At 38.0% G+C, this 288,358-nt stretch overlaps 3 protein-coding genes across 9 annotated transcripts in view; 1 reads left to right on the top strand and 2 right to left on the bottom strand.

The window, feature by feature from the left end:
* Nucleotides 1-99,976: 99,976 nt before the first annotated feature.
* PTCD2 (pentatricopeptide repeat domain 2) lies at nt 99,977-143,111 on the bottom strand. 2 transcript variants are annotated; one of them, XM_074282241.1, is made up of 10 exons: nt 142,981-143,111; nt 140,644-140,736; nt 133,528-133,657; nt 130,597-130,714; nt 126,962-127,040; nt 126,460-126,551; nt 119,109-119,222; nt 116,387-116,461; nt 109,736-109,849; nt 99,977-101,141 (listed from the first exon to the last, which is right to left on the bottom strand). In XM_074282241.1, the coding sequence occupies exons 1-10, from the start codon at nt 143,093-143,095 to the stop codon at nt 100,917-100,919; spliced, it is 1,155 nt and encodes a 384-aa protein (XP_074138342.1). In that variant the 5' UTR covers nt 143,096-143,111; the 3' UTR covers nt 99,977-100,916. The 2 variants fall into 2 exon arrangements, with proteins under 2 accessions (XP_074138342.1, XP_074138343.1); XM_074282242.1 differs by lacking the exon at nt 142,981-143,111 and adding an exon at nt 142,663-142,859.
* Nucleotides 143,112-143,317: 206 nt separating this feature from the next.
* MRPS27 (mitochondrial ribosomal protein S27) lies at nt 143,318-257,018 on the top strand. Of its 5 annotated transcripts, none has more exons than XM_074282236.1 (11): nt 143,318-143,424; nt 146,916-146,993; nt 171,714-171,784; nt 175,523-175,581; nt 225,511-225,625; nt 232,381-232,459; nt 238,662-238,777; nt 240,467-240,569; nt 246,507-246,649; nt 253,575-253,715; nt 256,707-257,018. In XM_074282236.1, the coding sequence occupies exons 1-11, from the start codon at nt 143,349-143,351 to the stop codon at nt 256,938-256,940; spliced, it is 1,215 nt and encodes a 404-aa protein (XP_074138337.1). In that variant the 5' UTR covers nt 143,318-143,348; the 3' UTR covers nt 256,941-257,018. The 5 variants fall into 5 exon arrangements, with proteins under 5 accessions (XP_074138337.1, XP_074138338.1, XP_074138341.1 ...); XM_074282237.1 differs by lacking the exon at nt 143,318-143,424 and adding an exon at nt 144,964-145,034 and having other exon boundaries at nt 146,895-146,993; XM_074282240.1 differs by lacking the exon at nt 143,318-143,424 and adding an exon at nt 145,471-145,489.
* A 25,564-nt stretch (nt 257,019-282,582) lies between these two features.
* Nucleotides 282,583-288,358, bottom strand: part of MAP1B (microtubule associated protein 1B) — a 107,943-nt gene continuing 102,167 nt past the window's right edge. For both annotated transcript variants that reach the window (XM_074282228.1, XM_074282229.1), the window contains 2 exons: nt 283,411-283,649; nt 282,583-282,936 (listed from right to left, as the gene is read on the bottom strand). In XM_074282228.1, coding sequence (XP_074138329.1) covers nt 282,781-282,936; nt 283,411-283,649 — 395 coding nt within the window. In that variant the 3' untranslated portion in view covers nt 282,583-282,780. The remainder of the gene's footprint in view (nt 282,937-283,410; nt 283,650-288,358) is intronic.

Genomic DNA, 288,358 nt, shown 5'->3' with positions numbered 1-288,358 from the left:
AACTCCAAGCCATAGTATAGAGCAAAATGCAGATATTCTATAATCCAAACCTTGATAGGTCTTGAGGGGCCAGAGGTGTCAAACCTAATTGGGAAATATTTAACCAAATAAAAATACAATACAATCTAGATTGTTGTTTTGTGGTTTTCCAAGTCAATATTGACCTGCAGGGCTCTTCCTATTTGATTTTGACAATATGGTTAGAGACAATTTTCTCTCTCCAAGAAGTGTATTGCTCACCAAATCTACTTATCTCTCTAGAAGAAAAGAAGGAAGGATTTATTAAATACTACTATTTGCCAGGCACTATGCAAAGTACTTTAAAATTGTCACCTCATTTTATCCTCACAATAGGTAGGAAATGAGAAATAGGTACTCTTATTATCCTCATTTCACAGTTGAAGAAACTGAGACAGATGAAGTTTAATGGCTTACCCAGATCCACAAAGCTAGTAAATGTCTTAGGTCAGATTTGAACTCAGTTATTTCTAAATCCAAACTCATCATCTAGCCACCATGACACCAGCTGCTTCTAAAGAATCAGACCCCTGAACTTTCAAAATTGGGATTATTTTTTAGACAATACCTAAGCCTGATGCTGCTCCCCAAATTTCTCTTCTCTGGCTAGGCTTTGAGGTCACATTTACAAGTAAAATTTTAGATCCTACTTTGTCCACATAGCAAGCTAAAGTTAAGAAATATTCTTTAAACACACACCCTACTCTATGCTGAATGGACAAAGCATATTTGGAAAGTGATTTTTTTAAAATCACATATTCAAACACTTCATTGATGTACTTTAAAGGATTATTAATTTCCAGCATCTTCCCCTTCCACATTCACCTACAAGAGACATTTCCCTCGCAATAAAGTACAGCTAAAGAAAACCAATGAACACATTGGCCAGATCTGACATAATTCACCTCGTTTCAGCTCTATAGTTCACCATCACTTCACTGGGAGAGGAAGCCATGTTTCATGACAGCTAATATATAAAAGTCATAAATTAGTCACTGAATTAATCAAAGCTCTGATGTCTTCCAATATTATCATCTTTTATATTATTGTGATTATCATGCAAATTTCTCTTAATTATTGTTCTGCATCAGACCATATAATTCTCAAATTTTTCCAAATTCTTCACAGTAATCACATACTATGGACCAATAATATTTTGTACTTTAATGTACTACAATTTGTTTCAGTCATTTTCCAACTGATGGACATGCTCTGTTGCTACCACAAAAGTGCTGCTATAAATATTTCATATATTTGATCTCTTTTTACTATTTACAATTCTTTGCTAGGACTGAAAAGCTGCTATAAATATTTTTTGTGCATATTATCTCTATTGATTAATTGTCTTTAACCTCCTTAGGTAATAAGCTTAGTAGTGGTCTTACTTGGTCAAAGCATATGTGCAGTTAAGATTATTTTCTAGTATAAATTGATTTCCATAATAGCTGTACTAATTCATAGCTCTGCAAATAGTACATTAGTGCTTCTGAGTTCTTCCGGACCCCATCATTTGTTATTTTCATCTTTTGTCATCTTTATCAATATGATAGATGTAAGATGAAATTTCTTGTATGTATTCCTGTGTAATACAACCTGCTCTAATACTGTCTTGGCTGCTACTATTTTTGTTCAAACCAATTAGTTAACCAACAAATATTTATTGTCTATAATACATGCTAGACACTGCTAGCCAATGGGTTTACAAATACAATGAGTAGAATAACCCTTAATGAATAAAAGTTTACATTATAATCTAGGAATGTCTGCTCTTAGGAGCTTGATTCATGGGTGAAGTGGGTTGCAAGTTACTCCAGGCTAACAAATGCATCCCCCATTTGTTTCTATCCTAAGACAGAGGTATAAGGGAAAATAAAAACAATTCTCTACTTTATCCTCAAATAAAACATGAGAGACTTTGTCAAGTAATTAGCTGAAAGTGCAAATGTACCCTCATTCACGTCATCTGCCAGGCTCATTACTTTTATCAAAATAAAAATCAAATTAGTCTAGCATGATCTGATTTCAAGAAATTATATCGACTTTTAGTGATTACTACTTCACTTTCTAACTGTTCATAAGTCATCCCTTTAATTTTGCCATTAAATTTCTTTAAATTTTTGTTCTAACATTTTGCCCACTATAGAGACAAGTCTATAGCTTGCAGGCTCTACATTCTTCTCTGTGTCTCTTTTTTAAAATTTAGGTCATTTCCCTACTTCAATCCTATAGTACCTTCATTTGCCACAATCTTTCTTTTTTTAAATATAATTTATTTTTATTTTCAGTACTAAATTATCTCCCTCCTCTAGCCCCTCTTCTATTCCTTATGAAGATAAAACATATGAAACCCATTAAAAGTATGAAGTCATGCAAAACATTTCCATATATAGCTATATTCTAGCAAAGAGGAAAAAGCAAACAAAGAAAAAAAGAAAATATGCTTCAATCTAAACCCAGAATCCATCAATCTTCTACCTGGGGTTTTCACAATCTTTCAAAAATATCACCAGCTTTGTGATCATATTTGCCAATTCTGTTAATACCCTGGGATGCATGTGTGGGCCTTGTGACAAGAATTCATTGAGGGCAACTATATGCTATCTGATATTTATTTCATGTTCTTCTTTGCTTGCCTTTTTCTGTTCTATAATTTGTAGTCCAAAGATTACATTCAATGAAAAAGAAAATAAATACAAAATACAAATATTTAGTGCTTTTCCTAGTCATCTATCATTATATCTAAAGAATAATCTTATCTATACATTCACAAAGTCTGCTTGCTGTCATTGAAATTTTATTGATAACCATTTTTGGATGGATACCTGATTTTTGTCTGCTCCTTTGAATTGGGTAGATTACATTGCCTCACACAGAACCTGAGTCTTCTTTCATTTTCAAACAGGAAAATTCTTATAGCTGAGACAGACTATGAATTTCATCACCTCCTGCTGCTTTCTGCTAGTTACTTCAGAGAATGGAGGGATTCTCTCCCAGCTAGTCCCTCACCCCTGTTTCTAGTTCAGTAACAGAGCCCAGAATTTTTCTGGCATAGTACCTATAGGCAAGGGAAAGGAAAAAGCTAAGAGTGTTGCACAGGGGAAAAAATGAAAAAAATCTGGAGAAGTTGTGATTTCCCCTGCAATAGGTCTCCCAATTCAGTCCAAACTAGAGATTCTCTTTTTAGAGGAAAGGATTTCATTAGAGCTGTGATTTCACTAATATATAAGAAACTCTCATGCAAAGGTATGCTAGTAAATATTTAACAACTGATTTCCTGGGTGGGGAGGAAGGAGGATGTACACATGACAAACTTTTTTTTTTTTTTTTTTTTTTTTTTTTTTAATTTAAAGGCAATCGTTAAGTGACTTATTCAGGGTCATATACTTAGTAAATATGTGAGGTTGGATTTGAATTCAGATCCTCTTGATTCCAGAGCCAGTACTTTATCCACTGCATCACCTATATGACACACTTTTAAGTTTAATCTGCATTTTAAAAAAACATTTTCTCCATTAAAAACATTTTATTCATCGTCTTAAGTTTGGGCAATCAAACAAAAAAATGAAACCCTGATTTATAGCATTTCCCAATTTTCAAAGTGTATATACTTATTCAAAATTTGACAGTCTCATGAACCCCTCCAAACTTGCTCCAGAACATCCTGCCTCAAGTGAGAAAATTCCTTTAACATAGATTGGCACATCTTTGTAACTTATAATCTTAGAAAGTTGCCTAGTCCATCAAAAGATTAATTGACTTGTGAAGGATCACACAGCCAGTGTGTGTCAGAAAGGTAAGACTCAAACCTAGTTCTTCCTGCCTTCAAATCCTGCTTTTTATGTACCACAAAGATACTATCTCTTTTATGGGAAGCTTAATTTTTTTTTAATTTAAATTTAATTTAATTTTAATTTCCAGCAACATTTTTTGGAAACTCTGCCCAGAAACTTAAAATACTTAGAACTGACATGGATGGCTGGACTGAAGACATTTAGTCCTACAGTGACAAAATTATACTTTTTCTTGTTGGGAATTAGGTGATAGATTGTAATATTTATGTAACCCATGTGAGACTAAGGACATATGGACTGGGTTACATTGTAATAATGAATTAATATTGACAATCCCTATGGCTCATATTCACCCCTCCCCAGATGTACTCTCTGTGAAAACATCTGTATTGGTCTCATTTCTAATGTACTCATCTCACCTGTAAGTAGCCAAGGCTACCAGTAAACATTTTGAACATGAAGCACATTGATTACTAAGAACAGAAGTATAGTTCTCATCACTAAATCCCAGTTAAAATAGGGAGAGATTAAAATAAAAATAAATATATGTAAATATACATATATATATATATGTATATACACACATACATATATATCTTATTTGTGTCTAATGGTAGCCATCTCTAGGGCAGGGCAAGGGGAGAGAGGAGAGTAAAGGGGAAAATTTTTTTTAATTTAAAAAATTAATTTTTTTATTATAGCTTTTTATTTATAAGATATATGCATGGGTAACTTTTCAGCATTGAAGCAAAACCTTTTGTTCCAATTTTTCCCCTCCTTGGAGGAAAAACTTTTTAAAAGATGTTTACATAAAAATTTTATTATATGTTTGAAAAGAACAGTAAGAAGTGCATAGTAGATTTGTAGTTTCATGTGCAATCATCTTTTTATTGTACTATGCTAAAAAGATAGGAAGAAAACAATTTTTCTCCTTGCTTCTTAGAGGGTCAGTCTCCTTTCTCAAGGACAGTTAGGTGGTGTGTTATACCTAGAGTCAGCAAGACTTTGTGGCAGCAGACACTTACTAGCTGTGTGATCCTATATAAGTGACTTGCCCAGTCATTTTGCCTCAGTTTCCTTATCTGTAAATTAAGCTGGAGAAGGAAAGAACAAAACAGTCTGAACACACACCACAAAAACACACATACACCAAAAAAACTCAAATAGGGTCACAAAGGGTTAGTCATAACTGAAATGATTGAATAACAACATAAAAACTTACATAAATAGACTAATACAGTTGATAGAAGTCTCAAAAGCAAGACTAGAACTCATCTATGTTCCCATGGAATGCTTTCTTGGGGTCTACACCTGCTCCTTCACTCAGTCTAATGTCCAAGCAGTCTGTCTCCCTGCTGTCTTTGTCAACAACCAATCTGGCCTGTTCTTGCATTTCTGCTTGGCCTAGGATCTGCTTGACCACAATACCCAGAAACTGTTGCCTCCCTTTTATTTTTGACATTTCATCCCATTCTGTTGCTCTTTTTTTTTTTTTTTTACATTTTCAGTATGCCTTCCTCTCCTTATCCATAACTTCCCTTCTCTTTCCCAGAGATTCCTGCTCTCTTCCTCTCAGAGCCCATGCTATGGACCCTGAGCATTATAAGGACATGTATCTTTCTGTATCAGCATCTTGTTCCTATGGTATTATGGGAAAAGCAATTCTTTTCTTATTACTCCTTTTTCCATATAGGAATATGTCCACTATATTAAAAAATAATAACTAGCATTTACATGATACTTAAAAATTTGCAACATATTTTATGAATATTGTCTCATTTGATTCCTCACAACAACCCTGTAAGGCAGGTGCTATTATTATCTCTATTTTATAGGAGAGAAAACCGAAACAATCAGAGGTTAAGGGATGTACCAGGATCACACAGCTGGTACGCTTCTGGGGCAAAATTTGAACTCAGCCCTCCTTAATTGTATGTTCCACACAGTGCCAATCTAGAAATCTCAGGAAGATGTTTCCCTTTCTTCTAATCACTGAGTTAACCAGAGGAGAAGTGAATAGAGCTTGTAATTTCCATCAGAGAAACTTGGATTTTAAACAAGGGCTTAAACTGAAAGAATACTAGGAAAAATAAAAACAAGGAGAGATTGAGGCTCCCATCAGTTCTGGATACATGCTATACAAGATTAAGTTCAAGATGTGGCAAGTGTGTCTAAGTTTAGCATGCAAACATTTATCTAGAAGAGTATTCTTTTCTTATATTGTCATTTCTCCAAACTAAGAAGGTATAAAATGTTAGTAAAAAAATTTTGTTCTTGAACATTTCTCAGTCATGTCTGATTCTGTGACTTCTTTTCAGGATTTTCTTGGCAAAGCTGCTGGAGTGACTTGCCCTTGCCTTTTCCAGCTCTTTTTTATAGATAAGTAAATTGAAGCAAACAGGGTTAAGTGACTTGCTCGAGGTCACACAGCTAGCAAGTGTTTGAGACCAGATTTGAGTCTTTCTGACTCCAGACCCAGCAAGCTAGCCATTGTACAGATCTAGATTCTAATTCTGATTTTACCAAATCATAGCTATGCAATCTTTGTGTCACTCAATCTCATTCTTTAGTATAAAATAGAAGGGTTGGAATAAGCAGTCTTTGGAATCTCTTCTAGTATTTACTTCTACCTGTATATCTAGTATAATAACAATTCATATTTACATAACATCCCAATGTTTCATTTTTCTACACAATAACCCTGTGAGGTAGGTGGGTTAAGTATGATTATTTCCATTCAATAAATTAAGTAATTGAAAAGTTAGCACTGTGCTAAACCCCGACAGCATCAAAAGAGGCAGGAAAATGCCTCCCCTCAAGGAGTTTAGATTTAATAGGATCCAGCACCCTGCCTTTTTTGGGGGGAGGCAATTAAAGTTGTGACTTGCCCAGGGTCACACAACTAGTAAATATCTGAGGCTAGATTTGAGTTCAGGTCCTTCTGTCTCCGTGCTCTATCCATTAAGCCACTTAGCTGCTCCCTTTCTATTACCTTTCAGACTGGTGTTCTAGCCCAAAGATGACAGAGGTTAACTATATGTTTTCTTTAAATCTTTTTAGTTATTCCACATATAATAAAAACTTTAATTATCTGAAACTAGATTTTTGGCAACCTCATTCTACTGGAACAAGTAGAAAACCAGACATACATGTAAGTTGCCTCTAGTCCAACAAAAACTATTGTCATAAAGTTCATCTACTTTACTTAGAGACACAGGACATATTTCACATAATTTTAAACACAGTAGTAATCTGATTTTCCCTAACCACATGGGGCAACAATCTTATAAGTGTTAAAGTAGAGAGAGATTTTAGAGATCATCTTATCCTGCCCCCTTATTATGTGGAATAGGAAGCACATTTAGAGAGGGGAATTAAGATGCTCTACATCACACAGCTTGTTCATAGAAAAGCCAAGTCTATAACTAAAGTCTTTTGACTCCAGCACTCCTTCCACTGGAACTCCAAATCATTTCTCCCATCAGTCTTCTTCTTCTGCCTACTCAAATGGCCACCATTCTTCTTCTGGTCCTTATAACCTCTCACCTGGACTCTTGGAATTGCTTTCTAATTGCTTCTCTGCCTGAAGCCCTTCACCACATCCATTCTTCTTCTATAAAGCTATCAAAGTGATATGCAGCAAGCACAACTCTGATTAATCTCCTACTCAATAAATTCCAGTGGCTTTTATTACCTTGAGAATCAAATAGAAACTCTTCTGTTTAGCATTTAAAACCCTTCAAGACTTACCTGACCATACTCTCCAGAATTAACTCACCAATTAAGCCAAATTTGACTCTTTATATTCCTTAGACATTCCACCACCACTCAACAGTCCCCCATGTCCTCCATACCACTCTTTTTTAAAATCAATGGCTTCCTCTACAGATTAGTTTTGCGGGAGCAGGTAGGTGGGGCAGTCTATAGAATGCCAGATGTAGAGTCAGGAAGATTCATGAATATAATGGAATTGTATTGTGCCATAAGAAATGATGGCTATAACAAATTCAGAGAAACATGAAAAGACTTGTCTAAACTGATGCAGATTGAAGCAAACAGTACTAGGAGAACAATTTATGCAAAATCAACAAAAATAACATGAAAATCAATTTTGAAAAACCTTAGAACTCTGATCAAAGTAGCAAACAATAATGACATCAAAAGACTGGTGATGAACATTTTTCCCACCTCTTGACACAGAGATAATGAGATGCAGAAGTGAAATAGATACTCTTAGATTGGGACAACGTATCTATTGGTTTTCCTGGACTTGATATGTTTGTTATAAAGGTTCCAACCTGGAGAAGGGATGTGGATGTAGGTGGGTCGTGATAGATATGTAACCAAAAAAGGGCATCCATAAAACTTTTTTTTTCTAAGTTCACGAAATGGAGCACTTTTGTTACACTCATTAAATGTAATATATGATTATTTCTCAAACAATAAATAACATTGCAGTTTGCTGTTTCTTCTATCAGTTTACTTTTTATTCTTTTTTGTATATTGAAATGAAGGAGGGCAAGATAATAAGGGGAAGGAAAAGAATAAGAAGTTCTCTAATTTCAGACACTATGCTAAGTGCTTTTTTACAAACATATCATTTGATCTTCAAGGCATGGGGTATCATTATCCCTATTTTACAGTTGAGGAAATCAAGGCAAACAGATTAAGGGACTTGTGCTTATAATTAATTTCACAATGAAAAAGTGAAAAAGAGAAAAAAAGTTACAGTAAAGAAAATAAATAATCATAAAGGAAAATAATTACACTCACCCACTACCACTTATTTAAAGAGTGAAGCTCTAAGTATTTGGAAATTTTTCTTAAGTACAGAGTGCTTCATTTTCCAGTGGTATTAGATTACTCCATTCAATTCAACATTTAATTATCTACTATATATGAGGAACTATCTACTATATATGAGGAACTATGCTAACCCATCCCAGATTTTAAAAAGTTTATAAATACCAAACTTACTTCCCTCAAATAGCTTGGTCTAACTTATTCAGGGTTTTTGATCTGGGGCCCATGAACATAAAAAAAATGTTTTATAACTATTTCAACCAATATAATTGGTTTCTCTGTATATTATATTTTAAATATTATATGACATTATTTGTAACATTATATTTTATCAATTTAAAAACATTATTCTTTGAAAAGATCTGCGGGTTTCACCAATGTGCATTTTGTCCACATGCCCATGACACACAAAAACAGTAAAGATTCCCTGGACTAACAAATGAAGATTGAGTATAATATCATAGTAATAGAAAGTTCTTATAATATGATGTTTAATTTTACCCATGAGAAAATAGAGCCTCAGACTTGCCCAGGTCACATAGGCAGATATGGGATTAGAATTTATGCCCTGGACTTAAATCCAAAACTGTGCTAACTCCTATGAATGAATATAAATCCTAATATAAGACCAGCAAAGATGGGCTAGTAGATATTGAACAACTAGCTGGGGTTGGGGCAAAATATATGAATGATACACTTTTAATTTTAATCTGCATTATTAGCATTTTCTCTGAGACTGTCAAAAGTTTAGACAATTAACAAAATGATAAATCAATCCTTGATTTGTAGTTTGTGTATTTCCTAGATGCAATTGCTCATACTGAAAAATTTAACAATCAACTCTAACTGAAGATAGGGTATGATTAAAAAAAAAAGTGGAGAGTGCCAAATAAAGGCTTCTGGGAACATTTGAAGACAAACAGATCATTTTATTTATTGCTGGGTGGTTCAGGAAAGATGCCATGGGGCATCTAAACTGAGCCTTGACAGAACAGAAGAATTTCAACAAGGAAAGACTAAGAGAGAGAGGGAGAACATTTCAGAAATAGGGGAAACCTGCATGGGTGCAAAAGGAGGACATAAATGAAACAGCACTGTAGCAATAGGATAGCTCCCCAAAATCAATAAGAACATGGTGATGATGAAAATGATAACAATGATGACGTAGCAAGGTGCTTAATGAATAAATGTAAAAAGTTTGCTAAACTGACTAGTAAAAGTTGACATTCATATAACCCTTTTAGATTTAGAAAGATCATCTGTTTTCATCCTCACAACTCTCTAAGCTAGGTACTACAGGTATTATCATTCCCATTTTCCAAAAGAAATAACTACCAACATCTTAAATAATTTGGCTGTTGTCATATATGTACTAAGACAGTATTTGAATTCTGGTTTGTACTGACTCTAAGCTTCAGTGTTCTCAGAGTCCCACACAATGTAGGAGGAAAGAAAGGAATAAAGAATTCTTTTGTTTTGTTCTTGGGAGGCAATCAGAGGTAAGTAACTTGTCCAGAGTCACATGGCTGGTAAGTGTTTGAGGATAGATTTGAATTCAGTTCTTCCTGACTCAGGGCCACTACTCTATCCACTGAGCCACCAAACTGCCCCAAAAAATTATGAAAGGAAAGGTCTTTGCCCTTGGAGTGGGTCAAAATAGGTATGGTTCTGGATACATGGCTAATGACTTCTTTTTCCAGGATTTTAGCAATTTGAAAACAGTCTCAGGGATCAATTTACAGATAAGGAAACTGAGGCTCAGTGTATTTAATTGATTTACCCAAAGTAACCTGATAGTAAACCGCAAAGCTAGACTTAGAATGTAGGTGCTTTAATCTCAATACACAGGACCTCTCCTACCTTCTCTAAAACCTTCACACCAAAACCCTGCTAACCACACAAGGCATCCAGGTGAAAGTCCAAGTCAAAGTCTGGCATTTTATCTTGTGAAACAGAGCAGAGTCAAAAGCAACTTCTAGACACATGACAAACTCGTTCTGCATAGGGAGGAAGACATGCCTGTTTGATAGCTGGGGAGTGACCTACTGCAGTCCCAGGCGGCTTCAATATCAGCAGTTCTCACCATTTCCGTTTCACTAGATGCAACAATATATTAAGAAAAAAAATAAGGAGATGGTTGGCTCTTTTCATGATTTTCCTTTTTAAATTTTGTTGAAAATGGAACTGTGTTCTCTTGATCCTTCAAACAAACAAAGAGGAAGTGGAAGCAAAAAGATTTCTCTTCTTTCCCCCAGGGACCTGGCTGTGTTTGTAGAACAATGTGGGGAAAGCGTCTGTCCATCTGCAGCTTTGTCAGGTTGCCCCAATGTGATTTGCTGAAGGAAGTGTTGGATGAATACCATTTATATGTCAGAGAAAGTGATAGAGTCACATCCTTTGAATCAAAGATCTTTATTGACTCCCCTGTTAAATAGATGATGAAAGAAATCTCTGATCTTTTACCAGACTAGAAGTCAGCCAAGCAAGTCTTGCTGTATATGGTACTGGTGGTTCTGGGATGGCAGAAAGTCCAAGAAAGGTGTCTCAGGGGCAAATTGGGAGAGTGACAGTAAGGTACCTAGCATTGGAATGGGATACCAATGAGAATAATGATGTTAGAATACCAACTGGAGAGGCAGTGTTTCCTAGTGGACAGAAAGCCCGTTTCAGGATCAGGAAGAAGACTAGAATTCAAGGTCTGCTTTTAATATATCCTGGTAGTGTGATCCTGAATAATAAATACATTTAACTTCTTAGGGCTACCAGGCAAGTCTTGAAAAGCATAAATTGATAAGATGGCTAAGACCTGCATTAGTATAGAAAATTTCTTCCCCAGGAGTTCCTTTTATCAGTGAAATCAAAAGCCTGTCCCCCTGAATCAGCTATTTCCTCCTACAACATGGATTTATTAGGAAACCTCAGGCATGTCAATGATTTGTCCTTTTCATTAAGTTTTTCTATAGTATTCTATGTTGCAAAGTGATTTTTATCTTGCTTAGATTCTTTACTCTGGGAGGAATCATGCTGATGAGGAAAAATTTCTCATCTGGGATCCAAGAGTCCAGCACTCTGCCAATAACTAGAGATGTGACTTTTGGGATGTTACTAACTGGGCTGCATTTTCCTTACCTGTAAAATAAAAAAGTTGAAATAGATGATTTCTCTGGTTTCTCCAGCTTCAAACTTTCTTTACCCTTTCACAACAGCTTCACTACTCAGGTTTACAGGATGAATGTTACTTCACCCTAGGTCAACCCAGTCTCTTGAGGGCCTTTCCTTCTCTGAAGAAGCTAGAGAAGAAGAGGAAGGAGAGATAAGAGACAGGGAGACAGAGAGGGAGAGGGAAAGAAGGAGAGAAGGAAAGAGATACAGACAGAGAAGACATTAAAAGAGAGAAGAGAGGAAAGGAGAGGAGAGGAAAAGAGAGGAGAGTAGAAGAAAGAGGAGAGGAGAGGGGAGGAGAAAAGAGGAGAGAAGAGGAAAGGAAAGGAGAGGAAATGAGAAGAGAAGTGAGGAAAGGAGAAGTGAGGAGAGGAGGAGAGAGGAAGGGAGAGGAGAAAAGAGGAGAGGGGAGGGGAGGAAAAGAGAGGAGAAGAGAGAAGAGGAGAAAAAGAGCAGGAGGAGGAGAGGAGAAAGAGGAGGAAGAGGAAGAGGAAGCAATGGATAATTTAAGGGGCAAAAAGTTAGGGAGAAGGGAGAGGGAGAGAAGAAGAGACAAAAAAACAGAAATGATAACTGAAATTTAGGAAACACTTTCTCAAAATAAGCCTATTGATCAACTACCTGGCAATATAAATTCCTCATCTCCCTTATTCCCAGATATTGATGGTGAGAACAATCTCCTTATCTTTGTTGTGGTTTCACTAATGAGGTTTTTCAGTATTTTGATATTTAGTAAAACTAGTAGAACAAGACTTCTGCTAACATTTGTAGAAAGAACATCAGTATCAACAGGAAACATTTTTTGATTGTTTTGTACATGAAGTAAAAAAAATAGGAATAAATAAAGCTAATTTTTAAAATATAATAATTTATAATTACAATTATATATAATATAAATAATATTATAATAAAATATAATTATAAATTAAAGCTAAATTTTAAAAGTATTCTCTATTTATTTTATCAAATATTTTCCAATTACATTTTTAAAAATTTAAACGCATTTTTTCGAATCTTGAGTTCCAAGTTCTCTTCTTTCTCAATCCCTTGAGAACATAATACATTGACTATACATGGGAAATCATGAAAAACATATTTACATATTAGCCATGTTAAACACACACACACACACACAAGAAAAAATAAAGTGAAAAAACATGATTCAATCTGCACTTGGTTCATTGGTTCTCTCTTTTTCATCATAAGTTCTTTAGAATTGTCTTGGATCATTGTATTGATCAGAGTAATTAAGTTAATCGTTGTTATGATATTACTATTACCATGGACAATTCTCTCCTGGTTCTGTTCATTTAACTTTGTATCAGTTCATATAAGATTTCCCTGGTTTTTCTGAAACTGTCCTGCTGCTCATTAGCACAATAGTATTCCATCACAATCACGTAACACAACTTGTTTAGCCAATTCTCAAATGGTGGGCATCCCTTCAATTTCCAATTTTTTGTCACTACAGAAAAAGCTGCTATAGATACTTTTATATACAGAAGTCCTTTCCTTCTTTCTTTGATGTCTTTGACATATAAACCAAAGTCAAAGGATATGCACAGCTTTATAGCATTTTGGCAAATTGTTTTCCTCAATGGTTAGACTAGTTGAAAACCCTACCAACAATACATTAATATCTCTATTTTTCTACACCCCCCAACATTTCTCATTTTCCTTTTCTTTCATGTTATCAGTCTATTAAATGTGAGATGGGTAGTATTCTAGAGTTGTTTTAATTTATGTTTTTCTAATGAATAGTGATTGAGAACATTTTTTTCATGTGACTTTTGATAAAAGATAAGCAAATTGATAAAAATAAAGAAAAAGTCTGGTGTTAGGCATATTATTCCACAAACTCATACACACATACACACACAAAGAAGCAAATCTTTTCAAATCTCTTCTTGGAAATCAAGTGTGATCATTACAATTTCATAGTATTCAGTTTCTATTATTTTTGTTGTGATCCTTTCTACTTACATTGTCATCATCATTGAGTATATTTTAAAAATTCTACTTATTTAACTTTGTATCATATTCATAATTTTTATAACAGAATAACATTCTTTTTTGTCGTTGTTTGTTTATTTTGTTGAGGCAATTGGGGTTAAGCAACTTGACTACGGTCACACAGCTAGGAAGTGTTAAGTGTCTGAGGGCAGATTTGAACTCGGGTCCTCCAGATTTCAGGACTGGTCTTCTATCCATAGAATAACATTCTTTAAATTAATGTACAACTTATTTGACCATTCCACAGTAATTGGGTTGCAACTTTCCCTCCAATTCTTTGTTACTTATGTGCTACCATACATATTTTGATATATATAGAATATAATGTCTTTCTTTTTGCCATTATTTTCTCTTGATATATACTTACCAGTGGAATCCATTGGTCAAAAATTACAGACATTTTAGTTATTGTCTTAGAATAATTCCAGTTTGTTTTTCAAAATGATTAGACCAATTTACAGCTCTACCGTTGTCATTAATTAGCATGCCCATTTTTCTATAATTCCTCCAACAATGGTTTTTTCTATCTTTTGTAATGTTGCTAGTTGCTAAGTATGAGTTAAAATCTTGGAATTGCTTTGATACGCATTTCTTTGTAGTAGTGATTTGAAGCATTCTTTCACAGTTTTTAATAATTCTTTTTTTAAGAACTTTATTCATATTCTTTGAACACATATCTATTAAGAACAGTTTCTGATCTTATGCATTTCTGTTAATTGTCTATATAATATTTTGGATATTAGACACTTATGAAAGATATTTGATATAAAGATTTTTTCCCAACTGACCACTTCCCTTTTGATATTAGTTGCATTTTTTGTTTATATAAAAGTTTCTCAATTTCACAGTCAAGATTACTTCATTTTTTACAGTTGCCTCTATCCTGTGTTTAGTTTTATCCCTTGTGCAAAGGTATAAGATTTATTTCTCTTTTTAAGGTATTATTTTTAATATTCAGGCTATAAATTCATTTTGAACTGATTGTTGTACATTGTATAAAATGTAGCTCTAAACCTAATTTCTGCTTACTTTTCTGTTTTCTCAGAATTTTTTTTTCCCTAGATAACTTATATTTTCTGGTTTCTAATTCCTTCTGGTATAGTATGTTTTATTTTTCTGCTTTTTAACTTCTACCAAATAGTTTTGCTGAATATTGCCATATGATATAGTTTGAAGTATACAAGTACTATTCCCCCTTCATTCCTAACTTTTAATATTATTTCCCTTATATTTTCCTTAATATTCTGAATCTGGAGTCCTTAAGTATTTTTCTGTCATGGACCCCTTTGGCAATCTGGTGACATCTATATATCCTTTATTAGAATTTTTAAAAATATAACGGAAAAATTCATAGGATTACAAAAGAAGCTAATTATAATGAATTAGTTTTTTTTAATCAGAATATTTTTAAAAGAAATTCATGGACCCCATATTAAAAGTCTCCATAATTTTTTCTTCCAAATGAATTTTATTGTGTTGATTCTTTAAAATATCTCTTTGATCTCATATCATATAAAAATAAGGTTCAGGGACAGTGAAGTAGCACAGTGTACAGAGCACCAGCCCTGAAGTCAAGATGACCTGAGTTCAAATCTGGTCTCAGACATTTAATACTTCCTAGCTGTGTAACCCTGGACAAGTCACTTAACCTCAATTGCCTCAGAAAAAGAAAAGGAAAATAAGGTTCAATTATTTTGGAGAACAACTTATAAATTGGCCCAAAGGACTATAAAATGGTGCATACCCTTTCATCCAACAATACTACTCTTTTGGTTTCATCATTGTATTTAATTGACAGAAAAAATAAACCTCACTAAGTGATCATGAGAGAGGTCTTTAATTTTACTCATTTGCCATTTTTCAGAATTGCAATTCACTTAAAGATCATGTAAAAGCTGAGTATTCAAAAATGCCATGTCTTCTCATCTTTACCCTTTTTTTCTTATATGATATTTATGTTGACCTCCTGTGGTAAGTGATCAAGATCTGACTATAGTAAACTGTTAGCAGTCAAACAATACCAGTTAGCTCTTCATCTATTCCAGGACAATACAAGTAACTATCCAAAGATTGCATTTCCTTTAATCAGGGATGTTCCAGGAATGGCAGTTATATGTTAAAGGGGAGGCTGAAGTTTGTAAGAGTGCTGATGGGAATTGAGGGGTTACAGGCTAGACCAATAAACAGGCCCCCAAAACAGTAGAATCTCAGCCTTGGCAACATCAAGAAATGATGTTATGCTCAATAGATCAAAACCACAGGAAACAGCAATAGCTGAGTCTTTTTTTTTGGGGGGGGGGGAAGGGGATTTTACAAGGAAGGTAGCAATCAGAGTCCAGGAGGCCTGATATTAGTGTGATCTTCAGTAATTAGTTGGGATCTGTCAGGATTACAAGAAAGCTTTGAAGTCAGCTCCTAATCTATGATTGCACAAGCAGAAGACAGGCAGGACCAAGGCTAGCACCCCCATGTTCTAGGAGATGGAGGAAGAAGTCAGGGATTGCTCCAGATGGCAAAGCCCGTCCTCCTCAGGCACCTTACCATACTGCAAAAAGGATGGGGCCAACTAGGATCTGCCTTCAAAACTTCATACAAGGGCATATCAAGAGAGATAAGAGTTACTTGTCTAAGTCTTAAACTGCTTTAAAATCAGGTCTTTCTGACTCCAAATCCAGTGCCCCATCCACTAAAATCCGACTCCCTTTTCACATTTAATTCTATGTTTTTGGAAGGTCTAAATCCATTTTAAAAATGACAATTCCTTGCATAGTTTTTCCTTTCTTCTAGTATTCTCAATACATATACTATGTTACCTTGGCATAAATTCCAGTGCCTCTGGATAACTGCCATGATAAAACATAAAATCCTCTGTTTTTAAAACACTCCATAACCCAACCCATTCCTACTTTTACATTTTTCTTAAACCACATTCCCTTCCATGTACTGTCTAAACAAGTGCCTGTGGCATCCCTGCTGTTCTAACACATGACACTCCATCTCCCCATTCAGCACGTGGGCTTAGGACATTGGCCAGCTGAACCCCATGCTGAGAATGCTCTCCTTCATCTCCACCTCCTGACGTCCCAGATTTCTTTTAAATTTCAGCTGACATCCTGCCTTCTATAAGAAATCTTCCCCAGTCTTCCTTAATCTTAGTTCCTTCCCTCTGAGACTATCTCTAATTTATCCTATAGATGTCTTGTTCATACATAATTGTTCACATATTGTCTCCCCACATATTGTTTGTAGTTCCTTGAGACAAGAAATTGGATTTTGTCTTTTTGCAACTGTGTTTAGCACAGTGCCTAGCACACGGTGGATAGTTAATAAATGCTAGCTTGATTGAATATATCAAGGCAAATAATGAAGTGTTGGTTTTAGTAAGCAACAGAGAAAGAGCATTTGGTACCCTATTTCCTCTATTTTTTCATTCCCACTACACTCCAGTCATCACCACTTAAAAGACACAACTCTCCAATTTGGAACTATGCCCAAAGGGCTATCAAACTGTGCGTGGCCTTTGATCCAGCAATGTCTCTACTGGGCTTATATCAAAAGGAATTTTTAAAGGAGGGAAAAGGACCCACATGTGCAAAAATGTTTATGGCAGCCTTCTTTGTAGTGGCAGGAACCTAGAAACTGGGTGAATGAATAAGTTGGCTGAATAAGTTATGGTATATGAATATAAAGGAATATATTGTTCTATAAGAAACAATCATCAGGATGATTTCAGAGAGGCCTAGAGAGACTTACACGAACTGATGCTAAGAGAAATGAGCAGAACCAGGAGATCATTATACACAGCAACAAAACTATACGAAGATCGATTCTGATGCACATGGCTCTTTTCAACAGCGAGGTGATTCAGACCAGTGACAATGGTCTTGTGATGGAGAGAGCCGTTTGCACCCAGAGAGAGAAATGTGGGGACGGAGTGTGGGTCACAATAGTATTTTCACCATTTTTGTTGTTTGATTACTTTTTATTTTCTTATTTTTCTCTTTTTGATTTGATTTTTCTTGTGCAGCATGATGATTGTGGAAATAGGTATAGAAGAATTGCACATGTCTAACATATATTGTATTACTTGCCATCTGGGGAGAGGAGAAGAGGAAGGGAGGGGAAAACATTTGGAACACAAGGTTTTGCAAGGGTGAGTGTTAAAAACTATTTGTGCATGTTTTGAAAATAAAAAGTTTTAATAAAAAAATTAAAAAGAATTTATGAACTCTAAAAAGAAAAAAAGACACAACTCTCTGCAATGCAGAGGATTCTAACAACTTATTTTCATTTGTTTGGATGTTAGCATTCACATCCCCTTTGTGTGAATTGTTGTTGTTGTTTGTCCTTCATTTCATAAGAGGACCATGACATCAAGAAGGTGATGTCATGACTTGCAAGTGAATTGGATTTGTGAGGCTGGGCTGTGCAAAACCATCAGCCTAATTCTGTCCCCCTGATCTATCTGGGTCCAGTGGCAAGATATAAATCAGAATGACTGAAATGGCCCCCTCATGTGAATTACATTGAGTGAAACTGAAGGGAAAAATACATCACCAACTGTGATACATAATCAGGCACAATAGCTCTTACTAATGTTCCCTGTGCTTTCACCAAATTATAGTACATTTAGTCTGACTTCTGAGCAAGGCTCAAATTTTATCTCCAGGATATTCAGAGCAATACCTTGGGCTTAACCAGGTTAAAGGAAGAATATCTTAGAGGCTCAGATCCTTTCATTTTAAAAAATATTTATTGTGAATTTAATAATCATCAACACACTAACATTTCAACATTCAAAGAGAATAAGGAAAAGATTCAAGAAATAATTAATTTCTGTAACATACAGGCAATTGTTATACAGTTTAGTATTTAAGAAATTGGTACAGCTGGGTCTCAATTAGTGCAAATAGTAGATCCCCTAAACCTGATGTGGCTCAATTATTTGAGTTCACACTGAATGTTTGCATCATATTAGAATGGATTACCATATTTTACATAACTACAATTTTGAAAGTGCTCATTCAAAAGTATGCAACGACTTGAGGGATTCATTATTCACACTAATTGGGATCTCTTATAGTTAAGTATATAGAAAGATGTGATAGCAGATAGAATAGGTAAATAGGTATGATAGTAGATGGATGGATGGATAGATAGATAGATAGATAGATAGATAGATAGATAGATAGATAGATAGATAGATAGATAGATAGATAGATAGATATAGAAAATCTATCACTATTCATTAATTTACTAAACTAGAAGCTCTTCAAATGGTCCCGCAAAATAAAACAACATATTGGTCTTGTCTGACAATGTCTGTTTCATTCTGCATTTCTAATCTTTCACAACTGTCAAAAGGTAGAAAGAATGCTTCACCATTAGTCATTCAAATCTAGTCACTTATTTGATGCTTTCTAGGAAACATCAAAAATCTAGACAGAAGGTATAATTATATTCAGAAGCCTATATGTACATTTATGCACACAGGTGGAGGATTAAAAAATAAAAATAAAAACTGCAGGGAAACTTAATGGACTTATAGTTACCAGATCACATGGAAATAATGTGAAAATGTCATTTAATCACCTCTCTTGGGATTTTGTCAAGATATTTCTACTTTTGTACTAAGTGCTTGATTTTTGACAAGAAATCAAAGAAAACCATTTAGACATAACAGGGCAGCTTTACATTCATTAATGAGATCAGAAAATAAACATTTGTTTCTTACTCTATTGAGATTGTGGGCTGTAACAGTGAAGGGGACCATTGTCCTTGCTTGAGTGCAATGTTCCTAGCCCCTAATAATTAGAAGCAACAGGGTACATACCCTTCCACATTGTAGGGTTTGGGGTATGGCATTTCCACAATATGGAAAATCCATGTAAATTTTTTTTCTCTCTCCCTTTGTACCAGAGAAAAAGTCTCCTGGCTTTGCAAATTTCTCCTTTTCTTAATATTATACAATTTATGTATATATTTTATGCATTTTTAGTTTCTTTTTCTGTGTCATCTGCTGATCTTTGTGTATCATCTGTAGCTTCTGAAAATTTTTCAAAAATTTTCATTTAATTTCTTATGTAAATCTGTGATATATCAAAACTGTGATGGGAAAAGTCATAATATGGAAAGGATAAGTATATAAATTTCTGATACAGGAATTATTTTCTGTCCCTTAATATCTCAAAGGAACTTGAATATCATCATCAATGTGCATATCCCTTCCAAAAATACAGGTACACCCCTTCTACATCTTCTGAGACCCTTTGACTCTCAGTAATGTCTTTGTTATAGCAAGTAGTTTGATGCAATTAAACGTGTGTTGGATCATTCTGGAGAGCAATTTGGAACTATGTCCAAAGGGTTATGAAACTGGGCATACCCTTTGATCCAAAAGTCTCACTCTTGGGTCTGTATCCCAAAGAGATCATAAAAGAAGGGAAAAGGACCCACTATGCAAAAATGTTTGTGGCAGCCCTTTTTGTAGTGGCAAGAAACTGGAAAGTGAGTGGATGCCCATCAGTTGGAGAATGACTGAATAAGTTATGGTATTTGAATGTAATGGTATACTATTGTACTATAAGAAATGATCAGACTGATTTCAGAAAAGCCTGGAAAGACTTACATGAACTGATGCTGAGTGAAGTAAACAGAACCAGGAGAACATTGTAAATAGTAACAAGATTATGTGATGATCAATCTTGGTGGACTTGGCTCTTTTCAACAATGCAGTGATTCAAGGCAATTCCAATAGATTTGGGATGAAAAATGCCACCTACATCCAGAAAGAGAATTATGCAGACTGAATGTGCATTTTCACTTTTTTGTTTATTTGTTTTTTTTCTTTCTCATAGTTTTTCCTTTTTGGTCTGATGTTTCTTGTGCAACACAACAAATATAGAAATATGTTTAAAAGGATTGTACATATTTAACCTACATCAGATTGTTTTCTCTCTTGGACAGAGAGAAGATAAGTGAGAAAGGGGAAAATTTGGAACACAAAGACTTACAAAAATGAATGTTGAAAACTATCTTTTCATGTGTTCGAAAAAATAAAATATTATTGAGGAGAAAAAAGTATGTTGATTTGGAGAAAAGGATTTGGGTTCAAATCCAAACTCTGGCACTGGGCAAAACAACCTCTGGGCTTCAGTTTTCCTAAATATTGAACTAGATGACCACAAAGTTCTCTTCTAAACTCTAAGTCCAAGATTTTCCCATAAAACCTTTAAAGATAATTAAGTCAATGTAAACTAAATCTTTGCCATGGGCACCAGTGCAATACTTAGATCACCCATGTGCTAAACCCAAATCTCACTCCCCAAACAGCCAACCTTTTTTTCAAATCCCTTATTTTCTGAATGATATCTCTCAGATCACTTCCTGTGCTCGTCATTTTTGGTCATATGCTTTCATCTGCTTTTGCCTACAATTGTCTGGTACATTTCTCTTTGGGTTGATTGTAATTTTTGATCCTTTGGAGACTGTGCTGTTCCATGATTTTTAGCCAGATAGGATTCTAAACAATTTTTTTTTTTTGGTCTTAAAAAGATAAGGTCAGGGAACTTCATTGTTGAAAGCATTGTACAATTCCCTAAATTCAATGCAGTTTATTCTTGCCTGACGCCCAGTGAGATAACTGTTGCCACTTTGGGTGTAGTGTGGAGTTTAGAGTCAGGAAGAGTTGAGTTCTGTGACTTATGACAAGGTATTTAACTTGTCCATGTTTTCCTTTCCTTACCTATAAAAAGAGAGAGTTTGACTTAATATCCTCTAAATTCCTTAAGTGGTCTAAATCAGTGATCCTATCTCCTCCTTCTAATTCAATTCTGGACCCAGTTCATTGTCACTGGCAGTGTGGCCAGACAGCCAGAACATGAGAAACACCAACTTTCCTTAATCCCAATTTTCACCAGCTCTTATGCTTCACTCTCCTGCACCATAAATGAATGGAGATCCCGACTCCAGACATTCTATATTTTTCACTAGTGACCAATTCTGGGCAATGTGAGGTGAACCCCCAAAGGAGCTGTTTGGTAAAGTTTTGTCTTTTACATGCTCAAAGAAGGATTCAAACCGGGCATTTCCTAGAACTCTCGAGTGTACATCGATTCTATACCTGGAAGAGTCTTTTGAGGTCTAAAAGAGTGGCTGGTTTGTGGCCCCTTTTAGTAAATGTGTGTTTTGTATATTATTATGAAACTCCTGGATATATTACAAGGTTGTTGTGAAAATCCAATGAGATAATAGATGTAAAGTGTTTTGCAATTCTTAAAGCATTATATAAATGCTATCTATTATTACTTATTGATTCTATGCTCAGGAAAACCAACGTATATAGTATTCCAGCATATGTGTATACTCCTGTGAGGAACCACCTCATTATGCTGAAATTATGTGGTTATTGATGGTTGAACTACAACACTTTTCAAAAGGAGGCAGATTAACCAGACGGCAATGAGGGAGAGCTAATTTCCATAGGGTAGAGCCACAAAGTTACATACCCTTAGATCAGGGACCTTTTGCTGTATCTTAGACTGCTCTGGTAGGCGAATGAAGCATTTGATTCCCTTCTTAGAATAATGTTTTTTAAAGTGCATAGGATCAAAAGGAAACAAATTATGCTGAGATATAATTATCAAAATACTAAAAACAAAACCAAAAATGTATGGGTTCCCTGTAATCTATGGTTTATATGAATACTCCTTTTAGGGAGGGTCCATACTCACCATGGCCTCTACAATAAATGGTAATAGATAAAGTTGAGAGAAAGTCTTGGATTCTCCAATAAAACAATAACATGACACTTACTTAGAACTTTCACCCGAGGTTATATGCACAAAATTCCAGGTGGGAATAAGGGATTCCCCGAAGAATGGCTAAGGAGAGCAGGTCAGGTCAGCAGTTACAAAGGAGTGCAGCAAACATAAAAACCAAAGTGGACAAGTACCAGTACTGAGGTCACAGGCAGATAGAAGAGGAGCAATAGACAGGAAGAAATGAAAGGTTTTCCTGTTCAGAGATAAGTAAGTCCTAGAAGACTAGGACAAGATGGCAGCAAGAATCAGAAACTGGGAGCAAAGAGAATAGGCTCCAAACAGTCAGGGAATTAAAGCACTAACATTAAGGAGTTTGATATCCTTAAAAAAAAAGTTTTCCTTCAGCTTAGAAGCTTTTCAGAAAAGGAGCTCCAATGCTTGGTTATCTGGAGCTTACAGGTAGAGAGAATTGAGAGTGATTGACTGAACAAAGGACAAAAGGCAGAAAATGGAGTCATTCGTGAGAAAACTTGACATCTGTATTCATAGAGAATAGTGAATGACCTCTGAGATTATGCAATGAATCCAAAGTACCTCCCCTCCTCCCAATTCCCAGCTAAGACCTCACTAGGTGGGCTCTGTCTAATGGCCTGAAAGATGTAGGTCACAGACAATTTCAAAGTCAGAAGAATAAGCAAGCACTAAGGTATAAAGTGTGTTTATCTGGGCTGATTTATTCTTTCAAATGTAGCTGTGATTTACTCTTTCGAATGTTAGCCTGTGTCACCAATTGCTTCTTGGACATGGAGATTTCCTCCCAGCATCTCTTAAAGAGAGAGTCCAGGGCGGCCATCTCATAATTTCTCACTTAGCTGCAGAACTCCATCATGCCTTTCCTTCCCCTCAGTCACCTTTTAGCTCTTTTTCATGTGTGTTTCTTTCATTAAATTGTGAGCTCTTTGAGGACAGGGATTGTCTTTTGCCCTTTTTTGTATCCCCAATGTTTAGAACAGGGTCTGGAACATAACAGGCATTTAATAAATGTTTATTGACTGACTGAATAGCTTTTGGTCATATATTTCTGATAGTTGTCAATATACTTTAGATATCAGTCACTTATCAGAATTATTTAATACAAAGATATTTTTTCTAGTTTATCACTTGCCTTTTAATACTACTTGTAATCATTTTGGTCATGTACAAACTTTTCAATTTCACATAATCAAAATTATTTCTTTTTATAATTTCTTTTGTAATTTCCTTCCCCTTTTTAGGTAAATATAATCTTCTAACTATGGCTGTGAAAGGCATACAATCTGCTTTTCTTCTCTTTTTTTAGTGGTATAACCTTTAAGATTCATGTCAGTCACTCATTTTGAGCTTACTGTTTTATGTGGTCTGTAGGCGACTTTAGTGTATTCCGCTGCAATAAAATGAAAACAAGAATGAGTTAAGTTTCTGGTGTCTTGATTAGTGTCTATCCCAGCAGAAAGGGCAGTGTCAAAATGGACTTCCCCAATGACAAGCTGAAGATATCACTAAATTCATCTTGGCAGCTGCTGCCTCTTAGTGTTACTATCAACCTTCCCTTTTAATATGCCAAAGGTCTTTGCTGGATTAACTGACCCTACATATAGCACTTGGCTTTGCTCACATATACTTTGGGTAATTCATACTCCATATTGAATTCTCCTTGGCTTTTAAGAAGTATATTCATTGAATGTTAGGTATGAGTCAAGATCTTACCTGGAAAAGAGAAGAGGAAAGTTTCCATACCCCAATCAGTCACACCTCCTTATGTAGCTGTGGTAGGAATCTCTTGGCTTCTTCCCAGATTCCCAAGTGAATAAAAATAGCTCCTGAAATTCCAAGATAAAAGCTAACCCATGGAAAGGATAGACTTTCTAAAACAGTATTTCTGGGGCAAATGAAGCAAGGATTTCCGAACTTGAATGCTTTTTGTTTGTTTTCCCTAAAGAGATCTGACAATCTCATATGTGTGACAGCTTTCTAAAGGATAAGGATTTTTTATAAAGAAACCATTTGTAAATTAGAAGTTACCCACACTTGGGATCATTCTTGCTGAATGAATGTTGACTCAGGACTTTTTGGGAGGCAGGGCTTCCCTGGGTTATTGGGATAAATAATTCCACCACTTATCCATTAGATAGAAATACCAGGGTTGGAAGCAAAAAAAATCCAATAAAATCTACATCTCAAATCTGACTTGGTAAATAGAAACGGTCTCCTTGCTAGCCTTGAGTAAAGATGTTTTAACAACCAAAGTTGGGCAGAGGGCTTTTATCTTTTGACTTTTCCTCCTAGGAAAATTCTGTTTAAATGATATAGATAAACCAGCATAGTCAGAGGAGGATAACCAGGATAGCAAGAGGTCTTGAAATTATCTCAGTTAAAGAATGGTGGAAGGAATTAAGAATACAAATCCAAGAGGAAAGATGACATAGGGAAGGGGCCAGCAAACTATGGTCTGAGGGCCAAATCATTCCCACATTCTATGTCAAAGGCCAGATAGGACATATATATATATATATATATATATATATATATATATATATATATATATATATATATATATATATATATATATATGTCCTATCTGGCCTTTGACATATATATATATATATATATATATATATATATATATTGTGTGTGTGTGTCTATGTTTGTGTGTATAAATACAGCGGTAATCTTCAACAGTTTGAAGGGGTGTCATATGGTAGAGGCATTAACTTTATTCTGTATTAATTCAGAAAGACAATTAGAACTGATAAACAGGAGTTACAGAATAGCTTACTAAGTAATTATTTATTAAGATATTTAATAAAGTTTGTATAATTAAACTTGAGCCTCACAACAGCCCCATGAGATAGACATGACAAATTTTAGTTTCTTCCTACAAACAGTGGAGAAAAAGGTTCAATGAGGTTAAGTAATTATCTTATGGTGACACTGCTAGTAAGTGCCAGAGTGAGGATCTTTACTGAGGTCTTCTGGATTCCAAGTCCAACACATTTGCCACCAACTGCATTATCTCTCATGAAGACATAACTTAGCCTGATATAAGGAAGAATGGGCTCTCTTACAGAACAGTGTACCTTGTCAGTGAAAATATTCAAGCAGAGGTTAAATAGTCTTCTATCAGGGAAGCTGAAGAGGAAGTGTTTCATAGAAAGAATGTTGGACTAGATGATTTCTAAGATCCTTCAAACTTTGGTTATTCTTGGTCTATGAACACATTCACTGTTCCTGATTCTTCTATTCATTCTATTCTCACTGTGGTAAATACCCTTTCCTTTCATCTTTTATAATTCACATTCTTTTCTGTCATTTCTAAATATGTCCTGACATCTTTCCTCTATGAAGGATTCCCAATTCATTCATTCAACAAGTATTTAATAAATGCCTTAATTTAGAAAGGACAAAATCACCCACTGTCAGTCATCTTGACTTTTTGTCTTGCCACTCTGGAGGAGGGAAGAAGGCTGACAACTTTGCACAACTCTGCCTCACTTAAATCCAATCACAAGCAAGTCAAGACATCACCAGTGACGTCATAGATCCAGAGAAACTGAGGCAAGTAGCGATTGATTTTTAATTTGAATGCGGAGAGTTTAAACTAGGTCACCAAAAGGGAATATGCTTCCAAAGCATTCGGTGCAGATAAACAGAGGCAGAGAGCTTATATAGAGTTCTAGCTTACTAGGCTTTGTAAATAGAATACATAACCCAAGTATAGAATTTTATCCTAACATATTGAAGTTTTAGGAGAAACAAAGGTAGATGAGGGGAGCAAGGACATGGGGAGCACAGACAAGCCATACTTCCAGAAAAGAATCATAACTTAAGCCTGACAGAATAGAAGCTAAAATAAGAAGGTCAAAGGCAAGAGACATCTAGGTATGGGGTAATTACTCAAAGAGAGGGGGAGTTATCCAAGCAAGGATGGAGATAATGCACCTGGATGTTTGTGACACAATGGTATGTAAAGGGAGGCCGGAGCTTCAAGATTTTCCTGGGCTCTTTTCTAAACTAAATTCTGGCAGTCCTGATTGCAAGGGGGTTGGCTTTGGCTTATTATCCAGGGATTAACACAACATACCTACTGCATACAGAGCACTGGGTTAGTCAGAGGAAAACATGAAATTTAGGTATGATATTCTACCTTCTCTCCAGACTCATATGGGAAGTCCATACTATCACAATTTGCACATTTTTCTATATTTTCTGTAATCCCTTATCTCTATCTTTCACAAATGTTTGTTCTGGTAGCCTCAGGACTATGGCTTTAATTTCTTTAGTTACTTAGAAGAATGACTTGTCCAAAATGGTCATTCAATAAATACTAGTTGACTAATAAGAGAAAATCATGTCAATGGCTCCAGATGGAATGTGTCTGCCTTCCTTCCATTTGTTCACTCGAGGTACTCACTATCTATACCAGACAGCAAACAACATCATAAGTAGACAGAGCATCATAAATAACAGGACATTACCACTGCCCCCCCCACTCAATCTCACACACACACACACACACACACACACACATAAATGGTGCTAAGTGTTCCTCTTATGAACAATTAGAAGCTAGAACTGCCCTGGAGATGACCGGATAAAACTAAAAATGAATGTGTAGCAGTATTAACCAATTGGTTGATCTACAAAGTTCCCTTCTAGGAAAACTCAATCAAGCTTTGAGATCCTGATTTGGCTGGAATATTAGCTGGTTTGTAGACTTAGAAGAGAGGTAATATGGTATAGTAAATAATAACTTTGCTTAAAAGACAAGAAAACCTGAATTCTATCTCACCTCTAAAAATATATTAGCTACATGACTCTAGCCAAGTCATTTAACCTTAGTCCTTCATTGTCATCTCCCATGCCCCTTAACTCTTCAGACTCTTAAGTTTCAGAGATATTGTCTGCATTGATGTAGTTTCCCTAAATTATGAAGTCTAGATTTTAAAAAATTCCTTGAAGATCTATTTCCTGTGAAGACTGCAGATTTTAAAAGAATATATTAATCCTTTGGTGGCTATCACATACATATTACCGTGGTGTTATTAATATTCCTAAAGAATGAGAAAATCACAGAATGTAAGAACTGAAAGGGATCTCAGAGGGCAATAAGTCCAACTTGTACCTAAGAATTCAATTTAGCAATTTATGCTGACAAGTGATGATCTGTCCTCCAAGGAGTGGGAACCAATTCCATTTTGGGACAGTCTGATTTTTAATTATGATTTTTCCTTTTATATCAATTTGAATTCTGTTGTTCATTAAGCATTTGTTTTTTGTCTTTCACTAGATAATACTAGAATACTATTATCAAAATCAGAAGTGGCTAGATTTGGGAAAGGAGGTATTATTTTTCATTTCAGATTCTTTGAAATTACCAGAAGAGAGAGATAATAGAATTGTAGATTTAGATTTGGAATTAACATCAGACGTGATCAAAAATAACCTCCTTCCTTTACAATGAGGAAGCAGAAACTCAGAGAATTTCAGTGATTTGCTCAGTGACTACTAAAGTATCTGGGGAGGGATTTAAACCCACATTTTCCTGCTTCCAATTTCAGCACTCTCTCCACCATGCCTTGCTACTTTTCAAAGAGAGAGGTGTCAGAAGGAGTCTTGAGAGTAAGAAAGAATAGGGAAGAATAGTAAGAGAGAATAGGGAGAGTAAGAAATAGGGAGAGTAAGAAAGAATAGAACAGGGAAGAGGGCACCATTGCTAGCTGTGCTCCCTTCCTGCTGGGAATTTCAGAAATCCATGGTCACAAAGAGGGGAAATAGGGGGAGGGAGGGAGTTGGCAAATGGCCAACAGCAACCAGTTTGGAGAGCTACCAGGTATAGCTTTAAGATCCTCTGATTGAGAACCCTGGGTCTTTTCTGCTTACACTGAAACTAGGGGATTATAAAACACTGTCAACAGGACGATGTGCTTCAGTTCCAGGAAAATCTTTGCTTGGACACTATTAATAAAAATTGAGGAATTGCCATGTGTACATCCTGGTTGTTCTTTCCCTTCTTACCTTTGTCAGTTTAGTAGCACTTCAACCACTCCCAATTCAATTCAACAACCATTTATTAATGTGCAAGACACCAAGTTAAGCTATAGATATACAAAGATAAAAATTTTAACAATATAACCTGCCTTCAAGGAGTTTCTATTTTATTGGGGGTAGAGGAATAATATACACAAATAATTACAAATTATTTATTAATTACTATTCAATTATAATTAAAAGTGATTTAAGGGAAGGGAGCCCTAACAATTAGGGGGAAACCTGGAGATATCTCTTGTAGATGGTAGTGTTTGATCTGAACCTTAGAGGCAGAGGAACAAGTTAGATCATTTCAGGCATGTATCTATGCAAAGGCATGAAAGTGGATATATACCAGTAACATTTAGTAGTCCAGTTCAACTATACTATATCACCTTTATGGTGAATTTACGTTGTGAAGGTCTTAAATTATCAAATAGGTGAATCTGTATTTTATTCTTTGGAAAAAAATGGGATTTACTAAAATATTTTGAGTAAAAGGGAGATAGTGAAATCTGCGCTTCAGAAATAACAGTGCTAGCCTGTATCCTATGTGCTTTTATTTACTTAATGCAATGTTGTCTTTCTGTTTGAATCACGAATGTATAATAGATTGTTTTATTTTCAAACTTCTTAGTCATGGGGGTAAGAAAGCTGATCTCCTTAAAAACAGCAAACCACAGCATCTACTTTGCTTTTTACAGATTAGGAGCAAAGGCTCCCATTAGGCGATCTAATTTAAGCATGACACAAAAGAGTTTCTCCTATACCTCTCTCCCCTTTGAAGGCTGCAACCCATCTCACTGTGACGGAAAAGTAAGAAAAGGATCAGGGGCTCCTAGTCCCAGCTTCTCCATAGAAACCAAGTAGCTGAAAATTCTTCCATTTGCCTATACCTTAACTAAGTTCCAGAACATTTCAGCCCCTTTAGTTGAAGGCCTCTTTCAATAATCCCTTATAAAACATGGGGGAATAATGTCTAGCTTAGAAGCCAATGGTAAGGAGTTTGAGGGTGGGTTTCTGTCTTTCACTGACATAAGAAGCAGAGATGTTGTACAGAGTGCCAGGCAACTGGAATGAAGGTCCTACCTCAGTCATGAATTGTGTGTAAATGAGTATAAGCAAACCACTTCCTCAGTTTCCTTTCTGGAGTGTCCTGTGAGCTTTTATTTACTTAATGGGATATTGTCTTACTATTTGAATTCTGAATGTGTTAATAGATTGTTTTATTTTGGAACCACTAAGTGATGGGTACAGGAAAGCTGGACATAACATATCCACATTGCTTGGCTCCCCATTTCAGAGCTTAGAGGTAAGAGCCCCCAAGCAAACAAGGAAGCACTAGCAAGTTATTTTGGTAGACTGGAAAATGAGGCATTTTCTCAAGAGTTTGTTCTTTGAATTGTTGTGTCACTGGCTGGGTTCATTAAATAGACCTCATTTTATTTAGAGCACATTTTATTAACTCCCATAGATCAAAAGGTAGAGAGCATATGTAGTATTCACTTAGTTCCTAAGCTATAGGAACTTTCACTAGGCTTTTTACAGTAATGAAGGATCAAGTCAGCCAAAGAAAGCCAAAAATCAAAACCTAGAGATGAAATGGGCAACCTTGTTTCTGGACCTTCCTCTCTGTCCATCCATTCTTAGTAGAAGAAAATGAGATAATATGAGAGCAATCCCAATATAATACTAATCATCTCACTGCCTCAACAATGCCCATTGGCCCAATCTTCTCTTTTCTATTCTTCTTTTATCGCATAGTAGAAAGTGTTATGCCTTGGTTTCCCTAAATTGTTCTGCTTCAGTTTCCCTGATAGCAACCCTCTCTTTCTGGCCATTAGAACTGAGTGGCTCTAGCCACTTTGGTATTCCAAAGAGTCATAAAACTCCAGATGGCTTATCTCAAATACTTGGATATATCCTGGGCCTAGACTTCTTATATCCTACTAGACCATCTTCTTGTCAGAATTTTAAAATTATGGTCTTTCCTGGAATTTCCACTTACTCAGTGCTCTGTCTCCCTTGCCTTTGTTTCCCTGATAGATGGAGCCCTATAAAAGTCTCTGGAATTAATTGCTAGATGCTGAATGCTTTGAGACAAGAGTCTAATCCAGCCAGCTGGCTATGGCTAGTATAGCTTCACTAGTCTAACTTCTCTACTATTAAAATATTAAAATTGCTAATCTCTGTTTTACCTCAGTTTCTCCAGCATTACAAAAGAACACTATATTTGGAGTCAGGAGAGTTGAGTTCAAATCCTAGCTTTGTTGGCTATAAATTATATGATTGTCAGCATTGTAGTTTCTTTGTTTTAGAGATAAGAGGACCACACTACATGACTTCTAAATTCTCTAATTCGGTGATCATCTTTGGTCTTATCCTCCTACCTAGACTATTGTAATAGTGTCCTCTTTTACTCTGTGCTTTCTCGCATTGATCCTATACAACATGACTGGTAATCTTTCTAAAGTATATCCTCCAACAATATTGACTGTTCAAAAACTTTCAATGGCTTCTCACTGATTATTGAAGGAAGTTTTAACTTCTCGGTGATTTCACCAAGCTCTTCCTGTTCTGTCCCACCATGTGTCTTTCTAGTTTTATTTTCCATTATTTCTCTATGTCCAGTCTTCTTGTTTTTGTTCATTTTGTTTCTTCTCCTTGAAATATTTATTTCCTATTTTTACCCATAAAATCCTATCCATCATTCAAAATCCAATTTTAAAAAATGCCACCAAGTTGCCCAAGAGGGAGAGATCTAGCCCAAGTTAGAATTTGTCAAAGCTCCTATTGGACCCATGAATACCTACCAACTTCCTACCTGTGTTGAGCCAACCCCCTTCCTTGCCATTAGGACTGGAAATTGAATTTTTAAAAAGAGTCCAGGAAAAACCTTGAAGCTCTGATAACATTTACATACAATAGTATGTATCATAAACTCCAAGTGCATTATCTTGATGCTTGCTAGGATAATTCTCCTCCATTTGAGTATTGCCCCTTGCCTCACTATCTCCTGCTCTCAATCTTCTTATCTTGACCCCTATCCTGTCAGAATTAAGTTATGATTCTTCCCTGGAATTATGGCTTGTTCGTCCTTCCAGTGTCCTTGCCCCCTCATCTGCCTTTATTTCCCCTATAAGATTGTATACTCAAGTTATGTATTCTGTTTGCAATTCTAATTAGCTAGTCTAGTTAGCTAAAACCCTACATAAGTTCTCTACTTTGGTTTATTTGCACTGAATGCTTTGGACAAGAGACCCATGTGGTTGGCTAGCCTAAACTCTCCACATTAAAGATTAAAAAAAAAAATCCACCTCAGTTTCTCTGATATTATACCTGGGCAAGACAGGGAGACCCATTCTGGAAATAAAAGGTGAGGGGAGGGCAATAATTGAATATCTTTGTGTGTACCACTACACAGGATACGTTCTCTTTTGTTAAAGTCAATCAGACATTTCAAAAATGCCTAGTATATACTATTAGATGTGCCCGAATCTCGGGATGGAACAGTAACAACACCAAATAGAAAAGTAGTTTGCCTGACTTATGTGTGGAATTAAAATAGGTACCTCAAAAAAGAGCAGCTTCAGCTAAACCTGTTGTTGAGATTATAAATGGAGCAGAGGCAGCTGGTACATGTCACCACCAAAAACTGAATGACTGAAAATAATTTTTGCATTCAGAGTCCAGAGTCAAAGTTCCCAGACTTTGTTTCACATGAAAGGGCTTAGCATATAGTGATGCTAGAGGCAATCTTCTCCTTAATTTTATTACCTATAGTTCAAACTGTCTGCCCTTTAATACTGGAGAAGTTCTCTAGGAGTTGTGAAATATATTCATGGGAAGCTCAGGTTACACCTCCTCCTTTCCTTGCCCTTGTCACTTGGGATAGCACCCTTCATAAACATTTTCTCCTCATTATCTACTCAGTAGCCTTCTTTGTGCTATGGAGTACAGGAATAGGAAAATGCCTATAAAATCTTTAGAGAGCAAAGTATTCCCCAGACACTGTAAGCACCCTTACCATACTAATAAATTGTTCTTTCCTATCCTTCCTACCCCTTCCCTGCCTCCCCAAAAGTAAAGTTAATTTTTGACAAGAATCTAGGAAAATACCAATTGCTACTTGGTAAAAGTATTCCGGCTGCACCTGCTGCTTTGAAAGCCATGTTCCTTCTGCTTCACATGCCTGTTAACATTGAGCTAGAAGATGTAGTCATCATCATTAACAGGCACCCTTCCCAGGCAATCTTCGGCTGGCAGCAATCATCATCAATCCCCAATCTTCCTCCCTCAGAAACAGTTTAAACTGCTATTTTTAAACTCAAGGCACTTTCCTGAGTTTCCCGGACTCTTATAGTCTCAGGCTTCAACAGAGATTTAATTCTCATCTAATCAATCTGTCAGCCTTAGTTAGAAGGAATTTGTTTTTGTTGATCAATGTGGGAACACACTGCTAAATCCCAAACAGGTGTTTTCCAGCTTGTGACTTCAATCCTCCAAGCTCTGGGTCTTTAGAGACAGAGGTAGCTGTCATCCAGTCAGTGTCCACTCCCCTCACTTTGTTGCCAGGAAACCTCTCATTTTCTTCTTCTGGGGCAGCAGATATTCTTTTCCTAGCTTACTATTTGTCAACAGATTCACCATATTCTAGTCAAAACTTTCTATCATGCCGTCCTTCACATCTAGAATAAACAATGACTTCTCATCCTAGGTGAAATGTCCTCTCTTTGAAATTTCCTGTCTAGACAAATTTATTATGAATAACTCCAATCAGAACTATTGCAGAACAGGGTCACTGAGATAATATTTTACTTTATATATAATACAAAAAGACAGAAAAAGCATCAAACTCATAGTCCATTGCTTCTATCATAGGGATCAGATTCTTATTCTAGGGTTGTTTTGTGCCATATTCTGATTACAATTACCATGAACCTCTTCAACAAACTCTGAGGAGTACTTAATAATAATGTTTTGGGAGACTATGTAGTTCTTTGACTAGAAAACAAACAATAACAGTAAAATGATGATATTAAAAAGATAGCCTTTTATTTCTAGAAGCTTAAAATCATGAATGGAGTTCTGCAATTTTACAAAGGCAATCTAGCTCACTCTCCTATCAATGAAGAAGCATTTATTAAATACCTACTATAGTTTCTCAGTCAATTAGAACTTGTTAATATGTATTGTAAATTAAAATATAACTACTGGAGATCAAAGAGTGGCAAAATATATTCCCTACCTTCAAAAAGCTTACATTATAACAAGGAAGACAACATATAAAGAAATGGGCAATACAAAACATATTCAAAATGGATGAGAGAGAGAGAAAGAAATGGTTTTAGGAAGGGAAGAAGCACCAGGAAATCCCTCCTGCAGAAAGCAGGATCTTGAAGGAAGTCATGAGAACCAAGAAAAAAAGAGAAAAGAAGAATCCAGGTGTGGGGCTCTCATTGGTAAAAGCTCACAAAGATGGGAGATGGAGTAATCAGAGGTGTTGGATCATAGTATGTTTGGAGTAAAGTATAAAAAAATTGGAAAGTCAGGAAGGAGTCACTTACAAAAAGTCATAAATAGCAAGCACAGGATTTTATATTTGATGCTGGAAATGACAATGTCAAATCTATTTTTTTTATCATTTTAAAATTTTATTTAATTTCTTTAATTATAGCTTTTAATTTTCAAAATATATACATGGATAATTTTTGACATTCACCCTATGTTCTAATTTTTTTCCCCTTCATTCTCCCTTTCCCCAGTCGGCAAGTGATCCAATATATATTAAACATGTGTAATTCCTCTAAACATATTTTCACAAATACCATGCTGCAAAAGAAAAATCAGATCCAAAAGGGAAAAAAAATGAGAAAGAAAATAAAATGCAAGCAAACAACAACAAAAAGAGTAAAAATACTATTGTTGTGTTTTACATTCAGTTCCCACTATTCTCTCTCTGGGTGTAGATGGCTTTCTTCATCACAAGACCATTGGAAATGGTCTGAATCACTTCATTGTTAACGAAAACAATGTCCATCAGAATTGATCATTGTATAATCTTGCTGTTGCCATGTACGATGATCTCCTAGTCCTGCTCATTTCACTCAGCATCAGTTCATGTAAGTCTCTCCAGGCCTTTCTGAAATCATCCTGCTGATCATTTCTTATAGAATAATAATATTCCATAACATTCATGTACCATAACTTGTTCAACCATTCTCCAATTGATGGGCATTCACTCAATTTCCAGTTTCTTGTCACTACAAAAAGGGCTGCTACAAACATTTTTTTTTGCACATTGGGTTCCTTTTCTTCCTTTATAATCTCTTTAGGATATAAATCCAGTAGAAACACTGCTGGATCAAAGGGTTTACACAGTAAAATTTATATTTTAGAAAAATCACTTTGGTAGTTGACTGTCAGAGATAGAATTGGGAGAGTCTCAAAGCAGGGAGATCAATTAAAAGATATTTGTAATAGTCAATTTGAAAGATAATGAGGGGTCTGAACTAGGATCCTGGCTATATGAGGGGGAGGCATATATGAAAAATGCTATTAAAGTCGAAGGAACTTGACAAAAGATTGGATATGGGAGAGAAGAGAGAGAGAGAGAGAGAGAGAGAGAGAGAGAGAGAGAGAGAGAGAGAGAGAGAGAGAGAGAGAGGAAGAAGAAGAAGGAGGAGGAGGAGAAGGAGGAGGAGGAGGAGGAGGAGGAGGAGAGGGGAGGGAAAGAAAGAAGAGTGGGATAAAGGAGGAAGGGAGGAAGAGATAAAAGAAAGGAGAGGGAGGGAAAGAGAAAGGAATCACACCAAAATTACAATTTGGATGACTTGGAGGATGGTGATATCCTCAACTGTGAGGTTATGTAGTGATGTTCAGTTGTTTTCGTTATGTACTTCTCTTCATGACCCTATGTGGGATTTTCTTGGCAAAGATACTGGAATGATTTGCCATTTCCTTTTTCAGCTCATTTTAAAGATGAGAAAACTGAGGCAGACAGGATTAAGGGTTAAGTGATTTGTCCAAGGTCTCATAGCTAGGGGTGAATAGGAACTCAAGAAGGAAAGTCTTCACCATCAGTCCTTCAAGTGAAGTAGGGAAGTTAAGAAGAGGAGAGGATGTGGAAGGAAAAATGAAGTGGGGTTTTTTGGATCATGTTGAATTTGAAATGGTTATGGAACGTCAGATAAAAAATATCCCAAAGACAGAATAATGCTTAGAAGAGAGACTTGAGTTAAACATAAAAATCTAGATATGATCTGCAGAGATAATAACTGAACATGTACACATACATGCACAGAGAGAGATAAGTAATTGCCCGTCTAAATGCAAATCATATCAATGGTATCTTCATGGTATTGACAGAAGGTGAAGTGATTTCTTAGTGCCTTGGATGGACTACTTGTGTAAAAGTCCCATAAGATGGGCAGGCATTAATGGGTTCTTCTCTGCAATCAATGACAGGAAAGGGCTAAGATCTGCTCAGTTCATCTAAATTATTACTCAGTGTACTGGCTAGTGACATGCATTCAAGAAATGGCTGTCATAAGGATATTATCTATGGCTATAAAAGAGATATGGTTTTTATGCAAAAACAATTGTCCTCTTTAGAGATGAATAAACACTCCCTTCAATACTCAAAGACAAAGGTCCTCTATACTCTCAATTCTTAGAAGAATGGACACAGATAATTATATTTCTGTATAGCATTCAGCCATCAAGTTTACTTACAAATATGGCATGGCCATAATAGATAGAAGGATTTGAATCTCTATTACTAGTAAATTGAGCCAGACAGATAGCTCAATGTTTTTTTCCTCCCTTACCTTCTAACTTTCTGCAAATCCCAGCAGGGATTCTGGGTCACAGATCTCTTGTAGCTCTTTTTCTGGACCTTTCAAAGCTCACAGAACTGTAGCCACCTCCAATCTCCTTCATCTAAAAGAAGGAAAGAATAGACATTAGAATAGTGTTAGGGGCAGCATCAGAGTTTTGTGCTCATGGATCACAGCATCTGATGGGTAGGTGAAGATCTGAGGTCTCTTTCTCTACTGAGGGCTTAGCTCTTAAATCTTTGTTTGAATACAGCCATCCAGAAATGAGGAAACCACTCTCTCCTTCCCCCAGAACATACACAAGTTCTCTACTTTTTGCTATTTGGAAGGGTTCTGAATCTGATAATTGTTTCACTATAAAATGTTTATTTCTGGTGTTACCTAATTTAGGTTAACTGAGGCTAGCCCTTTAATCTTGTTAAATAAATATTTTTTGTTTGTTTTAAACATTAAGGAGCACCTGTACTGGAATATTGGGGGCCAAGTGGGGAGGAAGATCCTTCCTGGAACCAACTGATATCTAGAGTATGTGATTTGAATAGGAATAAAAATGAGTTGCTTTTACAGTGTACATAGTCCTATTTGTGTAGATGTTTGTTCATTAATTTCAAAAAGGATACACCTGATCCAGGTGTCTTGTAACCTTTCAACTATAAAGTGATCCAGAGCCAACTGGCTCTCTGAAATGGAATATTAAAGAGGCTTGCTGACAAACAAACTTCCTCTCTCCTATTCCTCCTTCCACAGCACTTCTCAGCAAGGGAAGGATACAGTTGTTCCCTAAATGTGGCAGTGGAAATGCTTAACCTAGGAAAGAACATAGCTTAGTGCATTAGACAGGGACCTTTCAAGTTAGACTGGCCTTCAGCCAACTTGTTCCTAGTTGGGTTGTTAGTGCTGCAATAGGAAATCATTTACTCCCATGTCACCTTCCTTTGGCTTCTGAATCATGAAAAATGTGGCACTAGGACCCAAAGCCTAAGCTGGGGAAAAGATGAAATTCCACTACCAAAAGTAATGTACATCTATTATTAAAATGCAAAGTAAAATGGCATTATGGATGGGCTGCCAATCCTGGAGCCAGGAAGACGGAGAGTCAAGTGACAAATACTGATCACATAATTTGGGACAAGTTACCCAGTGTCTCACTGTTCTAGACAATTCTTCAAGATGATACCAGGTAGAGAAGGTTCTGCTTTGGTCGAGTGTGTTTCTTATCACAACAAAATCATAGGTCCAACCTCTATCCCAAATTTATAATTCAATACAAAAAAATGTAACAAACTTCTTTTTAATACAATATAGCAGAAAGAACAACCAGATGAGGAGTCAAAGGATATCCCTTCTGAATCCTAGATCTATTTTTTCTCTGTCTGAACCTAGGTACATCATATAATCTTGTTGAACTTAGTTTCCTCACTTGCAAAATGAGAATATTGGAGTAGATTTCCAAAGTTCTTTCTAGTCTAAAGATCCTCTTCATTAACTTTTTCATATGATATCCAAAGAATACTAGTTTTCTACTTGTTAACAAGTATAACAAGCTTAAAAGATGTTCCTTTAAGGGTAGCAAGATGATGCCAACTATTTTAGATACAAACTCATTAATTCTGAAAGTTACTTGAGTATGCTAAAATAGTTAATGTATGGTTGTCAGTCCCTCACTGTAGCAGCTCTCTATAAAGTCTGTGGCTCATGTAATTTGGACTTGCTTGCTCATATCTTCCTAATTCTTTTATAAATGTACTAGTATCTTTTGGTTTTTTATAATATCTTAATTTCTGAATATTTTATTTTCCTTCCCCCTATAAGGGGTGATTCCTTGTAATTGTAAGGTATATTCAAAAGATTTTTAAAGTATTAAAAAGCAGTTTGTTAAAACCAACCAACATATAAACCAAGTCTCAGGTATACAAATTGATCCATCCACTATGCAAAAGTGGTTTAGCCTCTTGGTTGTTATAAATGCATAGAATATAATTATTATAATTAAGTTATCCTTCCTATCATTCTTCCTTCCTTCATTTCTATTTGTTGTTTATCCTTCATCTTTGAAGTAGATCAATGATTTCATGGGAGAAATGTCTTGATATGAATTGGATTTAAATGAGTTAGAGCTATACAAAGTCATAAATATTATTCTCTCTTCCAGAATCATTAAAGTTCAGTGGCAAGGTAAAAGTCAGGACAATTGTTGATGGCTGGGAATGTAGTGGATTCTAGTGATGTCTTTGATGTCTGACCAAGCTCTAAGCTTGGAAATAATAAAATTGGTAATAAAAAATAATTTGGAACAAGTCGTTCTCATCCACCCATTCTGGGGGGAGGAAAGATGGAGAGCAGAGAGTATACAAATCTTTTCTTGCTTCAAGTGCTTTACATAGACATCCCCAAAACTCATTAACAGGCTTGATGTTTGTAGATTACCTTCATTTTGATTTAGCTATCTTCTGAGATGGTTTTACAAGATGTGACTGCTCTATACATCACAGCTTTTTGGTGTCACAGGTAAAAGTTGGGTGAACATGGGAACCAAAGGTGGATGAGCATCCCTGAAAAGGGCTCAGCAAGCTCTCACACCAAATTTGCTAGTCCTCTTTTAAGATTCTGTACTAACCCTTTTTCTTTTACATTGTGACAGTCATTGTGTATTTTGTTTTACTGTTTCTACTCAACTTATTAATATTTCTTCTTTGGTACTATACTTTCACAGTATAGTAGTATCCATTTACACAATTATAGTTATTATATATATATATTGCTTCTTTATATGTATATATATATATATATATATATATATATATATATATATATATATATATATATATAGTCTTCCTAATTTTGCTTACTTAGTATTGGTTCATATAAGTCTTCTTAGAATATTTCATATTCATCATTATGACACCTACAACAATTTGTTTAACTGTTTCCTAACCAATGGGCATCTTCTATGTTTCCAAGTCTTTGTTCTTAAGACTTAAAAGTCTGTGTGTGTTTGTGCACCTTTCTTTCTATCTTGTGGGTATATGCCCATCAGTGGTATCTCTGGTTCAAAGATCTATGGTAATTTGAAAAATATAATTTGAACTATATTCAATTCCATAACAAAAAAAGATGGAAAAACCCTAGCTATGGGAAATGTTTCCTCTAAGGCAGACCCTAAACCACCTGTGATTCAGTAGCTGCATCCTAAGCAATTACCTAAGTAGAGAAGAAGCTAATTGCTTACACAGCTAGTAGGTTTTAGAAGTGAAATTTGAATCCAATTCCTTCTGACTCCAATTCCAATATTCTATACACTAGGTCATATTATTTCTAGCAAGGAAAAAAAAAATTTAAAGACTTCTCAGTGGAAATTATCAACAAATGTTCTAATCAGGTAGAAATTGGAAGAAATAATATTTCCAGAAATTGTCAAATCTCTCTTACCCAGGTTACAGATGGAATAATTTGACATCCAGGCACATCTGCATTTGCCATGGGTAAATATTCTCTATCTCAACTAAAATTAGCCTGAAATGCGTCTTTGCTTCAGTGAATTATCTCATTTGTATGAGTCTAGGCTGAGTGATTGCATTCTAATAATCTCATCACCAATATACCCAACACAGCTAGAAACAGTTTGGGGAATAGTTTTGGAGATAGATTAAAAGATAATTCAGGCCAATGAAAGGCAGAATGGTAGAAGGGTCTATCAGCAGTGTTCAAGTACAAGTTTCATTTTCAGAAGTTGCTTCTTCTAAGTATGAGTATGAATTAAATAGTTTAGGGGAGAAAATGTTGTTTCCTTGGAAGTCTAGTATACAGATAATCAATATTGGAAACCAGGGAAGCATCTAATTTCATGTTATTTAATGTAACTTATTAGTAAGTCAGTATCTGCACTGGTAAGTCAGTCTTCCTCCCCTGAGTAGCTGAGAATGGGATCTGCTGAACCATATGAAAACCTGCTCTCAATATTCCTTTTCCTATCTTCTTGGCTCAGTGGCCTGGTTGCAATCTAGGGATTTCTAAGTGTAACACTGGTATGCCCTTAAAAAAAGTCCTTAGCCTAAAAGAGGAGGAAATTCTAGTGGAAATACTGCTGAACCAGCAGTCAAAAAACCTCTGGTCCCATTTTGCTCTTGAGCAAAATGTCTTCATTATCCCATTCTGTCCCAGATTCACTGAATCTTCAGTTTTTTCTGAATTCATTTTTTTACTAAAATTTTCCTTCCCTTCCTCTGTTAGATATTTGGAGGGAAAACAAAAAAAATCCAGCAACTCGAGGATGACATATGAATACAGATATCACACATGTTTACAAAAATATATTTCATTCTCTCATTAGCATGTCCTCATCTTAATATATTTTTTCTATAACACATTTTAGAAACAAAAGAAGAGATGATCATAAATATTTCTTTCCTACCCCCATCTGAAAGAAAGCTCTGTTCCTCTTTTCTTCCCACTTCCCCTTAGTGAGTTTTTTTCTCTATTTTTTTTCTAAATGACTAAATCCATAATTCGTCTTTTGCTGTTTGTGAAGATAGAATTGGTCAGACTTGGCAAATGATTGGATATAGGGGAGAGCTAGTGAGAAAGAGTGGAATCAAGATAATACCTATGTTGTAAAACTAGATGCCTTAGAGCATGGTGGTGTCCTTAATAATAATAGGCAAGTTAGGAAGAGGGGAGGGCTCATAAGGAAAAATAACGAGTTCAATTTTGGACATTTTGAGTTTAAGAAGTCTATGAGACATCCAGCTCATGATATTCCAGTTGTATATGAGAGACTGGAGGGTAGGGGATAGGTTAGTGCTGTAGAAGTAGATCTGAAAGTCATCATCATAGAGAAGATAATTGAATATATGGGAGTTGATGAGATCACTTTTCCATATAGAGGGAAAAGAGAAGAAGGATCAGGATAGAGCCTTGTGGGATACCTACACTTAGCACACCAGACCTTGATGAACATTCAGCAAAAGAGATTGGAAAAAAATAGATATATAGGAGAAGAATCAAAGAGAATGATGTCATAGAAACCTAGAGAAATGAAAACATAAAATAGAGTGATTAACAATGTCAAAGCTTGAAGAGACATCAAGAAGCATGAAGATTGAGAAAAGTTCTTTAGATTTGGTAATTAAGGGATCATTGGTAACTTCAGGCACAGAGAAGAGAGCAAAGCAGGGCCTGAAGTAAGGAACATTTATCTTCCTGAATTCAAATTGAGACTCAGACACTTACTAGCAGTGTGAGCCTGGATAGGTCACTTAATCCTATTTTCCTCAATTCCTCATCAGTAAAATGAGCTGGAGAAGGAAATTTCTATTCTGGAGATGGCAAACTATTCTAGTATCTTTGCCAAGAAAACCCCAAAAGGGGTCACAAAGAATCAGACCCTATTGAAATGATTGAACAACATGAGAACTTAGAAGAGAGCTGTTTCATTGAGGGATAAGGTCAAAGGGAAAGTGAGGGGAAATGAAGTGGAGATGGTTTCTCAATAAAATTGTTTAATCACCAAAAAAGGAGAGATATGGGACTGAGTTGGTGGGATGGATGACTCAAAAGAGGAATTTTTGAGAAAAAAAGAGACAGGGATATGTTTGTAAACAGTAAGGAAATAGCCAGTAAACCAATAAACAAATTAAGAATAGCCTTAATTTTTCTTTTTTCATTCAACTATGAGCTAAGATTCCCAGCTGAGAGGGTGGGGGAAGGAAGAGCCATAAGAGACTTGATAAAGGATAAACAATTTTTAGAAAGACTATTGTGGGATGTGGAATAGTAATTTTATTAGACAAGTATAAAATAATTCTCTTGCCACAGAGGAGCCCAGTTGAGATTAGGTAACATAAATTTTTAGACAGCATACTTCCATGATTTTCTCCATCCTTATTCAGCAGTACATGAGAGAGGAAAGGCACCAAACGGTAGGAATAATCTAAAACAAAGGCTTAGCAAAGCATGATACATGAGAGAATAAGGAAGCATAAAACTCAAGGGAAGAATTAAACTGACTTACTAAAGGGTCAAGTTAGGAAAGGAGGAAAGTGGAAATAGTATAGAAATAATGGTCTGGATAAAAAGAAATCTGAGTGGTAGAGAGATTGGAGCTCAAGATAAGGATGAAGAACTGGGTTTAAGGTTTCCAGGCAAAGGAATAGGTGGAATGTCACAGAATATGATCAGGTAAGGAAATCTCAAAATTCATAAATATGGTTGTGGTTCATTTGTGGGTAATATCAGGATTGAAGATATGATCGTGTCTATGTGTAGCTGTGGTGGCAGTAGTGTGGGAAGGTCATGAGAAATGAGTAATCTGAGGAACTGGGAAGTTAGAGTATCTGAGGGAGTATTAATACATACGTTGAAGTCCCCCTAGCATGAGAGCAGGAGTAGGGGAGAAGAGAGGCACTGTGAGTTAGGCAAAAAATTATTAAGGAAGGGAAGTGTCTTGGAGGTTGGTAGAAATAGCCACTAGTATCCAATTATTATCATAAAAGGTAGCAATATAGTATCAAGAACATCTACAGCTGTATTCCATCTTCCTTAATTTTCCTTCTTATTTTTTCCTTATAAACTGTCTTTTGATGCTGATCCTTCCCATTGCTAAATTTTCCAACAACTGCTCTCTGAAAGCTCCTATAATTAAGCTTCCAGTGAATGGGTTTTCCTGAAATCTCTCTTCCACTTTCACACACACAGCCCTGGGAAATTCCTCTTCCTTACTGTAATACCAGAGAAACTGAGCAAGATAGAGATTAAAGAACAATTTAATAATTTATTTGAAATGGAGAGATTTACTGGGACCAAATGGATCCATGGTTTGGTCCCAGGGCTGAACGAGGCTATTGTCTCAAAGAATCTAGCAGTGAATGTCAGACACAAGATTCTTTTATAGGGTTACAAGAATAATGACATAATGGGGGAGGTACCTGGATGGGGATGACCTAATGGGGGGAGGAACCTAGGATAAGGTTGATATAATAGAGGAGGCACCTAGGAGGGAGGTACTGCAGAGGCTCCTGATATTCTAATGATGTCTAAAATGAAGAAAAACCTTTATCCCATCAAACATTATGAGGGAATGATTATAGCCTAAGGTCTAAGATAAAGACCTTTATCTTAAGATTAAGAGGGAATGGTTATAACCTGAGGCAGAGGAACTGAATAGGACAATTGGGGAAACTGGGTCAGGACGTTAAAAGAGAACTATGGCACAACATGGATTATCTCAAACTTCATATTCACTTCCCACAACTATTTCCCTGGCTTTTTGAAACCCTCTCATCTTTCTACTTCTATGTATAAGTTTCAAATTTTAAAAGGCCTTTAGCATTGTTTTTAGAGATTAATACAGTGCCTGGCACACAGAAAATACTTGATAAATGTTGGATTTGTTTATAAATAAATAGCTTCATTCCTCCATTCAGCAGCTAAAGCTCTTTTAAAATATAAATTTCTCCCTACTCCCAATGCAAAGTCTCATTTTAAGAAGGAAGTAGTTTTAAACCAAGAATTGGTTTCATCTGAGTTGAGGGAAATGGAGTACTCTGAAAATGGATATTTTGAGAGAAAATGCTATCAATCAATCAACAGCTATTTATTACTTTCTGTAAAGAAAAATGGCCAAATAATGGAGAGCTATCCAAAAAAGGGCCTCACAAAGTAAAAAGTATAGTGGGAATAAGTTTTATTACCTCAGTAAGATAATAGTTTGTCAACTTAGCATAACTAAATCCATTTTATGATTGAGCTGTTTTGAACAAATTGTTGTTATATAATTTTTTTTTCAATAAGATAAAAACTTGCAAGGTATAATATTGTAGACAACATTTGTGTATTCTTAAATAATTAAACAAATGTGTACCCCATGAAAATATATGGCAACAACTTTATCAGTACTTCCTCTAGTAAGCACATCAAATTATGTGGTATTTATCACATAAACAAAATCCATTTCTAACAATATAAAAAACCTACCTGGAAACCCAATTCTCAATCTGTTCCTAGGATGGATTCCTGTGTTTCTCCATGCTTCAAGGTCAAGTAGCCCATGTTTGCTCAAGGGCAGTGCTGATTGGTAGGAGACTTGCTAGATGATCACTTCAGAGAATGACCACCTGAAAAGGAGAAACAGAGCTTTTTGCTATAGTAGGGAGAATAGCAAAAAACCTTATCAGAACCTCCAAGATTCAGAATGGTGATTTGTCTTAAAGAAAGGTAATTTATTATTGTTTCTATTCTTTGCATTCATTAAAAAGTTTAAGTCTAGGGGCAGGTAGGTGGCGCAGTGGATAGAGCACCAGCCTTGAATTCAGGAGGACCCAAGTTCAAATCTGGTCTCAGACACTTAACACTTCCTAGCTGTGTGATCCTGGGCAAGTCACTTAACCCCAGCCTAAAAAAAAAAAAAAAAAAAAAAAAAAAAAAGTTTAAGTCTAATTAGTGCTTCTCTCATTAGTTAGCATAAAGTAAATGAATTACATACTTCGTTCAGGCCTTTGTCATGGAGGATTCTTTGTGATCCCATTTAAGATTTTCTTGGCAAAGATATTGGAATGGTTTGCCATGCTGCTAAGTTAAGCCTAGATTGACATTACCTCCCTCACTCTCCTCTTTCTACTGATTGGAGGGCTGGAGGATAAAATACCAAATTTGTCCTAATGGGTTGTTTTTTGGTTTTAGGTTTTTTTTGTTGTTTTTTGTTTTTGTTTTGTTTTTTTTTACAGAGCTGAAAGCTAGAGTATTTTGCTCTCCTATGCATCTGCTATTCAGCCTTGTTTTTTCAGCTTTATGGAACAAAATGTCTTTTGTACCTGAGTTTCCCTGACCCTACTGCACTCTCAATCTCCACTTTCCTTCTTCCATTTGTGTTTTATCTTCCCTTATTTCCTTTGGGCAGAGCACCCACAGGTAGAAGTATGCTACCTTATGTGGACAGAGAAAAAGAAGGGAAGGGAAAAGGGAAAGGGGAAAAAAAGGGGAAGAGTAGAGGCAGAAGAGGGGAGGGGTTTAACTAGCTAGATTTTTTTCTTTATGGACCACGACTTAAACTCAAATCACTCTAGCTTTCATGATTGGCCAATAATAGGTCCCAAATTGGTTTTTGTTTGGGTCCTGATTGGCTCAGAATGAATGTAAATGGCAATTGTTTCTGTTTTGACCATATGTGGGACGGCAACCCCTAATTTGAAATGACTACTCAGAGATTTCTCAAAGTGAAGAACAGAAGCTTTATTAGAACCTCTCAAGAAGCCAGGGGTCAGCTCACTAGAGTCTCAGAGAGAGGAGAACTGATTTTACAAAAGCCAAGAGATGATTTAAATAGTCAAAAACCACAGGAACCCTCCATCCCTCCCCTCATCTGGCTAATTTTTAGTAAACTACTTAGATGGAAGTAGCAAAAGTTTGCTAAATTCTAGTCAAGTCAATATTGCAGGTGTGTTTGCCTAAGTTTATGGTGGTCATTTTGTTATGTTTGCAAATGCTTGCAGGTATGTTTGAGGTGGTATGAGCACTCTATTGTAAGGTTTGTAAAAGAATTTCATTTTTCCCAAACTCATCAGACATTCAGACCTAATCATAAACTAAAATTTAATTATAGGTTCAATCTACTTTAATTAATGATTTTATGAGAAACCACATAATTCCTCATAATAAGGAAATTTATTTAGAGGTAAATAATCGATTAAGCCAGAGGGGTTAAAAGGTTTCTAGAATAACTAAGGAGACTTAATTTACCTCAGGCTTCCTTAATCAACAAATAGAGATAGCTAGTTTGGAGACTTCTTGAATATCTCCAGGCCATTAAATAATTAGTGAGATTCTTCTCTAAGCAATTAATTAAAGGTGAAGAGGGTTATCTCAGGTATTTCTTCTAGAAGAGCAAATCTTTGCTTTTTTCCCAGAACCTTAATGATTAACAGATCCCTGGTGTTTAGTCTTGAATTGCCCAAAGTTATTATTCTGAGAAGTCCTTAGTTTCCCATTTCACTCAACTAGAAACCCTGATATTCCTCTCCCAAATTGTTGTGACTTTTTTTTTTCTTTTGACTAGGTAAAAGATTAATTTTTGGTCTCATTTCTTACCTAGATTTAATCAATGCTTCAGTCAAACTAAGATCTGTTAAAGACCTTGCCTTAAAAAGACCAGGGTCTCCCACTGTATGCAGACCTATCTTTAATTGTCCTTATCTATATCTTGCCACTTGACCCAAATAGCTTCACAGAAAAGAGCAAGCCCTTTTCTCTTAAATCCAATTCACTTGCATGTCATGGTATTACTTCCCTGATGTCATAGTCCTCTTTGAGAATAAAGGACAAACCACAACTATAATCTTCCTCTGTTATATTATAAGATCTTTGAGAGAAAGGACTATCTTTTTCTTTATTAATTGCATCCCTGGCTCTTAGCATAGTGTTTGTCAAATAGTAGTGATGTAAACTGTGCCCCCCTTGATCTTTGGGGAGTGGGAAGGATGAGCCTAGGTTAGAGAAACCCTAAAAAGGGATCTCTCAACCCCCATTTCTCACCTCAACAGTAGGAACTTAATAAATGACTGAATTCCTACATAAGACTGTAAGTGTCCACATAACAATACCTGTGTTCACATTGGTTGCTTCAAAGTGGCTCATGGGCTAAGTGAATAGATATCTCTGATATCTGGCCCATATTTCTCCAAAGGAGAGCCCAATTTCTTCTTTGAGGGAATCAAGAGGTGGAGTATGCTTGGAAGCTTGTTCCTTCACTTGCCCATTTCTAAAAAGAATATCATATTAGAATTATAGTTATTACAAAAGATTATCACAAATAGTGAATAGAAATAAAATTTATTTCTCCAAATGAAATAAGAAACAGAAAAAAGAGAATTTATATAAATTAGATAAGAAAATTAATAGGAATAAGGGAGCTTTTTAGAGGGAAGAGAGCTTAGATCTCAGTTCAACAAAGAGAGGCTATGTTTTAACCCAAAGGGAAAATTCTCTCTCCAAAGTCTCTTAGAAGGCAAATTGGAAATGAGAGACAAGTTAAAGAGTCAGTTTCTCTAACATGTCTTTAGTTTCTAAAATCTTTTCTGTCTTTCTGTTTCTGCCTCCCTCCCTCAAAAAGGGAAACACCTATTTCTTCCCAAAGCATTTTACTTTGCTAACAACAATGGTTCTGCACGAGGTCTCTACACAGAGAGGGCTTCCAGAGCCATTGCCATGAGTTAAACTTTGTCACACATATTTCTTATTCATGCTTCCCTACTATTATGGTCTAAGTTTAAGTCTACTCCTCCTCCAGTATTGTGTGTATTTGCTTGCTTTCTGAAAATACAACTCTGAAAAACAGGCTTTTAAGAAGTCCGTAGTGTTTAAATGTAGCGGCCTGACAGCCTTTAAGCTTTCCTTGAATGGCCAACAATAGGCCCAGCCCAAGTCTTTGTGGCTCATTGTTTTGATGGCTTAGAATGAAAGTAAACAGCAGTTTTCTGCTTTGACCAGAAAGGCTGAAGGTCTCCCTCTCCCAAATTGGTATTTCCAGGTTAGTAAATTGGACCCTCATAGCCATTGAATGGGCATGGCCTCAGACAAACAGACATGTCAAAGACCTTCATTCAGGAAGGACAAGGTCACCCACTGCATCCTGGGTCATTGATAGTTGTCTTGACCTTTGTCTTGCCACTGTGCTAGAGATCCTGGAGGAGAGAGCAAGGCTGAGGATGACTTTGCACAGCCCCACCTCACTCATATCCAATTTCCTGGTAAGTCAAAATATCCCCCTTGCAAAATTATTAGACTTCCTTCAAGAACAAAGGACAATCAACTACAACTTCTGGTACCAATTGCACCCTTGACAAAAGTCCAGTTTCAAATGGTGCTCAGCATTCTCTACAGCAATCTGGAATCATGTTTCCCTATATGCAGCAGCCCTAGGCTTTGGTGAAAGATGGAGTGGACCTAACCATGTATATGATGTTTCTCCCGATAGAATGTAAAATCATGGAGAATAAGGACTAGTTAGCTTTTTTTGTTGGTGGTAATGGTCTTTGTTTTGATGCAGGTTGTGTTCCCTTTAAGAAACTAGTCCTTTCAGATGGATTTATTCCTTTCTGATTCCCAGCCTCTCCTAGCTGATGCATTATCAATTCAAGAAGCTAGGACCTTTGATTCACAAATCCTGGTCAAAAGCACCCCTTTGAATTTCAATCCGGGCTTGTCCCAGCTCCACCGGATCTGAGCCAACTTGGGACTCTACCCATGGGCCCCTTTAGCTAAATCTCTCATTATAAAAGAACCAAGCTGGAGTCCTCTCTTTGCAGAGGTTCCAAACATGGCAGCCTTATGCTTGGCATGCCAAGGATCTCTGCCCACTGGAATCCTATTTCCGGTGCCCCTTTGTCTCTACCTTCAACTTTACTAACTAGACTTTAACTTTACTTCCAAACCTCACAATAAATCTCTTTTATCAATCTAGGTTTTCATGTCTGTAAATTCCTTTACAGGAGACTTGCGCTGCTACTAGACCTCATTTAACTCCATATCCTTGCGCCAAATCCAAAGGGGTTGCAGGGGAGCTTTATTTGACTCCCTGTACTCCAAACCTGCCACTAGACCTCAATTAACCCTAATTTCATTTAGGTACCCCAATTCTAAACCTCATCCTTTTCACCAGTGCTTTTGATGATTGATTGATCAATTTTCACTTCAAGTGTCAAAATGCTTTGCTTCTCAGAGGAAATGAAGGGGTGAGGAGAAATTTCTTCACTTTTATAATTTTATGTAATGCAATTAAAACCTGTTCTGAAAACTATCTTTTTTTACATCCAAGTAGGAATCATTTTCTACAAATAAAACTTTTCTTATTTTTTTCTTCTTGGGGGGGGGGCAGTACATAAATATAAATTAATCTTTTCCGTTCTCCATTTGTTATTCACCCCTCCTTTTTTTTTTTTTTTTTTTTTTTTTTTTTTTTTTAGGTAGCCTTTCTAATATTCTTCTACACTTCTAAGTGAGGGAAAAGATAAATCCTACCCCCAAATGCGATTAGTTATTTGTGAAGCTGAGACCTTTCTCTTCATACCTAATCTGGTTTCCTGAAGGAACAGCACAACTAGCCTTTATTCAGTCTGTCTACAGGTTACATCCCCAACCCTTTAGTCCACAATCTAATCTTGCTGTTTTCAGACCATTACCTTTGCCCTAATCAAGATGCAAAGTTTTTCCAATTAGTTTTCTTCCTGGCTTTTATTACCCTCTCCCCCTTTATCTATTACTGATGAAATTCTGTGTTGTTGTTTTCCCTCTCTCCCTTCTCCCGTTCTTCCATGTAGGGCCAAGAGGAAGCTAAGTACTAATCCCTTTAATAATATTTTCTTTTTTCCTCTCAGCCATACTTAATTAGCTTCAGTGCTTTCAAAGGGACTTGCTTCTATTACTTTCTGCAGGTGGAGACTAGGAATACTATTTTCATTCTCTCTCTGTCTGTCTCTTATCTTTCTTTCTCTCCTCTCCTACTATATCTTTCTTTATCTTGTCATTTCCCCCCACTGATATTTCACTTGTATTTGATTTAAAGTGACTTTTTCTTTGAGAAGAATCACCAAAAAATAAAAACAAAAACTGAAACTTTTAACCCTGGACATTCTATTGAGACCTACATCAGTTCAGTCACATAATTTCACCAGTACTACAAGCTAGCCAAGTTTCCACTGAAATGTGTTAAAAGATTGTGCCCACTTGGTGCCTGCTGGTGTTGTATTTCAGGACAGCAACTTGTATCATGAATTGAATATGAGGTGATTTTGGAGCCTCTTAGGAATTTACCAAATCCTGACAAGGAAACTCAATATCCCTGAAAGTTAGAGAACAAATGGACACAGAGAGAAATGCCAAGTGGCCAAATTGAAAGACAGATCACTATTTGTTCAGTCACTTAGGAAGCAAAAAATAAGTGTTCAGGGCAAACAAAGGGCCATATTTTTGCTTCTATCATGCTTCTATCATATTTGGTTTTATCAAGATTACACTGTTTTGGAGAAGTTAGAAATCTTCTATGACAAGTAAAGGCCATGAGGATCTGGTTGTTTTTAAGGAATACGTACACTTTTGAGCATCATTCACTCATTCAATCAATAAATATTCATTAAGGGCTTACTATGTCTCTGGCAAAAAAAAAAAAAAGGAAAAAGGCCATCCCTTCCTTCAAGGAGCTCACAATTTAAAAGGGGATACAATATGCAAATAAATAAAATTCAAAGCAAGCTTTATGCTGAATAAATAATTAACAAAAAGAAAGCTGGAATTAGCTTCCTGTAAAAGGGAACACTTTAGGAAAGTATGAAGAGCTGTAGTCAGAAGAGAAAAGGGAGGGCAAAGTAGGGATAGAGCGAAGCCAGAAAAAATGCCCAGAAATAGAGATGAAATATTGTGTTCTTTGAATAGCCAAGAGACCAATGTCACTAATTGAAGAATATATTGAGGAGAGTAAGGTGTAAGACTGGAGAGATAGGACAGGACTAGGTTACAGGAGATTTTGATTGCCAACAGAAGATTTTGTATTTGATCTTGGAGAAGTTAAGAAGCTACTAAATTCATTGAAGTGGGGAGAGGAGTGTGACATGATCAGACATCAGCTTTAGAAAAATCTTTTTAGTGGCTAAATGGAGCATGGATAAGATAGGGGAGAGACTTAGGACACACATTAAGGACCCACTATCAGGATATTGTAGTAATCAATAATACAGGTGAGAGGCGATGAGGGCCTGCATTAGAATGGCAGTGTCAGAGGTTGTGTTCAAGAGATATTGCAAAGGTGAAATCAATAGGTCTTGGCAACATATTATATATGTGGGGTTAGGATAGGTGTTAGGATTACTAGGTGAGAACTCAGGTTGTCTGGATAGTGACAAGGTGAGAATTCAGGTTGGACAATTACAAGGTGAGAACTCAGGTTGACTTGATAGAAGGAGCAAGCTCATTGGCTGAAGTGGTTCTTCCCAGAAGCCCTTGCATTATCCCACGCCCATTCTCTGGGAGGATAAAAGAGACAGCATTGGGCCCAGAGAGCAGATCGGCCTGGAGAAGGATAAGAGCTGGAGGAGATTCAGAGCCAGGATTCAAGAAGAAGACTCTGAATTGCATCAGGCTTGACGGGGCTCTCTGCAGGAAGGGAAGTCACTTCTCTGGACAAGAGTTAACAGCAACTGCCTGGAGACAACGGTTCACTACAGGAAGAAGAATCTGTCTGAGAGATTTGAGTAGACACAGCAGATCTCTTCCCAGAGAGTAATCCGGCAGCTTCTAGAGACGACAGCTCGCTACAATTGGCGCCCAACGTGGGGCAAGGACTTTTGCTTATCCTGACAAGAGGAGCTAGACCAGACCTTTGCAATTTGGCGCCCGAACAGGGACAGACACGGTCCTGATTTCAGTGGAAAAGCCTCCCATCCAGATCTCAGTCTCTCTGACCCAGAACCGTGAGTAACAAGGAAACTTTGCTAAAGATTAAGTGAGCATGCTAATAGATAAAATAAGGAACTTAACTTGTTAAGGGCTAAACCAGGAATCTCTTATAGTGAAATGGGGCAAACACCTTCTGTTCAAGGAAAATGTTTAGAGAGCATCATCAAGGTTATGAAAAGCCAAGGATTGATTATAATTTTGGAAGAGATTACTGAACTTTTAAGAACTGTGAAGGTCATATATCCTTGTTTCTCTCTGGAAAAAGAATTGGATCCAGATGAGTGGAAATTAGTAGGAGAGCAATTAGGTGAACACTACAATTGTCTTTGTGACATTTTACCCTTTGGTTCCAGACCAAACTCAGTTTCCAAAGATACAATTCATACCTACAATTTAATCCAAATGGCTTTAAAAAATGTTATTCTAAAGGAAGAGATGAAGGAGCAAAATGGGGAGGTGTCAACTAAACTAGGTGAAAAGGATGAATCAGATAACAATGAAGTTAAGTACAATTCTGAGCAACAGCAACAGGAGCACCTCCCATCTCCTCCCTCAATTAACCCTTCAAGGGTGGAGCAAGAAGGAGGAGAGGAAGAGGCAGAAACACAAACAGAATTGTCTGTGAAGCAGCCTAAGCCTATGACAAGATTAGAAAAAGCATTGGTTAAAGCTAAAAGAGAAGGACAGGATATAAGTGATTTTATACATGCATATCCTGTGATTGAAGATTGACTCTGTAGGTAATAAAAGGAGAAGATATGCACCTTTAGATTTGAATAAAATTAAGGATTTGAAAAAACGTTGTACCCTTTATGGGGCTTCATCAGCTTATGTCAAAATGTTACTAGATGGTTTGTCTTATGAAGTCCTAACCCCGAATGATTGGAAATCCATAGCAAGGACATGTCTGGATCCTGGAGAAAATTTATTATGGCTTGCGGAATTTCATGAATTATGTAAAATTCAAGTCAGATGCAATTTGGAAATAGGAGTTAACACACAATTCACTTTTGAGCACTTAGCTGGTGAAGGTCAGTATGGAGAGAATTCGGAACAGATTAATTATACCATGACAATATATGAACAAATTGCTAAGGCTGCAATAAAAGCTTGGGGTGTCCTTCCTGGACAGAAAGATCGTGGAGAGGCTTTCACTAAAATACAGCAAGGTCCCAATGAACCTTTTGCAGATTTTGTGGGACGTTTGCAAACTGCTGTCAAGAGAACTATTGGAGAAAATTCAGCTACAGAAATAATGACCAGACATCTGGCTAAGGAAAATGCCAATGAGATTTGCAAAAGAATTATATGGGGATTAGACAAAGATGCTCCTTTAGAGGAGATCATAAGACGCTGTGCTACAGTGGGAACAAATGCTTTTTACACCCGGACAATGATGAATGTGGAAAGACAGGGTCCCTCCTGGCAAGGGCCTTCTAGAGAAACTCGGCGATGTTTTCAATGTGGAAAAATTGGGCATCTAAGAGCTCAGTGTAGATATGGAGATACAGTGAGAAGACAGGGTGAAAGAAGACCTAAAACCCCATGTCCAAAATGCAACAGAGGATTCCATTGGGCATCAGAGTGTAAACTAATTCAGGGAAATGGGATGAGGGGCCCAGGTCCAGGACCCCAGGCAAAAAAGACTTGGGGCATGATGGCAGCTGATGTTACACCCAAAGAGCCTTTAGAAGGCCAGGACTCTGATTTAATCAACCAGCAGAAAAGCAATCACATGGCAGAAATGGATTACCTGATAAGTGAGCCAAAAGGCAATCAGATTGCAAGAATGGATTACACTTGGGGAGAATACAGGCCTTTTAAACCAACAGGGCTGTGTCCAGTGCAAACAACTCCAATGTAATTGCCAGATGATGAGAAGAGATTTAAAAAGTGGTAAATAGAAGGAAATTAGATAGGTTGGCTGCCTGGGAGAGAGGGTTTGCTTGTATTTCTTCAGCAGGAGAAGGAATCAGATGAGTGCCAACGAGTCATATTCGCCTTGTCCATCAGAGAGAGACAGAAAAAGAGTAAGATCTCAAAATAAAGGAGAAGATCTAAGAAACATCTGACACTGAAAGAGCATGGATAATAAGAAGACTGTTAAAGAACTTTAAAAACCAGCAGGAATCATTGGACTTCCTCACACAAGATGAGACTAATGGACAATGGACTTATGGACATTTATAAATTTTCAATTTATGATTATTTGATTGTTATATACTTCTAGCATGTGTTATGTTACTGTGTTACTATGTGCTTATGTAATTTATGTAATTATCTGTAATACTTCCCATATTGATGGATTTATGTTTCAAGGTCATTTATGTAATTATCTGTAATACTTCCCATATTGATGGATTTATGTTTCAAGATCATGACTGTCCTATGTTCTAAATCAAAAGAAAGGGGGAGATGTTAGGATTACTAGGTGAGAACTCAAGTTGTCTGGATAGTGACAAGGTGAGAATTCAGGTTGGACAATTACAAGGTGAGAACTCAGGTTGACTTGATAGAAGGAGCAAGCTCATTGGCTGAAGTGGTTCTTCCCAGAAGCCCTTGCATTATCCCACGCCCATTCTCTGGGAGGATAAAAGAGACAGCATTGGGCCCAGAGAGCAGATCGGCCTGGAGAAGGATAAGAGCTGGAGGAGATTCAGAGCCAGGATTCAAGAAGAAGACTCTGAATTGCATCAGGCTTGACGGGGCTCTCTGCAGGAAGGGAAGTCACTTCTCTGGACAAGAGTTAACAGCAACTGCCTGGAGACAACGGTTCACTACAGGAAGAAGAATCTGTCTGAGAGATTTGAGTAGACACAGCAGATCTCTTCCCAGAGAGCGATCTGGCAGCTTCTAGAGATGACAGCTCGCTACAGATAGGGAATCCAGTATGACTTCTATGTTACAAGCCTAAGAGATTGGGAGGGTAGTGTGGATGGGGGACTGGGAGGGTGGTGTGGATGAGGGACTGGGAGGATGGTGTGGTTGAGGGACTGGGAGGGTGGTGTGGTTGAGGGACTGGGAGGGTGGTGTGGATGAGGGACTGGGAGGGTGGTGTGGATGGGGGACTGGGAAGGTGGTGTGGATGAGGGACTGGGAGGGTGGTGTGGATGGGGGACTGGGAGGGTGGTGTGGATGAGGGACTGGGAGGATGGTGTGGATGGGGGACTGGGAGGGTGGTGTGGATGAGGGACTGGGAGGGTGGTGTGGATGGGGGACTGGGAGGGTGGTGTGGATGGGGGACTGGGAGGATGGTGTGGATGAGGGACTGGGAGGATGGTGTGGATGGGGGACTGGGAGGGTGGTGTGGATGAGGGACTGGGAGGGTGGTGTGGATGAGGGACTGGGAGGGTAGTGTGGATGAGGGACTGGGAGGGTAGTGTGGATGGGGGACTGGGAGGATGGTATGGATGAGGGACTGGGAGGATGGTGTGGATGAGGGACTGGGAGGGTGGTGTGGATGGGGGACTGGGAGGGTGGTGTGGATGAGGGACTGGGAGGGTGGTGTGGATGGGGGACTGGGAGGGTGGTGTGGATGGGGGACTGGGAGGATGGTGTGGATGAGGGACTGGGAGGGTGGTGTGGATGAGGGACTGGGAGGGTGGTGTGGATGAGAGACTGGGTCACTAGGTGGGGTTGGCAAAGACTGAAGTACTGATGAGATTATAATACTCTCTGAGGCAAGCAGGGAAGGGCACTGATGGGGATCACCTCAGCCTTACTGTCCCACTTTCTGGGAAGGTCTTAGGTAGGCTCATCTTTCTGTAGTTAAATTTCCCCTATAAATCTGTCCATGGCCCACACCATCTTTACTGAACTCTTATGAGTTAAGTCTGCATTGGTAGCATTTTGCCTTGTGCTGACTTTCTCCATCACCCTTTTCCAGACTTCTTGGTATCTTTCTCCTTCTTATAACAAACTCTTATTTTATTTTATTATTAATTTTTTTTTTAATTTTCAAAATGTATGCATGGATAATTTTTCAACATTAACCCTTACAAAAACCTTGTGTTCCAACTTTTCCCCTCCTTCCCCCCACCCCTTCCCCTAGATGGTAAGTAATCCAATATATGAACTAATTAACTCTTTTAGAGTCTTAAACTCCTTCTTGGAAGACAGTCAATGGTATACTCCAATTTCATGGGATATTTGCTTTCTTTTGGTTAATTCTGAGTTCCACTAAGGAAACTTGTTTTTTCATTGTTAATTGTTAAAAACCCCCTTTCTTGTTCTCCCAATTCTATTTCATATTTACCATTCCTGGTGTCTATTATATCTTTTCATTTTGTCTGTAACCTTTTATCCTAAATAAACCAACCATTTTCCAAAGAGAATGGCCATTGTGAATTCTTCACATAACCAAACCCCAACATTTGGTGCCTGAACATCAATCTCACCATTGGTGCTATACCCCAAATGCATCAGTGTTGCCCTCTAAAGTAATAGGGAAAATGTGCGGCTGGGTGAGGAAGGAAAGATTTAATGGGAAAGATAATGAGTTCTATTTTGGAGATATTGAATTTGAGATGTCTATTGGACATCTAGTTTATAATATCTGAAAAGCAGTTGAAGATGAAAGATTGAGATTAGCAGAGAGTTTGGGACAAGATGGGTAGATTTGAGAATCATCAGTCTAGAAATGGTAATTAAATCCATGAGGCCTGATGAAATCACTAACTAAAGCAGTAAAGAATGAGAAGAGGACCCAGGACAGAACCCCATGGGACCAGAATGTGATCAAATGAGGCCCTAGTAAAGGATTCAGAGAAGAAGCAGTCACATAGGTGGAATGGGAACAGAGAGGGAAAAGAGGGTCAAGGAGGAAAGTGTGATCAACAGTAGCAACAGCTGCAATATGGTCAAGGAGAATGAGGAGTGAGGCCTTTGGATATGGCAACTAAGAGATCATTAGTAACTTTAGAAAGAATGGCTTCAATGTTTGAGTCCATCTGCAAGATCAGAGATAGTGGACCAGACTTCTTTGAAAGATAAATTGGTGGCATATAGATAATGGACCAGACTTCCTCATGTCCACCCACATCTCTCAAGGTTAGCACATTTCCTTGAGACAAGGGTAGAACAGTAATTAGCAGGAAAACTATTTCTAAAGTTAACTCATTATAGGCTAGCTGAATTTCTGAGCTAAATTCAGACAAAGAACCATGACTTTTTATTTATTTATTTATTTTATTATTATAGATTTTTATTTACCAAATATATTCATGGGTAATTTTACAACACTGACAATTGCCAGGCCTTTTGTTCTAATTTTTCCCCTCCTTCTCCCTCCCCCAGATGGCAGGTTGACCAATACATTTTACATATATTAAAGTATAAATTAAATACAATATATGTAAACATGTCCAAACAGTTATTTTGCTGTACAAAAAGGATCAGATTTTGAAATAGTGTACTATTAGCCTGTGAAGGAAATAAAAAATGCAGGTGGACAAAAATAGAGGGATTGGGAATTCTATGTAGTGGGTCATAGTCATCTCCCAGAGTTCTTTCACTGGGCATAACTGGTTCAGTTCATTACTGCTTTATTGGAACTGATTTGTTTCATCTCATTGTTGAAGAGGGCCATGTCCATCAGAATTGATCATCATATAGTATTGTTGTTGAAGTATATAATGATCTCCTGGCCCTGCTCATTTCACTCAGCATCAGTTCATGTAAGTCTCTCCAGGCCTTTCTGAAATCATCCTGCTGGTCATTTCTTACAGAACAATAATATTCCATAACATTCATATACCACAATTTATTCAGCCATTCTCCAATTGATGGGCATTCATGTAGTTTCCAGTTTTTGGCCACTACAAAGAGGGCTGCCACAAACATTCTTGCAAATGTGAGTCCCTTTCCCTTCTTTAAGATCTCTTTGGGATATAAGCCCAGTAGTAGCACTGCTGGGTCAATAGGTATGCACATTTTGGTAACTTTTTGAGTATAGTTCCAAATTGCTCTCCAGAATGGCTGTATAAACAATATATTATTAAATAAATAAATAAAGGACAAACAACCTAGAGCTACATATAATATTCTAGTTGTGGTCTGACCAGCATGGAATTGCCCTGTTTTAGGGGTGAAATAAGGCTGGAAATACCTCATTGTCTCTCCTGCCAGTTTTGGATTTCCACCCTGACAGTCAGCTGAAGCCAGAAAAGAGAGCTAATTCATTTGGGTACAACTTTTCCATTTTTGTCTTCTATTTAAATGCAATTATATCTGGGGGCCTACATTTTATCAGTCATTTATACCTTAATATGAATAAATTTATTAGATCCCTGCCTTAGAGTGGGTTTTAATAAGAGTTGGAGGTGGGGAAAGTCCTATACTGGTTTTTTAAAGAGAGAAGGGAGAAGTATAAATAAAAGTCCCTGAGAAAACTTTGCATACTTTCACAATTTTGCCTAGATGTGTCTCTGTCCTTTATGAACATTTCATTGCTAAATAATATGTATATCATTTTTATACTTGATCTTTTTCACTCCAAATTATTTTCTATTTTCTATTTCAAAATAAATAATTGAAAAATCAGTTCACTCCTAATGATTACATCATGTTCATTCACTTCCTAGGATCTGAATCATTTCAGATTTTCTCTCTGAGTCATCTGCTATAACTTCACAATCGAGGTTACCACAATATTCTTTCTATGTGTTTACCTACTGTGCTTTTAAATCTTAATTCAAATTCCTTTCCAATCTTTGCTTACTTAGATGCTCTTTTCCTTCTGATGAATGGCTCCCTTTTTCCCTTCTAAAATTTTAGGAAAATCAACAGAAGCTAAAGGAAAAAAGTTTCACCCTTTAGTCTTCCCTTTTATCTTACTTGTTATATTTTGCTGCCACCCCCTCTCATCCCCACCAATTTCATTACTTGTGTCATCATCTCCACTAACACATCCTTGCTTTTATCAGTTTCCTTCCTACTCCAAGGGTAAATATGGTACCCATGATGTAACCACAGACTTAGAGCAGGCAAACATTTTTATTCCCAGCTCAGGCACAAAAAGCTCTGTGACACTGAACAAACCTCAGTTCCTTCATTCAGCCCACAGATCCTTCCCATAGCTGTTCAGGTAAATTCCTATTATCTTGCCCCAACTGAAAGTAATCTCTGTTTTTGTCTCTTTCTCTGTGTCTCTCAGTTTTTATTTCTGTTTCTATCACTCTCCGCTCTCTCCCCCCTTCAAATATTCTCAGAATACTCTCTCTGTATATTTCTCTTACTCCTTTCTTTTCTTTTCTTTCCTTTTTTTTATTATAGCGTTTTATTTACAAGATATGTGCATGGGTAATTTTTCAGCATTGACCTTTGCAAAACTTTCTGCCATCCCCTAGATGGCAGGTAGACCAATACGTGTTAAATATGTTAAAGTATATGTTAAACACAATATACGTATACATATTCATACAGTTATTTTGCTGCACAAGAAAAATCGGACTTAGAAATAAGGTAAAAATAACCTGAGAAGGAAATAAAAAATGCAAGCAAAAACAGAAGGAGTGGAAATGCTATGTTGTGGTTCATACTCATTTCCCACAGTTCTTTCACTGGGTATAGCTGGTTCTCTTCATTATTGAACAAATGGAATTGATTTTCTCTTACCCCTTTCATAGTCTAACTTGTACCATGATTATTTGTGTACATTTATTTATCCTATTAGAAAATTTGCTTTTTTTGCAAATATTTTTGCAATTAAAAAAAAAAAAAAAAAAAAAAAGAGAGAGAGAAAAAAGAAATTAAAGGAATTAGAGCATGTAATGAGGAAACAAAATTATCACTCTTTGTAGATGATATGACGGTATACTTAGAGAATCTTGGAGAATTAGCTAAAAAACTACTAGAAACAATTAGCAACTTTAGCAAAGTTACAGGATATGAAATAAACTTTCAAATCCTCAGCATTTCTATATGTTACCCACAAAACACAGTAGCAAGAGATAGAAAGAGAAATCCTATTTAAAATAATTATAGATAATATAAAATATTTGCCAAGACAAAGCCAGGAATTATATGAACAGGATTACAAAACACTTTCATACAGATAAAGCTAGATCTAAATAATTGGAAGAATATCAAGTGCTCATGGGAAGGCCTAGCTAATATAATAAAAAAGACAATTCTACTTAATCTACTTATTCAATGCCATCCTAATCAAATTGCCAAGAAATTACTTTATAGAGCTAGAAAAAATGACAAAATTTGTCTGGAAGAACAAAAGAAATTTCAAGGGAATTAATGAAAAAAATGCAAAGGAAGATGGCCTAGCTGTACTAGACCTAAAACTATATTATAAAGCAGCAGTCATCAAAACCATTTAGAACCGGCTAAGAAATAAAGTAGTAGATCAGTGGAATGTTAAGTTCACAATGATTATAGCAATTTAGTGTTTGATAAACCCAAAGACTACATCCCAGAGAGATCATAAAAGAAGGAAAAGGACCCACATGTGCAAAAATGTTTGTAGCAACCCTTTTTTGTAGTAAAAAGGAATTAGAAATTAAGTGGATGTCCAACAGCTGGGGGATGGCTAAATAAATTATGATATATGAAAGTAATAGAATAGAATGATCTCTAAGAAATGATAAGCAGGTTGATGTCAGAAAAGCCTGAAAAAGCTTACATGAACTTATAATGAGTAAGGTGAGCAGAATCAAGAGAATATTGTACACAGTAACAGCAAGATTATATGATGAACAACTATGATGAACTTGACTTTTTTTTTTTTTTTTTTTTTTTTACAGTGAGGTGACTTAAGGCATTTCCAATATACTTGTGATGGAAAATGCCATCCACATCCAAAGAGAGAACTGTGGAGACTGAATGTAGATCAAAGCCTAGTATTTTCAACTTTTTTATTGTTCTTTATTTTTTTGATTTTTTTCCCTCATTATTGCCCCTTTTGATCTGATTTTTCTTATGCAGCATGATGAATATGGAAATATGTTTAGAAAAATCGAACATGTTTAACCTATATAGGACTGCTTGCTCTCTTGGGGAGGGGGGAGGAGAGAAGAGAGAAAGATTTGGAATGAAAAGTTTTTCGAAGATATATGTTGAAAACTATCTTTACATGTATTTGGAAAAATAAAATACTATTAAAATTTAAAAAAAAAGATTTGCTTTTGGAAGGCTGTCACTGTACTATTGCTTTATCTGAATATCTTCAAGACCTAATATTATAATTTCCTTATATATAGTAGGCATAAATTGATTCAGCTATGTACATAACAGGTATGCCTGGAGCAATTAGCTCCAATGATACCATATTTAATGATGATTGATTGAAGATGGATGTTTCATGAGTAGTTTATATATACTCTTGGACTGGGCCTTCAACAAAATTATACACAAACAGAGATTTACAAAGGTAAAGAAAATGCAAATAAAAAAAAGGTCTATGACTGGAGAGAGGCTAGCTTTATTTCTACACATGCCATGTGATGAACACCAAAATGGATCAGTTCCTGAGTCATGCTGAGACTCTGTACCAAATAAGAACTAGATCTAAACCAGAAAGAGACAGAGACACTAAATAGAGAAAAAGAAAGTATTGTAAATTATAGAAATTATTAAAGTCAGAAGGCGGGATTAGCTCCTTTATTGAATCTGAGTGTTTTCCCATTAGGAAGGTTACCCATCCAAGGTGGTACTATAAGTCTGAAGGATCGTATCAGGCCCTAAGGAAGTGGAATTCATCAAAGAGAGGGCATGCTTGTCTTATTAGCAACTCTTTTCCTTGAGGGGGATGAAGGAGGGTGGGAGCCAGAGAAAAGGAGTGAGTCCAGAGGTCTTTAAAAGTCCCTGTATCAGAAAAGAGTTGTCTTGATTATTTTCAAGTTAGTTCAAAGTTAGACAAAGTGTACTCTGTATTTGATGCTTGAGTACTTGCATGGGAACTAAGAATTCTTTTCTTTTGTTTTGGAAATAGAGATATGAACTAAATTCTAGTGTTTCTGGGGAAAATCTAGGGTGGAGAACCAAAAATAAAAGTATGATTATTAAGAAATTCCTTCCTGCCTCTCACACCCATACAAAGTCTATGTAAACCCACAAATACAGTTCTAATCTGTGATTTCCATTTCATTATATAGAGACCCTTTTCATAAGTTTCTTATAGGACTTTTGGAAAAATGGGAGAATGCGAAATTGTACCAAAACTCAGTTTTTCTTCCTTATCTCAGAACACCTACTAATACACTAGATAAAGAGAAAGAACCTATCAACCAATAAATGAGATAACAGAAGAGAAATCTTCAGAAGATTTTTACTTTACTTTACTATATAACCAAAAGACTGATGTAGAAGGCAAGCAAGGAAAAGCTCCTAATGACATGAAAAAATATTATGGGCTAAAAGAATAAGTGGCACAGAGGAGAACTGGAGGGAGGAGGATCTGAATTCAAATCCAGCCTCAGACACTTATTAGCTGTGCGATTATGGACAAGTCACTTAATCCTGTTTGCTTCAGTTTCCCCCTCTGGAAAATGAGCTGGGGAAGGAAATGGCAAATCAACCACTCTAGTACCTTTGCCAAGAAAACCCCAAATGATGTCATGAAGAGTCAGACATGACTGATAATTAAGTGAACAACAACAAAAGAATACTAGATAATATTTCCTGAAGAAGAAAATAATTCTGCAAGAAGGAGTAATAGAACAACAGAATGTATTGGCTAAAGATCAACTGGGAAAGTTGATAATAAAAGATTTGAAGAGAAAGATAAAGAGTGAAATTAGAATTCAGTAAAAAAAAAACTCAGAAAGAGAATGATCTCAGAATCCAGGAAACTATAATGAAACTGTTGACACTATGAAAAATAGAATAAAGAACTCTAAAATTAATAATCAAAAATAAAAAAGAATTATCAGAGCAAAGTAAAGAAATAACTAGGCTACTTCTATGTTCTAATGAATTATCCCATATTCAGAGTAGTGTGGGAAGCTGAGTCCATTTTTTTTTTTTTTATGATGCATTATCCTCTACAGGAAATATTTTCTGATGATTCATTTATAGGTAACAGTATTTTAAAATAATAAGATAGGAATTGGAGTTGCGACTTCACTGATGAAGTAGATTCACCAATGAGGAATTTTTCCTTTACCATTGTAAGTTTGTTACCTTCTTTGCAGTTTTATAATCTTAGAGAGTTGACTATAGCACTAAAAAATTAAGTGATATGCCCAGGGTAACAGAACCAGTAGGTAATAGAGGAAGAAATCTAACCCTTTCTCATTTCATGTTTATAAAAATAAAAATTAATTATACACTTTTTGTGTTGTGAAGAGGAAGAAAGAAGGTTGAGCTAATCATTTGTGCTATCATTAATCACCTTTATTCCCATTATTATTCTGTACTATAAATATCATGACCATGAAACCAAACCCATTTTAATTCCCAAACATATATGAAAACTAAAAATACAGAAAGTTCCAGGACTAGAAAGGAGAAGAGAAGGCTGTAACAATTGGCAAATCAATAGATATCTATTTTTTATTTTTGATAGTATTTTATTTTTCCAAATACATGTAAAGATAACTTTCAACATTCAGTTTTGTATGACTATGTGTTCCAAATTTTCTTTCTATCCTCCTTTACCTTCCCCATTCCCAAGATGGCAATCTGATATGGATTAAATATGTGCAATACAACAATCTGATATAAGTTAAATATGAGCAATTCTTTTAAGCATATTTCCATATTTGTCATGTTGTGCAAGATAAATCAGATCAAAAGGGAAAAAAACATGAAAAAGAAAAAAAAAGGTGAAAATACTATGCTTTGATGCACATTGAGTCTCCCCAGTTCTCTCTCTGGATTTGAATGGCATCTTCTATCCCGTCTTTAATAAACATTTATTGGGGGCAGCTTGGGGGCAGCTAGGTGGCGCAGTGGATAGAGCACCAGCCTTGAATTCAGGAGGACCTGAGTTCAAATCTGATCTCAGACACTTAACACTTCCTAGCTGTGTGACCCTGGGCAAGTCACTTAACCCCAGCCTCAGGGGGAAAAATAAATAAATATTTATTTATTAAGCACTCACTTTGTGCTTAGCTTAACTGTACTAAATGCTGAAGGTACAAAAGCAAGAAAAGAAAGATAATTCCTGCCCTCAAGGAGTTTATAATCTAATGGTGGAAGATAACTTACAAAAGGAAGTAAAAAGGAGAGGGGGAAAAAAGAGAGAAAAGAGAGAAAGGAACTATATGCATATATGATACTATATGATAACTCTTTTCCCATTATCATTCTGCTACTCAGTTGACTGAGCTATTGAGAGATCTGATGATTTGCCCAGAGTTACACAGTCAGCATTTGGTAAAAATGGGACTTGTGTCTAAAAAAACCCCCAAATAATATAATGAAGAGTAGGACATGATTAAAATGACTGAACAATAACAACAAAACTCCCTCTACTAAAAGATGAGTTCACTGAGGATAGAGATTGTTTCCTGGGGTGGTACATTGGATAGAGTGGTACAATAGATAGTTGATACAATGGATAGAGGTGATGCAATGGATTGAGATGAGTGATAGAATGGATAGCGTGGTACGATAGATAGAGGTGGTGCAATGGACAGAGTGCCCAGGTTGGAGTCAAGAATCCCAAATTCAAATTTGGTGTCAGAGCCTTACTAGTGGTTATGCATAGCTACATCATCACCCTGTTTACCTCAGTTTCCTTATCTATAATATGAGCTAGAGAGGGAAATGGCAAAACACTCCAGTATCTTAGCCAAGAAAATCCTAAATGGGATCACAAACAATCAGACATGACTAAAAAAAAAATGAAGTGACAACAACAACTAGATGCTCAAAAGAGTTCTTTAGACTATACTGTGTTATCTCTCTGGGAATTATTTTTTTATTGTTTTACTTTTAAGTCTAAAGAAGAGAAAACTGATAAGGAACAACAGAACTTGAATGTACAGTATATTGAAAGTATAAATCAATCTAAATTTTTCTCTATAAGCTGAAAGTCTGGAGTGGAAAGAATTTAGCTGATTATATTCCTGTTAACAGAATTTGACCTTGATTTAGGGGAAGGAAAGATGCTCATAGAATCCCAGACTCTCAAATTTTAAAGAGACCTGAGAAACTTTTTGACCAAAAATTTCTTCTATAACATCATGGGCAAGTGATTATCTACTCTCTGCTTCAAAAGCACTGGTGACAAAGAATCTGCTACTTTACAATCCAATTCAGCTTTAGATACTTGTAATAACTAGGAAGTTTTTCATTGTATTCAGCCAAAATTGGCCTCTCTGCAATTTCTTTTTATTGCTCCTTATTCCGAGGCCAAAGAGAAAAAAAATATTATCCCCTTTCAGAAACTCAAAGATAGGATGTCTCCCCCAGATCTTCTCTTCTCTAGGTTAATCATATGTGACTTGGCTTAACTCAGTCAACTTCTTTTGAAAATTCTCCAGTTTGTCAATATCCTTCTAAAATACAATGCTTAGAACTGGACACAAAACTCTACATAAGCTTTATTACTTTCTTCTAAACTTTTTAGCTCTCAAGTAGCCTATCAACCATGGCAATAGTTATTTTGGCTATCATGTCAAATCTTTGATTCATTTGGAATTTGTAGTCCTTGAAATGGAGCAATTAACTGATGCTATAGATAGAGTGAGTAGCTAGCCTACAATAAGTAAGATTTGAGGTCAAATCAAACTTCAGATACTCACTAGCTGTGTGATTGATTGCAGGCAAATCATGTTACTCTATTTCCCTCAGTTTCTTCATCTGTAAAATGAGAGGGAAAAGAAAACCATTCCAATATCTCTGCCAAGAAAACTCCAAATGAGGTTACAAAGAATGGGACATGATTAAAACGACTGAGCAACAAAAGTCCTCTTAAAATTCCCAGATATTTTTCTTCCCACAAGAACTATTCTCTGGCTATCAGTTTCTTAATCATTTAGAATGCCTTTGAGGTCAGAAGGATTTTCTCTTTTGTATCCTTAACAGCTAGCACATAGCAGATACTTAAATTTTTTGTAAATGATTCTATATTTCTGAAGCTGATATTTGAACTCCGGTGTAGAACTTCAGTTGTTTATTAAATTCAATCCAATTAAATTTTAATAAGATTTTCTCTTAGATTTAATTTTGTAAGTTGACCCATTATGAGTTTGAGATTTTACTGCATCCCTCCTTGATTTACTATTATAGGGTAAATGACCTAATTTTTTTTCCTGAGGCAATTGGGGTTAAGTGACTTGTCCAGGGTCCCACAGCTAGGAAGTGTTAAGTGTCTTGAGCTCATATTTGAACTCAGGTCTTCCTGACTTCAGGGCTGGTGCTCTATCCACTGCGCCACCTAGCTACCCCCTAATTTTTTTTTAAAGTCTGGATTCTTTTGACAGTCTGGTGAATTTATATGTCACTTCTCACATGTTTCTAAATATATGAAAAAGAACACTTGGGATTACAAAGACTACTAACTATTTTTAAATACAATTATCAAAAATATTTTTAAAGCCAAATTCTTAGATCCCATATAAAGAAACCCAACTAGAAACCCAACATCTCTTCTGGGATTAGAATAGTGGGACAGCATTGACAGGGGGCAAGTAAAGGGGCATAGCATTTAGTCAACAGAGAACAGAATTTGAATTCTAATTCAGATTTTAAAAAATCACTAGTGAAATCATTAGCTAGGTGATTAAGAATTAATCAAAACTTTTTTGAATCTCAACTTTCTTTTTCTTTAAAATAAAGACAAAAACATTTATATTCTGTATTTGTATATACTGGTTATTTGAATAATATTCCTACTCTTGGTTTCACAAGAAAAAATGCTTTGCAAATCTTAGAGTTTTATATAAATATGCATATATATTTTTTATTATTATTATAGTATGATATATAATGTTGCATGGTACTAATATAATATATTATTATTATAGAACATGTGGGGACTGTATGTATTTAGTAATATGAGGTCAATGGAATTATTTGCTACATATTAAACATTGAAATTAGTTGTTTCTTGATAGTGCAATCTTCCTGAAAGGTTTTTGGTTTTTTTAATGGAATAAATTTTCAACTGCTTGAGATAATTTAGAAAGGTACTTTCTGAAAGCAAGGAAATGAATTTTCTGTCGGGGTCCCTTTCAGGCCTCATAGCTCAGATAATCAAATCCACAGTAATTCCCAAACTCTTCTGTTTGATTTGATTGAGAGTACCCATTCAGCACATACATTTGAGCTGTATTATTCTCTGTAGAATTTTTAACTTGTGGTTTTCTAAACAAACAGATTTAATTCCAAATTTTAATAGCAACACTCCAGGCTATAAAATATTCACTTTGTTTTTATAAATATATGCATTATTTACTGCAGAGCAAATAAAATATTTACATTGTTGGATTCTTTTCTAATACCACCATCTCTGTATCTTTTAACATTTATTGCTTCCAACAGTTCTGACAGCAGAAACAAGCTTCCATTCTTAGTTTCTTCTTTCACTCTTTTTCAACTAATCCAAGAGATGGGATAAACTTGGTCTTCTTCAAGTACAAATTCCTAAGAATTTATCAAGTTGTAGTTAAATGTAGTAGAAAGGATTCTGTAATTGAATTTATGAGATTCAAATCCCAATTCTGATGTGTTCCAGATGCATGACCATGGGACCATCACAACCTCCAAGAGTGTTGTCAGTAAAATAGGAATAAGAAAAGTGTGTACTATCACATCTCCAAAAAAATGTTGGGAGGAGAGTACTATGTAGAACTTAAACTTATTAGAATTATTACAATCTGAGGCCTCCCAGAGTCTCCTCAGAAATTCCTGCCCTCCTAATTCTAAAGCAAAATGAGCCATGTTGAACAAAAATAACATCTTAAAAACAATTGACAGTAAACTCGGAAAGCTTTTTGCAGAGGAATTCTGGGGAAATAAATGAGGTAACAAACTTGTCAGAAGTTATTCTGGTTCCTGCCAGTATGTTGATGAACAAAGAAAAATAAAAGATGAGTTAAATTCTCACTCCAGAATAGAACTTGGAAAAATGAAGATGTGTGAATTTCTCCATCTTTGAGGGAACATGCTTTCCAGGCAGCATTTTGGGGAAAGAGATTTGAAAGTGGAAGACAAGAGTTCAAAATCAGATTCTTGTCAATGTACTTCAAGTCTTTTGATCTTGGTCTTTCAGGTGGAGAAATTGAGAGCTCTTCACAAGGACCAAATCTGGGAAGGGAAGAAATTATAGCAAGCAGAGGTTTCAAACACCAGGCCAGGAAGTTGTTACAAGTGTATGGCTGAAATCAGATTATACTGTAATTGAAAAGTAATTAACAAATTAAATAAAAATGCAATAAAACAATGCTAATTTGTGATTTTCCAAGTCAATATATTAGGCTATCCTTATGTATGATTTAGTCCCACTCTCCTACCCCCCATTTTATATTTGAGTTTGACATCATTTATATGAGGAGATTGATGTGGACCAAAGGGGAAGAATTAGGAAAAATTGTACCTATTTGGAATGATCTACCTTCCTTAAATAGAAAAAGACTAAAAAGCTATTAAGTCAAGGTGATTTGTGAATCTATTAACAAGTTTCCTTTTTAAATATTGTGAAAAAATATTCTAAATCATTATTGATTAGGGAAATTAAAACAACCTTGAAATAACAGTTTATAACTATCCAATTGGTAAAAATTATTAAAGGGGAAAATGACAAATGTTACAGGGGAAAGTAGAAAAATTGGGATCCTAATTCACTGTTGATGGAACTTTTGAACTGATCTAACCCTTTTGGAGAGCAAACTAGAATTCTGCCCAAAGAATTATTAAACTAACTATACCTTTTGACCTGGCAATACCACTACTAGGTCTGTTTCCCAAGATGATTAAGGAAAAAGGAAAAGAACCAATATGTTCTAAAATATTTATAGCAGTTCTCTTTATGGTGACAAAGGCCTGGAAAATGGAGGAATGCCCATCAATTGTGGAGTGGATGGACAAAATGTAGCATTTGATCATGATGGAATAATATTGCTCTATAAGAAATGATGAACATTTTAATTTTAGAAAAACATGGATAGACTTACATAAAATAATGAAGAATAAAATAAGCAGAACCAAGAGATTGTTTTATACAGTAACAGCAATATTGTTTTAAGAAGTACTTTGAGTGACTAAGTTAATTTGACTATTATAAATAACAAAATTCACTTAAAAGTACATATGAAGGAAGATTCTATCTGCATCCAGAGAAAGAACTGACAAATAGAAGTATGTGTAGAATGATTTTACATATATATATTATATGTGCGTGTATACACACAGAGAGACACAGAAACACAGATATATTTTTGTCCAATGGTATCCATTTCTAGGACCAAGTTGAGGGAAGAGAAGAAAAAAAAAAGGGGGGGGGGAATTTACATGATAATTTTATTATATATTTAAAAGGAATAACAAGTTATACATGATAGTTTCATGTACAATCATCTTTTTTTGTAAAAAATTTACTATGCTATGGAAATAATTGTTTTATTTCATAAATTAAAAATAAATAAAAATTTAAAAATATTGTTATCTTCAATATTTGTCACCTTCATTTCTAAAGTTATTCCTCCCCTCCCTTATACAGAGTCCTTGTAACAAAGACAATAGAGAGGGAAAAAAAAAACAGTTCAGCAAAACTAATCAATATATCGACCAATTCTGACAGTATACACAGTGTTTCACTTCCCTGGTTCCCATTCTTTACAGGGAAAGGAAGATGGTGCATTTTCTTATTCCTTTCTGAGGCTAAGTTTAGTCATACTTGCACAGAGCACATCTATGTCTTCAGTGAACCATTGGTGTGGGTCTAGAATGGTGCATACTCTTGTGTCTTTTCCACACCTGATGGCACTGCCAAATCACTTTGGGAATAGCAAAGCTGAAAGGGGAAGCAGAATATACATTTTCCCTGAGGTACTCTCTGTGCTCTGGACAAAGGACTCTTGGGAAGGAAAAGAGAAGTTTAGCTGGGGCACAGGGTATGTTGGGGCACATTGGCTTTAAATGTCCAACTAAGCAGTTTTTACTTTATTAGACAAAAGGAAGCCATAATAATTTAGAAAAGGACAGGATACAGTGATATTGGAACTGTGAAAAGACCAATGCATGGTGAGCAGGCTAGATTAGAAAAGGGGGAAAAAAAGGATGAACACGTAGATTGCTTCTAAGGCTATTGTAATAGTCTAGAAGAGTTGTAATAAAGTCTTAAGCAACATTTAAATTGAGATTTGACAACTGATTGGTCAGGGGAGAGAGAGGGAGATGAAATCCTACGTTAAGATCTTAAGGTCTGGGTTAAAGAATAGAGTAACTAACCCTAACCAAAATAGGGAAGTCAGGAGGAGGAACTAGTTTGGAGTGGGGGTAGGGAAAATTATTGGGTTCAGTGTTAAACACATTGAGTTTACAGCTCCAAAAAAACCATCCAGGTAAAAAGGAACAATCAACAATTGGAAATAAGACTCAGGAATACCATTCTCTGAATAAACAGAGCAGGTGGAGGGAGGGAGGGAGTGGAGGAGATGTGCAAAAATGTGTAAATGGAGAGTGTAAAGAAAGAAGAAAAGGATGAGGAAGCAAGGGAAGAACAGAGGAAGCAAACTCAGTGGAAGTAGAAGGAAAGGTTCAAAGAAAGAGAGGTAGACAAAAAGTCCAAGGTCATGGCAACCATGAAAGGAAAGATAATTCAATAGGTGAGGTGGCTGATAGAACTGAACCCTGTAAAATGGTTAAGGTAGATAATGAAGCAAAAAAAAAATCTGGATAAAACTATTAGCAGGTCACTAGTGATCTTGAAGAGAGCAGTTTCAGCAGTGGAGACTGAAGTTGTATTACAAAATAATTCAAGGTTAGTGAGGAAGTGGAAGCATTGGTATAGATGATTCTGATAAATTTGATGACACACACAAAAAAAAAAGAATGAGAGAGAAGTAATTTGAGGGAGTAGGAGTAGTAAGAAGTTGTTTTTAGTGTGATTTGAAATTGGAACATGTTTGTAGTAATAGGGGAAGGACCTAGAGAAGAAAGAAAGAGGATGGAGGAAAGAGACTAATTTTGCCTCATTTAGGGAAACATTCCATAGCAATTAGAGCTGTCTAAAAAATAAAAAATGGAACAGGCTGTTTCTTTCATTCACACTGAAGTTGTTTAAACAGGAATTGGATGTCTACCTCTGAAGGATGTTATGTGTATTCTATATGCTGTATCAGGACAAAGGAACTAGGTTGAATCTGAAGTATCTGAATTTGATTCTTTTCTAGGTTCTGTTGGCTTGCCAGCAAATAAAGTGTGGAACATAGAACAAAACTTCTTACACATAAGAAAGAGAAAAGGAAAAATATCCAAAATTGTAGACAGTCAAGAAAACTTTCCCCTCTCTTGAGTCCCACCTTTCTCAAAGAATAACTCAATGATTCCAGATTTTTAGAGCCACTCTGGGGCTTAAACTCTTTTTTCAAGTTTGAAAAGACCTTTGAGTTGCTAGAGAACCCAGCTACTCTCTTTCTGATATGTCCCATGTTCCTTCAGGACCTACACAGTCCAAGTGACTTACAGTGAATGAAGGGCCAGGTCTGGGTTTGCTTTACTACCTTCTGACTATGTGCCTGAGTATTCCTCAGTTCCATCCCTTATAACTTATTGGAATGATTAAGGAACACTCTAGCAAGTTTCTGGTAGCTGTCCTGCCTGGCATTATCTCAAGATGCAGCTTGGAATCCCTATTGCTACTGGACTCCATCTTCATAGCCACCATCTGTTTCCCACTAGTAGTGCTTCAGGGAAGCATTCATCATAGCTTTTTTAAAAATGGGACTACCACAGGCCAATATGCCTGTGGGTTAGTCACACTTCCAAGTCTCTTGTTCATAAATTCCACCACTCCTTCATTGGCACACAAAAGAACCATTAAAAAGTTTGTGGCAATTTCCCAATTCACCCTTTAAATGTGTCACTGGTTTTCACACTTTGCTGAGTTAGGAAGACTGAATTCTATTCACCTACCTTCTACCTCAGGATTAGGGTGATGTGCTCCCAAACATGGTCAGGATGTACTTGTTAATTTTATGAACAAGGGAAAAAATACTTGCATCTTTTTTTTTTATTATTATTCATCTTTCTGACCCCATCATCTTTCTCCTTCACAACCCCTTGTCCAGTGCCAGGTCATGGAAATTGCCTAGAGACTCAAAGAAATCTCAACAAGTCCTAGAAACATTGGAAGGAAGACAAATAAACAGGAAATAGTATCCTAGAATCCTTACATATCATAGGACTTTGCTCACAACCCTACTATACATATTCATCATTTTAGGTAACTATAAGCCCTTAAATTACTTTTGTGGGCCTCAATTTTTTCATCTATAAAATGGGACTGTTGAACTCTCCCATCTGTAATAATTTATAGTTTTACCTCCTCTGAAAGACACCAGCACTTCTATTGATGAGTCAACAACTGCCTAAAGAAAGGTTTTTTTGTATCCTCACTGCTAGGGATGTGTCTGGCACATAAGAGGTACTTAATAAATGTTTAATTATAGACTACCTTCCTGTTTCTCAATTAATAATAACAATTAACATTTATATAGTACTATGTGCCAGACACTGTGCTTTGCAATTATTATCTCATTTGGTCCTCACAAAAATCCTGAGAGATACATGCTATTATTAACCCCATTTTTTTTTTTTACAGATAAAGCAACTGAGGCAAAAAGGGGTTAAGTGCTCAGGACACACAGCCAGTAAACATCTAAGTCTGGGTTTGATTTCAGGGCTTCCTGACTCCAGAGAGCTCTATGATTTTGTGTTCTATGCAGTAAGAAAAAACTAATATAATAATCAGTGGCAGTGTGAGTCTATAGAATCTTAAGGTAACTTTCCACAGGCTTCATTGTTAACATTCTCACTATTTAGTTTAGCCTGAGATAACTGAAGAAGTATGCTCTCTCCTCTCTCTGTGTTTCTCCTGAAATATTGATTCCTGTGCAAAAGCTAGAAATTTAGACATGTAAAAGAATAAGAAACAGGGAAAGAAATAATTCAGAAGTTTAAGTCCAAAAGGTAGCATCTGACTAGAATTACAAATTGGGGAGAGCCAGAGATCAATAAATCTTAGATTTTTATGGCTAGAAAAAAAACAACTGACCCCAATTTGTCCAGATTTTATTGTTTAGTCTTTTTCAATCATGTCTGATTATTCATGACCCCATTTGGGTTTTCTTTGCAAAGATATTGGAGTGATTTTCTGTTTCTTTATAGAGGAGAAAATTGATATAAACAGAGTTAAATAATTGTCCAGGATCATCTAGGCTAGATCTGAACTCAGATTCTGACTCTAGATCCATCATTCAGTCCACTCCACCACCTAGCTGCCCCAGAACCTTTCCTTTATTTATTTATTTTTTCTTGTTTGGAACCCTTACTGTATAAGGAGAAAGCCAAGGCCAGAGAGAGGAAATATCTTTGAGAATGTCTTATCTAATTAGCCTCAGAAGTGGGACCAGAACTCCTTGACCCCAATCCAGGATTTTATTTTTTCCCTAGACCTCCATATGTTCTTATGTAATGGATAACAGATCGCTTGTGCACCAACAGCATTCTTTTTCAGAATCAGGATACCTCTGCAAAGCAGTTAGAGGAATCTGTGAGCAGAATTTGGAAATTCCTTCTATCACCTTTAATGGTACAATAGAATAGAATATCCTCCAGACTATTAAACAAAAGTTAATTGCCCTCTGTGGCTGCCTAAGATTGCTATTAATTTCTCTTCTTTTTTAAAAACAATTTAATCAATATCTTTTAGTTTTCCCTCACTTTCATTTCTCATACTCCTTTCAACTTCCCTACTCAAAGAACCATTCCTGGAAAAAAGAAAAAAAGCGAGGTGGGTGAGGGAGGGTGGGAAGAAGCACTGCAGCAAAAATAAGAATCACGTTGACCCAATCTGACAGATTATGCAATGTTCTGACTCCATCTTCCCCCATTCCTGCCAAGAATGGAAGAAGATTCATATTCTCTTTTTTGAATCTTGTCATTATAATTAAACAAAATTGAGTTTAGGGGGTTTGCTCATTTTCTATTTACATTGTTATAATTGTGTGTATTGTTTTTCAGGTTCTTCATTCTGTACCAGTTCATGTAAGTCCTCCCATGCTTTTCTGAAGTCTTCATATGAATTACTTGTTATACTGTAATAATATTCCATTTATGTACCACAGTTTGCTTAGGCCAGGAGTTCTTCAGCTTTTTTGTGTTTTGGATCCTCTAGCAATATGGTGAATACTTTAGACCCCTTTTCAGAATTATATTTTTAGATACAAAAAATAAAATACATAGTATTATGAAGAAAACCAATTACATTGGTGAGGGGGATGAATGTAATTTTCCCCCATCAAAGAGCCCAGACTTCAGATTTGAGCAAACTGTGGTATATAAATACAATGGAATATTATTGTAGTATGACAAGTAATCATGTGAAGATTTCAAAAAAATCTGAGACCAGAAGAATGAGTCTAACTTTAGGCCTGGCACCTAGCTGCCCTACTCCCATATTACAGATGAAAAAACAGAGGCAAATAGAAATTAAGCGGTTAAACCTAGGGTAATAAACTAGGAAATATTTGAAATATAATTTAAACTTGGGTCTTCCTGACTTTTGGTGTTCGTTCCATGAGGCCTCCTAGCTTCCTCATACATAAAAATGAATTTTTTCAGGCCCTTAGAATAGAGTATTTTATTCAGGAATTCTTTTAGCAATATGAGAATGTATTATGGCAATGAAATAATTTTCCTAAATGGATTAGTTTGCCATTTTTTTCCAAACATGACATTGGTTTCTATTCCAATTGAAACTGGAATTCCAACATACCTTTGGCAAAGAAATATGAGCCTGAGCAGAAGAGCTAAGAGAAAACATTTGTTTTGAGCATATGTTATGTTCTCATATTTTCCTTTTCCAGTTTTTCTTCTTGTTACTGTTCAAATCGGTGAAAACATCTCACAAGAGGAACCCATAATCTTGTATCCAAAGTACCTTGTGTGAATTGAAATTGTTTTTCAGGATGAAATTTGGTAGCTACAGTCATAGTTTCCCCTATCACACATCTTATTTTAGAGTTGAAGACTAAATCTATTGCTAGGAAAGATAAGGATACCAGTGCCCCATATTAAGTTGAATTACCTTAGTTTTAAAATAGGTCTTATTCATTGAATGCCATATTCAGACAAATGTTCTGCATCTACAATTATTACTTTTTAATACTTGATATTATAGTTATTGTTTAGTCATTTCAGTTGTATCCTATTCAAGATCCTATTTGGGGTTTTCTTGGCAAAGGTATTGAAGTGATTTTCCATTTCCTTCTAAAGGAACTAAAACAAACAGGTTTAAGTGACCTGCTCAGGATCACACAGCTATTAAGTATGCTGGTCTTCTTAATTCCAGGCCATTGCTCAATCCACTGTTCCACTTTGCTCCCCAATACTCAGTATATTTATTAAAACAAATTTTTATTGATATATTTTGCTTTTGTATCATATGTTTCCAAATGAATTTCTTCTTTTATTCCCAAAGAATTATCTGTGATGACAAAGAATAAAGGATAAAAAATACTTCAGTAAAGTGAATCAATACATTGAAAAAGTCTGATGTATATGCCCATACCTAGAGTCCCCTACTATTTGGCCAATTATAGTTCCCACCCCAAGCCTCATTTGGTTATTGTTTGAGGTTTTGATGACTCTAAGTGAATGTAAACAGCAAGAATTTCTATTCTGACCAGAAACCCTGAGGGTCCTCCCCTTCCATTTTACTTTTTTTTTTTGGGGGGGGGGGGCTAAGTAAAAAAGGTCATTTTTGCCTCATTTTTTACCTAGCCTTAGTAACTGGATGGGCATTGCCTTCAACAAAAGAGAACTGGAAAATACCTTAGCTTTAAAGGCCAAAGTCTTCCACTGTATCAGGAACCATCTCTACTTGTGCTGATCTATTTCTTGCCACTGGACCTAGATGGCTCCGGAGAGAGACTGAGACTGGTGACTTTTCACAGCCCTTTCTCACTTAAATACAATTCACTTACATGTTATGATATCACCTTTCTGATGTTGTAGCCCTCGTTAAGGACAAACAATAATTGCTACGTCTGCAAAAAAAGCAGAGGATATATCTTCTCAGATCTCCTTGTGAAGGGGTCAAGCTTGGGCAATATAATTTCGCAGCATTAGGCTTGGATTATTTGGTGTTGTTATTTTTCTCCATGTTGTAGTTATTGTGTATATTATTTTCCAGATTCTGCTTATTTCACTTTGCGTTCCTTTGCATGTCTGTCTCTATAGTCATAATTTTCAGCATATTTCATTACATTAATGTATAAAGTATTTAACCATTCCCCAAATAAAGAATATCACTTTTATTTCCAGTTCTTTGTTATTTCAGAAAGTCCTGCTATAAATATTTCTTGTTTATATTAGTCCTTTATTTTTGTCATTGACTTTATTCATGTACATTCCTAGCAATAGAATCTTTGAATCAAAGGATATGAACATTTTCGTCACTTTACATAATTATCAATTGCTTTCCAGAGTGGCTGAACGAATTTGCAGCTTCACCAAAAATTCATTGATGTGTCTACCTTTCTACCACCTCTTGAACATTGACTATTCTCATTTTTTGTTACCCTTATCAATTTGGTAGTTGTGAGATGAAATCTCAGAGTTATTTGATTTTACATTTCCTTTGTTTATTATTTGAAACATTTTTTCATATGGTTGTTACTAGTTTGTAATTCTTTGGAGAACTATTTGCTCACAGTGTTTAACCATTTACTACTGATAAGTGGCTTAATGAACATATTATTATAAAGTTCCTTCCCAATCTAGAAATTGCATTTATATTTCTAGGGAAAAAAGAAAAGTAATTGCTCAAGAGAGCATCACTGAGCCCATAATGTATCTTGGGATGAATGGGTTTCCTGTGTTCCTGGGGTGTGCCTAAGTCACTGAGAAGTAACGAGAGATCATAGAGTGAAAAAATACCAGAATACCAGACCAGAGGTCTTCTTTGGGATTTAATAATATTAGTCTTCATGAATTGCTGAATTAAAATTTCTTCTTTGTGTCCAAAGGAGAAAAATAAGAAGCTGGAAGATACCTAGAATCCCTTAGGGGGAAAGGGAGGAAGACCCAAATGATCTTTCAGCCTTTTATTGAAGATTTCTGAACCCATCCCCTCTCAAGGCAATTCATCCTATTTTTGAATAGCTCTATAATTAGTACTAAAATAGAATTAGTTTCTTTTTGAAACTTTTTTTATTCTTTATAAGAAATTTTCCTTGCATCAAGGTGAAATAAACCTCTATGAAAATCCAACCCATTTTTCCTTGTTCTTTCTTCTAAAAAAAGCAGAAAAACCCAATTCCTCTTTCTTATGATAGCTTTTCAGTTAATTGAAAAGTTATGTCCTCTGTAAGTATTCTCTTATCTAAACTAAACAGACCTTATTTCTTTAGCCAGTTCAAATATGGCATGATCTTTAGGCCTTCTACCATGCTTGTCACCTTTCTTTGGACAATCTCCAGTTTATCAATGTCCTTGAAAAATGGAGCCCAGAACTGAGCATTTTACCTGTTAGGAAAGGGTGAGTCATTGAATGTGTTAGAGCAGTGGAGTGATGTGATGAAAACAGTGCTTCAGGAAGATTCCTCTGAAGGCGGTGCTTGTTTTTCTCCAGAATAAAGAGAAAGAATTTAAAGTAATTATGGCTATGCTGATAAGCTCCCCTATCTATAGGGAGCTCCATGTAGCCAGAATAATCAGCACTATTCCAGGAATTTGATTATATTTGATTTGTTTTTAGTCTTGTGCTCTTATGCATGGATAATAAAATAATACTAATCATAGAATTTATTTAGCTCTTTGTAGATTGAAAAGATCTTTATAAATATTATCTTATTTCATTCTCACAACATCTCAGGGCTTAGATGTTGTTATTATCTTCATTTTACAAGTGAGGAAACTGAAGCAGATAAAGATTGAGGGACTTTTCTAGGGTCACATAGCCAATAAGTATCTAAAGCCAGATTTTCACTCAGTTCTTCTTGAGTTACACCACCATTGGCTAGCCATTGCATTACTATTTAGGTTACCACTTATTCTCATTGTTTAATCATGAATGCCTTTATGGGATCCCATGAAATGTCCAAGGGGTTTTCTTGGCAAAGATACTGTAGTAGTTTGCCATTTTTTTCCCCAGTGTGTCTCCATTTTACATGAAGAAGCAAAAGCAAATAAGGGTTGAACAACTTGTCCAGGATCACACAGCTAGTAAGTATTTCAGGCTAGATTTGAATTCAGGTCTTCCTGTCTCCAGGTGTAGTGCTCACCACCTAGTTGCCCCTAATACACTACTAGTATTCCCCAAATCACCAAGTTCATATGCCATCTTTCAGTTCACTGTGAAAAGCTTCCTTACAAGCTGGCTTGATATTGGCTGTATTGGTGATGAGATTATTAGTATGTAATCATTCAACCTGGACTCCTACAAATTAGATAATTCACTGAAATGAATTTCAAGTCAAGATCAGTTGTGCTGAAGAATATATACCCATGGCAAATGCAAATTCACCTGGAAGTCAAATTATTCTATCCATAACTTGGGCTAGAATGTTTTGCCAATCTCTGGAAATAATTTTTTTCTTCCAATTTCTAGGTTATTAGACTGTTTATTCATATTTTCTAAAACATTTATTCAATTTATTCTTCTATCTTCTTTATTCTCTATTATGTTAATCCTCTTTTTTTTCCTCACATGCACTCAGGAGAGGATGGTAGAGAAAATACTGGTTCATTAGAATGGTTAGGAGACTTAAAGCTGTCTCATGTCAAGATCAGGCAAAGGAGCTAGTAATGCTTAGCTAGGGGAAACAACAATTTCAGAGCAGATGACAACTGGATTTTGTGGGAAGCTAAGTGGGACAGTGGATGCAGTGCCAACCTTGGAATCAAGAAGACCTGAGATTAAATACAGCCTCAGACTCTGACTAGTTGAGAGGGACTAATAGTCCCTAGTCAAACTAAGTCAGTGACATAGCTGAGATAAGCATCTGGAGTTCTTAATTGCTTTTCTATTTTAGAAAGGATACTGACAAGATGGAACCCACTTAGAGGAGGGCCACTAGGAAGGTTAGGAGTCTAGCAAGCCCTTATCCAAGTATACTATATGAGAATAGAAGACTTAGGGAAATGTGATAGATTTTTAAATACTTGACAAACTGTTATAGACTCTTGATTTGTTTTGTTGGGGTTCAGAAATAAGAGCTAGTAGATACAATGGGTAACAGTTAAGGGGATTCAGATTTTAGCTAAATATAAAGAAAAACGTTAGAGAGTAGCAGCAGTAGATGAGTATTTCTCTGTTCACTACATTCTTAAGGAAGTATAATATATGTTTTCAGCTCTTTGTACATTGCAGGTGCTCATTGAGCACCTGTTGATTTGATTTCTTTCCCTCCACCATATCCGTAATGACATACTAAAGTTTCATTTACACAGGTATTTTGTCTTCATTCAGCTTTATCCACACCTCAAACTATGTCTATTTTATTCTTACAAAAGAAATGGATCAAGGCCACAGGAGAAGTCAAGGACTACCTGACACTCACTTCACCAATGGATATTCATTTCAACTCATTCACTATTTCTAGGTCTGGTTTTGATGAGTTAAAATGTTTGTTTTCTTGCTCAGTGCAACCAATTTTTTTATTAAACACCCACTGGGTTTATAGTACAATCTTACCAACAAAATAGATTTCCCTCCAAAACACATGTAGATCTTTTGGGAAAGAAACATACAGCTGCAATGCCCAGGTTCTAGAATTTAGTCCTAAGTATACTATTATAGTTATTACAGCATATTAAGTATTTTAATCTTTCTCACATAGAACAGGATTTTTAAAAAAGTAAAAAAAGGAAAACTGAAAACCTGTTAGCATTATCAAGTTTAGATCTGCAGTATCTTATGAATGGAAGTAAGAAAATAAAACTCACATTTTGACCCTCTCCCAGACCAGTACTTTCTTAGCAGTAATTTCATGGTAGCTTTGCTATGATTCTTTAAATTAAAAAAAAAAAAAAAAAAAAAAAAAGGAGAAATAGACGATAAAGACCCAGGTACTTCTTCTTCACTTTCATAGTTTTATCTGTTCTCACATGGGAGTGACAGGAACAGAGAAGTCTAATGGCAATGGGATGATTGATATGTCTACAAAATCTCTCCAGTGGTTAAGCACTTTCAGGGGAAATTTCGACCACAGCATCAGCTCTTCTGTGCTCACTACCCGTTGGAGTGGTTATGTTTTTAAAAATCAATAAACTCAACATTTGGAGACCTTCAATATGATATATCACCCCTAAAAAGTAATGAGATTACTCTCCATAAAAATTCTTATCTATAGTTTATCTCCATTTCTGTAGAGAAGGATGAACATACATATCCAATTCTTTCTCTCACACACACTGACCTGTATTTGTTTAAAAAACATTTGCTAGATATTGAACATGTTTTAGGCAGGGAGTAGGGACTGGGGAGGAGAGAATAGTTCCACCACAATAAGTGACATTAAGTATTAACTTTGCAAAGCAAATTATCACATTATAGGATCACAACTACTCTATATAATAATATATACAACATAAAATAATATAAAAATAATAATTATATAATAATTATATATAATATAGTTAAGTATAATTAATAATGTATTACATATAATAATTTTCTTTTATAGATGAAGAATCCATTTTTTCTTCCTCCTACCTCCCATCCACATTGGGAAAAAAAAGGAAAGAAAATACTTATAATAAAAATACATAGTCAAGAAAAAGAAATTCCCACACTGATTGTATCCAAAAATGTACTTCTCATTTGACAAGTCATACTCCTCACCCCTCTGTCCAAAAATGGGCAGTATACTTTATCATCATTCCTCTGGAATCAAAAGTGGTCACTGTATGGACCAGAGTTCTCAAGTCTTGCAAAGGTGTTTGTCTTTACACTATTGTATGTAGAAAAGGCACTGAGCTTAGAATTAAGAAGACCTGAGTTCAAATTCTGCCTCAGATTAGCTGTGTGAACATGGGCAAATAATTTAACCTTTCTGTGCCTGTTTTCTCATCTGTAAATTGAGACGGAATTTAATGACCTCTAAGGTCCCTTTTAGCTCTAAATCTATAAAAAGGAAGGGGAAAAAAAGAGAATATCTACAATGTATAACTATACATAACACACCAGTCCTGAATCAAGAAAATCTGATTTCAAATTTGATCTCAGATAATTACTATCTATATGACTTTGGGAAATCATTGCTTCAAAAAACAAAAAAGTAACTGACACATTTTAGATTTCAGGTTATGTTATTAGGTGTGGTACTATGAGAATAACTTGTTAGTTTTAAATTCATTTCTATTAATTTATGTCTTCAAGTGTGTCTCAAAAAGATACAAGTCAAGTAAAGTCATGAGATACTTCTCAAAAGTATTTTATTTTTTCCAAATACATGTGGATGTAATTTTTAACATTCGTTTTTGTAAGATATTGTGTTCCAAATTTTCCCCCTCTGTCCCTTTTCTTCCTCCTCCCCAAGATAGCAAGCAGTATAATATAGGTTAAATATGTGCAGTCTTTTAAACATGTTTCCATATTTGCCATGTGTACAAGAAAAATCAGATCAAAAGAGGAAAAAAAAACATGAGAAAGAAAAAGAAAAAACAAACAAATAAATAACAACAACCAAAAGGTGAAAACACTATGTTTTGATCCTCTTTCAGTCTCCATAGTTTTCTCTCTGGATGCATATGACATTTTCCAAACCAAATCCATTGGAATCAAGTGATACTTCTCAACAATATTATAACTAATACTATGATACAGATAATACTCATACAATTACTTATCCATAATACTACTACTATGACTATATAAAAATAATACATTATATAAAATACAACAACTGTTTTAGAATGTAACTCCTTGAGAGCTCCTTTATTTTTGTATCCCCAATGCCTGGCACTAGTTAATGGATTAATAAACATTGTTGAATTGCACCCATTCTGCTTCCAGTCCTGTTGATTATAACCTCAGAGACCTACCTTGAATGGATATTTATTGTGGGAGACACAGACCTTTGTAAAATAGATAATAATTACCACATCCTGCTTCTAACCTAATCTGGCTGATGGACTCAAGTCACTTCAGGCAGTGCTGGAAGGCTATCACTTGTGAGAAAGGACCAGTCTGCATTGACAGAAGGATCTTGTATCCCAATGAAGTCACAGGCTCAAGAAAGAAATTGGCACAAAGCACTGAATAAATTCAGCTAAAAACAATTATGACGATGTTGTAATTGCATGAACAAATACGAGGTGACATAAAAGCTACATTCTACTGAATTAGTTATAACATCAGGAAATACTGTTCTTGGCTCCTTTGGAAGGCACATATGATGTAAATTAAGAGAAAGGATATTAAATAAATCATTGTTATTGTTTAGTTATTTTTCAGTTGTGACTTCATTTGGGGTTTTCTTGATGAAGATATTGGAGTAACTCACTATTTCCTTCTCCAGCTCATTTTACAATTAGGAAACTGAGGCAAACAGGATGAAGTGACTTGCTCAGTGTCACATAGCTAATAAATGTCTGAGGCCAAATTTGAACTCAGGAGGAGGAATCTTCCTGACACCAGGCCCTGCACTCTATCCACCCTTGTACTAATGCTAATTTTTAGCTATTCCTATAATATCTGACCAGAAAGAATAGCCTTAAATGCAGAATGTGTCACATCATACATGCATGCATATATATATGCATGCATGCATATGTATCTTAAATGTGTACTGTGCATGCACATGATTGCACCCCATTCAGGGATCCCAGCCTGGTGGAAGGAAAATGGGAAAACGTTGAAGAAGGCTTCCTGAGCATGCTGCATGGGAGCAGGGGGGGGAGGGGATGAGCTGAACTCCTTGCCCTCATTCCCATCAGTCTCATCACTCATCATGACACCTAGATGAATGTGGGGACTTCTTGTGTGAGTGCAATTCCCCAGAAATCTCTATCATTCCCAAAAGATTTCATTTGGGGGTTTTCCCAGAAATTCTAATGAACATGCTTTACAATCATACATATGGAAACCATAATGAAAAACTTTTATGGACACACAGTCTAGGCTCCTGCTATTACTGGCACCTGCTAACAAATAATCATGCTTGTCTAGACAGGGGAGATGAAGGAGTGATCTATTGGCTTCATACACAGGCACACACCCTTTGAGTTACTTGGTACTCCCCTTTCCCTCATCCAGAGCTTGGAAGAATTACCCTCATAACTCTTTCAGATATTCATTCGTTAGCTTAGCAAATTCTTTTTCACTTATGCTCAGAGGTTAGCTGTAGTAGGATATGCTGTACCCCTTAATTCAGTTCAATTCAACAAGCTTTTACTGTATGTCAAGAAATTGTACTAGGCTTCACGAGTATAATCATTAAGTTCTTACTACGTGTAGGAACACTAGGTATTAGAGGTACAGTTATTAAATTCCTACTAATGCAAGGCGGCCATTGGAGGTACAATTATTAAATTCCTACTATGTGCAAAGCACTAATTTAACCATTAGAATTATAGTTATTAAGTTATTACGACATGCAAGGCACTAAATTATGTTAGAATTAGAATTAGTTATTACATTTTTACTATGTGAAAAGCACTATGTTAGCCATTAGAATTATACTTAAGTTCCTACTCTGTGCAAGGCACTACATTAGCCATTAGAATTAGTTATAAAATTTTTATTATTTGAAAATCACTATATTAGCCATTAGAATTATACTAAAGTTCCTACTATGTGCAAAGCACTACATTAACTATTAGAATTACACTCATTGAGCTCCTGTTATGTGCAAGGCACTATATTAGCCATTAGAATCATAGCTATTAAGTTCCTACTATGTACAAGGCACTGCATTAGGCACCAGAGCTACAAAATTTTTAAAAGGAAGTTAAGCCCCCAAAGAGCTGCAAGAAGACAGAAACAATGCATACACGGATCAATAAAAATAAAACCTACACAGAGTAAGTAAAAAGTCATTTCTAAGTCAGGAAGAAAAAGAACAACTGGGAGCATTTGGCTTCAAAGGGATTTATTTAGGTGTTCCAAAAAGCTGAGATGAAGATGTAGGGCATTTCAGGTGCCCACCCAATAGGAGTACAAATAAGGCAATGGGAGTCTTTCTGAGTCAAGTTATCATATAAGATATACTGAAAGATATAAAGTTAGATGTATAATCCACATTGGAGGTCCAACTGGCTCAGGGCACACATATTCTCTGCACCTCTGGTATGTACCAGAGTTCTAGAAGCATTCCCATTCCTAAATTTTCTGTATTATTCCACCCCTAAAAGAGGGTTGAGCTCTCTCTGATCTGAAACAGGACAAGTCCAGTTTAGGAAGTGAAGATTACCTTGTTCTATAGAAAGTGAAAGAGGAATTGAATAAAGCAAGGGAGTCTCTAACTTTCCCTGTGAAGTTAGAGAATCAGGCTCTTATTTTCACTTGGTTAACACTTTCACAAGTTTTCAGGAACCACAAGTGGTCAGGACTTACTTCATTTTTCTATCTCATTTCTCCCTTGACACTTTACCTCTTCACACCTTGAAGAAGTTGTTGCACCACAGTAATAGAAATAAAGAATGAAACAGAGAAAAGTGAAGAACTTGACTTCTAAAGCTATGTGTGTGATAGAATGGACTTATCATCAAATTGGGCTCCTGGAAAATAAGCAGAGAACATGCTCTATATAGGCCTTGAGACCAGAAGATCATAGGATCATAGATTTAAAGATGGACTTTCAAAATTATCTAATTCAATAGTTGAGGAAACTGTGGTCCAGAGGATTAAGGGACTTAGCAGGTAGTCTGTTATAGAGAAAGGGCCAAAAAAGATGGAGGACCAGCGTCTCCTAATTTTATTAAATTCTCATCTCCCTAACAGGCCTGCATCTGTGTTCTAAAGGAACATCATAATATAATTATGTAATTAAATTACATAATAACACAATGACTGTTATAATGCTTTCTATCTCTAAGGCACTACTCAGTGTAATTTACAGACATTTTATGATTCAGTCATTTTTAAATGGATGCACTGCACAACATAATGGGCCTTGAGGCTTTGGTTGATAAAAAATAGTTATGTTGAGGTGAATTGTCTTTCTCCTTTTTGAAAGGAGCTGAGTAGTAAAGAAGGCTCAGCAATAGTGACTGGATCCATTTTCCATTGTCATGAGAAAAAAAGTCACAGGCATTTTCAGATATGTTAGAGATATTACAGAGCAGGAGGAGTCCATAGTCTACAGTTTTGTTCAGTCATGTATGACTTTTGGTGACCCCATTTTGGAGTTTGAAACTATTGGAATAGTTTGCCACTTCCCTCTCCAGCTCATTTTATAGATGTGGAAATTGAGGCAAATACGGTAAAGTGACTTCTGGGGTCACACAGTGATTAGGTGTCAAAGATTATATATAAAGTCAGGAACTCAGAAAGATTAGTCTTCCTAATTCCAGATCTGGCACTCTATCATCTGCACCACCTAGCTGTCCCAAGTTTATAGTACTATTCAAGTTTTTACTACCTAATTATTATTGTAGATGAATAGGTTTAAGATTAAAATATACTTAGTGTGTACTTTGATGGCATCAAGAACAATTATTTCTTAGCTAGAAGGTAAGAGCTCTGGTTTTTGGACTAATAATAACATTTATATAGTGCTTATTATGTGCCAGGTACTATACTAAGGACTTTACAATTATTACTTTATTTGTTCCAGTAACTATTAATAGATTTTACAGATCTTAGTGAGATCTTCCTGATGAATTAATTGAGGCAAAAAGGGCTTAAGTGACTTACCCAGGCTCATATAGATAACTAGAGTTTCAGATCAGATTTGAACTCAGGTCCTTCTGAATCCAGGCCTAGTGCTATATACATTGGGTCTGTTCAGTAGGGGAATGGAGCAGAGAAATAACCATCCTCGAAACTCATTCTTTATTGTTAAATGAATCTCAACTGTTTCTTGGGAGTTTTTATCATCATACCAGGCATTTTTCAATCAAGTGAGGTAACAGCTGTTTCATTCCTCATGCAATACTAATACTATAGCACAAAGAAATAGAAAGCTCAATAATAAAAAATATCTCCTTAGTCATGGAATCTTGAACACAAAGAACTTAGTAGCCATTAACATCCATTTTCATTTCCTGTTCTAGATTAAAGTTATAAGTTGCCAGCAAAAAGACACCATGCATTTAAACACAAGTTTAATTTTTTGAGATTTTAACCACCAGTTCTACCTCATTGATAAGTGCATCTATTTAAAGTAACTACTGTTAGTATAAAATATTTAGGAATCTATCTGCCAAGGGAAAATCAGAAACTATATGAGCAAAACTACAAACACTTTCCACACAAATAAAGTCAGATCTAACCAATTAGAAAAATATTAAATGCTTTTGGATTGGGCGAGCAAATATAATAAAGATGACAATACTACCTAATCTATTTATTTAGCACTATATCAATCAGACTCCCAAAAAACTATTTTAATAACCTAGAAAAAATAACAACGAAGTTCATATGGAAAAACAAAAGATCAAGATAAGTGCAAGAAATCTTGCATTTGCTGTAACAATCAATTGGTATTTGGTTAGAATGTTTTAGAAATCATTCAAACATGAAACTGATCCTTCTTCTTTCTTAATGGTATAAATTGGTCTGAAAAATCTAAAGCGTCCTCATTACTATTTTAAAATATAAGTGGCAATAGTAATCTATAGAAGTCTCCAAATATTATCCTGGATAGAAGTGATTATTGAAAAATACAAAAAGATGGCATTGCTAAAATCTTTTGGATTATTCAGCACCAAACACCAGGCAGAGCCATTGAAGAAAACTTGGAGTTCTCCTTTAAATGCTATAATGATAGTAAGTGATTATAATACTTCTTTCTCTCTTCATCTTGTTTAATGGTTAATTCTTTTTCCTTGCTCCATATCTCCACACAGTCTGTGACCCCTTAACCAAATAGAGAAGATGCTATCAGACTGATCATCTTATGCCCATTTCTTGACAAACAAGATTAGAAAAATTAGACATAGATTTGCATATTCCTTAAGTACCTATCTTAGTTGCTGGAATTAACTCTGAAATCAGAAGCTTGAGTCACCAGATGTAAAAATGGAAAATCAATGGTAATAATTCACATTTATATAGTGTCTTAATTCATATTTATAGAGTGAATTCAAAATTTTTCCTCACAACAATAGTACAGATATTGCCATACACATTCTACAGTTGAAGAAACTATGTCTCTATAAAGTTGTCATTGGTCCTCAATCACATAGCTAGTGAATATCAGTGGTGAGATCTGAATCCAAGTCACTTCTGACACCCAAGTCCAGCATACTTTCTATTATAATATATTGATTCACAGAACCAATAATTCTCATAGTAATTATTAATGGCATTATTATTTTGTTGATAATAAGTGTCACAAGGGATGTAAACTTAACATAAAATATAAGGCATTTTATAAATCTGAAGAGCAAAAGATGGAGTTCCCTTTTGAAGATCAGTGTTAGCATCGAAAACTAAGGGATCAGGGGAGATTTGGCAATATGGTTTTTTAACCTTCCCTTTTTAGGTTTTTTTTTTAAACAAAATAAGTGATTGCCCATTGTAGAATACCTTAACATTGCTTGTTATAGGGAATTGCAATTAAATTTATTTCTTCTTCTGTAGGTCAATTCTCTTTGGGTGCTTTAGCTCATATCAAAGGCAATAGTAGCAGAAAAAGGATTCTATGTTGTGTGGTAACTGGGGAGCAGAGACATGGGCTTCTTTAGATTGGATAATCAATAAGGTCCATTCCAGTTCTAGACCTAGGATCCTATGATTTTTGGTATCATACTCTCCTAGAATTCAGGAAAGCATCATTTCTTTATGGTTTCCAAGCAGATTACCACTACCATCAACACTACCAACAACCTCCTACTGGGTTGGGTTATGAGGAGTCCATAGGCTGATGTCCTCTGTCTCCAAGAACCTAGGTATCTCCTGCCCAGATCAGCACCTCTCATATGTCTACAGGGCCCCAATGTCCCTCCCAACTGTCCCTTTATGGGTTTCTGAACCATCATATAGAGAACAAACCTATGGTTTCGCCTTGAGTGCCAATAAAATACTCTTTCCTGAATCAGTGAGTGAAACAGTGAGAATACGGGAAGCCAACTTTTGTCACCAGAGTACCCAAAAAAGGGACCTAAAAATAATTTTTAGAAAGGGAGAAGCATGAGCAAAATCATAGGGAAGAACCAGAATAGAAGAACAGAGAAAGACAAAAGCAGAAGTTGAATTCAAGAGGGGGAAAAGAAATCATGAAATGTCTGAGTCTTATTGAATTATGAAGAAATGTCTGAAAATCTGCAGCACAAGTTATGTGCTTAGCTCTCTCAGAGCCATCTTGCAGCATTGAAGGGAAACATCTCAGTTTACTTATTAATACTAAAAATTGAGGTCTGTATGATAGGAGAAGGGTTGTGTAGTATTTTGGTGGAGCATACATCCTACCTGCATAAGATGCTTTCTTTATGTCCGAACCTTTTCTCATAGAGTTAAGAAACTTAGTCTAATGATTCACAAGTTGTGTAACATTAAAAGTCTATAATTAAAAGAATTATCCATGTAATTTTATGAATTACAGAGGATTTTTGCAAAATCTGAATTTTATTTAAGAATATATATATTGGGGTAGCTAGGTGATGCAGTGGATAGATCATTAGCCCTGAAGTTAGGAAGACCTGAGTTCAAATCTAGCCTTAGACACTTAACACTTTCTAGCTGTGTGACTCTAAGCAAGTCACTTAACCCCAATTGCCTCAGCAAAAAAAAAAAAAAAAAATATATATATATATATATATATATATATATATATATATATATATATAAGTTCCTACCTCTCATTGTAATATTCATCCTTTCATCCTCTCATTAATTATTAACCAATTAAAGTTGATGGCTAACCTGGGGAACATGATCCTTCCAAAAGGGCATATAAACCATAAATCAGCCACTGTGATTGTCTTTGATTTAAAAGAGATAAATGGCCAAATGACCATTATTTTATTGAAATGATGGCATTATTAAGAAAATGATTAAATTACACAGAAATGATGTCTCTCAAACTTTTTATACACCACAGTCAGTTTAGTGATGAAAAGGGCAAAAGAAGTATTTTTATGTAAAGGAAAAGATTTGCATTATTTGTCAAAGAATGTAAGAAATTAACTGCTGTTATAGATGAACCTTTTGAAATTTATAAAGAGAAGAAAAAATAACTTATTTTTAATAAATATTGCAAATATCAAAAGCGAGTAAATGAAATATTTTGAAGTGCTTATAAGTGCCTTGCATGCAACAGATAATTAATACATGCTTATTTCTTCCTTTCTAACATAGATTTAAGATTCCATTTGACTAGTTTTGCACAGCAAATGAACTTTGATATAAATAAAAAGAACTAAATTCCCTTGTGAACAATATAGAATGATGTCTCACTTTTTAAAAATAGCTCTTTATTTACAAGATATATGCATGGGTAATTTTTCAGCATTGACAACTGCAAAACCTTTTGTTCCAATTTTTCCCCTCCTTACCCCACCTTCTCCCCCAGATGGCAGGTAGACCAATACATGTTAAATATGTTAAAGTATATGCTAAATACAGTATATGTATACATGTCCATACAGTTATTTAGCTGCACAAAAAGAATCGAACTTTGAAATAGTGTACAATTAGCCTGTGAAGGAAATAAAAATTGCAGGGGGACAAAAATAGAGGGATTGGAAATTGTATGTAGTAGTTCACACTCATTTCCCTGAGTTCTTTTGCTGGGTGTAGCTGGTTCAATTCATTACTGTTCTATTGGAGCTGATTTGTTTCATCTCATTGTTGAAGAGGGCCACATCATCAGAATTGATCATCATATAGTATTGTTGTTGAAGTATACAACGATCTCCTGATCCTGCTCATTTCCCTCAACATCAGTTCATGTAAGTCTCTCCAGGACTTTCTGAAATCATCTTGTTGGTCATTTCTTATAGAACAGTAATAATCAATAACATTCATATACCACAATTTATTCAGCCATTCTCCAATTGAGGAGCATCCACTCAGTTTCCATTTTGACTCACTTGTTTATGAATAATTTGATGATATGAAGAGGCAGAAAAAGAGCTTTCATATTTATGGAAACTACTATTTCAATGAAACCAAAGAGATGAAGGTCTCTATTAATGACTTATAGTTGTAAAGCATTATGAGTAACAATTTGCATATAATTGTTTTATGACTGAGGAGGGTATAACAAAAATTGTGAAATCATAACATTTGGAAACTACAGATTAAGTTTAAAAGTATTACCAGTTTGAGGCAGCTAAGTGGTGCAGTGGATAGAGCACCAGCCCTGAAGGAGGACTTGAGTTCAAATATGATCTCAGACACTTAACACTTCCTAGCTGTGTGATTCTGGGCAAGTCACTTAATCCCAATTGCCTGGGGGTGGGGGGAGAAGTACTATCAATTTTATAGGGGAAATTTGAGGAACCGTTAACATTTTAAGTGAAAGACAATTATCTGGGGGTCAAAAGCTCTTATTTAAATCATTAATGCAACCCCGAGAAAGGAAGCTGATGTAGGAACTTGAGAAGATGCTGAAAAGTTCCTTTGCGGGAGTTGTGGCAGTTTAGAATTAGGCAGGTAAAAAAAGGCTTCAGTTAAGTGATTCTTAATTGAAGTGAGAGATAATTGACTTAATTGGTTAAGAGCTTCAATGATAGCCATTGTCCTTAAATACCACCTAGAAGAGACTGGGGAAGTTTCTCATAAAAAGCATCTTACTTTCTGCTGCAATGTCTGATTTGAGTGAATTTGGCTAGATTTGTTTGCTTAACTAAAAAGTCAGCCTCAGCTATGTTTCTATGAGCCTCTGTTCTAATTGGATAACATAGCATCCAGATGAATAACTGGCTAGGCTGGTCCAGAGCTAACTAGATTAATGAGCTATGCAGTTGTCTGACTTACAGACAACTGGCTTAGATAATTGCTATTCACATAAATAGAACACAACTTTTGATGACAAAATTGAAAGAACTTGTAACTGTTATATTTAAGTAGAAAAGGAAAAAACAAAACAAAACAAAAATATTTATCCTGCTGAAAAGTGGAGAGAATCAACAGCCAAGTAATGAGCAGAGAAGCAGTTTTGTATAGTCTAGATGCTCCTAAATGAGCTCCAAACATCAAAGATGGGGGCCCAGAGCTGTTGAATTACTCTGAAAACACAAGAATTTTTCTCCCTCATTTACTTTCCTGCTAGGCTCTTGTAAATGTGAATGTGAAAACAATGAAAACAATGTGAAAAAAAAAAAAAGTGAAACACACTGATCTTGAATACATTGATGGGAAAGTATGATCCAGGTTTAAATGTATTGTGATATATTTAATATCTTTATATTGCCTTTAATATATTAGTATCTATGTTTTAGTGTTATTTCTTTTGCCTTCTTAAATAAATGCACTGGATTGTAGCTTGAGATCTGTAGCAAAAAGTTGTTGTTCAATCATGCCCAAATCTTTGTGACCCCATTTGGGATTTTCTTAGCAAAGTTATCTGCCACTTCCTTCTCTGGCTCATTTTACAGATAAGGAAACTAAGACAAACAGGATGAAGCGACTTGCCCAGGGTCACACTGCTAGTAAATGTCTGAGTCCAGATTTGAACTCAGGAAAAAGAGTATTCCTGACTCTAGGTCAGTACTCTGTGCACTATGGAGCCACCTAGCTGCAATAGAAAAGATGGCCTGCCAATTCCAGCTCTAAATTTTATTATGAGAGCATTTATAATGTCTTTTAAGCTTCTCAGAGTAAGCTATAATTTTACATGTATAATAGGTATTGCATGTCTTGCTTTTACAATTCTTAGGGCAATGAGTGGAGACAGGGATTGAATTTGGTATTGAAAATTAAAATATAAAGGAAGCTACTGTAGCCCAATACCTGCATTTTCCAGATTTGAAGAGTTCTATGCTATATGAAGAGGGGTTTTGTAAAAAATAAATTTCAGTGATGGCTACTTAAAATCTAAAATTCTGTTTTAGAAATGTTCATGAATTTTGTTTTTCAGTATAAAAATTAGCATTACATTTCCTCTATTTTGCTCAACAGTTTTATATGATTCTTCCTTTAACGTCACTAGGAATATAAATGAGAAGCAATAAGGTCCAGGAGATAGAGAACTAGCCCCAGAGTCAGGAAGATCTGGGAAGGAATCCTGCTTCGGACACATGCTAACAGTGAAACCTTGGACAAGTCACTTTTGCTATTTAATGCTTAGGTAACTCTCTAGGTGGTAGATTGAAATAAATAGAGATTTTCCACCAGGGCCTCCCCTGCACCAATTAAATCCCAGCCAGAACAACACCTTATTATTATGGATTCTTTGGCTATATTTCAAACCTCAAAGTGCCCCATTGCTAAGTTATAACTTTACATAAGTCTGCTGGGTAGTCTTTTTTGGTCCTAAATTCCCTCTTGCCTTTTTGACCTCAGATTCCTGCTTAGTTTTCTCAGTTTACATATTTGTTTGCTGTGGCTACCATTCAATCATCTTGTGTTAATTAGGTTATGCAATTCAAAATGAAAGAGGTCATGTAAATCTCTGTTTTGCACCTTCCACTTCTTCCTGGCCCTATCTCTTATTCCTTAAAAATTAGGACTGGGTCTTCTAAGTATTTCTTGAAATATTAATAAGTGTTAATGGAAACATGACCTCCCTTGAGTGACTTGTTTTTAAATGTGGAAAAAGTAAATCCACCAAAACATAACGATGCGTTACCTTTGTGAGCTACTTCCATCCTAAATCTCCCCCTTACAGGTCGGAAAGCCTAGTGCATCCTAAGGACTTCTCTGCCTTCCCATATAACCTGCAACTGCGCCCTCAGGACCTTCAGGTCTTTTCATCTGCTCTGTTATCTATCTGATCCCTGCAACATTGTATTGTCTTCCCCAATTAGCGTGAACTCCTTGAGAGCAAGAACTGTCCTTTTTCAGATTTGTATCCATATGTATTTGTGTCAGTTCTATTTTGTATACAGTCCTGGGACACTGTGAGTACTTAATAGCCGTGTGTGTGCTCCATTCATTTACTAGCAGTTTCCAAGGAGACCGCGCATCACTATCTATTTGGGGCTTGACTGAAGTGTGAGTCAGAGAAGGGTCTGGGAGCCGGCTGATAATCATAAATATGATTAAACTGGGCACAGACCCCTTAGGTGCCAAATTCCACCCCGTTAACTATCCCGGTGTCTCACTCCGGCAAGTAGCTGCACCCCTTAATTTGTTTGGAAAATTACAAGTGCGGACCTGACCGAAATAAGGTCTCCCCCTTCCTGCGTTCCCTCCCCCCTCCCCCCCCCCCTCAGTAAGGAAATACATTGCAAGTTGTCTCTTTGAGGCTGTATGGGATTATTCACACACACACAAAAATCACCACTCGAGTATAATTTCAGTCATGGAGTCGCCCTTCTGTTTTCTCCGTTCTAATACTAGCCCACTTCCAAGAGCACGGGGCTCTTATTTGATGGGGAACCACTCTGTATAGCCCCTATATTCCTTCTATGGCTGCCATTTCTATTTAGCCTGGGGTAGGATTTCATTTTGGTTCAGAACTATAGAAATGATGATCCCGATTCACAACAGCCTTGGAAAGCATGGCCGTGAGCGCGCTCTGGTGGCTGCTCTTGCCTCTCCCGCTCCCGCGAGCTCAGCTCGGAGTGAATGGCAGTGGGCAGTGTGCTCCTGTGGTAATCTGTCAGGATATACCCTTCCATATTTTCTTCTCTTTCACTGTGTGGTCAGAAGGCAAAGTTCTCTCTCTCTCTCTCTCTCTCTCTCTCTCTCTCTCTCTCTCTCTCTCTCTCTCTCTCTCTCTCTCTCTCTCTCTCTCTCTCTCTCTCTCTCTCTTTTTTTTAATGTGATCACTAAACTTGTCCAAAGATTGGATGACCATCACAGTTTAGAATCCATTAGTCAATCAATAAACATCCCAAAAAATGTGAGCATTTATTAGGCTACTATTAGGTGCTCGGCATTTTGACAGGTTCTGGGATCAGGCTGTCAGGGAGTTCACCTTTGTAGCCCCCAGTCGGATTTTGAGAATAGAGCCCTCTGTGAGAGAGCCATGGAGAAATGTTATGCGCCCCGCTGGCGGCGGGATTTCTGGGCCACCTGTGACTGCAGACAGGAGCCAAGCGAAGGGACGGAAGGCTGCCGTTGGGCTTCTCCTCTTTCTCGTGACTGCTCTGCCCTGGCTGTCCCTGTGCTACATTCCTCAAACACGTGTGACTTCCCTGGCACCACTCTAGGGCACCAGGCTATAGCTGGAAGGGCTCTTCAAATTAAATGTCATTAATCAAATGACTCCCAGCTAGGAGACAGAAGGTCACCTTAGTCATCTTAAAGTCAGACTGCCTGAAAAGTGTCATTCATGGGTGTCTAGCTTGAATTTACATGAGCTAAGAGCCCATCCATCACTTGCCTCCTGTGTCTTTGAAGGCCCTGGATGAGTTGGATGTACCTGTTCCACATTTAAATGAGGAGCACTAAGGAGCATTCCCTTTTAACAGGGGCTTTTTTCCCTTTTAATATCACTGTGAGAGGGTCTGCTTTTTGTTTGGAATGTGGAGGGGCCCAGGAATTTGGATGGGCAGCGCCCTGAGTTGTGGTCATCTCTTGATCCCTCCTCTGCCTCCTAGACTTGCCCCCAGAAGGCTGAAAATTCATTGCCTTGTCAGTTGGCTGTTTGGACTGATGGGATTGTCACTGCAGACAAGCTCCAGCCAAGACATCTAAGAGAGGCCCAGCTTTAGGGCGCACGGTTGGAGCTACTTATCACCCTACAAGAGCTTTATAAATAGCCAGCTTTAAAGGGCAAAGGATTGTCCTTCCATTAGACCATGAAGCAACTAAGTCTATAGTATGGTTCAAGAGCTATGCAATGAAGCAGTCGAGATGCCATGGTTCTTTTCTCCTTCCTTCTCTCCCTCCCTCCCTCCCTTCTTTCTCTCCACTCACGTGGAATCACAGCACTGGAGGGAACAGTAGAAAGCATTTGGCCCAAGCCACACCTACACAAGAATCTCTCCGACAAGATTCCTGAAAAGGAGTCATCTGGCTTCTACTAAAGACCTCCAGTAAAAGTATTGTTTAATTATTTCAATCATGTTCGACTCCAGACCCCATTTTTTGGTTTTCCCAATTGAATAAGCAGGCACATATGAGCTGTGATTGTGTCACTGAATTCTCAAATTTTTGATATCATAGATCCATTTGAGTAGATTTGATCCAATAATCTAGCCTGTTGAGATCTTTTTGGACCCTTCGGTGACTCTTCCTACACTGTAGCTTCTCTCTACAATATTTATTTTGGTGGCTAAACATAGGCAGTTTTTGTTTCTTTCCTTTTCATTTCATTTCAACAAACCTGTGGAAAAGGAAGGAATTTGTGACTAAAGAAGAACTAGAGATCATTACTGATCACAAAATAGAAAATTTTGATTACATCAAGTTAAAAAGCTTTTGTACAAGCAAAACTAATGCAAACAAGATTAGAAGGGAAGCAATAAACTGGATAGAGTTCTGATATAGGTCTCATTTCCAGATTATATAGAGAATTAACTCTAATTTATAAGAAATCAAGCCATTTTCCAATGGTCAAAAGATATAAACCGGTAATTTTCAGATGATGAAATTGAAACTATTTCTACTCATATGAAAGGGTGTTCCAAATCACTATTGATCAGAGAAATGCAAATTAAGGCAACTCTGAGATACCACTACCCACCTGTCAGATTGGCTAAGATGACAGAAAAAGATAATGACGAATGTTGGAGGGGATGTGGGAAAAACTGGGACACTGATGCATCATTGGTGGAGTTGTAAATGGATCCAGCCATTCTGGAGAGCAATTTGGAATTATGCTCAAAAAGTTAGCCCTTTGATCCAGCAGTGTTACTACTGAGCTTATATCCCAGAGAGATATTAAAGAAGGGAAAGGGACTCACATTTGCAAGAATGTTTGTGGCAGCCCTCTTTGTAGTGACCAGAAACTGGAAACTAAGTGGATGCCCATCATTTGGAGAATGGCTGAGTAAATTGTGGCATATGAATGTTTTGGAATATTATTATTCTGTAAATGACCAGCAGGATGAATACAGAGAGGCTTGGAGAAACATATCAACTGATGCTGAGTGAAATGAGCAGAACCAGGAGCTCATTATACACTTCAACAACAATACTATATGAGGATCAATTTTGATGGACGTGGCTATCTTGGGCAATGAGAGGATTCAAATCAGTTCCAATTGATCAGTGATGAACAGAACCAGCTACACCCAGCAAAAGAACACTGGAAAATGAGTGTGGACCACAACATAGCATTTCCACTCTTTCTGTTATTGTTTGCTTGTATTTTTTTCTTCCTGGGTTATTTTTACCTTCTTTCTAAATCCAATTTTTCTTGTGTAGCAAGATAACTATATAAATATGTATACCTATATTGCATTTAACATATACTTTAACATATTTAACATGTATGGGACTGCCTGCCATCTAGGGGAAAGGGTGGAGGGAAGGAGAGGAAAAGTTGGAACAGAAGTTTTTGCGATGTTGAAAAATTACCCATCCATATGTTTTGTCAATAAAAAGTTATAATTAAGAAAAAAATACAAAAACACCTATGTTGCACCAGGTACTATACCACAGGTACAAAAACAAAATGGAAATGATATCCTAATAGAATCTACATTCTACTGGGGACCAGGGGATTGAGGGAGAAAACATAAAAATACACAAGTAAATACAAAATATAAACAAAATTGGTGGGCAGTTAGGGATACAATGCATAGAGAGTGGGCCTGGAGACAAAAAGACTCATCTTTCTGAATAAAAATATGGCACCAGAAATTTACTGTGTGACTGTGGGCAAGTCACTTAATCCTGTTTATCTCAGTTTCCTCCTCTATAAAATGAGCTGGAGAAGGAAACGGCCAACTACTCCAGTATCTTTGCCAGGATCACAAAGAGTTTGACAAAACTGAATGACTAAACAAAAATAATGTTATGTAATAATTACCATATAATTCATATGGAATACAAATATAACCTCTATTTCAAGGATTTAAATGTGTGAAAGATAAAAATAATTAGCTTTGAGTATGGATTTGGATATGGATTTTTAAAAAAACTACAATAATTCACAAATTACAAAGACTACAGAGGAGTTGCAGTCTTCATTGGTGGGACAGAGTGACTGCACTAAAGAGATACTAGATTGTTGAAACACTGAATAAGCAAATCCATATCATCTAAAATTAATGGCTTTCAAATTAATGGTGGAAAGAATTCATACTGTATCACATTTTTCTTTGATGATTTCCAAAGTCTTATATGTATCATCCTGACAGTTAATAGCAATTCCCAGTCCATAACCAGATAAACTTTTGCCATCTTAGCATCAGGGCAGACTAATGTTTACGAGGTCAAAGGTGCTACACCTGCTCCATGAGGTTCACACAAATGTGGCTGCCAGAGGGTAGAGTTTCTTTGCAAAGGTAGGTTTAAGGGTAAAAGGAAGAAGAAGAAAGATTCTGGGGTTGGGAAGTGGGCAGCATGAGTTCCCAAGGATTTGTTTTATTTAGGATACCAAGTTGTAATACAAGCGGAGATGTCTCTTATGTTTGTTCTTCCAATATCATTCAGATCCAGTGGCAAGGCAAAAGTCACGACTGCTGATGGCAATGGTGACCTTGGTGTCTTTGGTGTCCACCCAAGCCCTAAGTACTTCACAGAGCATGCTTCTCTGCTGCCTTCAAGGCCAGAGGAATTATTTTTATCTGTCCATTCTACTGGGGGAAATCTTCATATGCTTGGGGTAGAAGCCCCTCTAGCTCCCACTGGGTTTGAGGCCTTCTGTTACCATCCTGATTTAGCCCATCTATTGAGATGGTTTATGGGGATGTGGCTCTTAAGCATGCTTCAGGTGAGAGCTGAGGGCCAGTAAACACCAAAGGTGGGTGAGCAACCGTGAAAAGAGTTTGCTAATCCCTCACACCAGAAAGGCTAGTTATCCCTGAAGACCCCATATTTCTTAATGACACATGCTTTAAAAAAAGCTTATTGACTTGATATTTTTTGCAAATCAATCAAAAATACCGTATACTCCCAAAAGACAGGGATCTGTTAATTTTTTTTTTTTTGTTCAATACATGTTTATTAATTATCCTATAAGAAGAAATATGGAGTTGTGTGAATGGAAGGCCAGATTTGGGAGTTTGGGAAAACTGGGGTCCAGGTCCTGACTCTTAATACCTATTATGTGACTACAAGCAAATCATTAAGTAATTCTTTTAAGTTACAGATCACCTCTTTGAGGATGGTTTTGTTTTTGTCTTGGTATCTCCAGGACTTAGTATGGTGCTTAAACTGAATCTGCTGAAAAAAATTTCCAAACCAATGAAATCACAGGTCTGGCCCAGCAACAGAAGCATCCCATATTTGCAGATTATGTACTATTTCATATTCAGCTGGGGAGATATCAGGTGTATGACATGATTCCTAGTCTCAGGGAGTTTACAATCTAAACTGATTCTTCTAGAAATAATATACCTACAATATATATTTACATTGACCATATTTATATGACATTTACATGGATGTATCCATGTGACTACAACAATGCAAATGGAAATGACAACAATAAAAGTAAACTGACTGAACAAAATATAATTAGAATAACCTTGAAGATGAGAAAAACACTCCCTTCAATTCTTCGTAGACATAGGAGAGTAAGTGTGTGCAACGTGGAATAGGCCATTAGATTCAATTGATGGATCGGTTTGTTTTGGTCAACTGCTTTAAAATGTCTTTCCTGTATTTTTTATTGTTGCAAGCACCAGCTCACTGGATAAGGGAAGGGAGAGGAATATATTTGGGAATGGAGCGGATGTAAATGCCAAAAATATCAATAATTTTTTTCTAAATTGATCTGTCTAGAGCTTAGCACAGATCATGAATAAAGATAATATCTTCAGAAAGCAACGATTAAAAGGAAAGGAGCTCAGAGTATTTTATTTTTGTCCATCATCCTCCAAGCGACTTTCTTTTCAAGATATATACTATATAACCAACTTACTATGTCTTGATGCTGTACATTTGCCTGATTTGGTTAACCCAACACTGTCCTCCTTCAGGAAGGATATCAGATCTAGTGGAAAGGCCATTAGGTTGAGCCAGAAGGCCCAAATTCTAGTTCCAGCCTGCCAGTAATGAGCCCAGTGCTCTCAGGTAAATGACTTCTCTTTTCTGGACTTCAGTCTGGACCTCAGTGAGAGATGATCTCCAAGGTCCTTAGAGTTTTAACATCTATGGAAACCTGCTGCTTATGAGCAGATTACAAAGTAATCTCTTGAAGAAGCACTTTCAAAAGCGCCTGTCTGTTTAAAGTGAGGGGTGGGAGGGAAGGGATGGGGGGAGGGGGAGAAGGGCAGATGGTGACAGAAAGAAAGCAGCCCAGGCTTGCTGCTCGTTAGCGCCGGCTGCACTCTAGGCAGATACACATGGCTCCAACATCACAACAGGCCTCTGACAACAAAAGGCACAGCCGAGAGGGGACCACCATGTACTTTCATATTGTGTATCTCCTCCAGATGCTGTATTTCAAGTCATCAGTTAAAATGGCATCTGAGGCCACTTAGGAACTGGGTCCTGTGCCCAAGAAAGACACAGTTCTTTTCACTGAAAATAAGGCACTCCAAATGGAGACAGGAAAGAAAACCATTAACAAAAGAGATGAATTCTAGGACAGACATTACATGACACACTGACTGACATGAGACATAATTTCACATAATTTTTATTGGGAAATCATATGACTTACCCTAAATTGGGAAGTACTAACTTAAAGCTGGCATATTTAATAATTCAGAAAAATAAAACTTGTGTCTGTTTGCCTCACAGAGGTTAGGGAAGGGCGAGATATACATCAGAGGAAAACAAAGTATTTTTGTTATTCTGTGCTTTGCTTGCATGAGTCTCTCACCTTTTTTGTTGTTTGAAATTCTCAGATCTGGATACTAGGATATGCGGCACAAGCCCTACCACTTTACAGACTGAGCCATAAAGGAGCTTATAAAGGATCTCAGAAATTAGGTAGTGGTAGAAGCTAGGACAAAATCCTGAGCTTCATATTCCCGAGTCCATGCTGTGTTCTATTTTCCGTGTAATTCTGTCTCTAGCAAATGATGGTTACTATATTTTATCAGGGACTTTCTCAACATTCATGCTTTAGTGCTTTAAATACTAAAACAAAATTACTGCATTCAAGTTAATAAAGGAAGATGACTGTCTTCAAGGCGACACAGCAAATCTTTGAAATCAACAACAGAATTGAGTTTCCAAAGATGTAACAAGATGTAGAAGGGTTATACAAAGCCAGACAAATCTACATCCTGAGCTGAAATCCTTCTGGGATATTTCTTTCTGCTTTATGCGAATTAAAGGTCAGGAAACAGGACCAAGAAACCACAGGCAATACCTGTCACTCTATACAGATAAATTCCCATGTTTATAAACAACAACGACAAGAAGATTTCTGGTTGTTTGGGTCTATGTTGACCACAAGAGTCCACAATACTACCTCTCAGTTTAGAACATCAATTGTCAACAAATCTCAAAAATCTGTCGAGGGAAAAAATGCTCAACCTAATTTCTTTCAGAGCAGTTTCTAAGATGCTAAGAATGGCACATCCAGTTTAGTCACCATTGGTCAAATCCAGGGTTACTCGGCTACCAGAGATGATTTGAGTGACTGTAAAGTCCGACGGCTTGTTTGCCTCTTGTTAAATGAGAAAACGTGGGGTTTCCTGCCCTGAGGGATGACACAGAGCATAGCATCCACAGTCTGGGGAATGACTTGGCCCGATGCCTGGAGCTTATCACAGATCTCTTTGAATCTGGCCTGGAGAGCTGGATGTCCATCTAATTTCTTCTTCACTGTGGTCAGCTGTGAGCAGAAGAGAAAAACAGAATGTAGAAGGCCATCAAGACAGTTCCCTTGTTTCTTTTTTTTCTCCTAGTGCCACTCCTCACCAAAACACCATGTAGTGATTAATATAGACTTATTCATGTATATGTTGTCTCTCCTCATAGAAGCTCTCCGAGGCCAGGGGCTATTTCATTACTGTCATGTTTATCACAGAACAATGCATGGCATAAAGTAGGTGCTAAATAAATGATTAACTGTGTCCCTTCAAGATGCACAAATACAATGCTAAGAAAATATTCCACATCTAGAGAGTATTATGAAAATTGGATTTGAGGGACAAGGAAAGGTCACTGTTGTTTTATTCAGTCTTGTCTAACTCTCTCCCTATGCACGTCAACACTGTCCATGGGGTTTTCCTGGCAAAAATTCTGGAGTGATTTGCCATTTCCTTCTCTAGTGGATTAAGGCAATCAGAGATTAAGTGACCTGTCTAGGCTCACACAGCTGGTATCTGAGGCCTGATTTGAATTCCAGACCCAGTGCTCTATTCTCTGAGCCATTTAGTTGCCTCCAAGGCAAACAAGGTTAAGTGATTTGCCCAGCATCACATAGCTAGTAAGTGTTTATGGCTGGATCTGAACTCATCTTCCTGATTTCTGGCCCAGTGCTCTAGCCACTAAGCCAGAATAATTTAACATGTGGGGCTAAAAAAACCCAAGAGAATGGTTCCACAAATAACACAGCCCAATCTGAGAGTTACATCTTGGAAATTTAGTAAATGAGAGCTTAAAACAGCACCTTTGACCCAAAGAGATGTACCAAGAAAGGAAAGGGGGATGGAATGATGATGGGGATGAGCTGCAGTGGCTCATTAAAGCAAATGAAGTAAATGTATTTGATCAGACATCATTGCAACAGCAAAGTCCTTCTCTAACACAATCATTTCTTAATTAAGCTAAAGTTGTAAGAATCTGGCTTTCTGAAAACTGCTTCCCAAAGAACTAATTTAATCACATAGGTTGAGTTGTTCTTGTGCCCCCAACAACAACAACAGGACGTTTCAATCACAGTGCTGTAGGTTGTTGTATGAAGCTTAACAGTTTAGGAACAGTGAAAGACTTGTTGCCACAAGCATTTACTGGGCACTGGCCACGTGAAGGCACTCTGCTAAAGAGATCAAATGAACAATACAGCAAGTGTCCTCATTACCCTATCACATACTGATTAGAGGAATAAAACTCATCCTCTAAGACTTGCAGTGAACTTTACATACATTGGATTACATACGTTTGAGGTGAGGTGGGCCTGTTATCTTATAGATGAGGGTCCTACCTCCACAGATTTAGGTTGCAACCTATCTACATCTATCCATCCCCTGTAACTCTTATCAGTGTCTTTCCCATGAGTTTGCCACGAAGGCCCAAAAATATGTACACCTAGGATTCTTGAGATCTCTTAACATCTAGGAGCTGTCAATGGAGAGCCCACAGCTAGCTGGTAGGTGTTCCTCACTAGTACCTTGTATTCGTGCCAACCTTTTTGTTCCTACAATTTTCTGAATAACTTCCTTTACTCCATTTTTCCTAATTCCTTGTTTGTAACACTTTGCAGGCTTAGCATGGATCTTTCCATTACCCTCTGGGAGATATTATCACATATAGGGAGACTGTAGTGTTCACTGTCTTGTAACCAGACAACATTCTTGGCTTCTGTGTTGCAGTGGGAAGTTTTTTGTAGTTAGAAGCCTTGAAGTCAAATCTCAACTCTGTTACTTACTACCTGTATGACATTAGACAAATTATTTTGCCCTTCTGAAGGCTCATCTGAAAATGAATAGAATTGGATTAGGATGTCCCTAAAATCCTTTCCAGCTTAATTAGAGATTAAGAAACTGAGGCTCCAGGAGGCTGTGACCTACTCAAGGTAACACATCTAATAAATGACAATAAACTCAGGTCTTTCCTGATTTCAGGTCCAGCACTTTTCCAAGACACCACACTAAGTCTCTAAGCTCTGAATCAATATAACATTTCAACATGGCCTCAAAATATCTTTCAACAGAGATAAAAGTAGTTTCATTTTTGCAATTAAAAATTCTCTTTCTAAAAAGAAACCATGGTGCTTTCTTCATAAACAGCACCATAAAGAAAAGAAATATGTTTGGACTTAGTAAAAGAATGACAAAAACCAAATCTTTTATTTGACTATTTTCCAAGAAGCTAAGTGCCTCAGACATTGATGATCAACATATATTTGTTGACTGGTAAAGCAAAAACAGAAGAATTGGGAACCAAACTCAAATCAGAACAACACTGATTTGCTAATTCTGGAACTGAACAAAATCTAAATACTAGGTGGGGTTTTTTAACCTAATTATGATCTAAATACCGATCTTAAGTTCAAAAATTTTAAAAATCTGAAGAGAAAGAGGAGAAAATAGAGGAGAAAAGAGAAAAAATGAAGGGTTGTGAGGAGACATGATGGGAATCTTGTAGAAGAGGAATGACTCTCATTCTGTCAGTGCCAGAGAAGGTCCTAGGAACAACTGGCAGGTATAGCCAACAAGCAGGTATTTATGCTCAATGAAAAGAAGACCTTCACAATTACAGAAGTTTCAAAGCAGATTGGTTTGCTTTTGGGAGACAGTGATTTTATCCTTACTAGATTTCTTCCAACTAAAGCCTTTTGCTGGGTATTTTATAGAAGGAATTCCTATTCAGTCATAGGTCAGATTGAATAATGACCTCATCCCCAGTTTACAATACAGGGAAAGTTGTCTAAAAATAGGTGCCATCTGAGCTAAACCTTGGAGGATGGTTTCTTTAACAGGCAGGGATGAAGGCTTTGACTAATCAATACTCAAGGTGAAAGGGGACCTGGGGCACAGGAAGTACAGGGTATGTTCAGGAAGAGATGAGACATCTAACACTTCACATAAATAAATCTGAAAAGATAGAGTGGGGCCAGATCGCACAATGCCTTAAATGGCTTACTGTGGAATCTGGACTTTTTTTTTCTATAGGCAGCTAGGAAGTCAGCAGAGGTTTCTGAGCAGGAGAATGACACTGGGAACAATTCTGTTAGGAAGATTATGGTGGCAGTGGTGTATAGGCTGGATTAGAGGAGGTAGAGAAGGCTAATTCAATTCTGCTCACCTACAATATTTGAAGAGATTTAATTCATGATCACGTTTTTTAACACAGCCATTGGTTACACTCACTTTCTGAATAGACTGCAAGCCTCTATCTCCCTTTTACACCATGACTCCCCTTGGAATCTTAGTGCTCAAAAGGTTCTTAATGTTATTATGAGGAACAGCTTGCTCTGTCATCAGGTTCAAGGTGAACAAAATTAATGTGCAGCATAAGGTTTCCCAAAAAAGCAGTGCAAAGCTGTCAAGCCTGGGATAACTTCACTCTAATTGAATGTACTGCCTCAGTTCTCTTGGATAGCTGTGGAAACATTAAATGGAATTATTACAGCTATTCTGCTATCTAAGCAAGAAAGAGAAGTTGCCAAATTTGTTCCCTAATTTAGTTCATGGAAAAAAAAAATCAATGAAAGAGAAGCCTATGTTTTATATTTGAACATCAGTTTTGTAGAAGGGGAAAAGTGTTCTCTACCTGCTAACACAGCAGAGCCCATGAGGAGGAAGGTAGTCAGAGGCTTGGTTCCCAGTCGAGGGTTTGTCACTTACATATCTGAATGACTTATGCCTACTGTCTCCTATCAGGCAAGCTCTGATCAGCCTCACAATATCCGGGAGCGAGTCTAAATGGGCGTACATGGGTTTAGATAGGAACCATCTTAAAACAGCTTTGGGGTGAAAAGAACCTTCAGGGTAAGTAAAAACTAAAAGCAGTTTTTAAAAATGAGTATTTTTCCATATGAATTCTGGGAAGGCAATATATACTTTCAATAAAGAAGAGAGAGCCTGGTACAAATGATGTAGCCCTGGACGGGGAGTCAAGAGACCCAGACTTATGTTCTGGCTCTACCACGACTTTGCTGGCTACGTGAGGGAAGGCTCAGGGAAAGGCCCAGCTAATGTTGGAGCGAGCTGAGCAACAACAGCAATGACAGCTGCTGGCCACAAGGGGGACATTCTAATTCTAGCACATTTGCTACAGTTTGGAATGTGGATGGAGAGAAATTCAATAAAAGGGGGAGGCTGAGCACTATTAGGTGCATGGTGGTATCTTTTAGATCTGCCATGAGTGGAAGAAAAGAGTCACCAAATACTTTTCATTTTCTGAAGAATCTAAATTAGGTTGCATTTCCAGGGCCATGAGTGTAGGAACTGGGCAACAGAAAACACATTTTCTTTCTCTGGGCCTCAATGTCCTTATGTTTAAAATGAGAAAGGAGGCAAACCAGATGATGTCTAAGTTCTCACAGGGGCTAAGTCCTCCCAAAGGGATTTCCTCTGATGGAAATCAAGAAAGTTTTGCCAGTGATGTTTGGTACACCAAGATCACTGAAGACCAGGAAGACCTGAGTTCAAACGTTACTTCATTTAATTATTAACTGTGTATGTATTTTTGATCAAGTCACTCAAACCTTTCTGAGTCTCAGTTTTTTTTAATCTGTAAAATGCGAATGTGGTGCTTGTGAGAAGGAAATGAAATGGAGAACAGCAGCAGCAAAAGAGCTACATGTAAAGTCTCAAAAAAAAGTAAATTGTAGTCAGCTCCCCCACCCCCCCAAAAATTCTTGGAAGAGATGAAAAAAAAATTTAAAAATCAAATAAGACCTGAAGTCAGGAGGATCCAAGTCAAAATCTGAGGCAATACTTCCTTGCTGTGTGACTCTGGGCAACTCACTTAACCCCAATTGCCTCAAAAAAAAAAAAAAAAAAAAAAAAAAAAAAAAAAAAATCAAATAAGAAAGGTAGAGAGAAAAATTGGGAAAAGAAATGATGGAGGATACAAGAAAAAGTCACAACTTGGTAAAAGAAGCAAAAAAAAAATTGACATATAAAAATTCATTGAATAACACAATATATAAGCTATTTCTTTAGAGATAATCATTTTTTCCGATAAAAACTATGTTAATATTCATTTTTTTTAAAATTTGGAATTCTAAATTCTCTCTCCCTACAGTTTCCCCTGTGCTACTTCAGAAGACAAACAATGAGATATCAATTATACATGTGAAGTCATATAAAATGTATTTCCATATTAGCCATACTGCATAAAAAAAAAAAAAGAAAGAAAAAGAAAAAAAAAAAAAAGGAAAATTAAAGTGAAAAAAAGTCTACCTCAATCTCTCTCTGGGAGTAGATAACATTTTTCATCATGGACTCTTTGGAATTATCTCAGATCACTGTATTGATATATATGTCAAAGAAAAGTGGAAAAGACCTAATAGTACAATATTTGTAGCAATTCTTTTTGTAGTGTTCAGGAACTGGAAATTGATTAGGGGATACAATTGTAATGGAATACTATTATGCTATAAGAAATGATGATCAGGATGGCTTCAAAAAAATATGGCAATACATATATAAACTGATGCAAAATGAAGTGAGTTGAACGAGAAGACTATGATATATAGTAGTAGCAACAGTACAGTGATGATCAACCATGACAGGTTTAACTACTCTGACCAAAAATGATCTGAAACAATTCCAAAGAACCCATGACAAAAAATGCTATCTTCCTCCAAAGAGAGAAATAAAGTCTGAGGACAGACTGAAGCATGCTTTTTAAACTTTGTTTTTTTATGTGTTTTCTTTTGTGACATGGCTAATATATAAATATATTTTCTGTAATTAAATAATATATTATCATTTGCTTTCTTAAGGAGGAAAGAAGGAAAGGAAAATGTGAAGAGAAAGTGGGACTTGAATGTTAAAGGTATTTTACATATAATTGAAAAATATTTAATGAAATAAATAAAAACATATATTAAAAAATACTGCTGTAACTACAATGTCCTTCTGTTTGTTTTATTCATTTTGAAGATGTTCATAAAAGAGAAGATATATTAAAAAAAAAAAAAAAAAGGAATTCCAACCCAAATTCCACTGTCTTTTTACAGTGGAGTAATCATTTTACTTAATATTTAATACCATCTTAGTATGTTGCAACCCACGACTACACAAATTTCACTATGAATAAATTTCATTATTGGATTGAGTGAGAGTCAACATATGAAGGAGTCTCTATCTGCCAGTGTGGGTACCTATTTTATAGAACAAGAAATAGGTATGATGTCTCTTGAATAAGACAAACTAACAATTTGATTTAAATCAGTTTTTGCCCTTCTTGAAGAATTTCTACTAAAATGAGGAAAGACTTGATTTCTCCTGGTATCCTTCTGAAGGAAAGGAACAGACTCCCCTCTCCTCCCCAAAAGAAAGTTGAAATGGAAATTAGATGAGTTTTTTGGTTTTTTTTTTTTTTTTTTGTTAATGCTGATGTGGAGTTATGAGGCAAAAGCAAAAAGCACGAATAAAACTTATTTTAACAAACAAACACATTCTGGAGGAGAAAAATTACCATTAGAAAGCTGGCTGGCTAAGGCTGACTTGGGGCTACAGCACCTTCTATTCAAGTTTGTGGGGTCAGCATGAAAAAGCAACAATGGTGACCTTTGGCAGCCTGGCTTGTCTTTTGTAATACTGTGACAGAGTTAAAGGGGAGAAAGAAAGCTGTTTAGGGAATAACTTTCCAGCATTGGAGGGAGAGATGGAAAGAACAAACACTCCATTATTTAGGGTCTAATTATCTAGGTTGCAAATTACCCATATTCTTGGCTCCTCTTCCCTCATCTCGCTCTCCTTACACTAATACTTTTCCCAAAGGTAAATAAAGAGTGGGAAGGGAACCTCTAATCAATTTTTGTCCCTTGGAAGCAGCTCTGACAAGAAATGAGATGGAGACTGGGGGTGGGCAGTTCAATTACATGATAATTCCACCCAATTTCAAATGCTTTCTAGGTGAAATGTATGAGTTTGAAAAATTAAGAGTGCCCTGCAACTACCTACACTCATAACTATTGTCCTTATTTTCCCCTATCAATGAAAGCAAAATGTGTTTAGATGCCATATAGAATTCTGCTTAAAGAAAAAAATCAAATAATTGTTGATCACAAGTTTCCTTTCCTATTGCCCCTTTATCTTTTTGGTCATTTATCAGTTATACAAATGGCACTATGGATAAACGTCTGGCCTTAAAGTCAGGAAGACCTGAGTTCAAACCCTACTTTTGGCACATATTGGCTGTGAGACCCTGGACAAGTCACTTAACTTCTCAATATGAGGCTAAGTTGTTGAATAGTATAGTTAAACACTGTCATTGATAAAGGGGAAGTTTTCACTAGGAATACTCTACACTAGAGATGTCAAACTCACAATACACAAAACTCTGGAGTATAATTAAGCATAACTGGGAAATGTTAAACAAAATAAGTGAAAATAGAATACAACATAGATAAATAATGTTAATTCGCGGTTTTCCCCATCAGTCCAGAGGGATCCATTTTTATTTGTGTTCAGCACCATGGACATATGCCACTGAAATCTCAATTCTGCCCTCTCAGTTGTGAATCAAAGACTATTGTTATGGGCTCTGGGTATATTATATGGGGCCGATAGTTGGTGAGGTGGATAAAACACCATACCTGCACTTAGGAAAATTCACTTTGTGAATTCAAATATGATTATTTAGTAACTGGGAAAGTCACTTAACTGTTTACCTCAGTTTCCTCATCTGTAAAATGACTTGAAGAAGGAAGTAAAAAACCACCCCAGCATTTTTACCAAGAAAATCCCAAAGTGCAATCACAAAGAATCATCCACAATTGAAATGACTCAACAAATCAAGCCCAATTAATTTTAAAGCATATAATGGCTTATACTCTGTTAAGATGGGAGACATCCTTTGATAGTAGTGATGATAGATAATTTACATTTACAAGGAGCTTTTTTTTTTTTTTTTAAGCATTTTATATACACTACTACATTATTTGTTGTTGTGCAGTCATTTCTATCATGTCCAACTTTTCATGACCCTATTTGGGGTTTTCTTGGTAAAGACATTGGAGTCATTCACCATTTCCTTTTCTACCTTATTTTATAGATAGAAAACGGAAATAAACAGGGTTCCCAGGATCATAGAACTAATATGCATCTGAGGCTGAATTTGAAATGAAGCCTTCCTGACTTCAGGACTGGCACTTTATGCACTACACTACTTAGGTATCCATTTACTACATTATGATCCTGACGATAAGTCACAAAAGTAACCTGCCCAAGGTCAAATGACCATTATATAGTACCCACATCTTCTAACTCCATTGTTATTCTATCATCTAAACCATGATATCTTTTCCCATAATGTGCTTAGTACAATGTCCACATAGTAGGCCTGGCAGAAGAGCTTAATAAATGTTAAGAATTGGGTTCGATTAAGCCAAAGTTTTGCTATATTTAACCCTGAGTGTCTGTCTTATTCAGTTTGGATCCCCATTTGGTATAGTCCACTGCAGTTCAAAACTCCTGAGCTCAAGAAATCTTCCAGTCATGCTTCCCAGTCCCAGGTATTATGCCCACCAATCTCAGAATGTGTTTTGCTTCTAACAAAATTTTCAATTCCCCTGGTACGTACCACTTCCTCTGAGAACTCTTGCTTCTTCACAAAACTGGAATTAATTTTTTCAGTAGATTCCTCTAGAATCTTCAGGGCTCCTTCCAACATGTTTGAGTGGGCATAGATAAGGATCTAGACCATAGAAAGAACCAAATACCAGTGGTTTAGACTCGGAAGACATGAAACTAGCCAAGCCTCTGTGTTGTCCTTAGAGATAGGCACAAGCAGAAAGTTTCATCTAGATGTTTTTGGGACTCCCTTGTTATGCTATTTCCAAAAACTGGGGTCTATGAACTTTTTTGTTAACTATTCTATATTTCAATATAATTGATTTCCTTTGTAACCCTTTGTATTTTATTTTATGCATTTAGAAATGTTATTCCAAAGCGGAGTCTCTTAGCTGTCAAAGACAGTCACAAAAAAGACACAAAAAAGGTTAAGAACTTCTGTCCCTAAAAGGTGCCCACAGAATGTATCCAGCTGATAGGAAATTCCATTCCTCTAAGATCCATCCCAAAATACATCACGCCATTAAAAAACCCATAACCAACTTAAGTATTCTTTTAGGATCTAACCTTTTAGCAATTGAGGGCAATATCACTTTACACTCACACATCATCCCTGTTAAGATGGAAGCCTCAAGGGTGAAGGTCAACAAGTATGGTACATTTCATATATTTTCCAAAGTTTTCAATAGATTTATTGTTTTGGCTAATTTTTTTTCTTTTTAAAAAAATCTGATATATGACATAGCTCTAAGAGAAAGGAGACAAGAAAAGATGCTTGGAGAAATTTTGTTGATACAAAACTCCCAATAGAGATCAATACAAATTTTTATAGGCTCATAGGAGTTTGAAAAGACTGTTAATATCTCCCCTCCAAAATTGTCTTGTATTGAACTACTTTGTACATATTTGTGTTTATTCAAATTATATTTATGCTGTATATATTTTTAAAGGTATTTATCAATTTCATCACTTGAATATTGTTTTTGTTTAGTCACATTTGACTTTTTATGACCCAATTTAGGATTTTCTTGGCAAAGATACTGGAGTGATTTAATATTTCTTTCTCCAGATCATTTTACAGATGAGGAAACTGAGGCAAACAGGCTTACATGGCTTGCTCAGGATCACATAGGTATTAAGTGTCAGAGGGCACATTTAAACTGACATCCTCCTGATTCTAGGTCTGGCACTGTATCTACTGTGCTATCTACCTGCCCATTTGAATGTCAGCTCTCTGCAATTAGGCACCATTCTAATCTTTGAACTCGGTCCCCTTGGCTGGTCCCAAAGTGCCTGATGTATACAGCCATTTAATGATTCTTCTTGGTTGAATGGACACCATCTAGTTCAACTCCCTTGTTAGCAAATACAAGGAAATTGAGATTCAGGAGTGCTCTTGGGCAGGAAGTGATATAGCCAACATTGGAACCCAGATTTTCTGATGCCTATTCTAGCTTTTCAAGCTTTTTTTCTAGCTTTTTTCTAGCTACCCACAAGTAGAATAAAATGTAATTAGAAAATGTTTTACACAAAAAATAAAAATACAAATTACAATAAAAACATTAAGTTACAATCAAAATACAAAAAAAAAAAAAAAAGTTATGATACACCTACAGGGATCCATTTCTACTTGAGTTAGACACCACTGCATCACACTATCTCCATACTTTATGAACCTTACTTCTCAGTGGTTCTACTAGGTAGGCAAGAGATAGCTGTAACTTTTTTTTACAGATTGAGAAATTATAGCAATAATTAATATTAATACCCAATACATGAAGTATAAGCTTTCTACCAAACCATTAAAACATGTGCTGTTCTGAATTCATACAAGAAAAGGATATTACGGTTCTTTCCGTTCTCCTCTTTCTCCTTCCATACAAAAGGTAAAGAATGAGTCCTATTTCCCGCAGTGATAGATTTCTACTTAATATATTCTTTCTCATCTATTGTTTGTGAAAGCAGGAATTTATGGGGTAGTTTTCTAGGATTAATTGTGGTTCATTGTTGTTGTTCAATTATGTCCTACTTTTCATGACTGCATTTGGAGACTTTTCTTTTTTGTGAGACAATTGGGGTTAAGTTCTCTATCCACTGTGCCACCTAGCTGACTGTATTTGACTATACCCAGAATGAAGAAATCTGTCTCATTTTACAGATGAGAAAACTGAGGCAAACATAAGTGATTTGCCCAGGATCATACAGCTAGTGACTATCTGTGCCTAGATTTGAACTCAGAAAGATTCCAGGCTAGGCACTCTATCTACTTTGCCACTTAGCTGCTCTTAAATGTGGTTCAGTTTTTATTGCTAGGATTACTAAATGAGGGCCACATTTTATTAATCAAAAGGAAATTATATAGCAGAATGGTAACTTAATAGAGCAGAGATGCCCAACTAGGGATAGAGATGATTTGCCTATTTGGGCTGTTCTCTGGAATAGAAAGATAAGACCACAGGGTATAGTTAGCATTTTTGTAGGATCTCTGAACTGCTTATTAGGAAGTAAGTAAAATATCTCCACTGAGATGTGGAGAGCAGCAACATTTGGTAATCACCTTTGTCTCACTCTTCTAAATCTCTGCTTTCTCACTTGTAAAATGAGATGGTTGGACTTCATGACTTCCAAAGTCCTCCCAACTCTGTGATTCTAGGACAGCACTGGTAGTAGACTGCCACCCTCTGTTAATAACTGTGAAACCACAGTGCCCTGGGGCTACCCTTGTCTTCCTAAGAGCTGCGAGGTTATGTCCCCAGGAAATTTACTCTAAGGTGCCCAGTGGAAAAGCAGTGTCTTGGAGGCCAAAGCTGGACACAAGCACGAGGAGGGTCTGGCAGATTATACTTTCTCTCCTCAAATTACTCCCTTCCTGCAAGTAACCTGGTTCCAAAGAGGGCTTTCAAGGCCAGAACAACACCTTGGCTCCTCAGATGAGGAAGTGAGGGATGTGGGCAGAGAAGAAAGGCTTCTTATCAGCAGTCTTTTATCTAGCTGAAGTTTTCAGGAGAGACCAGAATGGAGGTCTGATATTGTTCTAAATGAAGTCCACAAAACTAAGGAGTCCCAGAAGTAAATTTTTCAGGGGATCCATGAACTTTGAGGGAACAAAAAGTTTACCTTTATTTTCACTAACTTCTTTCAGCCTCTCTTAACCTGGGGTGCATGAATATTTTTTTAAATTTTTAACTATTACAATATAATTTCCTTTTTGATTCTATATATTTCATTCTACACATTCTAAAATATTCTGAGAAGAGATTCATGGGCTTTACTACTCTGCCAAAGAGGTTGAGAAAGACGGTTCTAATCTTTCAAGAGATATCAAAATGAAGGCCATGAAAATCGAATTTCAAGAGAGCAGGGGAAAATTTGATATGAGAAACTATTTATGGAGTCTCTGCTCTCTCTGCCACCATGATCACCACGGCCCCAGGAAATAATGCCAAGTCACAAGGACACTGCAGTCTTGAAGGAATTTGATATAAGTGGATTTTTTAAAAAGGTGCACAGTATTTCCAAACTAACATTTAGGAATTAGATTTTTCTCTCTCTGTGACTCTCTCCTTCCCTCCCTCTCACATCCTTTCTTTCTCTGTCTGTGACTTTGTCTTCTCCCTTCCTCCCTCCCTCCATCTTTTTCCCTCCTTCTCTCTTTTTAACTCTGTGTCTGTGTCTCTCCCTGCTTCCTTTCCCCTCTTTGTTTTTCTATCTCCCCCCATGCCTCACCTCTCTGTCTGTCTCTCTCAAAGCTGGATAAAGACTAAAATGGATTCCATGAGCAAAAAAGACTACTGTCATATAGTTGTGAGAATACTCTATACCCCAGTGGGAAAGCCATGGTTCTGAAGTTAAAGTTCAGATCTTGGCTCTGGTGTGAAGTATTTGTGGGACCCCTAGCAAATAACTTGACCTCTCTGAGCCTCAGTTTCCTTATCTATAAAAAAGGCAGTGGAAGAGAAAAATTTTTTAGGTTTCTGCCCAGCTTTAAATCTATAGTTCTCATGGAGCTCAGGTGTTACCTATTTCTCACGTTTTAGTCTGGGAAGGCTTTCTGCTTGGCATCGAAGTAGCTATAGAAAGCCGAGTTAGAAAAAGCCTCAGAAGTTATCTAGTCCAACCCTAAAACTAAGGTCCATTGATTATTATCCATCTAAGTCAGAGTTTTATCTCCGCCATTTATAATCGCAGAGCCAGGACTTTGGCCCAGATCTCCAGCCCAAATTCTGCGTTCTTTCCACTGTACTATTCAGCATGTAATGAGATTTAAGGGTAATCTTTGGCAAAGGAGAAGGACCGGGCTTAAAAAAGTTCCACCTGTGCCCCACATAACCCACATGTTATCATTCCAAGTTAAAGCCCCCAAAGTAAAGAACAGTGAACACCATTCTGAAATGTGTCTCCCTTTGCCAGTTACATAAAGAAATGAACAAATTCAAATCGAATCACTGGAAATTTACCCTGATCTGGTTTCAGCTGGTTCCAGACATATTTGGAAATGGAAATTAATCCTCTGATATGGAACAGAATACTAAAGAGGATCCGGAGCTCTCTCAGTATTGACAGTCTCAGCTCAGACGGGCAGAGCCGAGCCATTGTGGTTATGTCTGCATGAGATATCCTAATCAATCAATGCAGTACTGACTGGGGAGCAACTGGAAAATTAGCAACCTAGGTTCCTGGGTATATTGGCTAAAGGAAGGATGTAGATAAGAGAGAAAGTGAGGAAATTTAAGATTAGGTCAGTTCAAATTCCAATTGGTAGAAGGAAGATTTTAACATGAGTCACTAATTAAAATTAGGTAAAGAAAATGATTTAATTTGGATTTTCTAAATATTGACTAACCCATTTCTCAGGTTTCCCTTGAAAAATAATTACAAAATACCCTTTAAAATATCAAGGGAAAGCTCAGCCCTAAACAAGGCTAATTCAAAACGCTTTTCAAATTTTTTTTTTGAAAATTAGATAAATTTCCATTTATCATAGAAATGATTCTTTACTATATATACATATGTATGTTCTAATTATAATGATCTGGGATGACAAATAATAGTTTGAACATTTGACCATCATTCTGCTGAGAATGGCAACTTTTTCTACTTCCTCATCTCAGAAGTTGGCTTAAAGCAAAACATGAGAAATTTAATTTAAACATGAGGAAAGGTTTCCTGACAGAGTTGCTTCTAACCTCTCTAAGAGCTGATAAAATCAGGTATTGTAGGTTATCTATGACCTCACTCTGGATAACTTCTTCTCTGCTTATGTTCATACTACTCGAAAGGTTCTAAATTCTTGGTGTAACCTATTATTTTTCCTCTGTACTTCCCCACCTAGACAATTGGATGGTAAAGTATATAAAAAGTAGGAAATGCACATCAGAAAGACTTAGGTCAGAATAAGAGGCACACACTGCTGGGTCTGTATCTAAAAGAAATCATAAGAGAGGAAAAAGGACCAACATGTACAAAAATGTTTATGGTGGCTTTTTTGGTGGTGGCAAGGAACTAGAAATTGAGGGGATGCCCATCAATTGGGGAATAGCTAAATAAGTTATGGCATATGAATGTAATGGAATATTATTGTTCTAAAAGAAATGATGAGCAGGCTGACTTTGGGAAAAGCCTGAAAACTTACATAAACTGATTCTGAGTGAAGTAAACAGAACCAGGAGGATATTGTATATAGTAATAGCAAGATTATGTGATGATTAACTGGGATAAATTTGGCTTTTTTCAACAATGAGGTGATAAAAAATAATTACAATAGACTTTGGATGGAAAATGCTATCCACAACTAAAGGTGGATTGAGACATTCTATTTTGCACCTTTCTTGTTGTTATTTTCTCATGGTTTTCCCCCTTTGCTCTGATTTTTCTTTTCCAAAATGAATCATGGAAATATGTTAAAAAACCCATGTCAGTTTGCATGCTATCTTGGGGAGGGGGAAAGTAAGGGAGGGAGGGAGAAAAAAAGAGAGCTAAAAATTTTACAAAAATGAATACTGAAAACCATCTTTACATGTAATTGGAAAAATTACATACCATAAAAATAAAAAATTTTAAAAAAATAAGGGGCACAGATGGAACTCTAAGATTTAGATACTCATTAGCTAAGTGGCTGTAGGCAAAGTCAATCAACTCCTGTGTTTCAGAGCGGGTAAAGAGTGAAAGAGACTATGGGTGACAGACATTTTAAAAAACAAAACAAAACAAAAATACATAGCATCTTCATAAAATCTTTGTGTACTTTTTAAACTTTAAGATTTTCATAACTAGAATGTGTGGGTAGAATAAGAATAAACTATTAACAAGATTGAAAGGAAAAAAAAGAAATTTCCTCTCAAGTGATAATGCACTTCAGTTCTGCAAGCCATAGTTTTCTTCCTTATTTATATAAGAGAAATAGATTTCCCCTTATCCCATAACCTGAAAAAAGGGTAGTCTGTATATAATAACTGTCCTAAAGTTTAAAAAAATATTTAAAAATATACTTGACTTTTTGTTCATGTCACATCTTTTTTTAGTAGCTAAGTTGTAAGAGTGAACAAAGACTTTATTTGTGCAGAGGATGTAGTGACTCCCAAAATCAGAAACCAACCCTACACAGTGGGCATCATTTTACTGCCCTTCAGGGTTTATGTTTATCTTTAAAATTACAACTTACATTTAAATTATTACATGCTTTGCTGTCTGGGTTCATGATGTGAGAATAAATGGATCTTGCCTTTGCCACCTGGTTCTGAAAGAAAAAACAAAAAGCAATATCATAGGTGATGATCATTCTATCAGAATCTTAACAAAGATATATAAAGATCTCCAGCATCATAGAGCATTTCACCTCCTTCCCCACAAGAACCCAAAAAGTGATGCTTATGGAAACAATCCTTTCCCAATCATTAAACATTCTATGGAATTCTTCAAACAGTGTATAACTGATTCTTTTTCTATTTTATTGCTTCTTGTAGTGAGATCAGGCTGGAGAAATGTCAACCAGAGCTTTTCTAGCTTGTCTAAGTCAGCCGGGGTCAGGGCTCTCCTTAGTGATCTCAAAAGGCCAAATGAGAATAAGGCCCCCACTTCAGGGCTGTCATTCTCTGCAGACCAATAAACTTTACCTCTCCAATCAAAGTTTCTTAAACTGTGGGCCATGACTCCACATGGGGTCTAATAACTGATTGTGGCGGGGCAGGTCACAAATTATTATCAGTATGTGTTTGATTTGTAGACCTATTTCATATACCTATATTCCCAGGGTCATGTAAAAATTTCTCGAGTGAAAAGGGGCTGAGACTGGAAAAAGTTTAAGCCACCATGGCTAGATAAAAATCCTTGTGAAGAAAATCCCAAGTGATTCCAACAACTCATTTTAAGACAATGAAAAATGGAGCCCTAAGAACTTTGCCAGTTCTGGCTCTCCTTTGGATCTGTAGTTCAGCCAAACATGAGTGTTATGATCGCTACTGCATGGAACACTTCCCTCAACTAAATAGCAATACTAGCAACCACCAGAATTAGCCCTCCTTCCACTGCTGCCTTAAATCACATTGTCCTAATGAGTGACTGTCAGTGGTCAGTCAATAGGCCTTTAGCAAACACTATGTTTAAGGCCCTATATTAAGAACAAAGTTCTCTGGTTTCACAGGATTCATTTTATAAAGGGGGAAGCAGCATGGAAAAACAAACATACATGCATCTTGCCTTTGCTACCCGGTAATTTATTTTTACATGCAGCTGTAAATGGAAGCCAACTTTAGCAGGGAAGTACTACAAATAGGAGAGGATGAGAAAGGCCTCCCGTAGAATGTAGGATTGGAGCCAAGTCTTAATGGAAATCAAGGAAGCCATTAGGTGGAGATAAGAAAGAATATTCCAGACATGGGGGAAAGCCAATGAAAAAGCAGGACCAAGAGATGTGAAGGACAAGGAACCCAATCATAGGACTGACTAGAAAGGGAGGAAGGGGCTAGGTTGTTAAGGGCCTTCCCTGGGGATGGCTTGGTGGTGCTACGCCTCTGCCCATCCTCCCTTAAAACAGAAGCTCAGGCCTGGAGAGTGATCCAAGTTGGGTGTCAGGCTTGTCTCCTGTACTGCTAGCACCTCTTCACTGTACTTACTCTGTGAAAGAAACTGGCTGCTCCCATATGTCTATTGCTCCATTGAATAGCTTCTTTGGCTACTACTCAAACAGTGCTTTCCTTTTTGCATCCCTGCTTCCATTCCCTCTCCATAATCCTTATTATCTAGGTGAGTATTCCTCTTTATTGATGGCTCTTCCCAGGGCTCCACGATAAAGGCCAGTGACAGTTTCATCCTAGTCACTGGTGCAACATACTCAGTTTGGTATGTGCTTTCATGTTAAAATCTTTTTTTACTTGAAAGGAAAATTAGACAATTAAAGAGAAAGGGGAACACTGCCAGGGAAAAAGCAGTAGGAACCACCTTATCGCCTCCATGTTATTCAGGGAATTTTCTCTGAATTTCATGGAAATGTACTGGTCTCTCAAATTCTAACTAGCAATAAGCCAAATGCTCTGGCCACACTTTGTTGGCAATCCTTTGGAGCACTCAACCAGGCTGTCCTCACTGACATGGGGGGAAATTCTCATTTTATACACCACAAATGTATCCTGGAATCATGGGAAACACACCAGACTCGTGGTCTCCCAATGAGTAGTTTTTGGAATGCTCATTCAATAGAGGTGGAATTTAGGTCAAGAGGGTATCCCAGTGACTTAACAGCTCTTGTTGGACATGAAATAAGTCTTGTGGAATTTATTTAAGTCACGTGGGCAATTTCTCTTTTGATTTTTTTCACCGTTTTCCATAGGCTTGGATCTTAATTCTTACAAATGGTAATTGAGTTTCTGAAAAGACAACCTTCTCTGTACATATAAGCAAAAGTGTCAAAGATGCACTAATTCTCAACTCCCCTGAGTAAGGCCTGAACCAGATTAAAATGTAGTTGGGTAATAACTGGCATTATAAATAAAAATACAAGAGAATGCAAAAAATGTTAATATATCGTTTTCTAAGTCAGCATGCAACATGCATGGATCCTTAAGTAGATAAAGATCCCTGTGGTTTGGTGGACCCAATGGCCTTAAGCACAGATTTTGGTTGCAAGGACACTGGAAGGTGTTGCTCTTTTAGAAATGAGCTCTGTGAAGAAGGGCATGGACTCTTGGTTTAATTGCTATAATCTTAATTCCTAACTAGTGACTTGTAATAATATTGGACACTTTCCAAGATCTTGTTGGAATGAATGGAAGACAAAACTGGATGGGAAAAAAAATATCAATATTATTGAAAGTAATCAGACTACCTGATATACTTCTCTTCTATATCAGTCCCTTTCAAATTAGATGGATTCCCATCCAAATCCATACCTGTTTTAGAGCTAATGCTATGGCAAAACTGTAGGCTCGCCTTTTCAAAACTTCTGCTTTGATCAATGCTTCATCCAGTAAAGTCATACAGGTGTTGAAAGAATTGACGCTGTTCTGTAAAGAGACCACAATTAATGAGCTATTATGTCCTTTCAAATTCATTGAAAGGAGTTCTTTGTCAGAGCTTTCTCCACTAGCCCTGGATCATTCTCCTTGAAAGCTGTTAAGGTTCACATGTAGACTCTGGTCTGAGTGCAAAGAGACTGCATATGTAAATTGGCAAATAATAATTTTCTATGAGCAGAAAAAGAGGATATACAATCAATCAACACGTATTTTATTTAAAAAAAATTAAATAAGTAATCATTAAAAAAATTTAGTGAAAGTGTCTTCTATCGATATTTTCTCTTATAACTTCCTGTTACTCAAAAACACCAATAGCTTTAAAATAACATTTTAAAAATAATGTTCTTTTATTTTCAAAATATATGCAAAGATAGTTTTCAGCATTCACCCTTTAAGAAACTTTTGTGTTCCAAATTTTCTTCTCCCTTTCTTTCCACTCTCTCCAGACAGCAAGTAATCCAATATATATTAGACAATGCAGTTTTTTATATGTTTTTCCACAATTATCATGCTGCACAAGAAAAGTCAGACCAAAAAGGGAAAAAAAATGAGAAAGAAAACAAAATGCAAGCAAACAACAAAAAAGATGAAAATACTATGTTGTGATCCACATTCAGTCCCCACAGTTCTTAAAGTAACTTTTTTAAAGCTTTGAATTAACATCAATAAATGCAGAAAAAGCATTTGATAAAATCCAACATCCACTCCTATTAAAAACCCTTGAGAGTATAGGAATATAAATGAAGTATTCCTTAAAATAATCAGAAGCATCTATTTAAAACCATCAGTAAGCATCATATGGGGATAATCATAATGGGGATAAACTGCAACCATTCCCAATAAGATCAGGAGTGAAACAAGGTTGCCCACTATCACCATTACTATTCAGTATTATATTAGAAATGCTACCTTTGGCAATAAGAGTGGAGAAAGAGATTAAAGGAATTAGAGTAGGTAATGAGGAAACCAAATTATCCCTCTTTGCTGATGATATGATGGTATACTTAGAGAACCCCAGAGTAGGTAATGAGGAAACCAAATTATCCCTCTTTGCTGATGATATGATGGTATACTTAGAGAACCCCAGAGATTCTACTAAAAAGCTATTAGAAATCATCCACACCTTTAGCAAAGTTGCAGGATACAAAATAAACCCACATAAATCATCAGCATTCTTATATATCACTAAAAAAATCCAACAGTTAGTTACAAAGAGAAATTCCATTTAAAGTAACTACCGATAGTATAAAATATTTAGGAATCTACCTGCCAAGGGAAAATCAGAAACTATATGAGCAAAACTATAAAATACTTTCCACACAAATTAAGTCTGATCTAACTAATTGGAAAAATATTAAATGCTCTTGCATAGGGCAAGCAAATGTAATAAAAATGACAATTCTACCTAAACTAATCTATTTATTTAGCACTATTTTAATGACCTAGAAAAAATAACAACAAAATTCATAAAGAAAAGCAAAAGGTCAAGAATTTCAAGGGAATTAATGAAAAAAAAAAAATCAAATGAAAGTGACCTAGCTGTACCAGATCTAAAATTATATTATAAAGAAGCAGCTACCAAAACCATTTGGTACTGGCTAAGAAATAGACTAGTGGAACACTATACACCAAGATAAGGTCAAAATGGGTTCATGATCTCGGCATAAAAAAATGAGATTATAAATAAATTAGAGGAACATAGGATAGTTTACCTCTCAGACCTGTAGAGAAGGAAAGAATTTGTGACTAAAGAAGAACTAGAGATCCTTATTGATCATAAAATAGAAAATTTTGATTATATCAAATTGAAAAGCTTTGTACAAACAAAACTAATGCAGACAAGATTAGAAGGGAAGCAATAAACTGGGAAAACATTCTTGCACTTAAAGGTTCTGATATAGGACTCATTTCCAAAATTGATTCTAATTTATAAGAAATCAAGCCATTCTCCAATCAATAAATGGTTAAAGGATATGAACAGACAATTCTCAGACGAAGAAATTGAAACTATTTCTAGCCATATGAAAAGATGCAAGTCATTATTAATCAGAGAAATGCAAATGCAAATGCATTATTAATCAAAGAAATGCAAATTAAGACAACTCTGAGATACCACTACACATCTGTCAGATTGGCTAGAATGACAGGGAACAAAATGTTGGAGAGGATGTGGGAAAACAGGGACACTGATACATTGTTGATGGAAATGTGAATACATCCAGCCATTCTGGAGAACTATGCTTAAAAAGTTATCAAACTGTGCATACCCTTTGATCTAGCAGTGTTACTATTGGGCTTACACCCTAAAGAGATCTTAAAGAACAGAAAGGGACCTACCTGTATGTACAAGAATGTTTGTGGCAGCCTTCTTTGTAGTGGCCAGAAACTGGAAACTGAGTGGATACCCATCAATTGGAGAATGGCTGAATAAATTGTGGTATATGAATATTATGGAATATTATTGTTCTGTAAGAAATGACCAGCAGGATGATTTCAGAAAGACTTACATGAAGACTTACATGGAGAGACTTACATGAACTAATGCTGAGTGAAATGAGCAGGACCAGGAGATCATTATATACTTCAATAACAATACTATATGATGATCAATTCTGATGGATGTGGCCCTCTTCAACAACGAGATGAACCAAATCAGTTCCAATAGAGCAGTAATGAACTGAACCAGCTACACCCAGCGAAAGAACTCTGGGAGATGACTATGAACCATTACATAGAATTCCCAATATCCCTATTTTTGTCTGCCTACATTTTTGATTTCCTTCACAGGCTAATTCAAAGTCCAATTCTTTTTGTAAAGCAAAATAACTGTTTGGACATGTATACATATATTGTATTTAATTTACACTTTTTTTTCCCCCCTGAGGCTGGGGTTAAGCGACTTGCCCACGGTCACACAGCTAGGAAGTGTTAAGTGTCTGAGACCAGATTTAAACTTGGGTCTTCCTGAATACAAGGCTGGTGCTCTATCCACTGTGCCACCTAGCTGCCCCTAATTTACACTTTAACATATGTAACATGTATTGGTCAACCTGCCATCTGGGGAAGGGGTAGGGGGAAGAAGGGGAAAAATTGGAACAAAAGGCTTGGCAATTGTCAATGCTGTAAAATTACCTATGTATATATCTTGTAAATAAAAAGCTATTTAAAAAAAAAAAAAAAAAAAAAAAAAAAGGAGCTTTGAATCAAGCTTTTCCTTGCAATTGGACAGGGTTTTACTTGCCAGTATGTGACTGGGCTAATCTACACAAATAACCAGCTTTTGAATATAGACCCACACTTAGAAATAAGCCAAATGCTTTCAGAATGGAAATCTCCCCAGCCAGATGTTCCTCCTGAAAGTATATACAGACACATACCTAGTCTTTTTAAACTATCATCCCAACCAGAGATCAGGTCTTAAAAGGCTCTCATAAATTGATTTTTTCAAATGAAGAAAATGAGCCACAAACCAGCAAAACAAAGAGATTTCAAGGATAAAATTGAGTTTCTGTCCTCAACTCATCTGTTCATAGTCTGGAACTATGGAAACAAAGCAGACTCATGAGATCACTGTCTACTCTCTGAGTTTAGGCTTTTTTCTGTCAGGATCTGAATGACAACCAACATCTTCAAAGTAGTTTCCTTAGGACAAAAAATGATCATTTAAGGAGGAGACTATTCTTAGAACAAGAGCAAAAATTTACTGATCTAGGAAAAAACTGGTACAGTCAAAAGAAAACTGGGTTTGGAATTAGAACAATTGGGTTCAGGTTCTGGTTTTAATTTTCATGACCTATGTGGCCCTGTCAAATCACTTAAAAGCTTTCTAGGTTCCAGCTTCCTCATCTATAAAAATGAGGACACTACACTACACTACACACACATACACACAGCTAGAATTAATGAAATCTAATCAATTTGATCTTTCAACTCTGGACTTAAGCAATTTGGAAGAATGTTCTCCCTAAACTGCTCAAATTCTTTCCACCCCAGGGCTTTGCCATATTGTTGTCCAAGATGTTGTTCATATTGTCCAGTCTAAGTTGAATGGACAATGAAATGACAAAGAGTCAGAGTTTCAATCTTGCCTCTACCATGTACATGTTATATGACTTTAAATTCTTTGTAGTTCATCTTCTCCATTTGTAAATAGGGCTGGTAGTGCTGTAAAACATGAATCATGCATCACACTACTCATCCCATAGGATTGTTATTAGAAAGAAATTTAAAAACTGGAAACTGCTACATGAATGAGTTTTGATTGTCCTTCCCCACTTCCTCTCCCCCCAAACACTACCTGAAAGCATAAACATAAAACATTGAAGAAGATGAGCTGAAGAACCAGAGATCATGTAGCCAACTATTATTTAGTCATTTTTCAAACACATCCAAATCTTTGTGATCCTTTTTGGAGTAGTTTCCCATTTCCTTCTGCAGTTCACTTTATAGATGAGGAAACTGAGATAAAAAGGATTAAGTTACTTACCCAGGCTCACACAGCTGGTATGTGTCTGAGGCCACATTTGAACACACTCCTCCACTGCTATTATCTAGCTGCTATTATATCTCACTCACTTTTCCAGGAATCATTACTCCAGTGAGTTTTGAATAGATGAAACTGGAAAGTTAACTTTAAAAATATTTTGCTTGGAACAGCTAGGTGGTGGCACAGTGGATAGAGCACCAGCCCTGAATTCAGGAGGACCTGAGTTTAAATCTGGCCTCAGACACTTAACACTTCCTAGCTGCGTGATCCTGGGCAAGTCACTTAACCCCCAATGGCTCAGCAAAACAAAACAAAACAAAACAAAAAAACAACTTTCCTTTTTTCCTATCTATGTCTTCTATCTATTTACAGAAACCCTCCTGACATTGACAGTGACTCCTGAAAAGAAGCACAAGCATTCTTGCATCCAAACTTGTCTCAATTATACGAGAAACCCAAGCTTTTTCCAATGCCTATTTATAATGTATGAGAAGAAACTATTCTTTCTTAGGGAATCCTAAAATGCCATTTTGTTTGCAGCTCTGTGGCTTTCCAAAGGGACAAATGAGACAGGCTTGGCAAAAAATATAAGAACAAGGCAGAGGGAGAACACAATGCAAAAATGGAAGACTTTCTAGGTGGCAATCTTTCTGAGAATATGGGCTTCGCAAGGGTGGGCTCTGGGCCATGAGGAAAGGCTTTTCAGGTACCTTCACAATCTATGAACAGACTTGTTAGTTTTTGCTCAGTCACTACCAAAGGCAAAATGGATCCCACCTTGGATGTTGGTTTAACCTGATCATTTGTCTATGTGCTCATCCATCCATTCATCCATCCATAAACATTTATTAAGCACTTAATAAGGGCAAAGTTGCTTGGTTGCTATGGAGAAATGTTAAATCATGGTAGGTCTCTATTCTCAGGGAACTTAGGATCTATTAGTTATGTATGGCTCCAAATACAATATAAAGTGGTATACATCAAGTACCAGAGTTACACAAAAGACACCAGGGGCATACACATTAGCAAGATGGTGTCTGGCTTGGGTGAGTAGGAAAGGAAAACTTTCTGGAAGAAGTAATTGAGCTGTGCCTTGAAGGTATTAGAAATGAAGAATATTATGAAAGCAGAGAATAGGAGCATGAGAACAAACTTAATAAGGCAGAGATTGAGATCACAGGATTTTAACATAGAAAGTAATCTTAAGAGATAATTTAAAAACCCTTTTGAATCATTGACAGATGAGAAAATTTGGGCCCTAAATAGTAAAATGTCAACAACTTAATAATAGTTATCCAAACCAATTCTGATGGATGTGGCCATTTTCGACAGTGAGATGAACCAAATCAGTTCCAATAGAGCAGTAATGAACTGAACCAGCTACACCCAACAAAAGAACTCTGGGAGATGACTATGAACCACTACATAGAATTCCCAATCCCTCTAATTTTGTCCTCCTGCATTTTTTATTTCCTTCACAGGATAATTGTACACTATTTCAAAATCTGATTCTTTTTGTACAGCAAAACAACTGTTTAGACATGTATACATATATTGTATTTAATTTATACTTTAACATATTTAACATGTATTGGTCAACCTGCCATGGGGGGGGGGGGGGGGAGGAGGGGAAAAATTAGAACAAAAGGTTTTGCAATTGTCAATGTTGTAAAATTACCCATGCATACATCTGGTAAATAAAAACTATTAAAATTAAATGATAATAATAATAATAATAATAATACTTATCCAAGGTCATATAGTTATTTAGTAGCACAGTGAAAGACATGACAGAATCTGGGTCTCCTGACCCCCGCAATGGCAATGGTTTTCCCATTTTATTTATTATTCCCTTCGGTATCAAGAGTTTCTAAAAGAAGTGTGTGTGTGGGCGGAAACAAATGAAACCTTCCTTAAAGACAAGATTTTTTCCACATATGAAAAAAAGCAGTGATTTCAATAGTAGAGGGAATTTTCGAATAAGGAAATTCTTTACTGATGCAGATTGGAACCTACTCTAAAGTCTAAGAAAGCTGCCTGCTACATGGACACTTGTCCAAGATCACAGTCTGAGTTGATGAGACAATGATTATCTAGTTTAGCATGGTGATTAATAGTTCTCTAATAGTTCTCTAAGTTCAGTATGATTGATTTACTCTTACAACAAATAATGGTTTCCTAGAGATATAATGGTTGGTTTATATTCAGTGTAGACCATATAAGTTGGGACAAACTCAGCCAGGGTCAGAGCCAGATTAATTCACTTCATCTCACACCACTGTGGTGACTGGCCTCCTCCACTTCTCCCACTAAGACCAGAAACCAAAGCCCGGACCCCAAAGCAAAGAAACTAGATTGTGAAGGAGATAATAAAGGATTTGGACTTTAACATCTGGCTATTCTCGTGGTGATTACTCTACTGAAAGGAAGGCTGCTCCAAAACCTCCAGATAAACCAAAAAGAACACTACAACAGTCAATGTGTGCCAGTGGGCCCTGAATTCAGGACAAATAGAAGAGAACTCTCTACCGACCATGTGTGATGTTTCTCATTACAGCTTACTTTTCTTCAAATCATTATACTTATAAGTGAAATTTTTACAGTAGATGAAAATCTTAGCCTTATGATAAATTATTTTTATTTATTTAAAAAAAATTGAAAATAGAACAAAAAACTTTCTTCAAGACTCCCTATTTACCCCATCCACCATGCTTTGAAAATTAAATGAGATCATCTTACCAGTTTATAGCAAATTGCAAATGCAAGGATGTAGGTATCTTTATTGAACTTTATCTCTTGGTTTTTCATTTCTAATAAAACCTCCAATGCACCTGCCCCCAAAAAAAAAAAAAAAAAAAAAAGCATTAAACAGAGCACTAGAAAAGTGTGATCTACTGGGAGTCTCTAGAACCCTGACTAGTTTTTGTGCCAATTACAGAAAACCACATTTTCTGCACAGAGCTGTCTGTCAAAGTTATTGGATAATTCAACATTTCAAAATAAATCATTCCAGACATAAGGCACTAATCTTTTATAACTCCATACATTTTCAGCATAAGTGAAATCTGATATGCCTCATTAAGGCAATCATTCTTTTAGACTTAAAAAAAAAATGGGATTCCTATAACTCAAACATTCAAAAAGATCATGTGCATCCATTTGTGTGTGTGTGTGTGTGTGTGTCTTAATTTTTCATTTTATTGTGTTTAAAAAAGGTCAGTTTGTTTTTAGAAACACTTACCTTCATAGTTGCCTTTGATAAATAACATATTCATCAGAATGTTAAATGATGTGCTATCTGAAAAGAAACCATGTAAATGCTGCAAGAGAAAACAACCAGAGAAAGCATTTAACATCAGCAACTATTAAAGTGGTTTTTATACACTGCAAAAATCTTATCTGATCAAGATTTATTTTTCTCTGCAGTTTGCACAGCTGGCTTTCTGAATACATGGATATACTTCTGACAGGCCAGGGGTTTACTGTTCAAAACCTGACACTTGGTCAGTAAGAAGAGAACTGATTTGAGAGCAGACTCCTTCCCTTTTGGCAGGTGTGTCTCTTGGGACAAGGCCTCCAACCACCTGAGGAAAGGTAAAACCACTCTCAAGAATAGTCAACACTCTCCCAATAGGGTAATGTCTCACTGTGGCTGGATTCAAGCCAATCCATCAGTTAATATCAGCCCTAGAATTGGGAAAGGGAGAAGGGGGTCACAAGAAAAGGCATTTGCTAGGAAAAGACAAATGCATCTTTTCTCTCTGAGAGGCAGAGCTATGCTTGTAATACCAGTTCACAAAAGCCAGTTGTTAAATTTTCAACATAAGCATTTATACCTGGGAGAATTGCCAAATGCAAAAATAATGGCCTGAGTGATTGTTTTGCTGATTGTCTAGACTTTTTAAGAATGTGATGGAGAAAACATTAGTACTAACAGATTAAACTTCAAAGTGGGTCATGTGTAAAATCTCACCTCTCCCCATAGAAAGCTAATTGCTTGCTGACAAGTGTGGTTATTTAAGGAATCTAGGAGTGAAATGATTCAAATAGGGGGACAAAAATTTTCCCAGATGTTCCTCTACTCTAGGCAAGCCTGACGGATAAATGTCAAAATTTACAAAAACCATATATAAAAGCTGATGAGTCACTTCACAGAAGAATCCATTATAGGAAGCCTTTAAATAACCAGCTTCCTTTAGAATGTTCACAATAAAATTAGATTTATGAGCTTTCCACGTAGAAATTCTACTTATTTCCCCCAAGGGCTTGATACTTCCCAATGAAAGTTCTAAAAATAACCTCTACTTCTAGTAGTTATCAATGTGCTGATTTTGCTTTTGCCACACCAGTACAAACGGTAACATAAATCTTGGCCCTCAGGAGATGTTTTTGTCAAGGTACAGATAATTGCTATTCTGGTTTGAGATCATTAAGTTTTAAGTCAGAGAGCAGAGTTTGAATCTTGCCTCTTACAATTATCAACTGCATGACCATGACAGCTTCTCTGTGCTGGTTTCTTTCTCTATAAAATAGGTTTGGTTTCTTTGTTAAGAGATGGAACAGCTAGGTGACACAGTGGATAGAGCACCAGCCCTGAAGTCAGGAGGACCTGAGTTCAAATCTGAGCTCAGAACTTAATACTTCCCGGCTGTATGACCCTGGGCAAGTCACTTAACCAGAACTGCCTTGGCAAAAAAACAAGAAAAAGAGGTAAGGGAAAGGAACCTCACTTACGATTTCACTGCTAAGTGGCTCAATGAATAGAACTGCTAACTTGTCTAGTGTCAGCAGACTTGAGACTAGGCAAGCAGACTAGGCAAACTATTATCTTCTCTCTGCCTCAGTTACTCATTTGTAAAATGGGCTTAATAAAAGCACCTACCTTCCAGAGTTGTTGTGAGGATCAACTGAGATGATGGTAATAATAATAAAAGGTAAAATTACTTTCTCCAAAATGGGGGCACCTGGGTGGCACATTGGATAGAATAGTGGGCCTGGGTTAGGAAGACTCATCTTTATGAATTCAAATCTAGTCTCAAACATTTACTAGCTATGTGACCCTGAGCAAGTCACTTAATTCTGCCTCAGTTTCTGCATCTGTAAAATGAACTGGAGAAGGAAATGGCAAACCATTCCAGTGTCACTGCCAAAAAAAAATCCCAAATGGGATCACAAAGAGTTGGACATGACTGAAATGACTGAATAACAACAAACAACAAATGTCCCAAGCGCTGTGCTAAATGATTTATAATTATTATCTCACTGTGCTAAATCCTTTATAATGATGATCTTATAGATAATAATTTACTGTGCTAAGCATTTTATAATAATTATCTCCTAGAGATAATATTTCATTGAGTTAAGCCCTTTATAATTATTAGCTCACAGAGATAATAATTCACTGTGCTAATAAATGATTTAAAATTATTTTCTCTATGATAATAACTAACACTTATATATTGCTTACCATGGGCCAGGCAGTGTGTTAAGCACTTTATAATAATTATCTGCTAGAGATAATAATTCAGTGTGCTAAGCGCTTTACAAATATTTTTTATTTAAGAGCTAATATCTGGTTCTGACTATGAGCCAGGCACTGGGCTAAACAATGCTTTACAATGATTATTTCTCTGAAATAATATTTGTAAAGTGTTTAGCGTAGTGCCTGGCCCATAGTCAGCACTATATAAGTATTAGCTATAATTTAACATTATTAGTTCTGAACAAAGATATTCCCTCTTCTAATGCAAAGATGTAACTGTTCTGTAACTTGCAGCCTCAGAGAGAGAATTAGAATGCTGACAAGTTAACTACACTGCCATGGTCAGATGTCTAGTGGGCATCAGAGGTAGTAGTTCCAAGTCAGTTCTCTATTACTCCAGGTTGCCTGTCAAATGCTCAAAACATTTCAATGGGATCACAGCCTTAAAAAAAAAAAAATCTATGTCAGCAGTGGTAACAGCACCTATAATACCTGTAATATATAAATCTTTAAAAATATACAAACTATGAGTTATTATTATTATTGTTGGTATTATGCTGTCAATAAATACTTACATGCATAAAGATGCATTTCCAAGTGTTAAAAGCATAGAATCCCCTTCCTAGAAAATAATTGCTTTCTCATTCATCTCCTCTATAAGGCGGATATTTATATGTGGGTCTTCTGAAAGTGAAACACACCTTAATTCTTCAACAATAAGCAGACCTTCCTTTGGAAGAAAACTTCTTATAATTGAAGAAACTCCTAATCAAACCTTCAAGTTACCAGGCAGCTTGTATTTCAAAGACTGGATGAAGATCTGGGCTATAAATCCTACCTAATTTTGATTTCCGCAGATCAATTAAGTTCTGTTTATCTCAGTTTCCACATCTGCCTAATGAGAAAATCTTATGAGTAGCAGATGAAGTAATATTATATTTAATTTTTCTGAAAACTACAAGTGATTGGGTGAAAAGAATGTTGGATTTAAAATCCAAGTACACCAGTTCAAATCTTGGTTTGGCTATGGTACACTGTAAATATCCTCTAGTTTGTATGTTTCCTCATCTATAAAATGGGGAGTTGGATTAAATGACTGGCTCTTTCTAGATCAAAATCTATGAAATTGTCAGTGGTATCAAATTCAAAAAGAAATGGGGCCATTAAATCATACAGAAGGATCCCCATGGACTGTATACTGACTTAGGAAGCCATATAGTAACATTATCTATGTTCTAAGAATGCAATGGCACAAAGGAAAACTATGATAAAAAGGAGATGATTTTTCCTTATGACATTAGCAAAATGGAAACATGTCACACTTATGGGAAATGGCCAATGTCACCATTATGGGAAATGGTCAAGGCAAAAAAGACAAATTATAAATGACAGACCTGGTCTTTGATGAGCTCCACTGCAGAATGTTCTAGGTTCAGCTCATAGCAAAGCCTTATAAAAAGGGGTCCGAATTTATATTCCCCTAAGCTGACGTTTCTGTTTTCAGCATGATACCTGATAATGAAAAAAATTTAAAAATTCAAACAGTGAGAGAGAAGGAAAGAGGACAAATACCTACTACTAATTTCTAGAGAATTAGTGAGATTTAGAGGTACACGTTCTACATGAACATTCAAGGAACGGCATGAACATTTATTCTTGGGGTGGTTTTTATGACAACTTTTTATTTTTCCAAGTACATGCAAAGATACTTTTCAACATTCACCTTTTGCAAAACTTTTTTATCCAAAATTTTCACCCTTTCTTTCCCCTCCTCTAAACAAGCAATCCAATATAGGTTAAACATGTGCAATTCTTCAAAACATATTTTCATATTCATCGTGCTCAAGAAAAATCAGAAAAAAAAAAAGAGAAAAAAAAAATCCAAGCAAATAAATGACACCAACAAAGGTTAAAATACTATACTGTGATCCACATTCAGTCTCCCTAGTTCTCTCTAGATGCAGATTTTTTTTTCCATCACAAGGAATAACTGCCTTGAGTCACCTCATTGATGAAAAGAGCCATGTCCATCAGAACTGATTGAATGAAAGGAAATATTAAGAGCTGCCTTCCTTGGCCTTCAGATATCTCCTTTTAATAAGTAGGACAAGATACTGAGATGACAGACTAGAGCTTGAACACTCCTGGTTTCCCTCTATTTTCTCCCCCTTTATTTCCGTCTGCTCTCCTTTACTCTATGAGCACCATCATTGTACTCTCTCACCTCCACTATCAGTCATTTTCTTATTGGTAATATCCATGCTATTATTAATAGCCAGCATTTAGATTTACAAGGTGATTTACTTTGTCAGACATCATCTCATTTGATCCTTACAACTCAGTGAGATAAATGCTAGTACTATTCTCACAATTTTAGAGATGTCACTAAAGTTAATAAAGTTTAATTGACTTTGTCACACAGTTAGCATTTGTAGTAGCATTTGAACTCGGATCTTTCCTTCAAAGTCCAGAAGCACTTTCTCAATTTTATTCATAATGAGGGAACAGAAAAGAATTCAGAATTCAGATTCAGATTGTTTTGGCAATTAAATAAGGGAATAGATTTGAATGCAGTCTAAAAATAGTAATATACTATTTATTTGTTTTTGTTTATTACAAATTATTAATACAAACAGCTAGCTAATACAGCGGATAGAGTGCTAGATCTGAAGTCAGTAAGACTTCATTTCAAATTAAGCATCAGAGAATGCATTTAACCTCTGCCTCAGTTTCTTTGACAGCAAAATGGAGTTAAAATAGTGCCTATTTTCCAGGTGTGAGGATCAAATTTGATAATATTTCTAAAGAGATTAGTCCAGTGGCCTGGCAAATAATAGCTTATTAATTCCTTCTTTCCTTCCTTTCTCCCTTCCATACTTCTTTCTTCCCTTTCATCATTCCCCCCACCTCATTCTTTCCTCTATCTTCTTTCTTTTCTATTATCTCTTCTTCCCTTTTTTCTATCTATTCCTTTTCCCCTTCCTTTCTTCCTTCACTCCCTCATTTCCTCCTTTTGTCCTTTCTATCCTTTTTTCCTTAAGAATTTTATTTTCCTTTCATCCTTTTTCCCTTCTTTTCAGCCTTTCTTCTTTCCTTCCATTCTTTCTTCACTTCCCCCTTTCCCCCTTCTATTCTTCTTTCCATCATTTCCTCATATTTTTCCTCCCTTCCTCTTTTCCTTTCTCCCTCTCCTCCCTCTCTCTCTCTCTCTCTCCCTCTTTCCTTTCTTCCTTCCTTCCTTCCTTCCATCTGTTTTCCTCTTCCTCCCAAAATAGAGCGTACTAGAACTTCTTAATCATAAGAAATCTGATTAAAGAAAATACATCACTTGAATACTATGGGGAGAAGGTCTGACAGTACATTGCACAAAGCATCTAAGTGCTTTTTATGGGCCAGGCATTGTGCTGAGCCCTAAGGAGACAAAGAAAGACAAAAACAGACAAGATATGTACAAAGTAGATACAAGATAACCTCAGAAGGAAAGCTGGGAAGACTGAGAAAATCTGCTACAGAAAGTAGAATTTTAATTGATTCTCAAAGGAAAACTAATGGGAAGAATTATATATAAAGAAAAGCTGAAAAACAGTGATGGGAGAGGGGAAGCAAAAGGATACCTAGCAAGTCCTTGCGTTGTTTAGGAGATAGATGCTCTGGGCCCCCTCCTATAGTGGAGGATCGAGAAGGAGCTCTCCAATGTCTACCCTCCATCCTTTCCAGGCAGAGCAGGCCCCGGCGCAGAGGGTACTGAAGGAGGTTAATTTCAGTGATCTTGCAGGGAGATGAAACCCAGGGATTATTTCAATCATGCAGGTCATTAGCTTTCTCACTATGCACAGAGCACAGAAGTGAGAGATCATGCAGAGAAAAAGGAGCCCCATTAATAGGTAGAACTAACATAACATGGGGTTGATTCATTTTCTGGCAAGTAAGACTGAAGCAGGAGAACTGCTTTACAACACACAGGTTGTCCACAGGCACCCTCACCTGCACCTGGAAACCCAAGGGACAATTGGAGAATCCCAGTGGCTGAGAGATGGAAGAGAGGACAAACAGCAGAGGGGAAGATAAGTAAAAGGAAATACAAAAAAATTCCATTTTATAAAATCTCAATACTATGATGAGTCTTCCAATTTCCCAATAGTAGACTGTGTGAAGTGGAGACTGCTGCAGTGGTTTTACCTACTCCACCTTTCTCCCTTTGCACCCCTGCATACCCTCTGTCAATGGTTAGCATGAGAAGCATTCCTCCTAAAAGAGCATTGGGACATTCTTCCATCCATAGTAGTAAAAAGCAAGAAAAGGAGATCACCAAGGAAGCACCTCACCTGTAAATGGCACTTCTTGCTAGCTCCATGTCATCTTGGGTTTCACACAAATGGAGCAGGATTTTCAGTTCTTCCTTTAAGATGAGACCCCTTTTCTTCATTTTCTCTTCAATGTCTTTAAAATAGATTTCTGAAAGAAATCCAAGTGAGGCAGTCATTACCTGGGCTACACTGTGAAGATATCTTGGCTAATGGTACTGGGGAACCAAAAGAAACTCAAGGTGCAAGTCCTGCAGAGGACCATTTTCAATTGGAGTCAAACAACGAGCATTAAATACCTACTATAAGCCAGACACTGTGCTAAGTGCTGGGGATACAAAGAAAGGCAAAAAATAATCGTCAAAGAACTCAACTTCTCACAGGGAAAATAAAAATAACTATGTATACACAAGACTTGTACAGGGTGAATTCAAGGTAACCTCAGAGGAAAAGCTGGAAGGACTGGGGAAAATCTGCAAAATGTAGGATGTGAGCTGATTTTTAATAGGAAACTGTAAGGAGGAGGAGAGAAATTCCATAAATAGGGGATTGCCAGTGAAGCTGACCTCAAGCACACTTACAAAATCTATAGATAGATGTTGGGGGAAAAAAGGAAACAAAATGGAAGCACATATAAAATCTCTTAGTAGAGAACGGCTAGATGGCTCAGTGGATAGAGCACCAATCTTGGAATATGGAAGACCAGAATTCAAATCTGGACTCAAATACTTAACACTTACTGGCTGTGTGACCCTGGGCAAGTCACTTTACCCCAATTACCTGGCAAAAAAAAAATCTCCTGGCAGATGAGTTTTTATAGACTCTGAATACGAAAACAGAAAGGGAAAAAAGAACTGAAGGTGTAGGAAACATGGTTTTACTGGTTCTTTTTAGCAACGAGGTTTGACCTTGCTTTTGATTGCTGGTATATGTTATTCCAGGACCTGTACTCTTTTATTGTGGGCCTCTCTCCTCTTCCCCTTCCCCCTCCTCCCTCCCAGTCCACACAGGGTAAATGATTTACAGCTTTTTTCCCCCTTTTGGATCGCTTCTAAAATATCTTGGGGTTTATTGGCTAGATTTTTCTTAAGTCAAACGAACTTCTTAACCCATGTCTTAAACCCAAACCACTTTGATTCTCATTGATTGGCCAGAAACAGGAGCTAGGTCAAGCCCCATTTGGATAGTGTTTAGGTCCTGATTGACTCAGACTGAATGTAAATAGCAATCATTTCTGCTTTGGCCAAAAACCCTGAGAGTCTTCCCCTCCTAGATGTATTTATTTACTTATTTATTTATTTATTTATTTTGGACTAGGTGAAAGAGAAGATTTTTTGCCTCAATTGCTTCCTAACCTTAATCATTGAATGGGTGCAGCTTCAGTCGAACTGAGACCTATTGAAGACCTTAGCTTAAAAAATGCCAGGGTCTCCCACTGCATCCAGGGCTTTCTCCAATTGTCTTGACCTATATCTCCAGATGGGTCTAGAGGGGAAAGTGAGGCAGGTGACCATGCCCAGTCCTCCCCTCACTCAAATCCAACTCACTTGCATGTCATGGTCCTCTTAGAGAATGAAGGACAACCAACAATGATCTTGTACCATCTGGGAATTCTTAGCATTTCTTTCATGAGATGCAACTCTACCCCCTCCCACATCTCCTTATTTCTCTGTCTACATGACTTTTTGGACCTTTGTAGAAACTGTCATGGGTTAGAAAACAATTCTTAAATGTAAGCAACAAAGATAGGCAATTTCTTGTCAGTGGCAGGATCACTGAAACTAGCAGTCTTTAGCCTCTCTTGAAAAGGTTGTATTCCCATGTAAGTAACTAAGAGGGCAGCCCCAAGGCAAATACTATGCTTTGAAGCTAGCAAGACTGGATTCTAGCTGGAATCTGTGCAGAGAGTGGCTAGGAGGCAGATGCAGGTATCTGCTTTCCAGAAGGCACTAAGAATTTCTTAGTATTTTAAGTTTTTTTTTTTTTTTTTTTTAAGTACAAAATTTGGTGATAGGTATGATGGTCAAGTACTTTGGAAGAATGAAACTTGGATACTTCATGAAAAAGAGATAGGATGCTGGGAAAATGGTGGAATAAGTAAGAAAATGTCAAGTTTTTCAGATTTTCCCCCCATGTACAGAACAAATTTGTGCCTCAGGGTAAACATAGACTGGTGAAATACAAAGAAGACATGGGGCAGAATCCAAGTCCTCCAGGGACAACTTGAAGACCTGAAGAAAGACCCCAGGCTAGAAATTAATCTCAGTGAAGTGCAAACACCTCGGGCCTAGCTTCCCAGAAACTTTTGGGGCTGGCTGAATGTGGCTGGAGCTATAGCAGGACCCACAGAGACTTCTACCCCCAGCAGACAGTGTCAGGAGTAGGGGTCTGAATTCAGGAAGATTGAGGAAATCTTGGCTGATCAGTAACTGCTAAGATGTGACCCTGGATGCAAAGGAACCAGCACACCCCATGAGTGCAGAAGCAGTGGGGCAAGGACAATGCTGCTTCTGGTACCTTCTGCAGAGTGGAGTTCTTGGTTTAGGGTTCCACATCACAGGGGAAAACTAAAGTGAAGCTAGAGGCACCATCCCCCCCCCACACTTGATAATTAAAGGTGCTTATACTGTATCTCTTATTTAAAAAAAAAAAAAAAAAAAAAAAAAAAAAAGAACTGGTAAACAACAACTTCACCATAGAACCTTACTATGGGAACAGAGAAGTTCATCTTCAGAGGAGGGTACTAAAATTTAAAAAGCTTCTTCTACCTCAAAGAGTAACATTAAATGGCTCCCTGCCCAGAGAGAATTTATAGAAAAACCCAAAAAAAATTTTAAAAATCAAGTGAGAGAATTGAGGAAAAACAAAAAACTCCACTAAAAAAAAAAAAATATGAACCAAGAAAAAAAGATTTATGGAAAAAAAGCTATCCAACTAGAAATAATTCTTTAAAAATTAGATTTGGACAAAGCAAAGTCAGTGAAGCTATAAGAGACTAATAAAAAACAAAAAAGAAATAAAGCATGAAAAAAAAAGAAAAGAATGTGAAACATCTTATAAGAAAAATAATAGATCTAGAGAACAGATCAAGAGAGGAAATTTAAGAATGTAATTATTTGAAAGTTGTTACCCAAAATAAGAAATTTGACACAATGATACAAAAAATAATATAAGAAAACTGCCCTGGAATGATAGCACATGAGGGGAAAGTAGAAACAGAAAAAAATGTGCTGATCACCACTTCAAAGAGATCCCTTTTGGAAAACACAGGTATATTATTGCCAAATTTCAAAACCCCGAGATGAAAGAGAAAAATTTGCAAGAAACAACAATAAAAGAAACCAATTCACATATGCTGGAGTTATAATTAGAATTGTTGTTGTTGTTTGTTGTTCTTTCTCAGAGAGGACCATGCCTTCAGGGAAGTAATGTCATGACATGCAAGTGAATTGAATTAAGTAAAGAAGGAAGGGCTGTATAAGGTCACCTGCCTCACTTCCCCTTCAGGGCCATCTGGGGCCAGTGGCCAGACATACATCAAGACAAATGGAGATGGCCTTGGATGCAATGGGAGACCTTGGCTTTTTTAAACTAAGATCTTCAACAGGTCTCAGTTTGACTCAGGCAAATCCAATCAATGATTAAGACTAGATAGAAATTGATGCAAAGAATTTCCTCTTCTAGGCAAAGCAGAGATTACATTCACTCTGAATCAATCAGGGGCCAAATAAAGATCAAATGGGGCTTGACCTGAGATCTATTGGTGACCAATCAATGAGAATCAGAGTAGTTAGAAAGAAATCTAGCCAGTAAATCCCAAGATATCTTGGGAGGGTTCAGAGATCTAAAAGAAAAAAGCTTTTAAGGGTATCTGTGAATAAAGATATGATACCCTATTTAGATGGAGGGAGAGAATGGGATTTATCAGCAGCCACAATAAAATACTATAGGTATTGGTATTATATATATCAACAACCAAAAGAATTAGGCCTGTGGCTAAAAACATATCCAGCAAAGTTATTCATAATATTAAATGAAAAAAGCATTTGACAAACTTGTAGATTTTCAGACTTCATCTCAACCAAACTAGAACTTAACAGAAAATTGAACCTGTAAGAGCCAATACCAAAAATTAGTTTCGAGGAACAACATAGACAAATCATAAGGTTTTTACATGGAAATGTATTCCATATGTTTAAGATGGGCATCAGTAATTTAGTAGCTCAAAAGAAATATTGGGGCAGAGTTGAATATGATCTGATCCTATCAGACAATTCCTAGCAAAACTGTCTAGGAATAGGTAAAAACAGTACTTATGTCTTACAAATGAGGCATTCCATAGGGAAGGAGGGCTATATATATATATAATGCACTTCCAAAATGTATAAAGAAAAAAGGGGGGAGGGAATAGGATAATGTGGTGTATAGAAGAATGTGTAGATTTATGGCAGTGAGACAAGGTGTATAGATTAATGAGCAAGACATAAAAGTTAAGATGGGGTATAGAAGAATATGTTAGAGTCATGATAATGGGATAAAGTATGTATATTAATGAGAAAGGGATAAAGAGGGAGGGAAAGGGTGATTTAGGATATGGTGGAGTAGTGAAAGGTATTTAGATGAATAGGAGTGGAATAAGGTAATTAAAGGGAATGGGATAAAAAAGGGAAGAAAGAGTAGGGAGAAGTTAAGGAGCAGAATTAAAGTCGAAGAATTAGTTAGGGATAAGACATAAGAGATATTCACAAACATTTCAACAAGGATCAGGAATAGAATTTAATAGAAAAAAAAAAGTAGGGCTAGTAATCACTGATCTTAGACAAACTGAATCTTCAATCAAGGGAGAAATCTACATTATATGTAAGCTATATTGTTTTAAATGTATGTTAACATATGAGTAAATGTGTATATATGTGTGTATATGGATATGAATGTATGTGTATATAATAGATATATGTATATGTGTTAGTGAGTGTGAATATATACTAACTAGCCTGCTTGGGAAAGATAGAGGGGGATGAAAGGGGAAAAAAAGAATCAAATAAAATGTACACACCATAGAACAAAAGAATTACCTACAACGAACTAAAGGAAATATGGAAAAACATAAATATAATCTCTTCTATTATTATATATTCTTTCTTGAAATAGAAATTTATTGTTATATATCTCGAATCCTCCCTGATATTCTGTTGGAACATGATAATGTTTTGTTTTTTATTTTCCTGTAAAAAATTAAAATTTTGTTCAATAAAAAATTATTTTTAAAAAGAAAACAAAAAAACAATGTTTTCAAAAATAGAAACAAATACTATGAAAATATGACTTTAAATCAGAGGAAATGAATTTTATTATCTATTTTAAAATAAAAATCAAAGAAAACTGGCCACATGAATTTATGATAATGCCACCTATGTCCTAACTCAGGATTCTCATGTTTTGGGGGGCTCAAAGAGTTGCCCTCATATCCACAGGACATTAAAAGAACCAGAGGGTGACCTTCAGGGTGCTGGGTAGATTCTCTATGGAGAAAGACATGGACAGGATTCTTAAGAGTAGGAGAGAATGCAGGCAGGAGGTGGAAGGAGTGTCCATAGCAACAACTAGGCAGTTCTACTCAAGCATCTCAACAATATGGGCCTGGGCCTCAGTTTTCTCACCTGTGAAATGATGAGGTTGCTTTAATTCTCCAAAATCCCTTTTAGCTCTAACATTCTGCTTCTATGACATATAATCTCCATTGTTTAGAGATTTCAAATCTATTGAGATTTTAAATGGGATAACTCCATCTCCTTAAAGATGTCTTCAAGTATTCAAGGTTACAAGTGATTTAATCTGCATTTAAAAATGAATCAACAAATGTTTACTGAGTGTCCATCATGTTCCCAACATAGTGTTAGGTGCTGTGGGGAGTATAAGATGTATCCCATACTGCCAAGGAGCTGAGGATCCAATTAGGAGGCCGTGATTCATAATAATGACATAATCATGGACCAAACAAGCATTAAGACGTACATCAGTGGCTATAAATAGTATCCAAGTCCAGAAAATTACTTAGCCTAGGGAATGCTTCAGAAAGCATACAGGTTTTGAACTGGGTTTGCAAAAATAAGTAGAATTTAAGAAAACAAATAACATATAGTACAATCCAATGAACAGTTTTTTAACACCTACTGTGTGCCCTGAAATAGGAAAGATTCTGGGGATACCAAGACAAAACAACAATCACCTAATCCCTGACTTAAAAAACAAAAAACCTTGCATTCTACTTTGTTCAGGTTTTGTTTTTTTTCTTCATTCACATCCAATTCTTCATGATCCTATTTGGGATTTTCTTGGCAGAGAGACTGCAATGCTTTGCCATTTCCTTCTCCAGTTCATTTTACAGACAGGGAAATTGAGGCAAACAGGGTTTCACCTGAAGCCACATTTGAACTTATAAAGACGAATGTTCCGAACTTCACGCCCGGCACACCAATCTGATTAAAGTAGTGGGTACATATTGAGGAATAATGAACAACTCTGAGGTCCTAAGTAGGATCCAATTGTAAGGGGATTTGGAAGCCAAATGACAGAATTTGGCCTTTGGTTTGTAGGCACTAGGGAGTCCTAACAGATTCCTGTTTAGGTGAGTGATAAGAATAGTGATATTTTTAGAAGATTAGTTTAGCAGTAATATTCAAGACGGGGTGAAGTTGATTTAAGTCATTACCTCCATTCAGTGACTGAACTATGAACAAACAGATGCTGGAAAGAGTACTGGTTTTGGAATCAGAAAACCTGAATCTGAACTTTAACTGTAATAATGGCTACCCAGATGGCAGCTAGGTTGCTGGTGCAGTGGACCGAGTGCCTGGACTGGAGTCAGGAGGCCCCGAGTTCAAATGTGACCTCAGACTAGCTGGGTGACTTACCCTGTCTGCCTCAGTTTCCTCATCTGTAAAATGCACATAAGAGTACCTACCTACCTTCCAGGACTGTTATGAGGACCAGATGAAATGATATTTGTAAAACACTCAGCAGAATGCTTGGTCTGTGGTAAGCACTGAATATATGTTAGCTATCACTATCATCACCATTATTATTATAATAATGAGGAATCAATAAAAAGCAGTTTAACCAAACCATCACCATTACCTTTTTTGCCATTTAATCTACAGGAAACAGCCACTTTTGCTTTCTGGAATTCTTGTAGTTTCATGATGTCATCTGTAAGCAGATAGCGTTTCCCTAAAAGTTTGAGAGGAAAATAAAAACAGCAAAATTTAGTGGCTACATGGTTAGTCAGCAATCACACAGTATATCTCATAACTTCAAAAGCTCTACATCCATCATCGCCTGGGACCTTCGCAGTTAGGGCAAATATAAATTATCCTCATTTGAATGATAATACAGCTGCGGTTAAGTAAGTTACTCAGGAGTCACAAAGATTAGTCAGTAACAGATTTCTGGCTCCTACCGCCTGGGTGCATCCCTGAAAGCTATTGTCTTGCCAGCCTTCTCCAGATGAGGAGAAATCCCTAGCAAACACTAATAAAAAAAAAAAAAATCACAAAACCCTCCGTTGGCGTTTCTTTAGTGATAATCCCCAATAAGTCCCAGTGAGGGTTATGTTCTGGGGACAGGCGATCAAATCAGGGTGTCTGACAGGAACGCTGAGTGTGAGGCCAAGTTGGGGGCTTTATGTCTCCTGCTCTTTTTGCTTTTCCTTTTTGGTGTGTGTTTTCTTTTGCAGTCATGCAAAACATTTCCACGTTAAACATTAGATAAAACAGAACAAAAAGGAAAAGAAAAAAAACCAAACAATTAAGGAAGTTTAAGAAGCCTGCTTTTCTCTGCAGCGCTCAGACTCCAGCAGCTCTTTCTGCGGAGGCGGACGGTATTTTTCATCCTCTCTCTGAGCACGGTCTTCGTCAGTGCATACTGAGAATCACTCCCGGCTGGTCATCCTACAAAACCACCATGACTGTGCATAGCCCTGCTCGCCCTGCTCGCTTCTCTTTGCATCAGTCCGTGTAAGTCTTCCCAAGCTTCTGAAACACTGGCACCCTTACTAATGTAACAGCCGCTTATTTGGGCTTCCTGCTTCAAGTCTCTCTTCATTTCAATCCATCCTCCTCTCAGTTAGCAAAGTAATCTTCTGAAAGCACAAGCCATGTTGTGGTTTAGTCATCTGACCTGTTCTACTTTTCATGATCCCACTTGCGGTTTTCTTGGCAAAAAAACAAACAAACAAACAAAAACTGGATTTGTTTTTTTCCAGCTCATTTTACAGATGAGGAAACTGAGGCAAATAGGGTTCCGTGATATGCTCAGGATCAGTGTCTGCAGTCAGAGCAGGAAGATGAATCTTCATTGTGTACTATGGCGCCACCTAGCGGTCCTAGGTCATACCACATGCCCCATTCAATATACTATTGATTTTCCCCTCCCTACTATGAAGGTTCTCTTCCCGACATTAACAACCGTACTTGACACTTAGTGGGTGCTTAATAAATGCTGGTAGATTTCGCTGTTCCTGCACTGCTTCCTCCTTTTGGTGAAATGGAAAGGATTAACCTGTCACAGGCACAGAGTTCAAATGTAACTCGGTCACATTTGTAATGAAGGAGTTGAAGCTGCTTAAGCTGCGGACTGCGCCCCCGTGTGAGGTTAAGTAACATTCACTCGAGGGTCAGGAAGTTATTTTCAGTGAATGTTTGACGTGTAGATGTACTTAGTAAGCCCGTGTTTCACGTGTGGCGTGTCTGAGGTTTCCCTCGGCCTCATTGGCAGAAAAGGGGGTTCGGACTAGATGGATAAGCTCCTCCCGGCTCTGAAACCTAAAGCACCACAGAGCTCTCGAAAGCGACACTCCTACCTCCTAAATCCCACTTTGGAGGGGAATCTATCCAAGTTTTGTGACTGGAGAAGCCACAACCTCAGCTTCTTCAAGTGCAAAAACGGGATGCTAAACAGCCTTCTCGGGGTTCTCGTGAGGATAAAATGAGATATGTCAAGTGCTCAGCATGGGGGGGGGGGAAACATGTACAAGTTTATTTCCTTCCCCTTCCACTTAAAAAAGCACACTTTCCGTTAACTTCCAAACGAACCACAGCCTTTAATTAAAAAGAAGAAAAAAAAAAAAACACCCGTGACTGGATTCATAGACGTTACCATATTAAAAATGGAGCCTCTGATCTAATTAGCCATGTTCTGGGTACAGCCTAGACTCGTCGCCCAGGGTCTAAGACTCATGACGTAGTCTAGGGCTAGGGAAAAACCAGACTAGCAACCGCCAGGCAAACTTTCCGGGCCTTCCCGGAAGTATTCTGCCAGTGAGTGGAGGGACTGATGGACGTCCGCATCTCCCGGAGGGGGAAGGGGAGCAGGAGATTACGTAATAGGCCACTCCGTAAGCAATCGCGGCCCCATTCCCAGTCCCAACCCTCCCATGTCCCCTAGGACTAAAGTCGGGCGCTGGGGAGTGGGTACCTCCGAGGGCCCAGCGGCAGCAGCCGGGGCGGATCCCTAACAGCACGCCTGAGGTCGCGGAACGCTGCATTGTTTCCAGGAGGATTCTATTCGAACGCCAAGACACAACCGCCATTCTGGTCACACTCCCCCTTCCCCGATTGTACCAACTGCAGGACTTGGGGAGGAGATGCTGCGGAATTGCTAACTTATAGCGTTCCTGCCCCCGAGTCACACCCACCCCTTTCAATCACGGTCGCTTCTAGAGGGCCACTAAGCCTCTAGGAAGAGAAAGAAAAACTCTATCGTAGGTTTCCCTCCCACGGCCATCCCGCCTCGTCCTTTTCCCACAGTCCCCTCCTGCGTCGGCGTTGAATTTGGTACGTCCCATGATGGCGGCGCCCACAGTGCGGCACGGGTTGTTCCTGGCCCGGAATTTGGCGCTCTCTCAGTTCTTCCTTGCAGGTTGGTGATGGCCGTTTCCACGGTGGTGGGGGGACTGCTGCCTTTTGGCCTCCCCGAGGGCCCACTATGGAGTTGACATAAAGAGAGGCTGGGCCAGGAGAACACGCGGTTTGAGTGCCATAAGCGAGAGGTGCTCGGGGAGCGTGTGTCCTGGGGGAATGTCTTTGCACCTTCTTCCTCTCCCCCAATCCCGGGGCACGCAGTGAAATACATTTGGTTTGGTGCTCTGGGAGGAATCCGCAGTCTGAGCTGGGAGCTGCAGCTGATAACGTTTAAGTGTTTCTCCGGAGACTTACATTAAAATACCAATGTCAGTTCAGCTTGGCTAATTGTCATGGCCCCCTGCAAAGGAGCCGTCTACCTGCACTGCTTTGAACGGCCCCTTTTCTTTCTTCTTCTTCTTTTTTTTTTTTAACTTGGAGTTCCCGCTCCTGTGCAAAACGTGGAGGGGGTGGAGTATTAATCCCAAACCATGTGGTCACTGACCTTGGCCAATCCTTCCATTTGACCTTTCCTTGACCCAGTATTCTTGCCCGAACAGCAAGAATGACAATTACATTAGTGTCATTTTGAGATGTGCAATGGACAGAATCCCTAGCATTATCTCAATATCATCCAGTGTCCCCGGGAAGAGCTATTTCGTCATCATTTAGAAATCGAGAGTAAACTAAAATTCTTTGTGGATTCTGTCTATAATCATTGTCTCTCGGGAAGGGGCTGATAACCGCTCGTAATTCCGTTGTTTTCCCTTCTTAAATTATTTCCTATTTATGTTTAACTATGGAGTTTCCAACGGACACAATTAAAACTAAGAAAACCAAAAAGGATACTTTACCCCCTCACTTGACATCTTACTCTAAACACAGGTGGTTTTTGCACCTTAGGACCTTGTTTAAATCCACAAAATATTTGCTAGCAATCATCACCAAACATTTTGTGAAGTCATTTGTTCATTCATTTAGTAACACGTTAAGTGCCTGTGCCTAGTGTTTGCATGTCATTTTCCTCCTTGAGGTTGTAAGCTTCCTCAGGGCAGAAACTTTTTTCTTCCTTCCTTCCTCCCTCTCCCATTCCCTCCCTTCCTTCCTCTTTCCCTCCCTTCCCTCCTCTTTCCTTCCTTCCCTTCTCCCTTCCTTCCCGTTTTCCTTTCCTCCTTCGTTCCTTCCTTTCCTCCCTTTCCTCCCTCCCATTCTCCTTCCTTGCCTCCCTCCCTTTCTTCCTTGCTTTTTTTCTTTTTGATCTTTATTTATTTTTTGTTTTGAGTCTGTTACTTGCCCACGATCACACTGCTAGAAAGTGTTAAGTGTCTGAGACTAGTCTTGAATTCAGATCCTCTCATTTCTTGGTCTCCTAACTTCAATGGCTTCCCCTTATCCAATTCTAATTTTCAAAGAATTATTTTCATGTAATTGGTTACCTTTTTTTTTCATCATCTTGTTTTTCTTGGGTTATTTTTATTATTTTACTTTTTCTTAAGTGTCTCTGATTTGAATTTTTAAATTCTTTCTTTTTTGAGTTCTATAAATTCTCTCTGGGCAGGGAGCTATTTAGATTAGAAGCTTTTTTTTTTTTTTTTTTTTTTTTTTTTTTTTTTTTTTTTTTTTACTAATGTCCTCTCTGAAGATGAACCCCTGGTCTTCCCTATTCCCATAGTATGTTTCATTGGTGGGGTTCTTCTTTGCTGGTTCAATTTTTTTTAAATAAGAGATATTAGTGTAAACACCTCTAATCTTCTGGTGGAGAGATGGTGTCTCAAGCTTTTGTTTCTTACAACTCTGACCTGGATCTCCAAATCAAGAGCTCCACCTTCCTGCAAGTGCCGGCCAGCAATGTCCCACCTGGCTGTTTCAGTACTTACTGGGTCGGGCCACACACAGCTAGGCCTGGTGGTCCCAATCAGCCCAGATTCGCTCCCTTCCTGGACTCAAATCCCAAGCTGACAAACAGTCCTGGAGATGAAGGTCTTGGTTCCTGCTGAGGCTGCAGCCACACCCAGTAAGCTCCAGAGGTCCCCAGCTATTTTCTGCTGAGCTAGCCCAAGAAGAGGAGTTTGTACTTCAGACAGGTTTGTCTTTTCAGATCTTCTGCATCTGGAGGACCCTGGTTCTGCCCCAAGTCTTGCTTTTTCAGTGGTCTGTGTTCATCCTGAGGCACAAATTTATTCTATTTGTGGGGGAAATCTGGAGAGCTTGAAATTTATTCTACCGGCTTCCCAAAATCTCCCCATCTTTACTCATTTTGACCCCAAATTCTGCCCTGTTGGGAACTTTTTGGAATGTGTCTCTATCCAGTATGTTAGCTACTAGTGTCTTTCATTCATTTCAGTCATGTCTGGCTCTTTGGGTTTTTTTGCACATTTACTGGAAGGGTTTGGCATTTCCTTCTCCAGATTACTTTACAGATAAGGAAACTGAGACAGACAGTGTGAAGTGACTTGCCCAGGATTACCCAGCTAGTTGGTGTCTGAGGCTGGATTTACACTCAGGTCTTCTCGACTCTGCCTCCTATCAGCTACTCCTAGTTCTCAGCTTTTTGTTACCCCAAAGTGTGACAACTCTGCCACTGGCCCTTTGTCCAAATCACTGAGGAAAATAAGCCCCACAGGGCCAGATACAAATCCCTGACACTTCCACTAGAGAGCTGGCATCAAACCATTGATGGTTATTTGGGGATTTCAACCATTTAATCAGCTCTGCCTAACTGTACAGTTGTCTGGCCTACAGCTCTCCTTTTTGTCCACAAGAGTTAGGAAGTTGGTCAAATAGTTTGCTGATATCTAGATATATTATATAGCGTTCCTAAACCAGTCTGGTAACTATCAGTCAGTCCTTGGGCATTTGTAAGTTCCTCTTGTGGGCAAGCTCTGTGGTGGGTACAGGGGGTACAAAAACAGTTTTTGCCCTCAGCACTTTAATTCTTTGGGGTGATAACATGTATATATGAAAATATAACATACATAAATACAAATAAGAAAATTGAAACCAAAGAGATTTGAGTTCTCTGTGAGAAAGAGGAGACAACTGAATAACAACATATGTTCTTGTAAAAAATAATAATATTTTGGTTTTTTTTCCAATTATATATAAATACAGTTTTTAACGTTTTTGTTTTGTTTTGTTGAGGCAATCTGGAAAATATGCTCAGCATTACACAATTAGTTAATTATCTGAGACTAGATTTGAAGTTGGGTCCTCCTGACTTCAGAGCCAGTGCTCTATCCACTGTGTCACCTAGCTGCCTCTTAACATTTATTATTTTTTAATTTTGAGTTCCAAAAATTTTCCCTTCCCTTCCTGAGATGGTAAGCAATTTGATATGTTATATATGTACAATCATGAAAACACAATTCTCTATTAATCATGACTAATAATCCGGAGAAGTAATGAATAACATGTATTCTTTAGAATAAATGGAAAAAGAAATTAACATATGAAATGATATCTCCTGCATGAACAAGCCTACTGAGATAGCTGTCCTTTTCTTCTCTTTAGGTAAAAGGTGCTTACTGTCTGCAGCTTATGTGGATAGTCAGAAATGGGAAGCAAGAGAAAAAGAGCTTTGTAATCTAGGTAAGTTTTACTTATGTTTGGAGGGGGTGTAATTTTTAAGTACTTGAAACATTCTTGGGAGCCCATGCTTACTAAGTCCACTAGTCTAGTTATAGATATTCATTAGATGAGAGAGAGAAGGGAGAGAAAAAGGAGGAAGAGAGAGGGAAAGGAAAGGAGAGCATTTATATTAAGTGGTACTGGGCATACAAATACAAGCATATAGGACAGCTGCTGCTCTCAAGGAGTTTATATTCTAACTGTGGAACTCAGCACATAAAGAAGAGCGAGAATGGTTAGGGCTGCTACTTTGTAGAGAGTGCAGAAAATGGAGCCTGGTATAAAGTAAACAAGGCTGAGCATTCTCACAAAATGGATCATATCTAGGACTCATCTGTCTGAAATTGGGCCTGGGGGAGGCATCTATCTCCAGGGTAGGGAGACTGCTACTGAGGAGATGAATTTTAAAAGAGAATTAGCATCTTATGGAACACCCAGGGACTATGGTTGATAGCTGGATTTCTTGTACTGCCAAGCAAATTTACTTCCAAATTGCTCTCTTTGTGGATGCTTTTCAGGCGCCCCTCCCTTCAAAACCTTTGTTGTCTGTGCTGACTTAAATGGATTTTATTCTTGTTTTCACTCTCAACCTCTTCATCCTCCAGTTTATCTTGTTGCTTTCTTCAAAATTCATCATTGGCCTTTATTATCTAGCTGAAAGGTCCCACTTTTTTTTTATTTAATTTTTATTTTATTTTATAATTATAACTTTTTTTTTTTTGACAATACATATGCATGGGTAATTTTTTACAACATTATCCCTTGCACTTACTTCTGCTCAGATTTTTTCCCTTCCTCCCCCAACCCCCTCCCCCAGATGGCAGGCAGTCTTATATATGTTAAATATATTACAGTATATTCTAGATACAATATATGTGTGTAGAACCGAATTCCTTGTTGCACAGGAAGAATTGGATTCAGAAGGTAAAAATAACAGTTTACACTCATTTCCCAGTGTTCCTTTTCTCAATGTAGCTGATTCTGTCCATCATTGATCAATTGGAATTGGATTAGCTCTTCTCTATGTTGAAGATATCCACTTCCATCAGAATACATCCTCATACAGTATCATTGTTGAAGTGTATAATGATCTTCTGGTTCTGCTCGTTTCACTCAGCATCAGTTGATGTAAGTCTCTCCAAGCCTCTCTGTATTTCTCCTGTTGGTCATTTCTTACAGAACAATAATATTCCATAACATTCATATACCATAATTTACCCAGCCATTCTTCAATTGATGGACATCCATTCATCTTCCAGCTTCTAGCCACTATGAAAAGGGCTGCCACAAACATTTTGGCACATACAGGTCCCTGAAAGGTCCCACTTTTGAGAATAGTGCAATACCAAAGCCATTTAGAGGAGAAAATGCTTCACCTGCAATGCTGTGGGATGCTAATTATACCAACCCCCTGTTCTTTCATGTCAGATCATGTTTCAGACAGTAGCCTGAATGGGGGGATGGCTTTTTAAATAATAATCTAGATATTCCAGACTTTTGGTGTCCTGCCTTTATGTGCATAATCCCCCTAACATTGATTAGGTAAATAATCTGTGGTTAGGGATTGAGACTGGATTTGTGATTTCATTGATTTAGAGAATTCTTGGAAGAAGAAACTTCCTCCCTATTAGTCAAGCTTATTACTGTTTATTTAATCTGGAGTCTTAGTTTCCTGAAGCACTAACAGGTTGGTTGATCTTCCTAAAGTCATGTATGTATCAGGCAGGACTGAAACCAGCCTATCCACTACATTACATTACCTTTCTTAGATTAGGGATAATCTTATGTAACTATTGGAATTTTTTGTTATGTGATTTTTCTACTGTATTTTTCTATAAATTTCATTTTTGGCTTCATTTAGTTTTGAAAAAAAATACAGCTCATTATTCCAGTAATTATTCAGCTGGATTTTCTCTACAGGTTCAGACTTTCACAGAAATATTTTGGGGTATTAGGAGTATACAGTCTCTTCATTATAAGATAGGAACAGAAATCTCCTCCCCTTGTCTGCACTTCTTTGCTGAGAGCCCTGAGATGTTACTCGATCACATTTGTGTGTCCGAGGTGGCCCTGGAGTCCAGGTCTTCCTTCCCTTATCTGCTGTGCCTTGAGGCCTCTCAGTCAGAATAAAGAAAGTTTTCCCTCCCATCCTCCCCTCTCCACTCTCCTCTCCTCTCCTCCAACAGAGCTACAATAACTGCAGTCTCAGCTGGCCTCTTCAGAGCTGGATCCTGTGTGATATCCTCAGTACCTTCCAGCTAAAGAAGAAAGCCCTATGTAGATAAAAGATAGATATAGAAGACAGACCAGAGAAGAATTTTATAGAGATCCACAAAACAATAGAATGAAGAGGCGACACCTCAAATAGATCAAAGCCTGAAATCCATTTCATTCTGAAGAGGTGGCAGGTTTGGCAGGGGTCATAAGAACTTGGTAGCAACACAAAGATATAAATGATCTAAATTTGTGTCTCTGTTATGGGTTTGGCAGTGTAATAAATATGTAAGCACTTAGGTTACATGGAATGCAAGATTTAGATTTTGTGGAGCTCTCAGACCAATCAGTGGATAGGACAGTAGGACAGAAATACCCAGATAAATAGAATATGTGGTAAGTACATTTGTAAGAACAAAAATCCTTTGTGAGATGTCAGAAGGAACTGACAAAGGATCAAGGAAAGCTTTATGGAAGAGACATTTGAGCAGGGCTTTAGAAAAACAGGTAGGAATTCAGTGAGCAAAAAAGGGAAATGGCTGCACTTAAGACTGGGGAAATGTTTAATGCTTAGGGTATACCATAGGCAGGTAAGCACTTAGCTTGTTGCAATGGCACAGAGGGAGGGTGAGTGACCTAAGGTGAGCAGCACCTTGGAAGGATTGGGCAGCACCAGATCATGGTGCCTTGAAAGCACCAAGAAAACTTTAGACTTTTTAGGAACCAGTGAAAGGTTTTGAGGAGACCTTGCCCAGGTCTGTTCATAAGATCATTTTGGCAGGCGCAGTGCAAGGATTAGAGCTGGCAAGGAGGCTCTTCTAACAAACCCTAGGAGAGATAGTGAAAGCCTCTGTCAGAGTGGTGTCTGAGGGGGGGGGGGGAAATGAGGAGATTCAGAGAGAGGAGAACCCAAAGATGGGAGACTGAGTGGATAGAGATGCTGCTGATAGAAATACGCATGTCAGAAGAAGAAATAAGTAGGGAGAATGACAGACTTGCTTTGGTGCAGATCAAATGTTATGGTGTAAATGTGTTTTTGGTCTACAGGTGATCTAAACCCAGAAAGTAGATGAAGTTGCCATCAGAATGACTATAAAGAGAGAATGGGGGAAGAAGGGAGGGAATTCCTGATTCACACCCTTGGTCATCCTCTCTCATAATTGTCCTCTAGTTTGCCTCTCTGTCTCAAGTCTGTCCCTCCTTCCAATCCCTCCACCATACCACTGATTTTCTTAAAGTGTAGATCTCTCCTTGGCATTCTCCTGCTGGTCATGTCTCTGGTTATGTCCAAGATCCCACATCACAAGCCCATTATTTTGCATTTAAGGCTCTTCACAACCAGGCTCCTTCCTGTGTTACCAGTCTCTTTGTGCTTTCCTCCTCTCCATTCACCCTTGTGATCCAGTCATGCTAATTATGCTAGCCTGCTTGTTGTTTCTTGAATTTAAGGGTTCAGTTTCCCACCCTCTTGCCTTTGCTCTGGCTACTTTGAAAATGCCTGAAAAATGCTCTCCCTCACCTTTACATTTTGGCGTACATCTCAGGCTTCCTTTTAAGACCCAGCTCAAATGCTACCTGTTATGAGTGGTCTTATCTGATCTCTCCCACCTCTTTTATCTGAGCCTTCCCCCATAAGGAGAACTTCCTTCTATCTGTAGGTGACTATTTGCATTTTATCTCTTTCCTTGAGAGCAGGTATTTTTGTGGTTTTGCCCTTTTTTGAATTCACAGCCTCTGGTACTTAATTAAATGACTAATGTTTGTTAATTGATTGATTGGGATCTAAGGTCTTGTGAGGCTTAAATGAGATAATAAATGTGAAGCATTTAACCTTAATTGCTTTATAAATTCAAAGTAGTAGTAGTAGTAGTAGTAGTAGTAGTAGTAGTAGTAGTAGTAGTAGTAGTAGTAGTAGTAGTAGCAGTAGCAGCTAGTAGTAGCTGCTAGTAAACTTTAACAACCAGGTGCTCTGGGGTGGGGAAGTAGAAATCTATGCACACATGCTTTTAAGTTTAATTTGCCTTATTAATACTTTCTTAAATCTCCAGCAGGGGTCTGAAAAAGTATAGGTCCTTATGTAGTCCAATGAACTAAGAATGGTTTTTATATTTTTAAGTAGTTTTATTGTATTTAGAAATGGGGGGGGGAACAGTATCCTTAACTCTCAGGCCATTTAAAAATGCTTATTTCTAGGATGTGTTATTTATCCTGAAATTTTAACAATCCATTATCTCCACCTTGGATTTGAGTGTTGGGAATGGGGTTGAGAGGTGATCCCAACATTAACTATGGCCTTCCTTACCTTAAACATAGCCACCATGCTAATATCATCACAGCATTTTTTTCTAAAGCCTCCTATATGGGGAGTTTGTGGTACTTCAGATTTCTACTGAGCATATTTAAAAACCACATTTAGATTGTTGAAAATGCTCATCTGAAATAAGTATTTGAAGGGATGGTTTCCTTGGCTCTTTTGGATATCCTTTGTAACATTAAAACCAGATGGGTATCTCCCATTGTTTAGATCAGTGGATCCAGGTGGAGACTGGATGTCCAAAGCCAATATCTCTAACCACATCTTACAGATAAGGAAACATGATTTACTTAAGGTTTTAGAGTAAATAAGCATCCAGGATGAGATGAGGAGCCCAGTCCTCTGACTTCATTGACAGTACCCTTTGACACTCCTTGTCTTCTGAGGATCTTCTGTTTCTTGCCCTTTTGGTGGGACAGAGGGATTGATGAGGCAGTCAGGGTTGTGATTTGCTCAAGGTCACAGCTAAGCTAGTAAGTGTCAAGTATCTGAATTCATATTTGAACTCAGGGCCTTCCAATGAAGATAGAATATTTGCACCTCAAGTCACTTTGTTATCTTAAAATATACATTTTGGAGGTGTTTTATCTAAATTTCTGATTAATTTTAATTGACTCAGTACTGAGACTTCTGTGGAGAGTTTAAGGTTTTTGTTTTTAAACCATCTCTTGTAAATATCATTGATTTGTTTTGAAAGCATTTACATATACAAAAGGATCTCAATATAAATTCTTTTTAATATAAGTAATTACTCCATCATTTATATTATCTCTTGTAAATATTAGGTGCTCAGTCTATATGTTTAAAAATTTCATTGATATCTTTTGTTTTTATGTCACATTTCATTTCTAGACATTATCCTGCATATCAAACTACTCAGTAAGGCCTCCCTTCTAACAAAGGAAAACAGTTAAGGAAAATCACTCAATGCAGCAACCATATCTGAGACTTTGTACAATGTCCTGCACCTATTATCTCAATTCTCCAAGCACAGAAAGTATTCTATTACCTCATCTCTATTTAAAAAACAAGATTGGTTCCCGTGTATGTCAGAACCAAACCTATCTTAATGAAGGACCCAAAATTGTTGATTGATTGTTGTCCTTCATTTTTGAAGAGGACCAAAATGACATCATTCTCTTGATGTGAAGATAACTTCACTTTAGTATGGCCGACTGGCTGATCAGACCAACATGAGCTCAGAATGCTCTAGCACCAGTCATGTACAAATGAACATTTGAGTAGAGGTGTTTCTAAAATATTTCAGGAGAATTGTGATTAAAAATTAGGCAGCTGCTAACAGGAGAATAAGCCATTAGTACTCAAATAAATTAATATTTTCTGTCTCTCTTTCTGTGGAAAACTACCGTATGGCAAAATAACCAACTTTGATGTTAATTGCTTCACACAGATTATGGTGTTAATGATCACTGATCTAGAGCTAGGGAGAATCTCAATCTCAGAGGTCCTCAGATCATTGGTTTGCAGGTAGAAAGGACAACCCCCCCCCCCCCAACCCACCTGTCATTTCCCCAACTTGCCTTATTTTACTGTTGAGGCAGTGACAGAATGTATCTGACATCACTTAGGTAGTAAGGAAATGCCAGAGATGAGAGTGGAATCTGGATTTTTAAAGTCTAAATCCAGTGGTGCTGGTGGTGATTTCCTGTCATATCATGCTGCTGCTAACCTATTGAAAACAAGAGCATTAGAAAGAGCATGGATGTAGGGAAGAGACACATGCACCTGTATACATTTATATCTGCTTTATGGCATAGCATATTTGTCAAGGGCATACTATTGGAGCCACTAGGTTGTGCAGTGGATCGAACCCTTACTTCTGGAGTTAAGAGCACCTGAGTTCAAATCTGCCCTCAGACATTTATTAGCTGTATGATCCCGGGCAAGTCACTTAATCTTTGTTGCCTCTCCCCCCTCCCCCCCACAAAGTGAGCTTTGCCTTTCTCTCTCTCTCTAGAGCCTAGTACAGTGCCTTGCACACCATAAGCCCTCAATGCATGTTTATTAACTAACAGCTCCACATTTGTTTCTCTATGAAATAAATAGAATATATAAGATATTAATTATCTTTGCCTTTGGGATAAAATTCACACAAAGCAACAGAAGGCCAATGTTTTTCTTTTTCTCACTAATTTATTCATTTATTTAATTTTACAAATTGTTTTTAAGGTTTCTTTGGTTTATGCTATGAGTTTGTATTAAATGGTTCCACTGATAACATAGATATGGAATACAGACATCATCATGGAAGTAGATGGTTAGGTCAGTTGTGATAGTATATAAATGTGTAATGAATAAATTAATATATATTAAGTACTTGTTCCTGTTTCTGGGAAGACTGAAACTGGGAGATTACTTGAGGTTCTGTGTTCTTAGCTACCTCCGACTAAATGTCCGCACTAAACCAAGCACAGATATGGTGACCCTTCTCTGTGGAGGCAGAGGGCTGCACAGCTGCCTTAGGGTGGGAAAAACCAGCACAGATGCAAAAAAAAAAAAAAAAAATGGATCAAGTGAAAGCTTCTATGCTGTTTAGTACTGGAGTCCGATTTGTGAGTAGAAATTGTACTTTTACTCTGGGAAAGACAGGAAGATTCAGTATCTTCCCAGCCCCCCACAAAAGTGTTATGATTGGAAAAGAAAGTGGGCTGATCTTGTCACAAGAGTGCAATCTGAGTTGAGTGCAACCCTGAGCAGGTCCTTCGTTTCTGTGGAGAGTTTGCGTAAAAATAGGGAGGAAAGTCACAGCATGAGAAAGGGGTTAGTAGGGGTTTGTACCGTGTTGATGACATCCATTGACGATAAAACTTCTGGTTTACTGATATCTGCTCATTATTAGGCTGCTCACATTTCTTGGATTACATGTATGTTTAAAAAAACCATGGGATTATAATGACCTTAAAGTAAAAATACCTTCTAAGAACAGATTGCAGGCCCAGCCAAATGAATAAAGTAGGGGACTTAAGAGGAGAAGAGAGAACCGTACTGCATTACTCTGTGTATAAGCCATGTGTTGATTTATATATATATATATTATTTGGACACCCCTTTGTGTACATATATCACACCCTTGAATACATAACACACTTTTTTGTATAGCACATTGTGATTCTTCTCCTTTTTGTGTGAGGAGCTATAGGTGTGTATAGATTCATTTTTAGAGCTCCCAGCCCAGGTCCTGCACCTATTATCTTCTCAATTCTCCAAGGACAGAAAATATTCTATTACCTCATCTCTATTTAAAAAACAAGATTGGTCCCCATGCATGTCAGAACCAAGCCTATCTTAATGAAGAACCCACAATTGTTAGGGCCTATCTGATGACTGAATAAGGGCAAACTAGCTCATGAAGCCCCCTCAAGCTGTCCCCAGGCAGTGCTTCACCTTCACAGACAGCCAGCTGCTTCCATCTAAGGCCGGAGGATTATCTCCTGGCCCTTGAGATGCCCCATTTGGTACTTGATTGGTTGGTCATCTTTTCCACTTCTTGATCTGAGCTCAGCGATCACATCAGTAGTACCACTGCTTGTGGAAGGAATCAGCCCCTATGGGTCAGTTCCCCCTCCCTGGGATTCCTCAGATCCAAGGACCTGTCCGGGCTCCCACTTCTCTGGGGGCAGCTAGATGACTCAGCGCTTAGCGCCCTGGGCTGCTCAGATTTGCCCTCGGACACTTAATTAGCTCTCTGACATCGGCCAAATCATACAATTTCTGTGTGCCTCAGTTTCCTCAACTGTAACTGAAGATAATGGCGGCGCCCACATCCCGGGCTTGTTATGGAGATCAGGCGAGATGCCATTAGTAAAGCACTCAGCCCAGGGTTTGGCACAGAGTAAGCTCTGAATACATAGTTCCATTTATTCATAGATATTGACAGCCTCGCTATAGCTGTGCGTGTATACAGACCGCACATACGCACACTTACACACTCGGGTAAGTTTCACAGAACGCACTGTGGTTTTCCTAGCCTTTTCTGCTCATTGTTCCGTGATGGTAACTCATGCTCTTCCCTTCCCTCACTCCCATCGTCAGTCTCTTTTTTCTGTGTCGGGCCAGTGACTATCTGAAGTCTGGAGAAAGAGTTTCCTGTCACGAGTAACGTTTGAATTAAACAGCCACACGCAGAGACCGCCTGCTGCGGGAGTCCCTGCGGCTGCGCTGAGCTAGCTGCGCGGGGGTTCTGGGCTAAGGGCCTCACAGACCCTCCGTCCCAGCACCCCCTCCTCCCCTCCCCTCCCCTCCCCCCCACGGCGTAACCCGGAGAATTCCCGACACACAGGCAGACAGAACTTCGGATACCTCTGGTTATTTTTTCTCCCCTTATGGAAAGCCCCAATCAGCTTCTCTGCGCAGTCCCTCTTCTGCAGGGCGTTCTTCCGAATACGTTGAAAGTCCTGCTTTTAATTGATCAGAGTGAAAGATTCTCTTATTCTCCCGTGGTCAGGGAGTGTCCCCGGAAGGCTGGGCGGCCGGCTCCTAGGGATGGGCACTAGGGGGCAGTGTGGACCCGGTGCAAGGCTTAGTCGGTCAGCCACCCGTCGGGACCTTCTGCTGGCTCCGGGGCCGGACCGCTCCTGGCTGGTGGCAGCCTGGGATTGGGCCGCCGTGACCCGGAGCGCCGTGAGGTGTTCGATGCCATTGGCTGAGCCGGCGGGCGGGTGGGAGGTGCACACTCACACCATCCGCCCAGCGGAGACAAGCAGGCGAGGGCGGTTAATGGGTGGTGCGGCCCTGCCTACTGAGCAGAGGGGGGGGGGGGGGGATCTGCGGAGGGAATGCTCAGTGTTCTCTGCCGCTCAGGGGCTGCTCCACACCTCGGATCTGTTAGGGATTTAATGGGCGGAGGTGGGGACCTCACTGCTGGGTGGCCCTACTCCAGGTCATCTGAGTTAGATCTGCCCTTCTGTGCGCTGGTTAGTAGTCGGGCCTCTGGTATACACACAAGTGCCCGTGAAAACCTGGCCTCGGCTGTGCCTGTGACCAGTGTCTAGCACTCTTCGGCCGAGATTTAGTGAAAGCTTCATCCTTCACACTGCGGATACACTCATTGTTCTTTGTATGTGCGGTTCCAGAAGGGACCGGAAACCGTGCAAGGGACCGCTGTTGTGTGAGTGGCCTGGCCTTCCAAAAAGTGACGGGGCCTCCCTGTCAAGCGTTTGTGAAACGCTTCGCCCTGTGCCTGGCACACAGGGGGACTTACACCACGCGTGGTGTGCCCTCGCCTGGCCGTGAGCCAGTAACCTCCCCCGCTGTGTGCCCTCCCGGAGATGAGGCTGCTCCGGGGGAGGAATGAACAGGTGAATGTGTAAGCGGTGAGCAGGGATGGCAGACACGTGACTGGACGGACGGAGAGACCGGGGCACGGAAGGATGCATGAGCGGGTAGATTGAGAGCACACTGATTAAGCACTTACTGTGTTCTGGGGACACAAGGATCAACAAGCAGGACAGTTCCTCCTGAGCGAGGGAAGCGTACAAGGGAAAGCATAGCTTACAAGGGCATTCAGGTAAGGCGCGTGGAAGCCGAGGGACCTGGAGTGATCCTTTCCTCCTATGGAATTCCTACCTCTGAGGCCCGACTCCCGGGCAGCCTCTTGGTTCAAGAGAGAGCGCGCACTCTGGAGTCCGAGCTCAAAGGAGCCAAGTTCAAATCCAGGCTTAAGCTCTGCTTCAGTTTTCTCAGTGTAAAATGGGGATGCTAACAGCCCCGTCTCCCACGGCTGTGAGGATCCAACGAGAGAATTTTTGTGAAGTGCGGTTTTTGGCACGCAGGCGCTTAATGCCTATTCCTCTCCCCTCATCCTCTCCCTCTGTGCCTGTAGAATGTAAACTTTGAGGGCAAGAATGATTCCACTTTTGGATCTCCAAGTCTAACAACCTGTGCTTCACATGTAGATCACTAATAAACATTTGTTCAGTTGAATCTCTGTATTTGTAGTAGAATTCAGGAACTCTTGTGATGAAAAAACATCACATTTTGGCCCTCTTCTCTGAATCTCGTGAGAGCGGACTTGTCACATGCCTGGAGCCCATCCGGGAGCTTTTCCTAGCTTGGAAGGGCTGCTGGTACTCAGCCATCATGGCCTTAGAGGACAAGGAGGTTTGGACGGTGTAAGGAAGCATCCCAGAAGGTCTCTAGTAGAGATTGCTAAATTTAAGGAATCCTGGTAATGTGTTCTAGCCAAGAGTATCACCATTCCACACTCTTTATGTAGAGATTTAGTTAGTGAATACCTATTTACTAATATGGATAGATAATTGGAATATTAAGCACTTTCTATAGAGCAAAGACTGAGGATTCATAGGAAGCCATCAAGATAGTTCCCTGCCCTCAGAGAGCTTACATTTGGATAGGAGAAGGCCACATATACAAGGAACTGGAGAGGAGAAGAGAATAGCAAGCTTTGGAAATGGGGCCTGGAAAGCAGCACCTGATTGGAGAGAAGCTGAAGTGAAACCCTGTTCAGAGCCCAGCATCCCAGGGGCAGGTGGTGGGAAGGAGGTGAAGATGACAGCCTGAGTGCAGACAGAATGGCCCTTCATGTGTCCAGTACCATAAGCCTTCAAAGAAATCCTGCCCTTAAGGAACTTTAAGTCTACCTAGAGAAACAAGAGTACCCCATGTGAAAGAATAATCCACAGTATAACCCAGTGTGTTATGAAATTCTGAATTATAGCATAGATATTGTAAGTTCTTTTGGAATTCACAAAGGGAGACAGGATTTATAGCAGAATATAAACCTTTTGGAACTGCCTATGGCTGCATACATACTGTAAGTTATTCCATTTTCTTGCTGGCTGAGAATTATTTAGGTACTTTAAAACTTGCCTTTTCATCCTCCATCTTTCCCTTTAGATCAGCATTTTTCAAGCTTTCCCTGTCTGGCTTCACAAAACACCAGGATAGCTGCTCATGGCTAATTGCCTAGCAAAGGAAGGTTAGGGGAGGTAATGATTATGTGAAAACAAATTAAGGCTGACCCAGAAGAAGGCTCCAAGCAATTTTATCTTCTAGTTGATACAAGTGGCTGTAAAATCCATTAAGAAGGAGAGGAGCTAGGTTGGTCTACAGATATTCTGCTAAGGAGAAGATAGAAGGATATTTCTGTTTGGCTTCAGTTTTAAAAACATCGCCTTGGGATCAGCACTTCAAGCCAGAGAGTTCCCAAGAGGCTGAGCAAAGCTTAGGTGTGTCAGGTGAGACAGGAGGCTTGGCAAAGGAAGAGGCAGAAATGAGGTGGAAAAGAAACACAAAAGAGAAGAAAGCAAGGCCTCTGGTAGAGGCTGGCAGAAGGCCATCAGCAATTGTCCAGTGCTGGCGCCATCTTTACTGAAGGCAACTGTAGGGGTGGTGTCGGCCAGGACTTCTTCTCTTTTCTGTGTTTGACTCCATGAAGTCCGACGAAGCCTGTGGACATTTCTTAGAATATCTTTAAATATATTAATATGGAAGATTAAAATAAAAACTAATTATGTAGAAACACCTTTTATTTATTTATTTTTATTTTTGAGCCCCAGATTCAGAATCATTAATCTAGTCCAACTCTTATGTTTTATAGATAAAGAAATGGAACTTTAGGGCAAAATTATTTGCCCAAGGTCATGTAGCTAGTTAACAGAAGAGTCAGGAATGAAATCCAGTTTCTTCAAATACCAAATCCAGTATTATTTCTACTCTTACTTTCCTGAGAGCTGTTTTTTCTAAAATCCACATAAATAATCAAATGCTTGTCACTGTGCCCTATTCATATCCATTAATGTTATAATAATACAATAATGAATAGCACAATACATATTAGTAATATTTAAATTTTGGGAGGCAATCAGGGTTAGATGACTTGCCCAAGATCACATAACTAGTAATTATACGAGGCCAGATTTGAACTCAGGAAGAGCAGTCATTCTGATTTCAGACCCAGTTAGTCCTACCCACCTAGTTACTCCAATATTTAATTAATAATAATGAAAGTTAACAATCATTTTTCCCTAAAGCTAAGGAATGAAGGGAGAGTTAGTATCTGTATAGTAGGTTAGAAAGTTTGGAGGAGCATCTCTAGATAATGACATTTTAGAAGAAAAAGGAAAAGATGGTAATGTTTTCCCATTACTTAATAGAAGAGGGGAGCAGAGAGAAGATGGGGACAAACTGTTTGGGTCCAGCTTCATGATTGCTATATGGAAAGTGAGAAAGAAGGTAGTTGTGCCTCTCCTGCATTATTACTTGGCTCATTGGAAACACCAGATGAACCTCATTCTCTGGTAGTTGTTAGAAACAACAATAAAATTAATAACCTTTGTACAGCGCTTTAAGGTTTGCAAAGAACTTTACATATGTTATCACCTTTAATCCTCATAGCAATGCTGGGGGGTAGGTAGTATTATTATCTCCTTTCTGTAAGTGAAGAAATTGAGGTTGGGAGAGGTAAAGGGACTTGCCAATATATCCAATAGGAGTGTCGTTAGGCAGGTCTCACACTCAAGTCTTCCTGATGCCAGATGCAATGCTAAATGAATGAAGAAAAAGGCATGTGTTAGGTGTTTATCTTCTACCAGGCTCTGTGATGAGTTGAATGGTTTTGAATTCAGGACCATTTGATTATAATGAATTAAATGGCCATATTTTGATTGGTTGGAGCAACATTCTGTTGAATATATTCTTTCATATCAATCCCTCAAGAAAGTGCTTCGGAAATTCCTCAGCAGAATTCAAGCAAAAACATAACAACCTCAGATCCCCGAAAGCCTGTGACATCAGGATCTTCCCTTGGGATCTTTTTTAGATAAATACAAATCTAATCCCACTATGAGGAGTTTAAAAAGCCATTACAGTTGCTATATTGAATTTGGATTTTATTTTATTTTATTTAAACTTATTTATTTTTAATGCATACTGCTTTCTGAATCATGTTGGGAGAGAAAAATCAGAACAAAAGGGAAAAACCATGGAAGAGGGGGAGAAAAAAAGACAGAAGAAATGAGTGAACATAGCATTTGTTGATTTATATTCAGTCTCCTTATATCTTTTTCTGGATGTGGATAGCATTTTCTGTCCAAAGTCTATTGGGATTGCTCTGGATCACTGAGCCATTGAGAAGAACTAAGTCTTTCATAGTTGATCATTCCACATTTTTGCTGTTATTGTGTATGGTATGTATTCTGGTTCTACTTGTTTCACTCAGCATTAGTTCATGTAAATCTTTCTAGGCTTTAGATTTTATTAAAATAGATACTTTGTACAAAGCATTCATTATATATGTTATATTTGTAAATAATGCAGTGGTGAGAGATGGGTATATACTTTGAACAGCAATGTTTTGCTACTGTTTTAAATTTTAATGCTGCTAGTGGTTAAGAATGCTGAGACAGGAAAACCTGAGTTCAAGTTTTGTCTCAGATACTTAGCAGATGTTTCACCTTAGGCAAGTCATTTAACTTCTCTCTGCCTAAAAAGGGGGGGAGGGGATAATAGCACCTGGAGACAGCCAGATGACTCGGTGGATAGAGTGCTGTCCTAAAAGACCTGAGTTCAAATTTGACCTCAGATACTTAAGAGCCCTTTGACCCTGGGCAAGTCACTTGACCTGTTTTAATTGAATTACCTGGGTTACCTTGGACTAAACATTTAATGTCTTTGAATTTCAATTTCCTCAACTCTAAAATGGGCATTAATATCATTTGTCCCGCCTAGCCCATAGAATTGTGAGGAGGGAGTAACAACTATAGTATAGTATATATAGTATATAGTATAGTATAACAGCTATAGAATAACTTGTAAACACAGCATAAATGCAAAGTTTTGAGGGGTTACACTTTTTTTCCCTTTTAGTAAAGAGTGCTTCCTGACTTTTAGTTCCTGAGTTGATGGTGATTATGTCTGGTATTTAGTAGCTGCTTAATAAATGTATGTTAAGTGATTGATTATTAAATAGTGCTTTTGAGATTAAAATGGCATTTTCATTTCTTAAAGGGCAGAAACTAGTGGAAGTACCTTTGAAGAATTTTTATTTAATCATGATACAGCATTGGTTTAATAGGTTTTTCACAGTTATCTTCTGCTTTTGCAATTTACCTCCACTGACCTGACCAAGATCATATTATCTTAAAACACTTACTAGGTCAAGAAACATTAGCCAGTTTGGAAATCTTAAATTTATAGAACTTCAAAAGCCATCAGTATAGCATCTCGAAAAAGATAGCATTCTGTTAACAGAATAAACATAACGTTGTTATATATCATTGAATATACTGTATTGTATAACATGTGTATATATTAAATACTATACATTATACATAATTACATGAACATATCCTTTGCATGCTGGTTTTTGTTTTTTTTTTTTTGTTTTTGTTTTTTGTTTTTAATTAAAGATTTGGTAAATTGGATTTTCTAAAGCCCTTTCAAAAAAAATCTTAGTTCTCCTTTAAACAGAATCATCTGTAGCCATATCAGCAGACCTGTATTTATATAAGCTATAGCTAGGACATTTGTTGTTTAGTCATTTTCATTTGTGTCTGACTATGAACCCTTTGGGACTTTTCTTAGAATGATTTGCCATTTCCTTCCTCGACTCATTTTACAGATAAGGAAACCAAGGCAAACGGTGTAAAGTTATTTTTCCAGACTGGCACTCTATCCACTGCATCACCCAGCTGCCCTAACTGGGACACAGAAATAGTTTTTTCATATTGAACATTTGAAAGCCTTTGAATAGTAGGATATTACCACACAGACTTATTTGAATTCAGAGTTGGTCTCTCATCTCATCAGCTGAGATTCAAATATTCCTGTATCGTTTCAGCTGTGGAGACCTTTGGCTTGCTGGGTTCATTTTTCACCTCTTACTCTTGAGGCACAATGGAGACTTCCTACACCCTTCCCATATTCTGTCAGTCCAATATTCGCATCTCTCTGACATCTGTTCCTCTCTAAGCCTTCCTGTTTGCCATCTGCTGCCACTCCTGGAGGTGACTGTGGCTTTGCCTTGTGTGTGTCACCCTTCTGAGTTCTCATTCCAATTAGAATGGAACTGCTGAAGAATGTTTCCAGATTCTCCATTATCAAATCACTTTGTTATAAAGCTTCTGGCACACACACACACACACACAAAATCTGTGTTCCAAGTTTGACTGTGTAAGCTTTTCCAGCTTCCACCATTTACTTCTGGGCATGTTTTAGATCATCTGTAATTGCTTTTGTCTCTGTCTCTTTTTCTTTGTATCTCCCTTTCTTTCTCTTTCTCTGTCTCTCTGTCTCTCTCTCTCTCTTTCTCTCTCTCTCTCTCTCTCTCTCTCTCTCTCTCTCTCTCTCTCTCTCTCTCTCTCTCTTTCTCTCTCTCTCTCTCTTTCTCTCTCTCTCTCTGTTTTTCTCCCTCTCCCTCTCCCTCTCCCTCTCCCTCTCCCTCTCCCTCTCTCTCCCTCTCTCTCTGTTTTTCTCCCTCTTGCTCTCTTTCTCTATCTCTCTTTTCTTCTCTCTTTCTCCTCTCCCTCTCTCTGTTTGTCTCTCATTATTTCTCTCCCTCCCTCTCCCTCTCTCTGTCCTTTCTCTCTCCCACATTTTCTCCCTATCCCTCTCTTTCTTCCTAAAAAAAGGGGGGGGGGCGGATAATAGCACCTGGAGATAGCCAGATGACTCAGTGGATAGAATGCTGTGCTAAAAGACCTGTATGTCTTTTTGTGTCTATGTTTCTCTCAGCAAAGATAATAGATAAGTGACTTGCCCAAAATCACACAGCTAGTAAATGTCTTGAGATTTACACACAGGTACTTCTGACTTCAGGGCTAATATTCTAACCATCTACTCCAACTGCTTTTCTTCAGAGGACAAAAACCAAAAAAAACCAAACAACCCAGCACAGCTATAGTATCAGCTCAAAACAACAAACAATCCTTGTCCATTTTAGCCTCTTTAGACTTTCAGATCACAAATTTCAGGGGGCAGTACCCTGTGGTCTCTATCACTTCACTAAAGTTTCCAAGAACATTCAGGCACATAAGGGTAGAGATAAAAAATGGCTGGGTTTGAAGGTGTCAGAAGAGGACACACGTTTGAATCCCTCTCCTACTTCTTACCTATGCCAGTTAGCAAACCATTTTTCTGTGGGGCTTCAATTTCTTCCTCTGTAACACAAGGAAGTTAGATAAAATATGACCTCTCTGGCCCTTGCCTTCCAAGTATATATTAGCTGGTTGAGAAACAATATTTTGTAAATACATGAGAACTAGAGAGATACCAAATTATTTAGTAATTCTTTGTAATTTTTAAATGCTTACAGGAGCTCTTTCCCTTTTGCTGCTCTTCCTCATCACAATTTTGTCCTGGAAATCCATTTTTTTTTTTTTTTTTTTTTTTTAAGATTATCATTAAAGCCTTGGTGATAACAAAAAAGATTTCTATTTCTGATGGGAAGTTTTCAGAATCCTAGAAATGGAGTTTAAATAGGTTATAGATAATTATTTATTTGAGCATAGTATTTTTTTTCCAGTTAGTATATTTCCTTCAATTTTAACACTTAGTAGTGTTCAATGGATCACACGATATAGAGAATCTCTCAAAAATTGTAATGAGGTTTCAAATTTTAATAGTTTACAGCTATTTGGGATACATATGCTCTGTGTGAACACACAGTTTCACACACATTTAAGAACCTGGTATGTACTAATCATGGAGCTAAGCACTGAAGGAGATTCAAACTTGAGATAAGAGAGTTCCTGTCTTCATGAAGTTTACAGTCTGGTTGTGGGAAGGAGTGGGATATATAAAATATATATAAAATAATATATAGTAAGTATATGAGAGAAGGGCAAGCAAGGTGGTGATATCCAAGAAGAGAGAGGTCTTTGCCAATTTGGTGAGATGGACCTGGGATTAGGAAAACTCCATGAAGGAGATGGCATTTAATTTGGACTTTATAATGCCAATACTATTAAAATGTGAAGAGGGATAGCAGAGGGAAAAGCCTGAGTGAAGCTGGAAAGATGGGAATAGTCAGGGAGGGCATGTGCAGAGGATGGATGGTAAGTAGCCCAGTTTGGCAAGAACCTGATATACATGGAGGGAAATGAAATAAGGTTATATAGGAAAAGGCCCACGGTATTGTGAAAAACCTTGAAAGGTTAAGAAACTTCTGTCACCCCTTTGCCAGTCTAGTGAAGTCTTTGGACCCCTTCTTAGAACAATGTTTTTAAATGCATAAAATAAAATACATAGAATTAATCAGTCAATAAACATTTATTATCTGCTATGTTTCAGGAACTGTGCTAAGTGCTGCCTTATTTTAAAAAATCAATTATATTGAAATAGTTATCAAAATATATGTATTTTTAAATCATTTTAAAAATCACAGGGTAACCCCTGTTAATCCCTGTTTTAGAGAGTTTTGAGCCCAGAAATGCTCTGACCATCTCTCTGCGTAAGTTGAAAAACGTAATTCAGGCTATTCACTGAAGATCAAATAATGAAATTGTAGTTTAAATACTTTGGCCACGTAATGAGAAGACAGTATAGAAAAGATCCTGATGTTGGGAAAGATTGAAAGCAAAAGGAAAAGGGGATGACAGAAGATGAGATGAATAGACATGGGAGTATTATGAAGATTGTTTTGGGAGGGAGGTAAAGGTGAGGTAGAAGCTGTTAGGAGAAGAGGTTTTTACAAGTAGCCCATGAAGTTGGTGATGAAAGGATGTACTAGAGTCGTGGTAAAGAGGAAGGGATGAACAGGATATTGAAGAGGTGGAATCAGAAGGGGTTGTGGACTGCTTGGCTTTAAGTGATTGGGCTTTAAGAGAGAAGACCACTGTCTAAGATCACACCAAACGTGGAGATTGGTTAAGTAACACTGGCATTGACAAGAGTGAAATCAAGAGCAATGCGTTTTGAGAAAAAGAAAATTTACTTTGTTTGGGATGTGTGGAGATATCTGTCAAGTAGTGAGATATATTTGTAGGTATATAAGGACTGAGTTGTTGACTTTTTCATCTGAGTATAAGTGATAATTGAAGCCCTAGGAGTCAATGAAACTGCCAAGAAAGAAGGAAAGAAGGTAGGGTTGAAAACACAACCTTGGAGAGCTCCCATCTTAGGGAGGATCATTAAGCACAGTATTAGCTCTTTTTAACTACACTTTTACATAAGAATAATGATTGTTTCTTCTTCAATCTTCATACAATTGATTTTCTATGCCATTCAATTTGACATGCAGCCATTTTCTTTTTCTTTAAATGTTAAATTATGTGTAATTCTTATTTCCCTAGTCATGAACCATGTCTTGGTCCACAAAGCCATAATCCTGTAACTATCCTTTACTACCTAGCACTGTTTTGGGCACCTGATAAATATTTGCTGAATCATCATTACCTTTGGTTTCTCTAATTAAGAAAGCATCCATATCCTGACCGATGCTTCTTGGCACAATTATTCGAAGTCTTGTGAACAGATGGTCACTAATAGCTTCAGGTTTTATGTGGGGAGGGGTGGAGTGGGGGAAGGAAATGCCAATTCAGTTTTTCTCTTTGGCTTTTGCTAGCCTCCATTCAACAATTATATGTATGACTGAGAGCTGGACTGCAAGAAAGGTTAAATGCCACAGAATTGGCACTTTCAAATTGTAGTACTAGAGAAAACTTTTGGAAATCCTTTGGACAACAAGGAGATCAAGTCAGTCAACACTTAAAAAACTTAATTCAGGCTATTCATTGAAGCATCAAATAATGAAACTGTAGTTTAAATACTTTGGCTACGTAATGAGAAGACAGTATAGAAAAGATCCTGATGTTGGGAAAGATTGAAAACAAAAGGAAAAAGGAATGACAGAAGATGAGATGAATAGATATGGGAGTATTAAACATGAATTTGGACAGACTTTAAAAGATAGTAGAGGATAGAATAGATAGTATCATGGGAGTATTAAACATGAACTTGGACACACTGATTTGCATGGGGTCTTGAAAAGTTGGACATGATTGAACAATATCATTCAATAGTATTCTTGTTTTTTTCTAATACATGCACATATAGTTTTCAACATTCATTTTTGTAGAACTTGGTGTTCCAAGTTTTTTCTCCTCCCCTTTCCTAAGACAGTAAGCAGTCTGATATAGGTTAAATATGTACAATACTTTTAAACATATTTCTATATTTTGTCATGTTGTACAAGAAAAATCAGAACAAAAGAGGAAAAACCACAAGAAAGAAAAAAAAAAGGTGAAAATACTATGCTTCAAACCACATTTAGTCTCCATTCTCTAGATATGGATGGCCAAGATTATTGGAATTGTCTGGAAATGCCACATTGTTGAGAAGAGCCAAGTCATCACAGTTGATCATCACATAATCTTGTTATTTCTGTGTACAATTGAACAACATTATTCATTGGTTATAAAGTTGAGTATGTGTAACTGATGAATCGAGTTATGAAAAAGTAACTAAGGTCAGAGGATCATACATTTTGACCTCAAAGAGACCATAGAGGCCATCTAGAGAGGTTAAATAAGGATGCAGCCTAGATGACCAAAATCCAGATTCAGCACTCTTTCTGCCATGCCACATACCACTCTCACTGCAAACCAGACTTCAGTGACCACTGGCAGCTCACTGACATCTGGAATCAAGACTAGAACTGCTTGAGTTGGAGCGCCAATGCCAGTGGTGCTGGACTGGCCTTTGAGTCTGGCAGCTGCTCTGCTACTTTCTTCAGTTCCCTGACTCATTCATCATACCCAACACAGTAACATGAGATGATTGGTTACAGACTATATTTAGAGGCAAACCTTGCTCTGACTTGCATTATGCTAATACTATCCATCCCATACTGCAGCTGTTAGCTATCTAAAGAGAAAGCTTAGTTCTGCTTGGCTGAAGGTTGCCATTGGTACAAATTAAAATGGTACCTTGAGTTACTTCACAGAGTGATCAGACAAGCCTCCTAAATTCAAAATTTCTTTATACTTTTTGTTTTCTGAACATTTCAATGGGCCATTTGCTGCTATATTCAGAGATAGTAGATTCCTGTGCTGTTCTATATCTTTACATCAAGATGCTTTGAGCAAATATGAAAGATTCCTCCCTTAATATTTCATACACTAAAATAGGACTGCTCCTTTGAAAGTCATCTTGAAGAACTTTCTTTTAGTTAGCATTCTAACCTCGTTGATAGATAAATGCCCAAATTTACTTATATTAATTAGCTTTAATTCTTATTCATGTTTAGGTTTTTATGGATTTATTTGTCTTTGAAATAATTTAATTATTATTAATATTAAGTATTAAGTAATACTTCATAATTAATTATTAATATGAGTATTAAGAGTCATAAGAAAAGTTAATCTTTTCTCTGCCCCTCTAGCATTAAGGGTAATTTAATGTTTAAACTTGTAACTTCCCTCTCACTTTTGGCTGTTCAATTCTGTAGAGCTGTAGAATCTGCAAAATAGGATTGGGGGGAAGTTAGCATGAAATGCACCTTTCCAACCTTATTTCACACTGATACCATCTCACACTTTGAATTCAATTAACACTAGCTTTCTCCTCTCAACAACTTTCCCCTCCCCCCCAACTCCCCCTGCCAGCCAAACACATTGGCACTGGCTCTTGTGTGAAATTCCTTTTTCCCTGCTCTTCTAATCAGATTGAAAACCAGAAGAAAATATCCATGTATTTTTGCAGTTGATTCAGAGAAAGAAGAGAAGTGGCAGGGAAAAGGAATGCAAGAGAGACAGATCTAATTATTATTTTAAAGTGAATGTAGAGTACATTAAAAAAAAAAAGTGTCATGAATAAACCCCTTCAAAAGTATATGATTAATTTCCCTATTTCTTATTTTCCTAATAGAAAATTCTGTTGCAGTTGTTGTTTTAAAGTAAATTCTTGGGTTACAATTAATAGGATATGTGATTTTTCTTGACACCTTACCAATTGGTCTGTTACCTGTCACATTGATTTTTCTTAAAAACTGCATTTGATTAAAGTTCTTTTCTAATTTATAATCTCACCAAGGCCCTCATGCTTCTCTACAACTTATTTAATTTTCCATTTTGCTAGTTTATGGAGATGGCAGACCTGGAGCCAGAGAGATCTCAGTTCAAATCTAGCCTCACAACACTGTGACCCTGGACATATTATTTGACCTCTGCTTTGGTTTCCTCAATTGTAAATCCAGGGTAACAGTAGCCCCTATCTCTCAAGATTATTGTGAGAATCAAGTGAGATAATGTTTCTAATGCCCTTAGTGTAGTGCCTGGCATATAGTAGGTATTTAACAAATACTTTTCCCTTTTAACTCTTGTATTTTCAAAACCTCTTTCTTCTTACAGATCCAGCCTCAGATACTTACCACTTCTGTGACCCTAGTCACTTAACCTTGTTTGCTTCAGGTTCTCTATTTGTAAAATGATCTGGAGAAGGAAATGGCAAACTGCTCCACTATCTTAGCCAAAAAACCTCCAAATGACATCATGGAAAAGTTACCACTGAAAAACAACTAACCAAACAAACAAAATCCAATGATAGTCCTATTTCTACTCTTAGATAGATAACTTGCTACTTTATTGTGGAGTTGTTTTTTTTTAAATCCATCTGATGTTAATTCCCTTTGCTTATCCTGTAGATGTTCCACTCATCACTTCCCAAGCCCTTCTTTCTTCCTGTCTCTAGGGCTGGGGTTCTCAAACTACAGCCCGAGGGCCAGACACAGCCCGCTGAGGATGTTTATGCTGCCTGACAGGTTATGGCAAATGGGCTGAGGGGCAGAGACAGAGTGTGTTTTTGTTTTTACTATAGTCCAGCTCTCCAACAGTCTGAGGGACAGTGAACTGGCCCCCTATTTAAAAAGTTTGAGGATCACTGGTCTAGGGTGTTCATTTCACAGATGTTACTCATCTGTATTCTTAAATTCTCCTTCCCTCTCTGTCACATGGATTTTTTCTCTCTGTTGGTTCTTTGCCGTTTGTCTTCAAACATGCTTGGTTTTCCCCACTTTCTCCCAAAGTCTTTCAATCTCATCCAGTTACTGATTCCTCTCCTCTATTCCCATCACAGTCATACTTCTTGAAAAAAAGATATTCTAGACCTGATACCTCATTTTCATTTCCTCATAATCTGACGCCATTTCCCATCTTTCTGCGGAAGTCATTCCCTTATTTATTGTACATTTCCTCTTCATTGCCAAATCCCTTGAGGACTTTTTGGTTTTATTTTTTCAGATCTCATTTGCCTCAGCCACTCTGTAGCATTAGTTACTGACCTCCTTTGGCTTCAGAGACTGTCCACACTGTCCTGATTCTTCCTCTCTGATGACCTGTTCTCTCTCTATTTGGTTGGTCCTTTTTCTTTTCCCAAATCTTTAAAAGGTCCATTCTCTATTTGGAATCAAGAAGATGTGGTTTCAGATCATTTCTCTCATACTCATCAGCAGTGTGGATCATGGGCATGTTGCTTAATCTCTCTGGACTTCAGCTTCTGCATTTGGCCATTGGGGAAAATAAAACCACTTGTTCCTGTCTTATAGGGTTGCAAAGATAAAGTACATGAAGCCAACTTTAAAGTACTGCTTTTTTTTTCTTTCTTAAATCTGTCATCCTCATCATTATTTACATCCTTTTCCTTGTCAACTCATTCCCTCCCATAACTTTAGGGATCTTTTCTACCCACATCATTACCAAATCTTTTAAGATCCAGGCCCACATGTCCATCTGTCTACAAGGCACCCATTCTCATCTGGATATTCTTTCTGAAGCTTGAATGAAACACACCTAAAACCAAAGATTTCTCCCTAAGCCTGTTTCTCCTGATTTCTTTGTTTCTCTGGGACACCAATTTCCCATGTCTGAAGCCTTTATACTGTTTCTTATTCACCTCCCATATCATTATCAATATCAAAAAAGTCCTCCCAGTTTAGCCTCCCCTCTCCCCACTCTCAGATAACTTTGGGCCATCCCTCTTAACTCCATTCTTGGAATACTGCCATGGCTTCCCATTAGAGGCAACTGTCATGCTGGTGCTCCCTTAGTTTGGGTTCTACTTGGGGATGAAATAAGGCACTTGAAAACCATTGAACTATTAGCACAAAGAGGTTCACTTTGCCCTAACACAGCAAGAATATTTAACTAAGTACCTACTCTGGATGTCTCTTCCCCATCTCCATGGAAACATGTCTGGTCATCCAGGCAAGACATGGTGATAGACATAGGGACTTATGTGATCTTCAGAAAGTCACTGGGTTAGAGCAAAGACTTTTTTATTTTTCTTAGAGAAAACTAAACCTCATGGAAAGAAGAAAAGAGGAGAGATTTTGGCCTGTTTTATGTGATTGATAGAAGCCACTGAAAAAAAAGCTGGTTAAGCTATACCTTGCAAAAGAACACTGGGAAATGAGAGTGGACCACAAAATAGCATTCACACTCTTTCTGTTGTTGTTTGCTTGCATTTTTGTTTTTCTTCCCAGGCTATTTTTACCTTTCTAAATCTGATTTTTCTTGTGCAAAAAGAGAACTGTATAAATATGTATACATATATTGCATTTAACATATACATGTTTAACATGTATGGGACTGCCTGCTATTTAGGGGAAGGGGTGGGGGGAAGAAGGAGAAAAGTTGGAACAGAAGTTTTGCAAGGGTCAATGTTGAAAAATTACCCATGTATATGTTCTGTCAATAAAAAGCTATAATAAAAAAAAAGAAAAGAAAAGAAAACCTGGTTAATATTAGTTTTCATTACCCTAATAAATTTCCCCATCTTTATTCTCTTCCCCTTTTTCCCAGTCAGTTAATCAATAAACATTTTTAAGTGTCTGCTCTGTGCTGGGCAGTGTCCACATTTGCCTTATTTGAATGTAATCACTCCCTTGCCCCAAACTCTGTATTCTTATATTCAATGCCCTCAATAATTTGGTACCAGCTGGATGGTACAATGGATAGAGGGCTGGAATCTGGAAAACCTGCATTCAAATCTGACCTCAGATTGTTATTACCTGAGTGTGTCCAGGGAAGGTCACCATCTCTCACTGGCAAAATGAAGCTAATAACATTCTCCTCAAAAGTTGTTGGGAGGATCACATGAAGTAAAATATGGAAAAGGTTTTTGCAAGCTTTAAGAGAGAATCTAAATTTTAACTAAATTGAATTTTTGTGTTTTCACAGCTGACCTGGCCTCCTTAATGGATAGAACATATGAGAAAAAACTGCCTGTCAGTTCTTTGACAATTTCACGGGTAGGATTTTTTTTTTTTTTTAACTTAAAAGCTATTCCTAATGTAAATGACTCAGTGTAAATGAAGGGCAATATAGCTCCTTGAAAAAAAGACAGATGATTTCAGGCAAGTACTAGCCATGTGACTCTAGGCAAGTATCTGAACACAGGGTTCTCTGACTCCAGGCCTGGTGCTCTGTCCACTTCAAGTCCCTTAATCTCTCAGGGCCCCAGGCAATTCTGCAAACTGCTGAGAAGGTGGTAAGGAGCAAACTTAGGAGAAGTTTCTTCATGGGAGCCCTCTTTAACAGCAAAATCTTAACCCCAGTCTAAAGAACTTAATTAAACAAATAAAAAGTGGTAGGAGAACCATTATGGAGAATTTACTAGTTCTGGAGTCAGAAAGCTTGGCTTCATAGCCAGGCTCTGCTACTTATCACTTGTGTGTGTGACTTTGGGCTAGTCTCTTAGCTTTTCTTAACTTCCCTTTTCCCCTTTTATAAAATGAGAGAATTTTTACTAGATATTCCTGACGCCTCTAAATTTGATGATGTAGAAGATGCATTTTTTTTTAAAGATTATGACTCATAGGAATGGCAGTAATGTCATGATTTATTCTTTTAAAATTTTTCCTAAACTCTGGTTTTTATAAAATATGGGTTTTTAAAAATTGTTTATATCCCTTAGGAAAAAAACAATTTTTGTAAGTGGAAAGGACTGTAAAAATGAAAATCTGCATTCTTAAATTATTCAGAATAATTCTTGAAAACTAATTTCTCTTCTTCAGTCTTTTCCCTCTTTGACTCATCTTTCACAAGGAACAGGAAGGAAAAACACATTTATTAAGCTGGGTGGCAGAAAAATTAGTGTGCCAAGCCTGATGTCAGGAAGACTCATCTTCCTAAGTTCAAATTCAGCCTCAGACACTTACGAGCTGTGTGACCTTGGGCAGATCACTTCATCTTGTCTGCCTCAGTTTCCTCATCTGTTGAATGAGCAGCAGAAGAAAATGGCAAACCCCTCTAGTATCTTTGCCAAAAAGATCCAAAATGAGGTCAGAGTGAGTTGAGTATGAATGAAAAATGACATTTTATTTTTAAAGCACCTATGATGTGCCAGACAGGGTACTAAGTAAGGACTTTACAAATTTTTTCTCGTTTGAGCCTTACAACAACCCTGGGAGGTAGGCACTATTATTATCCCCATTTTACAGTTGAGGAAACTGAGGCAGACAAAGGTTAAATGACTTGCCTAAGGTCTCATAGCTAGCATGTGTTTGAGGTTGGAACTCGGGTCTTCTTGATTTCAGGTTTAACACTATCCATCACACCACTAGGTGACCAGTTAGTATTCCTAAAACAAGGCTGACCATGACACTTTCTAGCTCAAAACTCCTGGTTGCCTCCAGGATAAAATACAAGTTTTTTTGCTTGGCCCTTAAAGTCTTTCATTATTTGTCCTCACCTTTAATCTTTTAAATTTATTTCATCTCTCCTGCTCCCTTTTCTATGCTCTGGTCTGTTAGAAGATGAAACACTGAGTTCATAAAATAGCTATCTCCATTCCTTCAAACTCCAGCAAGAATTCTCCTGCTCCCCCTCCCCAGCCAGACTCTCATGCCAGGAATCCCCTCCTCCTCACTCCTGCAGTTCAGTTGCTTCCTTCCAGGTACCATGTAGGCACTCTTCCTGTCAAAATCCTTCCTTGTCCACTTAGTTATTGGTACTGTCTCCCTCTTCAACCTTCCTTGTATATGCGTATCTGCATACATGAGAATGTAATCTCCTTAAGAGTAGGAATTTTTTTATTTTTGTCTTTGGAGACCCATTATCTGCCAGCACTTTGTCTTGAATCAGTAGTAAATGCTTACTAAATGTTTGCTAAATTGAATGGGACTTAAAGTGTACCTAAGTAGGAATTCAAAGACCCTAGGCCTGGTTTTATTTGTGCTGTGATCTTGTTATGTAATTTCAGAAATCCTTTAGATTTTCTGGGGCTGCACATAATGATTCCTGCTACAATGAGATGCTAAATGGAAGAGCACTTTGCAAATTAAACCTTTCATACACTCGCAAAATGGAATCAAGGTTCTTAACCTGGGGATGGGAGCTTTTTTTTTTTTTTTTTTTTTTTTAAGAAAAATATGTGATAATTATATTTTAGTATATTTTTTTTATAATTCTATGTTTTGAGTTATTTAAAACAGTTCATTTCTATCTAAGAAGGGGTTCAGAGGTATCCTCAAATTGCCAAAAGAGTTGGTCATATAACAGAGATTCAAAAAGATCTAATAAAAGGGGAAAAAAGGAAAAATGTGGTTCCTTTGCACTTTTCTCCTTAATGCTTCCTGTGAATTCTTGATCTAGCAGGGAAACAGTCTGGATAGTCTTAGAGAATATCAGAGACAAGAAGGGATTTCAGGGACCTTCTACTCACTTCTTGCCAGTCGTTGGAAGGGAGAAGACAAGTGAGTTAGTCCATGATGTCCCTAATGCTACTGGGAAAACTCTCCTTTTCTCACTCACCTACTTCCCAACTCCTGGCTCTTTCTGGCTTGCATAATTTTTTCATGAGCATCTCCTACTGACCCTGATCCTCTTGTTCCATGTTCCTTTCTAGAAATCTACACTAAAGGGCACTTTACAGACCTTTTGGCAAAGCAGCCTAGAAGCCATAGATGGCCCTTCTGATCCTAGTGTGAGAAATGATGGGAGAACAATGCTCTGTTTCCACAGATGTCATGATGTGGTTATAAAGATAGCAAATTGGAGGGAGAGTCAAATCAGTGACCTATTCTTAGTCAGCACAAGTGCTTATAGTCACAAAATAATTTATTCAAACAGAAAATCAGGATGAAGGAAAGGGTTAAAACATCTTCTAACAATCATCTTTTGAGTCAATGAACTGGCTATAAACATAAAGTTTTTGATGGGAGGCTCAGGCCTAAAACTGGCTAAAATCAATGGGCACCAATGAAAGGATATAAGCTTTTTATAAGCACCCATGCTTAAAGAACCTCTTGTATATTAACTGACATACCGAGAGGATGGGATTAGTTGCCATCTTTGAACATGGTAGGGAATCATATTAAGGAGTGACATGTGAGACTTCTTTAAGGTCTCCTCCTTAGAGGAGAAGGTGGAGGGAAGGAAGAAGAGGTAGATTGGGGCAGGATTCCAAGATTTAATTGTTGGCTTTGACATTTGTGAATGTGTGGGTAAACTATGGAGTATATTAAAAAGTTTAAACTGCTTCACTTATCCTGAGTCTGTTTAATTCGCTGCATCTTTTTTGAGGTTCAGAATGTTATTTCTCACACCATGGTTGGGCCCACCTGAGATTTTTTTTGTTGTTGTTGTTTTTAAAACATTCTTAAACATAATTAGCAACCATGAACTAGTAAATCAATAAAACATAATGATGTGAATAGAACATAATAAGTCGTTTTTCAGTCAGGTCCAACTCTTCTTGATCTCTGGTTGGGATTTTCTTGACAAAGTTACTAGAGTGGTTGCCATTTCCTTTTCCAGCCTATTTTACAGATGAGGAAACTGAGGTAAGCAGGATTTAGTGATTGACCCAGAGTCACACAACTAGTAAGTGTTTGAGGCCAGATTTGAATTCAGCTCTCCCTAACTCCATTCCATGGCTGATGCTCTCTCCTAATGCTTCCCAGGGCTTTTCCAGTACAAGTGTTTATTATCTTTAAAGCAAATGTCAATCTGTCCTCACCTGAAGTTTCCGTTTTTTCCCTTTTCAGTTTGTGGACAACATTTCATCCCGAGAAGAGGTAGACCATGCTGAATATTACCTTTACAAGTAAGTTTTCTTTTTCCTCCATTTATATACCTGAGCTGATCATGAGGCTCATTTGTCTCTAAGCTGCTGGTGCTTTGTCAAGTGATGTTAATCCTTTCAAGTATTGGGCTAACCACTGTGTTTGGTGAAAGGCCCTATCTCCCAGCATGGCCTTTTGGCTACTCCATTCCTCAAGTTTCTTTTACTATCAAAAATATGTTTAAAATATACCTTGTCAGATGAGGAGGATTATGCCTTTCCTAGGAAAGGACAGTAATGAGGATAAGCTCATTTACTATTCCTTTTGTCAAACCCAATCACTGTTTTTTTTTCTTTTTTTGGCTCTGGATTACTAAGGCTCCAACTCTTATATACCTGACTAAATTATCCTTCATTATTGAGCTATAGTATAAGCAGTTTTATTTATAGGCAATGCTCCAAGCAATTCAGGCAAGGATGCTAAAGAAACACATTAATGGATGCTTGGGGGTTGGCAATTATCTTGTTCTGGGGGAATTTTTAAAGTTATTTTGTAATATTCTCTCTAAAACGTAATGTTCTAATTTTTCCCCTCTTCCCTCCCCCTCCCCCAGATGGCAGGTTGACCAATGCATGTTAAATATGTTAAAGTATAAATTCGATACAATATATGTATACATGTCCATACAGTTATTGCTGTACAAAAAGAATCAGACTTTGAAACAGTGTACAATTAGCCTGTGAAGGAAATCAAAATGCAAGCGGACAAAAATAGAGGGATTGGGAATTCTATGTAGTGGTTCATAATCATCTCCCAGAGTTCTTTTGCTGGGTGTAGCTGGTTCAGTTCATCACTGCTCTATTGGAACTGATTTGGTTCATCTCATTGTTGAAGAGAGCCACGTCCATCAGAATTGATCATCATAGAGTATTGTTGTTGAAGTATACAACGATCTCCTTGTGCTGCTCATTTCACTCAGCATCAGTTGATGTAAGTCTCTCCAGGCCTTTCTGAAATCATCCTGCTGATCATTTCTTACAGAACAATAATATTCATATACCACAATTTATTCAGCCATTCTCCAATTGATGGGCATCCACTCAGTTTCCAGTTTCTGGCCACTACAAAAAGGGCTGCTACAAACATTCTTGCACATGTGGGTCCCTTTCTCTTCTTTAAAATCTCTTTGGGATATAAGCCCAATAGTAACACTGCTGGATCAAAGGGTATGTATGCACAATGTGATAACTTTTTGAGCATAGGAACTCAAAATCTTAGAAAAATGAATGTTGAGGGTGTAGTGAATAGAGCATCAGCCTTGAATTCAGGAGGACCCAAGTTCAAATCTGGTCTCAGACACTTAACACTTCCTAGCTGTGTGACCTTGGGCAAGTCACTTAACCCCAATTGCCTCTGGGGGGGGGGGAATGAATGTTGAAACCTATCGTTTCGTGTAAATAGAAAAATAAAATACAATTGAAATTTTTTAAAATGTTGTATTCTAAACTATAAGTAGTAATGAAGATATTTTATCACAAATACTAGCTATGTATTCTGAAAAATAACAGCAACCCTGGAGTCAGGAAGGTCTGAGTTCAAATATGGCCTCAGATACTTGATACTCTAGCAGTGTGTTCTTGGCCTCGTCACTTAACTCCAATTGCCTAGCAAAAACAAACAGGGAAAGAGGCATATAATACATACCCCACTTTCATTAAATAAATAAATAAATCTAGGAATATGTCTGTGTGGAGTAAGACAGATGAGAAAGGGAGGAAGGGAGAGGGACAAACGAGAAAGAGAGAAGGGGGAACAGAGGACAGAGAGAGAGAGATGCAGGGAAGAAGAAAGGAAGAGGGAGGGAGTCAGGGAGAAAAACTGGTAAAATATACAAGATCTTCGACTTTTTCTCCCTCCTTCCTTTTACTTATTCTTCCTTTCTCTTTCTTCCTTACATCTTTCCTTCCTCTCTAAATTTCACTTTTCCCTCCACTCCTTTGCTGCCCTCTATCCTAGTCTACCTGTTTCTTTCTCCTTTATCTATGTGTATGTGATTCTCTTTGTTTATGTGTGTTATGTATGATTCTTTGTCTTTTTTTTTTTTTTTTTTTTCATCTTCTACCCAGATTTGGACATAATCCAGAATTAAAATAAGCATACATTTTATTAAAAGTTGTATTTTAAAACAATTCTTATTGTTAATATTTAAGGTATATTAACAGACTGCCCTGTGTTTTCCTTCTTAACAAAAAATATTAAATTACATTGCTTTTTATATTTGTGTCCCTTTCTTTTTTTTACCACCTTCCATTATAATTGACTCATAATTAGAAAAGTTCTGTAAGAAATAAATTTAAGTGGCTTTTTACACAATTGAAGAAACTGAGGCATATTTAGGATAAAGCTTATGCATTATTCATAAGAACCTAGTCTGTCTAACCCACACTGAGCTTTGGGAACTTAATCTTTTTAAGGCCAGTTTGAGAGTCATTCATTTTATGCTGTGTAATTTGTGCTAATTGGAATTTTTCCTTTTCAGTTTGTATGAATGACATTTCTTGCCATTCTCTTGAGTCCAGTAGTCTTTCCACTAGAATGTGCTCCTGCTATGTGTATGAAGATATAAACCCTAAGGCGTGTACTTATTGTTCATTTCTAGGAGATAAAACCATATACCACCAATAAAATTGCAGCATCTGTAAAAGCAGTTATCTTCATGGTCTTCACTGTGTAGAACAAGCCTTAATAATTCCAGGATTAGTGCTTAGTTACCCCATTAGTGGGATGCAATCTCGAGCTATAAAAATTCCTTTTTACACATGATATCCTCATTCAAAGCTCTGATGTTAGAAAATTTCATTTTAAAAGGCTTGATTTGAGCTCTCAGATCATTTCAGCAGTTTGTAGATGCATGAAATTAAACTTGCTTCCTTCACTATCAAATTGTCATTAATAGATGGATATTTGTCTCACTTGAAGAAGCAGTGAGAGAGGTACACCTGGCATGTGTCTTTGCATATGTGTCATCCATGTTACCTACCTCTCTTTTTAAAAAATTAGCAACTTTCTGCTTTTTAGCAAATAAAGTGATAGTAAAGCCCTCTTTGGCAGCCTTGTTGTGATGTGGAGTTGCCCTTGGGTTGTCAAAGGCTAAACGTGTACACAGAGACAGTCTCAGGCAGATCGGACCAAGTGGGGAGAGTTTTGTTCCCTGGCTACCCAACTGATGACGTATTTCTCCTCCAAGTACCAATTTAATGTAATTAGAGTGGTCACATCAGAAGGCTTGGCCAGTAGGAATGACTTTTTGGCCATGAGAGTTTATTAAAGGTGGAGGATTACCTTACTCTGATGATGAAGGAAGTCATGATTCTTTTCAAACAAAAAGTAAGCAAATGGGCAGTTATATGATGAAGGCTGGCCTCAGAAAGGGTTAAGATCACACATCTGAGGGAAAGACAATAGGTGTGGACTATCACTTATTCTGACTAATTAGTTATTGGTTTTGTTGAACTTATTTTCTTTGTTATATGAAATAACCCAGTGGGTGGAGAAATGAGGGAAGGAAAACAAACATTTATCAAGCACCTACTATGTATCAGACACTATGCTCAGATACCAATATCTTCTTATTTGATCCTCACCACAATTCTGTAAGACAGGTGCTATTTTATAGATGAAGAAATTGAGGCAGATAGAGGGTGATTTGTCCAGGGTCACATGATCATTAATTTATCTACAGCTGAATTTAAATTCTTATCTTTCCGACTCTGAGCCCAGTGTTGTAGTCACTGTTTTTCCTAGCTGCCTCTAAATAAAGGTGATATAGCAAAAAAAGAAAACAATAAAATTAAAAAAGATTAAAAGATAAAATAGAAAGCAAGCTACCTTATGATATATGAATGCTATGAAATACTATTGTTCTATTAGAAACAATCCGCTGGATGACTTTTAGAGAGGCCTGGAGAGACCTACATGAACAGATGCTGAGTGAAATGAGCAGAACCATTATGGCAATAAGACTAATATACAATGACCAACTCTGATGACCAACTCTGATGGATGTGGCTCTTTTCAGCTATGAGAGGATTCAGACCAGTCTCAATGATCTTGTGATAAAGAGAGCCATCTGCACACTGACTATGGGAACTGAGGGTAGACCACAGCATTTTCACTTTTTTTGTTGTTTGCTTGCATTTTGTTATTTCTCTTTTTTTTTCCCTTTTTGATCTGATTTTTCTTGTGCAGCATACTAATTGTGAAAATATGTATAAAAGAATTGTACATGGTTAATATATATTGGATTATTTGCCTTCTAGGGGAGGGGTGGAGAAAGGGAGAGAGAAAAAATTTGGAACATAAGGTTATACAATAGTGAATGTTGAAAATTATGCATATATTTTGAAAATTTAAAAAAAAAACTATTGTTTTTTTTTGTTTTTTTAAAGAAAGAAAGAAAAGAAGCTACCAAAGGTGCCTGCTTTTTTTATAATGGAATAGCCACTGTGCAGAGCACTGTGGGCTAGTATGCTTTGGAGGGCAGTATTAGTTGTTTTATTTTTCATCAGACCACAGTCCCATTGGTTGTCAGGGCACACAGAATGCTACCCATTAGCATGGCATGCCATGGAACAAAAATAAACACTGTGCATCAGTGTTATATCTGCTCACCACATTAGCCCATTACAGCCTTAGGCTGGGCTCTTCATTAATGCTGACCTGGCAGACACCAGGCAACACTGTTAGAGACTGTAGGCTGGGCACTAGCCACGGGCGTGAGGCAGATGGCGGCCCTGATGGCCCTGGAGCCCAATGGAGGTTGCTGGCAGAGGACCAAAAAGGGCCTGCAGAAATTGCTTCATTTTTAAATAAATCAAACTACCCCCGCCTCCATTCCAAGGAGGAGAAGGAAGGCCTTACTGCTGCCCATGCCCAAAGGGAGAGGGGGCAGGAGAGAGGTTTGTTAAGCACTAACTGCAGCACAAACCACTGCTATGGGAGCCATTCTTCTCTGCAGCCCCCTAGACTGTCTTTTGTTGGATGAAAGGAAATCTTAAAATGTTTCTGTCAGCGCGTTGTTCTCATTACAATTCTCATTATATCCAAGTATTTTTAAGGGAAGAATAAGAGCCTAGGGGTAGAGAAATGACGCTAATGATGGTTTCTTTTCTTTCTCTTTAAAAAATACTTTAATGTTGCATACTTCATATAGTTTTGTTTGTTGATTCCCAGCCCTAGTGTAAAACTGACTACCATTTTAGAGAGAGAACTATCAGGCTGTAAGGAGGTTTGTGAGTCACCTGGGGACCCACAGCAACATGGTAGTAAGCGTTAAGACTTGCTGTCGCCATCCTTGGCAGATCTACCCTATCCAAGTCTTGCCTCATGTTTTATTTATATCTTATACAGTCATATCCATGGGTTGCCACTCCACTTAAAATGTGGGGACCAGGAGAGACTGGCAGGAGGGAAGGCTCTCCTGCTTCCAATTATATTCTCTACTTGGCTTTGATTCACTCATTTCACCTGTGATTACACATTTTATATGAATAAAACATTTTCCTCTTCCTTTATTATTGTAATACTCCTAGCCTTTGTTATAATAAATATATTAGAGATTTTTTCTACTTTTGTCTTGGGACAACGTAGGGATAGGCATAAAAAACCCTAAGGCAAGGTTTTTTGGGTAGGTCAGTAAATGCCCACTATGTGCCTTATATCCCAGCTTCTTAGAGTGTGGTTTGTATGTGGTCTCATAACTCATAATGTGGTAGTCACAAAATTATGATTTATTGTTAGCAAATGTTTGATTTGTTTACCTGTTTTATATGCCTGTGTACCTGGGGTCATGTAAAATTTTTTGTGATGAAAAGAGGTCAAGAGTGGATGATAATAATAATAATAAAAGGACATCTTCAGCCAGACCTATAGATATGTGAAATGGAAGCTTTTGGAAATGGGACAATTTCCACTGAGTCTCATAAGTCCAATCCCAAATTGTGATTAGAAACCTGAACCTCTGGCTTCAGGTCTGCTGGCTCGTGAGAAAAAGACCACTGTGCCATTCTTTCATCCCCAAGTTATAATAATCAGTTCTTCAATTTTTCCCAGAGGAACAAAATAATAGAATTCAAGAAAGGGTTACTTAAATATTTAATCCTAATGAAACCTCCTGTTATCAGGTAACTAGGAGACACTACCATAGATTGACACAAAGGTTAATTGAACACAGGGAAACCTGGGGGATTTAAAGAGATTACATATATTCCTGAAAAAAATGCATTACTGCAAACCACCACCAGCTTGCTTCATATGAGCCTCCTGATTGTGGAGACCTGAGACCTCACTGATGTACTAAGATGGCCTTTAATTAGGAGCCTCCTTCTTCCTCCCTGCCTGCCTTCCTTCTGTCTGTCACCTAGAGTTATCTCCTCCTGTGCAGAAGGCAGCTGCTTGTTCCTTCCTGTGCAAAATGAGCTTTTAAGCTGAGCATCATTTGTGTTTTTTTCCTGTCTTTTCCTTTGCCTTCTTTTGTTAAAGGTTTAGATTCCTCCTCCATAAAGTGAGAGTTGGAATAATCCTTCTCCCAAGTACCTTCCTGCTATAATAACTTTGTGATCATGATAAAACGGGCTATTTGTTTGTCTTGTATCTCTTAAACATGGATATGCAATGCGTGTGTATTTTTTCAGTAAATAAGTTAAACACAATAGCGTTCACTACTCCTAACTCATTCAGTAAGTGTTTGTGAGGAGTCCACCATGTGCTGGGCACCATTGGCCGCTGGGCGTCCGGTGTTGGACTCAGACGAGGAAGCCCTGCCTGCAGATCCTGCCCTAGGCCCTCACTGGGCAAGGCTATTACCGCTGCCTGTCCCAGGTCCCTCATCTGTATTGGGAGGACATTAATTGCTTTAGGGTTGTTTTCAGAGTTGTTTGAGATCATTTTTGTAAAGTGCTATTTTGGTAAAGTTTCCTCCATAAATGCAGGCTGTTATTACCTAGGTTATAAGGTGGTGCAGTTTTTAGAATTCAAACGTGACCTCAGAGATTTAGTAGCCATCTGACCCTAACCAAATCACTTAACCCCTGTGATAAGAATAATGCCTATCTTTCAGAGTTGTAACGATAAAATGAGATGGATGCAAACCTTAAAGTGATACATAAATGCCCACTATTTTTGTTTGTCATTGTTGTTATTCCAAGTCCAGTATTCCCTCTGTCTATTGTCTACCTCATAGGAAAGGGAATAAAATTAAAATGTGACAATGTTTCCTTTTGTTAGCATCTCTGGCAGAGAGTTTGTCATCAAGAACATGGAAATTACGGGTTAAAATGAGAGGAATGGTATTACTTATAGGTTTTATTAATTCCACATGGCCTCCTGCCGGCCAAGTGAAAAAGGAACTAAAGCATTGTTAAATCAGTATGGTCATCTTATCTGTGCCTAATTCTTCTCTTTGAACATAAAGGTTTCCTTCTCATCACACTTAGCCCATTTCTAGATATGTAAGTCACAAGGACATTTCATTATGTCTAGACCAATTATAATGAATCCTTTAGGGTGCAGCAATAATTCTCTTGGCTTTTGAAATTATCAATAGTGGAGACAAAGAAACCTAGTAAAATGCTGCCCAAATACCTTTATTGAAAGTTCTTTTAAAAAAAAAAAAGTTTCACATGAGAGGTAGTAGTAGTAGTAGGCAAAAAAGATTGATTTTTCAATCATTATTTGTGAGCCACACAGGGTCACAAGACAGGACAGATGTTGGAGTTACTGTTTTCTATCAACATCTCAAAACCAAAAACCCAGAAAAAAGACATTTGTGTGTCTGATAGAGAGTAATCTAAACCAATTCCACAAGATGAAAACAGTAACAAGAAGATAAAAAGCTTGTAAATCAACATTTGAGAACCGTAATACTGTTCCGCAGGCCAGCATCAGAGAATAAGCAATCTCACAGATCTGTGCTTTATTATGCAACTATGGGAGTCCCTGCTTTCCACAGCAAGTGACTAAGACTGAGTATCTTTCTCCTTCATCTTATAACAATCAACCAACATTGCTTCTTTCTAACCCTTCTCCCCCAAGGAAAAGAAAAGGAAGTTTGATAACTACCTGGTGGGTATATTTTAAAAGAGCTTTAAGAAAAAAAAAAAATAGATTGGACCAGATTGCCTTGGGGTTTTTCTAATTCCAGTATTCTTTGATGGTATGATAGGAAAAAAAAAATCATCCTATTTGATTGGTGCCACAGAGAGTTGGAGTCACCCAATTTTACAATCTTTTTTTTTTTTTTTAATATTATCCCTTATATTCATTTTTCCAAATTATCTCCCCTCCCTCCACTCCCTCCCCCCGATGACAGGCAATCCCATACATTTTACATGTGTTACAATAAAACCTAGATACAATATATGTGTGTAAATCCCATTTTCTTGTTGCACATTAAGTATTAGATTCCGAAGGTATAAGTAACCTGGGTAGATAGACAGTAGTGCTAACAATTTACATTCACTTCCCAGTGTTCCTTCTCTGGGTGTAGTTATTTCTGTCCATCTCAATTTTACAATCTTGATATCATCAACATTTCTGTCTCATTCACCCATGAATCCAATTGATTTCTACAGCATATCTTTTATATAATTCACTTCTCTCTATCTACACATCCATCAACCTAGTTCAATCTTCTTTTCTTCTCATCTGGACTACTGAGGAGCCTTGTAAATGGATTGCCTTCTTGTAGCCTCTCCCACAATTGAATTTATCATCTAACCAGATACCAAAGTGATTTTCTTAAAGGAACCCCTAATTATGGCAGTCTCCCTAGGTAGCCAACCCTATTGGCTTCCTGTTAGCTCTGGGATCAAACATGGAGTCCTCTGTTTAACGCTTCAGATCTAACCTTTACTACTTTTTCGATCTTTTTAGCTTTACCCCCTTCTATTATTCTGACACCAGCCTACTTCTCATTTCAGCTGTGTGTCTTTACATTGTCCCCCATTCTTAGAATAATTTCCCTCATCACATCACCCATCCCTGAGAATCCCTGGCTTTCTTCAAGCCTCAGATTGAGTGCCATCTGCTACAGGAGACCTTTTCCCATGTGTGCTAAAACCTTCCACTCCAAGACTAGCTTTCATCTATTCTGTATTTATCCTTTATATATTACTTTGTGTTGTCCCCTGCCCCCATTAGAATGTAAACTCCCTGAGGGCAGGGACTGGTACTTGGTAAATAATTCACAAACACTTTTTGATTAATTGGCATATTACTGTATAGCAGGAATAAAGAGCCAAACAGAAGTATTATTCTTATTTAATTATTTACATATTTAATTACATTTCCTAGAGCTAAGGAAGACAAATGTTCAAAAGTTGGAAGGGTCTATAGGAGTCATCCATACACACTATTTGTTACTGAGAGTTACTTTTTTGTATGTTATGAATGGACATCACTTGGCCAGCTTTTTAATAATTGAGTAATTTCCTAATTGACTCAATGTTTTGTATATAAATAACAGCCTTCACAGAAAGCACTATTTCAGAATACTTCTTTTGTCTTTATCTGGAGGAAAACAAAGGCTTTTCAAGCTCAAATCCACTCCCTGGGCCTTTTGGTTGCTCAGGGAAAAGCAATCAATTGGACGGCTGTTTCACATCCCATGGTGAGAGTTGATATAATTTGTGTTCATCATTTAGGTAGGTTCCAAAGAAGGGAAACTTTAAACATAAAAAAAAAGGCAACTTTGTTAATCGACAGATGGTCATTATGTTGTAGGTATCATTTATTATAACAAATAATGTGGTGAAGTTGAATTTAGTGCTATTTTAGGCACTTTTACATATAACACTATTATGTGACTATCAGTTTATACTTTGCCACCATCATTTCATGTTTCTTGCTTCATTCTATTTTTTGTAGAATTGAAAAGTTGTATGTTAGGTTTTTTATTTTGAGCAAGTTACTTCCTCTGCCTTTTCTCACCTGTAAAAGGTATAACCTGAGTAGGCTGGCCTAGATGATTTTAGATCCTTTCAGCTCCAAAATTCTAGACTATCTATGGGAAATCATATTTTTCCAAATAATGTACCCTATAATTTAAGGTGTTTACTCTTAATTCTGATTGATCTTCAATTACCAGGTGTTCTGAACATTTTTAATTTGTTTAAGCCTCAATTTTCTTCATTTGTAAAATCAAGGATATCATCTCAAAGGCCACTTCCAGCTCTAAAATGAATGAATTTTTAAAAAAAATTGGTCAAAGACAATATTTAAATGCAAACACAGATATTTAAAATGTGAAAGAAAAACTCTCAATTCTGTTCACAATGTTATCAGAGGTATTTATTATTTATATTTAAGCATTTACTTAAAAAGAGATAGATCTAAATGGAAAGGGTTTACTTCTGCTTTTTAAAATCTCAGACTGAAGCCATTCTGTGTGCTTTTTTTTTTTCTTTTTTTTGACAAAAAACACAGGGGAAAAAATAAAAAGCAGTCTGAGAGGAATTAAGCTTGGATTAGCATCTCACACCATATCTCACAATAAGCTCCAAATGTATGGTTTCATATAAAATGCCAAATCATAAATCAGAGGAGTAAGAAAAGCAATATCTTTTATGATTGTGGATAAGAAGAGGATTCTTGAAAAAATGTACATAAAAGACATGTGGTATATTATATATATACCTACACACATATGTAGTAAAATATAATAGAGATCACAAATGATCAAATGAATAGTTTTGATTATACAAAATTGAGTGTTTTAACACAAACTACTGTGTTGCACTTAGAGTGGAAACAGTAGCTGGGGTGGGAGTTGGGGGGATCTTTGCAAAAAAATTTTCCAATAAGTCTGACATCCAAGATGATTAGGAAATTGGTGCCAATGTATAAGAAGAAAAGCCATTCCTCATTTCATAGGTGTTTAAAAGATATGGACAAACAGATCTCAAAGGAAGAAATGCAAGCTATCTGTAGCCTTCAGAGAGCCTGAGTTCAAATTATGGAAGTACCACACTGTGAAGACCACAACATAGTAGCAAAAATGAACTTTTATCATTCATTAAAGGGATAGGAGTGGGGAAAACCCTGGTAGAGACTTTGTGAAATGGGATTTCCAATATTACTAGCTACACTTTAAGATATAAAGAACTTTACAAATACTCCTTCATTTGATCCTCAAAACAATCCTGGCGGTTATTATTATCACCATTTTATGGATGAGGAAACTGAGGCAGAGAGAGCTTAAATAGTTTAAGAGCTTAAGCTTAAGTTTGGGGTCACTTAGCTAGTAGATATCTGAGTCTAGGTCTGTTCCCAGGTCTTCCCAATTTCAGGCCTGGTTCTCTGTCCACTGCTACACTCAGCTGCCTAAAAAGAGTTGTTGAGAGAGTAAAATGAAGTATAGCTATGAAAGCTCCTTATAACCCTTAAATCACTCTATAAAGTGAGCTATTGTTATTATTAGGGACAGGGAGTGAGTAGAAGATAAATGATTCGATAGATAGAAAACCCATCCTGAAGTCAGGAAGATCTGAATTCAAATCCAGCCTTTGATACTTACTGTTTTACCCTGGGCAAGTCACTTAACCCCTAAAGGCCTCAGTTCCTCATCTGTAAATGGGGATGTGGAGAAGGAAATGGCAAAACCACTCCAGTATCTTTGCCATGAATGGACGAGAGTATGTGAGATCACAGAGAATCAGAAATGACAGAACAACAACAGTCGTCATTGTTTTATATCATATGTGAGTTATAAGGAATCCTGCAGGCAGGAACATACCTGAACTGTTCCAGCAGGCCCTTTAAAGTATTCAAGTGAAAGAGATTGTATAGCATCACTGCTACCTCCCTTGATAATTATGTATTTTCCGGATCCTTAGTAAATGTTTGTTCAGTTGTATTAATTCCTACATTCTACCAAATGGCAGTTAGGGAAATTCATAACTCTTCTATATCATCCCTTCTTGCCCTGATCTTTGGTAGTCACGAGGGAAATTCGTGAACTGAAATAAGCTTCAGAAGGTAGGATTTTTAAAAAGGATAAGAAGGTGCTTAATATATTATATATTGTGTATATTCTTATCAGTTTATTAAGAATGTGTAAAAAATAAAAATAATATCCATAAAAGCAATGTAGATAAGATCCAATGGAAATCCACTCCCTGATGTCTTACACTTCTTAATTCTTAGCTATTATTCAGAAATGTATTTTCCTAATTGGAACTTCATGAGGTTGTCTTAAGGTGACAGACCTTGTATACCAGATTCTTCCTTCCTTTTGGTGTCTGGAATAAGAATTGACTAAACTAGTGATTGAAAGTATTCCTTAAAACCAGTTGGCTGTTCCCATCATTTGGAATAATCTGGTGTTTGGAGGCCAGGAGGGATATAAAGGAGAAAGGAATTATGTTGTGTTTTTCCCAGATCATTGAATGTCATTAAAATACTGTTTGTTAGCTCCATAAATGTTGGATTGTTAAATTTAAATCATAACAGAGGGTTGGAGGGGGGGCGGCAGAAGCAAGAGACTTGTTAAAAGAGTGGTGATTTATGTTCCATCCTGAATAACACTTTCCACTATTTCTGGCCCATTTGTATCACCTTTCCCCGTGGTGGCAAAACACCCCATTTCCTACATACGTGCGCACGCGCACACACACACCAACCTTATGCAGAGAGAATAATATCTTTTTATAGGAAAATAAAAGTTAATTAATTTATTTGACTTCTGGGGCAGTCCTAGGAGGGACCCCTGGATTATAAAAATCTGGTTGGGAGTAGAGTATCTGTTGGTATAAGACCACCATAACTTCTCAGTTCATAATCCATAGATTTAGAGGTAGAGGGACTGTTGGTGCTCATCTAGTCTAATACTCATTTTCTAATTGTAGGAACGGAGTATCAGAGGTGAAGGGGCTTCCCCTTCACTTGGTGAGAAGATCACGGGATTGGGATTGGAATCTAGATTCTTTAATTCCAAATTATTCCCAAAATTGTTATGTTAGAAAAAACAATTTGTGAGCATGTATATATTTTTATTTGGCTTTTAAATAATCTTTAAGGGGGGGCAGCTAGGTGGCGCAGTGGATAGAGCACCAGCCTTGAATTCAGGACCGGAGTTCAAATCTGGTCTCAGACACTTAACACTTCTTAGCTGTGTGACCCTGGACAAGTCACTTAACCCCAGCCTCAGGGGGAAAAAAGAGAGAGAGATTTACAACAATATAAATTACTGACAATTGCCAAACCTTTTGTTCCAATTTTTCCCCTTCCTCCCTCCACCCTCTCTCCCAGATGGGAGGTTGACCAATACATGTTAAATATGTTAAAATATATGTTAAATACAATATATGCATACATGCAGGAGCCAGTATTTTAACCCAAGTCTTCCACTTCTAAAATCAGTGCTCTTTCTGCTAAGTCATGACATCCTTAGGAAAATTTTTGGGATCCCAGGCCAAAACAACCCCAGACTTCTTTGTCTTTTTTACTCCTGACCCAGAGGCATTTTGGGTTGACACCCTGGCTAAGGCTTCCCCTGTGTAGATGTGTCTTTGGTGAGTAAAAATCAGGAGATGGTTTTTAGAGTAGTACCAGCCTGGGCCAGAGAGGGCTGCAGAAAAGGGAGTCATTGGAACTCTTGATCCCAAAATGAGGTTGGCCATTAATGAGTAGAGAAGGTAGGTTACTGAACAGCCAGGAGAGAACAGCAAATGTTTGTCCTGGCAGCTTTCTGCCATGAAGGTACCCTTGCCCTGTGCCCTCTGATCTCCAGAGCTCCTTTGCTGTCAGGTTCTTTTACCTTCTCAGGGGATGTATGTGGCCAAGTTTTAGAAGAGAGACAGCCCAGGACAGTGCAGTGAGACCCGGAGGCAGGCCCTTAACCCTCTTCCTTTCCAGCTTCCCTTTTCATTAACTCCTCTGTTTCTTAGGCTTCCTCTTTGCTTGGGCCTTTTCTAAGCCCTATAGCACAAACCTCTTTCAGGCTCTCTCTAAGCAGTGTCTGGCTCATTTTCCCACCCTTCCTGCCTGCCCTAAATACAATAAAACTACAAAATTAACATTTCCCAGAAATTGCTGTGTCACGGCTGGATGGGAAAAACCATGGACAAAATCATTCACTGGGTTCATTATCTGTTAAAGTAAATTGTTCAGCCTTCATTCAGTCTATTAGTGGCATAAGCAGACAGGAACATCCTGGAATTTCTCCCGACATATTAACTTCTCTTCATCCTCTTGGAATTCTCCCAAAAGGCCTTGGGCCACTGGCTTTAAGGGATGTGATTTTTCCTATGCTCACAAATGTCTGTCCTTCACACAGAAACAGAGTTCAGAGACAGCACAGTGTAGTGGTTAGGGTGTCAGATACCTAACTACCTCTGGCAAGTGACTTATGCTTTCTCTGCCTTAGCTTACTCATTTGTAAAAATGAGGGGAGTTCTTCTCAGTGGCCCCAAATCTATGGCCCTATGATTTCAGCTAACCATTCTAGCTTCTTTCCTAGGAAACATGTTTTTAGTAGCTCCACATTAGATAACCACAGCAGATTTTAAGTGAGTCTGGAGAAAGCTCAGTGTCATTTCTTCTTCTTCTTTTTAATCTTAGCATGGCTGCTATTCTAGTCCCTGTGTGGACAAACATTCCAAAAGACTGGTGTTCACTGCCTGATGCACTCTGCAGCCTCCTTTTGTTTCTTAGGAAAGTTTCTTAAGCTGATAAAAATGTGAGACTAATTTTTCCTAATAGTTATTAATTCCTGTATCAGTGATACAAGATTAGAAGTTCGAGATGGAAAAGGTGATGAGCCAGCCCATCCCTCATTATATAGTATGGTTCTCAGGATTGATTTTTCAGGAATAATCAACGCAATTCAACAAACATTTATTAAGCCCTTTGTATTTATAAGTCACTGTTCTGGGTACTAGGGATACATAGATGTAAAAAAAAAATTTTTTTTTTTTTTGGTCCTTACCCTCACAGAGCTAGTTTTCCTGTGGGAAAATATATAATATAAATATAAATAAGTATAATTATAATTCATATATCATTTTACCCATAAACTATGTTTATATATATTATTTATATATGTTTATATATTATATATAATGTATACATCTTATATAGCATGTTAACACATATTATACATAACATATAATAAAATATATAATGATATAATAATATATATTTGTCCATAAACTGTAGGTATAATATACATATAATACTTTAATGTAAATCTACATATAGTTTATTATTATGCTGGTTATCTCCCCCCAGAAAAGTATATGTGACAGAGAGAGAGTAGAGTGTGTGTGTGTGTGTGTGTGTGTGTGTGTAAAAACTTTTGGCTACCAGGAAAAGCTTTGTGTTGCAGGTGTTCCTGAGCTATTCCTTGAGGTATAAGGTCAGTATACTGAGAGGCAAAGGTGAGCAAAGAAGATGTTTTGGGTATTGGAGAGAACCTGTGAAAAGGCTCAGGGACAGAAGATATAGTGCTGAGTTCAGAGAGTAGCCAGAAATTTCATCCAGGCTGCATGAAAGGAAGTAATAGGAACTTTGTCTGGAAAGGTAGGTTGAAACCAGATTGTGCAAGGCTTTAAATACCAGGCTGAAGAATTTATTTCATATTCGACAGTGGGACCCACTGACAGTTTCTGAGGAATGGATTGACTGGATCAGACCTGTGCCTCCGACACATTTTTGTTTGTTTGTTTTTGGCAGCTATGTGGAGGATGAATTAGAGAGGAGAAAGACTGAAGCAGTGAGAACAATTATGAGGCTATTAAGAGACCAGGCAAGAGGTGACAAGGAGTCTGAGCTGGGTAGGGCAATGGCTTTGTGAGTGTAGCAAAGAGGAAAGAAGCAAGAAACATCATTGTGGGATAGGAAGACTTATCATTCATATTTTATCCACAATTTGATCCTTCCCTGCCAGACTTACTTCCATTACTATCAACAACCAGTAGGACTCCTATCCATCCACTAAATATTCCTTGTATGTTTACACCCTAACATCTTTGTACTTTTTCATGTTCTTGTAATGCTTTCCCTCTGGGACTATCCTTTCAAAGCCACAAAGACTCCCTTCTTCTGTGAGGGCTCCCCATAATACCTGGCTTTCAGTCGGTAGGATAATAGTAGGAGAGAGCAAGGTTGTAGAGAAGAAGTGAAGATTAGTTTTTGCTGAGGGGTCAGTTGCAGGTAAAGAAGTCAGGATGTAGTCTTTGCCAGGTGGGGGTTGGCGTATTGTCCGGTAAAGAAAGCAAGATGCGGCTTTTACAAAGGACAGGTAAGGAGACAGGATGAAGGTTTTTGTAGGATCCTGAATTTCAGCAATATCCTTTCAACACATAAGAGTTTATTGTTCCACATTCCTTAACTAGATATGCAATTTTTATTTTTGGAGAGAGAGCATTCTGGGATCAATGGCTGGGACTCCATCTGTTTGATGGTACCTTTCACAGAAATAGGGAGATTTGGTAGACTGGAGGATTTGGGAGGAAAAGCCAGTGAGTTCTGTTTTGTACGTATTGAATTAGAGTCTGTCTCCAGGACGTCCAGTCCAAGATGCAATTGGTGAAGATTGGAGGTCAGGAGCCTGGGGCTGGATATTTAGATCTGGGAATCATCTGTAAAGAGATGTTAATTAAATTCTATGGAAGTTGCTGCTGAGAGAGAAGAGAGCCCAAGACTGAATGAATGCAGGCTTTCTTATTTTCCTTTACAAGACTTTTTCATGGTTTTAAACTGTAAATTAACATTTGAATTTTTCCTCATTTATAGCTTTCTGAATTTCTTGTGTGGGACCTAATTCTCCACTCCCCAGTTTGTGACGTAGAGAGAGGAATGAGCACCAGAAGATAGCTCTGAGTCCCATCATTGCCATTTTTTAGTTATCTACTACTATCCTTTTATCAAGTCATTTAAACTCTGGGATTCTAGTCAACTAATTCTAGGTTAGAAGTAGAAGGAAGCTTAGAGGGAATCAAGTCTTCCTTATTTTACAAATGGGGAAACCCAGGTCCAAACAGATTAAATAATTTTGCCTAGTGTTACATAGAGAAGACAAATAGTCAGAGGCAGAATTTGAACCTAGGGTTACAACTTAAAAACAACTATGATTTTCTCAACAACCCCAAGTAAACTGTGAGATGGTGTTGCTGCCTCCCATTTCTCTTCCAATTTTCTGCCCGCACTCGCTATTTATCTCTTCTCTGCCTGTTTCTTTCTGATTCTCCAGCTTTCCATGGTTTCTGGTCTCCTGAAAGTCCATTTTGGGGCATCCTTTCTCTCATGATAGGGACAGAAAGCCTTTGGACATGGGAGTGGTCTGTAGTCATTCACACATCTAGAGCTAGCCTCGACCTCAATGGCCTCCTAATACAGATCCCTCATATTACAGTGGAAGACACCAGACTGGTCCAGAGCCCCAGTCAAACATAGATTCCTCATAGACAATAGGATTCTTCAGATACTCTTAAGTGCCAGTGACATTATGCTGATTAACTGCTTTACTGGAGCATCATAGAGCCTCCTCCAAGAAATATGTGATTACTCAAAAGATTTTTACCTAACTATTCAAAATCATTTACATAAACAATTCCAAGAATCCAGATTATGATATGAATTTGGATTAACAGCACATAGAGGTGGTCCATCAGTACATGTTTCTTAGATGGACGCTGCAAAGGAACAATGGTATGGGCCCAGAATTGAATAGGAGGAGTGAGTGGAGTGGCTCAATTGTAGTAGAAAATTATGCAAAATAATAGGTGCATTAAAATGTTGAACTAATGGAGCAACCAACAGTGCTTCCCCTGGAATTCACCAGTATTTCTCTTTAGATTTAAGGAGTAGGGGGTCCATGAATGAGAATGTGTGTCAGTAGCAATTTGGTATTCAACAGAATAATCATACTTCTTTTGCAGTTTTCAGAGAGGTGAAAGGTGCCACTTAAACTTAATGATTCAGGTAATTAGTGTAGAATCTTATATGGATTTTGGCACTTTGTTGCCTTGGAAACAGTGCAGCATTTCATATATGTTATGAGGCATGTAATTACTTGCAACAGCATTAGAATGTTTAAAGCATATCTGTGTCATACTAAATTCTGATATTTGTCCTGGAGAATTTTCTACTTTTATAGGTTTTCTGTGTTTATTATGATTTGTTATATATATGAATCGCATTGAATATTATAAAATCTCAGTGAAATCAACAACTCCTAAAATCAGTCTAACTATCTATGATAGAAAAATAAACTGGATGAAAAATGTTTTATTGCCCGAATTTTTACATGAAGCTTCATGAGCAGCCTTTTGAATCTTGTTGTCTAGATACTACTACTGCCGCTGCTTTGATGTATAGGTACTACTACTACTTATGGAGCACTTTAAGGCTGCTAGGTGGCACAATGGATACAGTGCTGGGCCTAGAGTCAAGAAGATTCCTCTTCCTCAGTTCAAGCTTGGCCTAAGATACTTACTAGCTGTGTAACCCTGGACAAGTCACTTCACCCTGTTGGCCTCAGTTCTTCCTCTGTAAAATGAGCTGGTCTTTGGTTCTTCAGACTGATTTTCTGCACTGTGTGACATTCCAAGAGAGTCTGAAGAGAGCACACATACCCCTCTCCAGGTTCACATTCACCCTCACATGTGAGTGGGCATTTGACTGTGCCCTGAATAGTTTCATCAAATGCTTTCTCCCACGTAACAAAATTTCAAGTATAGCTTTCTCATAACTTCTCCCCCTCTGCACAAAGAGCACTAAATCTCTAAGACTCATTTGAGAACCTTCAGCCTAACAATGGCATCAGATTGTTAGAATATCTTGTGACGGGAAGGGCAGCAGAGACAGAAGTGATCCAGAAGACATCAAAAAGGGACCTGCCACATCGCGCGTCATTTTGCCCCCTTGGATCCTGAGACTTCATCTTACTAAAACTTTGTGTCTTAAGCACTGCAGGCCTGAGTACAGTGCTAGCCATCCTTAGCTGAAGACCCAGTGACATCCCTTTTACCAGCAATCTAGCAACATCAGCCACGTGGAGCCAGTTGCTTCATAATTGATGTGGAAGGGATCGTTACAGGCATTCCAGTGGAGCCTGAGTGAGGAGTTACTAGTGATTTATCATGAACCTTGAAGCCATGACAGAACTGTCATTAAAAACCGGCTAAATTGACTGTGCAGGTAGACACTAGAACCACCATCATACCTGAGCATTCTGACTCAGAATTGTGTATAAAGTGTGGATTTCACAAACTTTTTATTTGGCTTCTCCTGGGAGTCTCCATTTATTTCTAGGGCTAGACGGACAATAGACTCCCAATTGAGAATAAAGAGAAAATCTCCTAGAAATAAATACAGAACCGTATCCAAAGTCAGGAGAGAGGTGGAACAGATGTCATCTGCTCTAGAAACACAGCAGTCTGGGACTATTCCTTGGGAGAGATGCAATAGTAGTTTGTCATTTTCTTCTCCAGCTCATTTGCCAGATGAGGAAACTGAGGCAGCTGGGTGAAGTGACTTGCTTAGCTAGTAAGTGTCTGAGGCCAGATTTGAATTCAGGAAGAGAAGTCTATCTAATTCCAGACCCAGCACTCTGTCCTTTCCACCACCTCGATGCCTGTTAGAGACATCTATTAGGCAGTGTAAAATGTGGGTTAGAAGCCCAAAAAAAAGGTCAGGGATAGAGTTAAAACTATAGGAGACATCTGCAGAGAGATGTGGGACTGGATAAGATTGCCAAAGGAGAAAGTAAAAAAGAGAAAAATCCTTTCTTTCTAAAGGGCAGTCAGTTCACTCTAGTGTCCCACTGTTACCTTCAGGATCACAGGAAATCCCTCTGGATTTATCTTCTTAATCCTCATGCCCTACCTGGTGCTCTGCCATCCACCCCCATTGCCTTCCTTGCTCCAGGCTTTCCCACTTGCTGGGTGATACCCCCCCCACACACCTGGAATATTCTCCCTCCTGATTTCCTTCAAACCTTCTGCAAGAAGCTCTTCCCCATTTCCCCTACATGCTATTGCCTTCTCTCTGCTAATTATCTCCAATTTATCCTGCTTGCATGTTGTTTGTACAGAGGTGTTTGTGTCTCATTTTCCCATGGGGCTGTGAGCTCTCTGAGAACAGGACCTACCTTTTACCTTTCTCTGTGTCCATCCCAGCGCTTTGCGTGGTAGTTGGTTAGCTGGTGCCTGGTAGGAACTAAGCAAATGCTTATTGACAGCTGGCCTATTTCTATTCTTTCAAGTTAGGTTCCAACAGTTTCTCAAACCCAATGTGACCCAAACTGAACTCATCACCTTTGTCTCCACCTGGACACAGACGGCTCCGAAGAAGAAAGGGATGCTGCCCGTCACTCCTTCACTTCATTCCGATTCTCTGGCATGTCATGGCCCCCTGATGGCATGGTCCAACAAACAGCTCCTCAAATGTGCCTGATTCTGTAAAGGCCACCAATTCCTCCCAGGTCCATAAATCTTAGCTTCCTTCACCCACAAGGTTTAATCAGGCCCAATGTACTGTACCCCTACAAATTCTCCCTTCATAGAATCTGAATTGGAAGAGGCCTCAAAGACTTATCTGATCCAACCGATTCAGTTTCATGGCCCTCATTATTATTTTCCTCTATTATTGTATTAGCCTCTTATTTGGTCTCCCAGGCTTGGAGTCATTCAAGGACCTCAGGGACAGACTAATCCAACCCTTTCGTTTTACACTTAAGTAAACTAAGGCACTCAAAAGCCCAATAATTTGCTCAAGATCATGCAAGTGAAGAGATGAATTTTGAACCAAGATTGTCAGAATAATCTTTCTAAGGCAGAGGACCAAGCAGGTTTCTCTGCGACCCCAAAATCTTCATTGGTTCCCTATTTCTCATAAAAGGAAATATTCATCATAGTATTTAGGGCATCCATGATCTAGAGCCAAACTACTCTTTTGGCTTTATTTCATCTGGCTGCCTTTTGCATACCCTATTTTCTAACCCAGCTTGACCACTAGCCCTTTCCTGAATCCATTGTGCCACCTCCTTCCCCTGTGAAATTCACACAGACCATTCCTCATGCTAGGCACCTTATGTCCAATTTTCAAAGTCCTTTTCTTTTTTAAAGGCTTATAATAAGTGCTACAGCCTCGCCTGGTACCCCTTCCTTACTCTCAAAACCAAAAGTGTTTTTTCTCTTCTCAAATGTTCCTAAATTTCCTTGACTGGATCTTGCTGTTGCTCCCATCACAATGTCTTGTACCTGTTCTCATTCCACATCCCCAGTAAAATGGAAACTCCGTGAAGGCCAAGAGCACACCTTTTTTTGTATCACCAGTGGCTTACACCTAATAGATGTTTAGTTGGTTGATTTGAACCCAATTGACTGACTTAGTAAGCATCATCATTCAGGGTACCAGAACCCAAGGCAGAGGATTAAGCCAGGAAGGCAGACATCAATGGATAACCAGGGCTGGGTATTGTTTATTGTCCTGGAAGTCACTAAGAGAGGGGCTCAGGAAGGAAGGGTATAGTTAGCAGTCACTAATCCTGGGTTCATTAATTGTCTACATTGGTTGGTTATTAGATTATTGGTGACCTTTCTGAGGGTCTGTTTGCTAGGGCTGGGCATGACAGAAGCCAAACTGCAAGAAATTGAAGATTGTGTAATGAGGCAAGTGGAAGGATCAGAACCATAGACCACGGTTTTGAGAAATTTTATTGGTTACCTTCCAAGTAACCCTAGATCAGTTCTATAAGTAACAAGTATATGAACCAGTCTTCAATTTTCTCTCTGTGTTTGTAAGAGGGAGAAAGTGGCAATTCCATCATTTGTTCTCCATAACACTTCATCTCTCACTCGTTATTCTCTGACATAACTTGAGAAATATAGTCTGAAAAAGATGTTATAATATATATTGAAATTTGATCCTCATTTTTAAAAAGATTTTTTAAAAATTGAAGAATAGTGGCAACACCAGGCCATGAGCTAATTCTACTCATCTGCCAAAAACAAAAACCACAAAAAAATTTGATTCTGTGGGAACTTCCTCCTAGAAATTTCTTTCCCTTATTCAGTGATGAGATAGTTGTAGACAGCACCAAGCGATGAGAAGATAAAAGTAACAATTCCTAGTTCAAAATTACAAGACACAAGGCACATGTGAAAAATTCCCATTGGTGTTCATGCAAAAGTTACCTTTATTTACAAGAAGAGGTTACAGACAAAATGGAGGGATAAAAATAGAGACTGGGAGTGATAAATATGAGATAGATTCATGAGAATAGCAAGGAAAGGGGCTTTTAACAGTTAGCAAGGGAAAAGATAAGTTTCCTAGGAGAACTTACAATTAACCAGGAGAAAGGGAATACTCTGTGAGGTGGGCTGGCAGGCTAAATCTATAGGGGAAGTTAGTAGACTAACCCAGAAGAGTTAGGGGATTACACCACTGATGGGTGGACTAACCTTAAAAGGGATTTAGGCACCGTGAGGCTTGGAAGAGGGGGTGAGAATGACCTCCTGAGGTATTGAAAAGGGAGGGGTAAGGAGAAAGACCCCAGGAGGCAGAACACCTTGTTCATGCTAACCCGGAAGGAATTCAATATAGGTGGAGTAAGTCCTGGGCAGATTTGTGGGGGAAATTTAATCTCAGGGATTCCACATCATACTTGGTTCTGATTGAAGACAATAAGATGGCATTATCTAAGCCTTCCACAGGGGGTGGGACTGTAAGGCTGAGCTGGTCCCCATCTGTGCCTTTCCCTGCTTGTCTCAGGGAGTATTATAATCTCATCAGTACTTCAGTTTTTCTTTGCCAACCCCACCTAGTTACCCAGGACTTCATCCACAGGCTCATAGTTGGAACTAGGAGGGACCTCAGAGAATGCCTAGGTCAACCCTTTCACTTTACAGATGAGTAAATTGAATTAAGTGGTCTCTTCAAGGTCACACTGGTGACCTTGGCATTATTAGAATTAGGATCTTCTCCAAATCCACTGTTCTTTCCACTGTCTTATACTTTCTCCTAATCTCATTTTAATTAATTTGGAGCATCCCTGGCTGTTCTGAGATGATGATGATGAACTGGGCTTGTTCCCAATTTTTAATCAGCCAAAAGTCCTCCCCCTTGCTTTCCTTGTGAATGGTTCAGTCAGCAAGCTCATCCAGTGTCCTCAGAAATGTCAAGTCTCAAATGCCTGCCACTTCCCCAGACTTCTAGCCAATACCCTTACTTCTCGAGTAATTTTATTTAGAATATTTAGTAGGAGCAGCCTGATTAATAATGGGTGGTACTGACTGGATCTTTTGTATCCCTTACCCCAGCTTGATGCTGAGGAAACCCAAGTGTTTTCAGAGAGTTTATTCTTTGGTTTATAATCCCACCTTATTCTCTCTTTTCTCTCTCTTTGTTTCTTTCTCTTTTTCATTAAAGCTTTTTATTTTCAAAACATATTAATGGTTAATTTTCAACATTCACCCTTGCAAAACATTGTGCTTCAAATTCTTTTCTCCCTTTCTCCTACCCCCTCCCCTAAATGGCATGTAATCCAATATATTAAACATGTACAATCATACATATTTTCACAAATATCATGCTGCACAAGAAAAGTCAGATCAAAAAGGAAAAAAATGAGAAGGAAAACACAATAACAAAAACAGTGAAAATCCTATGCTGTGGTCTATCCCGCAGTCCTCTCTCTGGGTGTAGATGGCTCTCTTCATCACAAGGTTATTGGAACTGGCCTGAATCATCTCACTGCTGGAAAGAATCACATTCCTCAGAATTGATCATCATACAGTATTGTTGTTGAAGTATATAATGATCTCCTGGTCCTGCTCATTTCACTCAGCATCAGTTCATGTAAGTCTCTCTAGGTCTTTCTCAAATCATCCTGCTGGTCATTTCTTACAGAACAAAAATATTCCTTAACATTCATATATCATAATTTACCCAACCATTCTCCAACTGATGGGCATCCGTTCAGTTTTCAGTTTCTTGCCACTACAGTAAAAGCTGCACAAACATCCTTGCACATGTGGGTCCCTTTCCCTCCTTTAAGATCTCTTTGGCCCACCTTATTCTCATCTTAGATACATGGTCTCTTAGATCCCTAAGGACCTACGAGTTGTGTGGACTCTTGCAGTGCCACATCTTAATGTTAGAAATATACTTTTAATATAGGTATCTGAGACCAAAGAAAAACCCCACAGTACTTATAGCCAGTGCCTGCTTCCTTGATCCAGAGGCCTATTAGTCACTTGTCTGTATATGTTGTCCTTACATTGGAAGATGTATGTATGTTTGTATACTCTGTGGATGTGGGGAAGCTTTATGGTTCCAGTTTGGGAAGTAAGCCTTTCTGTGCTGAGCTGCTAAATCCTCAACATTTCTCCAGTTCAGTGAGCAGAAATTACATTCAAGACTTGCCAACATCATAGTCCTTCCTGAGGAAAAGAATAGGGGTGTAGGGGAGAAGCAAAATGCTATTAAACAGCTCAGGGAAGCATCCTGATTTTTTTTTTTAATTCTACAGTTCTTTATTTTTTATTTTTTAAATAATTTTATAATTTTTTTTCTATTATAGCTTTTTATTGACAAAACATGGGTGATTTTTCAACATTGATGCTTGCAAAAACTTCTGTTCCAACTTTTCCCCTCCTTCCCTCCACCCCCTCCCCTAGATGGCAGGTAGTCTCATACATGTTAAATATGTTAAAGTGTATGTTAAATATAATATATGTAAAGTATCCTGATTTAAAAAAACAAAAACCAACCCTAATTCAGGAAGGTAGCTTTTTAGATTTTTGTCTCCTTTGTGTTCTGTTAGTGACATGATTGTGAGAGCAAAATAAAACATGATTAGTAGATGGCTTGGTTTTTATTAATTGTGGCATGTGAAGGGGTGATCTGTTTGATGGTAAAGGAGAGAAAGCACATGAGCATGCACTTGAAATTTTGCTTTTGCTAGAACTAAATTAACCAAATCCAGCTTCGGCAGTTGGTTGGTTGGTTTGTCATTTTATGTTAAACTTGGGTTTGTTGTCTCTTTGTAAAGGACTCAGTCCCCAATCTGGGTAGAGGGAGATAGTTCAGTCAGCAACCCCCCCCTCCACCTCCCATCCCATTGATAGGGGGTGGTAAAAACAGACAATTATTTATGTTGTATTGATTTACATGAGTACTACACTTTTTTTTCTCCTTTACTTCCTTTTCCTTCTTTTCTTTACCCATTCCCTCTTCCCATCTTGGACCATCTTCCTTTTTCTAAATTATGGGAACTCTGTTCTCCCTGCACATTCATTTCAGATTTAAAAATCACCAAATAAAATGGATGTTTTCATATACATTGTAGAGTTAAAAAAAGAATACTGCATAAGAAGCTATGAATGTCTTTCATGTCAGACCCCAAAGGGGATTTTTATCCTGTGGCCTTTTAATGTAAATAGACCTGCTTCTTTGGCAGTGTTTTCATAGGCCATACTGGACTGATTTTTCAGTCCACTTTTCTTGGCTTTTTCAAAGTGCAGTTATTTAGATGATTATTCTTTTTATTATTGATTACTAAATTTAGATTATTGGCTTTCATTATAGCTATGTGAACATCTGCATTTATCTCCTACAAAGTCCTATTTGGGGGCCAGAACAACCTCTTATCTAAACTTTGCATTTCTTCTCATCTCCTAACACCATATAAACAGTAGGTCTGTAATAAATGTTTGGTGAATTGACTTGAACCATCTTAGAGTGTGCCTGTGGTCCCGAAGAACAGGGAGGCTGAGCAGACCTGGTGAGCTCCAGAGCTCTGGGCAGCAGGGGTGTCTGCCAGTAGGGTAGGGCGCCCAGTGTGGCTTGACGCTGGTGAGCCCCCAGGAGAGTAGTAGTTTGCTTAAACTCTGATAAACAGAGCCTACTCCTGTGCTGCTGGGTAAGGGGATTGAGCCTTGGATTAGGCCCCACATTTCAGTCAATCCACATTTATGAAGCACTCATGTGCCAGACATTTTACAAAGTGCTAGGGTACAAAAAGAGGCAGAAGTCAATCCCTGCCCTGCAGGAGCTCACATTCTGAGGGGGAGACACCATGCAAACAAATATATCCGAAGCAAGTTATGTACAGGATAAAGAGGAAATAATTAACAGAGAGAAAAACATCACTAGAGTTAAGAAGAGTTGAGAAAGGTTTCCAGTTGAAGAGATTTTAGTTGGGACTTAAGGGAGACTTCTAGAAAAAATTCCTAGAATGAAGCTGCATTTCCAACCTAGGTGAGATGGGGAGAGCCTGCCTTAAATAAAATACTATTACTACCCTGCCCTCTTACAGTGAATATTATTACAAGGGAGTAGAATCTCTTATTGATCTTCCAAGGACCGTTCATCAGCATGAAGTAAATCTCACCTACCACTCTACCGAGTTGTGATGGGGGGTGTCGGCAGGGTCTCCCTGCTCCCACAGACTGACACCCTCCCCCCTTTGCTGTCTGCAGTTTCTGCATCTCCTGGTCTGCCAGCTTTTGCTGCTGTCAGCATTTTTGCCTCTGGCATTTCCCCTCCTGCTTCTGATTTTGCTGCTTCTGATCTGTGGACTGGGATGCAAGTTAACTCGGCTGTCTGGGTTGGTCTGGGCAACATGTAGAACTTAAGTGTGACCTTTTGAGGCTTAACTATAGTTTCGGGGTTTAGGTTTTTTTTTAAGTTCAGTAGTGCTATTACTGGCGATCATTCAGTCAGACAAGAAGTATGTGTAGGAGCTACTTAGCTAAAGTCTGGGAATACAAATATACAGTTATTCTTTCCCCATCACGCGGGTTAGGGGTGCGGCAGCCCTTAATCTGGAAACTCCACACAAAATTTTTTGACCTTTTTTTTTCAATGCCAAATAAGAAGCCTTGGTTTTTTTTTTTTTTCTTTGATAGGATGTTTATAGTACTTTATTGTACAATTTGGGTTAAGTATTCTGTCATAAGCCCCGTCTTCTGCTGGCCTTGTGTGTTCTGCCACTTCCTCAAAACTCCCCCGGGGTCCCCCTTAATTGCTTATGCCGAACCATGATAGTTTGAAACACCATGGGGAAGGGTAGACAGATAGTGCCTGCCCTTAAGGAGCTTACATTCGAACGGGGGTTGGGGGGTAGACTGGACTCACATAAACGGAAGCTGAAAAAAGGGACGGAGGAGAGACAGAGGTACCTGGGCCACAGGTAATTCCACCATATGAATTCCAGGCCCCGAGTAAAGCTTCAGGGTGGAGGGCTGGGACATGGTAGTGAGGGGCTGGGGAATTAAGTGCTCTCAGTTCACACTGCACTTCTGATAATGCACCATTACAAGGCACTAGCGCTTTGGACTATTATGGCACATGCCATTATATCATGTTGGGTTTCTAGTGCCCTAAAGCCTCCAGCCCTTCTTCACACAAATTTGTCTTCCCCCAGCCTATTGTTCCATGATTGTTTTTTGTTTGTTTTAAACTCAAGTGTAGGACTCTACGTTTATCTCTAGTAGATTGTAGAATCATTTCATCCTTCTAGCCTTTAAAAATGTGGTTCCAAATACTTCCGTTACCTTAGTGAATTTCCCACAGCCTTGGACACACCTAACCCTGTATTCCCCTCCTCAGGATCTTCAGAGACTCCCTGACACTTCTACCACAAAATGCCAAGTCCTCAGTTTGGCTTCCCCAGTCTTTTCAGCCTTTTTGCTCCAGGGGATTTTGCCTTTCCTTGTGTCTCCTGGGCCTGAAACATAGCAGGAATAGCTTAAATGCTTAGCAGTTTGTTGATTCCACCTCCCATCATTCTCCATTCTAGGCACACTGACTGATTGGCTCTTCTGTGTATCCTACATTGGACAGCTGGGTGGTGCAGCTGGTAGAGAGCACTAAACCCTGAGTTTAAATTTGGCCTCAGTTTTCTCATCTGTAAAATGAGCTAAAGAAGGAAATAGCAAACCACTTTAGGATCTTTGTCAAGGAAACTCCAAAAAGGGCCATAGGAAGTCACTTGAAACTGAAAACAATGACTAAAAAAGACACTGAATTTCTTTTACGTCCACGCTTGGCCCTCTTTTCTGGAATGAACTCCCTCCCTCCTCACTTCAGACTAATAGAATTCTTGCCTCCTTTCAGAATACTACCTGGGTGTTACGACTACTTAATTGAGGCTTTTTCTAATCTCTCCCCTGTTAGCACTCGCTTGAAATTATTTTATATTTGCTTATGTGTGTGGAAATACTTTTTCCGAGTAAGAGGTGAGCTTGTGAAGGGCAGGGAATCTTTTATTTATTTATTTTCAGCGCAGTACCTTTTTCATGATGTGTGCTTAATGTGATGTTCACTGACTTAAATTAAAACTGGATAAGCATCCTGTGCTTTCCTGAAAGTCATTAATAAAAGTGATGACCACAGTGGGCCAAGGACACATAGACCCATGGAACATTCCAGTAGGTTGATGTAGTCCTTCTTTGGGAGTAGATGCAGCCACTTCCAAATCCAGGTCACACGCTTCTCCTTGTCTACAATACTTTGCTAAATGCTTGCTAAATACTTTGTGAAAACTAGGTCTGCTATATTCACATCATACTTTTGATCTACCAGACAAGAGTCAGATTGAGCCAAGGCTTTTTGCCTTTGTCTTTCTATAGTCTTTATCACTATCTTTACATGCTCTTTTCCTTATTCTGGAAATATTGATTTTATTGTTGTTGTTATTAGCAAGTTAGAAATCTCTGCTAACTAATGAAAATAGCTTTTTTTAAGATAAAAGCTGGCATGGTTTTCTCTATAACAAAGAGACTGTTTGGTAATATTAATTTTTTTTAAAGCAGTTATCAGTAAATTAAAATTTACCGTATGTGCATTGGGTTGCCTGCTAAGGTCCAGGCTACAGAGATAAGACAATTTAATCTGAAGAAGAATGTGTATCTTGACAGAGGTTAATTTTAGTTCTTAGAATCTGTCTTGCAAATAATTCTTCATTTTCTTATGAAAACTTTCAAAATCAGCAAACAAAATAAATCTACGCTGTCCTATGTGATTCATCGTTTTTTCGACGAACTAAAAGATGCTATTCTCAACTTTGACTTTCAGTGATCCTACATTATAAGGAGCAACAATGAGACATTTTGGAAATTGTCTAATATTAGACCTTGAGGCCTACCATTTATTTCATTCTTTCAGTTCCAGGCCATGTCGTAGGCACTGGGGCTTACAGAAACACCTTGCCTCTTGGGCCTCAGTTTTCTGACTTATCAAATAATAAGGATTATTCCAATAGTCAGTTCAAGTACAAAAGTTCCATGAATCTAAGTTTAGTTTTTAAAGCATTTTAGGCCAAATAACATAATATATCCCTCCCTTCCTTCATTTGCTATTGCAAATTTAAATTTTTACAATTTATCCATTTTAATCTAATTACCTTATTTTCAGAGGAAGAAACTGAGGCCTAAGAAGGTAGAGTTCACTCATGACGGTTTTTTTTTTTTTTTGTTCAGAGTTACTGCCCGACACTTACTTTAAATATTTTAAGTGTTCTTTTTCTTTTAGATTATAAAATATTGTGTGGTGCCTTGTTTGATACATGATAGACATTCAATAAGTGCTTGTTTCCTTTCCTTGCTTTTTAGACAGCTCAAAGCAGCCGTAGACTCAGCTATACTCAGGAAAAACACTTTTGTTCTGAAGGGCAGGAACAAGAGAATATATTTCACATAGGCTTTTTTCTGTCTCATTGCTGTTTTGTTTCTCTTCAGTAGGAGGGATATGTAAAGATTTTGCACAGTTTTCATTTGTCTGAACAGGGGGAAATGAATTTTGCTTTAGGATAATTTATAATGAAAGGTTCAGCCTTCAAGAAAAAGGGAAAACAAAAAAAATAAATTTTAATGTATTGCATAGTTCTGTGAAGAAGAAAAAAAAATCTATATATTTCTGTGACAGACTGGCAAGGGAAAATATAATTAGTGCAAGTGTTGGTTATAAATTAGACTTTATTATGGTTGCATGGGGACTGTGAAAAGCACCAGAGACTATCTGATTCCATCATCACCATAGCAACAGCTCACCCCATCATTCGCTCATATTTCTGAGCCTATCCTACACAGCATCCTAAAACTTACTTATTAATGGATATTTATATACAAATCGAATCTTTTTTTCCACCATGAGATACTGGTGGATAGAATTTAAGTTTTTTTTTTTTTTGTTTTGTTTTGTTTTTTATAGACATGCCAGCAGCTCAACAATCATTTGTTAATCAGTGGTTTGGAGAAAATATAATAACCACTGTACTATATGGCACTCTTTTCTCTTGGACAAGCATGATTAAGTACCTACTATGTGTTAAGACAGTAGAAATAAAAAGATGAAAAACAGTCTCTGTCCTTTTTTTCCCCCCTTAACTGCATTGAACCTTGCTTTGTTATTAAGAAACATTTCTGTAAAGCCAGCCAAACTGTAGCTGCTTCTGACTTCTTCATAGAAATGAACCTCAGAACAACATTGAGATCTGTATGTTCTTGTAGTTTAGTACCAAATGAAATTTGCCAGGGGACCATTAACTGAGAATACACTAAGAAAAAAGAGAAAAAGTCCCTGCTGGTGTGAGAACAGTATTGTCTTATGCAAGTGAATTAAAATTTTAAACAATTTCAGACCTTCTAGAAGGTGACAGTATGTCTTTGAAAGTGATCTTGTTGGAGGTTGAAAATTCTAATACCATTCACTCTCTAAATTGTTTATATCTTATTTTTCTGATGATTAAGGGTTTTATAACATTTTCCCAAGCTCCTATAATTTTCCCTGCAAAAAGACTTCTTAGGAGGAAAAGGAAACATCTGTATGAAGCTGTCACCGTCAAATTTATGAGACAAAACAATTAAGTAATGGTAAATGCAAATTTGCCTTCTTTGCACTTTCAGAAATAAAAATGTCTTACCTCTTAAGGACTTATGATGAAAGATGCTAACCATTCCCAGGCAAAGAACTGATGATGTCTGAATATAGATTGAAGCATGCTTTTTAAAAAAAATTTATTTTTTGAAGGTTTTTTTTTCTTATTTTTTTTCTCACGATGACTAATATGAAAATATTTTACATGACTACACATATCGAACTTATATCAAATTGCTTGCCTTCTCAATGAGAGGAGAAGAGAAGAAAAGAAAAAAGGAGAGAATTTTGAATTCAAAGTTTTAAAAACAAATGTTAAAAATGGTTTTTACATGTAATTGGGAAAAAATAAAATAAATTAAAAAAAGAAAGAAAATGTCTTCCGGTAAATCCACTATAAGTGGATTATCTCTCCTATGAAGTTAATGAGTATGGAGAAAGCATTGAGTTTAAGGATAAATAAAATGCAACTTACTTATTGGTGTCCAAGGCTACATCTTATTGCCATGACAACAATATAGCTTTTCTTGAACCACATGTGTCTTTTAATCTGTGACCCTGCTGCCATCATCATCTGTCGCAGCATCTCCTTTCAGGCATATATTACACAGCCACTCAAGGTTGTTACTAGCATTGTAAGTGTTTGAGGAGTGAACAGACTTTGGGGGAAGGGGATGTAAGAAAAGGAAGCTTACTACCACTTCTTGGTGCCTTAGGCTCAGAACATCATTCCTTTTTGGCATCCTAGTCATTCCTGAGAGAGAAGGAGAAATTAGGTGCGCTTCTGGGGGATGCGGAATGGTGTGGAGGGGAGGTAGACTGTCCTAACCATGCAGGGCTCCCCCTGGAAGCATTTCCCTTCAGCTCAAACAGATCCCTATTCACAGGGAAAGGGAAGGTCTGTAGGAAGACAGAAAACTGGGCTGTGGCGTTGTCTCTGAGTAACACTGACTTTGTGTGCCGTGATCACCTTTAGGTCAAAACAGAGTAGAGCTGAAAGGGAGATGGGCAGCCATTTAGTCCAGCTTGTACTCCACATGAATCCCTCCATAGCCCACCTGATAGGTAGCCCGCCATCTTCTACTGAAATACTTCTAAGAATGGAGAAGCCATTGCCTTCGCAACTTGGAGATATCTCTAATTGTTAGGATGTTTTTCTAGGCATGACACCTAAACGTGCCTAGATTTTCCTTTATGACATGTCCATCCTTTTCTTCCAGTTCATCCTTCAGGAGCCAGATACAAGAAGGCTGCTCTCATTTTCCTGCTGCCCTAGGCCCAGCATCCTTACTGATGAGCATGTATGGTGGCTCTCTATACCATACCATGCTCCCTGTGCTACCTGCTGTCTTTAATGAGATTGCTTAGACTCTCTCCTTTTTCCTTATCCCTTCTTTCCCAACTCTATAACATAACCTGCCATGAATTTAGGAAGAATGTCAGTCAGCTCCCCTGTGACTCTACTTTTCTCTGTCTTCCCAACTAGAGCACCCCTGGCCAGCTCCCCTTGAGGACTGGGACTATCTCATGTTATTATCCCCAGGACTTAGCTCAGTGCTTATTACTTAGATGTTTAAAATGCTTTTTTCCTTCCTTTCACTGGACACGCTTGCATATTTGAGCACAGCTTTCTATCATTTCACCTTCCCTTCCCTTTCCTTCCCAGTCTTTTCTTTTACAGAGCTAGCCATCTCCAGTTTCTTCAACTGATTCTTAAATGATACTAATTTAGGCCCTTCTCCTCCTGGTTACCTACTTTAGACTCTCTCCAGTTTATCAATATCTTTTCTAAATGGCAATTGTTGTTTAGTTGTTTTTCATCACTGTCCAACTCTTCATGACTCCATCTGGGACTTTGTTGGCAAAGCTCTTGGAGTGATTTTGCCATTGCCTCCAACGGATGAGAAAAGGTCACCCAGCTCGTAAATATGGAGGCCAGGTTTGTACTGGGAAAGAGGGGTATTCCTATTTCTCAGCCTGTCACACTATCGCTGCCCCATGCACAGCAGGACCCACAACTACTCTTCTCTCTTCCTCTTAGGAGCAGTCTTGTATTGACCAAGTTAAGGAAGACTCTGAGGTGTAGTGAGAATGTGGAGGACTGAGACCCTGTCTGTTATTGCAGCAAGACAGGGCTTATCCTAATGGACATCTCTACATGATGTCTCTGCAGGGGCAGAGGGAGGCAGTGATAGTGTGGTATAGAGGATGGAAGACTGACTGGCCTTGGAATCAAAAAGACCGGGCTCTTAGACAAATTGGCTGCAATTTATGCACAAAATAGTCAAGTGGCTTAACCTCTCACTACCCCAGACATCTCTCTAAGATTGTTGTTGACACCTGTGGGTGTGTAAGAGCTCTCTTAAACAAATAGCAGGTCTGGACCAAAAGCAGACAAAGAAAAAGTCAGAATTTGGTTAATTGCCTACAACTTGTCAGTTTTCAATGGAGTTTTTCAGATTTTCTTCTCTGTTTGGAAAACTAAGATACTTCAATAACAATAATTCAACTTTCTACATCAAAACTGATTGAGTGAATAAGACCACAACAAAAATGACGACTTACTATCAATTTTTTGATTCAGAAATTCATTTTCCATTTCTTCCAGCTGTCTAGTTTGGCTATCATGTACATACTCTACTCTGCCTTCTCTCCACCTCTAGAGAAAGATAGGGCAGGTAAATGGTGCAGTAGATAGAGCCCTGGGCTTAGAATCAGGAAGCCTCATCTTAATGAGTTCAAATGCTATCTCAGACAGTTAGTTATTAGTTGTCTGATCCAGGGAGACTCACTTTCCCCTGTTTCCCTCAGTTTCCTGATCTGTAAAATGAGCTGGAAAGAGAAATGGCAAATTTCAATATCTCTGCCAAGAAAATTCTAAATGGGGTCATGAAGAAATGGCTACAGCTAAAGCTACTGAGCAGCAACAAAAGAAAGGGATAGAGAACAAAAAAAAAAAACAATCATAAAGCAAGAAGATAGGATATGCTCTAACAATAATAACATTTATGTAGCTTTAATTTTGCAAAGGGATGTGTGTATGTGTTTGGATACATACACATACACATATAATCCTGTATTCTTTTTTTTTTTTTTTTCTACTAAAGCTTTTTATTTACAAAAGCATATGCATGGGTAATTTTTCCAACATTGACTCTTGCAAAACCTTTTGTTCCAAATTTTCCCCTCTTTCCCTCCACCCCTTCCCTTAGCTGGCAGTTAGTCCAATACATGTTAAATATATTGAAATACATGTTAAATACAATATATGTATACATATTTATACAGTTATCTTGCTGCACAAGGAAAATCAGATCAAGAAGGAAGAAAAAGAAAGACTGAGAAAGAAACAAAATTCAAGCAAATAACAGAGAGAGTGAGAATGCTATGTTGTGGTCCACACTCATTTCCCATAGTCCTCTCTTTGGATGTAGATGGCTCTCTTTATTACTGAACAAGTGGAACTGGTTTGAATTCTCTCATTGTAGAGTCTTCTTGTTGCATGTATAGTGATCTCCTGGTCCTGCTCATTTCACTCAGCATCGGTTCATGTAAGTCTCTCCAGGCCTTTCTGAAACCATCCTGTTGGTCGTTTCTTACAGAACAATAATATTCCATAACATTCATATACCACAATTTATTCAACCATTCTCCACTCAGTTTCCAGTTTCTGGCCACTACAAAGAGGGCTGTTACAAACATTCTTGCACATACAAGCCCCTTTCCCTTCTTTAAGATCTCTTTGGGATATAAGCCCAGTAGTAACACTGCTGGGTCAAAGGGTATGCACACTTTGGTAGTTCTTTGGGCATAAGAACTTATATGACTTGTCAACGATGTGAACCCAGATTTCCCTGTTCACTATTCAGTGCACACACAGACAAGAAAGACTATCTAAGAGACATAGTTCCATGAGGGCCCAGAAAGTTTAACTTTTATCTTTGGAAAGAAACGGGAAAAGTGGTATTTACAGTGGACCTTACAGGATTGATAGGGTTTCAATAGACATTCAAGACAGATGAGAAAAGGTCAGGTTACATAAGGGCCTGTAGCCCCATTTGCCTGGAGGCCGTTGTAGGGCACCCCACCAGTGGATCAGACAACATTCAAGATATCTGTAGCCCAGAACTACAAACAATGGAGACTTTGAAAAAGCTGTCCTCTCCTACTCTCCCCTCTGTACATCTTCCCTCCCTTCTTCCCCCAAGTCAGGTTTCTACAGTGAAATCTGTCTGGCAGATATTTAATCCTGATCCATCAGAGCTTTTAAAAATGTTTTAAAATTAAATTTAAAAAATGTTAAAAAGGATACTGGAGTCAGAGAGAAAAGAACATACATTTGCCAAGGAGCACTTTCCCCGTTCCCATCTGACTCATGCTTAGCAAAGGCCAGTGACTTTGGAAGAATGCCTGCCTGCAGTCATAGTGAGGCAGGGCCACCTTGGCATTTTAAAACATTCTTTCATTTTCTCAGACAATAAAGAATGTTTTTCAAATAGTTTGTTCCTTAGTTCTAGGCCAGCCTGGGGCTTTTTTTTTTTTTGGACAGCCATATGAAAGTTTGGCATTGCAAACAGATGAGCCCAGACCTTGTTCCCTGTTTCTGCTAGTTAATTAAGAAAACTCTCTCTGTTGTCCAATTTTTAATCTCTCTCTCTTTTTATTTCCATGAGGATTATTATTAATTTGAAGGGACTTGTCCATTAATCCTAAGGCTTCCTTGCAGTGGATATCTTTCCATTTAAAAGTCTAATTATGTGTTCATTGTTGTGCATCTTATTACCTTAGAATTTTTCTCCCTTTTTAGGAACTTCAGTGCTGATTCGAAAAAGGTGGTTGTTGAAGTTACTTGATTTCTTTGAGCCAAAAATACTGGAAGACAATTGCCTGAGAGATGTAGTCATATCTAATTTAACCCACTTGGGGGCACCAAATAGACAAAAAAAGGTTTATTTTTTTTCTCCCTTTTCATTTTGTTAAAGCCTTTCGGCTTCTCAAACTTAAGTGTCCTGGCTCTCAGAAATACTAGAATGAATTGAGCCTGGTATTTCTAGTTGTACTGAAAATTCTAAATCACTGATACTTGAGGGGAATATGGTTTTATCTTTCTATGAGATAAAATGCACTGAGATAGCTTCACAATATCACTATACTTTTTTTTCTTCTTTCATTCCTTTCTTTCAACCTTTCTTTTTTTTTTCTTTCCTTTTTCCCTTTTCTTTCATATTTTGGTTTAGGATTGAAAAGGCATTTTGGGTCATTTAGTTCTGCCCCTACACCATCCCTTTTTATATTTTACAGATGAGAAAAATAAGAGATATAAGGAATCTTGGTCAGGGGGGAACCCAGGTAATCAGCTAAGGTTTGAACACAGAAGAGCCTCTGATTTTCTAAATATTTTATCTTTTCTTTTGTATTTCTTTCTTTTCCCCCTCTTTCTTTTCTTCATTCTTGGAGTCCACCTATTTTACTTTCTCAAAATACCAATCATCAAAGATTTAACAACAACAATTAAAAATAAAAGTGATCCTCTGCATGGTTTTGGAAATTTAAAAAGTATTGGAGTGGGGAAGGAAGGTAGAGATGCAAAACCATGTTCATTTTATGGAATGTTTGCCTTGTAAGGCAGAATCTTGGATATAAAATGAACATGGGAGAAATGGTCTTTTGAGTATAATACTTTTCTCTAATGGAGTAATAAGTCAGTGAAAATCTCATTTCTGACATCAATTGATCAAGATGTACTTCTGAAAATTTAGACCTTTAATTTTACTGGGCACACTATTGTTTCTTGTGGTTATGGGATATGGCTTACCATCCCAGAAGTGTCTTGAGTCCCACCTAACTATTTCTGTTCCCACTAGGAATAATAACACTTGATTCTTTTTTTTTTTTTTTTTTTTTTAATTTTTAATTTTATTTTATAATTATAACATTTTTTGACAGTACATATGCATGGGTAATTTTTTACAACATTATCCCTTGCACTTCTATTCAGATTTTTTCCCTTCCTCCCCCAACCCCCTCCCCCAGATGGCAAGCAGTCTTATATATGTTAAATATATTACAGTATAATTTAGATACAATATATGTGTGTAGAACCGAATTTTTTGTTGCACAGGAAGAATTGGATTCAGAAGGTAAAAATAACAGTTTACATTCATTTCCCAGTGTTCATTTTCTGGATGTAGCTGATTCTGTCCATCATTAATCAATTGGAATTGGATTAGCTCTTCTCTATGTTGAAGAAATCCACTTCCATCAGCATACATCTTCGTACAGTATCATTGTTGAAGTGTATAATGATCTTCTGGTTCTGCTCGTTTCACTCAGCATCAGTTGATGTAAGTCTCTCCAAGCCTCTCTGTATTTCTCCTGTTGGTCATTTCTTATAGAACAATAATATTCCATAACATTCATATACCATAGTTTACCCAACCATTCTCCAATTGATGGACATCCATTCATCTTCCAGCTTCTAGCCACTATGAAAAGGGCTGCCACAAACATTTTGGCACATACAGGACCCTTTCCCTTCTCTAGTAGTTCCTTGGGGTATAAGCCCAGGAGTAGTATGGCTGGGTCAAAGGGTATGCACATTTTGATAACTTTTTGGGCATAATTCCAGATTTCTCTCCAGAATGGTTGGATTCTTTCACAACTCCACCAACAATGCATCAGTGTCCCAGTTTTCCCACAGCCCCTCCAACATTCATCATAACACTTGATTCTTAAGAGACTTAGGCATATAACAGAATATAGGCTGAAGTGGTAAAGCCAAAGCATTTGTGCTCAGTGTGGAAGCTGCCTTATTTATTTCATAGTCAGTACCGACATTTTGGTTTCACTGTCCACTTCTATTCTATTCTAGTACAGGCTGTTATTTCACAAACTAATTTTCTGTCAGTATTAAATGTCATTTCTGCCACGCTTATCACCAGAGGCACAGAACTATTCAAGACTTCAGGTCCAAAGAAACAACAATTTTTCACAAATATGTACATAAACCCTTGTGTGTGTGTGTGTGTAGATCAACAGTAAAATACTCATTGACACCATTGCTCTTTACTCTCTCAGACATACCAGTTCATTTTCTTTTATTCATAAATGGATCCCATAAAGGACTTCAACATATTTGATTTAATAATGAATTGTTTCAAGCCTGAGTAAACATATAGGCCCATTCTCTTCAAGTAAGCTATTAAAAAATTTTTTTTTCCAAATTAAAAGAGAAAAATACTCAAACATTTTTCCTTTCTCAAAGTAGAGCTCCCTAATGATAGAAATGTAATTGGTTTGATTTCTTTTTTCTTTATACACTTATAGCTTTTCCAGAGGTACATCATATAAGAATGACTTGTACCATCATGGGTTTTTTGTCTACATTTTTCTCATGTGCTTTTCATGTTTTTATTTAACATTATAGTTCTTTGTATATGTGTATACACACACACACACACACACACACACACACACACACACACACACACACACACTATATCCACTTCCTTCTCTGTAGCTCCACAAAGGTTGGGACTGGGTCTTTCTTATGTAAATGAATTTCACCTGAGTCCTAACCAAGGCAGCATAGTGCTGAGCATATCATAGATGCTTATTCTTATTGTTATGATATTGAATTGAAATCATCTCCTTTATACTATCTCCTCATAACTAAACTGAAAGGAAATATTTAAAACTTTTTTCCCAGGTACTTAACATGGGGGGAAAATGAAAATGGAAAAGTCTTCTTTCTGATTTCATTGTTGTTGTTCAGTTGTACCTGATCCTTCCATAGGAATGGTCTATTCTGTCTTGTCATTTAACAAGTGAGGAAACTGAGGCCCTTAAAGGTGAGATGTTGTTTCTGTAACCCCCTATTGCCTAGCAACTGAACAAATGAAGTGGCAGGCCTCAGAATTGAATAAGAGATGTTTCAACATTACTCCTTATGACCCCATGGACCACAGCATGCCAGAACCTTCTCTCCTCCGCTGTCCCCTAGGGTCTGTCTGAGCTTATGTTTAATAGCTACCTTACTACCCCTCTCTCATCTTTAGCCTTTCCCAACATCAGGGTCTTTTCCAGTGAGTCCTGTCTCCTGATTATAGGACCGAAGTATGTGAGCTCTGCCTCCAATATTTGACCTTCAGTGAAGTACTTGGATCCATTTCTTTCATTATTGATTGATAGGACCTCTTTTCTGTTCAAGGAATTCTCAAAAGTTTTCTCCGACACCACAATTTGAAAATAGATTCTGCAGGACTCAGTTTTCCTCACGGTTCAAATCTCACAGCCATACATTGCTACTAGAAAAACCATAGCTTTGTCTATATGTCTATATTTTTGAGCAGGTGATAACCCTGCTTTGTAGTACGCTATCCAGATTTGCCATCGCTTTCCCTCCAAGTATACTTTATAATTTCATGGTTGTGATCACTGTCTGCAGTGCAAGAATATAGAATTTGATAATGCTTCCGTTTCTTCTCTCTCTATTTTTGAGGAAATGATAGGACCAGTTGCCAAAATCTTAGTTTGTAATGTCCAGGCTAGCTTTCTGGAGGTCCTTCGGAAGGGCCTTGGTCGCAGCAGGATAGACACCTCCAGAATGGTCAGGAATAGAGTCCAGTCTTGATCTTAATGTAGTGCAGGAGGCAGGAGAGCTATCAGGAAGATGGTCAAAGATGGAATGTCTCTCTCCAGTCCTTCTTAGCCCTTATATACCTTATTGTAGTTACATCATTACAGCATACTGATTATATGTGAACTAGAGAACCATTACATCACCACACTAAGTACTAAGTATATATGTGAACTAGAGAACCATCATCTCATCAATTCCACTGAGTTAACACCTTGTAAATATCCTTGTTTTAAAAATGCTTCTCCAGAGTTCGGCTCTCTATATTAGTTTTTTTTTTTTTTTTTTAATGATAAGCTCCAACCCAACTTTTACAATATCTTCTTCCTTTTCCTTTCTGTCCAGATTAATATTTCTCCTGGCAGCTTTTCATCTACTTTGGCATTTCATATGATGTACTCTAGGAATAAGTTAAATAAATAAGGTGACTATCGATAGCCTTATACTCCTTTTCCAGTCTTAAACCAAGCGGTTGTTCCATGTTCAGTTCTACTTGTTGCTTCTTAACCCCCGTGTAGGTTCCTCAGTGGTCTAATACTCCCATCTCTTTGAAGACTTGTCACATTTTGTTGTGATCCACAAAAGGACTTAAGTCAATGAAGTAGTAGATGTTTTTCTGGAACTCCTGTGCTTTTCCCATTAGCTAGCCAGTGTTGACAATTGAGTCTCTAGTTCTTCTGGTAATTCTCAGTTTTCATATTGCTGAAGCCTCACTTGTAGAATTTTTAAGCATAACTGTGTGAGCGTGTGAAATTAATACAATTCTTCTTCTTGAATATTCTTTGGCATTTCCTCTTCTTTAGTTTTGGGACATAAATTGACCTGTCCCAGCCCTCTATCACTGCAGCACCTAGTTGTTCAGGACAGTTCCAGGATAGAGTTATTTTGTGGGTATGTCTCTAGAAAAGGTGTGGGGGTCTTTTTTTTTTTTAAACCCAGAGACCAGTAGGGATAGCTATGTGGAAGTAATATCTGAAGAGAACTAATGAGTTATATACTTAGATTGAAAGAGGGTCAGCTAGTAAGAATATACTAGGGTTAAGAAAGAATGCAGCCATGGTGTCAACAAAACTTGTTATAAATCCTGCCTCAGACATTTACTAACTTTGTGATTCTAAGTAGGCTTCAGCTTTCTAATCTATAAAATTGGGTTAGACTTGATCTCAAAGGTGCCTTGTAGCTGTAAGTCTCTGATCCTATGTGTATAAGTACAACATCAAGGGAAAAAGAAAAATAAAAAAGAAAGACCTTCTATGAAAAGTCTTAGTTACTAGTCTTATTGGTCCCCTAGAACAAATGACAAAAAGGCAGCTCTTTCTTTTTAGTAGGGGCATGGGAATGCAGAATGTTATGTTGTCAGCCCATCAATCAGTAAGCACTAAGTATATTTTATGTGTTGGGTATACAAATTCAAAAAAGAAGTTCCTTCCCTCAAGGTGTTTATGGTCTAATCAAAATAATACAGCACACAAAAGTAAGCTGAGGTTGTATCCAGCTTGGGGATATGACAAAAGAATTTCAAATATTGCATTGGGTGTTTTTTGCTTAATTATTTTTCTTTGTTACAAAATAAGATTCTTATATAGGTAGAGCAGCTGCCATTATCTAGAAATTCTATGCCAGGAAATCAACAGTATCAATAAAACTTGTTTTGAAAAAAAAAAAAAGAAATAAAGAAAAAAAAAAAGGAAAAGGAATGTGAATTTCTTTTTTTTCCATCTTATACCTAATTTTTCATGTTCTCCTTTCTTCCTCCCCCCCCATGGGGTAGCATCTCATATTCCCATATCTACAGATAACTTAGGTGACAAGCTTACAACTTTGTTCTCCAAGCTCAGGGTCTGACAAATTTAGCAGCTTACAAGATAGGGCAGCCTGTTCCTTTGTCAACCCAACATTATTTCAGAAAACGTGTTGGTTTTTTGCATTCATTTAGCACAGCATATTTGCAGAATTCTTTTCCATCTCTATTCCTCACCAAAAAAGACCCCCAAAAACTAACAAAAGAAAAAAAAACCCACTTTCTACCCTTTATCACAGTAGGAAAACAGGATCAAGTGTTTTTATCAAAATCAAATACTTTTATCAAGGTTATGGAGTATCCTTGTTGTAGCTTACTATCTTATCCACATTATTTCTTTGAGTTATATCACCTTTGAGCTAGAGGTAACTTAAGAAGGATGTTTTTAACCCCTTGCCCATGCAAGGCACCCAGCATCATTATCCAGGGAGAGAGGGATCACATAGGCTTCTTCAAAGACCTTAATTCACAAGCTTTTCTGCCGAGTTCTTTGGATTTAATCTTTGTTTTTTCTCACAAAATACTGTTTTTTCCTTGTTAAAGAATCAGATGCTAAGTTTCATTTCCTCTCCATTATGCCAGTCACGTCTTAGACCCTGGAATGGGCTTAAAGTCTCCTAGGACACTCCCAAGTAACTTCGGGCCAGGATGAAGGGTAGTTGAGCTTGGGGAAGGCATTGGGATAGGATGCTTCTAAAGATGCTCTACACCCAATTCTTGGGAATTGGGATTGAGTATTGGAGACAGCATCAACACTGTGACTCTAAGCAGCTAGGTAGTAGAGTGGAGAGAGTGATGACCTTCAAATCCTGTCTCATTCTGTGACCATAGGCAAGTGACTGAACTGGACTTTCCTCAACAGTAAAGTGCAAACCTTAAAGCACCATCTGTATAAATGTGGTCTAGTCTCTATTCTGTACTTTCCCGTTCTTTAGGGGATCCCAGGAGAAATCCTAGCCCTTAAGTGGGTTTGAGTTGACTCTTTCCTTAATCCTGATCTAAATGCCTCAGTGGCACTAAAGCTGTCTTAGAAAGAAAATAAGAAACCACCTCCTCTCAGTTTCACTGACTGCCAACTTGGTACAGAGCAGCTCGATTTCTTTTGCTATTTCTCCTTGCCAATACAATATCAAAAAACAACCCTCTAGGTTTTGAGTTTGAGTTGGAAATTACTTTGCTGTTCTGAACTGGATAATTCCCACTCCTTTATCTTTTATTTATCTATCATTTATCTTATTTTCCATCCTCTTTTTTCTAGTCACCCCTTTCCTTCTTTCCCTCTGGGTATGGAATCCAACCCTTTTAGTGTCTCAGAACCCCTCCAGCTCCCATCCTGTGACATTCTTGTCTGTGCTTTCCTCAGTCAGTCCTTGGGAAATGGATCTGCTCATCCTGGTAACAGCTTTTCTCCCTTAGGGAGTGCCAATGTCCTCTTAGGCTCTCTGTTAACCACACATCTCTTAAAAGTAAGTGTAATTTTTTTAAGAGAAAGTGGTCAAAAATATGGCAGAAAGAAAAAGAACAATAGAATCCTCAAGATTTTCCTATAGTCCATATCTCTATCCCTTGTTTTGCACTTTGGGAGAATATTATTTAACTTGAGCTTTGAAGATTTTATAATTTTCCTGAGTACTGTTGTCATTCAGAAAATGTAGAAATGGTATAAAAGGGTGGACTGTGGAATGGGAAACTGGCCTTGATGACTTTCAAGTCCATCCTGCTCCTGGATTCTGTGATTTTATAATTCACTCTCCAGTAAAGAATTATCTTTAGTCAAAAGCATTTTTTTTAAAGTGTGATAAAAGTCTTGCCTTTAGAATCCATGATGAGACTGCAGCCTTCCTAAATAACCTTGTAAAAGCAGGTAGAGCATTGTTTTATCAAAATATGATTGGGCCAGTGCTGATTGAGATTGATGATACAAACATGGTACTCGAGTGTTATGGAGAGGAGGAATGAGTCCTTTTGAAATGGAAAAGGGAATGTCCAGGATTTTCTTGGGAAATTGAGTGTTATATCCTGCATGTAAATGTGCTCATTATCACTTTGTTGCTGTTTATTTCTCCTTTGAGGCGACTTTTGTTCTAGTCTGCACTGAATTGCACAGTCCAGGTTTGGTTGGTAGGAGGCATAGCAACAGTCTGGACATGACAGCCAGTGGCATCTCCTTAGCATCTTCTCTCTCTTCTTACTGCTCCCCTTCCCTTCACCCCCATCATCCACTCAGCTGGGACTTCTCACTCTATATTGCCATTAGATGCAGGACTCCCTCAGGAGGAAGGAGCAAGGGTTGGAGAGGCTTTAAAAAAATAAGGTTGGTGACTCTAATAATCTGATAAATGTTCTGGAAAGCTTGCTCATTCATATGGAAGAGCCAAGCTAATCCTGCAACTAACTAGTGGGGCTACTGAGCCTCCGGGCTGCTGGCATCTGCAACACATTAGCACTGCTCAGCTTTGAGAAGCTTTTATTTTTAAAGCTGAAGGTGACAGGCGAACCCTGAAGACATAACCAAATGCGTGGCAGAAAGACTATTTGCTTCTTTTGACTCTGACTAGGCTGAAGTTTAATTAAGATGGAGATCCTATGTTGAGCTTTTATTTACTGTGCTACAATAAATAATCTTTTTATATTTACTTTCTTCTTTATTCCTTCTTCCCTTTAAGCAATTTCTTGGTTCTGCAGCTTATCTTAGTGAACTTCAATTGAATAACTGTCCCATGGCCTTACATTTCAGTCTTAGGGGGGAAAATGACATCATTTTAGTTCATGTCTTCTTTTACAGACAAGAGTATTCAGGTGCAGAGAACTTACATTATCCAAGATCACTAAATAGGGAGGGAGTAGGTAGCAGAACCAAAATCTGAATCCAGCCTTCTTGATTCATTCCAAATCCAGGGTTCTTTCAACCACTCCATTTCCATTAGTGTTTTGAAATTTTTGAGCTTTGGGGAGGCTATCAGGATTAAGTGACTTGCCCAGGGTCACACAGATAGGAAGTGGTAAGTGTCTGAGGCCAGACTTAAACTTGGGTCCTCCCGACTCCAGGAGCAGTGCTCTATCCCTGGGCCACCTAGCTGCCCTCATTGCCACTGGGTTTTTTTTTAATGCTGTTTTAAAATATTTTTTAGTCCCCTACTTCCCTTTCTTTTCCTTTACACTGTCAGATATAAATTGTTAACTGTGAGAATTGAGTAATAGCTACAAGAATATTATTGCCCAGACTGTAAAATCCAAATAGAGTCTTATCTCCAGGATTATGGCTAGGGATCAAGAAGGCTAGCAATTTCAACCATCTGATTGTGTAGGACTGGCCTTCTTAGAAAGTTTTAGTTTGATTTTGTTTCTTTTGTGAACCATTAGCCACATGGAAGCAGCTTTCAAAAATGTAGATGAATCTAGTAAGCATGCTTCTTTGAAAATTTTATTTATTTAATATTTTTTGTTTTTTAAAAGACATCAGAGAGGATTCAAAATATAGAACAATAAATTACTAGTTCAAGAAAATAGAAGAAATTATATTCGAGTGCCCATCTTTTCTTTGCTTCTCTGCTGCACACTTTTTTTAACTTTATTTTTTTTTCCCTTTCATCTCCCCATTCCCTCAGGCCCTAGTTAAGCACATAGATATATATGTTATAAACATATATAGATAAATATATATATAATAAACATATATAGATATACATATATGTCCACATATACATGCCTATTCACCCACAGACCTGTTCACAAATATGTATATCTATATACACACATAGAGTGATATGCATACATATCTATATATATTCAGACACACATATACACATTTACCCATATATAAACATGCCTCTAAAACAATATTAGTATGGCTAATATATAATGTAGACTTCTCTCTTGATTGAATCTTTAAGTTTGACTTTGTCTAAATCGATGATTACTAGCTGTACTTTTTTTCCCTAATAAATTATTTTCCTGATCCATGTTGTACTATCTGTGTATATCTCATTCTTTCCTGCTAACCCTTCTGTATAAATTCTGCTCCTTAACTTGCCTTGCTATTACTTATTATTCCCCCCACCTATTTAACCCATTCCCAGTGTGAGTAGGTTTTCAGACCTATGAGCTCTCCTCCCCCTCTTTAATGCCTCTTTGTCTATTCTTCCTCTGCACCTGATTTGTAATAACATAATTACTATTTTCACCTTTTTCTAGGCAGTTTTGCATTTTAGAGTCAGATCATATTCAACATTGCCCCAATCTTCCTTTTGAACTTCCTAATTGCTTAATCTTAAACATATGGTATACATTTCCATGTAAAAAATATAATTTGTCCATGTTAAGTTCCTTGAAATTAATCTTTGATATTGGCTCTTATATGTTAAATTTTCTATGAAGTTTGAGTTTGGTTGAAAGAAATTACTTTGGAAATTTTAAATGTCTCCTAGCCATTCTGTTCACCCTTCCTCCTCCTGAAAGATAGATATGACATAAAATGTGTTATTTTCTACAGTCTGGCAAGTTATATCTTCAGTACTCTAGACAAAATCACTTATGTGTATCTTATATATGCGGTTTATATAGTCATATATATCCTTTCTAACCCTTTGGGAATCAACAAAGGGCTTCCTCCTGAAAATAAAGCTTCTGTCTGAGTAGACAAACAGCTGGTGGCACGGGATGAGGCACCCTTCCAGCGTATCTATAAAATATGGAGATTGATACTGGCCAAACTACAGTCAGTGGCACTTTATTAATGGTCCATGGCCACCTCTAATGAAGTGAATCTCAGGTCTTCCTCGTGAAGTAAAAAGGGGACCTTGTATTTATAGAGTTTAGTACCCAGACATGCAAAAGAAGCATGGTAAAAACAGAATCTCATTGGTTGACAGAGCTTCCCTTGAAGGCCAAAAATGACATATTAGTAGGGGTCACAGATTGGGTGAAGGATGGGGCATCTCCATTGACTATCACAAGGTAGATGCTCCTCCTCAGGTTAGGCCGGAGGAAGGATTATAAACTATACATATGCTCTAAAAACATATGGGAGGAAATTCTTTCCATACTACGCTACCACCCATGCTTGGTATGGTCATGGAATTTGAGCAAAATGGGACAGGGATACCTTTGTAGCATTCTTGGGTTTGCACAAGTCAACTCTGTAGCTCGTAAATAACTAATGATCATTACATTAAAGTTTAAGGCATATTAAAGGATCTACATTCCTTTGTGACTTTATTCAAAAGTCATATATATCTATATATGGATTCATGTATTGCTTTTTCTTATATTTATTTTTGGGAGATTGACTAAATATGTTTTACTAGATGAATAAAATAAAATGTGTATTTTTTTTACTCCTTATAATCATTAAAAATCATGATGAACTGAAGAATACTTATTAGAGCTTCAGTAGGGGTCCTCAATGATTTCTTTCAGTATAAGCTGTGAGTCTCTCACTCTTGTGTAGATGAGAACAAAGAGTTCAGTCTGTTTGGCCTAAAATATAAGAATAAATTCTTTCTTTGTCTCTGACTCATTCCTGGCTTGAAAAGGTAAATGATTTCCCAATGATCAGCAGAATTTTCCATGATTCCACAGCATTCCACAGCAATGAGAGGTGGCCTGGTAGGGGAGAGATGGCCAGGTGTAGTGGGTTTTATACAAGACAGCTGAGTTTGAATGCCAATCCTGCCACTAATTAGCAACGTGACCTTGTGCAAAACATTGCATTTCATTAAGTTGTTAGTGTCCTCATCTGTAAAATGGGTAGTTTAGAGATCAGGGACAGCTTCATTTTTGTCTTTTGTCTTTCATCTATCCTTCCATCTATCCAAGCCTGGTCTGGGGAATTCAGTGAAAACTATACTAAAAGCTTGTAGGGAGAAGGGGAGAGAACATTTGACTATTGGATCCTTCAGAGGCTTCCAATTCTGACAGGAATCTTCTTTTTTATAGTTGCTAAAAATGTTGAGGGGTCAGGAATCTTCTGCCTGGGCACATGGTTAAGCAGTAATTAAGGACAAGGAGGGGGTGGAGGGGTTTGGGGAGAGTGATTTGTAAATGAATTTTTTGAAGTTTATCAGGAGTTACATGTAACCCTAACAGAGCAGACAATGAAAAATTCTAGAACCCGGACAGAGCAATCAGTCTCTAGAATGGCCTGTGGGCTTCTTCAAAGGCTTATAATCTGTAATTGATTTGGCCAGGGGAAGAGAAGGCTCCATCCTTATACCTGTACAAAGTTGATTCGGGATGTTTGGTCGCAAACATCAAACAAGGCTGAGTCTTGTAGGGAGTTAGGTATTCCAAAATAGGAGTGTGTTCTAAGTGTACAGATGGCCAGTGTAAGTGTGTAAGAGTGAAGGGAATATCAAGCTTAGGAAATAATTTTTCCCCGGAGGCAATTGGGGTTAAGTGACTTGCCCAGGGTCACACAGCCAGGAAGTGTTAAGTGTCTGAGACAGATTTGAACTCAGATCCTCCTGAATTCAAGGCTGGTGCTCTCTCCACTGCGCCCCCTAGCTGCCCCGAGGAGGAGTCCAAATTGGATGGATCACTGCTAGAGACATAATTATTCCCCTTTAAGAGATGGAGAAAGTGGGATTAAAAAATTAATGAGTTGTAACTACTAGGGAAGTAGATAGTCACACAATGCACCAGTGTTGAATTCGAAAATAAATCTCTTTTTGACTTGAAGTCCAAAGGTCTTTCTCCTACACCATGCTCCTTCTCAAACTGGGCTCCCAGTTAGAGGCCACACGCGCCTCCTGTTTTTTCACCTCACCCAAAATGAAGAATGAAATGCCCTTACCACCCCAACTCCTCCTATTGAATTCCCACCCATTCTTCTTTTACGAGTGAACCACAATGCAATAACAGCATATCCCTCCATAAACCTTGAGTTTACTCACCCATATATAGATACACACCCTGAGGGGAAAGAGGGAACCTGCAAAGGAATAACCGTACACGGAGCGTCTACATTTGGGCAGAATATGTGGCTGGGGCACCCAGGTGAGGGGATGCATGTACAGTGCGACTTATCTCCCTCTGACCACCCATAGTGCTTTATTAACTCATCTGTGAATTCAGCTCGTGTTATTTTCTATTCTAGTTATTTGTATGTTTTGTACCTTCCTACTAGAATATAGGTTCCATAGAGTATCCAGTAAACAGTATCTTATTTCTTTGTTTGGGTCCCATTTGCCCTCTCTCTATACAGTACCTGCATTAGCCCTACTCCCAGTAAGTACATAATAAGTGTTTCTTGGATTGCCTCAAATGAGAGTGAAAATTAAAAGGGAAACATTTGCTAACTTTTTGTATTTGTTTTAACTCTTCATTATTTGGCCTCACACATAGCATTCTATTTACTCTGTGATCCACCCATGCTATTGCTCATATCTCCAACTGCCATCTCTGTGTCTTTGAACTAGGTCTTCCTCCTCACTTCAACTCTTAGGATTCCTGGCTTCTTTTAAGACCCAGCTCTAGTGCCGCAGTCTCCTCCTCCCTTCCTCCCTCTCATCCTCCTCCTTCTCCTCCTCCTCCTCCTCTTCCTCCTCCTCCTCCTCTTCCTCCTCCTCCTCCTCCTCCCCTTCCTCCTCTTCCTCCCCTTTCTCCTCCTCCTCCTCCTCCCCTTCCTCCTCTTCTTCCCCTTCCTCCTCTTCCTCCTCCTCCTCCTCCTCCTCCTCCTCCCCTTCCTCCTCTTCCTCCTCCCCCTCCTCCTCTTCCTCCTCCCCCTCTTCCTCTTCCTCCTCCTCCTCCTCCCCTTCCTCCTCCTCCTCCCCTTCCTCTTCCTCCTCCTCCTCCTCCCCTTCCTCCTCCTCCTCCCCTTCCTCCTCCTCCTTCTCCTCCTCCCCTTCCTCCTCCTCCTCTTCTTCCTCCTCCTCCTTCTCCTCCTCCCCTTCCTCCTCCTCCTCTTCTTCCTCCTCCTCCTCCTCCTCCTCCTCTTCCTCCTCCTCCTTCTTCTCCTTCTCCTCCTCCTTCTCCAGGAGACTTTTCCCTTGTCTGTGTTTTCTTCTGCCTTAGAATGTGAACTTGAGAGCAAGGACTGGCTTAGCTTTGTTCCTTATTGTCTCCAAGACTGGAGCATGATTCCTGGCACAGAAGTGCATGTTGATCGATTTTTCCTCTTGGTGTGGTCTTTTGCTTTAGCGAGAAATAGCCAAGCATTCTTCTCAGACTTGAAGAAAATGTCAGTGTCACTCAAAGTTGATTTCCTTTTAGAGTTGCAGTGCTATTTCACTTTCTATCTTGTTCTGGGTGTTTTATTTCAGCTTCCAACATGGGACTTAAAAATCCTTCTGCTTTAAATATACATATGTATTTACAAGAGACTCTCCATATTATGGGAACATTTTACATAAAACTCATATTAAAACAAGATGTTAGCAATGCCATATAGAGTATGATCTGCTTAGGATATTTGTGGCTTTTTTTTTTCTCTTTTAATAATTCTCTTTCTCTTTTAAGGGTACCATAGTGACCAAACTAGAGTATATTTATGCCAACCTGAGGTTTAGTTGAGTTTTATTTTTATTTTTTCATTTTGTTGACTTGAATCTATAAAATTTGAGTGGAAGGGCTAACTTGAGGGAAAGGAGGAATCTTATGACACTAGAAATTAGTAGTTTGCACTCATTTCTCTATTCCCATATGCTTTAGGTTTCGTCATAGTCCCAATTGTTGGTACCTGAGAGATTGGACCATACACAGCTGGATTAGACAGTGTCTCAAATATGGTGCAGAAGACAAAGCCTTGTATACTCTTGTCAATAAGGTGAGTGTCTCTGAGCAGCTGCAGCTGACGTAGAAGATTTAGGATTTTTGCTACTGTGCATGTCTGTCCACCTACAAATGTTTTGTGATAGAGATTTAAAATATGACTTTAAACCATTGTAACTCTCCTTTTCCTAGCAACTGGTTCATAAACCAGTGAACGCATGGAAAATTCCATCAGAACTATTGAAAAACTTCAATAGCCATATGCTAGCTTATTAGCTTTTCTGTAGTAACAGTATTCCAATGCTCATCTCCATTCCTAGATTGTGTTCCCGCTCACCTTTGCCTTACAGAATCCAGCCTGGCTTCTTTCTCAGATTAATTCAAGCACTACCTCAGATAAGAATCTTCACCCAATCCTCTCAGTAAGCCTTCCCCAAGAATTGCTTTGTATATATTTTCTATTTAATTATAATTTAATCTAATATTATATATATGTAAAAGTAATAATGTATATTAAATATGTTCTTTGTATTTATTTTCAATTTAATTTTCTGTGGTGGATGTTATTTTCCTGCATTAGAATTAAGAGTTTGGTGAGCAGAGATAGCTTCATTTTGTCTTTTGTCTTTCATCTATCCATCCATCCCATCCAGCCATCTATCTGTCATATGTTAAGTACTGGGGTTACCAAAGCAAAAATCCTTTATACTGGGCCAGTGCCTGCACGTGGTGCACACTTATTAAATACCTGTGGAATTGTGGGTGAATCCTGAGGTGTTGGTTTCTGCTTGACTCTCTCAGTGAAAGAACTTGGGTAAAAAGAAATTGCTGCTGGAACCATGTGATGCGCAGAGTATAAAAGCTGTTATAGAACATTTCAGAAGCAGGTCCATCCCAGATTCCTCATTCCTTTGTCTGCCAGCCTAAAACTAATCCAGGTCAATATGAATAAAGCTCACCATAGCTTCCAACTGTTATAGTCACCCATGGTTGAGTTTCCATCATCCTCATGATATGAAACAAGAGCCCAAAATAAGATCTTGGAACACAAATTAATATTATAAGTATTAAGTTTCCACTCCACACTGAAGCAGAGAGTGACTTTTGCAAGATGTTCACGGGTGTGTGCTCTGAAATACCTATAGGGATCCAAGCATAGCTCTGTGCTCAGCCAGACATGGTGGAGAGAGAACAATATGCCTGTTTTCTTTCCAGAACACAACTGCCAGTGTAGTGGAGCGAAACAGAGTTGGAGTAATCAGGTTACCCAGCATCCAGTTATTGCCCTGCATAACCTTGGCTGGACAACTTAACTTCTCTAGGCTATTTGGTTTCTGTATCTGTAAAAAGATTTTATGATTGTCCAGCAAGTCCTTTAGAAACATCTTTGTATCTTTATTTGCAAGGAAGGAAAGGAGGGAGCAAAGAAGAAGACAACTATTATTTACCAGGCACTGTGTTAAGTGCTTTATGAATATTATCACATATTATCTCATTTGGTCTTTCCAATAATCCTGGAACATAGGTGCTATTATTTAACCAGGGTCATACTGTTAGTGTGTGAGGTAAGATTTGAATCAGTTCTTGCTGATTCCAGGCCCAGTGCTTCCCAAATATGCATCAAGCTAATTATCAACTACCTTTCTTTAACTACAAATTCTCCATTTGACATTTAAAGTCTTTCATTTCCTGACTTCAAATGGATTTTCAGGCTTTTTTACACAGATTTTACATAGTCTGCAGTCTAGCCAAACCTGCCTGCTTGGCCCCCTTGCACATGACAATCCATTTTCTGCCTCTGTCCCTCTGCACAGGCTGGCCTGCCTGTCTAGAATGCCTTCCTTCAAACATCAGTTCAAAGACCACCTCCTACAAAGCCTTTTCTGAAATCCAATCAGGGTTAGTGCCTCACTCTCCAACCCCATTGCTTTGTATTTAATCTGTGAGTATTCTGTCTGTACTTACAGGTATAAGTGCAGGTAAGATAAGCTTTTTGAGGGCAGGGATTGTTTCATTTTTGTCTTTGTATCCTAATGAATGAAAAAGAGAGACACACACACATACACACACAGAGAGACAGAGAGAGAGAAAGAGAGAGAAGAGAAGAGAAGAGAGGAATTTATTAAGAGCTTGTTATATGCCAGGTACTACAATAAGTGCTGAGGGTACAAATGCATTATCCAAAGGAACACACAGAACAGGATGTTGGGGCAGGAGTGGAAGAAGGTGCCCACCCAGGCCAGGCAGTGCGTGAAAAGAAGAAAAGACTTGAGGCAAGGCCGACATGAAGCCCTACTGAGGTCTTTTCCCTGACAGTGGTCCTGGGTGAGGGGATGTCCCCAGGAATAAATGCCTATTAACCATTGGTTCCATTTCCTGATCCCTGATCCCTTCACTGGCTCACTTTTTTGCTCTTTTTTGTTTAAAACCTGTGATTTCATTGATAGAGATAGGTTTTCTCCCAGTGAAGGTACTCCCTCTACCAGTATAAATCAACAAATAAAAGTGACTTTTAGAGTCACCCAGTGGCTGTTTTTTTGCCAGGGCATAATCACCCAGCCAGTCTCTGCCCAAAGTGGTCTTTGAAGCCAGTCCTTCCTGACTCTCTGGCCATTGTGCAATATCACCTCTCATCTTTTGGCATTAGGCTTCAAGAAAAATAATGTCTCATCCTCTCGGTCAGATCATGAATTTAGAGCTGAAAGGTACCTCAAAGGTCATTTATTCCAACTTCTTCATTTTATAGATAAGAAATTTAGACTCAGAGGTGAAGTGATTTTTCCAGGGCCACATAGTTAAAAGATTTCACCCACATCTTTTAACACCAAATTCTCTTTTGCTGCTACCCTGGCACTTGCCACTGGACCCAGAGCTCTGCAGGAGACAGACAGGGTGGTGACTTTGCGCAGTCCTCCCTTACATCCAGCTCCCTTGTTGTCATGGCGTCATCCCCTGCTGTCAGGGCCCTCTTAGAGAACAAAGGACAAACAGCAAGAGTTCTCCCTCTCGCTTGAGCAGCATCTCTGCCTGCCTCCAGCCACTCCAGAGGGGCTCATCTCAAGGCTAGGAGTGGAAAGTGAGGGGCTAATAACTATCACCTCCTATGTGAAGGGGTGGGAGAAATGAGAAGAGATACTCTCTTCCTGCTATGATAAATGTTGGTACAAGAAGGATGATGTCAGTCATTTTCAGAGTCAGAGGCTGCGGCATTATTCATATATTGGAGGTTGCAAGTCAAGCTTGCAAACAGGGATCATCAGTTCTCCCAAGCAAGAAGACGTCATCCTTTGGCCATGACCCGTTCTTCAAAGAATAAAAGCCTTTTCCTATCCAAACTATAAACCATAGTAGTCCACAAATTCTGCCTGTGAAAGAGACCAAAACATGCTCCACCTTAATCAGCCTTACAAAGACTCTTCAGGAATCAGTGACTTCTCTCTTTCTGGGCCTGCAGGATTTGTTCTGATCTCATCCACAATGACTTCTTCCATAACTTGGCATTTACTCACGTCTTGTATATAACACCAAGAGAACTAATTGCCTGCTTATGGCCAAATAAACTGAGTCACCTCCCCCCCCAAAAAAAAAAAATACTAGTGAAAAGAAAATCAGAAATAAAAGAGCTTTTCCTCTCCCCTTGCCTAGCCTAGATCAAGTTGAGGACTGTCTTGGGAATGATAAAAATGTGTTGGCAGTGACCCTAGGTCAGGGGTTTAGAGGTATTTGATAGGGGCAGAAGCACCTACTCTTGTCATCATTGGGTTTGTTAAGTGCCTGCTGGGTACAAAGCACGGGCTGGGCCCTAGGGAGGCAGAGGCAAAAGGCAGCCCTCCTGTCCTCCAGAAGCTTGCTGGCATTCTGGGAGAAAGGAGGAGGAAGCCTACGGCAGCTCGTCTTACTCCATTCCTTTGGCTCACGTTGCCAAGGTGTAGGGAGGCTGGCTGTAGATTCTAGCTCCGGGGGAATGGCTTGGCCCCCCTCCTGTATTTTGAATAGGAGGTAACACTCTTTAGCCCCCGGCTGTCCTGTTCTGTGCTTGTTCGGCCTTTGTTTTCACTTCATGGTGGTGTCTTGACTCTTGCATGAATTGGATTTAAGTGAAGCAGACTTGCACAAAGTCATCAGTCTCACTCTGTCTTCCAGAGACAAAAGTCAAGGTGACTGGTGAGGGCCCAGTCTGCAGTGGGCCGCTTTGCGGGCATAAAAGACAGTAAATTTGTCTTAGGACTTCCATCCGAGGAAAGAGCACTATACTGGGAGTCACGAGTCCCACAGGGGACAGACCTTGAGTGTGTAACATTGGATGAGGCACTTTAATCCCTCTGGGTCCTTTCTTTTATAAAATGAGGGCTTGGTTGGGATTAGATGGACTCTTAATAAATCTGCCCATTCTAAAAATCTGTGATTCTCATCTGATTTCTTCTTTGACCCTGGGACTGTGTAGTGATATGGATGGACATTTATAATTTAATTTATTCAGCATTTTTTAATGTATAATTCTATGTTCTGTATGGCAGAGAGTTAGTAGCTACCATGCACACTGTGCCCCAAGGGATCTGGTAACCTAAAGGGGAAAGGGGGAAGAGAAAATGAAACATTACAGGGTGTCCCAAAAGTCTTTTCAGGTAAAACTTTAAATTGCCCTAAGACTTTTGAGACGTACCGATTATCGATCATTATGGTACAAAGCAGCTACATGGCACAAGGGAGAGAGCAGCTGGCCTGGAGTCAGGAAGACTCATTTCCCTGAATTCAAATCTGGCAAGCCATGTGACCCTGAACAAGTCACTTACCCTGTTTGCCCTAGTTTCTTAGATGACTAAATAACAACAACAAAACAAAGGAGAATGTGCTAAATACAAAGAATAATAGATAAATTGAGACTATATAAATCTGGATCAATGAGACTGCCGCTGAGTCAAATGAGCAGGACCAGGAGAGCTTTCAACCACAATACTACACAATGATCAATTCTGATGGACGTGGCCCTCTCCAACAATGAGATGAACCAAATCAGTTCCCATAGAGCAGTAATGAACTGAACCAGCTACACCTAGTGAAAGAACTTCTGGGAGATGACTATGAACCACTACATAGAATTCCCAATCCCTCTATTTTTGTCCGCCTGCATTTTGGATTTCCTTCACAGGCCAATTGTACATTGTTTCAAAGTCCGATTCTTTTAGTACAGCAAAACAACTGTTTGACATGTATACATATATTGTATTTAATTTATACTTTAACATATTTAACATGTATTGGTCAACCCGCCATTTGGGGGAAGGGGTGGGGAGAAGGAGGGGAAAAATCAGAACAAAAGGTTTTGCAATTGTCAATGCTGAAAAATGACTCATGCATAGATCTGGTAAATAAAAAGCTATAATAGTTAAAAAAAAAATCCTGCCACACAGCTTCCAAGTGAGGCCTGATTCCAATTAAAATGTAACTGAGAAATACTTGACAGAATAAATAAAAATATAAGAAAACATAGACACTATTAATTTGAGGTTTTCTAAGTCAGTGTGCAGCCCACAGAAATCCTTAAGAAGGTTTAGTGGCTTCTGCTTCTAGTTGACTTTGACAGTACCAATGTAGTCATTTGGAACTGTGTAAAAACTTGTTAACAACTACTATTTAGTTATTAAAAGGATTGAATTTATAATTCTAGCCTTGAAACATGACAGCCCAAGAAAAAAGTCTACTGGAAATAGATCAGCTAACCTAAGGTGGCCAAGTCAGAGGACCTCTTCTACCAATCCACCAGTCTGAGAAAATGTCATCTGCAAATTGTCATGCATGCACTACAGAATTGTCTTGTCAAAATTAATAATTAAAGTTTTTATTCAAAATTCATAAAACTAAGTGTAAAAAACTTAAATAAACTTTTTAATCCTTTTTTTTTTTTTAAGTTTTAGCTTTATACTTTTGAAATTCTTAAAATTAAAAAACTGCACTAAGACTTTTGGGACACCCTGTATAAATGTCAACTGGTATTATTATTATAATTATTATCATTATCATCGTTATTAAGAAGCCATGGAAGAAAGGGAACAATGTAGTATGATCAAAGGTACAGAAGTGGGAGAAAGCAGAAAAATGACAGGGAACAGAAAGTTTTAAGGAATATATCAGTTACCATGTACCAGAACATTTAAAAGGAATAGAGCTACTGAAACAAGGGTTATTGGGTAAGTAATAATTTTAAGACAAATCAAAGATTCAATCTAAAGTCAGGCTATTATTATGTAAAGCCAGCTGTTATATGTGTATCCCATGACTGGTAAGAAGTGTTATTAAAAATCTTTTTTGCCTGGGTTTGGTTGTTTTATTTGTGATTTGGAGAAATGGAGAGATCTTTTCAAGCTGATCGAAAGCCTACAAATGCTTTGATGTTGATGTCACATGAAATCTGTTTCTGCCCATGGATTTTTGATTGGGTATTTATCAAAATGCATAGCTTATGAAAAGAATTCCTGAATCGACTTGCTGTTTAAAAAAAAAAAAATCTATCAAGTAGCTTAGCCATTATTTTTCACATTTAAATATTTCATGTCCAATACCTTTCATCATTCCTGTCTTTGTCTAATGCTAACCAACAAGCTCAGATTACATGTTTATGTAATGTAATGTAAAAGAATTGCAACCTCTGCTTTTCCAGACCTTATCACAAGAGCCAAGGTATGAGTCAATGAAATCTCTTCCAAAAGGTTAATGGTCTCTGGAGTGCAGTGTAATTAACTTGCATTTCAGCCTGAGTTAAAGTGGATTATTTTCTCTTCTTTCATGTCTTTTTGTGTTCCTTTGTTTCAGGTACAATATGGAATTTTCCCAGATAACTTTACATTTAATTTACTCATGGATTATTTTATAAAGAAAGAAAATTACGAAGGTAAGAAATCCACAGTTTTTTAAGGGAGGTACTCTGCATCAGGAAATGTGTGTCCCAAGACCCTGGAACCAAACAAGTGATTGGTTTCTTTTGGACTCTCAACTAAAATGTTTTGTGCTCATATATCAGTATATAATTTTATGATTTTCACATGTTATTACATTTGCTTCTCAGAATAGTCTTCTTGAGAGAGGGCTAGATATTCCCATTTGGCTGATTAGACAGTTGAAGCTTACATTGATTAATTCCTGAGATATGCTCAAGATCAACAAATCAAAGGTGTTAGGTAGGTGGAATATTGAGTAGAATTTCCAAGTCCGCATTCAGGAGATAGGAATTTGTGTCTTACCCAGATATATCTTATCTATGATTCTGGACAAATCACTTAAGAGTTTCCTCATCAATAAAATGAGGATAATAAAACTGTTGTGAGGACCAAACTCTAACCATAAGTTCTGATTACATAGCCAAAGAGTAGCGAGTTCTAATTCTCCAGATCCATCACACATGTCAAGAAATGATCCCATTGAAATAACTGTCCTGAGACCAATGATGTTATCTCCTCTGGACTGTGAAGAAGTTAGCTTGTAAAGTGTTTATGGTGCCTTGGCATGAGAAGTGTTTTGTACTTTTTAAAGCTCTATAAAATGTGTCCCATTGCTATTATCTGGAAGCCATCTAACACAACTTCTATATGTTACCGAGGGAGAAACTGGCTCCGAGAAATTAAGTGACTCTGTGGCTATTAGCTAACAGAAACAAGGGTCTGTGGCTAGGGGTGCAGTGATTAGCACACTATCTCAAATGCAACCTCAAACACTTGACCCCTACTAGCTATGTGACTCTGGGCAAGTCACTTAACCCTGATTGCCTCACAAAAAAAGGGAAAAGAAAAGATCACATGACTAGAAAGTGGTACTGCCATTCCTCGAACCCAGATGAATCAACTGACATACATTAAATGCCAATTACGTGCCAGGCACTGTGCTGAGATCCATTTCCAGTACACCGCAAGCTTCATTTTCTGTACCAGACTCTTTGTTCAGGGAGGTGAATTTAATCAAAAACTGTTTTCCTGTAAAACCACTTTTAGAAACTTGAGACCATTTCTCTTTGGTTCCAACTCCAGTTTTTCAGGCTAACGGACCATGTATTTAAAAAAAAAACTCTTGCTTGGCTCACTGTGGTCACAATTACTTTTCTTTTAAATGCATAACTGTTATTGTATGTCAAATATGAACCAGCAACAGCAGTCAGCCATGGTATGGTGGGAACAGTGCAGAATCCAAGAATTAAGATTCTTAGCCCTAACTCATTGTGAGGCAATTGGCAAGTTATTTCATGTCTCTGGGTCTTGGTTCCCTGATTTGTAAAATGAAGGCATTGGAACCAATATACAACTTAGTATTGGCTCTCTACCATCTCTTCCTCCTTTGAAATTGAATTTGGTTCTAAAACGCCATCACTATAAAATTACAAAGTAACCTGAAACCCAAAGCCTGTTCCTGCTCTGCTCCTTTGGAAAGCCAAAGGACGAAGATGGGTTTGTCCCAGATATTAAAGCTTTGTCATTCTCGACTTTAGTATTTGAAAGATCCATGACATTCACCCTTTAGCATGTCAAAAATGGCAGTCTTTCCATACACCAAGAGACATCTTCTGTGATTTCCCCCCCGCCCCCAAATCTAAACTTAGAGCATACTCTCTCATCAATAACTTGTCCAAACTTAGTCATCTCTGAGTTTGTTTTCAAATATAAACGGTCTCTCACTTTCCTTGATCAGTATGTACTCTGCTAAAATAGCCAAGGGTCATTCTTGTGAGGCACCAGGGTAGGACTTTAGTGGAGGCCAAATAGCAATGAGCAGGAAATTACAATGTTCAGCAAGGAAATGACAGTAATGATGTTTAGGAAATTACAATAATCAGCATATAGTAGTGATCGAAGCCTGGAACTGAAGTTAGAAGACATGATTTAAATCCCAACCCTAATATTGCCTGTGTGATGATAGGCAAATCATTTAACTTGTTGAAACCTCAGTTTTCTTGTTGGTAGAATGGAGATAAACATACCTGTAATACCTTCCCCATAGGGTTGATGTCAGGATAGAATGAGATAATGTTTGTAAAGTGCTGTGAGACTTTAAAATACTCAGTGTATCTGTGATTTCATCTATTCTTCTCTCCAGTGATTGCAAACGATTATCCATGCTTGCCCATTCCAAACATTCCTATCTAGGTCATCTCATAAGTTTGCCACAAAAGGTTCACCCTCCACTTTCTCCCAACATCACCAGGACTATTACTTCTCAGTGAGGGAAAGGGAGGAGTTGGACACCCTCCCTTCCCCTAAACACACACACACACACACACACACACACACACACACACACACACACACACACACACACACACACAATATAGCAATCGAAGATGAGGGTGGGAAAAGGACAGGAAATGTATGTGCACATGTATGATGCAGCTGAATTTTTAATCATAATCTTTGGAATTAAAGCTAAAAGAAATATCAGAGGGTCATCTAGTCTAACCCTTTCATTTTATAGATGGGGAAGCTAAGGCCCCAAAAAAGTGTCTTGCCAAGGTTTCAGAAGAAATATGTCAAATCAAGAAGCATTTATTGAGTGCCTACTATGTGCCAGGCTTTGTGCTGTAAGAGGGGTTTGAAAAAAAAAGGCCAAAAACAGTCCCTGCTCCCAAGAAGCTCATAGTCTAATGGGAAAGACAGCTACGTACAAGTAAGATAGATGCAGGATAAACTGGAGACATCATCTCAAAGAGCAGGTACTAACATAAAAAGATGGTCAGAAAGCAGGCCTTATAGAAGGTGGCACTTTAGCTAAGACTTGAAGGAGCTGGAAAGCTGGAAGGTGGAGATGAGGGAGAAGAGATCCAGGCACGAGGACAGCCAGTAAGAAGGACCAGTGCTGGGAAATCGAGGGTCTTATATAAGGAACAGCAAAGAGGCCAAAGTCACCAGATCTCAGAATATAAGAAGTCTGGAAAGGTAGGAAGCAGTCATGTTATGAAGTACTTGATTTATTTTATTTTTTTTTTATTTTAGTGAGGCAGTTGGGGTTAAATGACTTGCTTAGGGCCATACAGCTAGTAAGTGTCAAGGGTCTGAAATCAGCTTTAAACTTAGGTCCTCCAGACTCCTGGGCCAGGGCTCTAGCCACTGCACCACCTTACTGCCTCATGAAGGACTTCTAAAAGCTAAATCGAGTTTTAGGAAGAGTTGAATGAATTGAGGGCTGAATGCTGAATTGATGGGAGTAGGCAGATTTATGATGGGAAGACCAACCTTCCTACGGTAGTAGTCCAAATATGAAGTTATCATTCCCAATGAACTGTGAGTTTCTTGAGAGGCTCGTGTGTGTGTGTGTGTGTGTGTGTGTGTGTGTGTGTGTGTGTGTGTGTGTTAGAATGGAAGCACTATGAGAGGAGGGATTATTGCTTTTTTTTTTTTTTTTTTTTTTTTTTTTTTTCCCTGTGGGTCCCAGGTTTTTACCCAGTTCTGAGCCACTTAACAAATAATTGATGAGTGGATTGACTTTGGAAACAGTAAAACACTATATTGTTTGTTTTTATTATCTCTTAATTCCATTCTATCAAAATTACAGAATGAACTGTAGAAATTCTAGAGAGCTACTATTATTCTATGGAAACATTAGGCTGATTGTACAAGACAACTTCATTCTATTGCCCAGGCTGATTAAAATAATCTAAGCCAACAGAATATAGAAGAAACAAACTAAAATTTTGAAAACATGATCTTGGCTTTGCTGAAAAATAGTATTACCCACAAATTAGATGAGTTTCCTCTTACTATACATTTTTTTTGGAAATTGAATGTCCAGCTTGTCTTTATTTTATAATTATATCCATATCATTACCAGCCCCTATCTTGTCACAGATTTATTTATGAAGAGTACTGGGCCTGGACTTCCCTTCCTGAGTTCAAATCTGGCCTCAGACACTTACCAGCTGTGTGACCCTGGGCAAGTCACTTCACCTAATCTGCCTCAGTTTCCTCACCTGTAAAATGAGCTGGAGAAGGAAATGGCAAAACCCTCCAGTATCTTTGCCAAGAAAAACCCTAATTGAGGTTAGGAAGAGCCAGACAGAACTGAAAAAATCTGAATAACAACAACAAAAACCAAACCTGTGAAGAGGTCATTGACCATCCCTAACTCATTTTTCTTATTTGCACAATAGACTGTAGAAAGTTCTTTCTCGTGGAGATGTTTGTTCTAAGCAGCCACAATATTTGCAAAGAGAACTGACTGTAAATAGCTACAATTAAAATTCAGACTTTGCACAGTTATGATCCTATTTTTAAAATGTTGACAAACTGAGCCACCACATCAGTGACTGGACAACATTCATCAACTTTGGTGCAAGCACTACATTTTAAGTCAATACTAGTATCTGGAGAACATGTAACAGAAAGGGGAACTGTTTGAACTTGAGTGTCTTGGCCACCATTTATGTTGTAGAATATCCAAGTGAGATAAAATTGCTCAAGGTTCAGTCTCCTGTGAGCAGCATTTATGTGGAAACAAACATCTTGTTTGTGTTAGGTGCTTCCCCCCAGGGCCTTAAGATTTATAAAAGAGCTTCTCTCTTCTTCCTCATCTCTGAAACAGAATCATCCTCTCCTTATTTTTCAAACACAAATTTTCTAACTGAGGATCATTGATTTGATTTTTAAGGAATCTTAGAGGCCATCCAGGCCAATCCCTAATTTTACACGTAAAGAAACTTAAGTCTAGAGAGGTTAACTTTCCCCAAAGAAGTTGTTTGAAATTTCTTTTGCCATTGTTCCATGCTCTAGAGGTAGGAAGGGAACCCAGTTTGGTGGTAAATAGAGATAGAGCTCCAATAAGGTAGACAGAAAGCCTGATATCTCTGAGATAGATATATCCCTTCTCTCTTAGTTTTTTTTAAGTTGATACTAATGCTGGGTGTTTATATAATAACATTTATGTAACATGAATGAATGAAAATGCATTTATTAAGTGCCTACTGTGTATAAGACACAGCTAGGTGGTGCAGCAGAGTCAGGAAGACCAGAGTTGAGATCTGGCTTCAGACACCTAACCTGCAGTGTGGCCCTGGGCATTTCGCTTTACCCTGTTTGCCTGTTTCCTCATCTCTAAAATGAGCTGGAGAAGGACTTGGCAGACCACTGCAGTGCCTGCCAAGAAAACCCCAAATGGGGTCGGGAAGGATCAAGCACAAGGGGAAAATGACTAAACAGATGCACAAAGACCCGGGAGGGATCTGGAGACAGACAGCTGTCCTCGTGGGAGAGCTCACGGCCCAGCAGGGTGCAGAGTAGCGCACACATGGGGCCTCTGCTGCAAATGAGAAGCAGCCCATGGTCCTTGAGTAGACTCTGCCTTTTTTACGGTCATTTCCAGTATCAAAAACCCTGTGTGCGGCTGAGCCTTGTGGCAGGGCCAAGGGGTCAGCAATGTTACTTGCTAAGCCCCCGGCCCTGGGGCTCCTGAGGAGCCACTGTAGAGGCCGCCACCCTGGACAGAGGCTCCACCAGCTGCTCGGGAGAGAAGGCTCGGGTCCGGGGGCCCTGCTGTCCCCGGGCTCCTGGGGTCGGGCTCCTGGGCCACCAATCTTCCTGCAGTGGCGGGAGATTTAGGAACACTTTACAGATGTTTTCTTGTTTTGACCTCACAACAGCCTCGGTGAGTACCTATGATGATTATTATCCCAGTTTTACAGATGAAGAACCTGAGACAGGAAGTAGTTAAATGAGTTGCTCAGGGTCACACATGTAGTAAGTGTCCAAGGCCATATTTGAACTTGGGTCTTCTGACTCTTACAGCGCTCTGTCCACCATGCCAGCTATTAACAAATACATACACACACATACATACATATATACATACATATATATATATATATATATATATATATATATATATATATATATATATATATATATATATATATATATATGTAGGTAGGTAGGTAGGTATGCATATGTCTCGGATTTTGGGAGGTAAGTTCCCTTGGGGCTTTGGGAGCGGGGGAGAAGGTGTAGGTCCCAAGCACTCAGTATACTGGGTAGCACGTAGGAAGTGCCCGGTAAGTGTTGGTATGTTTGTTGACTGGCCGGCCCACGGGATTCATCTTTGTCCCGACTTGGTCTCTTTTCCAGGTGCTTTAGCAGTGGTTTTCCAGGTCATGCTGCAGGAAGACTTTGCCACGCCCTCCACTCAGCTGCTCTCCCTCTATGTCTTGTACCAGTGTCTAGCAAAGAAGTCAGAATTCAGCGTAAGTGTTTCTCATTAAATCCTCCACGCCCGAGAAAAGCCAAACCGAGGATGCTGGAGGAGTTAGAGTGGCAGACTTTGAAACCCGTTTGTGTTTGGCTAAAAACACCCAAAGATTAAGATGGAAAGATAAAACAGATTTCTTTTGTTACTGGTTTCAGTAAAAGGAAGCTGGATACCTTAAGAAACTGAATGGACTCAGTGACAGTTTACTAGTCACTTCTATACATTGTGAAAAGTTAACACAGATTGATTACAAAGGTTAGAAAACTGGGCTGAACCCTTTAAAAGACACCAGTTAATAGCATTTGTTAAAGTGTTGTTGGTGTTTTAGATTACCTCTGGGTCATTAATGTTTTGGAAAATCTTGAATAATTAGATATTTGCTTGCAAGTCTTAGTTTTTCAAATTCCATTATTATTTTTACCTTCTATTTTCCTAACATACTTTGGCACTTAAAGCAAGGAAAGGAAAGGAAAAAGAAAAACAAGGTTCTAATGCAAAAATGCTGTCATTTAATAGCTAAATTTTAAAAATAAAATCTCAACCAGGCTCACTTCTCATTCATTTTATAAGTAAAGACCAAACTTCTCATTTTTTGGCACAGTCTGTTTTCAAAGACCAAATGGCCCAGGAGTTAGGCAGACTTAATCACACATCTTTTCCAAGTCCATATACTTGGGGTCCTTTTCCCTCTTGAAGTAATTGCTTCAGATGTTGTGGAAGCATGAGAAGTGACACCCACTGGTGTTAAGCAAATCTACAGAATGGTAGTGTTGGTGTAGAAGCAACCCTAGGCCTTTAGAGGCTATGCCTATGAAATGTGAATTCTGGTAGATCATGAGTAGCTACAGGACCAAGGATGGATTCTGTTTCCTCCAAAGAATCATTTTAGCTAAACGTGTGGCTAACACCCCCACATGGTTTGGCCTCTGAGTGATGCAGGGGGTTTGGGCTAGCGCTAATCATGAAATAAGTAAGGCTTGTACGAAAAGGTCACTATCTGCATTGCCGATGAAACTGAGACAGTTGCATAAGGATAGTGAAGGGGGTTTGGGACTCTTACACTAGAAATCTTGCTTCTCTTGCTCTAGCCTAGAAGCACTATTCCTTCCTCTGCCTTATTCCTAATGTCTGAACAGCCCCAGGACAATTTTAGTTTTGTTTCCTAGCTTTTGCCATTCATTCAGTTAGCCCAGATTCTTATATATGAACTGATTTAGCATAAACCAAATCATACCCTACCTTTCCCAGCCTGGGAGTCGGATATCATGTCCCCTGTGTCACAGTGTCTCCAGTGGGTCCCCTGGCTATTGCTCTTAGGAGTCCATGGCAGACACAGAGATGTTGTTTATATTTTTTGCTTCATTTCCTTCCCTATCAGGTAGCTTCAGTTTTAGTCAATTATAATTTGCCACTCTTAGATGAAGGAAACTATTGCTAAATGTTTCTGCTTGCCTAATTTGTTTACATTTGTTTCTGAAAGGTATATATCCCCTTAAATGTAATCTGGTGGTGAGATTTATTTTAACAAGCTATTAAGAGGAAGTATTCTCATGCTTACTGAGTTGTGTAAGCATTCGGTTGTTTGCTCCTTCATACCACTGTGTATTTGTGTGTGTCACTAGACTATCAGCTTTTCAAGTCAACATTGCTTGAAAACAGCATTTATTCTTGTGACTTTTTGCAGTGGGAGGAAGAAAAAAATGTTGGAGCATCCTTATTACTGCTGGGCCTAAAACAAGAGAATACTCTATACTTGAGTTCCCAGTTATACGGCTATGCACTTCTGGGTAAGTTGTGTTCATAACCTATGTTTTTTCTTTACTGATATGTAGTTGACACCATTCTACTAGTTGCTTAACAATCTCATTTGAATTCAGTTCTCCAATGAAATTCCAGTAGCACTTGCTCACAGATATACAAATACATCATTGATAGGACTGAGGTCTTTATAGAGTTTAATAGAGGTTATTTAAAATGTAGAAATACTAAGCCCACAGTGGCAGATGAGACTGAGCTCAGGGAGCTCTAAATCCTTCAGAAGGAGTCAGTGTGACAAGTTGACAAAAGAAAGAACCTTTTTCCTTATTCTGTTTAAAAGTGATCTCCCTCTTCCCCCGCTCTTGAGCTCTTGAGATTAATACCAGACCAGCAAACACATAGAAACTTAACTGTAAGGAAATTATAATATAGTAGAATGGGCCCTAATTTTGTCCAAGAGAACTGAGTTCTAGTCCTGACTTTGCCAGTAACTTATTTTGTAACTTTTTAAGACTTGACCCAACTATGAAAAGAGAGTGACTGAGATCAAGGATTCCAATCAAGGATTCCAAAATCCCCAATTGTCTTAACATTTCATATTGTTTTTGTTATTCATTTGGTTTTTCCTTTGGTTTTGACTCTTTAGGAACCTATTGCCTTGGCAGATATACTGGAGTGGTTGCCATGTCCTTCTCTAGCTCATTATATACAGATAAGGAAACTGAGGCAAACCAGGGGAAGTGATTTGCCTCATACAGCTAGCCAATATGTATCTTAAGTCAGATTTGAACTCACAAAGATGGTCTTCTTAGCTCCAAGTCCAGCTCTCCATCCACAGTTCCACTTAGCTGCCCCAGCACTTCATGACATGCTCTAAAAGAGTCAGAATTAACCCATGTTTGTATTTTCTCATACTAACAAATATATTCCATTTTCTTTGAATTTATAAAAAGGAAAAGCTAGAAAATTCAGGATTTGTAATCTATATTTATGAAACAGCAGATTGATGCAGTAGATAGAATAAAGGACTCAAAAGTCAAGACGACCTGAGTTCAAATTCATCCCCAGAAACTTAGTAGCTTATGTGACCCTAAACAAATCCTTTTATTGCACTCTCAGATTCAGTTTCCTTGTCTGTAAATGAGGATGAAAACAGCACCAATTTCATGGAATTGTTCTAAGAATCAAATGAGAGAACACATGTGCTTTGCACATGTAACGTGCTCTCCTGGCAGTTACAATTACTAGCTTAATAACCGGTAGCGCACTCAAGAACAGCCACGTGTAATCTTAAAAGCCTTTATTATACCTACTCACATAATGCCCTAACTGATGCCCTGACTTGTTGGTTCCCGAGTGAACACCTGGTCAGAAGACCCACGTGTTCACTACCAAAATCCTTACCTCTTTTGGCTATCACATCTTGGCTTGGCCACCCAGGCTAGGAAGCCAGGGTGAAGAGCGCCAGGTTAAAGAGAACTACACAAATGTTATTTGTTATTATTAGAACAAATTATTCTCAGTGGACACTCAAATGTGAGAAGAGAAATTTTGAGGATAAAAACCCTCAGTAGCTCACAGTATTGTAACAATATAAGGTTTGCAAAACATTTTGCAATTTAACAGATAAAAAAACTGAAGCTGGGAGGAGTTATTTAAGTTAAGTTAAGTATGAGAAGTAGGATTTCAAGCCAGGCCCTTTTAACGCTCTCTTACCATTGTACCATTGTGCCTTTCATCTGAGGCAGTTGCCCAGTTGACATTAGAAGTTCCAGATTGTCCTATAACGGTTGATTTATGATTATGATGGCTTGCCTTTGGGGCAGAATAACATGGCACTGCATTGGTGATCTCTATTCCATTGAAAGAATAGTGGTTCAAGAGGAGGATAGGTACTCTAGAGTACTCTACCAAGGAGCTATAAAGAATACCAGTTTCCAGCTGCAGAGATGTTAAGACTTATGTACTTGTGGTCACTTCCTGGAGGACTGTCTCCTCCTTGGAGCAAAGCCTCTTCAAAGCAACTTGACTTTCAGACTCAGAACTCTCAATAAACTTTAGGCATAAATTCAGAAATTATAGGACAGGCTAAAGTGAATATGAAAGAGATCTTTCTAGTGCCAAGAGTAAAACTTACCAGGTTTTCCTCCTATTTTACCAAGTTAGCTTGATGTAGCAGAGAAGAGTGCTGGACATGGGGTTGAGAAGAACTAAGTTCATACTGTTATTAATTTTGTGAATTTGTGTGAGTCATTTAGCTTTAGGACCTCAATGTCTTCTTCTTTAAAATGGGGGTATCTCACAGGGCCCTTGTAAGAGTCAAATAAGGTAATGTGAGAACTGCATTTTATGCCCCATATAATTATCAGCCAGAGTTATGATGATTGTTATTTATTATTTATAATGTTTAATGCATTATCATAATTATTTACTATTCTGTTAATTCATTTAGGTCTAAGAAAGCTGTTCTGATCCCTTCTCATTTGGCAGTGGTTCTCCCCTGCATTGGTCTTTTGTGAGAATGACATCATTTCTCCTAAACAGACCTAAGCAGAATTTCAGGTTCACCCATATGGGACCTGTAGGGGCAATTCATCTGGCCTATTCTCACAATTTTGGATTTATGCTCAGACAATCAATAATCTTTCTGATGACCTTGCACTTTTGCAACACAAATTTATAGGTGGTAGAGAGACCTCAGAAGCCATCTCAGGGAAGTTCTTCATCTTACAAATAAGAAAACTGAGGTTTAATGAATTTAAATAACTTGACCAGAGTCCTCCAGCTGGTAAATTTTTGAGGCAGCATTTGAACCAAGATCTTCCTAACTCCAAATTTAGCACTCCATCTAATTTTATCTTTTCTGAATTAGAGATAAGCAAAGAAATTGTACAATCTTTTTTCTGTCATATCTGACTCTTCATGACCTCGTTGGGTGTTTTCTTGGTAAAGAAGCCAGAAGGATTTATACTCTTTCCTTCTCCAGCTCATTTTATAGATGAGGAAACTGAGGCAGAGTAAAGTGACGTGGCCAGGCTCACATGGCTAAATGTCTGAGGCCAGATTTGAATTCAGGAAGATGAGTCCTCAGGTCCATAACTCTATCACTGTACCACCCAGCTGCTCCTCACAAGGAAATACAGACAGGTAAATAGAACATCCGATTCGCTGACAATCACACACTTCACCCCATAGTTCACAACATACAAGTTGCACCAATTTGGCTTTTGGTAACTTTTTCAAATACCTTTATCCTAAACAGTCCTGTTCTTCTATCCCGATCCAGGAGTGTCTCAAATAGGCAGACAGTGAAGTAAATGTGTGTGTTAGGCCCCAGGCCCTCCAGTTTCCCTGGAGCTAATTGGAGCATTCAGAAAGACATCCAAGGTGTTACAGCTTGACTTGTTTTGAAGATGGTCTTTATGAATTATATGTGTTGTGGCATAATCTGGTACCTGATTCTGATGGAATCTGATGGAAAGAGAGGAACTTAGATTCTGTCAAAACAGAGCTCAAAGTGGGCTTCTTTAAAAACAGATTTTCCATGGTTAGTTTGCCCTCACCCCAGGTCTCCCCTCCCCTGGCTGCTGGTATTGATTCAGGTAATGATTTTCCCTTTTGCCCTCAAGTTGGCATTTAAGACCTTTTTACATGGTATAGATTATTCAGAAAGCTACTGGGTCATGGAAAATGTGTTTTGTTGTCTTGGGGCAAAAACCTTGATCTCTTGACACCAGTGGGTATCTGATCAAAAGCTATTTACTGCCATGCCATGCATCACGCAAGCTTGCCAGTGGCAATGGAAGCTGTTCCTAAGAGTGAGAGACATGGCAGCTGCTGTCCAGCCAAAACACCTGGTAGGTCTAAATTTAGCCACAGCCTGATAAGCTTTGTACCTGTAGTTTTCTCAAGTGTTCTTAGTAAAACATAAAACAAAGCTGTCTGATTAGCACTGAATTGGGCCAGCCCTATCTGACTTGTCATCAGTACCCTAGCCTTGACGTGGGGCTCAGCAGACAGAGTGCTCCACCTGGAGACTCATCTCCCTGGATTCAAATCTGGCCTCAGATGCCTCCTGTGTGACCTCAGGCAAGTCACTTAATTCTTTTTGCCTCAGTTTACTCATTTGTAAAATGAGCTGGAGAAGAAAATCGCAAACTACTCCAGTGTCTCTGCCCAAAAAACCCCAAATGGGGTCACAAGAGTTGGATAGGGCTGAAAGGACAGGGGAATCAGTCACTTCTGTAGCAAAAACTATTTGTAAAAATATATAGCTTCTTTTCCCAGAAGCTTCCCAGTAGTTTCACATCTTAGCTTATCCATCTTCATCTAAAAGGTGGACTGTCAGGAAGGTCTAGAGGGAGGCTATGGATCCCTGTGATAGAAGGACTGACAGCTCTCTGAGACCTTCTAAGACAAAGGCCCAATTCCTCTTTGATCCCTACCCTCCCTCCCCACCCCAAACAAGGTCACCCTATTACTATCTGCCCTGCAAGCCCTTACTGGGCTGCATTTTCAGCCAAAAGCCTCCCTTTCAGTTCGAAGGATCAGCATGAACACCCTCTTTGATGGTATCTCCCTTGCCTCTGAACTTGAAGTAAGATTTCTGGCCCTTAGCCAATGGATGGTTCTTTTATTTTTTTAAGGGGGAAGGTAGAGAATAATGAGTTTGACTTTTATTTGTTTTTTCACAAGGGTAAAAAAGGCATTCTCTCCCTGTAGCCTTGGGATGTAGGTGAGCAGGGATGATTTCCTGTCATTGAACACTGCTATACACTGGCATGAGTTCCCAGAGGAGGGCTCGGAATCACTTTTACTGAAGTGCTCTCTAAACAAATGAACCAAAAAAAAGGACCTCAGAGGGCATGTAGTCCAACCTCCTCATTTTTACAAATGAGAAAACTGAGTGACAGGGGAGGAGTTAAAGGCCTCTCTTTAGGTCCCACAATTGGTAAATGCCAAAGCAGAATTTGAACTCTGTAGCCATTGCTCATTGTATAATCTAACACCACAAGGCCCTACTTAAAGACTTTTTTTTTTTTAGGGGAGACAGTTCAGATAATTTAGTGACCTTTCTCTGGGTACTTTTTTAAGCAAGTGTATTATTAAAAGTATTAAAGTCTATTATTAAATGAATTTCCATAACTGAATATCATGACCAGTCTATGATAAATTTTAAATTGGTTTAGCATACTCTCAACTCATTGTATATCCAGACTGCAGTGTCAATAGGGCAACAGGTTTAGAAATTTTTTCAACCCAGAAGAGTTCACACTGGAAGAAAAATCTGTCTCTGGGCAAGTCATTTAACCCTGCTTACCTCAGTTTCCTCATCTGCAAAATGAGCCAGACAAGGACATGGCAGTGTCTCTGCCAAGAAAATCCTAAATGGGGTCATGAAGATCAGATATGACTAAAAAATGACTTAAAAGATTGTAATAGAAATTTTGTGAATGTAATTTTATTAAATGTGTTCAGGTTTGTATGTGTATATTGTCTTATGTAAAATCTATGCTATGCATTATCCTAGGAGTTTTGCAAACAGTGAAATGGGTAGTGGGAAGGAGGAGAGGATAGCATCGTCACATCTCATTTGCCTTTGTAGCCTTAGATCACACAGCTCCATGCACTGAGCAAATTAGGAGTGCTGTCCCAGGCCCTCGTGAGCATCTGGCAAAGCCCAGATCCCGTCCTCAGAAAGCTTAGACTCATAATAGATGAGCACAGATGATAGATGATAGATAGATGAGTAGTCAAGACACTACAGTGTGGCAGGAGATGGGAAGCACTATGAGAAAGCAGGGAGTCAGCCTCCTGGAGGCTCAGGAGGAAGAGATGTGATCTGAGGACTGGGGGAGACCTTGGTGGAGGCAGCACTCAGGCAGGGCTGGGGGGCGGGGGGGTTGGGCAGGTGCCGCTGAGGTGGAGAGCATGCTTCTCTCATCTTTGTTTCTTTTACCCAACAGGGAAAGTGGAGCTGCGCCAAGGACTGCGGGCTGTGTTCCGGGACATGCCTCTGATGTGGACCCCGGGGTATCTGGACAGAGCACTTAAGGTCATGGAACAAGTGACATCTTCCCCAGGAGATGTGAAGCTGTGTCAAGAAGCTGTAAGTTGTCTCATTCTGGTCGCCCCACAGAGAGTGGTGGAGCAGATCCAGTCGGCCTGGAAACTGGCAAGGCCGCGCCACTTAAACCCTCCCTCAGCCAAATGGGCATCTGTCGTCTCTCTCCCCATTCCAACCCCGAGATTCTGTCTTCTGCTCCTGAATTTAGCTTCTTTGGGGCAGTGAATAGGGCTCTAGGCCTGGAGTCAGGAGGATCTGAGTTCAAATCCAGCCTCAGCACTTACTAGCTGGGTGACCTTAGGCAGGTCACTTAACCCTGTTTGCCTTAGTTTCCTCATGTATAAAATGAGCTAGAGAAGGAAATAGCCAACCACCTTTGCTAAGAACACCCTAAATGGGGTCATGGAATGCTGGCCTCAAAGACTGAACAACTCTTAGGTCTGACTTTAATTGTTTGGAAAGTGTTCTATAATTTTGCTCATATAGTTCCTGATTTTGCCTTGGCAGGTAGACTCCCAAATATTTTATATTATCTATAATAATTTTAAGTAAAATTTCTCTGAACAATTCTTAACATGGGTGTCTGGAAAGTTATTTTTTGATAACTATATTTTGATATAATTGCTTTCCTTTATAAAATTCTATGTTTTATGTATTTAAAAAATATTCTGAAAAGGAATCTGTAGACTCTACCAGATTGCTAAAGAGGTCCAGGATACAAAAAGCCCCTTTAAAGCTGTGAAACTGCTAGAAAGAAATGCTTTTTACCACCACCTACCCTGAATATAATTAGTAGATCATTGCAAAAAAATAATGTCTCTCTAGTTACCTGTCAGGTTTGCCCAAGAAAGTGTTATTGAATTCTAATGTGTTTTATTTAGACATTCCTGTATCTTTTTTTTTTTTTTTTCCCTCTGTGGGGCTGGGGATTAAGAGGGAGGGCACGGATCAGGCTTTCCATATTCATACAGCTAGCAAGTGTCTGGGATCAGATTTGGTCCCCTGACTCCAGAGAGAGCATCTATCCACTGTACCACCTAGCTACCCCGACATTCGTACATCTTTTTTTAATGGTATTTTTCTCCCAAATGCATGTCAAGAAAATTTTTACAAGATTTTGAGTTACAAATTTTTCTCCTTCCCCTCCTCTGTTCCCGAAATGGGTAGGCAATTTGATGTAGATTTATGCATGTACTATTATGTACATTTCCATATCAGTCACAGTTGTAAAAAAATAGATCAAAAGGGAAAACACACACAAAAAGAATAAAGGGGGAAAAAAAGTAGGCTTTGAACTGCATTCGTAGTCTATCAGTTCATTATCTGGTTAGCGATGGCATTTTCCTTCATGAGTCCTTGTACTTGTATCATTTTGTTGCTGACAAGAGCTGAATCATTCATAGTTAATCATCACACAGGGCTGCTGATACCGTTTACAATGTTTTCCTGGTTCTGCGCATCTCACTTTGCATCAGTTCATACAAGTCTTTCCAAGTTTTTTTGAAATCCATCTCATCATTTTTTATCTCACAACATTCATATACCACAACTTGTTCAGCCACTCCCTAATTGATGAGCATCCCCCCAGTTTCCAATATCTTGCCTTCACAAAAAAGGACTGCTGTAAATATTTTTGCTCATGTAGTTCCTTTCCCTTTTTTATGATCTCTTTGGTTTACAGATCTAGGAGTGATATTACTGGATCAAAGGATATGCACAATTTGGTTGCTCTTTTGAGTATAATTCCATATTTCTCTCCAGAATGTTTGAATCAGTTCACAACTCCACCAATAGTGCATTAGTGTCCCACTTTTCCCACATCTTCTCTTCCATTTATCATTTTCCTTTTTTTTGTCATATTAGCCAATTTGATAGATGTGAGGTAGTACCTCAGAGTTGTTTTAATTTGCATTTCTCTTATCAAAAGTGACTTAGAACACTTCATATGCCTATAAGTTTGATTTCTTTATCTGAAAATTGCCAGTTCATATCCTTTGACCATTTATCAACTAGGGAGTGGCTTGTATTCTTATAAATTTGGCCCAGTTCTGTATATATTAGAAAAATAAGCCATAAGAATCACTTGCTGTAAATGTTTTTCTCCCAGCTTTCTGCTTTCCTTCTAATTGTGGTTCCATTAATTTTGTTTTAATTTAACATAATAAAACTTACCTATTTTACACTTTATAGTGCTCTCTATTTTGTTTGATCATGAACTGAGAACTCACTTAATTTCTCCTTTAAGAATCTGAATGTTTTGAACTGATTAGTGATGATGAACTGTGATGAACTTGTCTCTTTTTAATAATAAGGTGATCCAAGCCAATTCTAATAGACTTGTGATGGAAAGAGCCATCCACTTCCATAGAAAGAACTATGTGGATCAAAGCACTATTATTTTCTTCATTTTTATCGTTGCTGTTTGTTTGCTTGTTTTTTTCTTTCTCATGTTTTTTTTTTCCCTTTTTGATCTGATTTTTCTTGTGCAGCATAATAAATATGAAAATGTTTAGAAGAATTGCACATGTTTAACCTATATCAGATTGTTTGCTACCTTGAGGTGGAGAGAAGCAGGGGAGAGAGGTAGAAAAGTTTGGAACACAAGGTTTTGCAAAAGTCAATATTGAAAACTTTGTAGCATTTGGAAAAATAAAGTACTATTTAAAGAAAAAAAAAACAGCTAAATGAGAACAAGCACAAGAGTCAAAAGAGATCTATAAAATATTAGAAGAATGTTATGGACATGTGTTCCTAAACTTTACCAAGGCATTTGACATCTTTGTGGATATGATGGGAAAACTGTAGACTGAATGACAGTATAGTTTGTGGATTTGGCAAATCTTGGGAATCACAGGACTGATTCCCAAACACAGATTTGGGAATTTGTAGCATGCCCTCCTGGCAGTTACAATTACCAGTCTGTCCTAGGCCCAACAGAGTACCTTTGACCACTGACCTTTGCAGTGTAACTCTACCCGGCTCGCCTCCTCTGAGGCCTTCAAAGGTCTCTGGCCACAATCTCTTGAATCTATAGCTTAATAACCGGTAGCGCGCTCAAGAACAGCCACGTGTAATCTTAAAAGCCTTTATTATACCTACTCACATAATGCCCTAACTGATCCCCTGACTTTTTGGTTCCCGAGTGAACACCTGGTCAGAAGACCCACGTGTTCACTACCAAAATCCTTACCTCTTTTGGCTACCCATCTCGGCTTGGCCACCCAGGCTAGGGAGCCAGATTCTTTCTGATGTGAAAATATATCACATGCTGAGTCTAATAAGTCTGTAAGCAAGTTACAATATCTTTGTTCAATTGACTTGGAAATGTCAGCTGCCACTGGAACTGTTTAATGAGGCTGACATTTTCACAGTGCACTGTACCTGGAAGCAGGAAGACCGGAGTTTGAATCTATCCCTCACATTTTACTAGCTGTGTGACCCAGAGAAAGTCAGTTAACCCCTCTCCCCCTCTTTTTATCTCAACTGTAAAATAATAACAATGATAATAGCTAACATTAAAACACTTTCTGTGGACCAGGCACTATGTAGTGCTCTTTATAGTTCTTATCTCGTTTAATTATCACAACCCCCAGGGAGTTGGTAAGTGCTATTATTTCCCCATGTTACATCTGAGGAAACTGAGACAAACCGGCTTAACTGACTTGTCCAGGGTCACACAGCTATTAAGTGTCTGAGATCAGATTTGAACTTGGTTCTTCCTGACTCCAAGCCCAGTGCTCTGTCCACTGTACCAACCAGCTGCTCCTGAATGGGGATAATGACAACTCTTCCCTCCCAGACTAGTTGTGGGCACCAAATGAAATAATATTATGTAAAGGACTTTGCTGACCATAAAGCAGAGTGTATAAATGCTATCATCATCACTGTTAAAGTTCTAACAGAATAATTAAACCTCCAGTAACTGAATATCACTTCACTTATTTCTACAGTGCTTCCCTTCCTCTCTCCCTCTCCCCAAGAAGATCCTAAAATATTGTGTAAACAGATTAATAAAAAGGAAAAATGGTGGGGAGCGCTCTCCCCTTTATAAAATTAGTGACAGTGTTAAGAGTGAGTTCTTAACTTTTGGGGCTTGTACAGTTTGGGATGGAAATATTTCAGAAAATGTATTGCAAAGCTAACCATCTTTAAAAGAATATACATTTAACCTTTTCTTCATGTAACTTTTTTTTTATCATAGATTATCATAGAAAAGCTCTCTGGACATAGTAGGGATCTTCAGCTTCACATGTGATCCTTCTAGTTTTGTATATGGAAATGCCATATTGGGAGAAGGTGTTAAGTTCATATTAAAAACAATTTTTAAAAGATAAGTCAGGATTATCATGAACATCAAGTATTATTGTGACTATGCTGTAATTTAGTATTGCCCTCAAGGGCCATAGAAATATGTATAGCATTATTTGGCACCAAATTTGGGCATCCTCCCACCCCTGGCTGCTGTATTTTTCAAATTCATATGCTTTTTTCTCCTCTGCTCTCAGAATGTCAGCTATCACATCCTGCTGTGGTCATAATGCTTTACCTAAAGCAGCTTGCCTCTTCTCGCCTTAATTTGCTTCTGATTCGCTCTGATCTAGAAAATGATTGCCAAGATTATTAAAGTTGTTTGTAAAATAAAAGCAAATAAGATCTAAGTGACTAGATCTGAGAGCATTCTCCTGATTAAAGGGCATTAAATTTGAATGGACTGTATGAGATTAGGAGCATCTCTTTTGTAACTTAACTTAGGAAGCGATATTATAATCATGGTTTAATTTTGCTTCCTTGATTATGTTTGGGAAGGACAAAGAATGTTAATCAATAGATAACCAGTTCCTGTATTAGAAAAGGTTGAAAATAGAGGGAGCATCTTATAGTGGGAATGATGGTTTTAGTCCTTCCAATAATAGTCCACATGTTTGTGTAGCATCTTCTTTCTGAGGTTAAGTTCAAAGCTTTACAGCCTGTTTTCTGATTATTTTTCCCAATACCCCCAAAACTAGGTCAGTGTTGTCAGTTGTTTCACAAATGGGGGAAAAAAAAAGTATAAAAAGGGGGAGTTGATTTCCCCCACAGTATTGTGCAGAATGGCAAAGCTAGAATTCTTCTAGTCTGTTTTCTAGCCCAGTGATCTGAGCTCCAACAGATTGTTTTCCTTTGTTCCAATATAGGGGAATGCTTTGCTCTTTTGAACATAATATTGAAGGGGTGGGTGGTAGGAATAGGGAGGGAAGATGTGTGCATATATGTACAACATGGCAAATTGAGTTGTCAAATCACCTAAGCATTTGTTAAGCACTTAATATATGTCAGGTGCTGTACTAAGTGCTGGAGAGCTATAGAAAAACAACAAAATAATAATAGTTTCTGCCTTCAAGGATTCCACATTTTAAGAGAAAGAGAATGTATAAACCAGTGGGTACATACTTGTGAGGGTGTGATTGTCCATATGTCTTTTTGTTTTCCTTGTTCTTTTCCATGTTTTTGTACAGTATTCTGCTTAACCCTTGAGAAGCAAAGGAAATGCACTGGTTGGGTCTGGCTTAGACATATATAGTAGAAACCCCTGGGGCAAGGCATTGTTTATCCCCCAGATTGGAGTTTCCTGGTGTGAGTTTATTTGACCTGTATTGCATAAACACTAGGAACAAAATGTCTTGGCCAACTTTTAGCAATAGCAGGGTACCCTGTTTGTTTCATTACCAAAGCATAGTCAGATTTTTGTAGAAACATTTTCATTTTCTTTTTGCCTTAATCTTTGGGAATTTACGCTTAGTACAACTATACCAGCTATAAATAAATCATGATGCACAAAAACCAAAAGATAGATATTTGTAAGTAGGTGTTCCTGTTGTAATCTTGGCTTTAGTCAGTGTCGGTAATTTAAGGACTTGAAATTTGCCCATAAAACCTGTGAAAGGGTAAGGAAATGTGCAAAGAGAGTCTGATTTAGATTCTTTAGGGTCTATTTGGCTTAATAGAAATATGATTCAGCTCTCTGTACTTACTCAGCCTGGAATGAAGGTTGTGCTTTGATGTATTACTGGTGATAAAAGGCTTCCCGATATTTCTGAGTTGTGTTCCATTGTGAGGCAGACAGAAACCCTGGCAGATTCATTGGTATCCAGGGCAGGTCGCCTACACTGCCCTTAGCAACAAAAACATCATCATCCAGTCTCAAATGATTATGGCATCTGTTGGTTCGTGTTGCTTTTAACCAGAAGCATCCATGAGGGCCAAAAAAAGAAGCTTTCCTAGATTCTTGGTCAATACATGGAAATGGACTCAAACTGTGACTATCTGTGTGACTTTAGAAGTCACCACCTCACTGGACCTCAGTTTCTTTATCTGTAAAATTAGTGCTTTAGATAGGTTCAGGCATTCTTATACATTTTCATCTCAGGGCACTTAAAAATTATTGAACACTCCTCCACCCCACCAATGCAAGGAGAGTTTGCTCAGTAGTCAGTCCTCTGAGCCATGGCAGTTTTAAGCTTGTCCTGTTCTCCCATTTCTCTTGCCCTCCTTTTCCCTGCCCTACTCTCTACCCAGGCTAGAGGGGCTTGAGAGGAACAAGAAGAATATTTAATTGCCCATAAAGCAGGCGACATGATGTTTTCCCTAGTGGGGCCAGGAGTGAAGTCAGATGCCACAGTGCTGCTCTGCTTATGTAAATAATCCACTTGATAGATAATTTTTGGAGGCTCAGAAATGTTTGCATTGCACTAAATTTGCCTTATCATCTGATGAAGTGTTTCTTATGTGAAATAAGACTATTTATGTCTTCAGCATTTGACAAGAGTGCCAGCTCCCGCCCCAGGCAGTTCCCAAATGCCTTAGCCCTGCTACTACCTGCTTTGACTCCTCCTGTTTCCTGGAACAGCCCCCCTCAGAATGCCCAGCGACGAAACAGCATTTTTAGGGTCAAGGAAGACTCACTCACGGTTATCTTGGTGTTTCACAGCTCAGTGCACTGGAGACGGCGCTGACTTCTCTGACGGACGGGCCTCCTGCCGACGGGGCGAAGGAACCGGAACCCAGTGATCAGTTAGGCCAAGAGCAGAGCGAGCAGGACAAGCTGCCCGAATACCTGGATCGGTTTAAGGCAAGTCCTGTGTCCTCCTCTCCCCCCAGCCCCTCGGAGCTGCTTCTCGCCCTCCCCGGTACACACAGCCAGTATCAGTCTGCATTTCGGGGCCCGAGCCAGAGCCCGTGTCGGGCAGAAGCAGAAGGCTTTCCCCTTAGACTCAGGCATCCACGTCTGGTTTGCCGAGGAAGGCGGCGTGCCATTGACCCCACATTCTGTGTCTGGTGGGCCGGCTTGTCTGACCTGCTGTAAACCTTTCCTAACACTTGGGCATTCTGTATGTGGCCGGTCCTTGCTGCCATCACTCATCCTTCCTGCCGGGGGGAGCATCAAAAACCTTTGGACAGTGCTCGAGCTCCCGAATCTCGGCAAACACATGGGATATCTGAGGGGGCTGGAGAGTCCCTGGAAACTCTAATATAAGCAGCTCTTAAGGATGTACAGTTAGATGAAGTCTATGGATAAAATGAGACAATAAGAACAATAAAAACCTTTCTAGAGCTCAAAGGCATCATAGTGTACACGATGCTGCGCCTGCAGTCAGAAAGCTTTATCTGCGTGAGTTCAAATCTGGCGTCAGACATTTATTTCACCCTGTCTGCCTTAGTTTACCCATCTGTAAAATAAGCCAGATCTGGAAATAGGAAACAATCTTTGCCAAGAAAACCCAAATGAGATCACGAAGAGCCAGAAGTGACTAAAAAACCAATTGGACAACAACAAAAAAACAACTTACAGTTCATCCTATTGCTAGAATCTGCACTGAGTGCTTTATGAGTATTATCTCCTCTGATCCTCAAAACAACCCTGACAGGTAAGTGCTCTCATGATCCCCATTTTAGTGATGAAACTGAGGCCGACAGGTTGTGACTTGTCACTGGGGTCACACATCTGAGGCCGGACCTGAACTCAGATCTTTTTGACTGCAGGCAAGCACTTTGCAAACCTTACAGCATTAAGTATATATTAGCTATGTTATAATGATGATGATGGGATCTGGAAAGGATCTAACAAATCCAAGCTTTTTTTAAAAAATCATTTATTCATCTTCCTTATAGAGGAGAGAAATTGTCCCAGAGAGATTAAGCATCTTTCTCAAGATCACAAAGTTGTCAGTAGCAGAGCCAGGATTTTGAAACCAGATCCTCTCTCTCCCTCCAGATCCCTTCTTTTGGCTTTGCCATAAGCACCTACTATGTACAGAGCACCATCTAAGTGCTAGGGACAGAGACATACCTGTGAAACAAGTCCTGTTCTCATAAGAGGCAGGCACCATTTTTTGGCAAGATTTGGTGACTTCATTAGTTATTGATGCCTAATTATACAGAATATTGGGAAAGAACAAATCTCCCTTTTGTTGGCAATTCCCATTATTGCCTTGGTTATTGTGAACAGTGCTGAGGACTTTTCATCTTTATATACCACCAGCAAACCTGGGAGGCAGCACAGTATGGTAGGAACACTAGATTTGAAGTCAGAACATCAGGGAGAGAGTAAAAGAAAATCAGAAGGAAGAGAAGATGAAAGAAAGAAAAGAGGGAGAGAGAATTTGGAACTCAATTTTAAAAAAGAAATTGTTTTTATATGCAATTGGGGAAAAAATAAAATGTTAAATAAATATATTAAATGAAATTAACCCAGATGACCTTGAAGGTCTCTTCCATTTTGAGATTCTGTGGAAAAAGATTATTTTTTACTTTTGGCATCATTCTCTGATGTCGTGGAAAGAGATCTGGATATTTTGGGCAAGTCATCTGTCTCTTGTGCTGTTTTCTCATTTCGTGCATCTGTACGATATACAAAAGCAAAACAAACCCTGCCCTCATGAAGTTTACAATCTATTAATCCACAAAATGAGGATCTGGGACTAAATGAATCCATATTTTTTTCTGGTGATTTGGTATGTGAAGAAAACTACTCAATTCACACCCATTTTATCTTCTCCACTTTGCCTGTCGTTTTGGGTTTGTTTTTTCTTTTAAGCATTTTCTCTCAGCCAGCATCAGCCCTGCTAATGTTCACCACGTCTGTCCCTTCTTGTCATTCCCCTCCCTCTTCTCGCACTTGCATTGTCCTCAGAATAGAAATACGCCTGCTATAGATTTTTAGGCTTTTTTACATTTGTAGATTCTCTTAAAAATCCATTAAAAAAATATTAGTTACCATTTTCATTAGACCAGCTCCCTGAATTTTAAATATCTGCTTATACCTGTCTCACGGGGGCCTCCCTTTGATGTCATATTCCCCTGATGCAGTTTGTTGTTCTCTATCAGCCCCATCCTCTCCCTGTCGTGGAGGCTTCACTACTTACGCCAATTAAATGCTTTTGTGACTAACCATCAGTATATCCTGTGAAAGGCAAAGAGCCGTCTCCAGTGTTCTCCATCTTGAAACACTTATGTGTATTAATGCTTTTCATACTCTATCATTGGGACTCCTGGGAATACTGGGACTCCAGAGCAAGTTGCCATTTTGCATCAGAATAGAAGCACAGTGATTCAAAGCGAGTCATCAGGCCTGTGGTGGAATGTGGGGGGGGGCAGGGGGAAGAAGGTACAATAGCTGCAAGGACTCATGGGAGCTGTTTGACACACCATTAGTAAGAAATGATTCCCATCTGTTGAGAGGAACACTAATAGGGACAGGAGAGGGCAGCCATTTATCTCAGTCTTGGTTTGAAGAGAAAGGCATGGTGGGGCTGACCGGGGTTTGTCAGAGGCTCCTCGTTCTGCACGGCTGAGAGCCTCTGGCCAAGCCCCTCCCAAAGGCGAGGCCGCATCTGTCTCCCTGACACGGATAACTCCGTCATGCAGGTGGGCCCGGGCCCCAGTTTAATATCTTTGATCGCCAAGGAAAAAATCCAGCGTGATTAAGCAAGGTCATTGACCCAGAGAAATGGCCCCGAAAGCTCGTAGACTCGGGGATGGCTGGTGGGTGTTTCTCGAGTGAATTAATCTGGTGTTTTCCCCCTTTCTTCCCTTTTTCGCTCTTTCCTCTCTTTGAAAGCAGTTGTTGCAGTCCAAGCTTCAGGCCCAGGGCAGAGTGGGGACAGAGTCTCTGCTGACCCTGACTACGCAGCTGGTACAAGAGAAGCTGCCGGCCTGGGAGGCGGAGGACATCCAGAATTACGAGCAGAAGCTGAAGCAGTGGGACCGGGAGCAGGCCGAGCTCCTAGAGAGGGAAAGGGCCACCCGGGAGAAGGCCCGACAGGAGCTGGAGGCCCGGAAAGCAGCTTCTGCCTAACCCCGCCCCATCCCTCCCGCCCCGGCCTGGCTCTCGATTTCTCGATTTCCCCCACAATAAACTGACTTTTACTGAGTACGTGTCATCTCTGCCTTTCCCTAACTTTACAGATGTGCTGCCCAGAGAGACGGAAGCCTCGAAGCCAGGGGCTTTCCCTGCCTTTCCTGCACCACCGGCTGTGCTACGATGGCTCGCCAGCATGACTCTTCTCCCTGTAGCAGGGCGGCCCCCACCCTGCGCCCCTCCCCTCTCAGTACTAGGCAGAGGGCTAGGTCCTCAGGCGTGGGGAGTACCCCAAGGCCGGTTACTCACAAAACCCTTGTTTTAAGCGATTTCCAAGCTCTCCAGTTACCCTGTGGTGCTGTCGCTTTAAGTACCTGGCAGTTACAGAGGCAGGGCACGGCCTCCTGAGCATCCTTGAAGAATTCCTCTGAAGGGAAGAGCACAGGAGAGCCCGAAGCACCTGCACTGTGGGAAGAGTTTTGGATTTGGAATTGAAATCCAGGCCCTGCCACAGACCCCTGTGTGAACTTTGGGAAACCGCCTGACCTCTGGGCCTCAGGCTTCTCGTCTGTGAATGGGAGGCTTGAGCCCAGTCCTTCAGCCATATAATCAATTAACGGTAAACAGTTAGGAAGCACATACTGTGTGCAAGCTTAGGGTTCTGTGATCATTGATATATTGGGGACCCCTTGTTAACCAGTCATTTTTGTTTTTGTTAAATATTTCTCAGTTACATATTAACACAATTTTAACAATCATTTCTTACACTTGTGAGTTCCAAATTCTCTCCTTCCTTTCCCTCCCCTATCTTTGAGAAGGTAAGCAATGTGATATCAATTATACCTTTGAAGTTATGCAAAACATTTCCATATTAGCCATGTTGCAAAAGAAAACACAAGCAAAGCAATAAAGATAAGAATATTCTTATTTAATTTTTTAATTAAAACTTTTATTTTTAAAATATATATTTTTACATGGATCTTTTTCGACATTCACTCTTACAAACTCTTGTGTTCTAATTTTTTCCCTCCCTTTCCCTCACCCCCTCCCCTTGGCAAGTGATCCAATATATATGTTAAACATGTACAATTCTATACATATTTCCACAAGTATCAAAATATTTTTTCCCTAAAAAATGTATGATTTAATCTGCATTCAAAGTTCATCAGTTCTCTGGAGAATGGATAGAATTTTTCATCATGCTCCTTTAGAATTATCTTGGATCATTGTCTATCAGAGTAGCTAAGTCTTTCATACTTAACTATGGTTAGAGTATTGTTGTGTCCAGTGTTCTCCTGGGTTTTTATTTTTCTCTGAACTGTTTTGCTCATTATTTCTTATAGCACAATAATGTTCATCACAATTATATGCCACAACTTACTCAGCCATTCCCCAATTGATGGGCGTCCCTTTGATTTCCAATTCTTTACTACCACAAAAATAGCTGCTTCAATCCTTGTGCAAATAAGTCTTTTTCCTTTTTCTTTGATATCTTTGGGACATAGACCAACTGGTGATATTTCTGCACCAAAGGCCAGTTTTCTAGCTCTCTGGGCATAGTTGAAAATTGTTTTCCAGAATGGTAGGGCTAGTTCACAACTTCCCTCATGGCATTAGGGGGAGCATCTTTTTGATGCTCAAGTTGAAGCTGGGGGAGGCAGGATTGGGCAATGGCAGGACTGTTTTAACAAGGTAGAAAGCACCGTGATACAAAAAAAAGGTGCTCCGTCTTGCATCTCCCAACGTTAGAGCTCCACCACAGTGAGCCACTTTATCTACTTCTGTCCGAGCAGCAGAGCCAAACAAATCCACAATGAGGCCGTCAGCCTCTTGGCAAAGGCACTGGTTTCAGGGCACCACAATCTCTGAGGGAAGATTCTGTGTCCTCACATATCCCAGTCTGGTTTGGCAGGAGGCCCAAGACATTCCACGTTCCTGCAGTCAGATTGTCTGGACAAGGCCTCACTGACCAGGCATGGCTGAACGGCTCCCCAGCATCCATTTCTTTTCATCCTGTCACTGCCCCGGCCTGGTGTGGCCTATGGGGAGATTATCAATCAGTGTGTTGGGGCAGAGTCAAAACAAGGCTGTGAGCCCAGTGTAATTCAGAATCTCCACTCCTGGTAAATTAATGAGATTGGATTTTTGGTTTTTTAATTCTTTTAAATCATAAAAAGGCTTTTTTTAGGCATAAGGTCAACCCTATTTTGTGAAGCTGCGCCATCCTGGCTTATATGTTCTCTTGTAGACATGTTTTGTTTGAAGTTTGGGGCTCAGCGACCAAGTGAAGGAGGGAAACTTCTTACTCCCAAGCCTACGCATCCACACCACTCTACCCAATAACAGATTCTGGAGAGAGGGAAAGCGTTTGAGCAGGATTAAAATGCATTAAAAAATTCAAAATTTGAAAAAGCAGTCCTGCACTGTGCTAGTGGCCAGTAAAAACAAAAATTGTAATAGTTCCTCTCTTCAAGGAGATTATAGCTAATTCTTTCCATAATAGACACAAGAAACAATTCTTGGTTTAGAAACAATTGTTTTAACTATCCTGAGAGTAAGAAGGTGTTCTTTGAAAGTTTCTCTTCTCTGATGAAGAGCAAAGGAATATTTGCTCACTTCTTAAATACTTCAACACCTTTTCATTTCAAATTGTTTTCTTGTTGTCAAGAGATTAAAGTGAAAATAAATGTTTGAGGATTCTTCTTTTTTTTATTAATTTTTATAATTATAACATTTTCTTTGACAGTACATATGCATAGGTAATTTTTTTACAACATTATCCCTTGTACTCCCTTCTGTTCCGAGTTTTTCCCCTCCTTCTCTCCACCCCCTCCCCTAGATGGCAGGCATTCCCATACATATTAAATATCTTATAGTATATCCTAGGTACAAATATATATGTGCAGAACCGAATTTTGTTGTTGATGTTGCAAAGGAAGGATTGTATTCAGAAGGTAAAAATAACCTGGGAAGAGAAACAAAACAAAACTAAAAAAACAGTGCTCACAGTTTAGTCATTTCCCAGTGTTCCTTTTCTGGGTGTAGCTGATTCTGTCCCTCATTGATCAATTGGAATTGGATTAGCTCTTCTCTATGTTGAAGATATTGAGGATTCTTCTATAAGCCATACCTCATATTACAAAATATGACACAATGTAAATGGCTGAAACTCTGAGATGATGCACTGAGCTTGGACAACCGAGCACTTAAGACTAATTACAACTGGACAATACTCTAGTAGCATATGCTTGGAAAATGGCCCTTCCCACTATTGTGCTGGTTTAGTCATTTGGCATATACAGGGAAATGTGGGAAGGATTAGGGGTGGAGTAAGGCAAGCCAGAGCCACTTTTTTGGCTGTAGATGACGAGAAGGGAGGTTGTGGAGATCCTGGTCCCCTATCCTTACAGACCAAGAATAAAGACCAAGGACTTGTTTATCCTGACTCCGGCTGATTCTCGGTCCTCCCAGCACAAAGACACTATGTGAGCACTTGTTGGGAAAATGGCGCCAATAGATTTGATGCAGGGTAGCCACAAACTTTAAATTTGTAAAAAGCACAGTATCTAATGAAGTACAATAAAACAGCAATAAAATGAGGTGTGCCGGTAGTAGATACTCATTATTTGGGGGAATTTGGGGGGGGGGGGGTTCTGACATTTCACCAGCAGTATCATCACTCTCACCTAAGGGCGTCAGGTTTCCGTTTTTTTCTCTTCATTTGACCATGGTGACTTCTTCACCCCCCCAAGCCCTATGGAAAATTTTATATCCATATCTAAACACACAGAGCCCTTCAATTTGAACAATGGCGCCATGGGGGCCCAGGAAATCATTCCTCCCTGTGGTCCTGGGCCAACACTCCCTCCCTTTTTCTCTTCTCATTTTAATCCTGCTCAAATTCTTATAAATTGTTCCTTTGTTGCCAAGAAATAAAAGTGAAAGTAAATTTTTGAGCATTTTTGAACAGGCATACTTTAGAAATATTGTGGATTCATTTCCAGACTACTGAAATAATGCAAGTATCACAATAAAGAGAATCACAAGAACTTTTCGATTTCTCTTGCATATAAAAATTGTTTACACTCTGATGTAATCTGTTAAGTGTGCAAAATAATTGTTTTTTTTTAATTCACATCTTAATTAAAAATACTTTTATTGTTAAAAAATGCCAACCATCATCTCATCTTTGTGATGATGAGAGGGCGGCTGCTGATCAGGGTGGTGGTTGCTGAAGTCTGGGATGTCTTGAGATGGAGCAATTGAAATATTCAGAATTATTAAGACAGAAAAGCAGTTTCACTCTATCCTTTAGTAAGCAAATGAATTTCCTTTTCCTATGTTGTTTACAGGCTCGAGCCTCATATAAAGTATCTGGTTAGACCCTTTTCTCCAATTTCTTTTGCCCACCATGCTTCAGTTTTCCCATCACCATTCACTGTCTCAGACCCTTTCTGAAGCTCAGTGCAGAAATTAGTCCTGTTGAAAGCATCTGCCTGTCTCCTGCTTCCGTTAGGGCAAAAGAAGGTATTTAAATATCCCCAATGGCCCTTGGGACATAAATCAAGGCTCATAGGAAATAGCTCCATTTTTCTATAGTTTCTTAAAGTTTGCAAATCTAGGACTACTGACTGGTCAAAGCACCGGTGCCTGGGCTACAAGATTGAAGCCAACAAGACAATTCTTTTTCTCCATCCATTTACCCTCCTGTTCTGGTAAGGATCTTTCTTATTTCCTGGGCTATTTCCAGGCTAGGAAGAAACTTAAATTCTAACATGGGAAAAGACTAAACATTTTTGCACCTCTAGACTTACTATGTAGCAAGTTCCCATCAATTAGAAATGTTCAGAGATCAGTTAACCTCTTCTCAGGGATGTAATTGAAGGGAGTTCTTTAAATAGTTGAAGGCTTGACCTAATCTCTTTTTAAAAACCCAACAAACTTCCAATTGTTATTGACTATTTTTAAATTTCTGAATTTCTGAAAACATCTTCCCCTAAGCAGTGAGCCATCCCTTTGAAACAAAGCATTAAAAATATATATATATATATATTCAAGAAAACCAACAAATACATCAACCAATACTGAAAGTACGTAATAGCATATCCTGCCTTCTTCCAAAAGAAAAAAAAATGGAATGCTTATTTTTTTCCCATCTTTTCTACAAGGCCAAACGGGGTCATTATAATTATATAGCATTTGGTTTTGAATGTTTTCTTTCTATTTATGTGGTAAATCATTGTGAATATTCTTCTGCTCATTTCATTATGCACCCCTTCAATATAAGTCTTCCCATGCTTGTCTAGTCATCATATTCATTCACAGTTTCTTGTGCTTCCATAAAAATTTAGCTATGAATATTTTGGTCTCCGAGACCTCACTTTGGCCTCCTTGACATATATGTCTAGTGGCAGGATCTCTGCAACAAAATAAACGATTATTTTAATCTGCCTCCCTATATAAAGCCATATAATCTATATAAATCCTATATAATCTATAATATAAATCTATATATAAATTTATATAATAAATTATATATCTACGATCTATATAAATCCTATATAAATAGTGATTGGACCAATTCACAACACTACTAGTAGTGCCTATCTTTCTACAGGGCCCATTAATATTAATTATTTCCAGTTTTTATCGTGGTTGACAATTGTACAATGTGAAATTCAGAATTTGGGGGGAATTAAACTAAGATTCTTCCCAGTACTATGTTTCTAGTGGTGTAAGAAAATGAATGGCATTTCTTTTTTCAGGAGAAAGCAGAGTCTCTTGCTTCTCAGTAACAAAAATGAGAATGTAATTTCTATGGTTTCTTTCATGGTTTCAGTACTGGAGAGAGACAGCTCCCATTGGAAGCCAGCCTGCTGACCACTATTTTCAGGAAGAGAAATGAATAGGAAAGTTCAGCACTCTGAGCCCCACTTTTCTGGCCTTTTGCCATCCTCCTGATGGAGAAGCTTCTCTGCCTCATCCATAAAATGATGAACCTGTTGAACCTGGTGAGCTCCAAGATTCCTTGTAACTCCAAAACCCTGAGCCTAGGATCTGCCGGCTTTGCTGTCCCGGTCTGACCACCTGCTCTAATATCGGCCTAGTGATGGAGGGGAAATCAGCCCTGGAACTAAAGGATTCACCTTTGTTAGCTCCTCAGAATCAAAGTGAGGACTGAAACTTGTACCAAGCTCCTCATTGTGGGGCTGAGACCTTATTATTCTTATAATAATTATTATTCAAGCTAAGCGTTGAGTGTGGTGAATCTTTTTTTGATCTTGCCCAACTTTCTTTGACCCAATTTTGGGGTTTTCTTGGCAAAAATAATGGAGTGGTTTGCCATTTTTTTCTCTAGCTCCTTTTGTAAGTGAGGGAACTAAACAGGATAAGTGACTTGGCCAAGGTCACACAGCTAGGAAGTTTCTGAGGCCAGATTTGAAGTCGGGAAGACAAGTCTACTTTCTACTGTGTCACCTACCGGCCCATGTTCAAGCTGAGGTCTGACCTATAGGTAGTCCCCTCATAAAATCAGAAAAGAGACTTGGTTTTTTTGGTCCCTGTCCCCTGGCAAGTAAAGCAACTTTCCCATCCCCACTATTAGACAAAACCCTGCAGAAGTGTCCTAGAAATGGGGTGAGGGGAAAGGAATAAAAGCAGAAAGATTTTAGATTTTCATGCCTGTCATATGAGATTTGTATCAGGAGTGAAGCAGAGTATCAAAAACATTTGATCGTTGAGCAAAATTGGAGACATTAAGACAATTTGATATTTTTTGAGAGCTGATTGAGTTCAGGCTAATTGAATGTCCAATCTATAATTGGTCAGAGCCCCATGAAAAGAAAAATCCTTGGGATTCTTTGGACTAATGAATGACAAAGTAAAATTTACAAGCTTTAAAATAAGTAAATTAAATGCAGCTGTCTCTAGAAGGGGAAAATGTTCAAACCACATATAAGATATGGTGCTCAAGGGCTGAACAACAAGGAGACCAAGACTCCCATCTCACTAGTGACCAACTAGTGCACTGAATATCCATAGGGCTTTTTTGGTTTTGGAAACAAATTGAGCCAGCCTCTGAAGCAAAAGCTGCCTTGAAAATTGACCAAGCTTAAGTTAAGAAAGATAAAAATCTAACTCTCCCTTTTTAAGAAAGATAGGGAGTCTAGGTAGAACACTATTCATACTGTCAGAATCAATTGATGTTAGTTTTGCTGAACTGCCATTTATTTCTCTTGTTTTTTTTTTTTTTTTTCTTGCCCTGGATCTGACTTTCTGGACTTCAAAATCATGCTGGTATTTTCCTTCACACCTGGAGCCTTCTTGCCCTGAAGAGTTTACTAACCCCAGTGCCTGCTCACATTGGATTATCCTTTCCCAAAGTTTTCCCAGACTTTCCCAAAGTCTGCCCCCTTTCTCCCATTGGTGAATTCCTCCTGAAACCTTTTGTGGAAGGGCTTAGACCATCTGTCTTCTCCCAGCCCTGTTCCTGACTTTCTGAAATTCAAAACCATGCTCCACAACCTTCAACATACACACACATTTTTCAGTAACTCCCTTATGTGAGTAGTTCTCCCCTATCAGAATATAAATTCCTTTTTTTTTTTTTTTTTTTTTTTTTTTTTGTTTGAGGCTGGGGTTAAGTGACTTGCCCAGGGTCACACAGCTAGGAAGTGTTAAGTGTCTGAGGCTAGATTTGAACTCGGGTCCTCCTGAATTCAAGGCTGGTGCTCTATCCACTGCACCACCTAGCTGTCCCAGAATATAAATTCCTTGAGGAATATTCTATTCCTTGATTAGTAGAGTGACTTGCACATAATAAACAATTTATAATTATTTTCTTCCTTTTTTTGTTACAAAGAATGCTTTGCTAGGTTGGGGAATGAAAAGGAGGCAAAAATAAAATTAAAAAAAAATCTTTGACTTAAATCTTTTTAATTTCCTTTCCCCTTAGAAATTAATTCTCCCCCTGATGTCAATACCTGTCAATAATTTCCATTCTCTTGTTTGTTTGGGTTTTTAGTCATGTTAGTATGACTGATTCCTTCATCTGTAGGAGTTTCCTGCTATATAAAGGATTGACCTAGCAGAACCCAAAGAGCTTTGAGAGAGCTGACGTCATAGGATGATAAGTCATGGGTCATAGATAGAAGACAGGTTTCAGGTGATCTATTATCTCCTCATTCTAAGTTGAGAAGACCCAGGATCCAAGGAGATTTTAAATTGCCCAAAATTATACAGGTAGTAAATGGAAGAACTGGGATATGGACTCAGGTCTTCCAAGTCCAAATGTAGTGCCTTCTCCCCAGTACTGGTTAATTGTCCAGAATTCAGAATTTGATCTCTAACAAGCACATTGCTTCTCTCAATGTATACAAACAAGTTAAATCAGCATGAGCATGTCAATAATGAGAATACAGAGAAAAATCAAAGTAGCCTCTGTTCAACTCATGGTTTGATGGGGGGAAAGATGTGAAAACAACTTATGCACAAATATATACAAAATAAACTGGAGATCACCAACAGAGGGAAAGTACTAGCATTAGTGAGGATTGGGATTTATGTCAAGAAACTAGAAATTAAGTGGAGAATGGCTGAATAACTTATGGTACATGAATGTTGTGGAATATTATTGTTCTGTAAGAACAGGATGATTTCAGAGAGGCCTGGAGAGACTTACTGATGCTAAATAAAATGAGCAGAACTAGGAGATCATTATACACAGCAACAAGACTATATGATGATCAGTTCTGATGGACATGGCTCTTTTCAACTATGAGGTGATGCAGGCAAGTTCCAATGGTCTTATGACGAGAAGAGCCATCTACATCCAGACTGTGGGGATTGAGTGTGGATCACAACATAGCATTTTCATCTTTTTTATTGTTGTTTGCTTGCATTTTGTTTTCTTCTTCATTTTTTTCTATTTGATATGATTTTTTCTTGTTCACCATGATCCCTGTGGAAGTATGTATAGAAGAATTGTATATATTTAATATACTGGATTACTTGCCATCTAGGGGAGGGGGCAGGGAGATAGGAAGGAAAAAAATTGGAACACAAGGTTTTGCAAAGGTGATTGTTGAACATCATGCATATGTTTTGAAAATAAACAGCTTTAATTTTTTAAAAGTATGATTTTTTACCTAGGCTTGAAGAAAATCAGGAAGACCAGAAAGCAGAGATGAAGAAAGAAAGAATTCCAAGAATGGGAGTCAGCCAATGAAAATTCCCAGTTTGGGAGGTGGAGAAATCCTATGCTAGCAACAACAAGGAGGTCAATGTTACTAGAGTACATGGAGAGAGTATGTGGGGGGGGGGAACTAGAAAGAAAAGAGGGAGCCAAGTTATGAAGGGTTTAAATACTAGAAGATGTTATATTTGTTCCTGGAGGTGACGCTGGGGTTTGTTCCTCATAGGAGTGATTTGGTCAGTTATGCTTTAGGAAGATGTGAAGGCTGAGTAGAGCAGTGGGTGGAAAGGGGGAGAACTTGGAATCATGGAGATCAGCTAGCATACCATTGCAGTGGTCTAAGTGTAAAGTGATAGTGGCCTGGATTAGTGGCAGATGGGTCAGAGGGGAGTAGGAGGTGAGCACAAAAGCTATTCCAAAGATCAAATCAACGGGACTTGCAAGTGATTTGGGGGTTCAGAGAGCAAGAAACTGAGCATGACGCAGGTTGGAAGCCTCATGATTGAGAGGAGGGATCAGTAATAATAAGAAAATTGGGAAGAAGTTGGAGTGGGAGTTGTGAGGGAAAAGATAAGTTCAGTTTTGGACATATTGAGTTTAAGATGTCTATGAAGCATTTGGTTTGGGTTCCCCACTTTCAGTCAATTTTCAATTGTGTTTGAGTCCTCATGACCCCTTTTGAAGTTTTCTTGGCAAAAATACAATAATGGTTTGCATTTACTTCTCTGGTTCATTTTATAGAAGAGGAAACAAGGCAGGGACTGAAGCCTTATTTGAACTCAGGAAGTTGAATCTTTTTTGCTTAAAAGGCCCAGCACTTCCTAACTGCCCCAGGGATCTCCAATAAGCAATGTGATTCTGGAGTTTAGGAGAGAGGTTAGGGCTGCATAAGAAATGGATGAATCATCAGCAAAGAGTGATAAAGAGATCAATGACCGAAATGCATGAAGAAAGAAGAAAATGGCCCAGGGGACAATCTTGAGGGACACCCAAGTCTAGTGGGATGCAACCTAGATGACTATACAAGAGGCTGAGGATCATTCCAATGAGTAGGAGAAGAACCAAGAGAAAGCATCAAGAACTTAGAGGAGGCTATGACAGAAAGGGCGATCACCCGTGTCAAAGGCTACAGAGAAGTAAAGAACAATGAGAATTGAGAAAAGAACATTCGATTTAGGATTTAAGAGATCACTGGTATCTTTGAAGAGGGAAATCATTTAAGTGCCTGCCATTTTATAAATATTTTTCCCTTCTTCCATAATTGTAGACCATCTTATCATTGAGTGGGACAATGGACAGAGTAGCAAGTCTGGTGTCAGAAAGCTGTCAGTTCACATCTAGGCTTAGACACTAACTAGCTGTATGACCCTGGACAAATCACTTAGCCCTGTGTGCCTCAGTTTCCCCATCTGTAAAATAAGCTGGAGAAGGAAATGGCCAACCACTCCAGTTTCTCCCCAAATGGGGTCATGTTGAATTGGGAATGACTAAAACAGCAACAAATCTATGATCTCCAGTTTGGAGACAGATTCAAGCCATTCATTCCCTTCCCAACAGTGTTTCTGATTCTCTAGGTATCCCTTCCCCTCTTTTCTTTCTTTTTTTTTTTTTTAAATGGTGTCTTCTCCAGTTAGAATGTAGGCTCCTTGAAGAACAGTCTTTCTTTTTTCCTTTTATTTTTATCCCAATATGTCAATAAGCACGTAGTAAGTGCTTAATAAGTATATGTTGCTTACCTACCTGAATCAGTCTTTTAGGCTCCAACCTGTGCTCTCTATGCCATGTCACAACTACATTTAAAAAAAATTAATAATAACTTTATTTTCAAAATACACGCAAAGATCATTTTCAACATTCACCCTCACAAAACCTTGTGTTCCAAAATTTTCTCCTCACTCCCTTCCCCTAGGTAATCTAATATAGGTTAAACATGTGCAGTTCTTCTAAACATATTTCCACATTTATTATGCTTCAGCTACATTTCCTGCCATTACGTACATTGATTTAAAAGCATATAAAATGTTCCTTATATGCCAAGTGATATCCTAGGCAGGACCCTAGCCTACCTAGTCCTTACCCTGTTAGGATACTTCATTCATATTAACCAAGGCAAGTACAGCCCCATTAAACTCTTCCTTTGCTTCTTACTGGAGGCAGAATTTGTCTTTGACCTTAGAAGCCTCTCCTTTAGAGCCTCTAGTGTCTCCATGCACATAAACTTCAACATCCTGTTTTCTTTCTTTGCTCCAGCTGCATGAGCACCTTCGGGAATTTCTGGAAATTTTTTTCTCATTTTTCTTCCTATTTGAGGTATTTTCATTCCCATTAGGCATTCCTATAAGCAAAGTAGTCAAGGGGACATTTGGAGCCAAAGGTTGGGGACCACCACACTAGGCAAAGCCCTTTGGACTATGGGGCTCTTGCTTTTAATAGTCTGAAAGCTTCATCTTTTCTCACCTTTTCTCTCCAGTCTGGGAGCCTCTTTTCTCATTCAAGATCTCATCATCTTTCATCTGGACCAATATAATCATCTCCTAAATGATCTTCCAGGTAGCATAGTAGATGGGGCACTGGGCTTGGAGTCAGGAAGACTCATGTTCTTTGGCTTTAAAATCTGGTCTCGGATACTTACTCCCTATGAGACTGAACAAGTCACTTCATCCTGTTTGCCTCAATTTCTGCTCCCAATTCTGAATCCCACCTCTTTCTCCTGTCTTTCCCTACTTCTCAACTTCCCTTTTATGTGATGTCTTCAGGTATCTTCCTTTTGCTTTGCATTTGTATTTGAGCACTTAACACAGTGTTGCATTCACAATAAATGCTTATTTAAGCATGTTCTACTTTGCTCATCTCTCCCCTTCAGTTTTCTTTGTAATTTGAGTATATATTATATCGCCCCACTATGATGTAAGTTCCTTGGGAGCAGGGATTATTTTTTTCCTTTGAATCTTCATGGTAAATGCTTAGTAAAATGTTTGTTTAATTTGAATTGGACTATTCTAATTCTCCCCATCATTTTCTTGGAACAGAAGCATTGATACTAGGGATGAAAATATGAAAGGCGTTTTCATTAGCCATCAGGTAGTGAGTAATTGGATGGTACGCCAGAAGATAGATGAGGAAAAGTGACAGGTATATTGGGGAAGCTAAAGAGTACAATATATTTTTCATATTCAGTAGTGTTACTTTTTTGAAGGATGAAGTGAAACTAAGGGAATAGTGCCCTACTTTAAAAAAAAGATGCGAGATCTATTTTTCATCTTTGCCTCTTTTCCCTGTACTGCCTCAGGCATGCCATCTCTCTGTGTTTCCTTTCCTATGAAGTGATCATTTCTGCCCATCTACTGAAAAACATCTTGGGAATTAGAGAAAGGCTAGAGGGTACTTTGAAATCCTGGGAGAAAACATTATGTGGTAGGATCAGAAATCCAGAACTGGAAGAAACCTTGGAAACCATCTAGTCTTGTTCTCTCCTTTTGAAGGGGAGAAAACATACCCAAGGGATTTGATCGGCTTTGCCCAAGTGCCCACAGTAGTAACAATCTGAAGCAGGATGACAGGTAGTGAGCTTCCTGCTGTACCATAGCTATCGCGTTAGGATTAAATCAGTTTAACCAGGGGTTAAACAAACTTCTTTGCACCAAAAAATGGTTGGGAAAGTTTTATATTATTCCTAGTAATTATAAGTTAAAATTTTTTCTTCAAATCTTATTTGAGAAACTCCCTAGAGTGTCTCACGTCTGGTTTTAATTTAGCTTTTACCCTAAGTCCTCTCCGATTTTGTGTGCTTTGGCCTTGGATCACATCAGGGAGTTGTGGTGGAAATATCCCTTTGGAACCAAACTTCAGTGACAGATGCTACTCACCTCTGTTATCAGATTGCTGTCCACTGCAAGTCTCTGAAAGGGTTAAAAGCAAATCAGCGGAATTGAAAGGTGGCTACTCTATTGATGCAGACATCAGCTATCCATTAGTTTAACTACATTGCAGTTTTCCTTTTCCCTAGACATGAATATATTTCATTTTACAATGAAGACCAACATGGGTGATTCACAAATATATTCATCCACTGGTCTCATTATTAATTGTTTCTCCAGCTTTCCCTGACTTCCTCTTGCCCCAACTCCCATGTATTATTTAAACAACATTAAGATCCATCTAACACAATGTAAATGGGAAGGTGTCTCTCAGTAGTCCAATGGTCCCCAGAGTATGGTCTGAGGATATCTTAGAATTCCTAATTCAGATGAATCTAATCGGGGAAAAGAGGAGTCAAATTTACTGTTTTATTGTAGTTGTTCACTCTTGCCCAGTTCTTTGTGACTCCATTTGGGGTTTTCTTGACAAAGATACTGGAATGGGTTGCCATTTTCTTCTCCAATTAATTTTACAGATGAGGAAACTGAGGCGCTACCTAGGTGTCCAAATTTACTGTAGGGATATCTGACTGCCTTCAGGAGATGTTGCTTATGATCTAGAATTTTAAAAAATAACAATAAGCTAAGATTTATTTTTTTATTTTTCTCTACTTAATAATACTTTATTTTTTTCAATTATATGTAAAGATAGTTTTCAATATTTACTTTCATAATGTTTCTAGTTTTAAATACAATACTTGATCACCTGAATCTCCTAGCTGCCTAGATTAAAAAACAAGAAGTCCCTACCCCCAGAGGAATTATATTCTAGTGGAAGAGTCATTGCCTATATTTTCTCCCCCCCCCCCCCCAGGCTGGGGTTAAGTGACTTGCCCAGGGTCACACAGCTAGGAAGTGTTAAGTGTCTGAGACCAGATTTGAACTCGGGTCCTCCTGAATTCAGGGCTGGTGCTCTATCCACTTCGCCACCTAGCTGCCCCCATTGCCTATATTTTCAAAGAGGACTAATAAAATTGGGTTGATGTCTTAACTTATTTGCAAATTGGAATTGTGAGGCAGAGTTGCACAAAATTATTGTGCTCACTCTCTCTTCCAGAGTCTCTAAAGTCCAGAATCAAGTCCAAGTCAAGATGACTGGCGATGACCCAAAATGTACGAGATGACCTTGCGGTCTTTGATGTCTGACCAAGTTCTAAGCACTCCACAGTGCCTAACTGATCCACCTTCATGGCTATTGGAATGAATTGTTCTAATTTGCCCATTTTGCCATTTTACATGCTTTCTGCAGAGAATAGGTTAAAAGTCCCCTACAATGCATCCTAGTATGCTTTAGTGCTTTAGAAGCTTTCAACAAACCTTAAGTCAGCCTTCAAAACATCCTAGATTGGGAGATGGAGATAGCATAAGGTAAAAGGAAGCCAATGGTTTCTCGGCTGAAAAGATGGATCTGGAGAAACAGAAGCTTTACATATTACCCTTTCTATCCCAGTATTGATAGAATGGTGATATCTAGTTATGAGCCTCTGAAGAGAGAGGAGGAAGGCAAGGGGACCATATGGACAGCCAAATTGTGATGTTGGTACCATTTTAAGTCACTGACAAATTTGGTCAATAGAATTAACAAAAGACAGCAGATAAGTAGCAGATAAACAGACAGATCATTTATCAAGAGCTAGACAGTGTACAAAGCACGAAGATATCAATGCAGTCTAAAAAGACCCTCAAGGAACATTCTAATGCGGAAAGATAATCATAGAGGGGTGATAGAAAGCTGGGGGGGGGGGACCAAGGCTCCTGATGAGGAGGGGGAAGAATTTTAGAAAATAAGGAATGGACCCAAGAAGAAAGTATGTAAATGGATGGTTTGAGCCATCAATCAAAAGAGAAGGCTAATTCACCTCCAGAGAAAGAATTGTTTGGAGTTTGAATGCAGATTGAAACATTCTTTCTTTTAATTGGAATTATTTTAGGTTTTTTTTTCTGGTCTATGACAGAACTAATATAGAAATGTTTTGCATGACTGCTTTTTCAATAAGAAAGGGAGAGAAGAGAGGGAGAGAATTTGGAGCTCAAAACTTTAAAAAAATGTTAAAATTGTTTTTACATATAATTGAAAAAAATAAATGCAGTAGTTAAAGGGAATGGGCTGGAGGGGGGTTGTCAGCGCGAATTCTACAAACTAGAACACCCTATTCTTTGTCTGGAGTACCAAAACAAGTATCTTCTTGGAAACATCGCCTTCCCCTGTAAAACAAAATTTACTTAGGGTAATGATCCAAAAAGAACTTGTTCCTAGTTTTCATTTTTCCCCCTTTCTGGACAATTGAGAGAATTTGGAACAAATCTCAGGAACATCAATAATGATAATAATAGCATTTATGTATATTTTTATTTAGCACTTTAAGATCTGTAAAGTATTCTAGATACATCATCTCATCTGATCTTCCTCATAACCCTGGAAAGGGAGGTGCTATTATTATCCCCATTTTACAGATAAGGAAAGTGAGCTGAAGAATTATGTGAGCACACAACTAGTATGTATCTGGAATATGAAAAAAATTTTTTAAGAGAAAGATACAGGACATAACTATCTTCACGATGACAGGAATGGAAGAGAAATGAAGAAATCTCCGTCCAGGACGGGGTAGAATCTCGGACAAACTAAGTCTATCACTGTTCAGACAGGGGGAAAAGGTTTAACACACTAAAAGAGTAATCACTATCTGGTGGCTCTGCCGGATTTCAAAGATAAATGTTAAGAGTAAAGAGGATTTAGGGGCAGCTAGATGGTGCAGTGGATAGAGCACCAAGTCAGGAGGACACGAGTTCAAATCTGGTCTCAGACACTTAACACTTCCTAGCTGTGTGACCCTGGGCAAGTCACTTAACCTCAATTACCTTAGCAAATAAATAAATAAAAAGAATAAAGAGGATTTAGAAAAAGAAAAACCTTACTAATCACCTAGTCCAACGCTCTTATCTCACAATGAGAAATCTGTGACCATCCAGAGAGGTGACATAGATATCTAGTCATGTCATTTGTCTAGCTCTTCTTACTCCAAATCCAGGTCATTCCATCATCTCACAGCACCTCTTCAGAACAGAAATGTCTAACCCATCTTCCAGGTGGTCACACCCCTGCACATTTAATCCAGTTGTGGAAAAATAGTTCAGCATCTACAGATACCCAGTGACGCTAGTATCTAGCCTAAGGCCTTGTACATAGCAGCCATTGAAGAGGTAGGTGCTGATTTAATTTGAAGCCTAAAAAAAAAAGAAAAACTTGAGGGAAAACTGAAAATCATACAACGAGTATTCTTCAGTACAAAGGGTCCAGTTAGCAAAGTATCTGCTGTCCTCCATCACTTTTTCTTCTTTTGGGGGGAGCAGGGGCAAGGGTGTGTAAGTGACTTGCCCAGAGTCATACGGCTAACAAGTGTCTGAAGCCAAATTTGAAGTCAGTTCTTTCTCACTCACAGGTACTGTCACTTCGCTGCCCCCCTTCCATCACTTTTGAGAATAAACAGTAGACTTGAAGAGATAGGGAAAGAATTTAGCTCAAACATAAGAAAAACCTTCTGGACTGGAGTAGATCTTAGAAGGAGTTGCTGAGGAAAATAGACAATCTTGGAAACCTAGCACCTGATATTTAAAGATGGTTAAAAATATGGCCATTCCCTGCTTTGGATGGTTTAAGGCGTACCAAGAATATGCAGTTAAATCAGAAAGCTGTTCAAGGCTTCTTCCTGCTTCATGATAATTGCTGTCTCATAATCTTTCAAGGAACTGAGAGGCTTAGAAAAGTACAATAACATGGCATTAGTCTGAAATCATGGCAGGCCAGTCTACCAGACTGTAAGCTTCTTAAAAGCAGAGACCTCATTCAATGCTATCTTTACAGAAGAGTTTTGTACTTACTAGGTCCTTGACATAGTTAATGAAATGAATTGAATTCAATGAACAATTCAATAAATGTTAAGTGCTTATTCTGTGCTAGGCACTGTACTGTATTCTGGGAATACAAAAAGGGGCAAAAGATGGAGTTTATCATCCAAGGATGAGTGAAGTGAGAAGAGCCAAGAGAACATTGTACACAGGAACAGCAACACTGAGTGTTGATCATCTATGGCAGACTTAGCTCTTCCCACCAATGGGATGATGCAAGACAAATCCAATAGACTTTGGTTGAAAAAAGCCATCCATTTCTAGAGGAAGAACTATGGAGTATGTTGTTTCACTTTTTTTTGTTGTTGTTTGTTGTGTATTTTTTTTTTTTGCTCTTCTCAAACTGAGAGAATCAAATGCCATTTAGTCTGAAGAAATTTCATGATGTCTCAAAAATATTTTGGACCTAAATATACTAGGATTAAAAGAATGCACTAGTCCATATGAGGAGCAAAATGTAACATAATTGCTCTCTGCAAATCTTTTCAATTCCAAAACCTCAAAAGTTTTGCACCAGACTGAGTAATTACAGTGGTCAAATCTTGCCTTCTTAAGGTTTGCAAAGTGCTTGTTTTTAAAAGGAATATTTTATTATGAATTTGAAATCAACAACATTAATATTTCCATATAAAAGGAATAGAGGCTTGTATAAGAAGCTTTGAATGTTTATATTTTTTTAAAAGAAGCATATATGTATATTAAATTGAACAAGATAGTAAAAAAAAAAAAAAACTTCTCCATTTGTTTGTCCCCATTTGCACTTTTCTTCTGTGCATTTTTAAAGAAATATTTTGTTGATGCCTTTTTTCTTATCTATCACACAATTCACCAACCTAATGACCACCTTCTCTGCCCCCATCCACAGGAGAAACTTTCCACTGTAGCAAATATGAATATATCACAACAAAATAAATCAACACATTGGCTATATCTGGGAATGCTTAGCTTTTTCCAAGGCTCAGCTCGATTATTTGAGAAGCCTTTTCTGATTCCCTAAGTAGTTGTTGGCAGCCCTGCCATCATCATTGTGTATTTGTTATATACTTTGTATTTACCTTTCTGTGAATATACTTAGGAGAATATGAGCTCCTTGAAGGCAGTGGCTATGATTTGCTTTGGCTTTATACTACCAACATCTATAGCAGTCACTTAATTAATGCTTATTGATCAATTGTCTTGGACTTTATGGGCAAGCTACTCTGTGAACACCTTTCATTGGAGTCTTATAAATAGGTGTACTCCAATGATCTGCCAAGGGAGTATCAACTTACTTCATATATCAAGGATCCAAGATTGCTGGGATGTGGATATTCACTCCATCAGTTTAGATCAAAACCCTCTCCACCCCTTAGCAGATGGTTTCATGAACCACTTTGGCCAAAAGAATTCTGATCATTTAATCATTTAATAACCAACTTCTGTAGATGAATCTCTACTGATGATGTATCTTTCCTTGATCAGTCAAATGGGATCACTAGACCTTATCCTCAAGGCCCATTCAATCAATCAACCAATAAACATTTATAAGTGTTTACTGTGTGCTAAGCACTGGGGATACAGAACAAAAGACCTCCTGCCCTCAAGGAGCTTACCAACTAAACGGGAGACCACATACAAACGTATAGAAAGCAAGTTGTATCCAAAACAAATAGGAAATATTAAAAGATGGAAAGCACTGAAATTAAGAGGGATTAAGTAGTCAAATATCTCACCATGCTTCAGCCCCTTTTGTTAAATCATCACAGAGGTCAATAGTCAGATCAGAGGAGGGAGAACGTTTTCTAGTTTATTTTAACTAGAGAAAATGCTCAGAGCTGAGAAATGGAGTGTCTTCTTCAAGCCAGGAAGACACTATTTCCATTTGAATGTGTGTAAGGGAGTAAGGTTTAAAAAGTCTCAAAAAGGTAGGATGGGGATAGGTTGGGAAGGGCTTTGAATGTCAGAGTATTTTGTATTTGTTCTTAGAAATAATAGGGAGCCACTGAAATTTGGTGAGGGGTAGGGAGTAGGTGGACAGGCGGTAAATGTGTGACATGATCCCTTTAATATCCATACAGAGGATGGATGAAATGGGACTCACCAGCAGGCTACAAACCAGGTTTAGGGGGATAAGGTCCTGTACTAGAGTAGTGATTGTGTCAGAAGAGAGAAGGGGGATATTCCAGAGATGTTGCAAATGTTGACATGCCTTGGAAATTGATTGGATGCAGTAATGAGAAATAGGGAGGAGTTAAGGATGTCTCAGGTTGTATATATGAAGGTCTAGGAAGATGCATTTCTAATAACAGGAAAAGTGGGAAGGGGAAGAGGTTTAGGGGAAAGATAAATTCTGATTTGGGCATATTGAGTCTAAAATGTCTCCTGCACACCTAATTTGTGATGTCTGAAATTGGAGATTCAAGATTAGAGATCAGCAGAGATTGGGGCAGAAAAAGCAGACTTGAGATTTATCAGCATAGAGATGATAATTAAATCTTTTAGGGGTCAAGATCTCTTTCATCTATGGTGAATCAAAGCCTGGGGGAGGAGGAGGTGGAGGTGTAGTGATAATACCAATGTCAAGAGTCAGAAAGGATCTGACTCCCTTATGTAATAGTGTCTATAAATTCAGTCTAAAAGCCAGGATTTCTTATGGGAATGTTTCCAAATTCTAAATTCTAGGAATTATAGCAGCAATAGAAAATTGCCTAAACTAGTTAATTTCTTGACGTTTCTCCAAAGTATTAGTGTTCTTTGATTTCCAGAGTTCATATGTTACTAATTTGTGGTCTGAAAAGTTTTGATTAAGTAGAAACTTTTTCATCCAGGTATTATTTACATTCAACAAGGCATTAGGAATGAAAAAAGATAAAATTTCTAACCATAAATTTTGAGAAATAAATGAACATGGGAAAAGAGAAATCAATCATCTTCCCCCACTCCCCTTTGCTAGATAATGGATATTTCCTGCCTGGTTATTGCTTCAAGGCCCTCATTTCATCTCTTTCATGCTCCCACAAATGCATTTGCACTTTGTAAAAGGAAAAGGCATCTCAGTAGAACAGAGATTAAAATGAGTCCTACATTTGTGTTATGATTCCAAAGCTAGTGATTGGATCTTGCTTTATACTTGGTAGAGCCAATGACATTCCCCAGACCCTCCCTCACTTCTTCCTCTTGGAATTATTTTATTTTTGTTTCTCTGATCCCTAATCTCCCACCCTCCAAGAAGGAAGAAACCAAAAAGTTGGTTAGGTCAGAGATAGCTTCAATTTTGTTTCGGTCTCTCTAGTTCCTATCCCACTATGTGACACACCATATTTACAGATGAGGAAACTGAGCCCAAAGAGATGAAGTGCTTTGCTGGAGGTCACATCGCTGTTTTATTGACAGAGCCGAGACTAAAATCTAGGTCTGTAGGTTAGCCCAAGAGCTTAGTTCAGGGACCTTTTTTTGTTTACACTAAGTGAAATAGAGAATTTCCTAAGTGTTTTTGGATATATCATTCATGTTGTCATGTAAGTTATTGTCATACCCCTATTGCCCCTTTTTAAAATAATCACCCAAAGAAGAAAAAATTTTAATAATGAATGCATGTTTCTCAAAAACATGAGGAGAAAATATCATTTTGTTTCTTTACTGAATTGCTTTTAGAGAATGAAGGTCCTTATAGAGCATCAATTTAAAAAATGGTCTTTTTTTTGTCTTTATTTCCATTTATTTCCCCAGCAGACACACCCACAGGCCTACTAGTTATGTCAAACATTCCTCAGCATTAAAGGCAGAACCATGTTTGTCTCCAATGGAGGCCATGGGTGACCCAAAATAGAAACTGGATTTATGGTTACTGTCCAAATCCTTAACAAGTCTACTTTGTAAAGGATCAGGATTATCAAACTGGAAAAGTGTTGTTTCCTAAAACTTAAGGATTTATCTACAAGTCACTGATTAAACCATGGACTACCTCTAGGAGACTTCAAGGAGGGTTCCATCCAAGCCCCTCACTCAAAAATGTAAAAGCTCAGAAGTGACCATCCAAGAGACTTCAAGGAAGATTCCATCCAAGCCTCTCATTCAAAAATGTAAAAGCTCAGAGGTGACCATCCAAGAGACTTCAAGGAAGATTCCATCCAAGCCTCTCATTCAAAAATGTAAAAGCTCAGAAGTGACCATCCAAGAGATTTCAAGGAAGATTCCATCCAAGCCCCTCACTCAAAAATGTAAAAGCTCAGAAGTGACCATCCAAGAGATTTCAAGGAAGATTCCATCCAAGCCTCTCATTCAAAAATGTAAAAGCTCAGAAGTGACCATCCAAGAGACTTCAAGGAAGATTCCATCCAAGCCCCTCAGGCAAAAACGTAAAAGCTCAGAGGTGACCCTTCCAAGATCCCAACGGTGGGTCTGAGACTTAAGTCCTCATCTCCTCCTCTTGCAAACTTCTGTCCAACCAACCAGTTAACGATACAAAGGAGACAAACACACATGCACACACACACAAAGCATATTTTTACCACTTTTGTATTTTATTGTGGAACTGATTTTGTTTCCTTTACATCAAATGGAAGAGGGGATATTGCACACAAATGTCATAAAAGCACTACATATTACTTTCACTGGAAACTAATTTTCTACATTAGATATGACTGGATAGAATAGAAGTGATGCAGGATTATAAGACATAATACCATACACAGCTGCAGACTGACACAAACACCATTCAGAACAAGAGAGAGGAGTGTGTGAGGTGCTTCTCAGCCCAGCTCAAGACTCTTCCCGAGGTCAGCGGCGTCCCAGAGACCACGAGCCGTCGCCTCCCTCGGCGGGATGGCCGCCCCCGTTCAGGCAGCCCGGTCTTGAATGCATTTATCCTCAGTACCTCTTGTCATCTGGAGAGCCAAACTACTTTAGTACAGAGAAGCTTTTTGTGTTTGTTTTGTTGTGTTTCTGACTTTTCGTGGGTGCTGCCTCAAGTTACAACAAATCAGTTGTTTTTTCGTTTGTTAGTTGTGCGGTTGTAGTTTTTATTTGTTTATATCAGGTGAATGACATCATCCCATTTAAGGAAATGCTCATCCCTTAGATCACTTTTGGTGTGTTGTTCAGTTAAAAGATCAAAGTTTACAGTTCCTTTCAAATGTAAACAGAACCGCTTTCTGATCTACTAAATTAAAAAAAAAAAATACAAAAACTCTCACAATATCATCACTGAGCAAGAACCTCCCAGGAACAGGTGCCTGAAATAGAGGCAAGACAGCAGTTCTAAAGTAGCACAGCAGCTTTGGGGTGCTGTGGGTTTTTTGGGGGAGCAGACGGGGTGGGGAAGGGGCTGTAAAACACCATTAACCAAATGATTAAGTCTTAGGGAATGAGCCTTGGAAAGCTCCTAAATTGCGTAAACTATTGGAGACACTTAAAAACATTCATATACACCGTGGGATCTATGTTAAGTTAAAAGAAAAATTAAATGCCATGGAGATGGTTTTGGAGGGAGTCAATGTATCCAGTCCCACCACAAGACTGAGAAAGCATGCATGGGGAAGAGGGTGGAAGGAAGGAGAGCTGGTTGCCATTGGAAATGGAGCGTCATCTCTAATGTCCATTCTCCATCAAATTTTGTCCAGAGTACCACCGAGGTCATGATCATGGATGTTGTCATGGGGAATACCGTCATTTAAACTGAGTGTTTTGCACTCGAATATTGAACCTATGTAAGTGGAGGAATCAATATATCAAACATGCTCCTAGAAATCTGTGCTGATTTATAGAGCTCACCATGAATGTACACGGTACATTGTGATGATGGGTGCTAAAACAAGTGGGTCGGTCTGTAACGAGCAAATTTATTCATATGGGCAGGAAAGGCTTTGGGGCAAGAGGAGCTGTCCCATTACAAACCTTGGTTTGCTCTGTAACACTCAGGCTACTGCATCATTTAGGATGGAGGTGAATAGAGGAAGCAATTACAATATTTTATAGAAAAAAAGCCAGCTGACCAGTAACAGTTTTTTTTTCTTTCTCTCTTTCTCCCTATCTTTCTTTAATTCTATAGCAGCAAAAAAGAAAATATACTAGAAGTAGAAAATGGACTGCTATTTGGCCAAAATATTAGTTCATTTGCTTAAAAGCAAAACTAACATATGAGCCAAAGCAAACATGACTGGGGGAGTCCCACCATAAGTAGACCTCCTACCAGATTAAAAAGCTATCAAGAGTTCTCAATTGGGCAAGAAGGTGGCAAGTTTGCTCTTCCTCCGCTAAAACACACTTTAGAATCTTATCTGCATAATATTGTGGCAGAATTCAGGTTAATCAGTTAAGTAATCAACTATTTTTTCTTTCATAAACTGTCCTATACAATAAATTCTAAGGAAGTGATTATGAACCCAATAAATTTGATTTTCTTCATAATTCATTCCCTTTGTGTGTATGTGGCGTGGTTTTTTTTGTTCCATAATAATTCTGAGTTATTTTTAAAAGGATTTTTGAAGAGACAGAGTAATAAATAAAGGCTGTGTTGCTAGAGACATCTAACAAAAATAGAATATTAATTTCTTTTAAATTAAACATTTGAAAAACTTAATTCACAGCATTAAGTGGACTGCATGAGCCCTCAATGAAAGGGCTCTGAAGCACATTTTTAAACCCTCATCAAAGTTAGCAGTGCAAACATACACCTTATCAAACAAAAATAAACTAACAATGTTAATTCTGAAATAAATAACAAACGGACAATAAAATGAGGTCACTGTTCAGTTACTTAGTGGACCTTAGAGTCTGCAGGAAATGTGAGGTGTGCGGAATGCACAATTTCTTTAATAAGTGTCCTTCTTTTGAGATTTGGGAGCCCCGATATCTCACCTGAACCTTAGCTTGATCTTCAAGCATCCCAAACTAATGTGTCAAATGGCCACGATGGAGAAATGATCTCCGTGTTGTCGGTTATGACTCGGTAGGAATTGGGAACTTAATTAAAATATAGTTTGTTTGGTTTTTTCCAAAGGAAAAAAAAAATGCCAAAGCAAAAGTTTGCTTGGGTTCTTTCAATGTATTTTGGCTTATTCATCTCATTGCTGAAGATGTTGAAAGAAGTAAAACTCTTTGAGTGCTGTACCTGTCCTGCTGGTCCCCACTCTCAAATATCCCTAACACTCAAATTTAAATGTTGTGGGGAGGGGAAGGGGCATGTGACACTGGGTGGTGGGGAAAGAACCATTATTCCTGGCAGTTCAGGAGCTTTCATCAATACACGACTGCAAAACCAGACTTCATTCTCATCAAAACCTCAAACAACATTATGGATGGGGTTTTTTTTGTTTGTCTTACAAAAGACTTTTTTTTTAAAAAAAATAAAATTACCTTCACCTGAATTTTTTTTTCTTTGCATTTTCCTGTAAACAAAAATTTGTGTTAAAAAGTTCATCTATGAAAAGTTCACGCATAGCTAAAAAAAAAAAAATTCTTCTGTACACTTGTTTCCATAATTGCTCTAAAATTAATTGAAAATAAAAAAGCCAATGAAAGACAAAGGAAGGTCAATACTGTACACTCGCTGAGAACCTCTGTCAAGATCCACTGAGAATGGTTCACTACGTTTCCCACTTCTGGTCACGGACGCCCGTCAGGCTTGATCTCGCTGTAATATAAAAGAAGCTTTCAAAAAGGCTTGTCTTGTTGGGTCGAGGGGCCGTGGTGCACTGATGTGGAGCTGGTGGGTTCCATCGACATACGTCACTCATAGCACACCAAGCTGCTGGACCAACCAGATGGGCTCCTACTACCACACATGCACACTCACACTCCTGGGACTGGTGTATCTATAATCCTACACGGATGTTTTATAAACTGGCTGTCTCACATTAAAAAATAAGTGCATCAAGTATCTTTGTACATTCAAGTCACTTTCTAAGGCAAATTGTCTACCGTAGGTATGTACTCCCAACTGCTTTGGTATTTTGCTTCAGTTAATTGGCTGTTGACTTGGGTGTTCACGCATGCAGGTTGAGTGATTCAGAGTGGACTAAGTGGGTGGACACTGGGAGCATGCCTTAGACCAACCTATTTGCAAGTTAAAAGAAAAGTTCTGAGAGTTCTGAAGGGGGTTCCAACTACTTGGGGGTCCAGCCTAGGATTATTACGCTATGTCAGTATGCAGAGTTCAAACTAGAACAGGTGAGACGGGAAGATTTCGCGTCCCTTCAGAGTCACTTCCCTTCCTTTTTTTGTTGTTCTCGTGGGTGATTTTCCAGACAACTTAGATTTCATAAGTGAAGACCCTTTTTTTTTTTTTTGATAATTCAGACTCATATAAATTGAAAACTTGCTTTGCACGTGATAGTCTAAGTAAACTGCAGAAGTAAATACACCTATTGCCCGAGACAAGTACAGACCTAATTGTTTGTTACTTTCTCCTCCTTACCCTACCCCTTCTCTCTGTTTATCTATCTTGCCAGCACTCACTCTTTTACTTTCTCTTCACTCTCTCTCTCTTTTTCTCTCATTCTCTCTCTCTCTGACAAATGCCTCTACCTGGCAGAAGTCAAGTTAGGTTTGCTAGTGCATGGTTTCTAAACGTTCAGCGGAGATGAGCCAGGATTTGTAATTTTGTAGTAATTTGAACCCTACTGTGGGAATACTGTTACTTCCCTTTAGCAATCAGCAAAAACTGAAAAATATTAGTGACTTGCATCACCATGACACGGGATAGCATTTGGCAGGTAAATAGTTCAGCGGTTGAATTGGATAGGTTAACTTTTTTTTTTTTTTTTTTTTTAGAAAAGGTGGTTTCAAATTGAAGAATTTCTGGAAACAGAGTTTAAGGTTGTGTTGTGTTCTTTTTGCTTTTTTACAATTCAATCTTGCATGCAGGGAAGGATTCATCTTGCATGACAACGGTGCTGCTGCTTGCTAGAACCATGATGTTGAGGTCCTGCTGTTTCTCATGGGTCTCCTGGTACCATTCTCTCATCACTTCAGAGTCATGAGTTGGGATGAGGGTCACCTGAAGGGGGAAGAAAGATGGATTTTAACAGTTCGGCAATAAGGGATGAGGAAGAAAACAGAGTAATAGCCTCCCTTCCACCTACCTACAAAAATCACCATTTATTGGGGCAAGGGGCAAAGAAGGGAAACAAAAGTTACAAAATCCCATTATTTAAAGTGCACTGCTCATCTTATAATTCTCCATGTAGAGAAAAGGGTTTGATAGAGCAAGGTATGGTAAAAATTGCAATCTTTCCCTACTGCAAACAATTCAGTTTATAGGGTTTTGGCAACCATATTCGTGTACACCCCTGGTTAAATCTAGCTAAGACATCAACCTCAGACCTTATCCCATCACTCTTAAGGAAACAGTTTTTTAGGGTGTATTTGTAGAGTTACCTGCATATATGGCTTATAACTCAGGAGCTTCTATAATTCTTATCCCATCACTCTTAAGGAAACACAGTTTACTAGGGTGTTTTTATAGAGTTACCTGCATGTTGCTTCCCCACTGAGCTTTTCCTTCCAGTAAGGAGTCCAGGACAGCTCTACTGGGTTCTTCGGCTGCAGGGTCATTCCCACTCACCACGTAGTAGGATGACCTCACTCTCTTGAAAAATTCTACGTCGACATTTTTGCTGTTGCTGTGGTTGGGAATGTAGACAAGGTCCAGATACACCGGGGGTCCTGGAGGCACCGCTGAGGACTTGGCAGTCTTCGTAAGCCCAGGTCCTTGGGTAAATAAACAAAAAATGGTACATGAAATAAGCTACAAAATCATCCTACAACAATGATACCCAATGCACACGTCATTCTTCCTTCCTTTTCTCCCCTCCCCTAATGAATCCAGAAAGAGTTTAAAGGGTAGAATTGTTGGGGGAGAGGGGCAGTCATGGAGTTGGAAAGACTAGTGTTTCTTCATATGGCCTTTATAGTTTATTTTGTCATTTATAATAGTCAAAATAACTTATTTGCTATCCACATCTAGAGAAAGAACCAATAAACGGATGTAAAGAATAATTTTTCATATATACTTAAAGGTAGCGCTCTCTATGGTGGAGAAGGGAGAGGAAAGAAAAATATTTGTATAATAATTCTGTGTATATTTAAAAGGAATAGAAGTTGTAGTAAGATTTTACAGTTTCATATGCAATCTTTTTTATTGAACTGTGTTATGGAAGTGCTTGTTTTATTCCATAAATTAAAAGACCAGTGTCAAAGTCCTGCCTTTGATATACAGTGGATCTGTGGCTCTTGCACTAAAACCCTCCAGCAATTAAGACTACATTTCAGGTAAGTAGTTGATCTATATTTGTGAAGGGAATTTCCCTCTCAGATATTCTCTAAAGAAGTAAAATCACCTGCCACTCACTACTAACCACTCTCTTTCCCTTTCTTCAAAGAACCAATGCCTGCAGTGATAAGGGTAAAAGCAAACATAATAATAACATCAGATTGCTTGCTGTCTTGGGGAGGTGGAAGGGAAGGAAAAGAGGGAGAAAAAATTTGGAATTCCAACTCTTACCAAAATGAATGTTGAAAACTATCTGACATGTAACTGGAGAAAATGAAATACTCTTAAGTGGGGAGGAGGGGAGAAAAAGCAGATATAATTTGTGCATTATTTCAACATGAGAAATAAGAAAGTGGATGGCTTTTCCAGAGACACGTCCCCTAAATGGCAACAACCACTCAACGAGATCGCTCCTGAAAGCGGCCACAGCGCTGTCTGCTTGGGGAGCTGGCTTGTCTCACTAGCTTCGGAGGCTGGGGCCATCTTGGCAGAAGTCTCGGTCTGCTTCCCTGAGGAACCAGGGACTTGCTGCAGCTGAACACGAGCCTGAAAGCTGACTTTTTGCCAGAGTAAAAACTACCAAGATTTCCGTACACCTTTCCTAGAAATTCTGGGGCAGCAGTTTCGAGACTCATCTCAAATCCTACATTCTGCAGGGGTCTTCCACCCCTTACCATACTCTATATCTTATTTATTTACACGCTGTCTCCCCCATTAAAACATGATGTTGAAATGTTGACAACTACCTGTACATGTAATAGGAAAAAATAAAATTCTACCAGGTGGGGAGGGGGGAACCTTTAAGGGCAGGGATCCTATTTTTGCCTTTTTGGGGGGGTCTTAGCTTGAGCCATACTAAGCACTTAATAAATGCTTATTAATTTACAAAAAGAAAAAAAGCACCTGCTTCATCAAATCCCCACTATCTCTCTTTCCCAGTCGATGGGCAGGGCAAGCTGCTGGGCCACACGGCTCGTGGGCACACACACAGAGAAAGCAATATGCTCCTGCTTATCTAACCAGGTCACTTGAGGGGTATCTGAAAGGACAGCAAAGCAACTGGGGAATCTCTGGAAACCTGCTCGTGTCTAGAAAGGAAAGCTGACAAAAGTCTGAGGTAAAACCGGGCATTTAACATTCAAGTCAGATCAGTTAAAATAAAGTGGGCATGGCGCCATTGTGAGGGAGAATCACACAAGTGCACACATGGGCATATACAACTAACCTTTAAACAGAGAAATGTTTTAAGTCCTTAACAGGACTGGACCCAGGACATTTTAAAGCACTTAACTATATTTTTATTTTTCAACTTCATGAAAACTATAGTTTATTCTGAAGGATTCCTGTGTTCTCTATGAGATTTACAAAAAAACATGTTTTCAAAAGTGGAAAAACAAAAACACCAAGGAATTCATTAGGCCATTCAGTTCTGTTGAATCCTCAGAGGTGGCTGTTTGAGTGAAATAGTTAGTTCCTCAGTCCTGAATAGCCACGGCCAAAGAATTTTCTTCCCCAGCCCTGTTTATCTTTCAGCTGGCTCCTCTATGACTTCATCTTCCAATATGTAGAACTGTTTGCAAGAATTACCTTGTTTGGTGATTAGTAAAGTCCAGCAGCTCTCACTAAATGGATGTTACTGAAATAACCAGTTAACAGAGAAAATGGATAGAATTTAGGGCATTTTTAATGCAAGGGATGCAAATTTGTTTCTTTTTTTTTTTTTTTTTTTTAGAAATAAGTCTATTAAATGAGTGGGAAAGCACCTTTCTGCAGGATGGGATCAATCACATCAAGAGTTCTCATTTAAAACTCAACTTCTAAATGACTCAAAGTATATTGTCACTAGTAGCCCGAGTATTACTGGCAGCAAATTAAGGATATCTATCCTTTTTTTAAAATCCACTTTTGCAACTTGTTTTTTACCTTTTAACCAATTCACTTGTCACTGTTTCTAGGCTAAGGCATTAATTTGGTAAAATTAATTAATTCTGGGCTTTTTAAAGGGATTGAACTATATTTAAATATGGAGGGCTTCAGTTTGCCTTTACATGAATGTATGTGCCTCACTGGGATCAGGAATTATTCTGATTTGGACTGAGTCTTGAAGTTGATTTTTTTATGTTTGTAAAAAAGAATGATCTGCAGCATATATTCCTTTATTTAAGAAGAACCTAAACAGTGGAATCTCAAAGGTTTGACAGATTTTCTTTCCAATAAAAATAGAACATGCTAGTTTGTAAAATATTTCAAATATACATTTTTAATAATTTGTATTCATTTGTATGCACGGGATGAAAATCCTGGTTAAATTTGTAAATAATGCAATCTACTGTCATTGTATTAAACTTAATGTTCAGAACCTGTAGAGGTCGTTGGGAGAAGAAAGTCCTTTCCAATAAGCCCAGGTAAGTTCTGGGGACAAATATGCCTGGGAAAAGGGACCAAAATATGATCTATTCCCAGAAACCAATAATATCTAGAAGTTCTATGAAGTGGGGTTTTAAATAGAAATATAACTTCTATAAAAATAGCTTTTTATATTTATACACATAAAGGGATATATAAAGTCTCTTTTTTCCCCCCTGAGGCTGGGGTTAAGTGACTTGCCCAGGGTCACACAGCTAGGAAGTGCTAAGTGTCTGACCAGATCGGAACTCAGGTCCTCCTGATTTCAAGGCTGGTGCTCTATCCACTGCGCCACCTAGCTGCCCCTAAAGTCTCTTTAATCATTTAAAATATCTCCCTGTTCAGAGACTAATAAAAAAGGAGTTGGATGAGAATTTTCCTCAATACTTAGTGAATATTGGTTGGAACTCAGTTGCCATAGAAAATAGTAGATGACAATACAATGAGTTGACAAGTTAATGAAATGACTTTAGCCTGGTGATTTATTCCCCAAAGTTCCTGCATTTAAAACAACAACAACAACAACAACAACAAAAAACTCTTGAGACTAAAAGGCTTGGCTTCTGGTATTGACTTCTGGTAGGCCTTGGAGCTTATGATTTATAACCCCAAATAGAGCCAAGACTAGCCTTAGGCAAGGCAAGCTTGAAGTAGAATGTCAGAGGGAACAATGAGAAAGGCAACTTAATGTGATTTTATATATATATAAAACAACATCCCATTCATTCATGGATATGTGTGTGTGTGTATCCATGAATATGTAATCCTGTGCATACAAATGAATACACATTATTAAAAATGTATATTGAAATACTTTACAAATAGCATTTTCTATTTTTATTGGAAAAAATCTGTCAACCTTTGAGATTCCAAAGTTTAGTTTCTTCTTAAATAAAGGAATATATGCTGCAGATAAATAAAAATAAGTTATACGATGAGCAAAATGGATACAAACAGAAAGATAAAACAATTTCTATTCCATTCAAGGAGATAGGATTCTAATAAGAGAAATCAGATTTTTTTTCCCCATGGTCAATGGGTATATATATTTATTTGCATGTGTATGTATATGTGTGTGTGTGTGTGTGTGTGTGTGTGTGTGTGTGTATTTTATAAGTCAAATTTACTATAGTGATGGTTCAAAGTCATTAAAGTTCAGTAATTTTTCCCCAATTTTTTCCTAGGACACACAAATGCCTAGACCCAACTCCAAACTTAAGGCCGGTTTCTGGGGATCCTGAGGTTAATCAAGATGCAGATCTTAATTCTAACTAAGGAAGTTTGGCCTGGACCTGGGAGTGCAAGCAGAGGGTCTCGCAATGCTATGGACAGAATCCCTCACGGATATCCAATGACACATCTCTACATTGAACTAGACCAGTGGAATAATGTTCCAATGAGATTATTTGTAAAGTTAGTGCAGAGCCTAATGCATACAGTAGGTGCTTGATAATTGCTTGGTTTTGCCCTTTCCTTTCTGCAGGGTCTGCAAAAGAATACTGGGCTGGAGCTTTTCTGTCATGAGTGAATGGTGCAAATATGGGTGTTTAGTGAGGGAGGAATACATTTTCTCATATAAAGAGGAGGATAAGAAGCACGATGGGGATTGGCTGAATAAATTGTGGTATATGACTATTATGGAATATTATTGCTCTGTAAGAAATGACCAGCAGGATGAATACAGAGAGGCCTGGAGAGACTTACATGATGCTGAGTGAAATGAGCAGAACCAGGAGATCAT

Source organism: Sminthopsis crassicaudata, chromosome 1 (genome assembly GCF_048593235.1).
Source record: "Sminthopsis crassicaudata isolate SCR6 chromosome 1, ASM4859323v1, whole genome shotgun sequence".
NCBI classification, from domain to species: Eukaryota; Metazoa; Chordata; class Mammalia; order Dasyuromorphia; family Dasyuridae; genus Sminthopsis; species Sminthopsis crassicaudata.
Note: the sequence above shows the minus strand (reverse complement) of the source record. Positions and strands in the feature narration are given on the sequence as shown.

Coding starts and splice junctions, on each gene's coding strand:
- PTCD2 (XM_074282241.1), bottom strand. CDS start 143,095: ATGGCGGTTGTGTCTTGGCGTTCGAATAGAATCCTCCTGGAAACAATG. Junction 127,041..130,596: donor TGGAGCTCATCAAAGACCAG/GTCTGTCATTTA, acceptor TTTCTCTTGCAG/CATTTACATGGTTTCTTTTC. Junction 119,223..126,459: donor TTGCAATTTGCTATAAACTG/GTAAGATGATCT, acceptor GTCTCTTTACAG/AACAGCGTCAATTCTTTCAA.
- MRPS27 (XM_074282236.1), top strand. CDS start 143,349: ATGATGGCGGCGCCCACAGTGCGGCACGGGTTGTTCCTGGCCCGGAAT. Junction 175,582..225,510: donor GCTGAATATTACCTTTACAA/GTAAGTTTTCTT, acceptor CATATGCTTTAG/GTTTCGTCATAGTCCCAATT. Junction 253,716..256,706: donor AATACCTGGATCGGTTTAAG/GCAAGTCCTGTG, acceptor CTTTGAAAGCAG/TTGTTGCAGTCCAAGCTTCA.